Source organism: Schistocerca serialis, chromosome 12 (genome assembly GCF_023864345.2).
Source record: "Schistocerca serialis cubense isolate TAMUIC-IGC-003099 chromosome 12, iqSchSeri2.2, whole genome shotgun sequence".
Lineage (NCBI taxonomy): Eukaryota > Metazoa > Arthropoda > Insecta > Orthoptera > Acrididae > Schistocerca > Schistocerca serialis.
In genome coordinates this window covers 157655826-157944183 of record NC_064649.1, presented here as the reverse complement: position 1 = coordinate 157944183, position 288358 = coordinate 157655826, and positions in this window count along the sequence as shown.

Sequence of the window (288358 nt, the reverse complement as noted above, 5' to 3'; positions counted from 1 at the left end):
ATCTAAAACTGGATGCACAGGAGAGATCCAAATCATAGAAATTTAGAGTGTCACTCCTCTTTTACTTAAGTCGGTATTGTGCTTCTTGTATTAAATTCGGATGCAATTTCTGTGTTTCATCGTCAATAAGAAGGTCCGAGGGATGATACAGTAAACCTTAACAGAAGCATCGGAATCTAAAACTGAACTCGCAGGAGGGGCTCAAATCGAAGAATGTTAGAGTGTCAGTCCTCAGTTTCTTAAGACGGCATTGTGCTTTTTGTATTACATTCGGATGCAATTTCTGTGTTTCATCGTCAATAAGAAGGTCCAAGGGATACAGTAAACCTTAAGTGAAGCATCAGAATCTAAAACTGGACTCACAGGAGTGATACAAATCATAGAAAGTTAGAGTGTCACTCCTCTTGTACTTAAGTCGGTATTGTGCCTCTTGTATTAAATTCGGATGCAATTTCTGTGTTTCATCGTCAATAAGAAGGTCCGAGGGATGATAAAGTAAACCTTAAGTGAAGCATCGGAATCTAAAACTGGACTCGCAGGAGGGGATCAAATCGTAGAAGGTTAGAGTGTCAGTCCTCAGTTACTTAAGTCGGCATTGTGCCTTTTGTATTAAATTCGGATGCAATTTCTGTGTTTCATCGTCAATAAGAAGATCCAAGGGATACAGTAAACCTTAAGTGCAGCATCAGAATCTAAAACTGGACTCACAGGAGAGTTTCAAATCATAGAAAGTTAGTGTGTCAGTCCTCTTTTACTTAAGTCTGCATTGTGCCTTTTGAATTTAATTCCGATCCAATTTCTGTGTTTCATCGTCAATAAGAAGGTGCAATGTATACAGTAAACCTGAAGTGAAGCATCGGAAACTAAAACTAGACTCACAGGAGAGGTTCAAATCATAGAAAGTGAGGGTGTCAGTCCTTTTTTACTTCAGTCGGCATTGTGCCTTCTGTATTAAATTCGGATGCAATTTCTGTGTTTCATCGTCGATAAGAAGGTCCAAGGGATACAGTAAATCTGAAGTGAAGCATCGGATTCTAAAACTGGACTCACAGGAGAGGTTCAAATCATAGAAAGTGAGGGTGTCAGTCCTCTTGTACTTAAGTCGGCATTGTGCCTTTTGTATTAAATTCGGATGCAATTTCTGTGTTTCATCGTCAATAAGAAGGTCCAAGGGATACAGTAAACCTGAAGTGAAGCATCGGAATCTAAAACTGGAGTCACACAAGAGGTTCAAATCATAGAAAGTGAGAGTGTCAGTCCTTTTTTACTTCAGTCGGCATTGTGCCTTCTGTATTAAATTGGGATGCAATTTCTTTGTTTCATCGTCAATAAGAAGGTATACGGGATACAGTAAATCTGAAGTGAAGCATCGGAATCTAAAACTGGACCCACAGGAGAGGTTCAAATCATAGAAAGTTAGAGTGTCACTCCTCCTGTATGTATGCCGGTGTTGTTCCCTTTGTATTAAATTCGGATGCAATTTCTGTGTTGCATCGTCAGTGAGAAGGTCCAAGGGACACAGTAAACAGAAGTGAAGCATCGGAATCTAAAACTGGACTCACAGGAGAGATTCAAATCATAGAAAGTTAGAGTGTCACTCCTCCTGTACTTAAGTCGGTATTGTGCACTTTGTATTAAATTCGGATGCAATTTCTGTGTTTCATCGTCAATAAGAAGGTCCAAGGGATACAGTATACCTGAAGTGAAGCATCGGAATCTAAAACATGACTCACAGGGAGGTTCGAATCATAGAAAGTTAGTGTGTCAGTCCTCTTGCACTTAAGTCGGCATTGTGCCTTTTGAATTTAATTCCGATGCAATTTCTGAGTTTCATCGTCAATAAGAAGGTGCAAGGTATACAGTAATCCTGAAGTGAAGCATAGGAATCTAAAACTGGACTCACCGGAGAGGTTCAAATCATAGAAAATTTGAGTGTCAGTCCTCTTGTACGTAAGTTGACATTGTGCCATTTGTATTAAATTCGGATGCAATTTCTGTGTTTCATCGTCAATAAGAAGGTCCAAGGGATACAGTAAATCTGAAGTGAAGCATCGGAATCTAAAACTGGATTCACAGGAGAGGTTCGAATCATAGAAAGTTAGTGTGTCAGTCCTCTTGCACTTAAGTCGGCATTATGCCTTTTGAATTTAATTCCGATGCAATTTCTGTGTTTCATCGTCAATAAGATGGTGCAATGTATACAGTAAACCTGAAGTGAAGCATCGGAATCTAAAACTAGACTCACAGGAGAGGTTCAAATCATAGAAAGTGAGGGTGTCAGTCCTTTTTTACTTCAGTCGGCATTGTGCTTTCTGTATTAAATACGGATGCAATTTCTGTGTTTCATCGTCGATAAGAAGGACCAAGGGATACAGTAAATCTGAAGTGAAGCATCGGATTCTAAAACTGGACTCACAGGAGAGGTTCAAATGATAGAAAGTGTGAGTGTCAGTCCTCTTGTACTTAAGTCGGCATTGTGCTTTTTATATTAAATTCGGATGCAATTTCTGTGTTTCATCGTCAATAAGAAGGTCCAAGGGATACAGTAAACCTGAAGTGAAGCATCGGAATCTAAAACTGGACTCACACGAGAGATTCAAATCATAGAAAGTGAGAGTGTCAGTCCTTTTTTACTTCAGTCGGCATTGTGCCTTCTGTATTAAATTGGGATGCAAATTCTGTGTTTCATCGTCAATAAGAAGGTATAAGGGATACAGTAAATCTGAAGTGAAGCATCGGAATCTAAAACTGAACTCACAGGAGAGGTTCAAATCATAGAAAGTGAGAGTGTCATTCCTCTTGTACTTAAGTCGGCATTGTGCCTTATGTATTAAATTCGGATGCAATTTCTGTGTTTCATCGTCAATAAGAAGGTCCAAGGGATACATTAAACCTGAAGTGAAGCATCGGTATCTAAAACTGCACTCACAGGAGAGGTGCAAATCATAGAAAGTTAGAGTGTCAGTCCTTTGGTACTTAAGTCGGCATTGTGCCTCTTGTATTAAATTCGGATGCAATTTCTGTGTTTCATCGTCAATAAGAGGGTCCGAGGGATGCAGTAAACCTGAAGTGTAGCATCGGAATGTAAAACTGGACTCACAGGAGAGGTTCAAATCATAGAAAGTTAGAGTGTCACTCCTCCTGTACGTATGTCGGTATTGTGCCCTTTGTATTAAATTCGGATGCAATTTCTGTGTTTCATCGTCAATAAGAAGGTCCAAGGGATACAGTAAACCTGAAGTTAAGCTTCGGAATCTAAAACTGGACTCACAGGAGACGCTCGAGTCATAGAAAGTTAGAGTGTCAGTCCTCTTGCACTTAAGTCGGCATTGTGCCGTTTGAATTTAATTCCGATGCAATTTCGGTGTTTCATCGTCAATAAGAAGGTGCAATGTATACAGTAAAGTTGAAGTGAAGCATCGGAATCTAAAACTAGACCCAAAGGAGAGGTTCAAATCATAGAAAGTGAGGGTGTCAGTCCTTTTTTACTTCAGTCGGCATTGTGCCTTCTGTATTAAATTCGGATGCAATTTCTGTGTTTCATCGTCAATAAGAAGGTCCAAGGGATACAGTAAACCTGAAGTGAAGCATCGGAATCTAAAACTGGATGCACAGGAGAGATCCAAATCATAGAAAGTTAGAGTGTCACTCCTCTTTTACTGAAGTCGGTATTGTGCTTCTTGTATTAAATTCGGATGCAATTTCTGTGTTTCATCGTGAATAAGAAGGTCCAAGGGATACAGTAAACCTGAAGTGAAGCATCGGAATCTAAAACTGGACTCACAGGAGAGGTTCAAATCATAGAAAGAGAGAGTGTCAGTCCTCTTGTTCTTAAGTCGGCATTGTGCCTTTTGTATTAAATTCGGATTCAATTTCTGTGTTTCATCGTCAATAAGAAGGTCCAAGGGATACAGTAAACCTGAAGTGAAGCATCGGAATCTAAAACTGGATGCACAGGAGAGATCCAAATCATAGAAAGTTAGAGTGTCACTCCTCTTTTACTGAAGTCGGTATTGTGCTTCTTGTATTAAATTCGGATGCAATTTCTGTGTTTCATCGTGAATAAGAAGGTCCGAGGGATGATACAGTAAACCTTAACTGAAGCATCGGAATCTAAAACTGAACTCGCAGGAGGGGCTCAAATCGTAGAATGTTAGAGTGTCAGTCCTCAGTTTCTTAAGTCGGCATTGTGCTTTTTGTATTAAATTCGGATGCAATTTCTGTGTTTCATCGTCAATAAGAAAGTCCAAGGGATACAGTAAACCTTAAGTGAAGCATCAGAATCTAAAACTGGACTCACAGGAGAGGTTCAAATCATAGAAAGTTAGAGTGTCTGTCCTCTTTTACGTAAGTCTGCATTGTGCCTTTTGTATTAAATTCGGATGCAATTTCTGTGTTTCATCGTCAATAAGAAGGTCCAAGGGATACAGTAAACCTGAAGTGAAGCATCGGAATCTAAAACTGGACTCACAGGAGAGGTTCAAATCATAGAAAGAGAGAGTGTCAGTCCTTTTTTACTTCAGTCGGCATTGTGCCTTCTGTATAAAATTCGGATGCAATTTCTGTGTGTCATCGTCAATAAGAAGGTCCAAGGGATACAGTAAACCTGAAGTGAAGCATCGGAATCTAAAACTGGATGCACAGGAGAGATCCAAATCATAGAAAGTTAGAGTGTCACTCCTCTTTTACTTAAGTCGGTATTGTGCTTCTTGTATTAAATTCGGATGCAATTTCTGTGTTTCATCGTCAATAAGAAGGTCCGAGGGATGATACAGTAAACCTTAACTGAAGCATCGGAATCTAAAACTGAACTCGCAGGAGGGGCTCAAATCGTAGAATGTTAGAGTGTCAGTCCTCAGTTTCTTAAGTCGGCATTGTGCTTTTTGTATTAAATTCGGATGCAATTTCTGTGTTTCATCGTCAATAAGAAGGTCCAAGGGATACAGTAAACCTTAAGTGAAGCATCAGAATCTAAAACTGGACTCACAGGAGAGATCCAAATCATAGAAAGTTAGAGTGACACTCCTCTTTTACTTAAGTCGGTATTGTGCCTCTTGTATTAAATTCGGATGCAATTTCTGTGTTTCATCGTCAATAAGAAGGTCCGAGGGATGATACAGTAAACCTTAAATGAAGCATCAGAATCTAAAACTGGACTCACAGGAGAGGTTCAAATCATAGAAAGTTAGAGTGTCAGTCCTCTTTTACTTAAGTCGGCATTGTGCCTTTTGAATTTAATTCCGATGCAATTTCGGTGTTTCATCGTCAATAAGAAGGTGCAATGTATACAGTAAAGTTGAAGTGAAGCATCGGAATCTAAAACTAGACCCACAGGAGAGGTTCAAATCATAGAAAGTGAGGGTGTCAGTCCTTTTTTACTTCAGTCGGCATTGTGCCTTCTGTATTAAATTCGGATGCAATTTCTGTGTTTCATCGTCGATAAGAAGGTCCAAGGGATACAGTAAATCTGAAGTGAAGCATCGGATGCTAAAACTGGACTCACAGGAGAGGTTCAAATCATAGAAAGTGAGAGTGTCAGTCCTCTTGTTCTTAGGTCGGCATTGTGCCTTTTGTATTACATTCGGATTCAATTTCTGTGTTTCATCGTCAATAAGAAGGTCCAAGGGATACAGTAAACCTGAAGTGAAGCATCGGAATCTAAAACTGGACTCACACGAGAGGTTCAAATCATAGAAAGTGAGAGTGTCAGTCCTCTTTTACTTCAGTCGGCATTGTGCCTTCTGTATTAAATTGAGATGCAATTTCTGTGTTTCATCGTCAATAAGAAGGTATAAGGGATACAGTAAATCTGAAGTGAGGCATCGGAATCTAAAACTGGACTCACAGGAGAGGTTCAAATCATAGAAAGTGAGAGTGTCATTCCTCTTGTACTTAAGTCGGCATTGTGCCTTTGTATTAAATTCGGATGCAATTTCTGTGTTTCATCGTCAATAAGAAGGTCCAAGGGAGACAGTAAACCTGAAGGGAAGCATCGGAATCTAAAACTGGACTCACAGGAGAGGTTCAAATCATAGAAAGTTAGAGTGTCAGTCCTCTTGTACGTATGTCGGTATTGTGCCCTTTGTATTAAATTCGGATGCAATATCTGTGTTGCATCGTCAGTGAGAAGGTCCAAGGGATGCAGTAAACCTGAAGTGAAGCATCGGAATCTAAAACTGGACGCACAGGAGAGATCGAAATTATAGAAAGTTAGAGTGTTACTCCTCTTGTACTTAAGTCGGTATTGTGCCTCTTGTATTAAATTCGGATGCAATTACTGTGTTTCATTGTCAATAAGAAGGTCCAAGGGATACAGTAAACCTGAAGTGAAGATTCGGAATCTAAAACATGACTCACAGGGAGGTTCGAATCATAGAAAGTTAGAGTGTCAGTCCTTCTTTACTTCAGTCGGCATTGTGCCTTCTGTATTAAATTCGGCTGCAATTTCTGTGTGTCATCGTCAATAAGAAGGTACAAGGGATACAGTAAATCTGAAGTGAAGCATCGCAATCTAAAACTGGACTCACAGGAGAGATTCGAATCATAGAAAGTTAGTGTGTCAGTCCTCTTGCACTTAAGTCGGCATTGTGCCTTTTGAATTTAATTCCGATGCAATTTCTGTGTTTCATCGTCAATAAAAAGGTGCAGTGTATACAGTAAACCTGAAGTGAAGCATCGGAATCTAAAACTGGACTCACAGGAGAGGTTCAAATCATAGAAAGTTAGAGTGTCAGTCCTCTTGTACTTAAGTAGGCATTGTGCCTTTTGAATTTAATTCCGATGCAATTTCTGTGTTTCATCGTCAATAAGAAGGTCCAAGGGATACAGTAAACCTGAAGTGAAGCATCGGAATCTAAAACTGGACTCACCGGAGAGATCCAAATCATAGAAAGTTAGAGTGTCACTCCTCTTGTACTTAAGTCGGTATTGTGCCTCTTCTATTAAATTCGGATGCAATTTCTGTGTTTCATCGTCAATAAGAAGGTCCAAGGGATACAGTAAACCTGAAGTGAAGCATCGGAATCTAAAACATGACTCACTGGGAGGTTCGAATCATAGAAAGTTAGAGTGTCTGTCCTCATGCACTTAAATTGGCATTGTGCCTTTTGAATTTAATTCCGATGCAATTTCTGTGTTTCATCGGCAATAAGAGGGTGCAAGGTATAGAGTAAACCTGAAGTGAAACATCGGAATCTAAAACTGGACTCACAGGAGAGATTCAAATCATAGAAAGATAAAATGTCGGTCCTCCTGTACTTAAGTCGGCATTGTGCCTTTTGTATTAAATTCGGATGCAATTTCTGTGTTTCGTCGTCAATAAGAAGGTGCAAGGTATACAGTAAGCCTGAGGTGAAGCATCGCAATCTAAAACTGGACTCACAGGAGAGGTTCAATTCATAGAAAGTGAGAGTGTCAGTCATCTTGTACGTAAGTCGACATTGTGCCATTTGTATTAAATTCGGTTGCAATTTCTGTGTTTCATCGTCAATAAGAAGGTCCTAGGGATACAGTAAACTGAAGTGAAGCATCGGAATCTAAAACTGGACTCACAGGAGAGATTCAAATCATAGAAAGTTAGAGTGTCACTCCTCCTGTACTTAAGTCGGTATTGTGCCCTTTGTATTAACTTCGGATGCAATTTCTGTGTTTCATCGTCAATAAGAAGGTCCAAGGGATACAGTAAACCTGAAGTTAAGCATCGGAATCTAAAACTGGACTCACAGGAGACGCTCGAATCATAGAAAGTTAGAGTGTCAGTCCTCTTGCACTTAATTCGGCATTGTGCCATTTGAATTTAATTCCGATGCAATTTCTGTATTTCATCGTCAATAAGAAGGTGCAAGGTATACAGTAAACCTGAAGTGAAGCATCGGAATCTAAAACTGGACTCACAGGATAGGATCAAATCATAGAAAGTGTGGGTGTCAGCCCCTTTTTACTTCAGTTGGTAATGTGCTTTCTGTATTAAATTCGGATGCAATTTCTGTGTTTCATCGTCAATAAGAAGGTCCAAGGGATACAGGAAATCTGAAGTGAAGCATCGGAATCTAAAACTGGACTCACAGGAGAGGTTCAAATCATAGAAATTGAGAGTGTCAGTCCTCCTGTATTTAAGTCGGCATTGTGCCTTTTGTATTAAATTCGGATGCAATTTCTGTGTTTCATCGACAACAAGAAGGTCCAAGGGATACAGTAAACCCGAAGTGAAGCATCGGAATCTAAAACTGGACTCACAGGAGAGGTTCAAATCATAGAAAGTGAGGGTGTCAGTCCTTTTTTACTTCAGTCGGCATTGTGCCTTCTGTATAAAATTCGGATGCAATTTCTGCGTGTCATCGTCAATAAGAAGGTCCAAGGGATACAGTAAACCTGAAGTGAAGCATCGGAAATTAAAACTGGATGCACAGGAGGGATCCAAATCATAGAAAGTTAGAGTGTCACTCCTCTTTTACTTAAGTCGGTATTGTGCCTCTTGTATTAAATTCGGATGCAATTTCTGTGTTTCATCGTCAATAAGAAGGTCCGAGGGATGAAACAGTAAACCTTAAGTGAAGCATCAGAATCTAAAACTGGACTCGCAGGAGGGGTTCAAATCGTAGAATGTTAGAGTGTCAGTCCTCAGTTACTTAAGTCGGCATTGTGCCTTTTGTGTGAAATTCGGATGCAATTTCTGTGTTTCATCGTCAATAAGAAGGTCCAAGGGATACAGTAACCCTTAAGTAAAGCATCAGAATCTAAAACTGGACTCACAGGAGAGGTTCAAATCATAGAAAGTTAGAGTGTCACTCCTCCTGTACGTAAGTCGGTATTGTGCCCTTTGTATTAAATTCGGATGCAATTTCTGAGTTGCATCGTCAATAAGAAGGTCCAAGTGATACAGTAAACCTGAAGTGAAGCATCGGAATGTAAAACTGGACTCACAGGAGAGGTTCAAATCATAGAAAGTTTGAGTGTCAGTCCCCTTGTATGTAAGTTGACATTGTGCCATTTGTATTAAATTCGGATGCAATTTCTGTATTTCATCGTCAATAAGAAGGTCCAAGGGATATAGTAGACCTGAAGTGAAGCATCGGAATCTAAAACTGGATTCACAGGAGAGGTTCGAATCATAGAACGTTAGTGTGTCAGTCCTCTTGCACTTAAGTCGGCATTGTGCCTTTTCAAATTAATTCCGATGCAATTTCTGTGTTTCATCGTCAATAAGAAGGAGCAATGTATACAGTAAACCTGAAGTGAAGCATCGGAATCTAAAACTAGACTCACAGGAGAGGTTCAAATCATAGAAAGTGAGGGTGTCAGTCCTTTTTTACTTCAGTCGGCATTGTGCCTTCTGTATTAAATTCGGATGCAATTTCTGTGTTTCATCGTCGATAAGAAGGTCCAAGGGATACAGTAAATCTGAAGTGAAGCATCGGATTCTAAAACTGGACTCACAGGAGAGGTTCAAATCATAGAAAGTGAGAGTGTCAGTCCTCTTGTACTTAAGTCGGCATTGTGCCTTTTGTATTAAATTCGGATGCAATTTCTGTGTTTCATCGTCAATAAGAAGGTCCAAGGGATACAGTAAACCTGAGTGAAGCATCGGAATCTAAAACTGGACTCACAGGAGAGGTTCACATCATAGAAAGTGAGAGTGTCAGTCCTCTTCTACTTAAGTCGGCATTGTGCCTTTTGTATTAAATTCGGATGCAGTTTCTGTGTTTCATCGTCAATAAGAAGGTCCAAGGGATACAGTAAACCTGAAGTGAAACATCGGAATCTAAAACTGGACTCACAGGAGATGTTCAAATCATAGAAAGTGAGAGTGTCAGTCCTTTTTTACTTCAGTCGGCATTGTGCCTTCTGTATAAAATTCGGATGCAATTTCTGCGTGTCATCGTCAATAAGAAGGTCCAAGGGATACAGTAAACCTTAAGTGAAGCATCAGAATCTAAAACTTGACTCACAGGAGAGTTTCAAATCAAAGAAAGTTAGAGTGTCAGTCCTCTTTTACTTAAGTCTGCATTGTGCCTTTTGTATTAAATTCCGATGCAATTTCTGTGTTTCATCGTCAATAAGATGGTGCAAGCTACACAGTAAACCTGAAGTAAAGCATCGGAATCTAAAAGTGGACTCACAGGAGAGGTTCAAATCATAGAAAGTTAGAGTGTCACTCCTCCTGTACATAAGTCGGTATTGTGCCCTTTGTATTAAATTCGAATGCAATTTCTGTGTTGCATCGTCAATAAGAAGGTCCAAGGGATACAGTAAACCTGATGTGAAGCTTCGGAATGTAAAACTGGACTCACAGGAGAAGTTCAAATCATAGAAAGTTTGAGTGTCAGTCCTCTTGTATGTAAGTTGACATTGTGCCACTTGTATTAAGTTCGGATCCAATTTCTGTGTTTCATCGTCAATAAGAAGGTAGAAGGGATACAGTAAATCTGGAGTGAAGCATCGGAATCTAAAACTGGACTCACAGGAGAGGTTCAAATCATAGAAAGTGAGAGTGTCATTACTCTTGTACTTAAGTCGGCATTGTGCCTTTTGTATTAAATTCGGATGCAATTTCTGTGTTTCATCGTCAATAAGAAGGTCCAAGGGATACAGTAAACCTGAAGTGAAGCATCGGAATCTAAAACAGGACTCACAGGAGGGGTTCAAATCATAGAAAGTACGAGTGTCAGTTCACTTGTACTTAAATCGGCATTGTGCCTTTTGAATTTAATTCCGATGCAATTTCTGTGTTTCATCGTCAATAAGAAGGTCCAAGGGATACAGTAAACCTGAAGTGAAGCATCGGAATCTAAAACTGGACTCACAGGAGAGGTTCAAATCTTAGAAAATGAGAGTGTCAGTCCTTTTTTACTTCAGTCGGCATTGTGCCTTCTGTATAAAATTCGGATGCAATTTCTGTGTGTCATCGTCAATAAGAAGGTCCAAGGGATACAGTAAACCTGAAGTGAAGCATCGGAATCTAAAACTGGATGCACAAGAGAGATCCAAATCATAGAAAGTTAGTGTGTCACTCCTCTTTTACTTAAGTCGGTATTGTGCCTCTTGTATTAAATTCGGATGCAATTTCTGTGTTTCATCGTCAATAAGAAGGTCCGAGGGATGATACAGTAAACCTTAAGTGAAGCATCTAAATCTAAAACTGGACTCGCAGGAGGGGTTCAAATCGTAGAATGTTAGAGTGTCAGTTCTCAGTTACTTAAGCCGGCATTGTGCCTTTTGTATTAAGTTCGGATGCAATTTCTGTGTTTCATCGTCAATAAGAAGGTCCAAGGGATACAGTAAACCTTAAGTGAAGCATCAGAATCTATAACTGGACTCACAGGAGAGGTTCAAATCATAGAAAGTTAGAGTGTTAGTCCTCTTTTACTTAAGTCTGCATTGTGCCTTTTGTGTTAAATTCCGATGCAATTTCTGTGTTTCATCGTCAATAAGAAGGTGCAAGCTATACAGTAAACCTGAAGTGAAGTATCGGAGTCTAAAACTGGACTCACAGGAGAGGTTCAAATCATAGAAAGTTAGAGTGTCAGTCCTCTTTTACTTAAGTCTGCATTCTGCCTTTTGTATTAAATTCGGATGCAATTTCTGTGTTGCATCGTCAATAAGAAGGTCCAAGGGATACAGAAAACCTGAAGTGAAGCATCGGAATATAAAACTGGACTCACAGGAGAGGTCCAAATCATTGAAAGTTTGAGTGTCAGTCCTCTTGTATGTAAGTTGACATTGTGCCATTTGTATTAAATTCAGGTGCAATTTCTGTGTTTCATCGTCAATAAGAAGGTACAAGGGATACAGTAGACCTGAAGTGAAGCATCGGAATCTATAACTGGACTCACAGGAGAGGTTCGAATCATGCAACGTTAGTGTGTCAGTCCTCTTGCACTTAAGTCGGCATTGTGCCTTTTGAATTTAATTCCGATGCAATTTCTGTGTTTCATCGCCAATAAGAAGGTGCAATGTATACAGTAAACCCGAAGTGAAGCATCGGAATCTAAAACTAGACTCACAGGAGAGGTTCAAATCATAGAAAGTGAGTGTGTCAGTCCTTTTTTACTTCAGTCGGCATTGTGCCTTCTGTATTAAATTCGGATGCAATTTCTGTGTTTCATCGTCAAAAGGAAGGTCCAAGGGATACAGTAAACCTGAAGTGAAGCATCGGAATCTAAAACTGGACACACACGAGAGGTTCAAATCATAGAAAGTGAGAGTGTCTGTCCTCTTTTACTTCAGTCGGCATTGTGCCTTCTGTATTAAATTGGGATGCAATTTCTGTGTTTCATCGTCAATAAGAAGGTATAAGGGATACAGTACATCTGAAGTGAAGCTTCGGAATCTAAAACTGGACTCACAGGAGAGGTTCAAATCATAGAAAGTGAGAGTATCATTCCTCTAGTACTTCAGTCGGTATTGTGCCTCTTGTATTAAATTCGGATGGAATTTCTGTGTTCCATCGTCAATAAGAGGGTCCGAGGGATACAGTAAACCTGAAGTGAAGCATCGGAATGTAAAACTGGACTCACAGGAGAAGTTCAAATCATAGAAAGTTAGGGTGTCACTCCTCCTGTACGTATGTCGGTATTGTGCCCTTTGTATTAAATTCGGATGCAATTTCTGTGTTGCATCGTCAGTGAGAAGGTCCAAGGGATACAGTAAACCTGAAGTGAAGCATCGGAATCTAAAACATGACTCACAGGGAGGTTCGAATCATAGAAAGTTAGAGTGTCAGTCCTCTTGCACTTAAGTCGGCATTGTGCCTTTTGAATTTAATTCCGATGCAATTTCTGTGTTTCATCGGCAATAAGAAGGTGCAAGGTATACAGTAAACCTGAAGTGAAGCATCGGAATCTAAAACTGGACTCACAGGAGAGGTTCAAATCATAGAAAGTTAGAATGTCAGTCCTCCTGAACTTTAGTCGGGATTGTGCCTTTTGTATTAAATTCGGATGCAATTTCTGTGTTTCATCGTCAATAAGAAGGTGCAAGGTATACAGTAAGCCGGAGGTGAAGCATCGGAATTTAAAACTGGACTCACAGGAGAGGTTCAATTCATAGAAAGTGAAAGTGTCAATCCTTTTGTACGTAAGTCGACATTGTGCCATTTGTATTAAATTCGGATGCAATTTCTGTGTTTCATCGTCAATAAGAATGTCCAAGGGATACAGTAAACCTGAAGTGAAGCATCGGAATCAAAACTGGACTCACAGGAGACGTTCGAATCATAGAAAGTTAGAGTGTCTGTCCTCATGCACTTAAGTCGGCATTGTACCGTTTGATTTTAATTCCGATGCATTTTCTGTGTTTCATCGTCTATAAGATGGTGCAAGGTATACAGTAAACCTGAAGTGAAGCATCGGAATCTAAAACTGGACTCACAGGAGAGGTTCAAATCATAGAAAGTGAGGGTGTCAGTCCTTTTATACTTCAGTCGGGATTGTGCCTTCTGTATTAAATTCGGATGCATTTTCTGTGTTTCATCGTCGATAAGAAGGTCCAAGGGATACAGTAAATCTGAAGTGAAGCATCGGATTCTAAAACTGGACTCACAGGAGAGGTTGAAATCATAGAAAGTGAGAGTGTCAGTCCGCTTGTACTTAAGTCGGCATTGTGCCTTTTGTATTAAATACGGATGCAATTTCTGTGTTTCATCGTCAACAAGAAGGTCCAAGGGATACAGTAAACCTGAAGTGAAGCTTCGGAATCTAAAACTGGACTCACACGAGAGGTTCAAATCATAGAAAGTGAGAGTGTCAGTCCTTTTTTACTTCAGTCGGCATTGTGCCTTCTGTATTAAATTGGGATGCAATTTCTGTGTTTCATCGTCAATAAGAAGGTATAAGGGATACAGTAAATCTGAAGTGAAGCATCGGAATCTAAAACTGGACTCACAGGAGAGGTTCAAATCATAGAAAGTGAGAGTGTCTTTCCTCTTGTACTTAAGTCGGCATTGTGCCTTTTGTATTAAATTCGGATGCAATTTCTGTGTTTCATCGTCAATAAGAAGGTCCAAGGGATACAGTAAACCTGAAGTGAAGTTTCGGAATCTAAAACATGACTCACAGGGAGGTTCGAATCATAGAAAGTTAGAGTGTCAGTCCTCTTGCACTTAAGTCGGCATTGTGCCTTTTGAATTTAATTCCGATGCAATTTCTGTGTTTCATCGGCAATAAGAAGGTGCAAGGTATACAGTAAACCTGAAGTGAAGCATCGGAATCTAAAACTGGACTCACAGGAGAGGTTCAAATCATAGAAAGTTAGAATGTCAGTCCTCCTGTACTTAAGTCGGCATTGTGCCTTTTGAATTTAATTCCGATGCAATTTCTGTGTTTCATCGTCAATAAGAAGGTAAAAGGGATACAGTAAACCCGAAGTGAAGCATCGGAATCTAAAACTGGACTCACCGGAGAGATACAAATCATAGAAAGTTAGAGTGTCACTCCTCTTGTACTTAAGTCGGTATTGTGCCTCTTGTATTAAATTCGGATGCAATTTCTGTGTTTCATCGTCAATAAGAGGGTCCGAGGGATACAGTAAACCTGAAGTGAAGCATCGGAATGTAAAACTGGACTCACAGGAGAGGTTCAAATCATAGAAAGTTAGAATGTCACTCCTCCTGTACGTATGTCGGTATTGTGCCCTTTGTATTAAATTCGGATGCAATTTCTGTGTTGCATCATCAGTGAGAAAGTCCAAGGGATACAGTAAACCTGAAGTGAAGCATCGTAATCTAAAACATGACTCACAGGGAGGTTTGAATCATAGAAAGTTAGAGTGTCAGTCCTTTTGCACTTAAGTCGGCATTGTGCCTCTTGTATTAAATTCGGATGCAATTTCTGTGTTTCATCGTCAATAAGAGGGTCCGAGGCATACATTTAACCTGAAGTGAAGCATCGGAATCAAAAACTGGACTCACAGGAGAGGTTCAATTCGTTGAAAGTGAGAGTGTCAGTCCTCTTGTACGTAAGTCGACATTGTGCCATTTGTATTAAATTCGGATGCAATTTTTGTTTTTCATCGTCAATAAGAGGGTCCTAGGGATACAGTAAACTGAACTGAAGCATCGGAATCTAAAACTGGAGTCACAGGAGAGATTCAAATCATAGAAAGTTAGAGTGTCACTCCTCTTGCACTTAAGTCGGCATTGTGCCGTTTGAATTTAATTCTGATGCAATTTCTGTGTTTCATCGTCTATAAGAAGGTGCAAGGTATACAATAAACCTGAAGTGAAGCATCGGAATCTAAAACTGGACTCACAGGAGAGGTTCAAATCAGAGAAAGTGAGGGTGTCAGTCCTTTTTTACTTCAGTCGGCATTGTGCCTTCTATATTAAATTCGGATGCAATTTCTGTGTTTCATCGTCGATAAGAAGATCCAAGGGATACAGTAAACCTGAAGTGAAGCATCGGAATATAAAACTGGACTCACACGAGAGGTTCAAATCATAGAAAGTGAGAGTGTCAGTCCTTTTTTTTTCAGTCGGCATTGTGCCTTCTGTATTAAATTCGGATGCAATTTCTGTGTTTCATCGTCAATAAGAAGGTATGAGGGATACAGTAAATCTGAAGTGTAGCATCGGAATCTAAAACTGGACTCATAGGAGAGGTTCAAATCATAGAAAGTGAGAGTGTCATTCCTCTTGTACTGAAGTCGGCATTGTGCCTTTTGCATTAAATTCGGATGCAATTTCTGTGTTTCATCGTCAATAAGAAGGCCCAAGGGATACAGTAAACCTGAAGTGAAGCATCGTAATCTAAAACTGGACTCACAGGAGAGGTTCAAATCATAGAAAGTTAGAGTGTCAGTCCTCTTGTACTTAAGGCGGCATTGTGCCTTTTGAATTTAATTCCGATGCAATTTCTGTGTTTCATCGTCAATAAGAAGGTGCAAGGTATACAGTAAGCCTGAGGTGAAGCATCGGAATCTAAAACTGGACTCACAGGAGAGGTTCAATTCATAGAAAGAGAGAGTGTCAGTCCTCTTGTACGTAAGTCGACATTGGGCCATTTGTATAAAATTCGGATGCAATTTCTGTGTTTCATCGTCAATAAGAAGGTCCTAGGGATACAGTAAACTGAAGTGAAGCATCGGAATCTAAAACTGGATCACAGAAGAGATTCAAATCATAGAAAGTTAGAGTGTCACTGCTCCTGTACTTAAGTCGGTATTGTGCCCTTTGTATTAAATTAGGATGCAATGTCTGTGTTTCATCGTCAATAAGAAGGTCCAAGGGATACAGTAAACCTGAAGTGAAGCATCGGAATCTAAAACTGGACTCACAGGAGACGTTGGAATCATAGAAAGTTAGAGTGTCAGTCCTCTTGCACTTAAGTCGGCATTGTGCCGTTTGAATTTACTTCCGATGCAATTTCTGTGTTTCATCGTCTATAAGAAGGTGCAAGGTATACAGTAAACCTGAAGTAAAGCATCGGAATCTAAAACTGGACTCACAGGAGAGGTTCAAATCATAGAAAGTGAGGGTGTCAGTCCTTTTTTACTTCAGTCGGCATTGTGCCTTCTGTATTAAATTCAGATGCAATTTCTGTGTTTCATCGTCAATAAGAAGGTCCAAGGGATACAATAAATCTGAAGTGAAGCATCGGAATCTAGAACTGGACTCACACGAGAGGTTCAAATCATTGAAAGTGAGAGTGTCAGCCCTCTTGTACTTAAGTCGGGATTGTGCCCTTTGTATTAAATTCGGATGCAATTTCTGTGTTTCATCGTCAATAAGAAGGTCCAAGGGATACAGTAAACCTGAAGGGAAGCATCGGAATCTAAAAGTGGACTCACAGTAGAGGTTCAAATCATAGAAAGTGAGAGTGTCAGTCCTTTTTTACTCCAGTCGGCATTGTGCCTTCTGTATTAAATTCGGATGCAATTTCTGTGTGTCATCGTCAATAAGAAGGTCCAAGGGATACAGTAAACCTGAAGTGAAGCTTCGGAATCTAAAACTGGACGCACAGGAGAGATCCAAATTATAGAAAGTTACTGTGTCACTCCTCTTGTACTTAAGTCGGTATTGTGCCTCTTGTATTAAATACGGATGTAATTTCTGTGTTTCATCGTCAATAAGAAGGTCCGAGGGATGATACAGTAAACCTTAAGTGAAGCATCGGAATCTAAAACTGGACTCGCAGGAGGTGTTCAAATCGTAGAATGTTAGAGTGTCAGTCCTCAGTTACTTAAGTCGGCATTGTGCCTTTTGTATTAAATTCGGATGCAATTTCTGTGTTTCATCGTCAATAAGAAGGTCCAAGGGATACAGTAAACCTTAAGTGAAGCATCAGAAACTAAAACTGGACTCACGGGAGAGGTTCAAATCATAGAAAGTTAGAGTGTCAGTCCTCTTTTACTTAAGTCTGCATTGTGCCTTTTGTATTAAATTCCGATTCAATTTCTGTGTTTCATCGTCAATAAGAAGGTGCAAGCTATACAGTAAACCTGAAGTGAAGCATCGGAATCTAAAACTGGACTCACAGGAGAGGTTCAAATCATAGAAAGTTAGAGTGTCACTCCTCCTGTACGTAAGTCGGTATTGTGCCCTTTGTATTAAATTCGGATGCAATTTCTGTGTTGCATCGTCAATAAGAAGGTCCAAGGGATACAGTAAACCTGAAGTGAAGCATCGGAATGTAAAACTGGACTCACAGGAGAGGTTCAAATCATAGAAAGTGAGAGTGTCAGTTCTTTTTTACTTCAGTCGGCATTGTGCCTTCTGTATTAAATTCGTATGCAATTTCTGTGTTTCATCGTCAATAAGAAGGTCCAAGGGATACAGTAAATCTGAAGTGAAGCATCGGAATCTAAAACTGGACTCACAGGAGAGGTTCGAATCATAGAAAGTTAGTGTGTCAGTCCTCTTGCACTTAAGTCGGCATTGTGCCTTTTGAATTTAATTCCGATGCAATTTCTGTGTTTCATCGTCGATAAGAAGGTGCAATGTATACAGTAAACCTGAAGCGAAGCATCGGAAACTAAAACTAGACTCACAGGAGAGGTTCAAATCATAGAAATGAGGGTGTCAGTCCTTTTTTACTTCAGTCGGCATTGTGCCTTCTGTATTAAATTCGGATGCAATTTCTGTGTTTCATCGTCGATAAGAAGGTCCAAGGGATACAGTAAATCTGAAGTGAAGCATCGGATTCTAAAACTGGACTCACAGGAGAGGTTCAAATCATAGAAAGTGGGAGCGTCAGTCCTCTTGTACTTAAGTCGGCATTGTGCATTTTATATTAAATTCGGATGCAATTTCTGTGTTTCATCGTCAATAAGAAGGTCCAAGGGATACGGTAAACCTGAAGTGAAGCATCGGAATCTAAAACTGGACTCACACCAGAGGTTCAAATCATAGAAAGTGAGAGTGTCAGTCCTTTTTTACTTCAGTCGGTAATTGTGCCTTCTGTATTAAATTGGGATGCAATTTCTGTGTTTCATCATCAATAAGAAGGTATAAGGGATACAGTAAATCTGAAGTGAAGCATCGAAATCTAAAACTGGATTCACAGGAGAGGTTCAAATCATAGAAAGTGAGAGTGTCATTCCTCTTGTACTTAAGTCGGCATTGTGCCTTTTGTATTAAATTCGGATGCAATTTCTGTGTTTCATCGTCAATAAGAAGGTCCAAGGAATACAGTAAACCTGAAGTGAAGCATCGGAATCGAAAACTGGACTCACAGGAGAGGTTCAAATCACAGAAAGTTACAGTGTCAGTCCTCTTGTTCTTAAGTCGGCATTGTGCCTTTTGAATTTAATTCCGATGCAATTTCTGTGTTTCATCGTGAATAAGAAGGTCCAAGGGATACAGTAAACCTGAAGTGAAGCATCGGAATCTAAAACTGGACTCACAGGAGAGGTTCAAATCATAGAAAGTTAGAGTGTCACTCCTCCTGTACGAATGTCGGTATTGTGCCTTTGTATTAAATTCGGATGCAATTTCTGTGTTGCATCGTCAGTGAGAAGGTCCAAGGGATACAGTAAACCTGAAGTGAAGCATCGGAATCTAAAACATGACTCACAGGGAGGTTCGAATCGTAGATAGTTAGAGTGTCAGTCCACTTGCACATAAGTCGGCATTGTGCCTTTTGAATTTAATTCCGATACAATTTCTGTGTTTCATCTGCAATAAGAAGTTGCAAGGTATACAGTAAACCTGAAGTGAAGCATCGGGAATCTAAAACTGGACTCACAGGAGAGGTTCAAATCATAGAAAGTTAGAATGTGAGTCCTCCTGTACTTAAGTCGGCATTGTGCCTTTTGTATTAAATACGGATGCAATTTCTGTGTTTCAACGTCAATAAGAAGGTGCAAGGTATACAGTAAGCCTGAGGTGAAGCATCGGAAACTAAAACTGGACTCACAGGAGAGGTTCAATTCATAGAAAGTGAGAGTGTCAGTCCTCTTGTACGTAAGTCGACATTGTGCCATTTGTATTAAATTCGGTGCCAATTTCTGTGTATCATCGTCAATAAGAAGGTCCTAGGGATACAGTAAACTGAAGTTAAGCATCGGAATCTAAAACTGGACTCACAGGAGACGTTCGAATCATAGAAAGTTAGAGTGTCAGTCCTCTTGCACTTAAGTCGCCATTGTGCCGTTTGAATTTAATTCCGATGCAATTTCTGTGTTTCATCGTCTATAAGAAGGTGCAAGGTATATAGTAAACCTGAAGTGAAGCATCGGAATCTAAAACTGGACTCACAGGAGAGGATCAAATCATAGAAAGTGAGGGTGTCAGTCCTTTTTTACTTCAGTCGGCATTGTGCGTTCTGTATTAAATTCGGATGCAATTTCTGTGTTTCATCGTCAATAAGAAGGTCCAAGGGATACAGTAAATCTGAAGTGAAGCATCGGAATTTAAAACTGGTCTCACAGGAGAGATACAAATCATAGAAAGTTAGAGTGTCACTCCTCCTGTACGTATGTCGGTATTGTGCCCTTTGTATTAAATTCGGATGCAATTTCTGTGTTGCATCGTCAGTGAGAAGGTCCAAGGGATACAGTAAACCTGAAGTGAAGCATCGGAATCTAAAACATGACTCACAGGGAGGTTCGAATCATAGAAAGTTAGAGTGTCAGTCCTCTTGCACTTAAGTCGGCATTGTGCTTTTTGATTTTAAATCCGTTGCAATTTCTGTGTTTCATCGTCAATAAGAAGGTGCAAGGTATACAGTAAGCCTGAGGTGAAGCATCGAAATCTAAAACTGGACTCACAGGAGAGGTTCAATTCATAGAAAGAGAGAGTGTCAGTCCTCTTGTACGTAAGTCGACATTGTGCCATTTGTATAAAATTCGGATGCAATTTCTGTGTTTCATCGTCAATAAGAAGGTCCTAGGGATACAGTAAACTGAAGTGAAGCATCGGAATCTAAAACTGGACTCACAGGAGAGATTCAAATTATAGAAAGTTAGAGTGTCACTCCTCCTGTAGTTAAGTCGGTATTGTGCCCTTTGTATTAAATTCGGATGCAATTTCTGTGTTTCATCGTCAATAAGAAGGTCCAAGGGATACAGTAAACCTGAAGTGAAGCATCGGAATCTAAAACTGGACTCACAGGAGACGTTCGAATCATAGAAAGTTAGAGTGTCAATCCTCTTGCACTTAAGTCGGCATTGTGCCGTTTGAATTTACTTCCGATGCAATTTCTGTGTTTCATCGTCTATAAGTAGGTGCAAGGTATACAGTAAACCTGAAGTAAAGCATCGGAATCTAAAACTGGACTCACAGGAGAGGTTCAAATCATAGAAAGTGAGGGTGTCTGTCCTTTTTTACTTTAGTCGGCATTGTGCATTCTGTATTAAATTCGGATGCAATTTCTGTGATTCATCGTCAATAAGAAGGTCCAAGGGATACAGTAAATCTGAAGTGAAGCATCGGAATCTAAAACAGGACTCACACGAGAGGTTCAAATCATAGAAAGTGAGAGTGTCAGTCCTCATGTACTTAAGTCGGCATTGTGCCCTTTGTATTAAATTCGGATGCAATTTCTGTGTTTCAACGACAATAAGAAGGTCCAAGGGATACAGTAAACCTGAAGTGAAGCATCGGAATCTAAAAGTGGACTCACAGTAGAGGTTCAAATCACAGAAAGTGAGAGTGTCAGTCCTTTTTTACTTCAGTTGGCATTGTGGCTTCTGTATTAAATTCGGATGCAATTTCTGTGTGTCATCGTCAATAAGAAGGTCCAAGGGATACAGTAAACCTGAAGTGAAGCATCGGAATCTAAAACTGGACGCACAGGAGAGATCCAAATCATAGAAAGTTACAGTGTCACTCCTCTTGTACTTAAGTCGGTATTGTGCCTCTTGTATTAAATTCGGATGCAATTTCTGTGTTTCATCGTCAATAAGAAGGTCCGAGGGATGATACAGTAAACCTTAAGTGAAGCATCGGAATCTAAAACTGGACTCGCAGGAGGTGTTCAAATCGTAGAATGTTAGAGTGTCAGTCCTCAGTTACTTAAGTCGGCATTGTGCCTTTTGTATTAAATTCGGATGCAATTTCTGTGTTTCATCGTCAATAAGAAGGTCAAAGGGATACAGTAAACCTTAAGTGAAGCATCAGAAAGTAAAACTGGACTCACGGGAGAGGTTCAAATCATAGAAAGTTAGAGTGTCTGTCCTCTTTTACTTAAGTCTGCATTGTGCCTTTTGTTTTAAATTCCGATGCAATTTCTGTGTTTCATCGTCAATAAGAAGGTGCAAGCTATACAGTAAACCTGAATTGAAGCATCGGAATCTAAAACTGGACTCACAGGAGAGGTTCAAATCATAGAAAGTTAGAGTGTCACTCCTCCTGTACGTAAGTCGGTATTGTGCCCTTTGTATTAAATTCGGATGCAATTTCTGTGTTGCATCGACAATAAGAAGGTCCAAGGGTACAGTAAACCTGAAGTGAAGCATCGGAATCTAAAACATGACTCACAGGGAGGTTCGAATCATAGAAAGTTAGAGAGTCAGTCCTCTTGCACTTAAGTCGGCATTGTGCCTTTTGAATTTAATTCAGATGCAATTTCTGTGTTTCATCGTCAACAAGAAGGTGCAAGGTATACAGTAATCCTGAGGTGAAGCATCGGAATCTAAAACTGGACTCACAGGAGAGGTTCAAATCGTAGAAAGTTTGAGTGTCTGTCCTCTTGTACGTAAGTTGACATTGTGCCATTTGTATTACATTTGGATGCAATTTCTGTGTCTCATCGTCAATAAGAAGGTCCAAGGGATGCAGTAGACCTGAAGTGAAGCATAGGAATCTAAAACTGGACTCACAGGAGAGGTTCGAATCACAGAAAGTTAGTGTGTCAGTCCTCTTGCACTTAAGTCGGCATTGTGCCTTTTGAATTTAATTCCGATGCAATTTCTGTGTTTCATCGTCAATAAGAAGGTGCAAGGTATACAGTAAACCTGAAGTGAAGCATCGGAATCTAAAACTAGACTCACAGGAGAGGTTCAAATCATAGAAAGTGTGGGTGTCAGTCCTCTTTTACTTCAGTCGGCATTGTGCCTTTTGTATTAAATTCGGATGCAATTTCTGTGTTTCATCGTCGATAAGAAGGTCCAAGGGATACAGTAAATCTGAAGTGAAGCATCGGATTCTAAAACTGGACTCACAGGAGAGGTTCAAATCATGGAAAGTGAGATTGTCAGTCCTCTTGTACTTAAGTCGGCATTGTGCCTTTTGTATTAAATTCGGATGCAATTTCTGTGTTTCATCGTTAATAAGAAGGTCCAAGGGATACAGTAAACCTGAAGTGAAGCATCGGAATCTAAAACTGGACTCACAGGGGAGGTTCAAATCATAGAAAGTGAGGGTGTCAGTCCTTTTTACTTCAGTCGGCATTGTGCCTTCTGTATTAAATTCGTATGCAATTTCTGTGTTTCATCGTCAATAAGAAGGTCCAAGGGATACAGTAAATCTGAAGTGGAGCATTGGAATCTAAAACTGGACTCACAGGAGAGGTTCGAATCATAGAAAGTTAGTGTGTCAGTCCTCTTGCACTTAAGTCGGCATTGTGCCTTTTGAATTTAATTCCGATGCAATTTCTGTGTTTCATCGTCAATAAGAAGGTGCAATGTATACAGTAAACCTGAAGTGAAGCATCGGAATCTAAAACTAGACTCACAGGAGAGGTTCAAATCATAGAAAGTGAGGGTGTCAGTCCTTTTTTACTTCAGTCGGCATTGTGCCTTCTGTATTAAATTCGGATGCAATTTCTGTGTTTCATCGTCGATAAGAAGGTCCAAGGGATACAGTAAATCTGAAGTGAAGCATCGGATTCTAAAACTGGACTCACAGGAGAGGTTCAAATCATAGAAAGTGGGAGTGTCAGTCCTCTTGTACTTAAGTCGGCACTGTGCCTTTTATATTAAATTCGGATGCAATTTCTGTGTTTCATCGTCAATAAGAAGGTCCAAGGGATACAGTAAACCTGAAGTGAAGCATCGGAATCTAAAACTGGACTCACACGAGAGGTTCAAATCATAGAAAGTGAGAGTGTCAGTCCTTTTTTACTTCAGTCGGCATTGTGCCTTCTGTATTAAATTGGGATGCAATATCTGTGTTTCATCGTCAATAAGAAGGTATAAGGGATACAGTAAATCTGAAGTGAAGCATCGGAATCTAAAACTGGACTCACAGGAGAGGTTCAAATCATAGAAAGTGAGATTGTCATTCCTCTTGTACGTAAGTCGGCATTGTGCCTTTTGTATTAAATTCGGATGCAATTTCTGTGTTTCATCGTCAATAAGAAGGTCCAAGGAATCCAGTAAACCTGAAGTGAAGCATCGGAATCTAAAACTGGACTCACAGGAGAGGTTCAAATCACAGAAAGTTACAGTGTCAGTGCTCTTGTACTTAAGTCGGCATTGTGCCTTTTGAATTTAATTCCGATGCAATTTCTGTGTTTCATCGTGAATAAGAAGGTCCAAGGGATACAGTAAATCTGAAGTGAAGCATCGGAATCTAAAACTGGACTCACAGGAGAGGTTCAAATCAGAGAAAGTTAGAGTGTCACTCCTCCTGTACGTATGTCGGTATTGTGCCCTTTGTATTAAATTCGGGTGCAATTTCTGTGTTGCATCGTCAGTGAGAAGGTCCAAGGGATACAGTAAACCTGAAGTGAAGCATCGGAATCTAAAACATGACTCACAGGGAGGTTCGAATCGTAGAAAGTTAGAGTGTCAGTCCTCTTGCACTTAAGTCGGCATTGTGCCTTTTGAATTTAATTCCGATGCAATTTCTGTGTTTCAACGTCAATAAGAAGGTGCAAGGTATACAGTATGCCTGAGGTGAAGCATCGGAATCTAAAACTGGACTCACAGGAGAGGTTCAATTCATAAAAAGTGAGAGTGTCAGTCCTCTTGTACGTAAGTCGACATTGTGCCATTTGTATTAAATTCGGTGCCAGTTTCTGTGTATCATCGTCAATAAGAAGGTCCTAGGGATACAGTAAACTGAAGTTAAGCATCGGAATCTAAAACTGGACTCACAGGAGACGTTCGAATCATAGAAAGTTAGAGTGTCAGTCCTCTTGCACTTAAGTCGGCATTGTGCCGTTTGAATTTAATTCCGATGCAATTTCTGTGTTTCATCGTCTATAAGAAGGTGCAAGGTATACAGTAAACCTGAAGTGAAGCATCGGAATCTAAAACTGGACTCGCAGGAGAGGATCAAATCATAGAAAGTGAGGGTGTCAGTCCTTTTTTACTTCAGTCGGCATTGTGCGTTCTGTTTTAAATTCGGATGCAATTTCTGTGTTTCATCGTCAATAAGAAGGTCCAAGGGATACAGTAAATCTGAAGTGAAGCATCGGAATCTAAAACTGGACTCACAGGAGAGGTTCAAATCATAGAAAGTGAAAGTGTCAGTCCATTTTTACTTCAGTCGGCATTGTGCTTTCTGTATAAAATTCGGATGCAATTTCTGTGTGTCATCATCAATAAGAAGGTCCAAGGGATACAGTAAACCTGAAGTGAAGCATCGGAATCTAAAACTGGATGCACAGGAGAGATCCATATCATAGAAAGTTAGAGTGTCACTCCTCTTGTACTTAAGTCGGTATTGTGCCTCTTGTATTAAATTCGTATGCAATTTCTGTGTTTCATCGTCAATAAGAAGGTCCGAGGGATGATACAGTAAACCTTAAGTGAAGCATCGGAATCGAAAACTCGACTCGCAGGAGGGGTTCAAATCGTAGAATGTTAGAGTGGCAGTCCTCAGTTACTTAAGTCGGCATTGTGCCTTTTGTATTAAATTCGGATGCAATTTCTGTGTTTCATCGTCAATAAGAAGGCTCAAGGGATACAGTAAACCGTAAGTGAAGCATCAGAATCTAAAACTGGACTCACAGGAGAGGTTCAAATCATAGAAAATTAGAGTGTCTGTCCTCTTTTACTTAAGTCTGCATTGTGCCTTTTGTATTAAATTCCGATGCAATTTCTGTGTTTCATCGTCAAAAAGAAGGTGCAAGCTATACAGTAAACCTGAAGTGAATCATCGGATTCTAAAACTGGACTCACAGGAGATGTTCAAATCATAGAAAGTTAGAGTGTCACTCCTCCTGTACGTAAGTCGGTATTGTGCCCTTTGTATTTCATTCGGATGCAATTTCTGTGTTTCATCGTCAATAAGAAGGTCCAAGGGATACAGTTAATCTGAAGTGAAGCATCGGAATCTAAAACTGGACTCACAGGAGAGGTTCAAATCATAGAAAGTGAGAGTGTCAGTCCTCTTGTACTTAAGTCGGCTTTGTGCCATTTGTATTAAATTCGGATGCAATTTCTGTGTTTCATCGTCAATAAGAAGGTCCAAGGGATACAGTAGACCTGAAGTGAAGCATCGGAATCTAAAACTGGACTCACAGGAGAGGTTCAAATCATAGACAGTGAAAGTGTCAGTCCATTTTTACTTCAGTCGGCATTGTGCTTTCTGTATAAAATTCGGATGCAATTTCTGTGTGTCATCGTTAATAAGAAGGTCCAAGGGATACAGTAAACCTGAAGTGAAGGATCGGAATCTAAAACTGGATGCACAGGAGAGATCCATATCATAGAAAGTTAGAGTGTCACTCCTCTTGTACTTAAGTCGGTATTGTGCCTCTTGTATTAAATTCGTATGCAATTTCTGTGTTTCATCGTCAATAAGAAGGTCCGAGGGATGATACAGTAAACCTTAAGTGAAGCATCGGAATCGAAAACTCGACTCGCAGGAGGGGTTCAAATCGTAGAATGTTAGAGTGTCAGTCCTCAGTTACTTAAGTCGGCATTGTGCCTTTTGTATTAAATTCGGATGCAATTTCTGTGTTTCATCGTCAATAAGAAGGTCCAAGGGATACAGTAAACCTTAAGTGAAGCATCAGAAACTAAAACTGGACTCACGGGAGAGGTTCAAATCATAGAAAGTTAGAGGGTCAGTCCTCTTTTACTTAAGTCTGCATTGTGCCTTTTGTATTAAATTCCGATGCAATTTCTGTTTTTCATAGTCAATAAGAAGGTGCAATCTATACAGTAAACCTGAATTGAAGCATCGGAATCTAAAACTGGACTCACAGGAGAGGTTCAAATCATAGAAAGTTAGAGTGTCACTCCTCCTGTATGTAATTCGGTATTGTGCCCTTTGTATTAAATTCGGATGCAATTTCTGTGTTGCATCGTCAATAAGAATGTGCAAGGGTACAGTAAACCTGAAGTGAAGCATCGGAATCTAAAACATGACTCACAGGGAGGTTCGAATCATAGAAAGTTAGAGTGTCAGTCCTCTTGCACTTAAGTCGGCATTGTGCCTTTTGAATTTAATTCAGATGCAATTTCTGTGTTTCATCGTCAATAAGAAGGTGCAAGGTATACAGTAATCCTGAGGTGAAGCATCGGAATCTAAAACTGGACTCACAGGAGAGGTTCAAATCATAGAAAGTTTGAGTGTCTGTCCTCTTGTACGTAAGTTGACATTGTGCCATTTGTATTACATTCGGATGCAATTTCTGTGTTTCATCGTCAATAAGAAGGTCCAAGGGATGCAGTAGACCTGAAGTGAAGCATAGGAATCTAAAACTGGAGTCACAGGAGAGGTTCGAATCACAGAAAGTTAGTGTGTCAGTCCTCTTGCACTTAAGTCGGCATTGTGCCTTTTGAATTTAATTCCGATGCAATTTCTGTGTTTCATCGTCAATAAGAAGGTGCAAGGTGTACAGTAAACCTGAAGTGAAGCATCGGAATCTAAAACTAGACTCACAGGAGAGGTTCAAATCATAGAAAGTGTGGGTGTCAGTCCTTTTTTACTTCAGTCGGCATTGTGCCTTTTGTATTAAATTCGGATGCAATTTCTGTGTTTCATCGTCGATGAGAAGGTTCAAGGGATACAGTAAATCTGAAGTGAAGCATCGGATTCTAAAACTAGACTCACAGGAGAGGTTCAAATCATGGAAAGTGAGATTGTCAGTCCTCTTGTACTTAAGTCGGCATTGTGCCTTTTGTATTAAATTCGGATGCAATTTTTGTGTTTCATTGTTAATAAGAAGGTCCAAGGGATACAGTAAACCTGAAGTGAAGCATCGGAATCTAAAACTGGACTCACAGGAGAGGTTCAAATCATAGAAAGTGAGAGTGTCAGTCCTTTTTTACTTCAGTCGGCATTGTGCCTTCTGTATTAAATTCGTATGCAATTTCTGTGTTTCACCGTCAATAAGAAGGTCCAAGGGATACAGTAAATCTGAAGTGGAGCATCGGAATCTAAAACTGGACTCACAGGAGAGGTTCGAATCATAGAAAGTTAGTGTGTCAGTCCTCTTGCACTTAAGTCGGCATTGTGCCTTTTGAATTTAATTCCGATGCAATTTCTGTGTTTCATCGTCAATAAGAAGGTGCAATGTATACAGTAAACCTGAAGTGAAGCATCGGAATCTAAAACTAGACTCACAGGAGAGGTTCAAATCATAGAAAGTGAGGGTGTCAGTCCTTTTTTACTTCAGTCGGCATTGTGCCTTTTATATTAAATTCGGATGCCATTTCTTTGTTTCATCGTCAATAAGAAGGTCCAAGGGATACAGTAAACCTGAAGTGAAGCATCGGAATCTAAAACTGGACTCACACGAGAGGTTCAAATCATAGAGAGTGAGAGTGTCAGTCCTTTTTTACTTCAGTCGGCATTGTGCCTTCTGTATTAAATTGGGATGCAATTTCTGTGTTTCATCGTCAATAAGAAGGTATAAGGGATACAGTAAATCTGAAGTGAAGCATCGGAATCTAAAACTGGACTCACAGGAGAGGTTCAAATCATAGAAAGTGAGTTTGTCATTCCTCTTGTACTTAAGTCGGCATTGTGCCTTTTGTATTAAATTCGGATGCAATTACTGTGTTTCATCGTCAATAAGAAGGTCCAAGGAATACAGTAAACCTGAAGTGATGCATCGGAATCTAAAACTGGACTCACACGAGAGGTTCAAATCATAGAAAGTGAGAGTGTCAGTCCTTTTTTACTTCAGTCGGCATTGTGCCTTCTGTATTAAATTGGGATGCAATTTCTGTGTTTCATCGTCAATAAGAAGGTATATGGGATACAGTAAATCTGAAGTGAAGCATCGGAATCTAAAACTGGACTCACAGGAGAGGTTCAAATCATAGAAAGTGAGATTGTCAGTCCTCTTGCACTTAAGTCGGCATTGTGCCTTTTGAATTTAATTCCGATGCAATTTCTGTGTTTCATCGGCAATAAGAAAGTGCAAGGTATACAGTAAACCTGAAGTGAAGCATCGGAATCTAAAACTGGACTCACAGGAGAGGTTCAAATCATAGAAAGTTAGAATGTGAGTCCTCCTGTACTTAAGTCGGCATTGTGCCTTTTGTATTAAATACGGATGCAATTTCTGTGTTTCAACGTCAATAAGAAGGTGCAAGGTATACAGTATGCCTGAGGTGAAGCATCGGAATCTAAAACTGGACTCACAGGAGAGGTTCAATTCATAGAAAGTGAGAGTGTCAGTCCTCTTGTACGTAAGTCGACATTGTGCCATTTGTATTAAATTCGGTGCCAATTTCTGTGTATCATCGTCAATAAGAAGGTCCTAGGGATACAGTAAACTGAAGTTAAGCATCGGAATCTAAAACTGGACTCACTGGAGACGTTCGAATCATAGAAAGTTAGAGTGTCATTCCTCTTGCACTTAAGTCGGCATTGTGCTGTTTGAATTTAATTCCGATGCAATTTCTGTGTTTCATCGTCTATAAGAAGGTGCAAGGTATACAGTAAACCTGAAGTGAAGCATCGGAATCTAAAACTGGACTCACAGGAGAGGATCAAATCATAGAAAGTGAGGGTGTCAGTCCTTTTTTACTTCAGTCGGCATTGTGCGTTCTGTATTAAATTCGGATGCAATTTCTGTGTTTCATCGTCAATAAGAAGGTCCAAGGGATACAGTAAATCTGAAGTGAAGCATCGGAATCTAAAACTGGACTCACAGGAGATTTTCAAATCATAGAAAGTGAAAGTGTCAGTCCATTTTTACTTTAGTCGGCATTGTGCTTTCTGTATAAAATTCGGATGCAATTTCTGTGTGTCATCGTCAATAAGAAGGTCCAAGGGATACAGTAAACCTGAAGTGAAGCATCGGAATCTAAAACTGGACTCACAGGAGATGTTCAAATCATAGAAAGTTAGAGTGTCACTCCTCCTGTACGTAAGTCGGTATTGTGCCCTTTGTATTTCATTCGGATGGAATTTCTGTGTTGCATCGTCAATAAGAAGGTCCAAGGGATACAGTAAACCTGAAGTTAAGCATCGGAATGTAAAACTGGACTCACAGGAGAGGTTCAAATCATAGAAAGTTAGAGTGTCACTCCTCCTGTACGTAAGTCGGTATTGTGCCCTTTGTATTAAATTAGGATGCAACTTCTGTGTTGCATCGTCAATAAGAAGTTCCAAGGAATACAGTAAACCTGAAGTAAAGCATCGGAATCTAAAACATGACTCACAGGGAGGGTCGAATCATAGAAAGTTAGAGTGTCAGTCCTCTTGCACTTAGTTCGGCATTGTGCCTTTTGAATTTAATTCCGATGCAATTTCTGTGTTTCATCGTCAATAAGAAGGTGCAAGGTATACAGTAATCCTTAAGTGAAGCATCGGAATCTAAAACTGGACTCACAGGAGAGGTTCGAATCATAGAAAATTAGTGTGTCAGTCCTCTTGCACTTAAGTCGGAATTGTGCCTTTTGAAATTAATTCAGATGCAATTTCTGTATTTCATCGTCAATAAGAAGGTGCAAGGTATACAGTAAACCTGAAGTGAAGCATCGGATTCTAAAACTGGAATCACAGGAGAGGTTCAAATCAAAGAAAGTGAGAGTGTCAGTCCTCTTGTACTTAAGTCGGCATTGTGCCTTTTGTATTAAATTCGGATGCAATTTCTTAGTTTCATCGTCAATAAGAAGGTCCAAGGGATACAGTAAACCTGAAGTGAAGCATCGGAATCTAAAAATGGACTCACATGAGAGGTTCAAATCATAGAAAGTGAGAGTGTCAGTCCTTTTTTACTTCAGTCGGCATTGTGCCTTCTGTATTAAATTGGGATGCAATTTCTGTGTTTCATCGTCAATAAGAAGGTACAAGGGATACAGTAAATCTGAAGTGAAGCATCGGGAATCTAAAACTGGACTCACAGGAGAGGTTCAAATCATTGAAAGTGAGAGTGTCATTCCTCTTGTACTTAAGTCGGCATTGTGCATTTTGAATTTAATTCCGATGGAATTTCTGTGTTTCATCGTCAATAAGAAGGTCCAAGGGATACAGTAAACCTGAAGTGAAGAATCGGAATCTAAAACTGGACTCACCGGAGAGATCCAAATCATAGAAAGTTAGAGTGTCACTCTTCTTGTACTTAAGTCGGTATTGTGCCTCTTGTATTAAATTCGGATGCAATTTCTTTGTTTCATCGTCAATAAGAGGGTCCGAGGGATACAGTAAACCTGAAGTGAAGCATCGGAATCTAAAACTGGACTCACAGGAGAGGTTCAAATCATAGAAAGTTAGAGTGTCACTGCTCCTGTACGTATGTCGGTAGTGTGCCCTTTGTATTAAATTCGGATGCAATTTCTGTGTTGCATCGTCAGTGAGAAGGTCCAAGGGATACAGTAAACCTGAAGTGTAGCATCGGAATCTAAAACATGACTCACAGGGAGGTTCGAATCATAGAAAGTTAGAGTTTCAGTCCTCTTGCACTTAAGCCGGCATTGTGCCTTTTGTATTAAATTCGGATGCAATTTCAGTGTTTCATCGTCAATAAGAAGGTGCAAGGTATAACGTAAGCCTGAGGTGAAGCATCGGAATCTAAAACTGGACTCACAGGAGAGGTTCAATTCATAGAAAGTGATAGTGTCAGTCCTCTTGTACGTAAGTCGACATTGTGCCATTTGTATTATATTGGGATGCAATTTCTGTGTTTCATCGTCAATAAGAAGGTCCTAGGGATACAGTAAACTGAAGTGAAGCATCGGAATTTTAAACTGGACTCACAGGAGAGATTCAAATCATTGAAAGTTAGAGTGTCACTCCTCCTGTACTTAAGTCGGTATTGTGCCCTTTGTATTAAATTCGGATGCAATTTCTGTGTTTCATCGTCAATATGAAGGTCCAAGGGATGCAGTAGACCTGAAGTGAAGCATAGGAATCTAAAACTGGACTCACAGGAGAGGTTCGAATCACAGAAAGTTAGTGTGTCAGTGCTCTTGCACTTAAGTCAGCATTGTGCCTTTTGAATTTAATTCCGATGCAATTTCTGTGTTTCATCGTCAATAAGAAGGTGCAAGGTATACAGTAAACCTGAAGTGAAGCATCGGAATCTAAAACTAGACTCACAGGAGAGGTTCAAATCATAGAAAGTGTGGGTGTCAGTCCTTTTTTACTTCAGTCGGCATTGTGCCTTTTGTAATAAATTCGGATGCAATTTCTGTGTTTCATCGTCGATAAGAAGGTCCAAGGGATACAGTAAATCTGAAGTGAAGCATCGGATTCTAAAACTGGACTCACAGGAGAGGTTCAAATCATGGAAAGTGAGATTGTCAGTCCTCTTGTACTTAAGTCGGCATTGTGCCTTTTGTATTAAATTCGGATGCAATTTCTGTGTTTCATCGTTAATAAGAAGGTCCAAGGGATACAGTAAACCTGAAGTGAAGCATCGGAATCTAAAACTGGACTCACAGGAGAGGTTCAAATCATAGAAAGTGAGAGTGTCAGTCCTTTTTACTTCAGTCGGCATTGTGCCTTCTGTATTAAATTCGTATGCAATTTCTGTGTTTCATCGTCAATAAGAAGGTATAAGGGATACAGTAAATCTGAAGTGAAGCATCGGAATCTAAAACTGGACTCACAGGAGAGGTTCAAATCATAGAAAGTGAGATTGTCATTCCTCTTGTACTTAAGTCGGCATTGTGCCTTTTGTATTAAATTCGGATGCAATTTCTGTGTTTCATCGTCAATAAGAAGGTCCAAGGAATACAGTAAACCTGAAGTGAAGCATCGGAATCTAAAACTGGACTCACAGGAGAGGTTCAAATCACAGAAAGTTGCAGTGTCAGTGCACTTGTACTTAAGTCGGCATTGTGCCTTTTGAATTTAATTCCGATGCAATTTCTGTGTTTCATCGTGAATAAGAAGGTCCAAGGGATACAGTAAACCTGAAGTGAAGCATCGGAATCTAAAACTGGACTCACAGGAGAGGTTCAAATCAGAGAAAGTTAGAGTGTCACTCCTCCTGTACGTATGTCGGTATTGTGCCCTTTGTATTAAATTCGGATGCAATTTCTGTGTTGCATCGTCAGTGAGAAGGTCCAAGGGATACAGTAAACCTGAAGTGAAGCATCGGAATCTAAAACATGACTCACAGGGAGGTTCGAATCGTAGAAAGTTAGAGTGTCAGTCCTCTTGCACTTAAGTCGGCATTGTGCCTTTTGAATTTAATTCCGATGCAATTTCTGTGTTTCAACGTCAATAAGAAGGTGCAAGGTATACAGTATGCCTGAGGTGAAGCATCGGAATCTAAAACTGGACTCACAGGAGAGGTTCAATTCATAAAAAGTGAGAGTGTCAGTCCTCTTGTACGTAAGTGGACATTGTGCCATTTGTATTAAATTCGGTGCCAATTTCTGTGTATCATCGTCAATAAGAAGGTCCTAGGGATACAGTAAACTGAAGTTAAGCATCGGAATCTAAAACTGGACTCACAGGAGACGTTCGAATCATAGAAAGTTAGAGTGTCAGTCCTCTTGCACTTAAGTCGGCATTGTGCCGTTTGAATTTAATTCCGATGCAATTTCTGTGTTTCATCGTCTATAAGAAGGTGCAAGGTATACAGTAAACGTGAAGTGAAGCATCGGAATCTAAAACTGGACTCACAGGAGAGGATCAAATCATAGAAAGTGAGGGTGTCAGTCCTTTTTTACTTCAGTCGGCATTGTGCGTTCTGTATTAAATTCGGATGCAATTTCTGTGTTTCATCGTCAATAAGAAGGTCCAAGGAATACAGTAAATCTGAAGTGAAGCATCGGAATCTAAAACTGGACTCACAGGAGAGGTTCAAATCATAGAAAGTGAGAGTGTCAGTCCTCTTGTACTTAAGTCGGCATTGTGCCATTTGTATTAAATTCGGATGAAATTTCTGTGTTTCATCGTCAATAAGAAGGTCCAAGGGATACAGTAGACCTGAAGTGAAGCATCGGAATCTAAAACTGGACTCACAGGAGAGGTTCAAATCATAGAAAGTGAAAGTGTCAGTCCATTTTTACTTCAGTCGGCATTGTGCTTTCTGTATAAAATTCGGATGCAATTTCTGTGTGTCATCGTCAATAAGAAGGTCCAAGGGATACAGTAAACCTGAAGTGAAGCATCGGAATCTAAAACTGGATGCACAGGAGAGATCCATATCATAGAAAGTTAGAGTGTCACTCCTCTTGTACTTAAGTCGGTATTGTGCCTCTTGTATTAAATTCGTATGCAATTTCTGTGTTTCATCGTCAATAAGAAGGTCCGAGGGATGATACAGTAAACCTTAAGTGAAGCATCGGAATCGAAAACTCGACTCGCAGGAGGGGTTCAAATCGTAGAAAGTTAGAGTGTCAGTCCTCAGTTACTTAAGTCGGCATTGTGCCTTTTGTATTAAATTCGGATGCAATTTCTGTGTTTCATCGTCAATAAGAAGGTCCAAGGGATACAGTAAACCTTAAGTGAAGCATCAGAATCTAAAACTGGACTCACAGGAGAGGTTCAAATCATAGAAAATTAGAGTGTCTGTCCTCTTTTACTTAAGTCTGCATTGTGCTTTTTGTATTAAATTCCGATGCAATTTCTGTGTTTCATCGTCAAAAAGAAGGTGCAAGCTATACAGTAAACCTGAAGTGAATCATCGGATTCTAAAACTGGACTCACAGGAGATGTTCAAATCATAGAAAGTTAGAGTGTCACTCCTCCTCTACGTAAGTCGGTATTGTGCCCTTTGTATTTCATTCGGATGCAATTTCTGTGTTGCATCGTCAATAAGAAGGTCCCAGGGATACAGTAAACCTGAAGTGAAGCATCGGAATGTAAAACTGGACTCACAGGAGAGGTTCAAATCATAGAAAGTTAGAGTGTCACTCCTCCTGTACGTAAGTCGGTATTGTGCCCTTTGTATTAAATTAGGATGCAATTTCTGTGTTGCATCGTCAATAAGAAGTTCCTAAATACAGTAAACCTGAAGTGAAGCATCGGAATCTAAAACATGACTCACAGGGAGGGTCGAATCATAGAAAGTTAGAGTGTCAGTCCTCTTGCACTTACGTCGGCATTGTGCCTTTTGAATTTAATTCCGATGCAATTTCTGTGTTTCATCGTCAATAAGAAGGTCCAAGGGATACAGTAAACCTGAAGTGAAGCATCGGAATCTAAAACTGGACTCACAGGAGACGTTCGAATCATAGAAAGTTAGAGTGTCAGTCCTCTTGCACTTAAGTCGGCATTGTGCCGTTTGAATTTACTTCCGATGCAATTTCTGTGTTTCATCGTCTATAAGTAGGTGCAAGGTATACAATAAACCTGAAGTAAAGCATCGGAATCTAAAACTGGACTCACAGGAGAGGTTCAAATCATAGAAAGTGAGGGTGTCAGTCCTTTTTTACTTCAGTCGGCATTGTGCCTTCTGTATTAAATTCGGATGCAATTTCTGTGTTTCATCGTCAATAAGAAGGTCCAAGGGATACAGTAAATCTGAAGTGAAGCATCGGAATCTAAAACTGGACTCACACGAGAGGTTCAAATCATAGAAAGTGAGAGTGTCAGTCCTCATGTACTTAAGTCGGCATTGTGCCCTTTGTATTAAATTCGGATGCAATTTCTGTGTTTCTACGTCAATAAGAAGGTCCAAGGGATACAGTAAACCTGAAGTGAAGCATCGGAATCTAAAAGTGGACTCACAGTAGAGGTTCAAATCATAGAAAGTGAGAGTGTCAGTCCTTTTTTACTTCAGTCGGCATTGTGCCTTCTGTATTAAATTCGGATGCAATTTCTGTGTGTCATCGTCAGTAAGAAGGTCCAAGGGATACAGTAAACCTTAAGTGAAGCATCAGAAACTAAAACTGGACTCACGGGAGAGGTTCAAATCATAGAAAGTTAGAGTGTCAGTCCTCTTTTACTTAAGTCTGCATTGTGCCTTTTGTATTAAATTCCGATGCAATTTCTGTGTTTCATCGTCAATAAGAAGGTGCAAGCTATACAGTAAACCTGAATTGAAGCATCGGAATCTAAAACTGGACTCACAGGAGAGGTTCAAATCATAGAAAGTTAGAGTGTCACTCCTCCTGTACGTAAGTCGGTATTGTGCCCTTTGTATTAAATTCGGATGCAATTTCTGTGTTGCATCGTCAATAAGAAGGTCCAAGGGATACAGTAAACCTGAAGTGAAGCATCGGAATGTAAAACTGGACTCACAGGAGAGGTTCAAATCATAGAAAGTTAGAGTGTCACTCCTCCTGTATGTAATTCGGTATTGTGCCCTTTGTATTAAATTCGGATGCAATTTCTGTGTTGCATCGTCAATAAGAAGGTCCAAGGGTACAGTAAACCTGAAGTGAAGCATCGGAATCTAAAACATGACTCACAGGGAGGTTCGAATCATAGAAAGTTAGAGTGTCAGTCCTCTTGCACTTAAGTCGGCATTGTGCCTTTTGAATTTAATTCAGATGCAATTTCTGTGTTTCATCGTCAATAAGAAGGTGCAAGGTATACAGTAATCCTGAGGTGAAGCATCGGAATCTAAAACTGGACTCACAGGAGAGGTTCAAATCAAAGAATGTTTGAGTGTCTGTCCTCTTGTACGTAAGTTGACATTGTGCCATTTGTATTACATTCGGATGCAATATCTGTGTTTCATCGTCAATAAGAAGGTCCAAGGGATGCAGTAGACCTGAAGTGAAGCATAGGAATCTAAAACTGGACTCACAGGAGAGGTTCGAATCACAGAAAGTTAGTGTGTCAGTCCTCTTGCACTTAAGTCGGCATTGTGCCTTTTGAATTTAATTCCGATGCAATTTCTGTGTTTCATCGTCAAAAAGAAGGTGCAAGCTATACAGTAAACCTGAAGTGAATCATCGGATTCTAAAACTGGACTCACAGGAGATGTTCAAATCATAGAAAGTTAGAGTGTCACTCCTCCTCTACGTAAGTCGGTATTGTGCCCTTTGTATTTCATTCGGATGCAATTTCTGTGTTGCATCGTCAATAAGAAGGTCCCAGGGATACAGTAAACCTGAAGTGAAGCATCGGAATGTGAAACTGGACTCACAGGAGAGGTTCAAATCATAGAAAGTTAGAGTGTCACTCCTCCTGTACGTAAGTCGGTATTGTGCCCTTTGTATTAAATTAGGATGCAATTTCTGTGTTGCATCGTCAATAAGAAGTTCCAAGGAATACAGTAAACCTGAAGTGAAGCATCGGAATCTAAAACATGACTCACAGGGAGGGTCGAATCATAGAAAGTTAGAGTGTCAGTCCTCTTGCACTTACGTCGGCATTGTGCCTTTTGAATTTAATTCCGATGCAATTTCTGTGTTTCATCGTCAATAAGAAGGTCCAAGGGATACAGTAAACCTGAAGTGAAGCATCGGAATCTAAAACTGGACTCACAGGAGACGTTCGAATCATAGAAAGTTAGAGTGTCAGTCCTCTTGCGCTTAAGTCGGCATTGTGCCGTTTGAATTAACTTCCGATGCAATTTCTGTGTTTCATCGTCTATAAGTAGGTGCAAGGTATACAGTAAACCTGAAGTAAAGCATCGGAATCTAAAACTGGACTCACAGGAGAGGTTCAAATCATAGAAAGTGAGGGTGTCAGTCCTTTTTTACTTCAGTCGGCATTGTGCCTTCTGTATTAAATTCGGATGCAATTTCTGTGTTTCATCGTCAATAAGAAGGTCCAAGGGATACAGTAAATCTGAAGTGAAGCATCGGAATCTAAAACTGGACTCACACGAGAGGTTCAAATCATAGAAAGTGAGAGTGTCAGTCCTCATGTACTTAAGTCGGCATTGTGCCCTTTGTATTAAATTCGGATGCAATTTCTGTGTTTCTACGTCAATAAGAAGGTCCAAGGGATACAGTAAACCTGAAGTGAAGCATCGGAATCTAAAAGTGGACTCACAGTAGAGGTTCAAATCATAGAAAGTGAGAGTGTCAGTCCTTTTTTACTTCAGTCGGCATTGTGCCTTCTGTATTAAATTCGGATGCAATTTCTGTGTGTCATCGTCAGTAAGAAGGTCCAAGGGATACAGTAAACCTGAAGTGAAAAATCGGAATCTAAAACTGGACGCACAGGAGAGATCCAAATCATAGAAAGTTACAGTGTCACTCCTCTTGTACTTAAGTCGGTATTGTGCTTCTTGTATTAAATTCAGATGCAATTTCTGTGTTTCATCGTCAATAAGAAGGTCCGAGGGATGATACAGTAAACCTTAAGTGAAGCATCGGAATCTAAAACTGGACTCGCAGGAGGTGTTCAAATCGTAGAATGGTAGAGTGTCAGTCCTCAGTTACTTAAGTCGGCATTGTGCCTTTTGTATTAAATTCGGATGCAATTTCTGTGTTTCATCGTCAATAAGAAGGTCCAAGGGATACAGTAAACCTTAAGTGAAGCATCAGAAACTAAAACTGGACTCACGGGAGAGGTTCAAATCATAGAAAGTTAGAGTGTCAGTCCTCTTTTACTTAAGTCTGCATTGTGCCTTTTGTATTAAATTCCGATGCAATTTCTGTGTTTCATCGTCAATAAGAAGGTGCAAGCTATACAGTAAACCTGAATTGAAGCATCGGAATCTAAAACTGGACTCACAGGAGAGGTTCAAATCATAGAAAGTTAGAGTGTCACTCCTCCTGTACGTAAGTCGGTATTGTGCCCTTTGTATTAAATTCGGATGCAATTTCTGTGTTGCATCGTCAATAAGAAGGTCCAAGGGATACAGTAAACCTGAAGTGAAGCATCGGAATGTAATACTGGACTCACAGGAGAGTTTCAAATCATAGAAAGTTAGAGTGTCACTCCTCCTGTATGTAATTCGGTATTGTGCCCTTTGTATTAAATTCGGATGCAATTTCTGTGTTGCATCGTCAATAAGAAGGTCCAAGGGTACAGTAAACCTGAAGTGAAGCATCGGAATCTAAAACATGACTCACAGGGAGGTTCGAATCATAGAAAGTTAGAGTGTCAGTCCTCTTGCACTTAAGTCGGCATTGTGCCTTTTGAATTTAATTCAGATGCAATTTCTGTGTTTCATCGTCAATAAGAAGGTGCAAGGTATACAGTAAACCTGAAGTGAAGCATCGGAATCTAAAACTGGACTCGCAGGAGAGGATCAAATCATAGAAAGTGAGGGTGTCAGTCCTTTTTTACTTCAGTCGGCATTGTGCGTTCTGTTTTAAATTCGGATGCAATTTCTGTGTTTCATCGTCAATAAGAAGGTCCAAGGGATACAGTAAATCTGAAGTGAAGCATCGGAATCTAAAACTGGACTCACAGGAGAGGTTCAAATCATAGAAAGTGAAAGTGTCAGTCCATTTTTACTTCAGTCGGCATTGTGCTTTCTGTATAAAATTCGGATGCAATTTCTGTGTGTCATCATCAATAAGAAGGTCCAAGGGATACAGTAAACCTGAAGTGAAGCATCGGAATCTAAAACTGGATGCACAGGAGAGATCCATATCATAGAAAGTTAGAGTGTCACTCCTCTTGTACTTAAGTCGGTATTGTGCCTCTTGTATTAAATTCGTATGCAATTTCTGTGTTTCATCGTCAATAAGAAGGTCCGAGGGATGATACAGTAAACCTTAAGTGAAGCATCGGAATCGAAAACTCGACTCGCAGGAGGGGTTCAAATCGTAGAAAGTTAGAGTGTCAGTCCTCAGTTACTTAAGTCGGCATTGTGCCTTTTGTATTAAATTCGGATGCAATTTCTGTGTTTCATCGTCAATAAGAAGGTCCAAGGGATACAGTAAACCTTAAGTGAAGCATCAGAATCTAAAACTGGACTCACAGGAGAGGTTCAAATCATAGAAAATTAGAGTGTCTGTCCTCTTTTACTTAAGTCTGCATTGTGCCTTTTGTATTAAATTCCGATGCAATTTCTGTGTTTCATCGTCAAAAAGAAGGTGCAAGCTATACAGTAAACCTGAAGTGAATCATCGGATTCTAAAACTGGACTCACAGGAGATGTTCAAATCATAGAAAGTTAGAGTGTCACTCCTCCTCTACGTAAGTCGGTATTGTGCCCTTTGTATTTCATTCGGATGCAATTTCTGTGTTGCATCGTCAATAAGAAGGTCCCAGGGATACAGTAAACCTGAAGTGAAGCATCGGAATGTAAAACTGGACTCACAGGAGAGGTTCAAATCATAGAAAGTTAGAGTGTCACTCCTCCTGTACGTAAGTCGGTATTGTGCCCTTTGTATTAAATTAGGATGCAATTTCTGTGTTGCATCGTCAATAAGAAGTTCCAAGGAATACAGTAAACCTGAAGTGAAGCATCGGAATCTAAAACATGACTCACAGGGAGGGTCGAATCATAGAAAGTTAGAGTGTCAGTCCTCTTGCACTTACGTCGGCATTGTGCCTTTTGAATTTAATTCCGATGCAATTTCTGTGTTTCATCGTCAATAAGAAGGTCCAAGGGATACAGTAAACCTGAAGTGAAGCATCGGAATCTAAAACTGGACTCACAGGAGACGTCCGAATCATAGAAAGTTAGAGTGTCAGTCCTCTTGCACTTAAGTCGGCATTGTGCCGTTTGAATTTACTTCCGATGCAATTTCTGTGTTTCATCGTCTATAAGTAGGTGCAAGGTATACAATAAACCTGAAGTGAAGCATCGGAATCTAAAACTGGACTCACAGGAGAGGTTCAAATCATAGAAAGTGAGGGTGTCAGTCCTTTTTTACTTCAGTCGGCATTGTGCCTTCTGTATTAAATTCGGATGCAATTTCTGTGTTTCATCGTCAATAAGAAGGTCCAAGGGATACAGTAAATCTGAAGTGAAGCATCGGAATCTAAAACTGGACTCACACGAGAGGTTCAAATCATAGAAAGTGAGAGTGTCAGTCCTCATGTACTTAAGTCGGCATTGTGCCCTTTGTATTAAATTCGGATGCAATTTCTGTGTTTCTACGTCAATAAGAAGGTCCAAGGGATACAGTAAACCTGAAGTGAAGCATCGGAATCTAAAAGTGGACTCACAGTAGAGGTTCAAATCATAGAAAGTGAGAGTGTCAGTCCTTTTTTACTTCAGTCGGCATTGTGCCTTCTGTATTAAATTCGGATGCAATTTCTGTGTGTCATCGTCAGTAAGAAGGTCCAAGGGATACAGTAAACCTTAAGTGAAGCATCAGAAACTAAAACTGGACTCACGGGAGAGGTTCAAATCATAGAAAGTTAGAGTGTCAGTCCTCTTTTACTTAAGTCTGCATTGTGCCTTTTGTATTAAATTCCGATGCAATTTCTGTGTTTCATCGTCAATAAGAAGGTGCAAGCTATACAGTAAACCTGAATTGAAGCATCGGAATCTAAAACTGGACTCACAGGAGAGGTTCAAATCATAGAAAGTTAGAGTGTCACTCCTCCTGTACGTAAGTCGGTATTGTGCCCTTTGTATTAAATTCGGATGCAATTTCTGTGTTGCATCGTCAATAAGAAGGTCCAAGGGATACAGTAAACCTGAAGTGAAGCATCGGAATTTAAAACTGGACTCACAGGAGAGGTTCAAATCATAGAAAGTTAGAGTGTCACTCCTCCTGTATGTAATTCGGTATTGTGCCCTTTGTATTAAATTCGGATGCAATTTCTGTGTTGCATCGTCAATAAGAAGGTCCAAGGGTACAGTAAACCTGAAGTGAAGCATCGGAATCTAAAACATGACTCACAGGGAGGTTCGAATCATAGAAAGTTAGAGTGTCAGTCCTCTTGCACTTAAGTCGGCATTGTGCCTTTTGAATTTAATTCAGATGCAATTTCTGTGTTTCATCGTCAATAAGAAGGTGCAAGGTATACAGTAATCCTGAGGTGAAGCATCGGAATCTAAAACTGGACTCACAGGAGAGGTTCAAATCAAAGAATGTTTGAGTGTCTGTCCTCTTGTACGTAAGTTGACATTGTGCCATTTGTATTACATTCTGATGCAATATCTGTGTTTCATCGTCAATAAGAAGGTCCAAGGGATGCAGTAGACCTGAAGTGAAGCATAGGAATCTAAAACTGGACTCACAGGAGAGGTTCGAATCACAGAAATTTAGTGTGTCAGTCCTCTTGCACTTAAGTCGGCATTGTGCCTTTTGAATTTAATTCCGATGCAATTTCTGTGTTTCATCGTCAAAAAGAAGGTGCAAGCTATACAGTAAACCTGAAGTGAATCATCGGATTCTAAAACTGGACTCACAGGAGATGTTCAAATCATAGAAAGTTAGAGTGTCACTCCTCCTCTACGTAAGTCGGTATTGTGCCCTTTGTATTTCATTCGGATGCAATTTCTGTGTTGCATCGTCAATAAGAAGGTCCCAGGGATACAGTAAACCTGAAGTGAAGCATCGGAATGTAAAACTGGACTCACAGGAGAGGTTCAAATCATAGAAAGTTAGAGTGTCACTCCTCCTGTACGTAAGTCGGTATTGTGCCCTTTGTATTAAATTAGGATGCAATTTCTGTGTTGCATCGTCAATAAGAAGTTCCAAGGAATACAGTAAACCTGAAGTGAAGCATCGGAATCTAAAACATGACTCACAGGGAGGGTCGAATCATAGAAAGTTAGAGTGTCAGTCCTCTTGCACTTACGTCGGCATTGTGCCTTTTGAATTTAAATCCGATGCAATTTCTGTGTTTCATCGTCAATAAGAAGGTCCAAGGGATACAGTAAACCTGAAGTGAAGCATCGGAATCTAAAACTGGACTCACAGGAGACGTTCGAATCATAGAAAGTTAGAGTGTCAGTCCTCTTGCGCTTAAGTCGGCATTGTGCCGTTTGAATTTACTTCCGATGCAATTTCTGTGTTTCATCGTCTATAAGTAGGTGCAAGGTATACAGTAAACCTGAAGTAAAGCATCGGAATCTAAAACTGGACTCACAGGAGAGGTTCAAATCATAGAAAGTGAGGGTGTCAGTCCTTTTTTACTTCAGTCGGCATTGTGCCTTCTGTATTAAATTCGGATGCAATTTCTGTGTTTCATCGTCAATAAGAAGGTCCAAGGGATACAGTAAATCTGAAGTGAAGCATCGGAATCTAAAACTGGACTCACACGAGAGGTTCAAATCATAGAAAGTGAGAGTGTCAGTCCTCATGTACTTAAGTCGGCATTGTGCCCTTTGTATTAAATTCGGATGCAATTTCTGTGTTTCTACGTCAATAAGAAGGTCCAAGGGATACAGTAAACCTGAAGTGAAGCATCGGAATCTAAAAGTGGACTCACAGTAGAGGTTCAAATCATAGAAAGTGAGAGTGTCAGTCCTTTTTTACTTCAGTCGGCATTGTGCCTTCTGTATTAAATTCGGATGCAATTTCTGTGTGTCATCGTCAGTAAGAAGGTCCAAGGGATACAGTAAACCTGAAGTGAAAAATCGGAATCTAAAACTAGACGCACAGGAGAGATCCAAATCATAGAAAGTTACAGTGTCACTCCTCTTGTACTTAAGTCGGTATTGTGCTTCTTGTATTAAATTCGGATGCAATTTCTGTGTTTCATCGTCAATAAGAAGGTCCGAGGGATGATACAGTAAACCTTAAGTGAAGCATCGGAATCTAAAACTGGACTCGCAGGAGGTGTTCAAATCGTAGAATGGTAGAGTGTCAGTCCTCAGTTACTTAAGTCGGCATTGTGCCTTTTGTATTAAATTCGGATGCAATTTCTGTGTTTCATCGTCAATAAGAAGGTCCAAGGGATACAGTAAACCTTAAGTGAAGCATCAGAAACTAAAACTGGACTCACGGGAGAGGTTCAAATCATAGAAAGTTAGAGTGTCAGTCCTCTTTTACTTAAGTCTGCATTGTGCCTTTTGTATTAAATTCCGATGCAATTTCTGTGTTTCATCGTCAATAAGAAGGTGCAATCTATACAGTTAACCTGAATTGAAGCATCGGAATCTAAAACTGGACTCACAGGAGAGGTTCAAATCATAGAAAGTTAGAGTGTCACTCCTCCTGTACGTAAGTCGGTATTGTGCCCTTTGTATTAAATTCGGATGCAATTTCTGTGTTGCATCGTCAATAAGAAGGTCCAAGGGATACAGTAAACCTGAAGTGAAGCATCGGAATGTAATACTGGACTCACAGGAGAGGTTCAAATCATAGAAAGTTAGAGTGTCACTCCTCCTGTATGTAATTCGGTATTGTGCCCTTTGTATTAAATTCGGATGCAATTTCTGTGTTGCATCGTCAATAAGAAGGTCCAAGGGTACAGTAAACCTGAAGTGAAGCATCGGAATCTAAAACATGACTCACAGGGAGGTTCGAATCATAGAAAGTTAGAGTGTCAGTCCTCTTGCACTTAAGTCGGCATTGTGCCTTTTGAATTTAATTCAGATGCAATTTCTGTGTTTCATCGTCAATAAGAAGGTGCAAGGTATACAGTAATCCTGAGGTGAAGCATCGGAATCTAAAACTGGACTCACAGGAGAGGTTCAAATCATAGAAAGTTTGAGTGTCTGTCCTCTTGTACGTAAGTTGACATTGTGCCATTTGTATTACATTCGGATGCAATTTCTGTGTTTCATCGTCAATAAGAAGGTCCAAGGGATGCAGTAGACCTGAAGTGAAGCATAGGAAACTAAAACTGGAGTCACAGGAGAGGTTCGAATCACAGAAAGTTAGTGTTTCAGTCCTCTTGCACTTAAGTCGGCATTGTGCCTTTTGAATTTAATTCCGATGCAATTTCTGTGTTTCATCGTCAATAAGAAGGTGCAAGGTGTACAGTAAAGCTGAAGTGAAGCATCGTAATCTAAAACTAGACTCACAGGAGAGGTTCGAACCATAGAAAGTTTGAGTGTCAGTCCTCTTGCACTTAAGTCGGCATTGTGCCTTTTGAATTTAATTCCGATGCAATTTCTGTGTTCCATCGTCAATAAGAAGGTGCAAGGTATATGGTAAACCTGAAGTGAAGCATCGGAATATAAAACTGGACTCACAGGACAGGTTCAAATCATAGAAAGTGCGGGTGTCAGTCATTTTTTACTTCAGTCGGCATTGTGCCTTCTGTATTAAATTCGGATGCAATTTCTGTGTGTCATCGTCAATAAGAAGGTCCAAGGGATGCAGTAAATCTGAAGTGAAGCATCGGAATCTAAAACTGGACTCACAGGAGAGGTTCAAATCATAGAAAGTGAGAGTGTCAGTCCTTTTTTACTTCAGTCGGCATTGTGCCTTCTGTATTAAATTCGTATGCAATTTCTGTGTTTCACCGTCAATAAGAAGGTCCAAGGGATACAGTAAATCTGAAGTGGAGCATCGGAATCTAAAACTGGACTCACAGGAGAGGTTCGAATCATAGAAAGTTAGTGTGTCAGTCCTCTTGCACTTAAGTCGGCATTGTGCCTTTTGAATTTAATTCCGATGCAATTTCTGTGTTTCATCGTCAATAAGAAGGTGCAATGTATACAGTAAACCTGAAGTGAAGCATCGGAATCTAAAACTAGACTCACAGGATAGGTTCAAATCATAGAAAGTGAGGGTGTCAGTCCTTTTTTACTTCAGTCGGCATTGTGCCTTTTATATTAAATTCGGATGCCATTTCTTTGTTTCATCGTCAATAAGAAGGTCCAAGGGATACAGTAAACCTGAAGTGAAGCATCGGAATCTAAAACTGGACTCACACGAGAGGTTCAAATCATAGAAAGTGAGAGTGTCAGTCCTTTTTTACTTCAGTCGGCATTGTGCCTTCTGTATTAAATTGGGATGCAATTTCTGTGTTTCATCGTCAATAAGAAGGTATAAGGGATACAGTAAATCTGAAGTGAAGCATCGGAATCTAAAACTGGACTCACAGGAGAGGTTCAAATCATAGAAAGTGAGTTTGTCATTCCTCTTGTACTTAAGTCGGCATTGTGCCTTTTGTATTAAATTCGGATGCAATTACTGTGTTTCATCGTCAATAAGAAGGTCCAAGGAATACAGTAAACCTGAAGTGATGCATCGGAATCTAAAACTGGACTCACACGAGAGGTTCAAATCATAGAAAGTGAGAGTGTCAGTCCTTTTTTACTTCAGTCGGCATTGTGCCTTCTGTATTAAATTGGGATGCAATTTCTGTGTTTCATCGTCAATAAGAAGGTATAAGGGATACAGTAAATCTGAAGTGAAGCATCGGAATCTAAAACTGGACTCACAGGAGAGGTTCAAATCATAGAAAGTGAGATTGTCAGTCCTCTTGCACTTAAGTCGGCATTGTGCCTTTTGAATTTAATTCCGATGCAATTTCTGTGTTTCATCGGCAATAAGAAAGTGCAAGGTATACAGTAAACCTGAAGTGAAGCATCGGAATCTAAAACTGGACTCACAGGAGAGGTTCAAATCATAGAAAGTTAGAATGTGAGTCCTCCTGTACTTAAGTCGGCATTGTGCCTTTTGTATTAAATACGGACGCAATTTCTGTGTTTCAACGTCAATAAGAAGGTGCAAGGTATACAGTATGCCTGAGGTGAAGCATCGGAATCTAAAACTGGACTCACAGGAGAGGTTCAATTCATAGAAAGTGAGAGTGTCAGTCCTCTTGTACGTAAGTCGACATTGTGCCATTTGTATTAAATTCGGTGCCAATCTCTGTGTATCATCGTCAATAAGAAGGTCCTAGGGATACAGTAAACTGAAGTTAAGCATCGGAATCTAAAACTGGACTCACTGGAGACGTTCGAATCATAGAAAGTTAGAGTGTCATTCCTCTTGCACTTAAGTCGGCATTGTGCTGTTTGAATTTAATTCCGATGCAATTTCTGTGTTTCATCGTCAATAAGAAGGTGCAAGGTATACAGTAAACCTGAAGTGAAGCATCGGAATCTAAAACTGGACTCACAGGAGAGGATCAAATCATAGAAAGTGAGGGTGTCAGTCCTTTTTTACTTCAGTCGGCATTGTGCGTTCTGTATTAAATTCGGATGCAATTTCTGTGTTTCATCGTCAATAAGAAGGTCCAAGGGATACAGTAAATCTGAAGTGAAGCATCGGAATCTAAAACTGGACTCACAGGAGATTTTCAAATCATAGAAAGTGAAAGTGTCAGTCCATTTTTACTTTAGTCGGCATTGTGCTTTCTGTATAAAATTCGGATGCAATTTCTGTGTGTCATCGTCAATAAGAAGGTCCAAGGGATACAGTAAACCTGAAGTGAAGCATCGGAATCTAAAACTGGACTCACAGGAGATGTTCAAATCATAGAAAGTTAGAGTGTCACTCCTCCTGTACGTAAGTCGGTATTGTGCCCTTTGTATTTCATTCGGATGCAATTTCTGTGTTGCATCGTCAATAAGAAGGTCCAAGGGATACAGTAAACCTGAAGTGAAGCATCGGAATGTAAAACTGGACTCACAGGAGAGGTTCAAATCATAGAAAGTTAGAGTGTCACTCCTCCTGTACGTAAGTCGGTATTGTGCCCATTGTATTAAATTAGGATGCAACTTCTGTGTTGCATCGTCAATAAGAAGTTCCAAGGAATACAGTAAACCTGAAGTAAAGCATCGGAATCTAAAACATGACTCACAGGGAGGGTCGAATCATAGAAAGTTAGAGTGTCAGTCCTCTTGCACTTAGGTCGGCATTGTGCCTTTTGAATTTAATTCCGATGCAATTTCTGTGTTTCATCGTCAATAAGAAGGTGCAAGGTATACAGTAATCCTTAAGTGAAGCATCGGAATCTAAAACTGGACTCACAGGAGAGGTTCGAATCATAGAAAATTAGTGTGTCAGTCCTCTTGCACTTAAGTCGGAATTGTGCCTTTTGAAATTAATTCAGATGCAATTTCTGTATTTCATCGTCAATAAGAAGGTGCAAGGTATACAGTAAACCTGAAGTGAAGCATCGGATTCTAAACCTGGAATCACAGGAGAGGTTCAAATCAAAGAAAGTGAGAGTGTCAGTCCTCTTGTACTTAAGTCGGCATTGTGCCTTTTGTATTAAATTCGGATGCAATTTCTTAGTTTCATCGTCAATAAGAAGGTCCAAGGGATACAGTAAACCTGAAGTGAAGCATCGGAATCTAAAAATGGACTCACATGAGAGGTTCAAATCATAGAAAGTGAGAGTGTCAGTCCTTTTTTACTTCAGTCGGCATTGTGCCTTCTGTATTATATTGGGATGCAATTTCTGTGTTTCATCGTCAATAAGAAGGTATAAGGGATACAGTAAATCTGAAGTGAAGCATCGGGAATCTAAAACTGGACTCACAGGAGAGGTTCAAATCATTGAAAGTGAGAGTGTCATTCCTCTTGTACTTAAGTCGGCATTGTGCATTTTGAATTTAATTCCGATGGAATTTCTGTGTTTCATCGTCAATAAGAAGGTCCAAGGGATACAGTAAACCTGAAGTGAAGAATCGGAATCTAAAACTGGACTCACCGGAGAGATCCAAATCATAGAAAGTTAGAGTGTCACTCTTCTTGTACTTAAGTCGGTATTGTGCCTCTTGTATTAAATTCGGATGCAATTTCTTTGTTTCATCGTCAATAAGAGGGTCCGAGGGATACAGTAAACCTGAAGTGAAGCATCGGAATCTAAAACTGGACTCACAGGAGAGGTTCAAATCATAGAAAGTTAGAGTGTCACTGCTCCTGTACGTATGTCGGTAGTGTGCCCTTTGTATTAAATTCGGATGCAATTTCTGTGTTGCATCGTCAGTGAGAAGGTCCAAGGGATACAGTAAACCTGAAGTGTAGCATCGGAATCTAAAACATGACTCACAGGGAGGTTCGAATCATAGAAAGTTAGAGTTTCAGTCCTAGTGCACTTAAGCCGGCATTGTGCCTTTTGTATTAAATTCGGATGCAATTTCAGTGTTTCATCATCAATAAGAAGGTGCAAGGTATAACGTAAGCCTGAGGTGAAGCATCGGAATCTAAAACTGGACTCACAGGAGAGGTTCAATTCATAGAAAGTGATAGTGTCAGTCCTCTTGTACGTAAGTCGACATTGTGCCATTTGTATTATATTGGGATGCAATTTCTGTGTTTCATCGTCAATAAGAAGGTCCTAGGGATACAGTAAACTGAAGTGAAGCATCGGAATTTTAAACTGGACTCACAGGAGAGATTCAAATCATTGAAAGTTAGAGTGTCACTCCTCCTGTACTTAAGTCGGTATTGTGCCCTTTGTATTAAATTCGGATGCAATTTCTGTGTTTCATCGTCAATATGAAGGTCCAAGGGATGCAGTAGACCTGAAGTGAAGCATAGGAATCTAAAACTGGACTCACAGGAGAGGTTCGAATCACAGAAAGTTAGTGTGTCAGTGCTCTTGCACTTAAGTCAGCATTGTGCCTTTTGAATTTAATTCCGATGCAATTTCTGTGTTTCATCGTCAATAAGAAGGTGCAAGGTATACAGTAAACCTGAAGTGAAGCATCGGAATCTAAAACTAGACTCACAGGAGAGGTTCAAATCATAGAAAGTGTGGGTGTCAGTCCTTTTTTACTTCAGTCGGCATTGTGCCTTTTGTAATAAATTCGGATGCAATTTCTGTGTTTCATCGTCGATAAGAAGGTCCAAGGGATACAGTAAATCTGAAGTGAAGCATGGGATTCTAAAACTGGACTCACAGGAGAGGTTCAAATCATGGAAAGTGAGATTGTCAGTCCTCTTGTACTTAAGTCGGCATTGTGCCTTTTGTATTAAATTCGGATGCAATTTCTGTGTTTCATCGTCAATAAGAAGGTCCAAGGAATACAGTAAACCTGAAGTGAAGCATCGGAATCTAAAACTGGACTCACAGGAGAGGTTCAAATCACAGAAAGTTGCAGTGTCAGTGCTCTTGTACTTAAGTCGGCATTGTGCCTTTTGAATTTAATTCCGACGCAATTTCTGTGTTTCATCGTGAATAAGAAGGTCCAAGGGATACAGTAAACCTGAAGTGAAGCATCGGAATCTAAAACTGGACTCACAGGAGAGGTTCAAATCAGAGAAAGTTAGAGTGTCACTCCTCCTGTACGTATGTCGGTATTGTGCCCTTTGTATTAAATTCGGATGCAATTTCTGTGTTGCATCGTCAGTGAGAAGGTCCAAGGGATACAGTAAACCTGAAGTGAAGCATCGGAATCTAAAACATGACTCACAGGGAGGTTCGAATCGTAGAAAGTTAGAGTGTCAGTCCTCTTGCACTTAAGTCGGCATTGTGCCTTTTGAATTTAATTCCGATGCAATTTCTGTGTTTCAACGTCAATAAGAAGGTGCAAGGTATACAGTATGCCTGAGGTGAAGCATCGGAATCTAAAACTGGACTCACAGGAGAGGTTCAATTCATAAAAAGTGAGAGTGTCAGTCCTCTTGTACGTAAGTGGACATTGTGCCATTTGTATTAAATTCGGTGCCAATTTCTGTGTATCATCGTCAATAAGAAGGTCCTAGGGATACAGTAAACTGAAGTTAAGCATCGGAATCTACAACTGGACTCACAGGAGACGTTCGAATCATAGAAAGTTAGAGTGTCAGTCCTCTTGCACTTAAGTCGGCATTGTGCCGTTTGAATTTAATTCCGATGCAATTTCTGTGTTTCATCGTCTATAAGAAGGTGCAAGGTATACAGTAAACGTGAAGTGAAGCATCGGAATCTAAAACTGGACTCACAGGAGAGGATCAAATCATAGAAAGTGAGGGTGTCAGTCCTTTTTTACTTCAGTCGGCATTGTGCGTTCTGTATTAAATTCGGATGCAATTTCTGTGTTTCATCGTCAATAAGAAGGTCCAAGGAATACAGTAAATCTGAAGTGAAGCATCGGAATCTAAAACTGGACTCACAGGAGAGGTTCAAATCATAGAAAGTGAGAGTGTCAGTCCTCTTGTACTTAAGTCGGCATTGTGCCATTTGTATTAAATTCGGATGAAATTTCTGTGTTTCATCGTCAATAAGAAGGTCCAAGGGATACAGTAGACCTGAAGTGAAGCATCGGAATCTAAAACTGGACTCACAGGAGAGGTTCAAATCATAGAAAGTGAAAGTGTCAGTCCATTTTTACTTCAGTCGGCATTGTGCTTTCTGTATAAAATTCGGATGCAATTTCTGTGTGTCATCGTCAATAAGAAGGTCCAAGGGATACAGTAAACCTGAAGTGAAGCATCGGAATCTAAAACTGGATGCACAGGAGAGATCCATATCATAGAAAGTTAGAGTGTCACTCCTCTTGTACTTAAGTCGGTATTGTGCCTCTTGTATTAAATTCGTATGCAATTTCTGTCTTTCATCGTCAATAAGAAGGTCCGAGGGATGATACAGTAAACCTTAAGTGAAGCATCAGAATCTAAAACTGGACTCACAGGAGAGGTTCAAATCATAGAAAATTAGAGTGTCTGTCCTCATTTACTTAAGTCTGCATTGTGCCTTTTGTATTAAATTCCGATGCAATTTCTGTGTTTCATCGTCAAAAAGAAGGTGCAAGCTATACAGTAAATCTGAAGTGAATCATCGGATTCTAAAACTGGACTGACAGGAGATGTTCAAATCATAGAAAGTTAGAGTGTCACTCCTCCTCTACGTAAGTCGGTATTGTGCCCTTTGTATTTCATTCGGATGCAATTTCTGTGTTGCATCGTCAATAAGAGGGTCCCAGGGATACAGTAAACCTGAAGTGAAGCATCGGAATGTAAAACTGGACTCACAGGAGAGGTTCAAATCATAGAAAGTTAGAGTGTCACTCCTCCTGTACGTAAGTCGGTATTGTGCCCTTTGTATTAAATTAGGATGCAATTTCTGTGTTGCATCGTCAATAAGAAGTTCCAAGGAATACAGTAAACCTGAAGTGAAGCATCGGAATCTAAAACATGACTCACAGGGAGGGTCGAATCATAGAAAGTTAGAGTGTCAGTCCTCTTGCACTTACGTCGGCATTGTGCCTTTTGAATTTAATTCCGATGCAATTTCTGTGTTTCATCGTCAATAAGAAGGTCCAAGGGATACAGTAAACCTGAAGTGAAGCATCGGAATCTAAAACTGGACTCACAGGAGACGTTCGAATCATAGAAAGTTAGAGTGTCAGTCCTCTTGCACTTAAGTCGGCATTGTGCCGTTTGAATTTACTTCCGATGCAATTTCTGTGTTTCATCGTCTATAAGTAGGTGCAAGGTATACAGTATACCTGAAGTAAAGCATCGGAATCTAAAACTGGACTCACAGGAGAGGTTCAAATCATAGAAAGTGAGGGTGTCAGTCCTTTTTTACTTCAGTCGGCATTGTGCCTTCTGTATTAAATTCGGATGCAATTTCTGTGTTTCATCGTCAATAAGAAGGTCCAAGGGATACAGTAAATCTGAAGTGAAGCATCGGAATCTAAAACTGGACTCACACGAGAGGTTCAAATCATAGAAAGTGAGAGTGTCAGTCCTCTTGTACTTAAGTCGGCATTGTGCCCTTTGTATTAAATTCGGATGCAATTTCTGTGTTTCTACGTCAATAAGAAGGTCCAAGGGATACAGTAAACCTGAAGTGAAGCATCGGAATCTAAAAGTGGACTCACAGTAGAGGTTCAAATCATAGAAAGTGAGAGTGTCAGTCCTTTTTTACTTCAGTCGGCATTGTGCCTTCTGTATTAAATTCGGATGCAATTTCTGTGTGTCATCGTCAGTAAGAAGGTCCAAGGGATACAGTAAACCTTAAGTGAAGCATCAGAAACTAAATATGGACTCACGGGAGAGGTTCAAATCATAGAAAGTTAGAGTGTCAGTCCTCTTTTACTTAAGCCTGCATTGTGCCTTTTGTATTAAATTCCGATGCAATTTCTGTGTTTCATCGTCAATAAGAAGGTGCAAGCTATACAGTAAACCTGAATTGAAGCATCGGAATCTAAAACTGGACTCACAGGAGAGGTTCAAATCATAGAAAGTTAGAGTGTCACTCCTCCTGTACGTAAGTCGGTATTGTGCCCTTTGTATTAAATTCGGATGCAATTTCTGTGTTGCATCGTCAATAAGAAGGTCTAAGGGATACAGTAAACCTGAAGTGAAGCATCGGAATGTAAAACTGGACTCACAGGAGAGGTTCAAATCAAAGAATGTTTGAGTGTCTGTCCTCTTGTACGTAAGTTGACATTGTGCCATTTGTATTACATTCGGATGCAATATCTGTGTTTCATCGTCAATAAGAAGGTCCAAGGGATGCAGTAGACCTGAAGTGAAGCATAGGAATCTAAAACTGGACTCACAGGAGAGGTTCGAATCACAGAAAGTTAGTGTGTCAGTCCTCTTGCACTTAAGTCGGCATTGTGCCTTTTGAATTTAATTCCGATGCAATTTCTGTGTTTCATCGTCAAAAAGAAGGTGCAAGCTATACAGTAAACCTGAAGTGAATCATCGGATTCTAAAACTGGACTCACAGGAGATGTTCAAATCATAGAAAGTTAGAGTGTCACTCCTCCTCTACGTAAGTCGGTATTGTGCCCTTTGTATTTCATTCGGATGCAATTTCTGTGTTGCATCGTCAATAAGAAGGTCCCAGGGATACAGTAAACCTGAAGTGAAGCATCGGAATGTAAAACTGGACTCACAGGAGAGGTTCAAATCATAGAAAGTTAGAGTGTCACTCCTCCTGTACGGAAGTCGGTATTGTGCCCTTTGTATTAAATTAGGATGCAATTTCTGTGTTGCATCGTCAATAAGAAGTTCCAAGGAATACAGTAAACCTGAAGTGAAGCATCGGAATCTAAAACATGACTCACAGGGAGGGTCGAATCATAGAAAGTTAGAGTGTCAGTCCTCTTGCACTTACGTCGGCATTGTGCCTTTTGAATTTAATTCCGATGCAATTTCTGTGTTTCATCGTCAATAAGAAGGTCCAAGGGATACAGTAAACCTGAAGTGAAGCATCGGAATCTAAAACTGGACTCACAGGAGACGTTCGAATCATAGAAAGTTAGAGTGTCAGTCCTCTTGCGCTTAAGTCGGCATTGTGCCGTTTGAATTTACTTCCGATGCAATTTCTGTGTTTCATCGTCTATAAGTAGGTGCAAGGTATACAGTAAACCTGAAGTAAAGCATCGGAATCTAAAACTGGACTCACAGGAGAGGTTCAAATCATAGAAAGTGAGGGTGTCAGTCCTTTTTTACTTCAGTCGGCATTGTGCCTTCTGTATTAAATTCGGATGCAATTTCTGTGTTTCATCGTCAATAAGAAGGTCCAAGGGATACAGTAAATCTGAAGTGAAGCATCGGAATCTAAAACTGGACTCACACGAGAGGTTCAAATCATAGAAAGTGAGAGTGTCAGTCCTCATGTACTTAAGTCGGCATTGTGCCCTTTGTATTAAATTCGGATGCAATTTCTGTGTTTCTACGTCAATAAGAAGGTCCAAGGGATACAGTAAACCTGAAGTGAAGCATCGGAATCTAAAAGTGGACTCACAGTAGAGGTTCAAATCATAGAAAGTGAGAGTGTCAGTCCTTTTTTACTTCAGTCGGCATTGTGCCTTCTGTATTAAATTCGGATGCAATTTCTGTGTGTCATCGTCAGTAAGAAGGTCCAAGGGATACAGTAAACCTGAAGTGAAAAATCGGAATCTAAAACTGGACGCACAGGAGAGATCCAAATCATAGAAAGTTACAGTGTCACTCCTCTTGTACTTAAGTCGGTATTGTGCTTCTTGTATTAAATTCGGATGCAATTTCTGTGTTTCATCGTCAATAAGAAGGTCCGAGGGATGATACAGTAAACCTTAAGTGAAGCATCGGAATCTAAAACTGGACTCGCAGGAGGTGTTCAAATCGTAGAATGGTAGAGTGTCAGTCCTCAGTTACTTAAGTCGGCATTGTGCCTTTTGTATTAAATTCGTATGCAATTTCTGTGTTTCATCGTCAATAAGAAGGTCCAAGGGATACAGCAAACCTTAAGTGAAGCATCAGAAACTAAAACTGGACTCACGGGAGAGGTTCAAATCATAGAAAGTTAGAGTGTCAGTCCTCTTTTACTTAAGTCTGCATTGTGCCTTTTGTATTAAATTCCGATGCAATTTCTGTGTTTCATCGTCAATAAGAAGGTGCAAGCTATACAGTAAACCTGAATTGAAGCATCGGAATCTAAAACTGGACTCACAGGAGAGGTTCAAATCATAGAAAGTTAGAGTGTCACTCCTCCTGTACGTAAGTCGGTATTGTGCCCTTTGTATTAAATTCGAATGCAATTTCTGTGTTGCATCGTCAATAAGAAGGTCCAAGGGATGCAGTAAACCTGAAGTGAAGCATCGGAATGTAAAACTGGACTCACAGGAGAGGTTCAAATCATAGAAAGTTAGAGTGTCACTCCTCCTGTATGTAATTCGGTATTGTGCCCTTTGTATTAAATTCGGATGCACTTTCTGTGTTGCATCGTCAATAAGAAGGTCCAAGGGTACAGTAAACCTGAAGTGAAGCATCGGAATCTAAAACATGACTCACAGGGAGGTTCGAATCATAGAAAGTTAGAGTGTCAGTCCTCTTGCACTTAAGTCGGCATTGTGCCTTTTGAATTTAATTCAGATGCAATTTCTGTGTTTCATCGTCAATAAGAAGGTGCAAGGTATACAGTAATCCTGAGGTGAAGCATCGGAATCTAAAACTGGACTCACAGGAGAGGTTCAAATCAAAGAAAGTTTGAGTGTCTGTCCTCTTGTACGTAAGTTGACATTGTGCCATTTGTATTACATTCGGATGCAATATCTGTGTTTCATCGTCAATAAGAAGGTCCAAGGGATGCAGTAGACCTGAAGTGAAGCATAGGAATCTAAAACTGGACTCACAGGAGAGGTTCGAATCACAGAAAGTTAGTGTGTCAGTCCTCTTGCACTTAAGTCGGCATTGTGCCTTTTGAATTTAATTCCGATGCAATTTCTGTGTTTCATCGTCAATAAGAAGGTGCAATGTATACAGTAAACCTGAAGTGAAGCATCGGAATCTAAAACTAGACTCACAGGAGAGGTTCAAATCATAGAAAGTGAGGGTGTCAGTCCTTTTTTACTTCAGTCGGCATTGTGCCTTTTATATTAAATTCGGATGCAATTTCTTTGTTTCATCGTCAATAAGAAGGTCCAAGGGATACAGTAAACCTGAAGTGAAGCATCGGAATCTAAAACTGGACTCACAAGAGAGGTTCAAATCATAGAAAGTGAGAGTGTCAGTCCTTTTTTTACTTCAGTCGGCATTGTGCCTTCTGTATTAAATTGGGATGCAATTTCTGTGTTTCATCGTCAATAAGAAGGTATAAGGGATACAGTAAATCTGAAGTGAAGCATCGGAATCTAAAACTGGACTCACAGGAGAGGTTCAAATCATAGAAAGTGAGATTGTCATTCCTCTTGTACTTAAGTCGGCATTGTGCCTTTTGAATTAAATTCGGATGCAATTACTGTGTTTCATCGACAATAAGAAGGTCCAAGGAATACAGTAATCCTGAAGTGAAGCATCGGAATCTAAAACTGGACTCACACGAGAGGTTCAAATCATAGAAAGTGAGAGTGTCAGTCCTTTTTTACTTCAGTCGGCATTGTGCCTTCTGTATTATATTGGGAAGCAATTTCTGTGTTTCATCGTCAATAAGAAGGTATAAGGGATACAGTAAATCTGAAGTCAAGCATCGGAATCTAAAACTGGACTCACAGGAGAGGTTCAAATCATAGGAAGTGAGATTGTCATTCCTCTTGTACTTAAGTCGGCATTGTGCCTTTTGTATTAAATTCGGATGCACTTTCTGTGTTTCATCGTCAATAAGAAGGTCCAAGGAATACAGTAAACTGAAGTGAAGCATCGGAATCTAAAACATGACTCACAGGGAGGTTCGAATCGTAGAAAGTTAGAGTGTCAGTCCTCTTGCACTTAAGTCGGCATTGTGCCTTTTGAATTTAATTCCGATGCAATTTCTGTGTTTCATCGGCAATTAGAAAGTGCAAGGTATACAGTAAACCTGAACTGAAGCATCGGAATCTAAAACTGGACTCACAGGAGAGGTTCAAATCATAGAAAGTTAGAATGTGAGTCCTCCTGTACTTAAGTCGGCATTGTGCCTTTTGTATTAAATACGGATGCAATTTCTGTGTTTCAACGTCAATAAGAAGGTGCAAGGTATACAGTATGCCTGAGGTTAAGCATCGGAATCTAAAACTGGACTCACAGGAGAGGTTCAATTCATAGAAAGTGAGAGTGTCAGTCCTCTTGTACGTAAGTCGACATTGTGCCATTTGTATTAAATTCGGTGCCAATTTCTGTGTATCATCGTCAATAAGAAGGTCCTAGGGATACAGTAAACTGAAGTTAAGCATCGGAATCTAAAACTGGACTCACAGGAGACGTTCGAATCATAGAAAGTTAGAGTGTCATTCCTCTTGCACTTAAGTCGGCATTGTGCTGTGTGAATTTAATTCCGATGCAATTTCTGTGATTCATCGTCTATAAGAAGGTGCAAGGTATACAGTAAACCTGAAGTGAAGCATCGGAATCTAAAACTGGACTCACAGGAGAGGATCAAATCATAGAAAGTGAGGGTGTCAGTCCTTTTTTACTTCAGTCGGCATTGTGCGTTCTGTATTAAATTCGGATGCAATTTCTGTGTTTCATCGTCAATAAGAAGGTCCAAGGGATACAGTAAATCTGAAGTGAAGCATCGGAATCTAAAACTGGACTCATAGGAGAGGTTCAAATCATAGAAAGTGAGAGTGTCAGTCCTCTTGTACTTAAGTCGGCATTGTGCCATTTGTATTACATTCGGATGCAATTTCTGTGTTTCATCGTCAATAAGAAGGTCCAAGGGATACAGTAGACCTGAAGTGAAGCATCGGAATCTAAAACTGGACTCACAGGAGAGGTTCAAATCATAGAAAGTGAAAGTGTCAGTCCATTTTTACTTCAGTCGGCATTGTGCTTTCTGTATAAAATTCGGATGCAATTTCTGTGTGTCAACGTCAATAAGAAGGTCCAAGGGATACAGTAAACCTGAAGTGAAGCATCGGAATCTAAAACTGGATGCACAGGAGAGATCCATATCATAGAATGTTAGAGTGTCACTCCTCTTGTACTTAAGTCGGTATTGTGCCTCTTGTATTAAATTCGTATGCAATTTCTGTGATTCATCGTCAATAAGAAGGTCCGAGGGATGATACAGTAAACCTTAAGTGAAGCATCGGAATCTAAAACTGGACTCACAGGAGAGGTTCAAATCATAGAAAATTAGAGTGTCAGTCCTCTTTTACTTAAGTCTGCATTGTGCCTTTTGTATAAAATTCCGATGCAATTTCTGTGTTTCATCGTCAAAAAGAAGGTGCAAGCTATACAGTAAACCTGAAGTGAATCATCGGATTCTAAAACTGGACTCACAGGAGATGTTCAAATCATAGAAAGTTAGAGTGTCACTCCTCCTGTACGTAAGTCGGTATTGTGCCCTTTGTATTTCATTCGGATGCAATTTCTGTGTTGCATCGTCAATAAGAAGGTCCAAGGGATACAGTAAACCTGAAGAGAAGCATCGGAATGTAAAACTGGACTCACAGGAGAGGTTCAAATCATAGAAAGTTAGAGTGTCACTCCTCCTGTACGTAAGTCGGTATTGTGCCCTTTGTATTAAATTAGGATGCAACTTCTGTGTTGCATCGTCAATAAGAAGTTCCAAGGAATACAGTAAACCTGAAGTAAAGCATCGGAATCTAAAACATGACTCACAGGGATGGTCGAATCATAGAAAGTTAGAGTGTCAGTCCTCTTGCACTTAGGTCGGCATTGTGCCTTTTGAATTTAATTCCGATGCAATTTCTGTGTTTCTTCGTCAATAAGAAGGCGCAGGGTATACAGTAATCCTTAAGTGAAGCATCGGAATCTAAAACTGGACTCACAGGAGAGGTTCGAATCATAGAAAGTTAGTGTGTCAGTCCTCTTGCACTTAAGTCGGCATTGTGCCTTTTGAATTTAATTCCGATGCAATTTCTGTGTTTCATCGTCAAAAAGAAGGTGCAAGCTATACAGTAAACCTGAAGTGAATCATCGGATTCTAAAACTGGACTCACAGGAGATGTTCAAATCATAGAAAGTTAGAGTGTCACTCCTCCTCTACGTAAGTCGGTATTGTGCCCTTTGTATTTCATTCGGATGCAATTTCTGTGTTGCATCGTCAATAAGAAGGTCCCAGGGATACAGTAAACCTGAAGTGAAGCATCGGAATGTAAAACTGGACTCACAGGAGAGGTTCAAATCATAGAAAGTTAGAGTGTCACTCCTCCTGTACGGAAGTCGGTATTGTGCCCTTTGTATTAAATTAGGATGCAATTTCTGTGTTGCATCGTCAATAAGAAGTTCCAAGGAATACAGTAAACCTGAAGTGAAGCATCGGAATCTAAAACATGACTCACAGGGAGGGTCGAATCATAGAAAGTTAGAGTGTCAGTCCTCTTGCACTTACGTCGGCATTGTGCCTTTTGAATTTAATTCCGATGCAATTTCTGTGTTTCATCGTCAATAAGAAGGTCCAAGGGATACAGTAAACCTGAAGTGAAGCATCAGAATCTAAAACTGGACTCACAGGAGACGTTCGAATCATAGAAAGTTAGAGTGTCAGTCCTCTTGCGCTTAAGTCGGCATTGTGCCGTTTGAATTTACTTCCGATGCAATTTCTGTGTTTCATCGTCTATAAGTAGGTGCAAGGTATACAGTAAACCTGAAGTAAAGCATCGGAATCTAAAACTGGACTCACAGGAGAGGTTCAAATCATAGAAAGTGAGGGTGTCAGTCCTTTTTTACTTCAGTCGGCATTGTGCCTTCTGTATTAAATTCGGATGCAATTTCTGTGTTTCATCGTCAATAAGAAGGTCCAAGGGATACAGTAAATCTGAAGTGAAGCATCGGAATCTAAAACTGGACTCACACGAGAGGTTCAAATCATAGAAAGTGAGAGTGTCAGTCCTCATGTACTTAAGTCGGCATTGTGCCCTTTGTATTAAATTCGGATGCAATTTCTGTGTTTCTACGTCAATAAGAAGGTCCAAGGGATACAGTAAATCTGAAGTGAAGCATCGGAATCTAAAAGTGGACTCACAGTAGAGGTTCAAATCATAGAAAGTGAGAGTGTCAGTCCTTTTTTACTTCAGTCGGCATTGTGCCTTCTGTATTAAATTCGGATGCAATTTCTGTGTGTCATCGTCAGTAAGAAGGTCCAAGGGATACAGTAAACCTGAAGTGAAAAATCGGAATCTAAAACTGGACGCACAGGAGAGATCCAAATCATAGAAAGTTACAGTGTCACTCCTCTTGTACTTAAGTCGGTATTGTGATTCTTGTATTAAATTCGGATGCAATTTCTGTGTTTCATCGTCAATAAGAAGGTCCGAGGGATGATACAGTAAACCTTAAGTGAAGCATCGGAATCTAAAACTGGACTCGCAGGAGGTGTTCAAATCGTAGAATGGTAGAGTGTCAGTCCTCAGTTACTTAAGTCGGCATTGTGCCTTTTGTATTAAATTCGTATGCAATTTCTGTGTTTCATCGTCAATAAGAAGGTCCAAGGGATACAGCAAACCTTAAGTGAAGCATCAGAAACTAAAACTGGACTCACGGGAGAGGTTCAAATCATAGAAAGTTAGAGTGTCAGTCCTCTTTTACTTAAGTCTGCATTGTGCCTTTTGTATTAAATTCCGATGCAATTTCTGTGTTTCATCGTCAATAAGAAGGTGCAAGCTATACAGTAAACCTGAATTGAAGCATCGGAATCTAAAACTGGACTCACAGGAGAGGTTCAAATCATAGAAAGTTAGAGTGTCACTCCTCCTGTACGTAAGTCGGTATTGTGCCCTTTGTATTAAATTCGGATGCAATTTCTGTGTTGCATCGTCAATAAGAAGGTCCAAGGGATGCAGTAAACCTGAAGTGAAGCATCGGAATGTAAAACTGGACTCACAGGAGAGGTTCAAATCATAGAAAGTTAGAGTGTCACTCCTCCTGTATGTAATTCGGTATTGTGCCCTTTGTATTAAATTCGGATGCACTTTCTGTGTTGCATCGTCAATAAGAAGGTCCAAGGGTACAGTAAACCTGAAGTGAAGCATCGGAATCTAAAACATGACTCACAGGGAGGTTCGAATCATAGAAAGTTAGAGTGTCAGTCCTCTTGCACTTAAGTCGGCATTGTGCCTTTTGAATTTAATTCAGATGCAATTTCTGTGTTTCATCGTCAATAAGAAGGTGCAAGGTATACAGTAATCCTGAGGTGAAGCATCGGAATCTAAAACTGGACTCACAGGAGAGGTTCAAATCAAAGAAAGTTTGAGTGTCTGTCCTCTTGTACGTAAGTTGACATTGTGCCATTTGTATTACATTCGGATGCAATATCTGTGTTTCATCGTCAATAAGAAGGTCCAAGGGATGCAGTAGACCTGAAGTGAAGCATAGGAATCTAAAACTGGACTCACAGGAGAGGTTCGAATCACAGAAAGTTAGTGTGTCAGTCCTCTTGCACTTAAGTCGCATTGTGCCTTTTGAATTTAATTCCGATGCAATTTCTGTGTTTCATCGTCAATAAGAAGGTGCAATGTATACAGTAAACCTGAAGTGAAGCATCGGAATCTAAAACTAGACTCACAGGAGAGGTTCAAATCATAGAAAGTGAGGGTGTCAGTCCTTTTTTACTTCAGTCGGCATTGTGCCTTTTATATTAAATTCGGATGCAATTTCTTTGTTTCATCGTCAATAAGAAGGTCCAAGGGATACAGTAAACCTGAAGTGAAGCATCGGAATCTAAAACTGGACTCACAAGAGAGGTTCAAATCATAGAAAGTGAGAGTGTCAGTCCTTTTTTACTTCAGTCGGCATTGTGCCTTCTGTATTAAATTGGGATGCAATTTCTGTGTTTCATCGTCAATAAGAAGGTATAAGGGATACAGTAAATCTGAAGTGAAGCATCGGAATCTAAAACTGGACTCACAGGAGAGGTTCAAATCATAGAAAGTGAGATTGTCATTCCTCTTGTACTTAAGTCGGCATTGTGCCTTTTGAATTAAATTCGGATGCAATTACTGTGTTTCATCGACAATAAGAAGGTCCAAGGAATACAGTAAACCTGAAGTGAAGCATCGGAATCTAAAACTGGACTCACACGAGAGGTTCAAATCATAGAAAGTGAGAGTGTCAGTCCTTTTTTACTTCAGTCGGCATTGTGCCTTCTGTATTATATTGGGAAGCAATTTCTGTGTTTCATCGTCAATAAGAAGGTATAAGGGATACAGTAAATCTGAAGTCAAGCATCGGAATCTAAAACTGGACTCACAGGAGAGGTTCAAATCATAGGAAGTGAGATTGTCATTCCTCTTGTACTTAAGTCGGCATTGTGCCTTTTGTATTAAATTCGGATGCACTTTCTGTGTTTCATCGTCAATAAGAAGGTCCAAGGAATACAGTAAACTGAAGTGAAGCATCGGAATCTAAAACATGACTCACAGGGAGGTTCGAATCGTAGAAAGTTAGAGTGTCAGTCCTCTTGCACTTAAGTCGGCATTGTGCCTTTTGAATTTAATTCCGATGCAATTTCTGTGTTTCATCGGCAATAAGAAAGTGCAAGGTATACAGTAAACCTGAACTGAAGCATCGGAATCTAAAACTGGACTCACAGGAGAGGTTCAAATCATAGAAAGTTAGAATGTGAGTCCTCCTGTACTTAAGTCGGCATTGTGCCTTTTGTATTAAATACGGATGCAATTTCTGTGTTTCAACGTCAATAAGAAGGTGCAAGGTATACAGTATGCCTGAGGTTAAGCATCGGAATCTAAAACTGGACTCACAGGAGAGGTTCAATTCATAGAAAGTGAGAGTGTCAGTCCTCTTGTACGTAAGTCGACATTGTGCCATTTGTATTAAATTCGGTGCCAATTTCTGTGTATCATCGTCAATAAGAAGGTCCTAGGGATACAGTAAACTGAAGTTAAGCATCGGAATCTAAAACTGGACTCACAGGAGACGTTCGAATCATAGAAAGTTAGAGTGTCATTCCTCTTGCACTTAAGTCGGCATTGTGCTGTGTGAATTTAATTCCGATGCAATTTCTGTGATTCATCGTCTATAAGAAGGTGCAAGGTATACAGTAAACCTGAAGTGAAGCATCGGAATCTAAAACTGGACTCACAGGAGAGGATCAAATCATAGAAAGTGAGGGTGTCAGTCCTTTTTTACTTCAGTCGGCATTGTGCGTTCTGTATTAAATTCGGATGCAATTTCTGTGTTTCATCGTCAATAAGAAGGTCCAAGGGATACAGTAAATCTGAAGTGAAGCATCGGAATCTAAAACTGGACTCATAGGAGAGGTTCAAATCATAGAAAGTGAGAGTGTCAGTCCTCTTGTACTTAAGTCGGCATTGTGCCATTTGTATTACATTCGGATGCAATTTCTGTGTTTCATCGTCAATAAGAAGGTCCAAGGGATACAGTAGACCTGAAGTGAAGCATCGGAATCTAAAACTGGACTCACAGGAGAGGTTCAAATCATAGAAAGTGAAAGTGTCAGTCCATTTTTACTTCAGTCGGCATTGTGCTTTCTGTATAAAATTCGGATGCAATTTCTGTGTGTCATCGTCAATAAGAAGGTCCAAGGGATACAGTAAACCTGAAGTGAAGCATCGGAATCTAAAACTGGATGCACAGGAGAGATCCATATCATAGAATGTTAGAGTGTCACTCCTCTTGTACTTAAGTCGGTATTGTGCCTCTTGTATTAAATTCGTATGCAATTTCTGTGATTCATCGTCAATAAGAAGGTCCGAGGGATGATACAGTAAACCTTAAGTGAAGCATCGGAATCTAAAACTGGACTCACAGGAGAGGTTCAAATCATAGAAAATTAGAGTGTCAGTCCTCTTTTACTTAAGTCTGCATTGTGCCTTTTGTATAAAATTCCGATGCAATTTCTGTGTTTCATCGTCAAAAAGAAGGTGCAAGCTATACAGTAAACCTGAAGTGAATCATCGGATTCTAAAACTGGACTCACAGGAGATGTTCAAATCATAGAAAGTTAGAGTGTCACTCCTCCTGTACGTAAGTCGGTATTGTGCCCTTTGTATTTCATTCGGATGCAATTTCTGTGTTGCATCGTCAATAAGAAGGTCCAAGGGATACAGTAAACCTGAAGAGAAGCATCGGAATGTAAAACTGGACTCACAGGAGAGGTTCAAATCATAGAAAGTTAGAGTGTCACTCCTCCTGTACGTAAGTCGGTATTGTGCCCTTTGTATTAAATTAGGATGCAACTTCTGTGTTGCATCGTCAATAAGAAGTTCCAAGGAATACAGTAAACCTGAAGTAAAGCATCGGAATCTAAAACATGACTCACAGGGATGGTCGAATCATAGAAAGTTAGAGTGTCAGTCCTCTTGCACTTAGGTCGGCATTGTGCCTTTTGAATTTAATTCCGATGCAATTTCTGTGTTTCTTCGTCAATAAGAAGGCGCAGGGTATACAGTAATCCTTAAGTGAAGCATCGGAATCTAAAACTGGACTCACAGGTGAGGTTCGAATCATAGAAAATTAGTGTGTCAGTCCTCTTGCACTTAAGTCGGCATTGTGCCTTTTGAAATTAATTCAGATGCAATTTCTGTATTTCATCGTCAATAAGAAGGTGCAAGGTATACAGTAAGCCTGAAGTGAAGCATCGGATTCTAAAACTGGAATCACAGGAGAGGTTCAAATCAAAGAAAGTGAGAGTGTCAGTCCTCTTGTACTTAAGTCGGCATTGTGCCTTTTGTATTAAATTCGGATGCAATTTCTTAGTTTCATCGTCAATAAGAAGGTCCAAGGGATACAGTAAACCTGAAGTGAAGCATCGGAATCTAAAACTGGACTCACATGAGAGGTTCAAATCATAGAAAGTGAGAGGGTCAGTCCTTTTTTACTTCAGTCGGCATTGTGCCTTCTGTATTAAATTGGGATGCAATTTCTGTGTTTCATCGTCAATAAGAAGGTATAAGGGATACAGTAAATCTGAAGTGAAGCATCGGAATCTAAAACTGGACTCACAGGAGAGGTTCAAATCATAGAAAGTGAGAGTGTCATTCCTCTTGTACTTAAGTCGGCATTGTGCATTTTGAATTTAATTCCGATGGAATTTCTGTGTTTCATCGTCAATAAGAAGGTCCAAGGGATACAGTAAACCGGAAGTGAAGAATCGGAATCTAAAACTGGACTCACCGGAGAGATCCAAATCATAGAAAGTTAGAGTGTCACTCCTCTTGTACTTAAGTCGGTATTGTGCCTCTTGTATTAAATTCGGATGCAATTTCTTTGATTCATCGTCAATAAGAGGGTCCGAGGGATACAGTAAACCTGAAGTGAAGCATCGGAATCTAAATCTGGACTCACAGGAGAGGTTCAAAACATAGAAAGTTAGAGTGTCACTGCTCCTGTACGTATGTCGGTACTGTGCCCTTTGTATTAAATTCGGATGCAATTTCTGTGTTGCATCGTCAGTGAGAAGGTCCAAGGGATACAGTAAACCTGAAGTGTAGCATCGGAATCTAAAACATGACTCACAGGGAGGTTCGAATCATAGAAAGTTAGAGTTTCAGTCCTCTTGCACTTAAGCCGGCATTGTGCCTTTTGTATTAAATTCGGATGCAATTTCAGTGTTTCATCGTCAATAAGGAGGTCCTAGGGATACAGTAAACTGAAGTGAAGCATCGGAATCTAAAACTGGACTCACAGAAGAGATCCAAATCATAGAAAGTTAGAGTGTCACTCCTCCTGTACTTAAGTAGGTATTGTGCCCTTTGTATTAAATTCGGATGCAATTTCTGTGTCTCATCGTCAATAAGAAGGTCCAAGGGATACAGTAAACCTGAAGTGAAGCATCGGAATCTAAAACTGGACTCACAGGAGAGGTTCGAATCATATAAAGTTAGAGTGTCAGTCCTCTTGCACTTAAGTCGGCATTGTGCCGTTTGAATTTAATTCCAATGCAATTTCTGTGTTTCATCGTCTATAAGAAGGTGCATGGTATACAGTAAACCTGAAGTGAAGCATCGGAATCTAAAACTGGACTCACAGGAGAGGTTCAAATCATAGAAAGTGAGGGTGTCAGTCATTTTTTACTTAATTCGGCATTGTGCCTTCTGTATTAAATTCGGATGCAATTTCTGTGTGTCGTCGTCAATAAGAAGGTCCAAGGGATACAGTAAATCTGAAGTGAAGCATCGGAATCTAAAATTCGACTCACAGGAGAGGTTCAAATCATAGAAAGTGGGAGTGTCAGTCCGCTTGTATCTATGTCGGCATTGTGCCTTTTGTATTAAATTCGGATGCTATTTCTGTGTTTCATCGTCAATAAGAAGGTCCAAGGGATACAGTAAACCTGAAGTGAAGCATCGGAATCTAAAACTGGACTCACAGGGGAGGTTCAAATCATAGAAAGTGAGAGTGTCAGTCCTTTTTTACTTCAGTCGGCATTGTGCCTTCTGTATTAAATTCGGATGCAATTTCTGTGATTCATCGTCAATAAGAAGGTATAAGGGATACAGTAAATCTGAAGTGAAGCATCGGAATCTAAAATTGGACTCACAGGAGAGGTTCAAATCATAGAAAGTGAGAGTGTCATTCCTCTTGTACTTCAGTCGGTTTTGTGCTTTTGTATTAAATTCGGATGCAATTTCTGTGTTTCATCGTCAATAAGAAGGTCCAAGGGATACAGTAAACCTGAAGTGAAGCATCGGAATCTAAAACTGGATTCACAGGAGAGGTTCAAATCATAGAAAGTTAGAGTGTCAGTCCTCTTGTACTTAAGTCGGCAATGTACCTTTTGATTTAATTTCGATGCAATTTCTGTGTTTCATCATCATTAAGAAGGTGCAAGGTATACAGTAAACCTGAAGTGAAGCATCGGAATCTAAAACTGGACTCAAAGGAGAGGTTCAAATCATAGAAAGTGAGAGTGTCACTCCTCCTGTACTTAAGTCGGTATTGTGCACTTTGTATTAAATTCGGATGCTATTTCTGTGTTTCATCGTCAATAAGAAGGTCCAAGGGATACAGTAAACCTGAAGTGAAGCATCGATCTGAAACTGGACTCGCAGGAGAGGTTCAAATCATAGAATGTAAGAGTGTCACTCCTCTTTTACTTAGGTCGGCATTGTGCTTTTTGTATTAAATTCGGATGCAATATCTGTGTTTCATCGTCAATAAGAAGGTGCAAGGTATACAGTAAACCTGAAGTGAAGCATCGGAATCTAAAACTGGACTCACAGGAGAGGTCCGAATCATAGAAAGTTAGAATGTCAGTCCTCTTGCACTTAAGTCGGCATTGAGCCGTTTGAATTTAATTCCAATGCAATTTCTGTGTTTCATCGTCTATAAGAAGGTGCAAGGTATACAGTAAACCTGAAGTGAAGCATCGGAATCTAAAACTGGACTCACAGGAGAGGTTCAAATCATAGAAAGTGAGGGTGTCAGTCATTTTTTACTTCAGTCGGCATTGTGCCATCTGTATTAAATTCGGATGCAATTTCTGTGTGTCATCGTCAATAAGAAGGTCCAAGGGATACTGTAAATCTGAAGTGAAGCATCGGAATCTAAAATTGGACTCACAGGAGAGGTTCAAATCAAAGAAAGTGAGAGTGTCAGTCCTCTTGTACTTAAGTCGGCATTGTGCCTTTTGTTTTAAATTCGGATGCAATTTCTGTGTTTCATCGTCAATAAGAATGTCCAAGGGATACAGTAAACCTGAAGTGAAGCATCGGAATCTAAAACTGGACTCACAGGAGAGGTTCAAATCATAGAAAGTGAGAGTGTCAGTCCTTTTTTACTTCAGTCGGCATTGTGCCTTCTGTATTAAATTCGGATGCAATTTCTGTGTTTCATAGTCAATAAGAAGGTGTAAGGGATACAGTAAATCTGAAGTGAAGCATCGGAATCTAAAACTGGACTCACAGGAGAGGTTCAAATCATAGAAAGTGAGAGTGTCAGTCCTCTTGTACTTAAGTCGGCATTGTGCCTTTTGAATTTAATTCCGATGCAATTTCTGTATTTCATCGTCAATAAGAAGGTGCAAGGTATACGGTAAAACTGAAGTGAAGCATCGGATTCTAAAACTGGACTCACAGTAGAGGTTCAAATCATAGAAAGTTGGAGCGTCAGTCCTCTTGTACTTAAGTCGGCTATGTGCCATTTGTATTAAATTCGGATGCAATTTCTGTGTTTCATCGAAAATAAGAAGGTCCAAGGGATACAGTAAACCTGAATTGAAGCATCGCAATCTAAAACTGGACTCACAGGAGAGGTTCAAATCATAGAAAGCTAGAGTGTCAGTTCTCTCGTACTTAAGTCGGCATTGTACCTTTTGAATTTAATTCCGATGCAATTTCTGTGTTTCATCGTCAATAAGAAGGTGCAAGGTATGCAGTAAACCTGAAGTGAAGCCTCGGAATCTAAAACTGGACTCACAGGAGATGTTCAAATCATAGAAAGTGAAAGTGTCAGTCCTCTTCTACTTAAGTCGGCATTGTGGCTTTTGTATTAAATTCGCATGAAATTTATGTGTCGCATCGTCAATAAGAAGGTGCAAGGGATACAGTCAACCTGAAGTGAAGCATCGGAATCTAAATCTGGACTCACAGGAGAGGTTCAAATACATAGAAAGTGAGAGTGTCAGTTCTCTTGTACTTAAGTCGGCATTGTGCCTTTTGTACTAAATTCGGATGCAATTTCTTTGTGTCATCGTCAATAAGAAGGTCCAAGGGATTCAGTCAACCTGAAGTGAAGCATCAGAATCTAAAACTGGACCCACAGGAGAGGTTCAAATACATAGAAAGTGAGAGTGTCAGTTCTCTTGTACTAAAGTCGGCATTGTGCCATTTATATTAAATTCGGATGCAATTTCTGTGTTTCATCGTCAATAAGAAGGCCCAAGGGATACAGTAAACCTGAAGTGAAGCATCGATCTAAAACTGGACTCGCAGGAGAGATCCAATCATAGAATGTAAGAGTGTCACTCCTCTTTTACTTAAGTCGGCATTGTGCTTTTTGTATTAAATTCGGATGCAATATCTGTGTTTCATCGTCAATAAGAAGGTGCAAGGTATACAGTAAACCTGAAGTGAAGAATTGGAATCTAAAACTGGACCCACAGGAGAGGTCCGAATCATAGAAAGTTAGAGTGTCAGTCCTCTTGCACTTAAGTCGGCATTGTGCCGTTTGAATTTAATTCCAATGCAGTTTCTGTGTTTCATCGTCTATAAGAAGGTGCAAGGTATACAGTAAACCTGAAGTGAAGCATCGGAATCTAAAACTGGACTCACAGGAGAGGTTCAAATCATAGAAAGTGAGGGTGTCAGTCATTTTTTACTTCAGTCGGCATTGTGCCTTCTGTATTAAATTCGGATGCAATTTCTGTGTGTCATCGTCAATTCGAACGTCCAAGGGATATAGTAAATCTGAAGTGAAGCATCGGAATCTAAAATTGGACTCACAGGAGAGGTTCAAATCAAAGAAAGTGAGAGTGTCAGTCCACTTGCACTTACGTCGGCATTGTGCCTTTTGAATTTATTTCCGATGCAATTTCTGTGTTTCATCGTCAATAAGAAGGTGCAAGGTATATAGTAAACCTGAAGTGAAGCATCGGATTAAAAAACTGGACTCACAGGACAGGTTCAAATCATAGAAAGTGAGATTGTCAGTCCTCTTGTACTTAAGTCGGCATTGTGCCTTTTGTATTAAATTCGGATGCAATTTCTGCGTTTCATCGTCAATAAGATGGTCCAAGGGATACAGTAAACCTGAAGTGAAGCATCGGAAAACTGGACTCATTGGAGAAGTTCAAATCATAGAAAGCTAGAGTGTCAGTTCTCTTGTACTTAAGTCGGCATTGTGCCATTTATATTAAATTCGGATGCAATTTCTGTGTTTCATCGTCAATAAGAAGGCCCAAGGGATACAGTAAACCTGAAGTGAAGCATCGATCTAAAACTCGACTCGCAGGAGAGGTTAAATCATAGAATGTAAGAGTGTCACTCCTCTTTTACTTAAGTCGGCACTGTGCTTTTTGTATTAAATTCGGATGCAATATCTGTGTTTCATCGTCAATAAGAAGGTGCAAGGTATACAGTAAACCTGAAGTGAAGCATCGGACTCTAAAACTGGACTCACAGGAGAGGTCCGAATCATAGAAAGTTAGAGTGTCAGTCCTCTTGCACTTAAGTCGGCATTGTGCCGTTTGAATTTAATTCCAATGCAATTTCTGTGTTTCATCGTCTATAAGAAAGTGCAAGGTATACAGTAAACCTGAAGTGAAGCATCGGAATGTAAAACTGGACTCACAGGAGAGGTTGAAATCATAGAAAGTGAGGGTGTCAGACATTTTTTACTTCAGTGGGCATTGTGCCTTCTGTATTAAATTCGGATGCAATTTCTGTGTGTCATCGTCAATAAGAAGGTCCAAGGGATACAGTAAATCTGAAGTGAAGCATCGGAAACTAAAATTGGACTCACAGGAGAGGTTCAAATCATAGAAAGTGAGAGTGTCAGTCCTCTTGTACTTAAGTCGGCATTGTGCCTTTTGTATTAAATTCGGATGCAATTTCTGTGTTTCATCGTCAATAAGAATGTCCAAGGGATACAGTAAACCTGAAGTGAAGCATCGGAATCTAAAACTGGACTCACAGGAGATGTTCAAATCATAGAAAGTGAGAGTGTCAGTCCTTTTTTACTTCAGTCGGCATTGTGCCTTCTGTATTAAATTCGGATGCAATTTCTGTGTTTCATCGTCAATAAGAAGGTATAAGGGATACAGTAAATCTGAAGTGAAGCATCGGAATCTAAAACTGGACTCACAGGAGAGGTTCAAATCATAGAAAGTGAGAGTGTCAGTCCTCTTCTACTTAAGTCGGCATTGTGCCTTTTGTATTAAATTCGGATGCAATTTCTGTGTCGCATCGTCAATAAGAAGGTCCAAGGGATACAGAAAATCTGAAGTGAAGCATCGGAATCTAAAATTGGACTCACAGGAGAGGTTCAAATCATAGAAAGTTAGAGCGTCAGTCCTCTTGTACTTAAGTCGGCTATGTGCCATTTGTATTAAATTCGGATGCAATTTCTGTGTTTCATCGTAAATAAGAAGGTCCAAGGGATACAGTAAACCTGAAGTGTAGCATCGCAATCTAAAACTGGACTCACAGGAGAGGTTCAAATCATAGAAAGCTAGAGTGTCAGTTCTCTTGTACTTAAGTCGGCATTGTACCTTTTGAATTTTATTCCGATACAATTTCTGTGTTTCATCGTCAATAAGAAGGTGCAAGGTATGCAGTAAACCTGAAGTGAGGCCTCGGAATTTAAAACTGGACTCACAGGAGATGTTCAAATCATAGAAAGTGAGAGTGTCAGTCCTCTTCTACTTAAGTCGGCATTGTGCCTTTTGTATTAAATTCGCATGAAATTTATGTGTCGCATCGTCAATAAGAAGGTGCAAGGGATACAGTCAACTTGAAGTGAAGCATCGGAATCTAAAACTGGACTCACAGGAGAGGTTCAAATACATAGAAAGTGAGAGTGTCAGTTCACTTGTACTTAAGTCGGCATTGTGCCTTTTGTACTAAATTCAGATGCAATTTCTGCGATTCATCGTCAATAAGAAGGTCCAAGGGATACAGTCAAACTGAAGTGAAGCATCGGAATCTAAAACTGGACCCACAGGAGAGGTTCAAATACATAGAAAGTGAGAGTGTCAGTTCTCTTGTACTTAAGTCGGCATTGTGCCATTTATATTAAATTCGGATGCAATTTCTGTGTTTCATCGTCAATAAGAAGGCCCAAGGGATACAGTAAACCTGAAGTGAAGCATCGATCTAAAACTGGACTCGCAGGAGAGGTTCAAATCATAGAATGTAAGAGTGTCACTCCTCTTTTACTTAAGTCGGCATTGTGCTTTTTGTATTAAATTCGGATGCAATTTCTGTGTTTCATCGTCAATAAGAAGGTGCATGGTATACAGTAAACCTGAAGTGAAGCACCGGAATCTGAAACTGGACTCACAGGAGAGGTCCGAATCATAGAAAGTTAGAGGGTCAGTCCTCTTGCACTTAAGTCGGCATTGTGCCGTTTGAATTAAATTTCAATGCAATTTCTGTGTTTCGTCGTCTATAAGAAGGTGCAAGGTATACAGTAAACCTGAAGTGAAGCATGGGAATTAAAAACTGGACTCACAGGAGAGAATCAAATCATAGAAAGTGAGGGTGTCAGTCATTTTTTACTTCAGTCGGCATTGTGCCTTCTGTATTAAATTCAGATGCAATTTCTGTGTGTCATCGTCAATAAGAAGGTCCAAGGGATACAGTAAATCTGAAGTGAAGCATCGCAATCTAAAACGAGACTCACAGGAGAGGTTCAAATCATAGAAAGTGAGAGTGTCAGTCCTCTTCTACTTAAGTCTGCATTGTGCCTTTTGTATTAAATGCGGATGCAATTTCTGTGTCGCATCGTCAATAAGAAGGTCCAAGGGATACAATAAATCTGAAGTGAAGCATCGGAATCTAAAATTGGACTCACAGGAGAGGTTCAAATCATAGAAAGCTGGAATGTCAGTTCTCTTGTACTTAAGTCGGCATTGTACCTTTTGAATTTAATTCCGATGCAATTTCTGAGTTTCATCGTCAATAAGAAGGTGCAAGGTATGCAGTAAACCTGAAGTGAAGCCTCGGAATCTAAAACTGGACTCACAGGAGAGGTTCAAATCATAGAAAGTGAGAGTGTCAGTCCTCTTCTACTTAAGTCGGCATTGTGCCTTTTGTATTAAATTCGGATGCAATTTCTGTGTCGCATCGTCAATAAGAAGGTGCAAGGGATACAGTCAACCTGAAGTGAAGCATCGGAATCTAAAACTGGACTCATAGGAGAGGTTCAAATACATAGAAAGTGAGAGTGTCAGTTCTCTTGTACTTAAGTCGGCATTGTGCCATTTATATTAAATTCGGATGCAATTTCTGTGTTTCATCGTTAATAAGAAGACCCAAGGGATACAGTAAACCTGAAGTGAAGCATCAATCTAAAACTGGACTCGCAGGAGAGGTTCAAATCATTGAATGTAAGAGTGTCACTCCTCTTTTACTTAAGTCGGCATTGTGCTTTTTGTATTAAATTCGGATGCAATTTCTGTGTTTCATCGTCAATAAGAAGGTGCAAGGTATACAGTAAACCTGAAGTGAAGCATCGGAATCTAGAACTGGACTCACAGGAGAGGTTCGAATCATAGAAAGTTAGAGTGTCAGTCCTCTTGCACCTAAGTCGGCATTGTGCCGTTTGAATTTAATTCCAATGCAATTTCTGTGTTTCATCGTCTATAAGAAGGTGCAAGGTATACAGTAAACCTGAAGTGAAGCTTCGGAATCTAAAATTGGACTCACAGGAGAGGTTCAAATCATAGAAAGTGAGAGTGTCAGTCCTCTTGTACTTAAGCCGGCATTGTGCCTTTTGTATTAAATTCGGATGCACTTTCTGTGTTTCATCGTCAATAAGAAGGTCCAAGGGATACAGTAAACCTGAAGTGAAGCATCGGAATCTAAATCTGGACTCACAGGAGAGATTCAAATCATAGAAAGTGAGAGTGTCAGTCCTTTTTTACTTCAGTCGGCATTGTGCCTTCTGTATTAAATTCGGATGCAATTTCTGTGTTTCATCGTCAATTAGAAGGTATAAGGGATACAGTAAATCTGAAGTGAAGCATCGGAATCTAATACTGGACTCACAGGAGAGGTTCAAATCATAGAAAGTGAGAGTGTCATTCCTCTTGTACTTAAGTCGGTATTGTGCCTTTTGTATTAAATTCGGATGCAATTTCTGTGTTTCATCGTCAATAAGAAGGTCCAAGGGATACAGTAAACCTGAAGTGAAGCATCGGAATCTAAAACCGGACTCACAGCAGACGTTCAAATAATAGAAAGGTAGAGTGTCACTCCTCCTGTACTTAAGTCGGTATTGTGCTCTTTGTATTAAATTCGGATGCAATTTCTGTGTTTCGTCGTCAATAAGAAGGTCCAAGCGATACTGTAGACCTGAAGTGAAGCATCGGAATGTAAAACTGGACTCACAGGAGAGGTTCGAACCATAGAAAGTTTGAGTGTCAGTCCTCTTGCACTTAAGTCGGCATTGTGCCTTTTGAATTTAATTCCGATGCAATTTCTGTGTTCCATCGTCAATAAGAAGGTGCAAGGTATATGGTAAACCTGAAGTGAAGCATCGGAATATAAAACTGGACTCACAGGACAGGTTCAAATCATAGAAAGTGCGGGTGTCAGTCATTTTTTACTTCAGTCGGCATTGTGCCTTCTGTATTAAATTCGGATGCAATTTCTGTGTGTCATCGTCAATAAGAAGGTCCAAGGGATGCAGTAAATCTGAAGTGAAGCATCGGAATCTAAAATTGGACTCACAGGAGAGGTTCAAATCACAGAAAGTGAGAGTGTCAGTCCTCTTGTACTTAAGTCGGCATTGTGCCTTTTGTATTAAAATCGGATGCAATTTCTGTGTTTCATCGTCAATAAGAATGTCCAAGGGATACAGTAAACCTGAAGTGAAGCATCGGAATCTAAAACTGGACACACAGGAGAGGTTCAAATCATAGAAAGTGAGAGTGTCAGTCCTTTTTTACTTCAGTCGGCATTGTGCCTTCTGTGTTAAATTCGGATGCAATTTCTGTGTTTCATCGTCAATAAGAAGGTATAAGGGATACAGTAAATCTGAAGTGAAGCATCGGAATCTAAAACTGAACTCACAGGGGAGGTTCAAATCATAGAAAGTGAGAGTGTCAGTCCTCTTCTACTTAAGTCGGCATTGTGCCTTTTGTATTAAATTCGGATGCAATTTCTGTGTCGCATCGTCAATAAGAAGGTCCAAGGGATACAGTAAATCTGAAGTGAAGCATCGGAATCTAAAATTGGACTCACAGGAGAGGTTCAAATCATAGAAAGTGAGAGTGTCAGTCCTCTTGTACTTAAGTCGGCTATGTGCCTTTTGTAATAAATTCGAATGCAATTTCTGTGTTTCATCGTCAATAAGAAGGTCCAAGAGATACAGTAAACCTGAAGTGAAGCATCGGAATCTAAAACTGGACTCACAGGAGAGGTTCGAATCATAGAATGTAAGAGTGTCACTCCTCTTTTACGTAAGTCGGCATTGTGCTTTTTGTATTAAATTCGGATGCAATTTCTGTGTTTCATCGTCAATAAGAAGGTGCAAGGTATACAGTAAACCTGAAGTGAAGCATCGGAATCTAAAACTGGACTCACAGGAGAGGTTCGAATCATAGAAAGTTAGAGTGTCAGTCCTCTTGCACTTAAGTCGGCATTGTGCCGTTTGAATTTAATTCCAATGCAATTTCTGTGTTTCATCGTCTATAAGAAGGTGCAAGGTATACAGTAAACCTGAAGTGAAGCATCGGAATCTGAAACTGGACTCACAGGAGAGGTTCATATCATAGAAAGTGAGGGTGTCAGTCATTTTTTACTTCAGTCGGCATTGTGCCTTCTGTATTAAATTCGGATGCAATTTCTGTGTGTCATCGTCAATAAGAAGATCCAAGGGATACAGTAATTCTGAAGTGAAGCATCGGAATCTAAAATTGGACTCACAGGAGAGGTTCAAATCATAGAAAGTGAGAGTGTCAGTCCTCTTGTACTTAAGACGGCATTGTGCCTTTTGTATTAAATTCGGATGCAATTTCTGTGCTTCATCGTCAATAAGAAGGTCCAAGGGATACAGTAAACCTGAAGTGAAGCATCGGAATCTAAAACTGGACTCACAGGAGAGGTTCAAATCATAGAAAGTGAGAGTGTCAGTCCTTTTTTACTTCAGTCGGCATTGTGCCTGCTGTATTACATTCGGATGCAATTTCTGTGTTTCATCGTCAATAAGAAGGTCCAAGGGATACAGTAAATCTGAAGTGAAGCATCGCAATCTAAAACGAGACTCACAGGAGAGGTTCAAATCATAGAAAGTGAGAGTGTCAGTCCTCTTCTACTTAAGTCTGCATTGTGCCTTTTGTATTAAATGCGGATGCAATTTCTGTGTCGCATCGTCAATAAGAAGGTCCAAGGGATACAATAAATCTGAAGTGAAGCATCGGAATCTAAAATTGGACTCACAGGAGAGGTTAAAATTATAGAAAGTGAGAGTGTCAGTCCTCTTGTACTTAAGTCGGCTATGTGCCATTTGTATTAAATTCAGATGCAATTTCTGTGTTTCATCGTCAATAAGAAGGACCAAGGGATACAGTAAACCTGAAGTGAAGCATCGCAATCTAAAACTGGACTCACAGGAGAGGTTCAAATCATAGAAAGCTGGAATGTCAGTTCTCTTGTACTTAAGTCGGCATTGTACCTTTTGAATTTAATTCCGATGCAATTTCTGTGTTTCATCGTCAATAAGAAGGTGCAAGGTATGCAGTAAACCTGAAGTGAAGCCTCGGAATCTAAAACTGGACTCACAGGAGAGGTACAAATCATAGAAAGTGAGAGTGTCAGTCCTCTTCTACTTAAGTCGGCATTGTGCCTTTTGTATTAAATTCGGATGCAATTTCTGTGTCGCATCGTCAATAAGAAGGTGCAAGGGATACAGTCAACCTGAAGTGAAGCATCGGAATCTAAAACTGGACTCATAGGAGAGGTTCAAATACATAGAAAGTGAGAGTGTCAGTTCTCTTGTACTTAAGTCGGCATTGTGCCATTTATATTAAATTCGGATGCAATTTCTGTGTTTCATCGTTAATAAGAAGACCCAAGGGATACAGTAAACCTGAAGTGAAGCATCAATCTAAAACTGGACTCGCAGGAGAGGTTCAAATCATTGAATGTAAGAGTGTCACTCCTCTTTTACTTAAGTCGGCATTGTGCTTTTTGTATTAAATTCGGATGCAATTTCTGTGTTTCATCGTCAATAAGAAGGTGCAAGGTATACAGTAAACCTGAAGTGAAGCATCGGAATCTAGAACTGGACTCACAGGAGAGGTTCGAATCATAGAAAGTTAGAGTGTCAGTCCTCTTGCACCTAAGTCGGCATTGTGCCGTTTGAATTTAATTCCAATGCAATTTCTGTGTTTCATCGTCTATAAGAAGGTGCAAGGTATACAGTAAACCTGAAGTGAAGCTTCGGAATCTAAAATTGGACTCACAGGAGAGGTTCAAATCATAGAAAGTGAGAGTGTCAGTCCTCTTGTACTTAAGCCGGCATTGTGCCTTTTGTATTAAATTCGGATGCACTTTCTGTGTTTCATCGTCAATAAGAAGGTCCAAGGGATACAGTAAACCTGAAGTGAAGCATCGGAATCTAAAACTGGACTCACGGGAGAGATTCAAATCATAGAAAGTGAGAGTGTCAGTCCTTTTTTACTTCAGTCGGCATTGTGCCTTCTGTATTAAATTCGGATGCAATTTCTGTGTTTCATCGTCAATAAGAAGGTATAAGGGATACAGTAAATCTGAAGTGAAGCATCGGAATCTAATACTGGACTCACAGGAGAGGTTCAAATCATAGAAAGTTAGAGTGTCTTTCCTCCTTTACTTAAGTCGGTATTGTGCTCTTTGTATTAAATTCGGATGCAATTTCTGCGTTTCATCGTCAATAAGAAGGTCCAAGGGATACAGTAAACCTGAAGTGAACCATCGGAAAACTGGACTCACAGGAGAGGTTCAAATCATAGAAAGCTAGAGTGTCAGTTCTCTTGTACTTAAGTCGGTATTGTACCTTTTGAATTTAATTCCGATGCAATTTCTGTGTTTCATCGTCAATAAGAAGGTGCAAGGTTTGCAGTAAACCTGAAGTGAAGCCTCGGAATCTAAAACTGGACTCACAGAAGAAGTTCAAATCATAGAAAGTGAGAGTGTCGTCCTCTTCTACTTAAGTCGGCATTGTGACTTTTGTATTAAATTCGGATGCAATATCTGTGTCGCATCGTCAATAAGAACGTGCAAGGGACACAGTCAACCTGAAGTGAAGCATCGGAATCTAAAACTGGACTCACAGGAGAGGTTCAAATACATAGAAAGTGAGAGTGTCAGTTCTCTTGTACTTAAGTCGGCATTGTGCCATTTATATTAAATTCAGATGCAATTTCTGTGTTTCATCGTCAATAAGAAGGCCCAAGGGATACAGTAAACCTGAAGTGAAGCATCGGAATCTAAAACTGGACTCACAGGAGAGGTTCAAATCATAGAAAGTGTGAGTGTCAGTCCTTTTTTACTTCAGTCGGAATTGTGCCTTCTGTATTAAATTCGGATGCAATTTCTGTGTTTCATCGTCAATAAGAAGGTCCGTGGGATACAGTAAACCTTAAGTGAAGCATCGGAATCTAAAACTGGACTCGCAGGAGGGGTTCAAATCGTAGAATGATATAGTGTCAGTCCTCAGTTACTTAAGTCGGCATTCTGCCTTTTGTATTAAATTCGGATGCAGTTTCTGTGTTTCATCGTCAATAAGTAGGTCCAAGGGATACAGTAAACCTTAAGTGAAGCATCAGAATCTAAAACTGGACTCACAGGATAGGTTCAAATCATAGAAAGTTAGAGTGTCGGTCCTCTTTTACTTAAGTCTGCATTGTGCCATTTGTAATAAATTGCGATGCAATTTCTGTGCTTCATCGTCAATAAGATGGTGCAAGGTATGCAGTAAACCTGAAGTGAAGCATCGGAATCTAAAACTGGACTCACAGGAGAGGTTCAAATCATAGAAAGTGAGAGTGTCAGTCCTCTTGTACGTAAGTGGACATTGTGCCATTTGTATTTAATTCGGATGCAATTTCTGTGTTTCATCATCAATAGAAAAATCTAAGGGATACAGTAAACCTGAAGTGAAGCATCGGAATCTAAAACCGGACTCACAGGAGAGGCTCAAATAAAAGAAAGTTAGAGTGTCTTTCCTCCTTTACTTAAGTCGGTATTGTGCTCTTTGCATTAAATTCGGATGCAATTTCTGTGTTTCATCGTCAATAAGAAGGTCCAAGCGATACTGTAGACCTGAAGTGAAGCATCGGAATGTAAAACTGGACTCACAGGAGAGGTTCGAATCATAGAAAGTTTGAGTGTCAGTCCTCTTGCACTTAAGTCGGCATTGTCCCTTTTGAATTTAATTCCGATGCAATTTCTGTGTTTCATCGTCAATAAGAAGGTGCAAGGTATATAGTAAACCTGAAGTGAAGCATCGGAATCTAAAACTGGACTCACAGGACAGGTTCAAATCATAGAAAGTGAGAGTCTCAGTCCTCTTGTACTTAAGTCGGCATTGTGCCTTTTGTATTAAATTCGGATGCAATTTCTGCGTTTCATCGTCAATAAGAAAGTCCAAGAGATACAGTAAACCTGAAGTGAAGACTCGGAATCTAAAACTGGACTCACAGGAGATGTTCAAATCATAGAAAGTGAGAGTGTCAGTCCTCTTCTTCTTAAGTCGGCATTGTGACTTTTGTATTAAATTCGGATGCAATATCTGTGTCGCATCGTCAATAAGAACGTGCAAGGGACACAGTCAACCTGAAGTGAAGCATCGGAATCTAAAACTGGACTCACAGGAGAGGTTCGAATCATAGAATGTAAGAGTTTCACTCCTCTTTTACGTAAGTCGGCATTGTGCTTTTTGTATTAAATTCGGATGCAATTTCTGTGTTTCATCGTCAATAAGAAGGTGCAAGGTATACAGTAAACCTGAAGTGAAGCATCGGAATCTAAAACTGGACTTACAGGAGAGGTTCGAATCATAGAAAATTAGAGTGTCAGTCCTCTTGTACTTAAGTCGGCATTGTGCCGTTTGAATTTTATTCCAATGCAATTTCTGTGTTTCATCGTCTATAAGAAGGTGCAAGGTATACAGTAAACCTGAAGTGAAGCATCGGAATCTAAAACTGGACTCACAGGAGAGGTTCAAATCATAGAAAGTGAGGGTGTCAGTCATTATTTACTTCAGTCGGCATTGTGCCTTCTGTATTAAATTCGGATGCAATTTCTGTGTGTCATCGTCAATAAGAAGATCCAAGGGATACAGTAATTCTGAAGTGAAGCATCGGAATCTAAAAGTGGACTCACAGGAGGGGTTCAAATCATAGAAAGTGAGAGTGTCAGTCCTCTTGTACTTAAGTCGGCATTGTGCCTTTTGTATTAAATTCGGATGCAATTTCTGTGTTTCATCGTCAATAAGAAGGTCCAATGGATACAGTAAACCTGAAGTGAAGCATCGCAATCTAAAACTGGACTCACAGGAGAGGTTCAAATCATAGAAAGTGAGAGTGTCAGTCCTTTTTTACTTCAGTCGGCATTGTGCCTTCTGTATTACATTCGGATGCAATTTCTGTGTTTCATCGTCGATAAGAAGGTATAAGGGATACAGTAAATCTGAAGTGAAGCATCGGAATCTAAAACTGGACTCACAGGAGAGGTTCAAATCATAGAAAGTGAGAGTGTCATTCCTCTTGTACTTAAGTCGGTATTGTGCCTTTTGTATTAAATTCGGATGCAATTTCTGTGTTTCATCGTCAATAAGAAGGTCCAAGGGATACAGTAAACCTGAAGTGAAGCATCGGAATCTAAAACTGGATTCACAGGAGAGGTTCAAATCATAGAAAGTTAGAGTGTCAGTCCTTTTGTACTTAAGTCGGCAATGTACCTTTTGAATTTAATTCCGTTGCAATTTCTGTGGTTCATCATCATTAAGAAGGTGCAAGGTATACAGTAAAGCTGAAGTGAAGCATCGGAATCTAAAACTGGACTCACAGGAGAGGTTCAAATCATAGAAAGTGAGAGTGTCAGTCCTCTTGTACATAAGTGGACATTGTGCCATTTGTATTAAATTCGGATGCAATTTCTGTGTTTCATCATCAATAGAAAGGTCCAAGGGATACAGTAAACCTGAAGTGAAGCATCGAAATCTAAAACCGGACTCACAGGAGAGGTTCAAATAATGGAAAGTTAGAGTGTCTTTCCTCCTTTACTTAAGTCGGTATTGTGCTCTTTGTATTAAATTCGGATGCAATTTCTGTGTTTCATCGTCAATAAGAAGGTCTAGCGATACTGTAGACCTGAAGTGAAGCATCGGAATGTAAAACTGGACTCACAGGAGAGGTTCGAATCATAGAAAGTTTGAGTGTCAGTCCTCTTGCACTTATGTCGGCATTGTGCCTTTTGAATTTAATTCCGATGCAATTTCTGTGTTTCATCGTCAATAAGAAGGTGCAAGGTATATAGTAAACCTGAAGTGAAGCATCGGAATATAAAACTGGACTCACAGGACAGGTTCAAATCATAGAAAGTGAGAGTGTCAGTCCTCTTGTACTTAAGTCGGCATTGTGCCTTTTGTATTAAATTTGGATGCAATTTCTGCGTTTCATCGTCAATAAGAAGGTCCAAGGGATACAGTAAACCTGAAGTGAAGCATCGGAAAGCTGGACTCACAGGAGAGGTTCAAATCATAGAAAGCTAGAGTGTCAGTTCTCTTGTACTTAAGTCGGCATTGTACCTTTTGAATTTAATTGCGATGCAATTTCTGTGTTTCATCGTCAATAAGAAGGTGCAAGGTATGCAGTAAACCTGAAGTGAAGCCTCGGACTCTAAAACTGGACTCACAGGAGAGGTTCAAATCATGGAAAGTGAGAGTGTCAGTCCTCTTCTACTTAAGTCGGCATTGTGACTTTTGTATTAAAATCGGATGCAATATCTGTGTCGCATCGTCAATAAGAACGTGCAAGGGACACAGTCAACCTGAAGTGAAGCATCGGAATCTAAAACTGGACTCACAGGAGAGGTCAAATACATAGAAAGTGAGAGTGTCAGTTCCCTTGTACTTAAGTCGGCATTGTGCCATTTATATTAAATTCGGATGCAATTTCTGTGTTTCATCGTCAATAAGAAGGCCCAAGGGATACAGTAAACCTGAAGTGAAGAATCGATCTAAAACTGGACTCGCAGGAGAGGTTCAAATCATAGAATGTAAGAGTGTCACTCCTCTTTTACTTAAGTCGGCATTGTGCTTTTTGTATTAAATTCGGATGCAATTTCTGTGTTTCATCGTCAAGAAGAAGGTGCAATGTATACAGTAAACCTGAAGTGAAGCATCGGAATCTAAAACTGGACTCACAGGAGAGGTTCAAATCATAGAAAGTGAGAGTGTCATTCCTCTTGTACTTAAGTTGGTATTGTGCCTTTAGTATTAAATTCGGATGCAATTTCTGTGTTACATCGTCAATAAGAAGGTCCAAGGGATACATTAACCTGAAGTGAAGCATCGGAATGTAAAACTGGATTCACAGGAGAGGTTCAAATCATAGAAAGTTAGAGTGTCAATCCTTATGTACTTAAGTCGGCAATGTACCATTTGAATTTAATTCCGATGCAATTTCTGTGTTTCATCATCATTACGAAGGTGCAAGGTATACAGTAAACCTGAAGTGAAGCATCGGAATCTAAATCTGGACTCACAGGAGAGGTTCAAATCATAGAAAGTGAGAGTGTCAGTCCTCTTGTACGTAAGTGGACATTGAGCCATTTGTATTAAATTCGGATGCAATTTCCGTGTTTCATCATCAATAGAAAGGTCCAAGGGATACAGTAAACCTGAAGCATCGGAAAACTGGACTCACAGGAGAGGTTCAAATCATAGGAAGCTAGAGTGTCAGTTCTCTTGTACTTAAGTCGGCATTGTTCCTTTTGAATTTAATTGCGGTGCAATTTCTTTGTTTCATCGTCAATAAGAAGGTGCAAGGTATGCAGTAAACCTGAAGTGAAGCCTCGGAATCTAAAACTGGACTCACAGGAGAGGTTCAAATCATAGAAAGTGAGAGTGTCAGTCCTCTTCTACTTAAGTCGGCATTGTGACTTTTGTATTAAATTCGGATGCAATATCTGTGTCGCATCGTCAATAAGAACGTGCAAGGGACACGGTCAACCTGAAGTGAAGCATCGGAATCTAAAACTGGACTCACAGGAGAGGTTCAAATACATAGAAAGTGAGAGTGTCAGTTCTCTTGTACTTAAGTCGGCATTGTGCCTTTTGTATTAAATTCGGATGCAATTTCTGTGTTTCATCGTCAATAAGAAGGTCCAAGGGATACAGTAAACCTGAAGTGAAGCATCGGAATCTAAAACTGGACTCACAGGAGAGGTTCAAATTATAGAAAGTGAGAGTGTCAGTCCTTTTTTACTTCAGTCGGCAATATGCCTTCTGTATTAAATTCGGATGCAATTTCTGTGTTTCATCGTCAATAAGAAGGTATAAGAGATATAGTAAATCTGAAGTGAAGCATCGGAATCTAAAACTGGACTCACAGGAGAGGTTCAAATCATAGAAACTGAGAGTGTCATTCCTCTTGTACTTAAGTCGGTATTGTGCCTTTAGTATTAAATTCGGATGCAATTTCTGTGTTTCATCGTCAATAAGAAGGTCCAAGGGATACATTAACCTGAAGTGAAGCAACGGAATCTAAAACTTGATTCACAGGAGAGGTTCAAATCATAGAAAGTTAGAGTGTCAGTCCTCTTGTACTTAAGTCGGCAATGTACCTTTTGAATTTAATTCCGATGCAATTTCTGTGTTTCATCATCATTACGAAGGTGCAAGGTATACAGTAAACCTGAAGTGAAGCATCGGAATCTAAATCTGGACTCACAGGAGAGGTTCAAATCATGGAAAGTGAGAGTGTCAGTCCTCTTGTACGTAAGTGGACATTGAGCCATTTGTATTAAATTCGGATGCAATTTCCGTGTTTCATCATCAATAGAAAGGTCCAAGGGATACAGTAAACCTGAAGTGAAGCATCGGAATCTAAAACCGGGCTCACAGGAGAGGTTCAAATAAAAGAAAGTTAGAGTGTCTTTCCTCCTTTACTTAAGTCGGTATTGTGCCCTTTGTATTAAATTCGGATGCAATTTCTGTGTTTCATCGTCAATAAGAAGGTCCAAGCGATACTGTAGACCTGAAGTGAAGCATCGGAATGTAAAACTGGACTCACAGGAGAGGTGCGATTGATAGAAAGTTGGAGTGTCAGTCCTCTTGCAGTTAAGTCGACACTGTGCCTTTTGAATTTAATTCCGATGCAATTTCTGTGTTTCATCGTCAATAAGAAGGTGCAAGGTATATAGTAAACCTGAAGTGAAGCATCGGAATATAAAACTGTACTCACGGGACAAGTTCAAATCATAGAAAGTGAGAGGGTTAGTCCTCTTGTACTTAAGTCGGCATTGTGCCTTTTGTATTAAATTCGGATGCAATTTCTGTGTTTCATCGTCAATAAGAAGGCCCAAGGGATACAGTAAACCTGAAGTGAAGCATCGATCTAAAACTGGACTCGCAGGAGAGGTTCAAATCATAGAATGTAAGAGTGTCACTCCTCTTTGACTTAAGTCGGCATTGTGCTTTTGTATTAAATTCGGATGCAATTTCTGTGTTTCTTCATCAATAAGAAGTTATAAGGGATACAGCAAATCTGAAGTGAAGCATCGGAATCTAAAACTGGACTCACAGGAGAGGTTGAATTCATAGAAAGTGAGAGTGTCAGTCCTCTTGTAATTAAGTCGGCATTGTGCCTTTTGTATTAAATTCGGATGCAATTTCTGTGTTTCATCGTCAATACGAAGGTCCAAGGGAAACAGTAAACCTGAAGTGATGTATCGGAATCTAAAACTGGACTCACAGGAGAGGTTCAAATCATAGAAAGTGAGAGTGTCACTCCTCTTTTACTTAAGCCGGCATTGTGCCTTTTGAATTTAATTCCGATGCAATTTCTGTGTTTCATCGTCAATAAGAAGGTCCAAGGGATACAGTAAACCTGAAGTGAACCATAGGAATCTGAAACTGGACTCACAGGAGAGGTTCAAATAATAGAATATGAGAGTGTCAGTCCTCTTGTGCTTAAGTCGGCATTGTGCCATTTGAATTAAATTCGGTTGCAATATCTGTGTTTCATCGTCAATAAGAAGGTCCAAGGGATACAGTAAACCTGATGTGAAGCATCGGAATCTAAAACTGGACTCACAGGAGAGATCCAAATCATAGAAAGTTAGAGTGTCACTCCTTTTGTACTTAAGTCGGATTTGTGCCTCTTGTATTAAATTCGGACGCAATTTCTGTGTACCATCGTCAATAAGAAGGTCCGAGGGATACAGCAAACCTTAAGTGAAGCATTGGAATCTAAAACTGGACTCGCAGGAGGGGTTCAAATCGTTGAATGTTAGAGTGTCAGTTCTCAGTTACTTATGACCGCATTGTGCCTTTTGTATTAAATTCGGATGCAATTTCTGTGTTTCATCGTCAATAAGAAGGTCCAAGGGATACAGTAAACCTTGAGTGAAGCATCAGAATTTAAAACTGGACTCACAGGAGAGGTTCAAATCATAGAAAGTTAGAGTGTCAGTCCTCTTTTACTTAAATCGGCATTGTGCCTTTTGTATTAAATTCCGATGCAATTTCTGTGTTTCATCGTCAATAAGAAAGTGCAAAGTATACAGTAAACCTGAAGTGAAGCATCGGAATCTAAAACTGGACTCACAGAAGAGGTTCAAATCATAGAAAGTGAGAGTGTCAGTCCTCTTGTACTTAAGTCGGCATTGTGCCATTTGTATTAAATTCGGATGCAATTTCTGTGTTTCATCGTCAATAAGAAGGTCCAACGGATACAGTAAACCTGAAGTGAAGCATCGGAATCTAAAACTGGACTCACAGGAGAGGTTCAAATCATAGCAAATTAGAGTGTCAGTCCTCTTTTACTTAAGTCGGCATTGTGCCTTTTGTATTAAATTCGGATGCATTTCTGTGTTTCATCGTCAATAAGAAGGTCCAAGGTATACAGTAAACCTGAAGTGAAGCATCGGAATCTAAAACTGGACTCACAGGAGAGGTTCAAATCATAGAAAGTTAGAGTGTCAGTCCTCTTGTACTTAAGTCGGCATTGTGCCTTTTGAATTTAATTCCGATGCAATTTCTGTGTTTCATCGTCATTAAGAAGGTGCAAGGTATACAGTAAACCTAAAGTGAAGCATCGGAATCTAAAACTGGGCTCACAAGAGAGGTTCAAATCATAGATAGTGAGAGTGATAGTCCTCTTGTACGTAAAAGGACATTGTGCCATTTGTATTAAATTCGGATGCAATTTCTGTGTTTCATCATCAATAGCAAGGTGCAAGGGATACAGTAAACCTGAAGTGAAGCATCGAAATCTAAAACTGGACTCACAGGAGAGGTTCAAATCATAGAAAGTGAGAGTGTCAGTCCTCTTATACTTAATCCGGCATTGTGCATTTTGTATTAAATTCGGATGCAATTTCTGTGTTTCATCGTCAATAAGAAGGTCCAAGGGATACAGTAAACCTGAATTGAAGCATCGGATTCTAAAACTGGGCTCACAGGAGAGGTTCAAATCATAGAAAGTTAGAGTGTCAGTTCTCTTGTACTTAAGTCGGCATTGTGCCTTTTGAATTTATTTCCGATGCAATTTCTGTGTTTCATCGTCAATAAGAAGGTCCAAGGGATACAGTAAACCTGAAGTGAAGCATCGGAATCTCAAACTGGACTCACAGGAGAGGGTCAAATCATAGAAAGTTCGAATGTCACTCCGCCTGTACTTATGTCGGCATTGTGCCATTTGTATTAAATTCGGATGCAATTTCTGTGTTTCATCGTCAATAAGAAGGTCCAAGGGATACAGTAAACCCGAAGTGAAGCATCGGAATCTAAAACCGGACTCACAGGAGAGGTTCAAATAATAGAAAGTTAGAGTGTCTTTCCTCCTTTACTTAAGTCGGTATTGTGCTCTTTGTATTAAATTCGGATGCAATTTCTGTGTTTCAACGTCAATAAGAAGGTCCAAGCGATACTGTAGACCTGAAGTGAAGCATCGGAATGTAAAACTGGACTCACAGGAGAGGTTCGAATCATAGAAAGTTTGAGTGTCAGTCCTCTTGCACTTAAGTCGGCATTGTGCCTTTTGAATTCAATTCCGATGCAATTTCTGTGTTTCATCGTCAATAAGAAGGTGCAAGGTATATAGTAAACCTGAAGTGAAGCATCGGAATATAAAACTGGACTCACAGGACAGGTTCAAATCATAGAAAGTGAGAGTGTCAGTCCTCTTGTACTTAAGTCGGCATTGTGCCTTTTGTATTAAATTCGGATGCAATTTCTGCGTTTCATCGCCAATAAGAAGGTCCAAGGGATACAGTAAACCTGAAGTGAAGCATCGGAAAACTGGACTCACAGGAGAGGTTCAAATCATAGAAAGCTAGAGTGTCAGTTCTCTCTGTACTTAAGTCGGCATTGTACCTTTTGAATTTAATTCCGATGCAATTTCTGTGTTTCATCGTCAACAAGAAGGTGCAAGGTATGCAGTAAACCTGAAGTGAAGCATCGGAATATAAAACTGGACTCACAGGAGAGGTTCAAATCATAGAAAGCTAGAGTGTCAGTTCTCTTGTACTTAAGTCGGCATTGTACCTTTTGAATTTAATTCCGATGCAATTTCTGTGTTTCATCGTCAACAAGAAGGTGCAAGGTATGCAGCAAACCTGAAGTGAGGCCTCGGAATCTAAAACTGGATTCACAGGAGAGGTTCAAATCATAGAAAGTGAGAGTGTCAGTCCTCTTCTACTTAAGTCGGCATTGTGCCTTTTGTATTAAATTCGGATGCAATTTCTGTGTCTCATCGTCAATAAGAAGGTGCAAGAAATACAGTCAACCTGAAGTGAAGCATCGGAATCTAAAACTGGACTCACAGGAGAGGTTCAAATACATAGAAAGTGAAGTGTCAGTCCTCTTTTACTTAAGTCGGCATTGTGCCTTTTGTATTAAATTCGGATGCAATTTCTTTGTTTCATCGTCAATAAGAAGGCCCAAGGGATACAGTAAACCTGAAGTGAAGCATCGATCTAAAACTGGACTCGCAGGAGAGGTTCAAATAATAGAATATGAGAGTGTCAGTCCTCTTGTAATTAAGTCGGCATTGTGCCTTTTGTATTGAATTCGGATGCTATTTCTGTGTTTCATCGTCAATAAGAAGGTCCAAGGGATACAGTAAACCTGAAGTGATGTATCGGAATCTAAAACTGGACTCACAGGAGAGGTTCAAATCATAGAAAGTGAGAGTGTCACTCCTCTTTTACTTAAGCCGGCATTGTGCCTTTTGAATTTAATTCCGATGCAATTTCTGTGTTTCATCGTCAACAAGAAGGTCCAAGGGATACAGTAAACCTGAAGTGAACCATAGGAATCTAAAACTGGACTCACAGGAGAGGTTCAAATAATAGAATATGAGAGTGTCAGTCCTCTTGTGCTTAAGTCGGCATTGTGCCATTTGTATTAAATTCGGTTGCAATATCTGTGTTTCATCGCCAATAAGAAGGTCCAAGGGATACAGTAAACCTGATGTGAAGCATCGGAATCTAAAACTGGACTCACAGGAGAGATCCAAATCATAGAAAGTTAGAGTGTCACTCCTTTTGTACTTAAGTCGGTATTGTGCCTCTTGTATTAAATTCGGATGCAATTTCTGTGTACCATCGTCAATAAGAAGGTCCGAGGGATACAGTAAACCTTAAGTGAAGCATTGGAATCTAAAACTGGACTCGCAGGAGGGGTTCAAATCGTTGAATGTTAGAGTGTCAGTTCTCAGTTACTTATGACCGCATTGTGCCTTTTGTATTAAATTCGGATGCAATTTCTGTGTTTCATCGTCAATAAGAAGGTCCAAGGGATACAGTAAACTTTGAGTGAAGCATCAGAATCCAAAACTGGACTCACAGGAGAGGTTCAAATCATAGAAAGTTAGAGTGTCAGTCCTCTTCTACTTAAATCGGCATTGTGCCTTTTGTATTAAATTCCGATGCAATTTCTGTGTTTCATCGTCAATAAGAAAGTGCAAGGTATACAGTAAACCTGAAGTGAAGCATCGGAATCTAAAACTGGACTCACAGAAAGGGTTCAAATCATAGAAAGTGAGAGTGTCAGTCCTCTTGTACTTAAGTCGGCATTGTGCCATTTGTATTAAATTCGGATGCAATTTCTGTGTTTCATCGTCAATAAGAAGGTCCAAGGGATACAGTAAACCTGAAGTGAAGCATCGGAATCTAAAACTGGACTCACAGGAGAGGTTCAAATCATAGAAAGTTAGAGTGTCAGTCCTCTTTTACTTAAGTCGGCATTGTGCCTTTTGTATTAAATTCGGATGCATTTCTGTGTTTCATCGTCAATAAGAAGGTCCAAGGGATACAGTAAACCTGAAGTGAAGCATCGGAATCTAAAACTGGACTCACAGGAGAGGTTCAAATCATAGAAAGTTAGAGTGTCAGTCCTCTTGTACTTAAGTCGGCATTGTGCCTTTTGAATTTAATTCCGATGCAATTTCTGTGTTTCATCGTCATTAAGAAGGTGCAAGGTATACAGTAAACCTAAAGTGAAGCATCGGAATCTAAAACTGGGCTCACAGGAGAGGTTCAAATCATAGATAGTGAGAGTGATAGTCCTCTTGTACGTAAGTGGACATTGTGCCATTTGTATTAAATTCGGATGCAATTTCTGTGTTTCATCATCAATAGCAAGGTGCAAGGGATACAGTAAACCTGAAGTGAAGCATCGAAATCTAAAACTGGACTCACAGGAGAGGTTCAAATCATAGAAAGTGAGAGTGTCAGTCCTCTTATACTTAATTCGGCATTGTGCATTTTGTATTAAATTCGGATGCAATTTCTGTGTTTCATCGTCAATAAGAAGGTCCAAGGGATACAGTAAACCTGAAGTGAAGCATCGGATTCTAAAACTGGGCTCACAGGAGAGGTTCAAATCATAGAAAGTTAGAGTGTCAGTTCTCTTGTACTTAAGTCGGCATGTGCCATTTGAATTTATTTCCGATGCAATTTCTGTGTTTCATCGTCAATAAGAAGGTCCAAGGGATACAGTAAACCTGAAGTGAAGCATCGGAATCTAAAACTGGACTCACAGGAGAGGTTCAAATCATAGAAAGTTAGAATGTCAGTCCTCCTGTACTTAAGTCGGCATTGTGCCATTTGTATTAAATTCGGATGCAATTTCTGTGTTTCATCGTCAATAAGAAGGTCCAAGGGATACAGTAAACCTGAAGTGAAGCATCGGAATCTAAAACCGGACTCTCAGGAGAGGTTCAAATAATAGAAAGTTAGAGTGTCTTTCCTCCTTTACTTAAGTCGGTATTGTGCTCTTTGTATTAAATTCGGATGCAATTTCCTGTGTTTCATCGTCAATAAGAAGGTCCAAGCGATACTGTAGACCTGAAGTGAAGCATCGGAATGTAAAACTGGACTCACACGAGAGGTTCGAATCATAGAAAGTTTGAGTGTCAGTCCTCTTGCACTTAAGTCGGCATTGTGCCTTTTGAATTTAATTCCGATGCAATTTCTGTGTTTCATCGTCAATAAGAAGGTGCAAGGTAGATAGTAAACCTGAAGTGAAGCATCGGAATATAAAACTGGACTCACAGGACAGGTTCAAATCATAGAAAGTGAGAGTGTCAGTCCTCTTGTACTTAAGTCGGCATTGTGCCTTTTGTATTAAATTCGGATGCAATTTCTGCGTTTCATCGCTAATAAGAAGGTCCAAGGGATACAGTAAACCTGAAGTGAAGCATCGGAAAACTGGACTCACAGGAGAGGTTCAAATCATAGAAAGCTAGAGTGTCAGTTCTCTTGTACTTAAGTCGGCATTGTACCTTTTGAATTTAATTCCGATGCAATTTCTGTGTTTCATCGTCAACAAGAAGGTGCAAGGTATGCAGTAAACCTGAAGTGAAGCCTCGGAATCTAAAACTGGACTCACAGGAGAGGTTCAAATCATAGAAAGTGAGAGTGTCAGTCCTCTTCTACTTAAGTCGGCATTGTGACTTTTGTATTAAATTCGGATTTAATATCTGTGTCGCATCGTCAATAAGAACGTGCAAGGGACACGATCAACCTGAAGTGAAGCATCGGAATCTAAAACTGGACTCACAGGAGAGGTTCAAATACATAGAAAGTGAGAGTGTCAGTTCTCTTGTACTTAAGTCGGCATTGTGCCATTTATATTAAATTCGGATGCAATTTCTGTGTTTCATCGGCAATAAGAAGGCCCAAGGGATACAGTAAACCTGAAGTGAAGCATCGATCTAAAACTGGACTCGCAGGAGAGGTTCAAATCATAGAATGTAAGAGTGTCACTCCTCTTTTACTTAAGTCGGCATTGTGCTTTTTGTATTAAATTCGGATGCAATTTCTGTGTTTCATCGTCAATAAGAAGGTGCAAGGTGTACAGTAAACCTGAAGTGAAGCATCGGAACCTAATACTGGACTCACAGGAGAGGTTCAAATCATAGAAAGTGAGAGTGTCAGTTCTCTTGTACTTAAGTCGACATTGTGCCATTTATATTAAATTCGGATGCAATTTCTGTGTTTCATCGTCAATAAGAAGGTCCATTGGATTCAGTAAACCTGAAGTGAAGCATCGAAATCTAAAATTGGACTCACAGGAGAGGTTCAAATCACAGAAAGTGAGAGTGTCAGTCCTCTTGTACTTAAGTCGGCATTGTGCCTTTTGTATTAAATTCGGATGCAATTTCTGTGTTTCATCGTCAATAAGAAGGTCCAAGGGATACAGTAAACCTGAAGTAAAGCATCGGAATCTAAAACTGGACTCACAGGAGAGGGTCAAATCATAGAAAGTGAGAGTGTCATTCCTTTTTTACTTCAGTCGGCATTGTGCCTTCTGTATTAAATTCGGATGCAATTTCTGTGTTTCATCGTCAATAAGAAGGTATAAGAGATACAGTAAATATGAAGTGAAGCATCGGAATCTAAAACTGGACTCACAGGTGAGGTTCAAATCATAGAAAGTGAGAGTGTCATTCCTCTTGTACTTAAGTCGGTATTGTGCCTTTAGTATTAAATTCGGATGCAATTTCTGTGTTTCATCGTCAATAAGATGGTCCAAGGGATACATTAACCTGAAGTGAAGCATCGGAATCTAAAACTGGATTCAGAGGAGAGGTCCAAATCATAGAAAGTTAGAGTGTCAGTCCTCTTGTACTTAAGTCGGCAATGTACCTTTTGAATTTAATTCCGATGCAATTTCTGTGTTTCATCATCATTACGAATTTGCAAGGTATACAGTAAACCTGAAGTGAAGCATCGGAATCTAAAACTGGACTCACAGGAGAGGTTCAAATCATAGAAAGTGAGAGTGTCAGTCCTCTTGTACGTAAGTGGACATTGAGCCATTTGTATTAAATTCGGATGGAATTTCCGTGTTTAATCATCAATAGAAAGGTCCAAGGGATACAGTAAACCTGAAGTGAAGCATCGGAATCTAAAACCGGGCTCACAGGAGAGGTTCAAATTATAGAAAGTTAGAGTGTCTTTCCTCCTTTACTTAAGTCGGTATTGTGCCCTTTGTATTGAATTCGGATGCAATTTCTGTGTTTCATCGTCAATAAGAAGGTCCAAGCGATACTGTAGACCTGAAGTGAAGCATCGGAATGTAAAACTGGACTCACAGGAGAGGTGCGATTCATAGAAAGTTGGAGTGTCAGTCCTCTTGCAGTTAAGTCGGCATTGTGCCATTTGAATTTAATTCCGATGCAATTTCTGTGTTTCATCGTCAATAAGAAGGTGCAAGGTATATAGTAAACCTGAAGTGAAGCATCGGAATATAAAACTGTACTCACGGGACAGGTTCAAATCATAGAAAGTGAGAGGGTCAGTCCTCTTGTACTTAAGTCGGCATTGTGCCTTTTGTCATAAATTCGGATGCAATTTCTGCGTTTCATCGTCAACAAGAAGGTCCAAGGGATACAGTAAACCTGAAGTGAAGAATCGGAAAACTGGACTCACAGGAGAGGTACAAATCATAGAAAGCTAGAGTGTCAGTTCTTTGTACTTAAGTCGCCATTGTACTTTTTGAATTTAATTCCGATTCAATTTCTGTGTTTCATCGTCAATAAGAAGGTGCAAGGTATGCAGTAAACCTGAAGTGAAGCCTCGGAATCTAAAACTGGATTCACAGGAGAGGTTCAAATCATAGAAAGTGAGAGTGTCAGTCCTCTTCTACTTAAGTCGGCATTGTGCCTTTTGTATTAAATTCGGATGCAATTTCTGTGTCTCATCGTCAATAAGAAGGTGCAAGAAATACAGTCAACCTGAAGTGAAGCATCGGAATCTAAAACTGGACTCACAGGAGAGGTTCAAATACATAGAAAGTGAGAGTGTCAATTCTCTTGTTCTTAAGTCGGCATTGTGCCATTTATTTTAAATTCGGATGCAATTTCTGTGTTTCATCGTCAATAAGAAGGCCCAAGGGATACAGTAAACCTGAAGTGAAGCATCGATCTAAAACTGGACTCGCAGGAGAGGTTCAAATCTTAGAATGTAAGAGTGTCACTCCTCTTTGACTTAAATCGGCATTGTGCTTTTTGTATTAATTTCGGATGCAATATCTGTGTTTCATCATCAATAAGAAGTTATAAGGGATACAGCAAATCTGAAGTGAAGCATCGGAATCTAAAACTGGACTCACAGAAGAGGTTCAATTCATAGAAAGTGAGAGTGTCAGTCCTCTTGTAATTAAATCGGCATTGTGCCATTTGTATTAAATTCGGATGCAATTTCTGTGTATCATCGTCAATAAGATGGTCCAAGGGATACAGTAAACCTGAAGTGATGTATCGGAATATAAAACTGGACTCACAGGAGAGGTTCAAATCATAGAAAGTTAGAGTGTCAGTCCTCTTGTACTTAAGTCGGCATTGTGCCTTTTGAATTTAATTCCGATGCAATTTCTGTGCTTCATCGTCAACAAGAAGGTGCAAGGTATACAGTAAACCTGAAGTGAACCAAAGGAATCTAAAACTGGAGTCACAGGAGAGGTTGAAATAATAGAATATGAGAGTGTCAGTCCTCTTGTGCTTAAGTCGGCATTGTGCCATTTGTATTAAATTCGGTTGCAATATCTGTGTTTCATCGTCAATAAGAAGATCCAAGGGATACAGTAAACCTGAAGTGAAGCATCGGAATCTAAAACTGGACTCACAGGAGAGATCCAAATCATAGAAAGTTAGAGTGTCACTCCTCTTCTACTTAAGTCGGTATTGTGCCTCTTGTATTAAATTCGGATGCAATTTCTGTGTACCATCGTCAATAAGAAGGTCCGAGGGATACAGTAAACCTTAAGTGAAGCATCGGAATCTAAAACTGGACTCGCAGGAGGGGTTCAAATCGTTGAATGTTAGAGTGTCAGTTCTCAGTTGCTTAAGACCGCATTGTGCCTTTTGTATTAAATTCGGATGCAATTTCTGTGTTTCATCGTCAATAAGAAGGTCCAAGGGATACAGTAAACCTTAAGTGAAGCATCAGAATCCAAAACTGGACTCACAGGAGAGTTTCAAATCATAGAAAGTTAGAGTGTCAGTCCTCTTTTACTTAAATCGGCATTGTGCCTTTTGTTTTAAATTCGGATGCAATTTCTGTGTTTCATCGTTAATTAGAAGGTCCAAGGGATACAGTAGACCTGAGGTGAAGCTTCGGAATCTAAAACTGGACTCATAGGAGCGGTTCAAATCATAGAAAGTTAGAGTGTCAGTCCTCTTGTACTTAAGTCGGCATTGTGCCTTTTGTATTAAATTCGGATCCAAACTCTGTGTTTCATCGTCAATAGGAAGGTCCAAGGGATACAGTTAACCTGAAGTGAAGCATCGGAATCTAACACTCAAATCATAGGAGAGGTTCAAATCTTAGAATGTGAGAGTGTCAGTCCTCTTGTACTTAAGTAGGCATTATGCCTTTTGTATTAATTTCGAATGCAATTTCTGTGTTTCATCGTCAATAAGAGGGTCCAAGGGATAAAGTAAACCTGAAGTGATGCATCGGAATGTAAAACTGGACTCACTGGAGAGGTTCAAATCATAGAAAGTGAGAGTGTCAGTCCTCTTTTACTTAAGTCGGCATTGTGCCTTTTGTATTAAAATCGGATGCAATTTCTGTATTTCATCGTTAATAAGAAGGTTCAAGGGATACAGTAAACCTGAAGTGAAGCATCGGAATCTAAAACTGGACTCGCAGGAGGGGTTCAAATCATAGAATGTAAGATTGTCAGTCCTCTTTTACTTAAGTCGGCATTGTGCCTTTTGTATTAAATTCGAATGCAATATCTGTGTTTCATCGTCAATAAGAGGATCCAAGGGATACAGTAAACCTGAAGTGAAGCATCGGAATCTAACACTGGACTCACAGGAGAGGTTCAAATCATAGAAAGTGAGAGTGTCAGTCCTCTGGTACTTAAGTCGGCATTGTGCCTTTCGTATTAAATTCGGATCCAAACTCTGTGTTTCATCGTCAATGAGGTGCAATGTATACAGTAAACCTGAAGTGAAGCATCGGAATCTAACACTGGACTCACAGGAGAGGTTCAAATCATAGAAAGTGAGAGTGTCAGTCCTCTGGTACTTAAGTCTGCATTGTGCCTTTTCTATTAAATTCGGATGCAATTTCAGTGTTTCATCGTCAATAAGAAAGTGCAAGGTATACAGTAAACTAGAAGTGAGGCATCGGAATCTTAAACTGGACTCACAGGAGAGGTTCAAATCATAGAAAGTTAGAATGTCAGTCCTCTGGTACTTAAGTCGGCATTGTGCCTTTTGTATTAAATTCGGATGCAATTTCTGTGTTTCATCGTCAATGTGAAGGTGCAAGGTATACAGTAAACCAGAAGTGAAGCATTTGAATCTAAAACTGGACTCACAGGAGAGGTTCAAATCATAGAATGTGAGAGTGTCAGTCTTCTTGTACGTAAGTGGACATTGTGCCATTTGTATTAAATTCGGATGCAATTTCTGTGTTTCATCGTCAATAAGAAGGTCCAAGGGATACAGTAAACCTGAAGTGAAGTATCGGAATCTAAAACTGGACTCACAGGAGAGGTTCAAATCATAGAAAGTTAGAGTGTCAGTCCTCTTGTACTTAAGTCGGCATTGTGCCTTTTGAATTTAATTCCGATGCAATTTCTGTGTTTCATCGTCAATAAGAAGGTGCAAGGTATACAGTAAACCTGATGTGAAGCATCGGAATCTAAAACTGGACTCACAGGAGAGGTTCACATCATAGAACGTGAGAGTGTCACTCCTCTTTTACTTAAGCCGGCATTGTGCCTTTTGAATTTAATTCCGATGCAATTTCTGTGTTTCATCGTCAATAAGAAGGTCCAAGGGATACAGAAAACCTGTAGTGAACCATAGGAATCTAAAACTGGACTCACAGGAGAGGTTCAAATAATAGAATATGAGAGTGTCAGTCCTCTTGTGCTTAAGTCGGCATTGTGCCATTTGTATTAAATTCGGATGCAATATCTGTGTTTCATTGTCAACAAGAAGGTCCAAGGGATACAGTAAACCTGAAGTGAAGCATCGGAAACTAATACTGGACTCACAGGAGAGATCCAAATCATAGAAAGTTAGAGTGTCACTCCTCTTGTACTTAAGTCGGTATTGTGCCTCTTGTATTAAATTCGGATGCAATTTCTGTGTACCATCGTCAATAAGAAGGTCCGAGGGATACAGTAAACCTTAAGTGAAGCATCGGAATCTAAAACTGGACTTGCAGGAGGGGTTCAAATCGTTGAATGTTAGAGTGTCAGTTCTCAGTTACTTAAGACCGCATTGTGCCTTTTGTATTAAATTCGGATGCAATTTCTGTGTTTCATCGTCAATAAGAAGGTCCAAGGGATACAGTAAACCTTAAGTGAAGCATCAGAATCCAAAACTGGACTCACAGGAGAGGTTCAAATCATAGAAAGTTAGAGTGTCAGTCCTCTTTTACTTAAATCGGCATTGTGCCTTTTGTATTAAATTCGGATGCAATTTCTGTGTTTCATCGTCAATAAGAAAGTGCAAGGTATACAGTAAACCTGAAGTGAAGCATCGGAATCTAAAACTGGACTCACAGGAGAAGTTAAAATCATAGAAAGTGAGAGGGTCAGTCCTCTTTTACTTAAGTCGGCATTGTGCCTTTTGAATTTAATTCCGATGCAATTTCTGTGTTTCATCGTCAATAAGAATGTCGAAAGGATACAGTAAACCTGAAGTGAAGCAACGGAATCTAAAACTCTACTCGCAGGAGGGGTTCAAATCATAGAATGTTAGAGTGTCAGTCCTCTTTTACTTAAGTCGGCATTGTGCCTTCTGTATTAAATTCGGATGCAATTTCTGTGTTTCATCGTAAATAAGAAGGTCCAAGGGATACAGTAATCCTGAAGTGAAGCTTCGTAATCTAAAACTGGACTCACAGAAGCGGTTCGAATCATAGGAAGTTAGAGTGTCAGTCCTCTTGCACATAAGTCGGCATTGTGCCTTTTGTATTAAATTCGGATGCAATTTCTGTGTTTCATTGTCAATGAGAAGGTGCAAGGTATACAGTAAACCAGAAGTGAAGCATTTGAATCTAAAACTGGACTCACAGGAGAGGTTCAAATCATAGAAAGTGAGAGTGTCAGTCTTCTTGTACGTAAGTGGACATTGTGCCATTTGTATTAAATTTGGATGCAATTTCTGTGTTTCATCGTCAATAAGAAGGTCCAAGGGATACAGTAAACCTGAAGTGAAGTATCGGAATCTAAAACTGGACTCACAGGAGAGGTTCAAATCATAGAAAGTTAGAGTGTCAGTCCTCTTGTACTTAAGTCGGCATTGTGCCTTTTGAATTTAATTCCGATGCAATTTCTGTGTTTCATCGTCAATAAGAAGGTGCAAGGTATACAGTAAACCTGATGTGAAGCATCGGAATCTAAAACTGGACTCACAGGAGAGGTTCAAATCATAGAAAGCGAGAGTGTCACTCCTCTTTTACTTAAGCCGGCATTGTGCTTTTTGAATTTAATTCCGATGCATTTTCTGTGTTTCATCGTCAATAAGAAGGTCCAAGGGATACAGAAAACCTGAAGTGAACCATAGGAATCTAAATCTGGACTCACAGGAGAGGTTCAAATAATAGAATATGAGAGTGTCAGTCCTCGTGTGCTTAAGTCGGCATTGTGCCATTTGTATTAAATTCGGATGCAATATCTGTGTTTCATCGTCAATAAGAAGATCCAAGGGATACAATAAACCTGAAGTGAAGCATCGGAATCTAAAACTGGACTCACAGGAGAGATCCAAATCATAGAAGGTTAGAGTGTCACTCCTCTTCTACTTAAGTCGGTATTGTGCCTCTTGTATTAAATTCGGATGCAATTTCTGTGTACCATCGTCAATAAGAAGGTCCGAGGGATACAGTAAACCTTAAGTGAAGCATCGGAATCTAAAACTGGACTCGCAGGAGGGGTTCAAATCGTTGAATGTTAGAGTGTCAGTTCTCAGTTACTTAAGACCGCATTGTGCCTTTTGTATTAAATTCGGATGCAATTTCTGTGTTTCATCGTCAATAAGAAGGTCCAAGGGATACAGTAAACCTTAAGTGAAGCATCAGAATCCAAAACTGGACTCACAGGAGAGGTTCAAATCATAGAAAGTTAGAGTGTCAGTCCTCTTTTACTTAAATCGGCATTGTGCCTTTTGTATTAAATTCGGATGCAATTTCTGTGTTTCATCGTCAATAAGAAAGTGCAAGGTATACAGTAAACCTGAAGTGAAGCATCGGAATCTAAAACTGGACTCACAGGAGAAGTTAAAATCATAGAAAGTGAGAGGGTCAGTCCTCTTTTACTTAAGTCGGCATTGTGCCTTTTGAATTTAATTCCGATGCAATTTCTGTGTTTCATCGTCAATAAGAATGTCGAAAGGATACAGTAAACCTGAAGTGAAGCAACGGAATCTAAAACTCTACTCGCAGGAGGGGTTCAAATCATAGAATGTTAGAGTGTCAGTCCTCTTTTACTTAAGTCGGCATTGTGCCTTCTGTATTAAATTCGGATGCAATTTCTGTGTTTCATCGTAAATAAGAAGGTCCAAGGGATACAGTAATCCTGAAGTGAAGCTTCGTAATCTAAAACTGGACTCACAGAAGCGGTTCGAATCATAGGAAGTTAGAGTGTCAGTCCTCTTGCACATAAGTCGGCATTGTGCCTTTTGTATTAAATTCGGATGCAATTTCTGTGTTTCATTGTCAATGAGAAGGTGCAAGGTATACAGTAAACCAGAAGTGAAGCATTTGAATCTAAAACTGGACTCACAGAAGAGGTTAAAATCATAGAAAGTGAGAGTGTCAGTCTTCTTGTACGTAAGTGGACATTGTGCCATTTGTATTAAATTTGGATGCAATTTCTGTGTTTCATCGTCAATAAGAAGGTCCAAGGGATACAGTAAACCTGAAGTGAAGTATCGGAATCTAAAACTGGACTCACAGGAGAGGTTCAAATCATAGAAAGTTAGAGTGTCAGTCCTCTTGTACTTAAGTCGGCATTGTGCCTTTTGAATTTAATTCCGATGCAATTTCTGTGTTTCATCGTCAATAAGAAGGTGCAAGGTATACAGTAAACCTGATGTGAAGCATCGGAATCTAAAACTGGACTCACAGGAGAGGTTCAAATCATAGAAAGCGAGAGTGTCACTCCTCTTTTACTTAAGCCGGCATTGTGCTTTTTGAATTTAATTCCGATGCATTTTCTGTGTTTCATCGTCAATAAGAAGGTCCAAGGGATACAGAAAACCTGAAGTGAACCATAGGAATCTAAATCTGGACTCACAGGAGAGGTTCAAATAATAGAATATGAGAGTGTCAGTCCTCGTGTGCTTAAGTCGGCATTGTGCCATTTGTATTAAATTCGGATGCAATATCTGTGTTTCATCGTCAATAAGAAGATCCAAGGGATACAATAAACCTGAAGTGAAGCATCGGAATCTAAAACTGGACTCACAGGAGAGATCCAAATCATAGAAAGTTAGAGTGTCACTCCTCTTCTACTTAAGTCGGTATTGTGCCTCTTGTATTAAATTCGGATGCAATTTCTGTGTACCATCGTCAATAAGAAGGTCCGAGGGATACAGTAAACCTTAAGTGAAGCATCGGAATCTAAAACTGGACTCGCAGGAGGGGTTCAAATCGTTGAATGTTAGAGTGTCAGTTCTCAGTTACTTAAGACCGCATTGTGCCTTTTGTATTAAATTCGGATGCAATTTCTGTGTTTCATCGTCAATAAGAAGGTCCAAGGGATACAGTAAACCTTAAGTGAAGCATCAGAATCCAAAACTGGACTCACAGGAGAGGTTCAAATCATAGAAAGTTAGAGTGTCAGTCCTCTTTTACTTAAATCGTCATTGTGCCTTTTGTATTAAATTCGGATGCAATTTCTGTGTTTCATCGTTAATTAGAAGGTCCAAGGGATACAGTAGACTTGAGGTGAAGCTTCGGAATCTAAAACTGGACTCATAGGAGCGGTTCAAATCACAGAAAGTTAGAGTGTCAGTAATCTTGTACTTAAGTCGGCATTGTGCCTTTTGTATTAAATTCGGATCCAAACTCTGTGTTTCATCGTCAATAGGAAGGTCCAAGGGATACAGTAAACCTGAAGTGAAGCATCGGAATCTAACACTCAAATCATAGGAGAGGTTCAAATCTTAGAATGTGAGAGTGTCAGTCCTCTTGTACTTAAGTAGGCATTTTGCCTTTTGTATTAATTTCGAATGCAATTTCTGTGTTTCATCGTCAATAAGAGGGTCCAAGGGATAAAGTAAACCTGAAGTGATGCATCGGAATGTAAAACTGGACTCACTGGAGAGGTTCAAATCATAGAAAGTGAGAGTGTCAGTCCTCTTTTACTTAAGTCGGCATTGTGCCTTTTGTATTAAATTCGGATGCAATTTCTGTATTTCATCGTTAATAAGAAGGTTCAAGGGATACAGTAAACCTGAAGTGAAGCATCGGAATCTAAAACTGGACTCGCAGGAGGGGTTCAAATCATAGAATGTTAGAGTGTCAGTCCTCTTTTACTTAAGTCGGCATTTTGCCTTTTGTATTAAATTCGGATGCAATTTCTGTGTTTCATCGTCAATAAGACGGTGCAAGGTATACAGTAAACCTGAAGTGAAGCATCAGAATCTAAAACAGGACACACAGGAGAGGTTCATATCATAGAAAGTGAGAGTGTCAGTCCTCTTGTACGTATGTCGACATTGTGCCACTTGTATTAAATTCGGATGCAATTTCTGTGTTTCATCGTCAATAAGTAGGTCCTAGGGATACAGTAAACCTGAAGTGAAGCATCGGAATCTGAAACTGGACTCACAGGAGAGAGTCAAATCATAGAAAGTTAGAGTGTCACTCCTCTTGTACTTAAGTCGGTATTGTGCCCATTGTATTAAATTCGGATGCAATTTCTGTGATCCATCGTCAATAAGAATGTCCAAGGGATACAGCAGACCTGAAGTGAAGCATCGGAATCTAAAACTGGACTCACAGGAGAGGTTCGATTCATAGAAAGTTAGAGTGTCAGTCCTCTTGCACTTAAGTCGGCATTGTGCCTTTTGAATTTAATTCCGTTGCAATTTCTGTGTTTCATCGTCAATAAGAAGGTGCAAGGTATACAGTAAACCTGAAGTGAAGCATCGGAATCAAAAACTGGACTCGCAGGAGGGGTTCAAATCATAGAATGTTAGAGTGTCAGTCCTCTTTTACTTAAGTCGGCATTTTGCCTTTTGTATTAAATTCGGATGCAATTTCTGTGTTTCATCGTCAATAAGAAGGTCCAAGGCATACAGTAAACCTTAAGTGAAGCATCAGAATCTAAAACTGGACTCACAGGAGAGGTTCAAATCATAGAAAGTGAGAGTGTCAGTCCTCTTGTACTTAAGTCGACATTGTGCCCTTTGTATTAAATTCGGATGCAATTTCTGTGTTTCATCGTCAATAAGAAGGTCCAAGGGATACAGTAAACCTGAAGTGAAGCATCGGAATGTAAAACTGGACTCACTGGAGAGGTTCAAATCATAGAAAGTTAGAGTGTCACTCCTACTGTACTTTAGTCGGTATTGTGCTCTTTGTATTAAATTCTAATGCAATTTCTGTGTATCATCGTCAATAAGAAGGTCCAAGGGATACAGTAAACCTGAAGTGAAGCTTCGAATCTAAAACTGGACTCACAGGAGCGGTTCAAATCATAGAGAGTTAGAGTGTCAGTCCTCTTGTACTTAAGTCGGCATTGTGCCTTTTGTATTAAATTCGGATCCAAACTCTGTGTTTCATCGTCAATAGGAAGGTCCAAGGGATACAGTAAAGCTGAAGTGAAGCATCGGAATCTAACACTCAAATCATAGGAGAGGTTCAAATCATAGAAAGTGAGAGTGTCGGTCCTCTTTTACTTAAGTCGGCATTGTGCCGTTTGAATTTAATTCCCATGCAATTTCTGTGTTTCATCATCAATAAGTAGGTCCAAGGGATACAGTAAACCTGAAGTGAAGCATCGGAATCTAAAACTGGACTCGCAGGAGGGGTTCAAATCATAGAATGTTAGAGTGTCGGCCCTCTTTTACTTATGTCGGCATTGTGCCTTTTGTATTAAATTCGGATGCAATTTCTGTGTTTCATCGTCAATAAGAAGGTCCACGGCATACAGTAAACCTTAAGTGAAGCATCAGAATCTAAAACTGGACTCACAGGAGAGGTTCAAATCATAGAAAGTGAGAGTGTCTGTTCTCTTGTACTTAAGTCGACATTGTGCCATTTGTATTAAATTCCGATGCAATTTCTGTGTTTCATCGTCAATAAGAAGGCCCAAGGGATACAGTAATCCTGAAGTGCAGCATCGGAATGTAAAACTGGACTTACAGGAGAGGTTCAAATCATAGAAAGTTAGAGTGTCACTCCTCCTGTACTTCAGTCGGTATTGTGCTCATTGTATTAAATTCGGAAGCAATTTCTGTGTTTCATCGTTAATTAGAAGGTCCAAGGGATACAGTAAACCTGAGGTGAAGCTCCGGAATCTAAAACTGGACTCATAGGAGCGGTTCAAATCATGGAAAGTTAGAGTGTCAGTCCTCTTGTACTTAAGTCGGCATTGTGCCTTTTGTATTAAATTCGGAACCAAACTCTGTGTTTCATCGTCAATAGGAAGGTCCAAGGGATACAGTAAAGCTGAAGTGAAGCATCGGAATCTAACATTCAATTCATAGGAGAGGTTCAAATCTTAGAAAGTGAGAGTGTCAGTCCTCTTGTACTTAAGTTGGCATTATGCCTTTTGTATTAAATTCGAATGCAATTTCTGTGTTTCATCGTCAATAAGAGGAGCCAAGAGATACAGTAAACCTGAAGTGAAGCATCGGAATCTAACACTGGACTCACAGGAGAGGTTTAAAACATAGAAAGTGGGAGTGTCAGTCCTCTTGTACTTAAGTCGGCATTGTGACTTTTCTATTAAATTCGGATGCAATTTCTGTGTTTCATCGTCAATAAGAAGGTCCAAGGGATAAAGTAAACCTGAAGTGATGCATCGGAATGTAAAACTGGACTCACTGGAGAGGTTCAAATCATAGAAAGTGAGAGTGTCAGTCCTCTTTTACTTAAGTCGGCATTGTGCCTTTTGTATTAAATTCGGATGCAATTTCTGTATTTCATCGTTAATAAGAAGGTCCAAGGGATACAGTAAACCTGAAGTGAAGCATCGGAATCTAAAACTGGACTTACAGGAGAGGTTAAAATCGTAGAAAGTGAGAGTGTCTGTCCTCTTGCACTTAAGTCGACATTGTGCCATTTATATTAAATTCGGATGCAATTTCTGTGTTTCATCGTCAATAAGAAAGTCCAAGGGATACAGGAAACCTGAAGTGAAGCATCGGAATCTAAAACTAGACTCACAGGGAGGTTCGAATCATAGAAAGATAGAGTGTCAGTCCTCTTACACTTAAGTCGGCATTGTGCCTTTTGTATTTAATTCCGATGCAATTTCTGTCTCTCATCGTCAATAAGAAGGTCCTAGGGATACAGTAAACCTGAAGTGAATCATCGGAATCTAAAACTGGACTCACAGGAGAGGTTCAAATCATAGAAAGTGAGAGTGTCAGTCCTCTTGTACGTATGTCGACATTGTGCCATTTGTATTAAATTCGGATGCAATTTCTGTGTTTCATCGTCAATAAGAAGGTGCAAGGTATACAGTAAACTAGAAGTGAGGCATTGGAATCTAAAACTGGACTCACAGGAGAGGTTCAAATCATAGAAAGATAGAATGTCAGTCATCTAGTACTTAGGTCGGCATTGTGCCTTTCGTATTAAATTCCGATGCAATTTCTGTGTTTCATCGTCAATGAGAAGGTGCAACGTATACAGTAAACCTCAAGTGAAGCATCGGAATCTAAAACTGGACTCACAGGACAGGTTCAAATCATAGAAAGTGAGAGTGTCAGTCTTCTTGTACGTAAGTGGACATTGTGCCATTTGTATTAAATTCGGATGCAATTTCTGTGTTTCATCGTCAGTAAGTAGGTCCTAGGGATACAGTAAACATGAAGTGAAGCATCGGAATCTGAAACTGGACTCACAGGAGAGATTCAAATCATAGAAAGTTAGAGTGTCACTCCTCTTGTACTTAAGTCGGTATTGTGCCCTTTGTATTAAATTCGGATGCAATTTCTGTGTTTCATCGTCAATAAGAAGGTCCAAGGGATACAGTAGACCTGAAGTAAAGCATCGGAATCTAAACCTGGACTCACAGGAGAGGTTCGAATCATAGAAAGTTAGAGTGTCAGTCCTCTTGCACTTAAGTCGGCATTGTGCCTTTGGAATCTAATTCCGTTGCAATTTCTGTGTTTCATCGTCAATAAGAAGGTGCAAGGTATACAGTAAACCTGAAGTGAAGCATTGGAATCTAAAACTGGACTCACAGGAGAGGTCCAATTCATAGAAAGATAGAATGTCAGTCCTCTAGTACTTAAGTCGGCATTGTGCCTTTTGTATTAAATTCGGATGCAATTTCTGTTTTTCATCGTCAATAAGAAGGTCCACGGCATACAGTAAACCTTAAGTGAAGCATCAGAAGCTAAAACTGGACTCACAGGAGAGGTTCAAACCATAGAAAGTGAGAGTGTCAGTTCTTTTGTACTTAAGTCGACATTGTGCCATTTGTATTAAATTCGGATGCAATTTCTGTGTTTGATCGTCAATAAGAAGGTCCAAGGGATACAGTAAACCTGAAGTGAAGCATCGGAATGTAAAACTGGACTAACAGGAGAGGTTCAAATCATAGAAAATTAGAGTGTCACTCCTCCTGTACTTTAGTCGGTATTGTGCTGTTTGTATTAAATTCGGATGCAATTTCTGTGTTTCATCGTCAATAAGAAGGTCCAAGGGATACAGTAAACCTGAAGTGAAGCATCGGAATTTAAAACTGGACTCACAGGAGAGGTTCAAATCATAGAAAATTAGAGTGTCAGTCCTCTTGTACTCAAGTTGGCATTGTGCTTTTTGAATTTAATTCCGATGCAATTTCTGTGTTTCATCGTCATTAAGAAGGTGCAAGGTATACAGTAAACCTGAAGTGAAGCATCGGAATCAAAAACTGGAGTCACAGCAGAGGTTCAAATCATAGAAAGTGAGAGTGTCAGTCTTCTTGTACATAAGTGGACATTGTGCCATTTGTATTAAATTCGGATGGAATTTCTGTGTTTCATCGTCAATAAGAAAGTCCTAGGGATACAGTAAACCTGAAGTGAAGCATCGGAATGTGAAACTGGACTCACAGGAGAGATTCAAAACATAGAAGGTTAGAGGGTCACTCCTCTTGTACTTAAGTCGGTATTGTGACCTTTGTATTAAATTCGGATGCCATTTCTGTGTTTCATCGTCAATAAGTTGGTCCAAGGGATACAGTAGACCTGAAGTGAAGCATCGGAATCTAAAACTGGACTCACAGGAGAGGTTCGAATCATAGGAAGTTAGAGTGTCAGTCCTCTTGCACATAAGTCGGCATTGTGCCTTTTGAATTTAATTCCGTTGTAATTTCTGTGTTTCATCGACAATAAGAAGGTGCAAGGGATACAGTAAACCTGAAGTGAAGCATCGGAATCTAAAACTGGATTCACAGGAGAAGTTAAAATCATAGAAAGTGAGAGGGTCAGTCCTCTTTTACTTAAGTCGGCATTGTGCCTTTTGTATTAAATTCGGATGCAATTTCTGTGTTTCATCGTCAATAAGAAAGTCCAAGGCATACACTAAACCTGAAGTGAAGCATCGGAATGTAAAACTGGACTCACAGGAGAGGTTCAAATCATACAAAGTTTGAGTGTCACTCCTCCTGTACTTTAGTCGGTATTGTGCTCTTCGTACTAAATTCGGATGCAATTTCTGTGTTTCATCGTAAATAAGAAGGTCCAAGGGATACAGTAATCTTGAAGTGACGCTTCGGAATCTAAAACCTGACTCACAGAAGCGGTTCGAATCATAGGAAGTTCGAGTGCCAGTCCTCTTGTACATAAGTCGGCATTGTGCCTTTTGTATTAAATTTGGATCCAAACTCTGTGTTTCATCGTCAATGAGATGGTGCAAGGTATACAGTAAACCTGAAGTGAAGCATCGGAATCTAACACTGGACTCACAGGAGAGGTTCAAATCATAGAAAGTGAGAGTGTCAGTCCTCTGGTACTTAAGTCGGCATTGTGCCTTTTGTATTAAATTCGGATGCAATTTCAGTGTTTCATCGTCAATAAGAAAGTGCAAGGTATACAGTAAACTAGAAGTGAGGCATCGGAATCTAAAACTGGACTCACAGTAGAGGTTCAAATCATAGAAAGTTAGAATGTCAGTCCTCTGGTACTTAACTCGGCATTGTGCCTTTTGTATTAAATTCGGATGCAATTTCTGTGATTCATCGTCAATGAGAAGGTGCAAGGTATACAGTAAACCAGAAGTGAAGCATTTGAATCTAAAACTGGACTCACAGGAGAGGTTCAAATCATAGAAAGTGAGAGTGTCAGTCTTCTTGTAGGTAAGTGGACTTTGTGCCATTTGTATTAAATTCGGATGCAATTTCTGTGTTTCATCGTCAATATGATGGTCCTAGGGATACAGTAAACCTGAAGTGAAGCATCGGAATCTAAAACTGGACTCACAGGAGAGATTCAAATCATAGAAAGTTACAGTGTCACTCCTCTTGTACTTAAGTCGGTATTGTGCCCTTTGTATTAAATTCGGATGCAATTTGTGTGTTTCATCATCAATAAGAAGGTCCAAAGGATACAGTAAACCTGAGGTGAAGCTTCGGAATCTAAAACTGGAATCACAGGAGAGGTTCAAATCGTAGAAAGTTAGAGTGTTAGTCCTCTTGTACTTAAGTTGGCATTGTGCCTTTTGTATTAAATTCGGATCCAAACTCTGTGTTTCATCGTCAATAGGAAGGTCCAAGGGATACAGTAAAGCTGAAGTGAAGCATCGGAATCTAACACTCAAATCACAGGAGAGGTTCAAATCTTAGAAAGTGAGAGTGTCAGTCCTCTTGTACTTAAGTCGGCATTGTGCCTTTTGTATGAAATTCGAATGCAATTTCTGTGTTTCATCGTCAATAAGAGGAGCCAAGAGATACAGTAAACCTGAAGTGAAGCATCGGAATCTAACACTGGACTCACAGGAGAGGTTTAAATCATAGAAAGTGAGAGTGTCATTCCTCTTGTACGTATGTCGACATTGTGCCATTTGTATTAAATTCGGTTGCAATTTCTGTGTTTCATCGTCAATAAGTAGGTCCTAGGGATTCAGTAAACCTGAAGTGAAGCATCGGAATCTGAAACTGGACTCACAGGAGAGATTCAAATCATAGAAAGTTAGAGTGTCAGTCCTCTTGCACTTAAGTCGGCATTGTGCCTTTTGAATTTAATTCCGTTGCAATTTCTGTGTTTCATCGTCAATTAGAAGGTGCAAGGTATACAGTAAACCTGAAGTGAAGCATCGGAATCTAAAACTGGACTCCCAGGAGGGGTTCAAATCATAGAATGTTAGAGTGTCAGTCCTCTTTTACTTAAGTCGGCATTGTGCCTTTTGTATTAAATTCGGATGCAATTTCTGTGTTTCATCGTCAATAAGAAGGTCCAAGGCATACAGTAAACCTTAAGTGAAGCATCAGAATCTAAAACTGGACTCACAGGAGAGGTTCAAATCATAGAAAGTGAGAGTGTTAGTCCTCTTGTACTTAAGTCGACATTGTGCCATTGGTATTAAATTCGGAAGCAATTTCTGTGTTTCATCGTCAATAAGAAGGTCCAAGGGATACAGTAAAACCTGAAGTGAAGCATCGGAATGTAAAACTGGACTCACTGGAGAGGTTCAAATCATAGAAAGTTAGAGTGTCACTCCTCCTGTTCTTTAGTCGGTATTGTGCTCTTTGTATTAAATTCTAATGCAATTTCTGTGTATCATCGTCAATAAGAATGTCCAAGGTATACAGTAAATCTGAAGTGAAGCTTCGGAATCTAAAACTGGACTCACAGGAGCGGTTCAAATCATAGAAAGTTAGAGTGTCAGTCCTCTTGTACTTAAGTCGGCCTTGTGCCTTTTGTATTAAATTCGGATCCAAACTCTGTGTTTCATCGTCGATAGGAAGGTCCAAGGGATAGAGTAATGCTGAAGTGAAGCATCGGAATCTAACACTCAAATCATAGGAGAGGTTCAAATCTTAGAAAGTGAGAGTGTCAGTGCTCTTTTACTTAAGTCGGCATTGTGCTTTTGAATTAAATTCGGATGCAATTTCTGTGTTTCATCGTCAATAAGAAGGTGCAAGGTATACAGTAAACTAGAAGTAAGGCATTGGAATCTAAAACTGGACTCACAGGAGAGGTTCAAATCATAGAAAGATAGAATGTCAGTCCTCTGGTACTTAAGTCGGCATTGTGCCTTTCGTATTAAATTCCGATGCAATTTCTGTGTTTCATCGTCAATGAGAAGGTGCAAGGTATACAGTAAACCTGAAGTGAAGCATCGGAATCTAAAACTGGACTCACAGGAGAGGTTCAAACCATAGAAAGAGAGAGTGTCAGTCTTCTTGTACGTAAGTGGACATTGTGCCATTTGTATTAAATTCGGATGCAATTTCTGTGTTTCATCGTCAATAAGTAGGCCCTAGGGATACAGTAAACCTGAAGTGAAGCATCGGAATCTGAAACTGGACTCACAGGAGAGATTCAAATCATAGAAAGTTAGAGTGTCACTCCTCTTGTACTTAAGTCGGTATTGTGCCCTTTGTATTAAATTCTGATGCAATTTCTGTGATTCATCGTCAATAAGATGGTCCAAGGGATACAGTAGACCTGAAGTAAAGCATCGGGATCTAAACCTGGACTCACAGGAGAAGTTCGAATCATAGAAAGTTAGAGTGTCAGTCCTCTTGCACTTAAGTCGGCATTGTGCCTTTTGAATCTAATTCCGTTGCAATTTCTGTGTTTCATCGTCAGTCAGAAGGTGCAAGGTATACAGTAAACCTGAAGTGAAGCATCGGAATCTAAAACTGGACTCACAGGAGAGGTTCAAATCATAGAAAGTGAGAGTGTCAGTCCTCTTTTACTTAAGTCTTCATTGTGCCTTTTGAATTTAATTCCGATGCAATTTCTGTGTTTCATCGTCAATAAGAAGGTAAAAGGGATACAGTAAACCTGAAGTGAAGCATCGGAATCTAAAACTGGATTCACAGGAGAAGTTAAAATCATAGAAAGTGAGAGGGTCAGTCCTCTTTTACTTAAGTCGGCATTGTGCCTTTTGTATTAAATTCGGATGCAATTTCTGTGTTTCATCGTCAATAAGAAAGTCCAAGGCATACACTAAACCTGAAGTGAAGCATCGGAATGTAAAACTGGACTCACAGGAGAGGTTCAAATCATAGAAAGTTTGAGTGTCACTCCTCCTGTACTTTAGTCGGTATTGTGCTCTTCGTACTAAATTCGGATGCAATTTCTGTGTTTCATCGTAAATAAGAAGGTCCAAGGGATACAGTAATCTTGAAGTGACGCTTCGGAATCTAAAACCTGACTCACAGAAGCGGTTCGAATCATAGGAAGTTCGAGTGCCAGTCCTCTTGTACATAAGTCGGCATTGTGCCTTTTGTATTAAATTTGGATCCAAACTCTGTGTTTCATCGTCAATGAGATGGTGCAAGGTATACAGTAAACCTGAAGTGAAGCATCGGAATCTAACACTGGACTCACAGGAGAGGTTCAAATCATAGAAAGTGAGAGTGTCAGTCCTCTGGTACTTAAGTCGGCATTGTGCCTTTTGTATTAAATTCGGATGCAATTTCAGTGTTTCATCGTCAATAAGAAAGTGCAAGGTATACAGTAAACTAGAAGTGAGGCATCGGAATCTAAAACTGGACTCACAGTAGAGGTTCAAATCATAGAAAGTTAGAATGTCAGTCCTCTGGTACTTAACTCGGCATTGTGCCTTTTGTATTAAATTCGGATGCAATTTCTGTGATTCATCGTCAATGAGAAGGTGCAAGGTATACAGTAAACCAGAAGTGAAGCATTTGAATCTAAAACTGGACTCACAGGAGAGGTTCAAATCATAGAAAGTGAGAGTGTCAGTCTTCTTGTAGGTAAGTGGACTTTGTGCCATTTGTATTAAATTCGGATGCAATTTCTGTGTTTCATCGTCAATATGATGGTCCTAGGGATACAGTAAACCTGAAGTGAAGCATCGGAATCTAAAACTGGACTCACAGGAGAGATTCAAATCATAGAAAGTTACAGTGTCACTCCTCTTGTACTTAAGTCGGTATTGTGCCCTTTGTATTAAATTCGGATGCAATTTGTGTGTTTCATCATCAATAAGAAGGTCCAAAGGATACAGTAAACCTGAGGTGAAGCTTCGGAATCTAAAACTGGAATCACAGGAGAGGTTCAAATCGTAGAAAGTTAGAGTGTTAGTCCTCTTGTACTTAAGTTGGCATTGTGCCTTTTGTATTAAATTCGGATCCAAACTCTGTGTTTCATCGTCAATAGGAAGGTCCAAGGGATACAGTAAAGCTGAAGTGAAGCATCGGAATCTAACACTCAAATCATAGGAGAGGTTCAAATCTTAGAAAGTGAGAGTGTCAGTCCTCTTGTACTTAAGTCGGCATTGTGCCTTTTGTATGAAATTCGAATGCAATTTCTGTGTTTCATCGTCAATAAGAGGAGCCAAGAGATACAGTAAACCTGAAGTGAAGCATCGGAATCTAACACTGGACTCACAGGAGAGGTTTAAATCATAGAAAGTGAGAGTGTCATTCCTCTTGTACGTATGTCGACATTGTGCCATTTGTATTAAATTCGGTTGCAATTTCTGTGTTTCATCGTCAATAAGTAGGTCCTAGGGATTCAGTAAACCTGAAGTGAAGCATCGGAATCTGAAACTGGACTCACAGGAGAGATTCAAATCATAGAAAGTTAGAGTGTCAGTCCTCTTGCACTTAAGTCGGCATTGTGCCTTTTGAATTTAATTCCGTTGCAATTTCTGTGTTTCATCGTCAATTCGAAGGTGCAAGGTATACAGTAAACCTGAAGTGAAGCATCGGAATCTAAAACTGGACTCGCAGGAGGGGTTCAAATCATAGAATGTTAGAGTGTCAGTCCTCTTTTACTTAAGTCGGCATTGTGCCTTTTGTATTAAATTCGGATGCAATTTCTGTGTTTCATCGTCAATAAGAAGGTCCAAGGCATACAGTAAACCTTAAGTGAAGCATCAGAATCTAAAACTGGACTCACAGGAGAGGTTCAAATCATAGAAAGTGAGAGTGTTAGTCCTCTTGTACTTAAGTCGACATTGTGCCATTGGTATTAAATTCGGAAGCAATTTCTGTGTTTCATCGTCAATAAGAAGGTCCAAGGGATACAGTAAAACCTGAAGTGAAGCATCGGAATGTAAAACTGGACTCACTGAAGAGGTTCAAATCATAGAAAGTTAGAGTGTCACTCCTCCTGTTCTTTAGTCGGTATTGTGGTCTTTGTATTAAATTCTAATGCAATTTCTGTGTATCATCGTCAATAAGAATGTCCAAGGTATACAGTAAATCTGAAGTGAAGCTTCGGAATCAAAAACTGGACTCACAGGAGCGGTTCAAATCATAGAAAGTTAGAGTGTCAGTCCTCTTGTACTTAAGTCGGCCTTGTGCCTTTTGTATTAAATTCGGATCCAAACTCTGTGTTTCATCGTCGATAGGAAGGTCCAAGGGATACAGTAATGCTGAAGTGAAGCATCGGAATCTAACACTCAAATCATAGGAGAGGTTCAAATCTTAGAAAGTGAGAGTGTCAGTGCTCTTTTACTTAAGTCGGCATTGTGCTTTTGAATTAAATTCGGATGCAATTTCTGTGTTTCATCGTCAATAAGAAGGTGCAAGGTATACAGTAAACTAGAAGTAAGGCATTGGAATCTAAAACTGGACTCACAGGAGAGGTTCAAATCATAGAAAGATAGAATGTCAGTCCTCTGGTACTTAAGTCGGCATTGTGCCTTTCGTATTAAATTCCGATGCAATTTCTGTGTTTCATCGTCAATGAGAAGGTGCAAGGTATACAGTAAACCTGAAGTGAAGCATCGGAATCTAAAACTGGACTCACAGGAGAGGTTCAAACCATAGAAAGAGAGAGTGTCAGTCTTCTTGTACGTAAGTGGACATTGTGCCATTTGTATTAAATTCGGATGCAATTTCTGTGTTTCATCGTCAATAAGTAGGCCCTAGGGATACAGTAAACCTGAAGTGAAGCATCGGAATCTGAAACTGGACTCACAGGAGAGATTCAAATCATAGAAAGTTAGAGTGTCACTCCTCTTTTACTTAAGTCGGTATTGTGCCCTTTGTATTAAATTCTGATGCAATTTCTGTGATTCATCGTCAATAAGAAGGTCCAAGGGATACAGTAGACCTGAAGTAAAGCATCGGGATCTAAACCTGGACTCACAGGAGAAGTTCGAATCATAGAAAGTTAGAGTGTCAGTCCTCTTGCACTTAAGTCGGCATTGTGCCTTTTGAATCTAATTCCGTTGCAATTTCTGTGTTTCATCGTCAGTCAGAAGGTGCAAGGTATACAGTAAACCTGAAGTGAAGCATCGGAATCTAAAACTGGACTCACAGGAGAGGTTCAAATCATAGAAAGTGAGAGTGTCAGTCCTCTTTTACTTAAGTCTTCATTGTGCCTTTTGAATTTAATTCCGATGCAATTTCTGTGTTTCATCGTCAATAAGAAGGTAAAAGGGATACAGTAAACCTGAAGTGAAGCATCGGAATCTAAAACTGGGCTCGCAGGAGGGGTTCAAATCATAGAATGTTTGAGTGTCAATCCTCTTTTACTTAAGTCGGCATTCTGCCTTATGAATTAAATTCGGATGCAATTTCTGTGTTTCATCGGCAATAAGAAGGTCCAAGGCATACAGTAAACCTGAAGTGATGGATCGGAATGTAAAACTGGACTCACAGGAGAGGTTCAAATCATAGAAAGTTAGAGTGTCACTCCTCCTGTACTTTAGTCGGTATTGTGCCCTTTGTATTAAATTCGGTTCCAATTCTGTGTTTCATCGTCAATAAGAAGGTCCAAGGGATACAGTAAACCTGAAGTGAAGCTTCGGAATCTAAAACTGGACTCACAGCAGCGGTTCAAATCATAGAAAGGTAGAGTGTCAGTCCTCTTGTACTTAAGTCGGCATTATGCCTTTTGTATTACATTCGAATGCAATTTCTGTGTTTCATCGTCAATAAGAGGATCCAAGTGATACAGTATACCTGAAGTGAAGCATCGGAATCTGACACTGGACTCACAGGAGAGGTTCAAATCATAGAAAGTGAGAGTGTCAGTCCTCTGGTACTTAAGTCGGCATTGTGCCTTTTGTATTAAATTCGGATGCAATTTCTGTGTTTCATCGTCAATAAGAAGGTGCAAGGTATACAGTAAACTAGAAGTGAGGCATCGGAATCTAAAACCGGACCCACAGGAGAGGTTCAAATCATAGAAAGTTAGAATGTCAGTCCTCTGGTACTTAAGTCGGCATTGTGCCTTTTGTATTAAATTCGGATGCAATTTCTGTGTTTCATCGTCAATGAGAAGGTGCAAGGTATACAGTAAACCTGAAGGGATGCATCGGAATCTAAAACTGGACTCACAGGAGAGGTTCAAATCATAGAAAGTGAGAGTGTCAGTCTTCTTGTACGTAAGTGGACATTGTGCCATTTTTATTAAATTCGGATGCAATTTCTGTGTTTCATCGTCAATAAGAAGGTCCAAGGGATACAGTAAACCTGAAGTGAAGCATCGGAATGTAAAACTGGACTCACAGGAGGGGTTCAAATCATAGAATGTTAGAGTGTCAGTCCTCTTTTACTTAAGTCGGCATTGTGCTTTTGAATTAAATTCGGATGCAATTTCTGTGTTTCATCGTCAATAAGAAGGTGCAAGGTATACAGTAAACTAGAAGTGAGGCATTGGAATGTAAAACTGGACTCACAGGAGAGGTTCAAATCATAGAAAGATAGAATGTCAGTCCTCTGGTACTTAAGTCGGCATTGTGCCTGTCGTATTAAATTCCGATGCAATTTCTGTGTTTCATCGTCAATGAGAAGGTGCAAGTTATACAGTAAACCTGAAGTGAAGCATCGGAATCTAAAACTGGACTCACAGGAGAGGTTCAAACCATAGAAAGTGAGAGTGTCAGTCTTCTTGTACGTAAGTGGACATAGTGCCATTTGTATTAAATTCGGATGCAATTTCTGTGTTTCATCGTCAATAAGTAGGTCCTAGGGATACAGTAAACCCGAAGTGAAGCATCGGAATCTGAAACTGGACTCACAGGAGAGATTCAAATCATAGAAAGTTAGAGTGTCACTCCTCTTGTACTTAAGTCGGTATTGTGCCCTTTGTATTAAATTCGGATGCAATTTCTGTGTTTCATCGTCAATAAGAAGGTTCAAGGTATACAGTAGACCTGAAGTAAACCATCGGAATCTAAACCTGGACTCACAGGAGAGGTTCGAATCATAGAAAGTTAGAGTGTCAGTCCTCTTGCACTTAAGTCGGAATTGTGCCTTTTGAATCTAATTCCGTTGCAATTTCTGTGTTTCATCGTCAATAAGAAGGTGCAAGGTATACAGTAAACCTGAAGTGAAGCTTCGGAATCTGAAACTGGACTCACAACAGCGGTTCAAATCATAGAAAGGTAGAGTGTCAGTCCTCTTGTACTTAAGTCGGCATTGTGCCTTTTGTATTAAATTCGGATCTAAACTCTGTGTTTCATCGTCAATAGGAAGTCCAAGGGATACAGTAAAGCTGAAGTGAAGCATCGGAATCTAACACTCAATTCATAGGAGAGGTTCAAATCTTAGAAAGTGAGAGTGTCAGTCCTCTTGTACTTAAGTCGGCATTATGCCTTTTGTATCAAATTCGAATGCAATTTCTGTGTTTCATCGTCAATAAGAGGATCCATGTGATACAGTAAACCTGAAGTGAAGCATCGGAATCTGACACTGGACTCACAGGAGAGGTTCAAATCATAGAAAGTGAGAGTGTCAGTCCTCTTGTACTTAAGTCGGCATTGTGCCTTTTGTATTAACTTCGGATGCAATTTCTGTGTTTCATCGTCAATAAGAAGGTGCAAGGTATACAGTAAACTAGAAGTGAGGCATCGGAATCTAAAACTGGACTCACAGGAGAGTTTCAAATCATAGAAAGTTAGAATGTCAGTCCTCTGGTACTTAAGTCGGCATTGTGCCTTTTGTACTAATTTCGGATGCAATTTCTGTGTTTCATCGTCAATGAGAAGGTGCAAGGTAAACAGTAAACCTGAAGGGATGCATCGGAATCTAAAACTGGACTCACAGGAGAGGTTCAAATCATAGAAAGTGAGAGTGTCAGTCTTCTTGTACGTAAGTGGACATTGTGCCATTTGTATTAAATTCGGATGCAATTTCTGTGTTTCATCGTCAATAAGAAGGTCCAAGGGATACAGTAAACCTGAAGTGAAGCATCGGAATGTAAAACTCGACTCACAGGAGAGGTTCAAATCATAGAAAGTTAGAGTGTCACTCCTCCTGTACTTTAGTCGGTATTGTGCTGTTTGTATTAAATTCGGATGCAATTTCTGTGTTTCATCGTCAATAAGAAGGTCCAAGGGATACAGTAAACCTGAAATGAAGCATCGGAATCTAAAACTGGACTCACAGGAGAGGTTCAAATCATAGAAAGTTAGAGTGTCAGTCCTCTTGTACTCAAGTTGGCATAGTGCTTTTTGAATTTAATTCCGATGCAATTTCTATGTTTCATCGTCATTAAGAAGGTGCAAGGTATACAGTAAACCTGAAGTGAAGCATCGGAATCTAAAACTGGACTCACAGGAGAGGTTCAAATCATAGAAAGTGAGAGTGGTAGTCCTCTTGTACTTAAGTCGACATTGTGCCATTTGTATTAAATTCGAATGCAATATCTGTGTTTCATCGTCAATGAGATGGTCCAAGGGATACAGTACACCTGAAGTGGAGCATCGGAATGTAAAACAGGACTCACAGGAGAGGTTCAAATCATAGAAAGTTAGAGTGTCACTCCTATTGTACTTAAGTCAGTATTGTGCCCTTTGTATTAAATTCGGATGCAATTTCTGTGTTTCATCGTCCATAAGAAAGTCCAAGACATACAGTAAACCTGAAGTGAAGCATCGGAATCTAAAACTGGACTCACAGGGAGATTCGAATCATAGAAAGTTAGGGTGTCAGTCCTCTTGCACTTAAGTCGGCATTGTGCATTTTGAATTAAATTCCGATGCAATTTCTGTGTTTCATCATCAATAAGAAGGTGCAATGTATACAGTAAACTAGAAGTGAGGCATCGGAATCTAAAACTGGACTCACAGGAGAGGTTCAAATCATTGAAAGTTAGAATGTCACTCCTCTGGTACTTAAGTCGGCATTGTGCCATTTGTATTAAATTCGAATGCAATTTCTGTGTTTCATCGTCAATAAGAAGGTCCGAGGGATACAGTAAACCTTAAGTGAAGCATCGGAATCTAAAACTGGACTCGTAGGAGGGGTTCAAATCATAGAATGTTAGAGTGTCAGTCCTCTTTTACTGAAGTCGGCAGTGTGCCTTTTGTTTTAAATTCGGATGCAATTTCTGTGTTTCATCGTCAATAAGAAGGTATAAGGGATACAGTAAACCTGAAGTGAGCATCAGAATCTAAAACTGGAATCACAGGAGAGGTTCAAATCATAGAAAGTTAGAGTGTCAGTCCTATTTTACTTAAGTCTGCATTGTGCCTTTTGTATTAAATTCCGATGCAATTTCTGTGTTTCATCGTCAATAAGAAGGTGCAAGGTATACAGTAAACCTGAAGTGAAGCATCGGAATCTAAAACTGGACTCACAGGAAAGGTTCAAATCATAGAAAGTGAGAGTGTCAGTCCTCTTGTACTTAAGTCGGAATGGTGCCATTTGTATTAAATTCGGATGCAATTTCTGTGTTTCATCGTCAATAAGAAGGTCCAAGTTATACAGTAAACATGAAGTGAATCATCGGAATCTAAAACTGGACTCACAAGAGAGGTTCAAATCATATAAAGTTAGAATGTCAGTCCTCTTGTATTTAAGTCGTCATTGTGCCTTTCGTATTAAATTCGGATGCAATTTCTGTGTTTCATCGTCAATAAGAAGGTGCAAGGTATACAGTAATCCTGAAGTGAAGCATCGGAATCTAAAACTGGACTCACAGGAGCGGTTCAAATCATTGAAAGTGAGAGTGTCAGTCCTCTTGTGCTTAAGTCGACATTGTGCCATTGGTATTAAATTCGGATGCAATTTCTGTATTTCATCGTCAATAAGAAGGTCCAAGGGATACAGTAAACCTGAAGTGAAGCATCGGAATTTAAACTTTACTCACCGGAGAGGTTCAAATCATAGAAAGTTAGAGTGTCACTCCTATTGTACTTAAGTCGGTATTGTGCCCTTTGTATTAAATTCGGTTGCAATTTCTGTATATCATCGTCAATAAGAAGGTCCAAGGGATACAGGAAACCTGAAGTTAAGCATCGGAATCTAAAACTGGACTCACAGAAGCGGTTCAAATCATAGAAAGTTACAGTGTCAGTCCTCTTGTACTTAAGTCGGCATTGTGCCTTCTGTATTAAATTCGGAACCAAACTCTGTGTTTCATCGTCAATAAGAAGGTCCAAGGGATACAGTAAACCTGAAGTGAAGCATCGGAATCTAACACACAACTCATAGGAGGGGTTCAAATCTTAGAGAATGAGAGGGTCACTCCTCCTTTACTTAAGTCGGCATTGTGCCTTTTGAATTTAAATCCAATGCGATTTCTGTGTTTCATCGTCAATAAGAAGGTCAAAGGGATACAGTAAACCTAAAGTGAAGCATCGGAATCTAAAACTGGACTCACAGGAGATGATCAAATCATACAAAGTTAAAGTGTCGCTCCTCTTGTACTTAAGTCGTTATTGTGCATTTGTATTATATTCGGATGCAATTTCTGTGTTTCATCGTCAATGAGAAGGTCCAAGGGATACAGTAAACCTGAAGTGAAGCATCGGAATCTAAAACTGGACTCACAGGAGAGGTTCAAATCATAGAAAGTTAGAATGTCAGTCCTCTTGTACTTAAGTCAGCATTGTGCCTTTTGTATTAAATTCGGATGCAATTTCTGTGTTTCATCGTCAATAAGAAGGTACAAGGTATTCAGTAAACCTGAAGTGAAACATCGGAATCTAAAACTGGACTCACAGGAGAGGTTCAAATCATAGAAAGTTATAGTGTCAGTCCTCTTGTACTTAAGTCAGCATTGTGCCTATTGAATTAAATTCGTATCCACACTCTGTGTTTCATCGTCAATAAGAAGGTCGAAGGGATACAGTAAACCTAAAGTGACGCATCGGAAACTAAAACTGGACTCACAGGAGAGGTTCAAATCATAGAAAGTGAGAGTGTCAGTCCTCTTGTACTTAAGTCGGCATTGTGACTTTTCTATTAAATGCCGATGCAATTTCTGTGTTTCATCGACAATAAGGAGGTCCAAGGGATACAGTAAATCTGAAGTGAAGCATCCGAATCTAAAACTGGACTCACAGAAGAGGTTCAAATCATAGAAAGTGAGAGTGTCAGTCCTCTTGTACTTAAGTCGGCATTGTGACTTTTCTATTAAATTCGGATGCAATTTCTGTGTTCCATCGTCAATAAGAAGGTCCAAGGAATAAAGTAAACCTGAAGTGATGCATCGGAATCTGAAACTGGAATCACAGGAGAGGTTAAAATCATAGAAAGTGAGAGTGTCAGTCCTCTTTTACTTAAGTCGGCATTGTGCCTTGTGTATTAAATTCCGATGCAATTTCTGTGTTTCATCGTCAATAAGAAGGTCCAAGGGATACAGTAACCCTGAGGTGAAGTATCGGAATCTAAAACTCGACTCACAGGAGAAGTTGAAATCATAGAAAGTTATAGTGTCAGTCCTCTTGTACTCAAGTCGGCATTGTGCCTTTTATACTAAATACGGATGCAAACTCTGTGTTTCATCGTCAATAAGAAGGTCCAAGGTATACAGTAAACCTGAAGTGAAGTATCGGAATCTAAAACTGGACTCACAGGAGAGGTTCAAATCATAGAAAGTTAGAGTGTCAGCCCTCTTGTACTTCAGCCGCCATTGTGCCTTTTGTATTTAATTCGGATGCAATTTCTGTGTTTCATCCTCAGTAAGAAGGTCCAAGGTATACTGTAAACCTGAAGTGAAGCATCGGAATCTAAAACTGGCCTCACAGGAGAGGTTCAAAAAATAGATAGTTAGAATGTCAGTAATCTTGTACTTAAGTCTGCATTGTGCCTTTTGTATTAAATTCGTATGCTATTTCTGTGTTTCACCGTCAATAAGAAGGTGCAAGGTATACAGTAAACCTAAAGTGAAGCATTGGAATCTAAAACTGAACTCACAGGAGAGGTTCAAATCATAGAAAGTGAGAGTGTCAGTCCTCTTGTACTTACGTCAACATTGTGCCATTTGTATTAACTTCGGATGCAATTTCTGTGTTTCATCTTCAATAAGAAGGTCCAAGGGATCCAGTAAACCTGAAGTGAAGCATCGGAATCTAAAACTGGACTCACAGGAGATGTTCAAATCATAGATAGTTAGAGTGTCACTCCTCCTGTTCTTTAGTCGGTATTGTGCTCTTTGTATTAAATTCGGATGCAATTTCTGTGTTTCATCGTCAATAAGAAGGTCCAAGGGATACGGTAAACCTGAAGTGAAGCTTCGGAATCTAAAACTGGACTCACAGGAGCGGTTCAAATCAAAGAAAGTGAGAGTGTCAGTCCTCTTTTACTTAAGTCGGCATTGTGCCTTTTGAATTTAATTCCGATGCAATTTCTGTGTTTCATCGTCAATAAGAACGTCCAAGGGATACAGTAAACCCGAAGTGAAGCATCAGAATCTAAAAGTGGACTCGCAGGAGGGGTTCAAATCATAGAACGTTAGAGTATCAGTCCTCTTGTACTTAAGTCGTCATTGTGCCATTTGTATTAAATTCGGAAGAAATTTCTGTGTTTCAACGTCAATAAGAAGGTCCAAGGGATACAGTAAACCTGAAGTGAAGCATCGGAATGTAAAACTGGACTCACAGGAGAGGTTCAAATCATAGAAAGTTAGAGTGTCACTCCTCCTGTACTTTTATCGGTATTGTGCTCTTTGTATTAAATTAGGATGCAATTTCTGTGTTTCATCGTCAATAAGAAGGTCCAAGGGATACGGTAAACCTGAAGTGAAGCTTCGGAATCTAAAACTGGACTCACAGGAGCGGTTCAAATCGTAGAAAGTGAGAGCGTCATTACTCTTGTACTTAAGTCGGCATTGTGCCTTTTGTATTAAATTCGGATGCGATTTCTATGTTGCATCGTCAATAAGAAGGTCCAAGGGATACAGTAAACCTGAAGTGAAGCACCGGAATCTAAAACATGACTCACAGGGAGGTTCGAATCATAGAAAGTTAGAGTGTCAGTCCTCTTGCACTTAAGTCGGCATTGTGCCTTTTGAATTTAATTCCGATGCAATTTCTGTGTTTCATCGTCAATAAGAATGTGCAAGGTATACAGTAATCCTGAGGTGAAGCATCGGTATCTAACACTCAAATCATAGGAGAGGTTCAAATCTTAGAAAGTGAGAGTGTCAGTCCTCTTGTACTTAAGTCGGCATTATGCCTTTTGTATTAAATTCGAATGCAATTTCTGTGTTTCATCGTTAATAAGAGGATCCAAGGGATACAGTAAACCTGAAGTGAAGCATCGGAATCTAACACTGGACTCACAGAAGAGGTTCAAATCGTAGAAAGTGAGAGTGTCAGTCCTCTGGTACTTAAGTCGGCATTGTGCCCTTTGTATTAAATTCGGATGCAATTTCTGTGTTTCATCGTCAATAAGAAGGTCCTAGGGATACAGTAAACCTGAAGTGAACCATCGGAATCTGAAACTGGACTCACAGGAGAGATTCAAATCATAGAAAGTTAGAGTGTCACTCCTCTTGTACTTAAGTCGGTATTGTGCCCTTTGTATTAAATTCGGATGCAATTTCTGTGTTTCATCGTCAATAAGAAGGTCCAAGGGATACAGTAAACCTGAAGTGAAGCATCGGAATTTAAACTGAACTCACCGGAGAGGTTCAAATCATAGAAAATTAGAGTGTCACTCCTCCTGTACTTAAGTCGGTATTGTGCTCTTTGTATTAAATTCGGATGCAATTTCTGTGTATCATCGTCAATGACAAGGTCCAAGGGATACAGGAAACCTGAAGTGAAGCATCGGAATCTAACACACAACTCATAGGAGGGGTTCAAATGTTAGAGAATGAGAGGGTCACTCCTCCTTTACTTAAGTCGGCATTGTGCCTTTTGAATTTAAATCCAATGCAATTTCTGTGTTTCATCGTCAATAAGAAGGTCCAAGGGATACAGTAAACCTAAAGTGAAGCATCGGAATCTAAAACTGGACTCACAGGAGATGATCAAATCATACAAAGTTAAAGTGTCGCTCCTCTTGTACTTAAGCCGTTATTGTGCATTTGTATTAAATTCGGATGCAATTTCTGTGTTTCATCGTCAATGAGAAGGTCCAAGGGATACAGTAAACCTGAAGTGAAGCATCGGAATCTAAAACTGGACTCACAGGAGAGGTTCAAATCATAGAAAGTTAGAATGTCAGTCCTCTTGTACTTAAGTCAGCATTGTGCCTTTTGTATTAAATTCGGATGCAATTTCTGTGTTTCATCGTCAATAAGAAGGTGCAAGGTATTCAGTAAACCTGAAGTGAAACATCGGAATCTAAAACTGGACTCACAGGAGAGGTTCAAATCATAGAAAGTTAGAGTGTCAGTCCTCTTGTACTTAAGTCAGCATTGTGCCTATTGAATTAAATTCGTATCCACACTCTGTGTTTCATCGTCAATAAGAAGGTCGAAGGGATACAGTAAACCTAAAGTGACGCATCGGAATCTAAAACTGGACTCACAGGAGAGGTTCAAATCATAGAAAGTGAGAGTGTCAGTCCTCTTGTACTTAAGTCGGCATTGTGACTTTTCTATTAAATTCGGATGCAATTTCTGTGTTTCATCGTCAATAAGAAGGTCCAAGGGATACAGTAAACCTGAAGTGAAGCATCGGAATCTAAAACTGGACTCACAGGAGAGGTTCAAATCATAGAAAGTGCGAGTGTCAGTCCTCTTGTACTTAAGTCGGCATTGTGACTTTTCTATTAAATTCGGATGCAATTTCTGTGTTCCATCGTCAATAAGAAGGTGCAAGGAATAAAGTAAACCTGAAGTGATGCATCGGAATCTGAAACTGGAATCACAGGAGAGGTTAAAATCATAGAAAGTGAGAGTGTCAGTCCTCTTTTACTTAAGTCGGCATTGTGCCTTGTGTATTAAATTCCGATGCAATTTCTGTGTTTCATCGTCAATAAGAAGGTCCAAGGGATACAGTAACCCTGAGGTGAAGTATCGGAATCTAAAACTGGACTCACAGGAGAGGTTGAAATCATAGAAAGTTATAGTGTCAGTCCTCTTGTACTTAAGTCGGTATTGTGCCTTTTATACTAAATACGGATGCAAACTCTGTGTTTCATCGTCAATAAGAAGGTCCAAGGTATACAGTAAACCTGAAGTGAAGCATCGGAATCTAAAAGTGGACTCACAGGAGAGGTTCAATTCATAGAAAGTTAGAGTGTCAGCCCTCTTGTACTTCAGCCGCCATTGTGCCTTTTGTATTTAATTCGGATGCAATTTCTGTGTTTCATCCTCAGTAAGAAGGTCCAAGGTATACTGTAAACCTGAAGTGAAGCAACGGAATCTAAAACTGGCCTCACAGGAGAGGTCAAATAATAGATAGTTAGAATGTCAGTCCTCTTGTACTTAAGTCTGCATTGTGCCTTTTGTATTAAATTCGTATGCTATTTCTGTGTTTCACCGTCAATAAGAAGGTGCAAGGTATACAGTAAACCTAAAGTGAAGCATTGGAATCTAAAACTGGACTCACAGGAGAGGTTCAAATCATAGAAAGTGAGAGTGTCAGTCCTCTTGTACTTACGTCAACATTGTGCCATTTGTATTAACTTCGGATGCAATTTCTGTGTTTCATCGTCAATAAGAAGGTCCAAGGGATCCAGTAAACCTGAAGTGAAGCATCGGAATCTAAAACTGGACTCACAGGAGATGTTCAAATCATAGAAAGTTAGAGTGTCACTCCTCTTGTTCTTTAGTCGGTATTGTGCTCTTTGTATTAAATTCGGATGCAATTTCTGTGTTTCATCGTCAATAAGAAGGTCCAAGGGATACGGTAAACCTGAAGTGAAGCTTCGGAATCTAAAATTGGACTCACAGGAGCGGTTCAAATCAAAGAAAGTGAGAGTGTCAGTCCTCTTTTACTTAAGTCGGCATTGTGCCTTTTGAATTTAATTCGGATGCAATTTCTGTGTTTCATCGTCAATAAGAAGGTCCAAGGGATACAGTAAACCTGAAGTGAAGCATCGGAATCTAAAACTGGACTCGCAGGAGGGGTTCAAATCATAGAACGTTAGAGTATCAGTCCTCTTGTACTTAAGTTGACATTGTGCCATTTGTATTAAATTCGGAAGAAATTTCTGTGTTTCATCGTCAATAAGAAGGTCCAACGGATACAGTAAACCTGAAGTGAAGCATCGGAATGTAAAACTGGACTCACAGGTGAGTTTCAAATCATAGAAAGTTAGAGTGTCACTCCTCCTGTACTTTAGTCGGTATTGTGCTCTTTGTATTAAATTCGGATGCAATTTCTGTGTTTCATCGTCAATAAGAAGGTCCAAGGGATACGGTAAACCTGAAGTGAAGCTTCGGAATCTAAAACTGGACTCACAGGAGCGATTCAAATCAAAGAAAGTGAGAGTGTCATTACTCTTGTACTTAAGTCGGCATTGTGCCTTTTGTATTAAATTCGGATGCGATTTCTGTGTTGCATCGTCAATAAGAAGGTCCAAGGGATACAGTAAACCTGAAGTGAAGCACCGGAATCTAAAACATGACTCACAGGGAGGTTCGAATCATAGAAAGTTAGAGTGTCAGTCCTCTTGCACTTAAGTCGGCATTGTGCCTTTTGAATTTAATTCCGATGCAATTTCTGTGTTTCATCGTCAATAAGAATGTGCAAGGTATACAGTAATCCTGAGGTGAAGCATCGGTATCTAACACTCAAATCATAGGAGAGGTTCAAATCTTAGAAAGTGAGAGTGTCAGTCCTCTTGTACTTAAGTCGGCATTATGCCTTTTGTATTAAATTCGAATGCAATTTCTGTGTTTCATCGTTAATAAGAGGATCCAAGGGATACAGTAAACCTGAAGTGAAGCATCGGAATCTAACACTGGACTCACAGAAGAGGTTCAAATCGTAGAAAGTGAGAGTGTCAGTCCTCTGGTACTTAAGTCGGCATTGTGCCCTTTGTATTAAATTCGGATGCAATTTCTGTGTTTCATCGTCAATAAGAAGGTCCTAGGGATACAGTAAACCTGAAGTGAACCATCGGAATCTGAAACTGGACTCACAGGAGAGATTCAAATCATAGAAAGTTAGAGTGTCACTCCTCTTGTACTTAAGTCGGTATTGTGCCCTTTGTATTAAATTCGGATGCAATTTCTGTGTTTCATCGTCAATAAGAAGGTCCAAGGGATACAGTAAACCTGAAGTGAAGCATCGGAATTTAAACTGAACTCACCGGAGAGGTTCAAATCATAGAAAATTAGAGTGTCACTCCTCCTGTACTTAAGTCGGTATTGTGCTCTTTGTATTAAATTCGGATGCAATTTCTGTGTATCATCGTCAATGACAAGGTCCAAGGGATACAGGAAACCTGAAGTGAAGCATCGGAATCTAACACACAACTCATAGGAGGGGTTCAAATGTTAGAGAATGAGAGGGTCACTCCTCCTTTACTTAAGTCGGCATTGTGCCTTTTGAATTTAAATCCAATGCAATTTCTGTGTTTCATCGTCAATAAGAAGGTCCAAGGGATACAGTAAACCTAAAGTGAAGCATCGGAATCTAAAACTGGACTCACAGGAGATGATCAAATCATACAAAGTTAAAGTGTCGCTCCTCTTGTACTTAAGCCGTTATTGTGCATTTGTATTAAATTCGGATGCAATTTCTGTGTTTCATCGTCAATGAGAAGGTCCAAGGGATACAGTAAACCTGAAGTGAAGCATCGGAATCTAAAACTGGACTCACAGGAGAGGTTCAAATCATAGAAAGTTAGAATGTCAGTCCTCTTGTACTTAAGTCAGCATTGTGCCTTTTGTATTAAATTCGGATGCAATTTCTGTGTTTCATCGTCAATAAGAAGGTGCAAGGTATTCAGTAAACCTGAAGTGAAACATCGGAATCTAAAACTGGACTCACAGGAGAGGTTCAAATCATAGAAAGTTAGAGTGTCAGTCCTCTTGTACTTAAGTCAGCATTGTGCCTATTGAATTAAATTCGTATCCACACTCTGTGTTTCATCGTCAATAAGAAGGTCGAAGGGATACAGTAAACCTAAAGTGACGCATCGGAATCTAAAACTGGACTCACAGGAGAGGTTCAATTCATAGAAAGTTAGAGTGTCAGCCCTCTTGTACTTCAGCCGCCATTGTGCCTTTTGTATTTAATTCGGATGCAATTTCTGTGTTTCATCCTCAGTAAGAAGGTCCAAGGTATACTGTAAACCTGAAGTGAAGCAACGGAATCTAAAACTGGCCTCACAGGAGAGGTCAAATAATAGATAGTTAGAATGTCAGTCCTCTTGTACTTAAGTCTGCATTGTGCCTTTTGTATTAAATTCGTATGCTATTTCTGTGTTTCACCGTCAATAAGAAGGTGCAAGGTATACAGTAAACCTAAAGTGAAGCATTGGAATCTAAAACTGGACTCACAGGAGAGGTTCAAATCATAGAAAGTGAGAGTGTCAGTCCTCTTGTACTTACGTCAACATTGTGCCATTTGTATTAACTTCGGATGCAATTTCTGTGTTTCATCGTCAATAAGAAGGTCCAAGGGATCCAGTAAACCTGAAGTGAAGCATCGGAATCTTAAACTGGACTCACAGGAGATGTTCAAATCATAGAAAGTTAGAGTGTCACTCCTCTTGTTCTTTAGTCGGTATTGTGCTCTTTGTATTAAATTCGGATGCAATTTCTGTGTTTCATCGTCAATAAGAAGGTCCAAGGGATACGGTAAACCTGAAGTGAAGCTTCGGAATCTAAAATTGGACTCACAGGAGCGGTTCAAATCAAAGAAAGTGAGAGTGTCAGTCCTCTTTTACTTAAGTCGGCATTGTGCCTTTTGAATTTAATTCGGATGCAATTTCTGTGTTTCATCGTCAATAAGAAGGTCCAAGGGATACAGTAAACCTGAAGTGAAGCATCGGAATCTAAAACTGGACTCGCAGGAGGGGTTCAAATCATAGAACGTTAGAGTATCAGTCCTCTTGTACTTAAGTTGACATTGTGCCATTTGTATTAAATTCGGAAGAAATTTCTGTGTTTCATCGTCAATAAGAAGGTCCAACGGATACAGTAAACCTGAAGTGAAGCATCGGAATGTAAAACTGGACTCACAGGTGAGTTTCAAATCATAGAAAGTTAGAGTGTCACTCCTCCTGTACTTTAGTCGGTATTGTGCTCTTTGTATTAAATTCGGATGCAATTTCTGTGTTTCATCGTCAATAAGAAGGTCCAAGGGATACGGTAAACCTGAAGTGAAGCTTCGGAATCTAAAACTGGACTCACAGGAGCGGTTCAAATCAAAGAAAGTGAGAGTGGCATTACTCTTGTACTTAAGTCGGCATTGTGCCTTTTGTATTAAATTCGGATGCAATTTCTGTGTTTCATCGTTAATAAGAGGATCCAAGGGATACAGTAAACCTGAAGTGAAGCATCGGAATCTAACACTGGACTCACAGGAGAGGTTCAAATCGTAGAAAGTGAGAGTGTCAGTCCTCTGGTACTTAAGTCGGCATTGTGCCTTTTGTATTAAATTCGGATGCAATTTCTGTGTTGCATCGTCAATAAGAAGGTCCAAGGGATACAGTAAACCTGAGGTGAAGCACCGGAATCTAAAACATGACTCACAGGGAGGTTCGAATCATAGCAAGTTAGAGTGTCAGTCCTCTTGCACTTAAGTCGGCATTGTGCCTTTTGAATTTAATTCCGATGCAATTTCTGTGTTTCATCGTCAATAAGAATGTGCAAGGTATACAGTAATCCTGAGGTGAAGCATCGGTATCTAACACCCAAATCATAGGAGAGGTTCAAATCTTAGAAAGTGAGAGTGTCAGTCCTCTTGTACTTAAGTCGGCATTATGCCTTTTGTATTAAATTCGAATGCAATTTCTGTGTTTCATCGTTAATAAGAGGATCCAAGGGATACAGTAAACCTGAAGTGAAGCATCGGAATCTAACACTGGACTCACAGGAGAGGTTCAAATCGTAGAAAGTGAGAGTGTCAGTCCTCTGGTACTTAAGTCGGCATTGTGCCTTTTGTATTAAATTCGGATGCAATTTCTGTGTTTCATCGTCAATAAGAAGGTGAAAGGTATACAGTAAACTAGAAGTGAAGCATCGGAATCAAAAACTGGACTCACAGGAGAGGTTCAAATCATAGAAAGTGAGAGTGTCCGTCTTCTTGTAGGTAAGTGGACATTGTGCCATATGTATTAAATTCGGATGCAATTTCTGTGTTTCATCGTCAATAAGAAGGTCCTAGGGATACAGTAAACCTGAAGTGAACCATCGGAATCTGAAACTGGACTCACAGGAGAGATTCAAATCATAGAAAGTTAGAGTGTCACTCCTCTTGTACTTAAGTCGGTATTGTGCCCTCTGTATTAAATTCGGATGCAATTTCTGTGTTTCATCGTCAATAAGAGGGTCCAAGGGATACAGTAGACCTGAAGTGAAGCATCGGAATCTAAAACTGGACTCACAGGAGAGGTTCGAATCATAGAAAGTTAGAGTGTCAGTCCTCTTGCACTTAAGTCGGCATTGTGCCTTTTGAATTTAATTCCGTTGCAATTTCTGTGTTTCATCGGCAATAAGGAGGTGCAAGGTATACAGTAAACATGAAGTGAAGCATCGGAATCTAAAACTGGACTCACAGGAGAGGTTCAAATCATAGAACGTTGGAGTGTCAGTCCTCTTTTACTTAAGTCGGCATTGTGCCTCTTGTATTAAATTCGGATGCAATTTCTGTGTTTCATCATCAATAAGAAGGTCCAAGGGATACAGTAAATCTGACGTGAAGCATAGGAATCTAAAACTGGACTACAGGAGAGGTTTAAATAATAGAAAGTGAGAGTGTCAGTCCTCTTGTGCCTAAGTCGGCATTGTGCCATTTGTATTAAATACGAAAGCAATTTCTGTGTTTCATCGTCAATAAGAAGGTCCGAGGGATACAGTAAACCTTAAGTGAAGCATCGGAATCTAAAACTGGACTCGCAGGAGGGGTTCAAATCATAGAATGTTAGAGTGTCAGTCCTCTTTTACTGAAGTCGCCATTGTGCCTTTTGTATTAAATTCGGATGCAATTTCTGTGTTTATCGTCAATAAGAAGGTATAAGGGATACAGTAATCTTGAAGTGAGCATCAGAATCTAAAACTGGAATCACAGGAGCGGTTCAAATCATAGAAAGTTAGAGTGTCAGTCCTCTTTTACTTAAGTCTGCATTGTGCCTTTTGTATTAAATTCCGATGCAATTTCTGTGTTTCATCGTCAATAAGAAGGTGCAAGGTATACAGTAAACCTGAAGTGAAGCATCGGAATCTAAAACTAAACTCACAGGAAAGGTTCAAATCATAGAATGTGAGAGTGTCAGTCCTCTTGTACTTAAGTCGGCATTGTGCCATTTGTATCAAATTCGGATGCAATTTCTGTGTTTCATCGTCAATAAGAAGGTCCAAGTGATACAGTAAACCTGGAGTGAAGCATCGGAATCTAAAACTGGACTCACAGGAGAGGTTCAAATCATAGAAAGTTACAATGTCAGTCCTCTTGTATTTAAGTCGTCATTGTGCCTTTTGTATTAAATTCGGATGCAATTTCTGTGTTTCATCGTCAATAAGAAGGTACAAGGTATACAGTAAACCTGAAGTGAAGCATCGGAATCTAAAACTGGACTCACAGGAGAGGTTCAAATCATAGAAAATTAGAGTGTCTGTCCTGTTTTACATAAGTCTGCATTGTGCCTTTTGTATTAAATTCGGATGGAATTTCTGTGTTTGATCATCAATAAGAAGGTCCAAGGGATACAGTAAATCTGACGTGAAGCATAGGAATCTAAAACTGGACTCACAGGAGAGGTTTAAATAATAGAAAGTGAGAGTGTCAGTCCTCTTGTGCCTAAGTCGGCATTGTGTCATTTGTATTAAATTCGAATGCAATTTCTGTGTTTCAACGTCAATAAGAAGGTCCGAGGGATACAGTAAACCTTAAGTGAAGCATCGGAATCTAAAACTGGACTCGCAGGAGGGGTTCAAATCATAGAATGTTAGAGTGTCAGTCCTCTTTTACTGAAGTCGGCATTGTGCCTTTTGTATTAAATTCGGATGCAATTTCTGTGTTTCATCGTCAATAAGAAGGCCCATGGGATACAGTAAACCTGAAGTGAGCATCAGAATCTAAAACTGGAATCACAGGAGAGGTTCAAATCATAGAAAGTTAGAGTGTCAGTCCTGTTTTACTTAAGTCTGCATTGTGCCTTTTGTATTAAATTCCAATGCAATTTCTGTGTTTCATCGTCAATAAGAAGGTGCAAGGTATACAGTAAACCTGAAGTGAAGCATCGGAATCTAAAACTGCACTCACTGGAAAGGTTCTAATCATAGAAAGTGAGAGTGTCAGTCCTCTTGTACTTAAGTCGGCATTGTGCCACTTGTATTAAATTCGGATGCAATTTCTGTGTTTCATCGTCAATAAGAAGGTCCAAGTGATAGAGTAAACCTGAAGTGAAGCATCGGAGTCTAAAACTGGACTCACAGGAGAGGTTCAAATGATAGAAAGTTTAAATGTCAGTCCTCTTGTATTTAAGTCGTCATTGTGCCTTTTGTATTAAATTCGGATGCAATTTCTGTGTTTCATCGTCAATAAGAAGGTGCAAGGTATACAGTAATCCTGAAGTGAAGCATCGGAATCTAAAACTGGACTCACAGGAGCGGTGCAAATCACTGAAAGTGAGAGTGTCAGTCCTCTTGTGCTTAAGTCGACATTGTGCCATTGGTATTAAATTCGGATGCAAATTCTGTGTTTCATCGTCAATAAGAAGGTCCAAGGGATACAGTAAACCTGAAGTGAAGCATCGGAATTTAAACTGGACTCACAGGAGAGGTTCAAATCGTAGAAAATTAGAGTGTCTCTCCTCCTGTACTTAAGTCGGTATTGTGCTCTTTGTATTAAATTCGGATGCAATTTCTGTGTATCATCGTCAATAAGAAGGTCCAAGGGATACAGGACACCTGAAGTGAAGCATCGGAATCTAAAACTGGCCTCACAGAAGCGGTTCAAATCATAGAAAGTTAGAGTGTCAGTCCTCTTGTACTTAAGTCGGCATTGTGCCTTCTGTATTAAATTAGGAACCAAACTCTGAGTTTCATCGTCAATAAGAAGGTCCAAGGGATACAGTAAACCTGAAGTGAAGCATCGGAATCTAACACACAACTCATAGATGGGATTCAAATCTTAGAAAATGATAGTGTCACTCCTCTGTTACTTAAGTCGGCATTGTGCCTTTTGAATTGAAATCCAATGCAATTTCTGAGTTTCATCGTCAATAAGAAGGTCCAAGGGATACAGTAAACCTAAAGTGAAGCATCGGAATCTACAACTGGACTCACAGGAGATGATCAAATCATACAAAGTTAGAGTGTCATTCATCTTGTACTTAAGTCGTTATTGTGCATTTGTATTAAATTCGGATGCAATTTGTGCGTTTCATCGCCAATAAGAAGGTCCAATTGATACAGTAAACCTGAAGTGAAGCATCGGAATCTAAAACTGGACTCACAGGAGAAGTTCAAATCATAGAAATTTAGAATGTCAGTCCTCTTGTACTTAAGTCAGCATTGTGCCTTTTGTATTAAATTCGGATGCAATTTCTGTATTTCATCGTCAATAAGAAGGTGCAAGGTATACAGTAAACCTGAGGTGAAGCATCGGAATCTAAAACTGGACTCACAGGAGCGGTTCAAATCATAGAAAATTAGAGTGTCACTCCTCCTGTACTTTAGTCGGTATTGTGCTGTTTGTATTAAATTCGGATGCAATTTCTGTGTTTCATCGTCAAATAAGAAGGTCCAAGGGATACAGTAGACCTGAAGTGAAGCTTCGGAACCTAAATCTGGACTCACAGGAGAGGTTCGAATCATAGAAAGTTAGAGTGTCAGTCCTCTTGCACTTAAGTCGGCATTGTGCCTTTTGAATTTAATTCCGTTGCAATTTCTGTGTTTCATCGTCAATAAGAAGGTCCAAGGGATACAGGAGACCTGAAGTGAAGCATCGGAATCTAAAACTGGACTCACAGGAGAGGTTCGAATCATAGAAAGTTAGAGTGTCAGTCCTCTTGCACTTAAGTCGGCATTGTGCCTTTTTAATTTAATTCCGTTGTAATTTCTGTGTTTCATCGTCAATAAGGAGGTTCAAGGTATACAGTAAACATGAAGTGAAGCATCGGAATCTAATAAGTGGACTCACAGGAGAGGTTCAAATCATAGAAAGTGAGAGTGTCAGTCCTCTTTTACTTAAGTCGGCATTGTGCCTTTTGAATATATTTCCGATGCAATTTCTGTGTTTCATCGCCAATAAGGATGTCCAATGGATGCAGTAAACCTGAAGTGAAGCATCGGAAACTAAAACTGGACTCGCAGGAGGGGTTCAAATTATAGAACGTTGGAGTGTCACTCCTCTTTTACTTAAGTCGGCATTGTGCCTCTTGTATTAAATTCGGATGCAATTTCTGTGTTTCATCACCAATAAGAAGGTCCAAGGGATACAGTAAATCTGACGTGAAGCATAGGAATCTAAAACTGGACTCACAGGAGAGATTTAAATAATAGAAAGTGAGAGTGTCAGTCCTCTTGTGCCTAAGTCGGCATTGTGTCATTTGTATTAAATTCGAATGCAATTTCTGTGTTTCATCGTCAATAAGAAGGTCCGAGGGATACAGTAAACCTTAAGTGAAGCATCGGAATCTAAAACTGGACTCGCAGGAGGGGTTCAAATCATAGTGTGTTAGAGTGTCAGTCCTCTTTTACTGAAGTCGTCGTTATGCCTTTTGTATTAAATTCGGATGCAATTTCTGTGTTTCATCGTCAATAAGAAGGTATAATGGATACAGTAAACCTGAAGTGAGCATCAGAATCTAAAACTGGAATCACAGGAGAGGTTCAAATCATAGAAAGTTAGAGTGTCGGTCCTGTTTTACTTAAGTCTGAATTGTGCCTTTTGTATTAAATTCCAATGCAATTTCTGTGTTTCATCGTCAATAAGAAGGTGCAAGGTATACAGTAAACCTGAAGTGATGCATCGGAATCTAAAACTGGACTCACAGGAGCGGTTCAAATCATTGAAAGTGAGAGTGTCAGTCCTCCTGTGCTTAAGTCGACATTGTGCCATTGGTATTAAATTCGGATTCAAATTCTGTGTTTCATCGTCAATAAGAAGGTCCAAGGGATACAGTAAACCTGAGGTGAAGCATCGGAATCTAAAACTGGACTCACAGGAGCGGTTCAAATCATAGAAAGTTAGAGTGTCAGTCCTGTTTTACTTAAGTCTGCATTGTGCCTTTTGTATTAAATTCGGATGGAATTTCTGTGTTTGATCATCAATAAGAAGGTCCAAGGGATACAGTAAATCTGACGTGAAGCATAGGAATCTAAAACTGGACTCACAGGAGAGGTTTAAATAATAGAAAGTGAGAGTGTCAGTCCTCTTGTGCCTAAGTCGGCATTGTGTCATTTGTATTAAATTCGAATGCAATTTCTGTGTTTCAACGTCAATAAGAAGGTCCGAGGGATACAGTAAACCTTAAGTGAAGCATCGGAATCTAAAACTGGACTCGCAGGAGGGGTTCAAATCATAGAATGTTAGAGTGTCAGTCCTCTTTTACTGAAGTCGGCATTGTGCCTTTTGTATTAAATTCGGATGCAATTTCTGTGTTTCATCGTCAATAAGAAGGCCCATGGGATACAGTAAACCTGAAGTGAGCATCAGAATCTAAAACTGGAATCACAGGAGAGGTTCAAATCATAGAAAGTTAGAGTGTCAGTCCTGTTTTACTTAAGTCTGCATTGTGCCTTTTGTATTAAATTCCAATGCAATTTCTGTGTTTCATCGTCAATAAGAAGGTGCAAGGTATACAGTAAACCTGAAGTGAAGCATCGGAATCTAAAACTGCACTCACTGGAAAGGTTCTAATCATAGAAAGTGAGAGTGTCAGTCCTCTTGTACTTAAGTCGGCATTGTGCCACTTGTATTAAATTCGGATGCAATTTCTGTGTTTCATCGTCAATAAGAAGGTCCAAGTGATAGAGTAAACCTGAAGTGAAGCATCGGAGTCTAAAACTGGACTCACAGGAGAGGTTCAAATGATAGAAAGTTTAAATGTCAGTCCTCTTGTATTTAAGTCGTCATTGTGCCTTTTGTATTAAATTCGGATGCAATTTCTGTGTTTCATCGTCAATAAGAAGGTGCAAGGTATACAGTAATCCTGAAGTGAAGCATCGGAATCTAAAACTGGACTCACAGGAGCGGTGCAAATCACTGAAAGTGAGAGTGTCAGTCCTCTTGTGCTTAAGTCGACATTGTGCCATTGGTATTAAATTCGGATGCAAATTCTGTGTTTCATCGTCAATAAGAAGGTCCAAGGGATACAGTAAACCTGAAGTGAAGCATCGGAATTTAAACTGGACTCACAGGAGAGGTTCAAATCGTAGAAAATTAGAGTGTCTCTCCTCCTGTACTTAAGTCGGTATTGTGCTCTTTGTATTAAATTCGGATGCAATTTCTGTGTATCATCGTCAATAAGAAGGTCCAAGGGATACAGGACACCTGAAGTGAAGCATCGGAATCTAAAACTGGCCTCACAGAAGCGGTTCAAATCATAGAAAGTTAGAGTGTCAGTCCTCTTGTACTTAAGTCGGCATTGTGCCTTCTGTATTAAATTAGGAACCAAACTCTGAGTTTCATCGTCAATAAGAAGGTCCAAGGGATACAGTAAACCTGAAGTGAAGCATCGGAATCTAACACACAACTCATAGATGGGATTCAAATCTTAGAAAATGATAGTGTCACTCCTCTGTTACTTAAGTCGGCATTGTGCCTTTTGAATTGAAATCCAATGCAATTTCTGAGTTTCATCGTCAATAAGAAGGTCCAAGGGATACAGTAAACCTAAAGTGAAGCATCGGAATCTACAACTGGACTCACAGGAGATGATCAAATCATACAAAGTTAGAGTGTCATTCATCTTGTACTTAAGTCGTTATTGTGCATTTGTATTAAATTCGGATGCAATTTGTGCGTTTCATCGCCAATAAGAAGGTCCAATTGATACAGTAAACCTGAAGTGAAGCATCGGAATCTAAAACTGGACTCACAGGAGAAGTTCAAATCATAGAAATTTAGAATGTCAGTCCTCTTGTACTTAAGTCAGCATTGTGCCTTTTGTATTAAATTCGGATGCAATTTCTGTATTTCATCGTCAATAAGAAGGTGCAAGGTATACAGTAAACCTGAGGTGAAGCATCGGAATCTAAAACTGGACTCACAGGAGCGGTTCAAATCATAGAAAATTAGAGTGTCACTCCTCCTGTACTTTAGTCGGTATTGTGCTGTTTGTATTAAATTCGGATGCAATTTCTGTGTTTCATCGTCAAATAAGAAGGTCCAAGGGATACAGTAGACCTGAAGTGAAGCTTCGGAACCTAAATCTGGACTCACAGGAGAGGTTCGAATCATAGAAAGTTAGAGTGTCAGTCCTCTTGCACTTAAGTCGGCATTGTGCCTTTTGAATTTAATTCCGTTGCAATTTCTGTGTTTCATCGTCAATAAGAAGGTCCAAGGGATACAGGAGACCTGAAGTGAAGCATCGGAATCTAAAACTGGACTCACAGGAGAGGTTCGAATCATAGAAAGTTAGAGTGTCAGTCCTCTTGCACTTAAGTCGGCATTGTGCCTTTTTAATTTAATTCCGTTGTAATTTCTGTGTTTCATCGTCAATAAGGAGGTTCAAGGTATACAGTAAACATGAAGTGAAGCATCGGAATCTAATAAGTGGACTCACAGGAGAGGTTCAAATCATAGAAAGTGAGAGTGTCAGTCCTCTTTTACTTAAGTCGGCATTGTGCCTTTTGAATATATTTCCGATGCAATTTCTGTGTTTCATCGCCAATAAGGATGTCCAATGGATGCAGTAAACCTGAAGTGAAGCATCGGAAACTAAAACTGGACTCGCAGGAGGGGTTCAAATTATAGAACGTTGGAGTGTCACTCCTCTTTTACTTAAGTCGGCATTGTGCCTCTTGTATTAAATTCGGATGCAATTTCTGTGTTTCATCACCAATAAGAAGGTCCAAGGGATACAGTAAATCTGACGTGAAGCATAGGAATCTAAAACTGGACTCACAGGAGAGATTTAAATAATAGAAAGTGAGAGTGTCAGTCCTCTTGTGCCTAAGTCGGCATTGTGTCATTTGTATTAAATTCGAATGCAATTTCTGTGTTTCATCGTCAATAAGAAGGTCCGAGGGATACAGTAAACCTTAAGTGAAGCATCGGAATCTAAAACTGGACTCGCAGGAGGGGTTCAAATCATAGTGTGTTAGAGTGTCAGTCCTCTTTTACTGAAGTCGTCGTTATGCCTTTTGTATTAAATTCGGATGCAATTTCTGTGTTTCATCGTCAATAAGAAGGTATAATGGATACAGTAAACCTGAAGTGAGCATCAGAATCTAAAACTGGAATCACAGGAGAGGTTCAAATCATAGAAAGTTAGAGTGTCGGTCCTGTTTTACTTAAGTCTGAATTGTGCCTTTTGTATTAAATTCCAATGCAATTTCTGTGTTTCATCGTCAATAAGAAGGTGCAAGGTATACAGTAAACCTGAAGTGATGCATCGGAATCTAAAACTGGACTCACAGGAGCGGTTCAAATCATTGAAAGTGAGAGTGTCAGTCCTCCTGTGCTTAAGTCGACATTGTGCCATTGGTATTAAATTCGGATTCAAATTCTGTGTTTCATCGTCAATAAGAAGGTCCAAGGGATACAGTAAACCTGAAGTGAAGCATCGGAATCTAAAACTGGACTCACAGGGAGATTCGAATCATAGAAAGTTAGGGTGTCAGTCCTCTTGCAATTAATTCGGCATTGTGCATTTTGAATTTAATTCCGATGCAATTTCTGTGTTTCATCGTCAATAAGATGGTGCAAGGTATACAGTAAACTAGAAGTGAGGCATCGGAATTTAAAACTAAACTCACAGGAGAGGTTCAAATCATTGAAAGTTAGAATGTCAGTCCTCTGGTACTTAAGTCGGCATTGTGCCTTTTGTATTAAATTCGGATGCAATTTCTGTGTTCCATCGTCAATAAGAAGGTCCAAGAGATACAGTAAATCTGAAGTGAAGAATCGGAATCTAAAACTCGACTCACAGGAGAGGTTCAAATCATAGAAATTGAGAGTGTCAGTCCTCTTGTACTTAAGTCGGCATTGTGCCTTTTGTATTAAATTCCGATGCAATTTCTGTGTTTCATCGTCAATAAGAAGGTGCAAGGTATACAGTAAACCTGAAGTGAAGCATCGGAATCTAAAACTGGACTCACAGGAAAGGTTCAAATCATAGACAGTGAGAGTGTCAGACCTCTTGTACTTAAGTCGGCATTGTGCCATTTGTATTAAGTTCGGATGCAATTTCTGTGTTTCATCGTCAATAAGAAGGTCCAAGTGATATAGTAAACCTGAAGTGAAGAATCGGAATCTAAAACTGGACTCACAGGAGAGGTTCAAATCATATAAAGTTAGAATGTCTGTCCTCTTGTATTTAAGTCGTCATTGTGCCTTTTGTATTAAATTCGGATGCAATTTCTGTGTTTCATCGTCAATAAGAAGGTGCAAGGTATACAGTAATCCTGAAGTGAAGCATCGGAATCTAAAACTTGACTCACAGGAGCGGTTCAAATCATTGAAAGTGAGAGTGTCAGACCTCTTGTGCTTAAGTCGACATTGTGCCATTGGTATTAAATTCGGATGCAATTTCTGTGTTTCATCGTCAATAAGAAGGTCCAAGGGATACAGTAAACCTGAAGTGAAGCATCGGAACTTAAACTGAACTCACAGGAGAGGTTCATATCATAGAAAATTAGAGTGTCACTCCTCCTGTACTTAAGTCGGCATTGTGCCTTCTGTATTAAATTCGGAACCAAACTCTGTGTTTCATCGTCAATAAGAAGGTCCAAGGGATACTGTAAACCTGAAGTGAAGCATCGGAATCAAACACTCAACTCATAGGAGATGTTCAAATCTTAGAAAGAGAGAGTGTCAGTCCTCTTGTACTTAAGTCGGCATTGTGCATTTTGTATTAAATTCGGATGCAATTTCTGTGTTTCATCGTCAATAAGAAGGTCCAAGAGATACAGTAAACCTGAAGTGAAGCATCGGAATCCAAAACTGGACTCACAGGAGAGGTTCAAATCATAGAAAGTTAGAGTGTTAGTCTTCTTGTACTTAAGTTGGCATTGTGACTTTTGTATCAAATTACGATGCAATTTCTGTGTTTGATCGTCTATAAGAAGGTCCAATGGATACAGTTAACCAGAAGTGAAGCAACCGAATCTAAAACTGGACTCACAGGAGAGGTTCAAATCATAGAGGGTTAGAGAGTCGGTCCTCTTGTACGTAACTAGGCATTGTGCCTTTTGAATTTAATTCCGATGCAATTTCAGTGCAACATCGTCAATCAGAAGGTCCAAGGTACACAGTAAACCTGAAGAGAAGCTTCGGAATCTAAAACTGGCCTCACAGGAGAGGTCCAAATAATAGATAGTTAGAATGTCAGTCCTCTTGTACTTAAGTCGGCATTGTGCCTTTTGTATTAAATTCGTATGCTATTTCTGTGTTTCACCGTCAATAAGAAGGTGCAAGGTATACAGTAAACCTAAAGTGAAACATTGGAATCTAAAACTGGACTCACAGGAGAGGTTCAAATCATAGAAAGTGAGAGTGTCAGTCCTCTTGTACTTACGTCAACAATGTGCCATTTGTATTAACTTCGGATGCAATTTCTGTGTTTCATCGTCAATAAGAAGGTCCAAGGGATCCAGTAAACCTGAAGTGAAGCATCGGAATCTAAAACTGGACTCACAGGAGAGGTTCAAATCATAGAAAGTGAGAGTGTCAGTCCTCTTTTACTTAAGTCGACATTGTGCCTTTTGAATTTAATTCCGATGCAATTTCTGTGTTTCATCGTCAATAAGAAGGTCCAAGGGATACAGTAAACCTGAAGTGAAGCATCGGAATCTAAAACTGGACTCGCAGGAGGGGTTCAAATCATAGAACGTTCGAGTATCAGCCCTCTTTTACTTAAGTCGGCATTGTGCCTTTTGTATTACATTCGGATGCAATTTCTGTGTGTCGTCGTCAATAAGAAGGTCTAAGGCATACAGTAAACCTTAAGTGAAGCATCAGAATCTAAAACTGGACTCACAGGAGAGGTTCAAATCATAGAAAGTGAGAGTGTCATTCCTCTTGTACATAAGTCGACATTGTGCCATTTGTATTAAATTCGGAAGAAGTTTCTGTGTTTCATCGTCAATAAGAAGGTCCAAGGGATACAGTAAACCTGAAGTGAAGCATCGGAATGTAAAACTGGACTCACAGGAGAGGTTCTAATCATAGAAAGTAAGAGTGTCACTCCTCCTGTACTTTAGTCGGTATTGTGCTCTTTGTATTAAATTCGGATGCAATTTCTGTGTTTCATCGTCAATAAGAAGGTCCAAGGGATACGGTAAACCTGAAGTGAAGCTTCGGAATCTAAAATTGGACTCACAGGAGCGGTTCAAATCAAAGAAAGTTAGGGTGTCAGTCCTCGTGTACTTAAGTCGGCATTGTGCCTTTTGTATTAAATTCGGAAGCAAACTCTGTGTTTCATCGTCAATAGGAAGGTTCAAAAGATACAGTAAAGCTGAAGTGAAGCATCGGAATCTAACACTCAAATCATAGGAGAGGTTCAAATCTTAGAAAGTGAGAGTGTCAGTCCTCTTGTACTTAAGTCGGCATTATTCCTTTTGTATGAAATTCGAAAGCAATTTCTGTGTTTCATCGTCAATAAGAGGATCCAAGGGATACAGTAAAGCTGAAGTGAAGCATCGGAATCTAACACTGGACTCACAGGAGAGGTTCAAATCGTAGAAAGTGAGAGTGTCAGTCCTCTGGTACTTAAGTCGGCATTGTGCCTTTTGTATTAAATTCGGATGCAATTTCTGTGATTCATCGTCAATAAGAAGGTGCAAGGTATACAGTAAACTAGAAGTGAAGCATCGGAATCTAAAACTGGACTCACAGGAGAGGTTCAAATCATAGAAAGTGAGAGTGTCAGTCTTCTTGTAGGTAAGTGGACATTGTGCCATTTGTATTAAATTCGGATGCAATTTCTGTGTTTCATCGTCAATAAGAAGGGCCAAAGGATACAGTAAACCTGAAGTGAAGCATCGGAATCTAAAACTGGACTCACAGGAGTGGTTCAAATCATAGAATGTTAGAGTGTCAGTCCTCTTTTACTGAAGTCGCCATTGTGCCTTTTGTATTAAATTCGGATGCAATTTCTGTGTTTCATCGTCAATAAGAAGGTATAAGTGATACAGTAATCTTGAAGTGAGCTTCAGAATCTAAAACTGGAATCACAGGAGAGGTTCAAATCATAGAAAGTTAGAGTGTCAGTCCTCTTTTACTTAGGTCTGCATTGTGCCTTTTGTATTAAGTTCCGATGCAATTTCTGAGTATGATCGTCAATAAGAAGGTGCAAGGTATACAGTAAACCTGAAGTGAAGCATCGGAATCTAAAACTGGACTCACAGGAAAGGTTCAAATCATAGAAAGTGAGAGTGTCAGTCCTCTTGTACTTAAGTCGGCATTGTGCCATTTGTATCAAATTCGGATGCAATTTCTGTGTTTCATCGTCAATAAGAAGTTCCAAGTGATACAGTAAACCTGAAGTGAAGCATCGGAATCTAAAACTGGACTCACAGATGCGGTTCAAATCATAGAAAGTGAGAGTGTCAGTCTTCTTGTACTTAAGTCGGCATTGTGCCTTTTGTATTAAATTCGGATGCAATTTCTGTGTTTCATCGTCAATAAGAAGGTCCGAGGGATACAGTAAACCTTAAGTGCAGCATCGGAATCTAAAACTGGACTCGCAGGAGGGGTTCAAATCATAGAATGTTAGAGTGTCATTCCTCTTTTACTGAAGTCGGCATTGTGCCTTTTGTATTAAATTCGGATGCAATTTCTGTGTTTCATCGTCAATAAGAAGGTATAAGGGATACAGTAAACCTGAAGTGAGCATCAGAATCTAAAACTGGAATCACAGGAGAGGTTCAAATCATAGAAAGTTAGAATGTCAGTCCTCTTGTATTTAAGTCGTCATTGTGCCTTTTGTATTAAATTCGGATGCAATTTCTGTGTTTCATCGTCAAAAAGAAGGTGCAAGGTATACAGTAATCCTGAAGTGAAGCATCGGAATCTAAAACTGGACTCACAGGAGCGGTTCAAATCATTGAAAGTGAGAGTGTCAGTTCTCTTGTACTTAAGTCGGCATTGTGCCTTCTGTATTAAATTCGGAACCTAACTCTGAGTTTCATCGTCAATAAGAAGGTCCAAGGGATACAGTAAACCTGAAGTGAAGCATCGGAATCTCACACACAACTAATAGGAGGGGTTCAAATCTTAGAAAATGAGAGTGTCACTCCTCTTTTACTTAAGTCGGCATTGTGGCTTTTGAATTTAAATCCAATGCAATTTCTGTGTTTCATCGTCAATACGAAGGTCCAAGGGATACAGTAAACCTAAAGTGAAGCATCGGAATCTAAAACTGGACTCACAGGAGATGATCAAATCATACAAAGTTAGAGTGTCACTCCTCTCGTACTTAAGTCGTTATTGTGCATTTGTATTAAATTCGGATGCAATTTCTGCGTTTCATCGTCAATAAGAAGGTCCAAGGGATACAGTAAACCTGAAGTGAAGCATCGGAATCTAAAACTGGACTCACAGGAGAGGTTCAAATCATAGAAAGTTGGAATGACAGTCCTCTTGTACTTAAGTCAGCATTGTGCCCTTTGTATTAAATTCGTATGCAATTTCTGTGTTTCATCGTCAATAAGAAGGTGCAAGGTATACAGTAAACCTGAAGTGAAGCAGCGGAATCGAAAACTGGACTCACAGGAGCGGTTCAAATCATAGAAAGTTAGAGTGTCAGTCCTCTTGTACTTAAGTCAGCATTGTGCCTTTTGAATTAAATTCGTATCCACACTCTGTGTTTCATTGTCAATAAGAAGGTCGAAGGGATACAGTAAACCTAAAGTGACGCATCGGAATCAAACACTCAACTCATAGGAGATGTTCAAATCTTAGAAAGTGAGAGTGCCAGTCCTCTTGTACTGAAGTCTGCATTGTGCCTTTTGTATTATATTCGGATGCAATTTCTGTGTTTCATCGTCAGTAAGAAGGTCCAAGGGATACAGTAAACCTGAAGTGAAGCATCGGAATCTAAAACTTGACTCACAGGAGAGGTTCAAATCATAGAAAGTGAGAGTGTCAGTCCTCTTGTACTTAAGTCGGCATTGTGCCTTGTGTATTAAATTCGGAGCAATTTCTGTGTTTCATCGTCAATAAGAAGGTCCAAGGGTTACAGTAACCCTGATGTGAAGTATCGGAATCTAAAACTGGACTCACAGGAGAGGTTGAAATCATAGAAAGTTAGAGTGTCAGTCCTCTTGCACTTCAGCCGCCATTGTGCCTTTTGTATTTAATTCGAATGCAAGTTCTGTGTTCCATCGTCAATCAGAAGGTCCAAGGGATAAAGTAAACCTGAAGTGATGCATCGGAATCTGAAACTGGACTCACAGGAGAGGTTAAAATCATAGAAAGTGAGAGTGTCATTCCTCTTTTACTTAAGTCGGCATGGTGCCTTGTGTATTAAATTCGGATGCAATTTCTGTGTTTCATCGTCAATAAGAAGGTCCAAGGGATACAGTAACCCTGAAGTGAAGAATCGGAATCTAAAACTGGACTCACAGGAGAGGTTCAAATCATAGAAAGTTAGAGTGTCTGCCCTCTTGTACGTCAGCCGCCATTGTGCCTTTTGTATTTAATTCGGATGCAATTTCTGTGTTTCATCCTCAGTAAGAAGGTCCAAGGTATACTGTAAACCTGAAGTGAAGCATCGGAATCTAAAACTGGACTCACAGGAGAGGTACAAATCATAGAAAATTAGAGTGTTAGTCTTCTTGTACTTAAGTTGGCATTGTGACTTTTGTATCTAATAACGATGCAATTTCTGTGTTTGACCGACTATAAGAAGGTCCAATGGATACAGTTAACCAGAAGTGAACCAACGGAATCTAAAACTGGACTCACAGGAGAGGTTCAAATCATAGAAGGTTAGAGAGTCAGTCCTCTTGTACTTAACTCGGCATTGTGCCTTTTGAATTTAATTCCGATGCAATTGCAGTGCATCATCGTCAATGAGATGGTCCAAGGTACACAGTAAACCTGAAGAGAAGCTTCGGAATCTAAAACTGGCCTCACAGGAGAGGTTCAAATAATAGATAGTTAGAATGTCAGTCCTCTTGTACTTAAGTCGGCATTGTGCCTTTTGTATTAAATTCGGACGCTATTTCTGTGTTTCACCGTCAATAAGAAGGTGCAAGGTATACAGTAAACCTAAAGTGAAGCATTGGAATCTAAAACTGGACTCACAGGAGAGGTTCAAATCATAGAAAGTCAGAGTGTCAGTCCTCTTTTACTTAAGCCGGCATTGTGCCTTTTGAATTTAATTCCGATGCAATTTCTGTGTTTCATCGTCAATAAGAAGGTCCAAGGGATGCAGTAAACCTGAAGTGAAGCATCGGAATCTAAAACTGGACTCGCAGGAGGGGTTCAAATCATAGAACGTTAGAGTATCAGTCCTCTTTTACTTAAGTCGGCATTGTGCCTTTTGTATTACATTCGGATGCAATTTCTGTGTTTCATCGTCAATGAGAACGTCCAAGGCATACAGTAAACCTTAAGTGAAGCATCAGAATCTAAAACTGGACTCACAGGAGAGGTTCAAATCATAGAAAGTGAGAGTGTCATTCCTCTTGTACTTAAGTCGACATTGTGCCATTTGTATTAAATTCGGAAGAAATTTCTGTGTTTCATCGTCAATAAGAAGGTCCAAGGGATACAGTAAACCTGAAGTGAAGCTTCGGAATCTAAAACTGGACTCACAGGAGCGGTTCTAATCAAAGAGAGTTAGGGTGTCAGTCCTCCTGTACTTAAGTTGGCATTGTGCCTTTTGTATTAAATTCGGATCCAAACTCTGTGTTTCATCGTCAATAGGAAGGTTCAAATGATACAGTAAAGCTGAAGTGAAGCATCGGAATCTAACACTCAAATCATAGGAGAGGTTAAAATCTTAGAAAGTGAGAGTGTCAGTCCTCTTGTACTTAAGTCGGCATTATGCCTTTTGTATTAAATTCGAATGCAATTTCTGTGTTTCATCGTCAATAAGAGGATCCAAGGGATACAGTAAACCTGAAGTGAAGCATCGGAATCTAACACTGGACTCACAGGAGAGGTTCAAATCATAGAAAGTCAGAGTGTCAGTCCTCTTTTACTTAAGTCGGCATTGTGCCTTTTGAATTTAATTCCGTTGCAATTTCTGTGATTCATCGTCAATAAGAAGGTCCAAGGGATACAGTAGACCTGAAGTGAAGCATCAGAATCTAAAACTGGACTCACAGGAGAGGTTCGAATCATAGAAAGTTAGAGTGTCAGTCCTCTTGCACTTAAGTCGGCATTGTGCCTTTTGAATTTAATTCCGTTGCAATATCTGTGTTTCATCGTCAATAAGAAGGTGCAAGGTATACAGTAAACATGAAGTGAAGCATCGGAATCTAAAACTGGACTCACAGGAGAGGTTCAAATCATAGAAAGTGAGAGTGTCAGTCCTCTTGCACTTAAGTCGGCATTGTGCCTTTTGAATTTATTTCCGATGCAATTTCTGGGTTTCATCGTCAATAAGAAGGTCCAAGGGATGCAGTAAACCTTAAGTGAAGCATCGGAATCTAAAACTGGACTCGCAGGAGGGGTTCAAATCATAGAATGTTAGAGTGTCAGTCCTCTTTTAATGAAATCGTCATTGTGCCTTTTGTATTAAATTCGGTAGCAATTTCTGTGTTTCATCATCAATAAGAAGGTATAAGGGATACAGTAATCTTGAAGTGAGCACCAGAATCTAAAACTGGAATCACAGGAGAGGTTCAAATCATAGAAAGTTAGAGTCTCAGTCCTCTTTTACTTAAGTCTGCATTGTGCCTTTTGTATTAAATTCCGATGCAATTTCTGTGTTTCATCGTCAATAAGAAGGTGCAAGGTATACAGCAAACCTGAAGTGAAGCATCGGAATCTAAAACTGGACTCACAGGAGCGGTTCAAATCATTGAAAGTGAGAGTGTCCGTCCTCTTTTACTTAAGTCTGCATTGTGCCTTTTGTATTAAATTCCGATGCAATTTCTGTGTTTCATCGTCAATAAGAAGGGGCAAGGTATACAGTAAACCTGAAGTGAAGCATCGGAATCGAAAACTGGACTCACAGGAGCGGTTCAAATCATTGAAAGTGAGAGTGTCAGTCCTCTTGTGCTTAAGTCGACATTGTGCCATTGGTATTAAATTCGGATGCAATTTCTGTGTTTCATCGTCAATAAGAAGGTCCGAGGGATACAGTATACCTTAAGTGAAGCATCGGAATCTAAAACTGGACTCGCAGGAGGGGTTCAAATCATAGAATGTTAGAGTGTCAGTCCTCTTTTACAGAAGTCGGCATTGTGCCTTTTGTATTGAATTCGGATGCAATTTCTGTGTTTCATCGTCAATAAGATGGTATAAGGGATACAGTAAACCTGAAGTGAGCATCAGAATCTAAAACTGGAATCACAGGAGAAGTTCAAATCGTAGAAAGTTAGTGTCAGTCCTCTTTTACTTAAGTTTGCATTGTGCCTTTTGTATTAAATTCCGATGCAATTTCTGTGTTTCATCGTCAATAAGAAGGTGCAGGGTATACAGTAAACCTCAAGTGAAGCATTGGAATATAAAACTGGACTCCCAGGAAAGGTTCAAATCATAGAAAGTGAGAGTGTCAGTCCTCTTGTACTTAAGTAGGCATTGTGCCATTTGTATTAAATTCGGATGCAATTTCTGTGTTTCATCGTCAATAAGAAGGTCCAAGTGATACAGTAAACCTGAAGTGAAGCATCGGAATCTAAAACTGGACTCACAGGAGAGGTCCAAATCACAGAAAGTTAGAATGTCAGTCCTCTTGTTTTTAAGTCGTCATTGTGCCTCTTGTATTAAATTCGGATGCAATTTCTGTGTTTCATCGTCAATAAGAAGGTGCAAGGTATACAGTAATCCTGAAGTGAAGCATCGGAATCTAAAACTGGACTCGCAGGAGCGGTTCAAATCATTGAATGTAAGAGTGTCAGTGCTCTTGTGCCTAAGTCGACATTGTGCCATTGGTATTAAATTCGGATGCAAATTCTGTGTTTCATCGTCAATAAGAAGGTCCAAGAGATACAGGAAACCTGAAGTGAAGCATCGGAATCTAAAACTGGACTCACAGAAGCGGTTCAAATCATAGAAAGTTAGAGTGTCAGTCCTCTTGTACTTAAGTCGGCATTGTGCCTTCTGTATTAAATTCGGAACCAAACTCTGAGTTTCATCGTCAATAAGAAGGTCCAAGGGATACAGTAAACCTGAACTTGAAGCATCGGAATCTAACACACAACTCATAGGAGGGGTTCAAATCTTAGAAAATGAGAGTGTCACTCCTCTTTTACTTAAGTCGGCATTGTGCCTTTTGAATTTAAATCCAATGCAATTTCTGTGTTTCATCGTCAATAAGAAGGTCCAGGGGATACAGTAAACCTAAAGTGAAGCATCGGAATCTAAAACTGGACTCACAGGAGATGATCAAATCATACAAAGTTAGAGTGTCACTCCTCTTGTACTTAAGTCTTTATTGTGCATTTGTATTAAACTCGGATGCAATATCTGTGTTTCATCGTCAATAAGAAGGTCCAAGTGATACAGTAAACCTGAAGTGAAGGATCGGAATCTAAAACTGGACTCACAGGAGAGGTTCAAATCATAGAAAGTTAGAATGTCAGTCCGCTTGTACTTAAGTCAGCATTGTGCCTTTTGTATTAAATTCGGATGCTATTTCTGTGTTTCATCGTCAATAAGAAGGTGCAAGGTATACAGTGAACCTGAAGTGAAGCATCGGAATCTAAAACTGGACTCACAGGAGCGGTTCAAATCATGGAAAGTGAGAGTGTCAGTCCTCTTGTACTAAAGTCAGCATTGTGCCTTTTGAATTAAATTAGTATCCACACTCTGTGTTTCATCGTCAATAAGAAGGTCGAAGGGATACAGTAAACCTAAAGTGACGCTTCGGAATCAAACACTCAACTCATAGGAGATGTTCAAATCTTAGAAAGTGAGAGTGTCAGTCCTCTTGTACTAAAGTCGGCATTGTGCCTTTTGTATTAAATTCGGATGCAATTTCTGTGTTTCATCGTCAATAGGAAGGTCCTAGGGATACAGTAAACCTGAAGTGAAGCATCTGAATCTGAAACTGGACTCACAGGAGAGATTCGAATCATAGAAAGTTAGAGTGTCAGTCCTCTTGCACTTAAGTCGGCATTGTGCCTTTTGAATTTAATTCCGTTGCAATTTCTGTGATTCATCGTCAATAAGAAGGTCCAAGGGATGCAGTAAACATGAAGTGAAGCATCGGAATCTAAAACTGGACTCACAGGAGAGGTTCAAATCATAGAAAGTGAGAGTGTCATTCCTCTTTTACTTAAGTCGGCATGGTGCCTTGTGTATTAAATTCGGATGCAATTTCTGTGTTTCATCGTCAATAAGAAGGTCCAAGGGATACAGTAACCCAGAAGTGAAGAATCGGAATCTAAAACTGGACTCACAGGAGAGGTTCAAATCATAGAAAGTTAGAGTGTCTGCCCTCTTGTACGTCAGCCGCCATTGTGCCTTTTGTATTTAATTCGGATGCAATTTCTGTGTTTCATCCTCAGTAAGAAGGTCCAAGGTATACTGTAAACCTGAAGTGAAGCATCGGAATCTAAAACTGGACTCACAGGAGAGGTACAAATCATAGAAAATTAGAGTGTTAGTCTTCTTGTACTTAAGTTGGCATTGTGACTTTTGTATCTAATAACGATGCAATTTCTGTGTTTGACCGACTATAAGAAGGTCCAATGGATACAGTTAACCAGAAGTGAACCAACGGAATCTAAAACTGGACTCACAGGAGAGGTTCAAATCATAGAAGGTTAGAGAGTCAGTCCTCTTGTACTTAACTCGGCATTGTGCCTTTTGAATTTAATTCCGATGCAATTGCAGTGCATCATCGTCAATGAGATGGTCCAAGGTACACAGTAAACCTGAAGAGAAGCTTCGGAATCTAAAACTGGCCTCACAGGAGAGGTTCAAATAATAGATAGTTAGAATGTCAGTCCTCTTGTACTTAAGTCGGCATTGTGCCTTTTGTATTAAATTCGGACGCTATTTCTGTGTTTCACCGTCAATAAGAAGGTGCAAGGTATACAGTAAACCTAAAGTGAAGCATTGGAATCTAAAACTGGACTCACAGGAGAGGTTCAAATTATAGAAAGTCAGAGTGTCAGTCCTCTTTTACTTAAGTCGGCATTGTGCCTTTTGAATTTAATTCCGATGCAATTTCTGTGTTTCATCGTCAATAAGAAGGTCCAAGGGATGCAGTAAACCTGAAGTGAAGCATCGGAATCTAAAACTGGACTCGCAGGAGGGGTTCAAATCATAGAACGTTAGAGTATCAGTCCTCTTTTACTTAAGTCGGCATTGTGCCTTTTGTATTACATTCGGATGCAATTTCTGTGTTTCATCGTCAATGAGAACGTCCAAGGCATACAGTAAACCTTAAGTGAAGCATCAGAATCTAAAACTGGACTCACAGGAGAGGTTCAAATCATAGAAAGTGAGAGTGTCATTCCTCTTGTACTTAAGTCGACATTGTGCCATTTGTATTAAATTCGGAAGAAATTTCTGTGTTTCATCGTCAATAAGAAGGTCCAAGGGATACAGTAAACCTGAAGTGAAGCTTCGGAATCTAAAACTGGACTCACAGGAGCGGTTCTAATCAAAGAGAGTTAGGGTGTCAGTCCTCCTGTACTTAAGTTGGCATTGTGCCTTTTGTATTAAATTCGGATCCAAACTCTGTGTTTCATCGTCAATAGGAAGGTTCAAATGATACAGTAAAGCTGAAGTGAAGCATCGGAATCTAACACTCAAATCATAGGAGAGGTTAAAATCTTAGAAAGTGAGAGTGTCAGTCCTCTTGTACTTAAGTCGGCATTATGCCTTTTGTATTAAATTCGAATGCAATTTCTGTGTTTCATCGTCAATAAGAGGATCCAAGGGATACAGTAAACCTGAAGTGAAGCATCGGAATCTAACACTGGACTCACAGGAGAGGTTCAAATCATAGAAAGTCAGAGTGTCAGTCCTCTTTTACTTAAGTCGGCATTGTGCCTTTTGAATTTAATTCCGTTGCAATTTCTGTGATTCATCGTCAATAAGAAGGTCCAAGGGATACAGTAGACCTGAAGTGAAGCATCAGAATCTAAAACTGGACTCACAGGAGAGGTTCGAATCATAGAAAGTTAGAGTGTCATTCCTCTTTTACTTAAGTCGGCATGGTGCCTTGTGTATTAAATTCGGATGCAATTTCTGTGTTTCATCGTCAATAAGAAGGTCCAAGGGATACAGTAACCCTGAAGTGAAGAATCGGAATCTAAAACTGGACTCACAGGAGAGGTTCAAATCATAGAAAGTTAGAGTGTCTGCCCTCTTGTACGTCAGCCGCCATTGTGCCTTTTGTATTTAATTCGGATGCAATTTCTGTGTTTCATCCTCAGTAAGAAGGTCCAAGGTATACTGTAAACCTGAAGTGAAGCATCGGAATCTAAAACTGGACTCACAGGAGAGGTACAAATCATAGAAAATTAGAGTGTTAGTCTTCTTGTACTTAAGTTGGCATTGTGACTTTTGTATCTAATAACGATGCAATTTCTGTGTTTGACCGACTATAAGAAGGTCCAATGGATACAGTTAACCAGAAGTGAACCAACGGAATCTAAAACTGGACTCACAGGAGAGGTTCAAATCATAGAAGGTTAGAGAGTCAGTCCTCTTGTACTTAACTCGGCATTGTGCCTTTTGAATTTAATTCCGATGCAATTGCAGTGCATCATCGTCAATGAGATGGTCCAAGGTACACAGTAAACCTGAAGAGAAGCTTCGGAATCTAAAACTGGCCTCACAGGAGAGGTTCAAATAATAGATAGTTAGAATGTCAGTCCTCTTGTACTTAAGTCGGCATTGTGCCTTTTGTATTAAATTCGGACGCTATTTCTGTGTTTCACCGTCAATAAGAAGGTGCAAGGTATACAGTAAACCTAAAGTGAAGCATTGGAATCTAAAACTGGACTCACAGGAGAGGTTCAAATTATAGAAAGTCAGAGTGTCAGTCCTCTTTTACTTAAGTCGGCATTGTGCCTTTTGAATTTAATTCCGATGCAATTTCTGTGTTTCATCGTCAATAAGAAGGTCCAAGGGATGCAGTAAACCTGAAGTGAAGCATCGGAATCTAAAACTGGACTCGCAGGAGGGGTTCAAATCATAGAACGTTAGAGTATCAGTCCTCTTTTACTTAAGTCGGCATTGTGCCTTTTGTATTACATTCGGATGCAATTTCTGTGTTTCATCGTCAATGAGAACGTCCAAGGCATACAGTAAACCTTAAGTGAAGCATCAGAATCTAAAACTGGACTCACAGGAGAGGTTCAAATCATAGAAAGTGAGAGTGTCATTCCTCTTGTACTTAAGTCGACATTGTGCCATTTGTATTAAATTCGGAAGAAATTTCTGTGTTTCATCGTCAATAAGAAGGTCCAAGGGATACAGTAAACCTGAAGTGAAGCTTCGGAATCTAAAACTGGACTCACAGGAGCGGTTCTAATCAAAGAGAGTTAGGGTGTCAGTCCTCCTGTACTTAAGTTGGCATTGTGCCTTTTGTATTAAATTCGGATCCAAACTCTGTGTTTCATCGTCAATAGGAAGGTTCAAATGATACAGTAAAGCTGAAGTGAAGCATCGGAATCTAACACTCAAATCATAGGAGAGGTTAAAATCTTAGAAAGTGAGAGTGTCAGTCCTCTTGTACTTAAGTCGGCATTATGCCTTTTGTATTAAATTCGAATGCAATTTCTGTGTTTCATCGTCAATAAGAGGATCCAAGGGATACAGTAAACCTGAAGTGAAGCATCGGAATCTAACACTGGACTCACAGGAGAGGTTCAAATCATAGAAAGTCAGAGTGTCAGTCCTCTTTTACTTAAGTCGGCATTGTGCCTTTTGAATTTAATTCCGTTGCAATTTCTGTGATTCATCGTCAATAAGAAGGTCCAAGGGATACAGTAGACCTGAAGTGAAGCATCAGAATCTAAAACTGGACTCACAGGAGAGGTTCGAATCATAGAAAGTTAGAGTGTCAGTCCTCTTGCACTTAAGTCGGCATTGTGCCTTTTGAATTTAATTCCGTTGCAATATCTGTGTTTCATCGTCAATAAGAAGGTGCAAGGTATACAGTAAACATGAAGTGAAGCATCGGAATCTAAAACTGGACTCACAGGAGAGGTTCAAATCATAGAAAGTGAGAGTGTCAGTCCTCTTGCACTTAAGTCGGCATTGTGCCTTTTGAATTTATTTCCGATGCAATTTCTGGGTTTCATCGTCAATAAGAAGGTCCAAGGGATGCAGTAAACCTTAAGTGAAGCATCGGAATCTAAAACTGGACTCGCAGGAGGGGTTCAAATCATAGAATGTTAGAGTGTCAGTCCTCTTTTAATGAAATCGTCATTGTGCCTTTTGTATTAAATTCGGTAGCAATTTCTGTGTTTCATCATCAATAAGAAGGTATAAGGGATACAGTAATCTTGAAGTGAGCACCAGAATCTAAAACTGGAATCACAGGAGAGGTTCAAATCATAGAAAGTTAGAGTCTCAGTCCTCTTTTACTTAAGTCTGCATTGTGCCTTTTGTATTAAATTCCGATGCAATTTCTGTGTTTCATCGTCAATAAGAAGGTGCAAGGTATACAGCAAACCTGAAGTGAAGCATCGGAATCTAAAACTGGACTCACAGGAGCGGTTCAAATCATTGAAAGTGAGAGTGTCCGTCCTCTTTTACTTAAGTCTGCATTGTGCCTTTTGTATTAAATTCCGATGCAATTTCTGTGTTTCATCGTCAATAAGAAGGGGCAAGGTATACAGTAAACCTGAAGTGAAGCATCGGAATCGAAAACTGGACTCACAGGAGCGGTTCAAATCATTGAAAGTGAGAGTGTCAGTCCTCTTGTGCTTAAGTCGACATTGTGCCATTGGTATTAAATTCGGATGCAATTTCTGTGTTTCATCGTCAATAAGAAGGTCCGAGGGATACAGTATACCTTAAGTGAAGCATCGGAATCTAAAACTGGACTCGCAGGAGGGGTTCAAATCATAGAATGTTAGAGTGTCAGTCCTCTTTTACAGAAGTCGGCATTGTGCCTTTTGTATTGAATTCGGATGCAATTTCTGTGTTTCATCGTCAATAAGATGGTATAAGGGATACAGTAAACCTGAAGTGAGCATCAGAATCTAAAACTGGAATCACAGGAGAGGTTCAAATCGTAGAAAGTTAGTGTCAGTCCTCTTTTACTTAAGTTTGCATTGTGCCTTTTGTATTAAATTCCGATGCAATTTCTGTGTTTCATCGTCAATAAGAAGGTGCAGGGTATACAGTAAACCTCAAGTGAAGCATTGGAATATAAAACTGGACTCCCAGGAAAGGTTCAAATCATAGAAAGTGAGAGTGTCAGTCCTCTTGTACTTAAGTAGGCATTGTGCCATTTGTATTAAATTCGGATGCAATTTCTGTGTTTCATCGTCAATAAGAAGGTCCAAGTGATACAGTAAACCTGAAGTGAAGCATCGGAATCTAAAACTGGACTCACAGGAGAGGTCCAAATCACAGAAAGTTAGAATGTCAGTCCTCTTGTTTTTAAGTCGTCATTGTGCCTCTTGTATTAAATTCGGATGCAATTTCTGTGTTTCATCGTCAATAAGAAGGTGCAAGGTATACAGTAATCCTGAAGTGAAGCATCGGAATCTAAAACTGGACTCGCAGGAGCGGTTCAAATCATTGAATGTAAGAGTGTCAGTGCTCTTGTGCCTAAGTCGACATTGTGCCATTGGTATTAAATTCGGATGCAAATTCTGTGTTTCATCGTCAATAAGAAGGTCCAAGAGATACAGGAAACCTGAAGTGAAGCATCGGAATCTAAAACTGGACTCACAGAAGCGGTTCAAATCATAGAAAGTTAGAGTGTCAGTCCTCTTGTACTTAAGTCGGCATTGTGCCTTCTGTATTAAATTCGGAACCAAACTCTGAGTTTCATCGTCAATAAGAAGGTCCAAGGGATACAGTAAACCTGAACTTGAAGCATCGGAATCTAACACACAACTCATAGGAGGGGTTCAAATCTTAGAAAATGAGAGTGTCACTCCTCTTTTACTTAAGTCGGCATTGTGCCTTTTGAATTTAAATCCAATGCAATTTCTGTGTTTCATCGTCAATAAGAAGGTCCAGGGGATACAGTAAACCTAAAGTGAAGCATCGGAATCTAAAACTGGACTCACAGGAGATGATCAAATCATACAAAGTTAGAGTGTCACTCCTCTTGTACTTAAGTCTTTATTGTGCATTTGTATTAAACTCGGATGCAATATCTGTGTTTCATCGTCAATAAGAAGGTCCAAGTGATACAGTAAACCTGAAGTGAAGGATCGGAATCTAAAACTGGACTCACAGGAGAGGTTCAAATCATAGAAAGTTAGAATGTCAGTCCGCTTGTACTTAAGTCAGCATTGTGCCTTTTGTATTAAATTCGGATGCTATTTCTGTGTTTCATCGTCAATAAGAAGGTGCAAGGTATACAGTGAACCTGAAGTGAAGCATCGGAATCTAAAACTGGACTCACAGGAGCGGTTCAAATCATGGAAAGTGAGAGTGTCAGTCCTCTTGTACTAAAGTCAGCATTGTGCCTTTTGAATTAAATTAGTATCCACACTCTGTGTTTCATCGTCAATAAGAAGGTCGAAGGGATACAGTAAACCTAAAGTGACGCTTCGGAATCAAACACTCAACTCATAGGAGATGTTCAAATCTTAGAAAGTGAGAGTGTCAGTCCTCTTGTACTAAAGTCGGCATTGTGCCTTTTGTATTAAATTCGGATGCAATTTCTGTGTTTCATCGTCAATAGGAAGGTCCTAGGGATACAGTAAACCTGAAGTGAAGCATCTGAATCTGAAACTGGACTCACAGGAGAGATTCGAATCATAGAAAGTTAGAGTGTCAGTCCTCTTGCACTTAAGTCGGCATTGTGCCTTTTGAATTTAATTCCGTTGCAATTTCTGTGATTCATCGTCAATAAGAAGGTCCAAGGGATGCAGTAAACATGAAGTGAAGCATCGGAATCTAAAACTGGACTCACAGGAGAGGTTCAAATCATAGAAAGTGAGAGTGTCAGTCCTCTTGCACTTAAGTCGGCATTGTGCTTTTTGAATTTATTTCCGATGCAATTTCTGTGTTTCATCGTCATTAAGAAGGTCCAAGGGATGCAGTAAACCTTAAGTGAAGCATCGGAATCTAAAACTAGACTCGCAGGAGGGGTTCAAATCATAGAATTTTAGAGTGTCAGTCCTCTTTTACTGAAGTCGGCATTGTGCCTTTTGTATTAAATTCGGATGCAATTTCTGTGTTTCATCGTCAATAAGATGGTATAAGGGATACAGTAAACCTGAAGTGAGCATCAGAATCTAAAACTGGAATCACAGGAGAGGTTCAAATCATAGAAAGTTAGAGTGTCAGTCTTCTTTTACTTAAGTCTGCATTGTGCCTTTTGTATTAAATTCCGATGCAATTTCTGTGTTTCATCGTCAATAAGAAGGTGCAGGGTATACAGTAAACCTGAAGTGAAGCATCGGAATCTAAAACTGGACTCACAGGAGCGGTTCAAATCATTGAAAGTGAGAGTGTCAGTCCTCTTGTGCTTAAGTCGACATTGTGCCATTGGTATTAAATTCGGATGCAATTTCTGTGTTTCATCGTCAATAAGAAGGTCCAAGGGCTACAGTAAACCTGAAGTGAAGCATCGGAATTTAAACTGGACACACAGAAGAGGTTCAAATCATAGAAAATTAGAGTGTCACTCCTCCTGTACTTAAGTCGGTAATGTGCTCTTTGTATTAAATTCGGATGCAATTTCTGTGTATCATCGTCAATACGAAGGTCCAAGGGATACAGGAAACCTGAAGTGAAGTATCGGAATCTAAAACTGGACTCACAGAAGCGGTGCAAATCATAGAAAGTGAGAGTGTCAGTCCACTTGTGCCTAAGTCGGCATTGTGCCATTTGTATTAAATTCGAATGCAATTTCTGTGTTTCATCGTCAATAAGAAGGTCCGAGGGATACAGATAAACCTTAAGTGAAGCATCGGAATCTAAAACTGGACTCGCAGGAGGGGCTCAAATCATAGAATGTTAGAGTGTCAGTCCTCTTTTACTGAAGTCGGCATTGTGCCTTTTGTATTAAATTCGGATGCAATTTCTGTGTTTCATCGTCAATAAGATGGTATAAGGGATACAGTAAACCTGAAGTGAGCATCAGAATCTAAAACTGGAATCACAGGAGAGGTTCAAATCATAGAAAGTTAGAGTGTCAGTCCTCTTTTACTTAAGTCTGCATTGTGCCTTTTGTATTAAATTCCGATGCAATTTCTGTGTTTCATCGTCAATAAAAAGGTGCAGGGTATACAGTAAACCTGAAGTGAAGCATTGGAATATAAAACTGGACTCCCAGGAAAGGTTCAAATCATAGAAAGTGAGAGTGTCAGTCCTCTTGTACTTAAGTAGGCATTGTGCCATTTGTATTAAATTCGGATGCAATTTCTGTGTTTCATCGTCAATAAGAAGGTCCAAGTGATACAGTAAACCTGAAGTGAAGCATCGGAATCTAAAACTGGACTCACAGGAGAGGTTCAAATCATAGAAAGTTAAAATGTCAGTCCTCTTGTATTTAAGTCGTCATTGTGCCTTTTGTATTAAAATCGGATGCAATTTCTGTGTTTCATCGTCAATAAGAAGGTGCAAGGTATACAGTAATCCTGAAGTGAAGCATCGGAATCTAAAACTGGACTCGCAGGAGCGGTTCAAATCATTGAATGTAAGAGTGTCAGTCCTCTTGTGCTTAAGTCGACATTGTGCCATTGGTATTAAATTCGGATGCAAATTCTGTGTTTCATCGTCAATAAGAAGGTCCAAGGGATACAGTAAACCTGAAGTGAAGAATCGGAATTTAAACTGGACTCACAGGAGAGGTTCAAATCATAGAAAGTTAAAGTGTCTCGCCTCCTGTACTTAAGTCGGTATTGTGCTCTTTGTATTAAATTCGGATGCAATTTCTGTGTATCATCGTCAATAAGAAGGTCCAAGGGATACAGGAAAGCTGAAGTGAAGCATCGGAATCTAAAACTGGACTCACGGAAGCAGTTCAAATCATAGAAAGTTAGAGTGTCTGTCCTCTTGTACTTAAGTCGGCATTGTGCCTTCTGTATTAAATTCGGAACCAAACTCTGAGTTTCATCGTCAATAAGAAGGTCCAAGGGATACAGTAAACCTGAACTTGAAGCATCGGAATCTAACACACAACTCATAGGAGGGGTTCAAATCTTAGAAAATGAGAGTGTCAATCCTCTTTTACTTAAGTCGGCATTGTGCCTATTGAATTTAAATCCAATGCAATTTCTGTGTTTCATCGTCAATAAGAAGGTCCAAGGGATACAGTAAACCTAAAGTGAAGCATCGGAATCTAAAAGTGGACTCACAGGAGATGATCAAATCATACAAAGTTAGAGTGTCACTCCTCTTGTGCTTAAGTCGTTATTGTGCATTTGTATTAAATTCGGATGCAATTTCTGTGTTTCATCGTCAATAAGAAGGTCCAAGGGATACAGTAAACCTGAAGTGAAGGATCGGAATCTAAAAATGGACTCACAGGAGAGGTTCAAATGATAGAAAGTTAGAATGTCAGTCCACTTGTACTTAAGTCAGCATTGTGCCTTTTGTATTAAATTCGGATGCTATTTCTGTGTTTCATCGTCAATAAGAAGGTGCAAGGTATACAGTGAACCTGAAGTGAAGCATCGGAATCTAAAACTGGACTCACAGGAGCGGTTTATATCATAGAAAGTGAGAGTGTCAGTCCTCTTGTACTAAAGTCAGCATTGTGCCTTTTGAATTAAATTAGTATCCACACTCTGTGTTTCATCGTCAATAAGAAGGTCGAAGGGATACAGTAAACCTAAAGTGACGCATCGGAATCAAACACTCAACTCATAGGAGATGTTCAAATCTTAGAAAGTGAGAGTGTCAGTCCTCTTGTACTAAAGTCGGCATTGTGCCTTTTGTATTAAATTCGGATGCAATTTCTGTGTTTCATCGTCAATAAGAAGGTCCAAGGGATACAGTAAACCTGAAGTGAAGCATCGGAATCTAAAACTGGACTCACAGGAGGGGTTCAAATCATAGAAAGTGAGAGTGTCAGTCCTCTTGTACTTAAGTCGGCATTGTGACTTTTCTATTAAATTCGGATGCAATTTCTGTGTTTCATCGTCAATAAGAAGGTGCAAGGTATACAGTAATCTTGAAGTGAAGCATCGGAATCTAAAACTGGACACGCAGGAGGGGTTCAAATCATAGAAAGTGAGAGTGTCATTCCTCTTGTACTTAAGTCGACATTGTGCCATTTGTATTAAATTCGGATGCAATTTCTGTGTTTCATCTTCAATAAGAAGGTCCAAGGGATAAAGTAAACCTGCAGTGATGCATCGGAATCTGAAACTGGACTCACAGGGGAGGTTAAAAACATAGAAAGTGAGAGGGTCAGTCCTCTTTTACTTAAGTCGGCATTGTGCATTGTGTATTAAATTCGGATGCAATTTCTGTGTTTCATCGTCAATAAGTAGGTGCAAGGTATACAGTAAACTATAAGTGAAGCATCGGAATCTAAAACTGGACTCACAGGAGAGGTTCAAATCATAGAAAGTGAGAGTGTCAGTCTTCTTGTAGGTAAGTGGACATTGTGCCATTTGTATTAAATTCGGATGCAATTTCTGTGTTTCATCGTCAATAAGAAGGTCCTAGGGATACAGTAAACCTGAAGAGAAGCATCGGAATCTGAAACTGGACTCACAGGAGAGATTCAAATCATAGAAAGTTAGAGTGTCACTCCTCTTGTACTTAAGGCGTTATTGTGCATTTGTATTAAATTCGGATGCAATTTCTGTGTTTCATCGTCAATAAGAAGGTCCAAGTGATACAGTAAACCTGAAATGAAGCATCGGAATCTAAAACTGGACTCACAGGAGAGGTTCAAATCATAGAAAGTTAAAGTGTCATTCCTCCTGTACTTAAGTCGGTATTGTGCTCTTTGTATTAAATTTCGATGCAATTTCTGTGTTTCATCGTCAATAAGAAGGTCCAAGGGGTACAGAAAACCTGAAGTGAAGCATCGGAATCTAAAACTGGACTCACAGGAGCGGTTCAAATCATAGAAAGTTAGAGTGTCAGTCCTCTTGTACTTAAGTCGGCATTGTGCCTTCTGTACTAAATTCGGATCCAAACTCTGTGTTTCATCGTCAATAAGAAGGTCCGAGGGATACAGTAAACCTGAAGTGAAGCATCGTAATCTAACACACAACTCATAGGAGGGGTTCAAATCTTAGAAAGTGAGAGTGTCAGTCCTATTTTACTTAAGTCTGCATTCTGTCTTTTGAATTTAAATCCAATGCAATTTCTGTGTTTCATCGTCAATAAGAAGGTCCGAGGGATACAGTAAACCAAAAGTGAAGCATCGGAATCTAAAACTGGACTCACAGGAGATGATCAAATCATACAAAGTTAGAGTGTCACTCCCCTTGTACTTAAGTCGGTATTGTGCATTTGTATTGAATTCGGATGTAAATTCTGTGTTTCATCGTCAATATGAAGGTCCAAGGGATACAGTAAACCTGAAGTGAAGCATCGTAATCTAACACACAACTCATAGGAGGGGTTCAAATCTTAGAAAGTGAGAGTGTCAGTCCTATTTTACTTAAGTCTGCATTCTGTCTTTTGAATTTAAATCCAATGCAATTTCTGTGTTTCATCGTCAATAAGAAGGTCCGAGGGATACAGTAAACCAAAAGTGAAGCATCGGAATCTAAAACTGGACTCACAGGAGATGATCAAATCATACAAAGTTAGAGTGTCACTCCTCTTGTACTTAAGTCGGCATTGTGCCTTTTGAATTTAAATCCAATGCAATTTCTGTGTTTCATCGTCAATAAGAAGGTCCGAGGGAATCAGTAAACCTAAAGTGAAGCATCGGAATCTAAAACTGGACTCACAGGATATGATCAAATCATACAAAGTTAGAGTGTCACTCCTCTTGTACTTAAGTGGGTATTGTGCATTTGTATTAAATTCGGATGTAATTTCTGTGTTTCATCGTCAATAAGAAGGTCCAAGGGATACAGTAAACCTGAAGTGAAGCATCGGAATCTAAAACTGGACTCACAGGAGAGGTTCAAATCATAGAAAGTTAGAATGTCAGTCCTCTTGTACTTAAGTCAGCATTGTGCCTTTTGTATTAAATTCGGATGCAATTTCTGAGTTTCATCGTCAATAAGAAGGTGCAAGGTATACAGTAAACCTGAAGTGAAGCATCGGAATCTAAAACTGGACTCACAGGAGCGGTTCAAATCATAGAATTTTAGAGTGTCAGTCCTCTTGTACTTAAGTCAGCATTGTGCCTTTTGAATTAAATTCGTATCCACACTCTGTGTTTCATCGTCAATAAGAATGTCCAAGGGATACAGTAAACCTGAAGTGAAGCATCGGAATTTAAAACTGGACTCACAGGATAGGTTGAAATCATAGAAAGTGAGAGTGTCAGTCCTCTTGTAATTAAGTCGGCATTGTGACTTTTCTATTAAATTCGCATGCAATTTCTGTGTTCCATCGTCAATAAGATGATCCAAGGGATAAAGTAAACCTGAAGTGATGCATCGGAATCTGAAACTGAACTCACAGGAGAGATACAAATCATAGAAAGTGAGAGTGTCAGTCCTCTTTTACTTAAGTCGGCATTGTGCCTAATGTACTGAATTCGGATGCAATTTCTGTGTTTCATCGTCAATAAGAAGGTCCAAGGGATACAGTAACCCTGAAGTGAAGTATCGGAATCTAAAACTGGACTCCCAGGAGAGATTGAAATCATAGAAAGTTAGAGTGTCAGTCCCCTTGTACCTAAGTCGGCATTGTGCCTTTTGTACTAAATTCGGATGCAAACTCTGTGTTTCATCGTCAATAAGAAGGTCCAAGGTATACTGCAAACCTGAAGTGAAGCATCGGAATCTAAAACTGGACTCACAGGAGAGGTTCAAATCATAGAAAGTTAGAGTGTTAGTCCTCTTGTACTTAAGTCGGCATTGTGACTTTTGTATCAAATTAGGATGCAATTTCTGTGTTTGATCGTCAATAAGAAGGTCCAATTGATACACTTAACCAGAACTGAAGCATCGGAATCAAAAACTGGACTCACAGAAGAGGTTCAAATCATAGAAGGTTAGAGTGTCAGTCCTCTTGTACTTAACTCGGCATTGTGCCTTTTGAATTTAATTCCGATGCAATTTCGTGCTTCATCGTCAATAAGAAGGTCCAAGGTACACAGTGAACCTGAAGAGAAGCTTCGGAATCTAAAGCTGGCCTCACAGGAGAGGTTCAAATCATAGAAAGTGAGAGTGTCAGTCCTCTTGTACTTATGTCAACATTGTGCCATTTGTATTAACTTCGGACGCAATTTCTGTGTTTCATTGTCAATAAGAAGGTCCAAGAGATACAGTAAACCTGAAGTGAAGCATTGGAATCTAAAACTGGACTCACAGGAGAGGTTCGAATCATAGAAATTTAGAGTGTCAGCCCTCCTGTACTTTAGTCGGTATTGTGCTCTTTGTATTAAATTCGGATGCAATTTTGTGTTTCATCGTCAATAAGAAGGGCCAAGGGATACGGTAAACCTGAAGTGAAGCTTCGGAATCTAAAACTGGACTAACAGGAGCGTTTCAAATCATAGAAATTTAGGGTGTCAGTCCTCCTGCACTTAAGTCGGCATTGTGCCTTTTGTATTAAATTCGGATCCAAACTCTGTGTTTCATCGTCAATAGGAAGGTCCAATCTATACAGTAAAGCTGAAGTGAAGCATCGGAATCTAACACTCAAATCATTGGAGAGGTTCAAATCTTAGAAAATGAGAGTGTCAGTCCTCTTGTACTTAAGTAGGCATTATGCCTTTTGTTTGAATTCGAATGCAATTTCTGTGTTTCATCGTCAATAAGAGGATCCAAGGGATACAGTAAACCTGAAGTGAAGCATCGGAATCTAACACTGGACTCACAGGAGAGGTTCAAATCATAGAAAGTGAGAGTGTCAGTCCTCTGGTACTTAAGTCGGCGTTGTGCCTTTTGTATTAAATTCGGATGCAATTTCTGTGTTTCATCGTCAATAAGAAGGTGCACGGTATACAGTAAAGTAGAAGTGAAGCATCGGAATCTAAAACTGGACTCACAGGAGAGGTTCAAATCATAGAAAGTGAGAGAGTCAGTCTTCTTGTACGTAAGTGGACATTGTGCCATTTGTATTAAATTTGGATGCAATTGCTGTGTTTCATCGTCAATAAGAAGGTCCTAGGGATACAGTAAACCTGAAGTGAAGCATCGGAATCTGAAACTGGATTCACAGGAGAGATTCAAATCATAGAAAGTTAGAGTGTCAGTCCTCTTGCACTTAATTCGGCATTGTGCCTTTTGAATTTAATTCCGTTGCAATTTCTGTGTTTCATCGTCAATAAGAAGGTGCAAGGTATACAGTAAACCTGAAGTGAAGCATCGGAATCTAAAACTGGACTCACAGGAGAGGTTCAAATCATAGAAAGTGAGAGTGTCAGTCCTCTTTTACTTAAGTCGGCATTGTGCCTTTTGAATTTCATTCTGATGCAATTTCTGTGTTTCATCGTCAATAAGAAGGTGCAAGGGATACAGTTAACCTGAAGTGAGGCATCGGAATCTAAAACTGGACACGCAGGAGGGGTTCAAATCATAGAATGTTAGAGTGTCAGTCCTCTTTTACTTAAGTCGGCATTGTGCCTCTTGTATTAAATTCGGATGCAATTTCTGTGTTTCATCGTCAATAAGAAGGTCCACGGCATACAGTAAACCTTAAGTGAAGAATCGGAATCTAAAACTGGACTCACAGGGAGGTTCGAATCATAGAAGGTTAGAGTGTCAGTCCTCTTGCACCTAAGTCGGCATTGTGCATTTTGAATTTAATTCCGATGCAATTTCTGTGTTTCATCGTCAATAAGAAGGTGCAAGGTATACAGTAAACTAGAAGTGAGGCATCTGAATATAAAACTGGACTCACAGGAGAGGTTCAAATCATTGAAAGATAGAATGTCAGTCCTCTGGTACTTACGTCGGCATTGTGCCCTTTGTATTAAATTCGGATGCAATATCTGTGTTTCTTCGTCAATAAGAAGGTCCAAGGGATACAGTAAATCTGAAGTGAATCATCAGAATCTAAAACTGGACTCACAGGAGAGGTTCAAATCATAGAAAGTGAGAGTGTCAGTCCTCCTGTACTGAAGTCGGCATTGTGCCTTTTGTATTAAATTCGGATGCAATTTCTGTGTTTCATCATCAATAAGAAGGTCCAAGGGATACAGTAAATCTGAAGTGAAGCATAGGAATCTAAAACTGAACTCACAGGAGAAGTTCAAATATTAGAAAGTGAGAGTGTCAGTCCTCTTGTGCTTAAGTCGGCATTGTGCCATTTGTATTAAATTCGGTTGCAATTTCTGTGTTTCATCGTCAATAAGAAGGGCCAAGGGATACGGTAAACCTGAAGTGAAGCTTCGGAATCTAAAACTGGACTCACAGGAGCGTTTCAAATCATAGAAATTTAGGGTGTCGGTCCTCCTGTACTTAAGTCGGCATTGTGCCTTTTGTATTAAATTCGGATCCAAACTCTGTGTTTCATCGTCAATAGGAAGGTCCAATCGATACAGTAAAGCTGAAGGGAAGCATCGGAATCTAACACTCAAATCATTGGAGAGGTTCAAATCTTAGAAAATGAGAGTGTCAGTCCTCTTGTACTTAAGTAGGCATTATGCCTTTTGTTTAAATTCGAATGCAATTTCTGTGTTTCATCGTCAATAAGAGGATCCAAGGGATACAGTAAACCTGAAGTGAAGCATCGGAATCTAACACTGGACTCACAGGAGAGGTTCAAATCATAGAAAGTGAGAGTGTCAGTCCTCTGGTACTTAAGTCGGCGTTGTGCCTTTTGTATTAAATTCGGATGCAATTTCTGTGTTTCATCGTCAATAAGAAGGTGCACGGTATACAGTAAACTAGAAGTGAAGCATCGGAATCTAAAACTGGACTCACAGGAGAGGTTCAAATCATAGAAAGTGAGAGTGTCAGTCTTCTTGTACGTAAGTGGACATTGTGCCATTTGTATTAAATTCGGATGCAATTTCTGTGTTTCATCGTCAATAAGAAGGTCCTAGGGATACAGTAAATCTGAAGTAAATCATCTAAATCTAAAACTGGACTCACAGGAGAGGTTCAAATCATAGAAAGTGAGAGTGTCAGTCCTCTTGTACTTAAGTCGACTTTGTGCCATTTGTATTAAATTCGGATGCAATTTCTGTGTTTCATCGTCAATAAGAAGGTCCAGGGGATACAGTAAACCTGAAGTGAAGCATCGGAATCTAAAACTGGACTCACAGGAGAGGTTCAAAACATAGAAAGTTAGAGTGTCACTCCTCCTGTACTTAAGTCGGTATTCTGCTCTTTGTATTAAATTCGGATGCAGTCTCTGTGTTTCATAGTCAATAAGAAGATCCAAGGGATACAGAAAACCTGAAGTGAAGCATCGGAATCTAAAACTGGACTCAGAGGAGCGGTTCAAATCATAGAAAGTTAGAGTGTCAGTCCTCTTGTACTTAAGTCGGCATTGTGCCTTCTGTATTAAATTCGGATCCAAACTCTGTGTTTCATCGTCAATAAGAAGGTCCGAGGGATACAGTAAACCTGAAGTGAAGCATCGGAATCTAACACACAACTCATAGGAGGGGTTCAAGTCTTAGAAAGTGAGAGTGTCAGTCCTATTTTACTTAAGTCTGCATTGTGCCTTTTGAATTTAAATCCAATGCAATTTCTGTGTTTCATCGTCAATAGGCAGCTCCGAGGGATACAGTAAACCTAAAGAGAAGCAACGGAATCTAAAACTGGTCTCACAGTAGATGATCAAATCATACAAAGTTAGAGTGTCACTCCTCTTGTACTTATGGCGGTATTGTGCATTTGTATTGAATTCGGATGTAATTTCTGTGTTTCATCGTCAATAAGAAGGTCCAAGGGATACAGTAAACCTGAAGTGAAGCATCGGAATCTAAAACTGGACTCACAGGAGAGGTTCAAAACAAAAAAAGTTAGAGTGTCGCTCCTCTTGTACTTAAGTCAGCATTGTGCCTTTTGAATGAAATTCGTATCCACACTCTGTGTTTCATCGTCAATAAGAAGGTCCAAGGGATACAGTACACCTGAAGTGAAGCATCGGAATCTAAAACTGGACTCACAGGAGAGGTTCTAATCATAGAAAGTGAGAGTGTCAGTCCTCTTGTGCTTAAGTCGACATTGTGACTTTTCTATTAAATTCGGATGCAATTTCTGTGTTCCATCGTCAATAAGATGGTCCAAGGGATAAAGCAAATCTGAAGTGAGGCATCGGAATCTGAAACTGGACTCACAGGAGAGGTTCAAATCATAGAAAGTGAGAGTGTCAGTCCTCTTTTACTTAAGTCGGCATTGTGCCTTTTGTACTTAATTCGGATGCAAACTCTGGGTTTCATCGGCAATAAGAAGATCCAAGGTATACTGCAAACCTGAAGTGAAGCGTCGGAATCTAAAACTGGACTCACAGGAGAGGTTCAAATCATAGAAAGTTAGAGTGTTAGTCCTCTTGTACTTAAGTCGGCATTGTGCCTTTTGTACTAAATTCGGATGCAAACTCTGGGTTTCATCGGCAATAAGAAGATCCAAGGTATACTGCAAACCTGAAGTGAAGCGTCGGAATCTAAAACTGGACTCACAGGAGAGGTTCAAATCATAGAAAGTTAGAGTGTTAGTCCTCTTGTACTTAAGTCGGCATTGTGCCTTTTGTACTAAATTCGGATGCAATTTCTGTGTTTCACCGTCAATAAGAAGGGGCAAGGTATACAGTAAACCTGAAGTGAAGCATTGGAATCTAAAAGTGGACTCACAGGAGAGGTTCAAATCATAGAAAGTGAGAGTGTCAGTCCCTTTGTACTTATGTCAACATTGTGCCATTTGTATTAACTTCGGATGCCATTTCTGTGTTTCATCGTCAATAAGAAGGTCCAAGGGATACAGTAAACCTGAAGTGAAGCATTGGAATCTAAAACTGGACTCACAGGAGAGGTTCGAATCATAGAAAGTTAGAGTGTCAGTCCTCTTGCACTTAAGTCAGCAGTGTGCCTTTTGAATTGAATTCCGATACAATTTCGTGTTTCATCGTCAATATGAAGGTGCAAGGTATACAGTAAACCTGAAGTGAAGCATCGGAATCTAAAACTGGACTCAATGGTGAGGTTCAAATCATAGAAAGTGGGAGTGTCAGTACTTTTTTACTTCAGTCGGCATTGTGCCTTTTGTATTACATTCGGATGCAATTTCTGTGTTGCATCGTCAATAAGAAGGTTCAAGGGATACAGTAAATCTGAAGTGAAGCATCGGAATCTAAAACTGGACTCACAGGAGAGGTTCAAATCATAGAAAGTGAGAGTGTCAGTCCTCTTGTACTTGAGTTGGCATTGTGCCTTTTGTATTAAATTCGGATGCAATTTCTGTGTTTCATCTTCAATAAGAAGGTCCAAGGTATACTGTTAACCTGAAGTGAAGCATCGGAATCTAAAACTGGAGTCACAGGAGAGGTTCAAATCATAGAAAGTTAGAGTGTTAGTGCTCTTGTACTTAAGTCGGAATTGTGAGTTTTGTATCAAATTAGGATGCAATTTCTGAGTTTGATCGTCAATAAGAAGGTGCAATGGATACAGTTAAGCAGAAGTGAAGCATCGGAATCTAAAACTGGACTCACAGGAGAGGTTCAAATGATAGAAGTTTAGATGTGTCAGTCCTCTTGTACTTAACTCGGAATTGTGCCTTCTGAATTGAATTCCGATGCAATTTCTGTACTTCATCGTCAATAAGAAGGTCCAAGGTACACAGTAAACCTGAAGTGAAGCATCGGAATCTAAAACTGGACTCACAGGAGAGGTTCAAATCATAGAAAGTTAGAGTGTCAGTCCTCTTGTACTTAAGTCAGCATTGTGATTTTGAATTTAATTCCGATGCAATTTCTGTGTTTCATCGTCAATAAGAAAGTCCAAGGTATACAGTAAACCTGAAGTGAAGTATCGGAATCTAAAACTGGACTCACAGGAAAGTTTCAAATTATAGAATGTTAGAGTGTGAGTCCTCGTGTACTTAAGTCGGCGTTGTGCCTTCTGCGTTAAATTCGGATGCAATTTCTATGTTTCATCGTCAATAAGATGGTCCAAGGGATACAGTAAACCTGAAGTGAAGCATCGGAATCTAAAACTGGACTCACAGGAGAGGCTCAAATCAAAGAAAGTTAGAGTGTCAGTACTCTTGTACTTAAGTCGGCATTGTGCCTTTCGAATTTAATTGCGATGCAATTTCTGTGTTCCATCGTCAATAAGAAGGTCCAAGGTATACAGTAAACCTGAAGTGAAGCATCGGAATCTAAAACTGGCTCACAGGAGAGGTTCAAATCATAGAAAGTTAGAGTGTCAGTCCACTTGTAATTAAGTCGGCATTGTGCATTTTGAATTAAATTCGGATGCAATTTCTATGTTTCATCGTCAATAAGAAGGTACAAGGGATACAGTAAACCTGAATTGAAGCGTCGGGTTCTAAATCTGGACTCACAGGAGGGGTTCAAATCACAGACAGTTAGAGTGTCAGTCCTCTTGTACTTAGGTCGGCATTGTGCATTTTGTATTAAATTCGGATGCAATTTCTGTGTTTCAGCGTCAATAAGAAGGTCCAAGGGATACATTAAACCTGAAGTGAAGCATCGGAATCTAAAACTGGACTCACAGGAGGGGTTCAAATCATAGAAAGTGAAAGTATCATTCCTCTTGTACTTAAGTCGGCATTGTGCCTTTTGTATTAAATTCGGATGCAATTTCGGTGTTTCATCGTCAATAAGAAGTCCAAGGGATACAGTAAACCTGAAGTGAAGCATCGGAATCTAACACTGGACTCACAGGAGAGGTTCAAATCATAGAAAGTGAGAGTGTCAGTCCTCTGGTACTTAAGTCGGCGTTGTGCCTTTTGTATTAAATTCGGATGCAATTTCTGTGTTTCATCGTCAATAAGAAGGTGCACGGTATACAGTAAACTAGAAGTGAAGCATCGGAATCTAAAACTGGACTCACAGGAGAGGTTCAAATCATAGACAGTGAGAGTGTCAGTCTTCTTGTACGTAAGTGGACATTGTGCCATTTGTATTAAATTCGGATGCAATTTCTGTGTTTCATCGTCAATAAGAAGGTCCTAGGGATACAGTAAATCTGAAGTGAATCATCTAAATCTAAAACTGGACTCACAGGAGAGGTTCAAATCATAGAAAGTGAGAGTGTCAGTCCTCTTGTACTTAAGTCGACTTTGTGCCATTTGTATTAAATTCGGATGCAATTTCTGTGTTTCATCGTCAATAAGAAGGTCCAGGGGATACAGTAAACCTGAAGTGAAGCATCGGAATCTAAAACTGGACTCACAGGAGAGGTTCAAATCATAGAAAGTTAGAGTGTCACTCCTCCTGTACTTAAGTCGGTATTCTGCTCTTTGTATTAAATTCGGATGCAATCTCTGTGTTTAATAGTCAATAAGAAGATCCAAGGGATACAGAAAACCTGAAGTGAAGCATCGGAATCTAAAACTGGACTCAGAGGAGCGGTTCAAATCATAGAAAGTGAGAGTGTCAGTCCTCTTGTACTTAAGTCGACTTTGTGCCATTTGTATTAAATTCGGATGCAATTTCTGTGTTCCATCGTCAATAAGATGGTCCAAGGGATAAAGCAAATCTGAAGTGAGGCATCGGAATCTGAAACTGGACTCACAGGAGAGGTTCAAATCATAGAAAGTGAGAGTGTCAGTCCTCTTGTGCTTAAGTCGACATTGTGACTTTTATATTAAATTCGGATGCAATTTCTGTGTTCCATCGTCAATAAGATGGTCCAAGGGATAAAGTAAATCTGAAGTGAGGCATCGGAATCTGAAACTGGACTCACAGGAGAGGTTCAAATCATAGAAAGTGAGAGTGTCAGTCCTCTTTTACTTAAGTCGGCATTGTGCCTTTTGTACTAAATTCGGATGCAAACTCTGGGTTTCATCGGCAATAAGAAGATCCAAGGTATACTGCAAACCTGAAGTGAAGCGTCGGAATCTAAAACTGGACTCACAGGAGAGGTTCAAATCATAGAAAGTTAGAGTGTTAGTCCTCTTGTACTTAAGTCGGCATTGTGCCTTTTGTACTAAATTCGGATGCAAACTCTGGGTTTCATCGGCAATAAGAAGATCCAAGGTATACTGCAAACCTGAAGTGAAGCGTCGGAATCTAAAACTGGACTCACAGGAGAGGTTCAAATCATAGAAAGTTAGAGTGTTAGTCCTCTTGTACTTATGTCGGCATTGTGCCTTTTGTACTAAATTCGGATGCAATTTCTGTGTTTCACCGTCAATAAGAAGGGGCAAGGTATACAGTAAACCTGAAGTGAAGCATTGGAATCTAAAAGTGGACTCACAGGAGAGGTTCAAATCATAGAAAGTGAGAGTGTCAGTCCCTTTGTACTTATGTCAACATTGTGCCATTTGTATTAACTTCGGATGCCATTTCTGTGTTTCATCGTCAATAAGAAGGTCCAAGGGATACAGTAAACCTGAAGTGAAGCATTGGAATCTAAAACTGGACTCATAGGAGAGGTTCGAATCATAGAAAGTTAGAGTGTCAGTCCTCTTGCACTTAAGTCAGCAGTGTGCCTTTTGAATTGAATTCCGATACAATTTCGTGTTTCATCGTCAATATGAAGGTGCAACGTATACAGTAAACCTGAATTGAAGCATCGGAATCTAAAACTGGACTCAATGGAGAGGTTCAAATCATAGAAAGATGGAGTGTCAGTACTTTTTTACTTCAGTCGTCATTGTGCCTTTTGTATTACATTCGGATGCAATTTCTGTGTTGCATCGTCAATAAGAAGGTTCAAGGGATACAGTAAATCTGAAGTGAAGCATCGGAATCTAAAACTGGACTCACAGGAGAGTTTCAAATCATAGAAAGTGAGAGTGTCAGTCCTCTTGTACTTGAGTTGGCATTGTGCCTTTTGTATTAAATTCGGATGCAATTTCTGTGTTTCATCTTCAATAAGAAGGTCCAAGGTATACTGTAAACCTGAAGTGAAGCATCGGAATCTAAAACTGGAGTCACAGGAGAGGTTCAAATCATAGAAAGTTAGAGTGTTAGTCCTCTTGTACTTAAGTCGGAATTGTGAGTTTTGTATCAAATTAGGATGCAATTTCTGTGTTTGATCGTCAATAAGAAGGTGCAATGGATACAGTTAACCAGAAGTGAAGCATCGGAATCTAAAACTGGACTCACAGGAGAGGTTCAAATCATTGAAGTTTAGAGTGTCAGTCCTCTTGTACTTAACTCGGCATTGTGCCTTCTGAATTGAATTCCGATGCAATTTCTGTACTTCATCGTCAATAAGAAGGTCCAAGGTACACAGTAAACCTGAAGTGAAGCATCGGAAACTAAAACTGGACTCACAGGAGAGGTTCAAATCATAGAAAGTTAGAGTGTCAGTCCACTTGTAATTAAGTCGGCATTGTGCAATTTGAATTAAATTCGGATGCAATTTCTGTGTTCCATCGTCAATAAGAACGTCCAAGGTATACAGTAAACCTGAAGCGAAGCATCGGAATCTAAAACTGGACTCACAGGAGAGGTTCAAATCATAGAAAGTGAGAGTGTCTGTCCTTTTTTACTTCAGTCGGCATTGTGCCTTTTGTATTAAATTCGGATGCAATCTGTGTTTCATCGTCAATAAGAAGGTCCAAGTGATACAGTAAATCTGAAGTGAAGCATAGGAATCTAAAACTGGACTCACAGGAGAGGTTCAAATCATAGAAAGTAAAAGTGTCAGTCCTCTTGTACTTAAGTCGGCATTGTGCCTTTTGTATTAAATTCGGATGCAATTTTGTGTTTTATCGTCAATAAGAAGGTCCAAGGTATACAGTAAACCTGAAGTGAAGCATCGGAATCTAATACTGGACTCACAGGAGAGGTTCAAATCATAGAAATTGAGAGTGTCAGTCCTCTTGTACTTAAGTCGGCATTGTGCCTTTTGTATTAAATTCGGATGCAATTTCTGTGATTCATCGTCAATAAGAAGGTCCAAGGGATACAGTAAACCTGAAGTGAAGCATCGGAATCTAAAACTGGACTCACAGGAGAGGTTCACATCATAGAAAGTGAGAGTGTCAGTCCTCTTGTACTTAAGTCGGCATTGTGCCTTTTGTATTAAATTCGGATGCAATTTCTGTGATTCATTGTCAATAAGAAAGTCCAAGGGATTAAGTAAACCTGAAGTGACGCATCGGAATCTAAAACTGGACTCACAGGAATGGTTCAAATCATGGAAAGTGAGAGTGTCAGTCCTCTTGTACTTAAGTCGGCATTGTGCCTTTTGTATTAAATTCGGATGCAATTTCTGTGATTCATCGTCAATAAGAAGGTCCAAGGGTTACAGTAAACTTGAAGTGACGCATCGGAATCTAAAACTGGACTCACAGGAGTGGTTCAAATCATAGAAAGTGAGAGTGTCAGTACTCTTTTACTTCAGTCGGCATTGTGCCTTTTGTATTAAATTAGGATGCAATTTCTGTGTTGCATCGTCAATAAGAAGGTTCAAGGGATACAGTAAATCTGAAGTGAAGCTTCGGACTCTAAAACTGGACTCACAGGAGAGGTTCAAATCATAGAAAGTTAGAGTGTCAGTCCACTTGTAATTAAGTCGGCATTGTGCATTTTGTATTAAATTCGGATGCAATTTCTATGTTTCATCGTCAATAAGAAGGTACAAGGGATACAGTAAACCTGAAGTGAAGCATCGGGTTCTAAATCTGGACTCACAGGTGGGGTTCAAATCACAGAAAGTTAGAGTGTCAGTCCTCTTGTACTTAGGTCGGCATTGTGCATTTTGTATTAAATTCGGATGCAATTTCTGTGTTTCATCGTCAATAAGAAGGTGCAAAGTATACAGTAAACCTGAAGTGAAGCACCGGAATCTAAAACTGGACTCACAGGAGCGATTCAAATCATAGAAAGTGAGACTGTGAGTCCTCTTGTAGTAAAGTCAGCATTGTGCCTTTTGTATTAAATTCGAATGCAATTTCTGTGTTTCATCGTCAATAAGAAGGTCCAAGGGATACAGTAAACCTGAAGTGAAGCATCGGAATCTAAAACTGGACTCACAGGAGGGGTTCAAATCATAGAAAGTGAAAGTGTCATTCCTCTTGTACTTAAGTCGGCATTGTGCCTTTTGTATTAAATTCGGATGCAATTTCGGTGTTTCATCGTCAATAAGAAGTCCAAGGGATACAGTAAACCTGAAGTGAAGCATCGGAATCTAAAACTGGACTCACAGGAGAGGTTCAAATCATAGAAATTTGGAGTGTAAGTCCTCTTGTACTTAAGTCGGCATTGTGCCTTTTGTATTAAATTCGGATCCAAACTCTGTGTTTCATCGTCAATAAGAAGGTTCAAGGGATACAGTAAACCTGAAGTGAAGCATCGGAATCTAACACTCAACTCATAGGATCGGTTCAAATCTCAGAAAGTGAGAGTGTAATTCCTCTTGTACTTAAGTCGGCATTTTGCCTTTTGTATTAAATTCGAATGCAATTTCTGTGTTCATCGTCAATAAGAAGCGCCAAGGGAAACGGTAAACCTGAAATGAAGCATCGGAATCTAAAACTGGACTCACAGGAGAGGTTCAAATCATAGAAAGTGAGAGAGTTAGTCCTCTTGTACTTAAGTCGGCATTGTGCCTTTTCTATTAAATTCGGATGCAATTTCTGTGTTTCATCGTCAATAAGAAGGTCCAAGGTATACAGTAAACCTGAAGTGTAGCATCGGATTCTAAAACTGGACTCACAGGAGAGGTTGAAATAATAGAAAGTTAGAGTGTCAGTCCTCTTGTACTTAAGTCGGCCTTGTGCTTTTTGTATTAAATTCGGATGCAATATCTGTGTTTCATCCTCAATAAGAAGGTGCAAGGTATTCAGTAAACCTGAAGTGAAGCATCGGAATCTAATACTGGGCTCACAGGAGAGGTTCAAATCATAGAAAGTGAGAGTGTCAGTCCTATTGTACTTAAGTCAACATTGTGCCATTTGGATTAAATTCGGAAGCAATTTCTGTGTTTCGACGTCAATATGAAGGGCCAAGGGATACAGTAAACCTGAAGTGTAGCATCGGAATCTAAAACTGGACTCACAGGAGAGGTTCAAATCATAGAGAGTTAGAGTGTTACTCCTCTTGTACTTAAGTCGGTATTGTGCGCTTTGTATTAAATTCGGATGCAATGTCTGTGTTTCATCGTCAATAAGATGGTCCAAGGGATACAGTAAACCTGAAGTGAAGCATCGAAATCTGAAACTGGACTCACAGGAGAGGGTCGAATCATAGAAAGTTAGAGTGTCAGTGCTCTTGCACTTAAGTCGGCATTGTGCCTTTTGAATTTAATTCGGATGCAATTTCTGTGTTTCATCGTCAATAAGAAGGTCCAAGGGATACAGTAAACCTGAAGTGAAGCATCGGAATCAGAAACTGGACTCACAGGAGGGGTTCAAATCATAGAAAGTGACAGTGTCATTCCTCTTGTACTTTAGTCGGCATTGTGCCTTTTGCATTAAATTCGGATGCAATTTCGGTGTTTCATCGTCAATAAGAAGTCCAAGGGATACAGTAAACCTGAAGTGAAGCATCGGAATCTAAAACTGGACTCACAGGAGAGGTTCAAATCATAGAAATTTGGAGTGTCAGTCCTCTTGTACTTAAGTCGGCATTGTGCCTTTTGTATTAAATTCGGATCCAAACTCTGTGTTTCATCGTCAATAAGAAGGTCCAAGGGATACAGTAAACCTGAAGTGAAGCATCGGAATCTAATACTGGGCTCACAGGAGAGGTTCAAATCATAGAAAGTGAGAGTGTCAGTCCTCTTGTACTTAAGTCGGCATTTTGCCTTTAGTATTAAATTCGAATGCAATATCTGTGTTTCATCGTCAATAAGAAGCGCCAAGGAATACGGTAAACCTGAAGTGAAGCATCGGAATCTAAAACTGGTCTCACAGGAGAGGTTCAAATCATAGAAAGTGAGAGTGTTAGTCCTCTTGTACTTAAGTCGGCATTGTGCCTTTTCTATTAAATTCGGATGCAATTTCTTTGTTTCATCGTCAATAAGAAGGTCCAAGGTATACTGTAAACCTGAAGTGAAGCATCGGTTTCTAAAACTGGACTCACAGGAGAGGTTGAAATAATAGAAAGTTAGAGTGTCAGCCCTCTTGTACTTAAGTCGGCCTTGTGCTTTTTGTATTAAATTCGGATGCAATATCTGTGTTTCATCGTCAATAAGAAGGTGCAAGGTATTCAGTAAACCTGAAGTGAAGCATCGGAATCTAATACTGGGCTCACAGGAGAGGTTCAAATCATAGAAAGTGAGAGTGTCAGTCCTATTGTACTTAAGTCAACAAATTGCCATTTGTATTAAATTCGGATGCAATTTCTGTGTTTCGTCGTCAATAAGAAGGGCCAAGGGATACAGTAAACCTGAAGTGAAGCATCGGAATCTAAAACTGGACTCACAGGAGAGGTTCAAATCATAGAGAGTTAGAGTGTTACTCCTCTTGTACTTAAGTCGGTATTGTGCCCTTTGTATTAAATTCGGATGCAATTTCTGTGTTTCATCGTCAATAAGATGGTCCAAGGGATACAGTAAACCTGAAGTGAAGCATCGGAATCTAAAACTGGACTCACAGGAGAGGTTCGAATCATAGAAAGTTAGAGGGTCAGTCCTCTTGAACTTAAGTCGGCATTGTTCCATTTGAATTTAATTCCGATGCAATTTCTGTGTTTCATCGTCAATAAGAAGGTGCCAGGTATACAGTAAACCTGAAGTGAAGCATCGGAATCAAAAACTGGACTCACAGGAGAGGTTCAAATCATAGAAAGTGAGAGTGTCAGTCCTTTTTTACTTCAGTCGGCATTGTGCCTTTTGTATTAAATTCGGATGCAATTTCTGTGTTTCATCGTCAATAAGAAGGTCCAAGTGATACAGTAAATCTGTAGTGAAGCATCGGAATCTAAAACTGGACTCACAGGAGAGGTTCAAATCATAGAAAGTAAGAGTGTCAGTCCTCTTGTACTTAAGTCGGCATTGTGCCTTTTGTATTAAATGCGGATGCAATTTCTGTGTTTCATCGTCAATAAGAAGGTCCAAGGGATACAGTAAACCTGAAGTGAAGCATCGGAATCTAAAACTGGACTCACAGGAGAGGTTCAAATCATAGAAATTGAGAGTGTCAGTCCTCTTGTACTTAAGTCGGCATTGTACCTTTTGTATTAAATTCGGATGCAATTTCTGTGATTCATCGTCAATAAGAAGGTCCAAGGGATACAGTAAACCTGAAGTGAAGCATCGGATTCTAAAACTGGACTCACAGGAGAGGTTCACATCATAGAAAGTGAGAGTGTCAGTCCTCTTGTACTTAAGTCGGCATTGTGCCCTTTGTATTAAATTCGGAAGCAATTTCTGTGATTCATCGTCAATAAGAAGGTCCAAGGGATTAAGTAAACCTGAAGTGACGCATCGGAATCTAAAACCGGACTCACAGGAGTGGTTCAAATCATAGAAAGTGAGAGTGTCAGTCCTCTTGTACTTAAGTCGGCATTGTGCCTTTTGTATTAAATTCGGATGCAATTTCTGTGATTCATCGTCAATAAGAAGGTCCAAGGGATACAGTAAACCTGAAGTGACGCATCGGAATCTAAAACTGGACTCACAGGAGTGGTTCAAATCATAGAAAGTGAGAGTGTCAGTACTCTTTTACTTCAGTCGGCATTGTGCCTTTTGTATTAAATTAGGATGCAATTTCTGTGTTGCATCGTCGGCATTGTGCCTTTTGTATTAAATTAGGATGCGATTTCTGTGTTGCATCGTCAATAAGAAGGTTCAAGGGATACAGTAAATCTGAAGTGAAGCATCGGAATCTAAAACTGGACTCACAGGAGAGGTTCAAATCATAGAAAGTAAGAGTGTCAGTCCTCTTGTACTTAAGTCGGCATTGTGCCATTTGTATTAAATTCGGATGCAATTTCTGTGTTTCACGTCAATAAGAAGGTCCAAGGTATACAGTAAACCTGAAGTGAAGCTTCGGAATCTAAAACTGGACTCACAGGAGAGGTTCGAATCATAGAAAGTTAGAGTGTCAGTACACTTGCACTTAAGTCGGCATTGTGCCTTTTGAATTTAATTCCGATGCAATTTCTGTGTTTCATCGTCAATAAGAAGGTGAAAGGTATACAGTAAAACTGAAGTGAAGCATCGGAATCTAAAACTGGACTCACAGGAGAGGTTCAAATCATAGAAAGTGAGAGTGTCAGTCCTTTTTTACTTCAGTCGGCATTGTGCCTTTTGTACTAAATTCGGATGCAATTTCTGTGTTTCATCGTCAATAAGAAGGTCCAAGTGATACAGTAAATCTGAAGTGAAGCATCGGAATCTAAAAGTGGACTTACAGGAGAGGTTCAAATCATAGAAAGTAAGAGTGTCAGTCCTCTTGTACTTAAGTCGGCATTGTGCCTTTTGTATTAAATTCGGATGGAATTTCTGTGTTTCATCGTCAATAAGAAGGTCCAAGGGATACAGTAAACCTGAAGTGAAGCATCGGAATATAAAACTGGACTCACAGGAGGGGTTCAAATCATAGAAAGTGAGAGTGTCATTCCTCTTGTACTTAAGTCGGCATTGTGCCTTTTGTATTAAATTCGGATGCAATTTCGGTGTTTCATCGTCAATAAGAAGTCCAAGGGATACAGTAAACCTGAAGTGAAGCATCGGAATCTAAAACTGGACTCACAGGAGAGGTTCAAATCATAGAAATTTGGAGTGTCAGTCCTCTTGTACTTAAGTCGGCATTGTGCCTTTTGTATTAAATTCGGATCCAAACTCTGTGTTTCATCGTCAATAAGAAGGTCCAAGGGATACAGTAAACCTGAAATGATGCATCGGAATCTAACACTCAACTCATAGGATCGGTTCAAATCTCAGAAAGTGAGAGTGTCAGTCCTCTTGTACTTAAATCGGCATTTTGCCTTTTGTATTAAATTCGAATGCAATATCTGTGTTTCATCGTCAATAAGAAGCGCCAAGGGATACGGTAAACCTGATGTGAAGCATCGGAATCTAAAACTGGACTCACAGGAGAGGTTCAAATCATAGAAAGTGAGAGTGTTAGTCCTCTTGTACTTAAGTCGGCATTGTGCCATTAGTATTAAATTCGGATGCAATTTCTGTGTTTCGTTGTTAATAAGAAGGGCCAAGGGATACTGTAAACCTGAAGTGAAGCATCGGAATCTAAAACTGGACTCACAGGAGAGGTTCGAATCATAGAAAGTTAGAGTGTCAGTCCTCTTGCACTTAAGTCGGCATTGTGCCTTTTGAATTGAATTCCGATGCAATTTCTGTGTTTCATCGTCAATAAGAAGGTGCTAGGTATACAGTAAACCTGAAGTGAAGCATCGGAATCTAAAACTGGACTCACAGGAGAGGTTCAAATCATAGAAAGTGAGAGTGTCAGTCCTTTTTTACATCAGTCGGCATTGTGCCTTTTGTATTAAATTCGGATGCAATTTCTGTGTTTCATCGTCAATAAGAAGGTCCAGGTGAAACAGTAAATCTGAAGTGAAGCATCGGAATCTAAAACTGGACTCACAGGAGAGGTTCAAATCATAGAAAGTAAGAGTGTCAGTCCTCTTGTACTTAAGTCGGCATTGTGCCTTTTGTATTAAATTCGGATGCAATTTCTGTGTTTCATCGTCAATAAGAAGGTCCAAGGGATACAGTAAACCTGAAGTGAAGCATCGGAATCTAAAACTGGACTCACAGGAGAGGTTCAAATCATAGAAATTGAGAGTGTCAGTCCTCTTGTACTTAAGTCGGCATTGTGCCTTTTGTATTAAATTCGGATGCAATTTCTGTGATTCATCGTCAATAAGAAGGTCCAAGGGATACAGTAAACCTGAAGTGACGCATCGGAATCTAAAACTGGTCTCACAGGAGTGGTTCAAATCATAGGAAGTGAGAGTGTCAGTACTCTTTTACTTCAGTCGGCATTGTGCATTTTGTATTAAATTAGGATGCAATTTCTGTGTTGCATCGTCAATAAGAAGGTTCGAGGGATACAGTAATCCTGAAGTGAAGCATCGGAATCTAAAACTGGACTCACAGGAGAGGTTCAAATCATAGAAAGTGAGAGTGTCAGTCCTCTTGCACTTAAGTCGACATTGTGCCATTTGTATTAAATTCGGTTGCAATGTCTGTGTTTCATCGTCAATAAGTAGGTCCCAGGAATACAGTAAACCTGAAGTGGAGCATCGGAATCTATAACTGGACTCACAGGAGAGGTTCAAATCATAGAAAGTTAGAGTGTCACTCCTCCTGTACTTAAGTCGGTATTCTGCTCTTTGTATTAAATTCGGATGCAATCTCTGTGTTTCATCGTCTATAAGAAGATCCAAGGGATACAGAAAACCTTAAGTGAAGCATCGGAATCTAAAACTGGACTCACAGGAGCGGTTCAAATCATAGAAAGTTAGAGGGTCAGTCCTCTTGTACTTCAGTCGGCATTGTGCCTTCTGTATTAAATTCGGATCCAAACTCTGTGTTTCATCGTCAATAAGAAGGTCCGAGGGATACAGTAAACCTGAAGTGAAGCATCGGAATCTAACACACATCTCATAGGAGGGGTTCAAATCTTAGGAAGTGAGAGTGTCAGTCCTATTTTACTTAAGTCTGCATTGTGCCTTTTGAATTTAAATCCAATGCAATTTCTGTGTATCATCGTCAATAAGAAGGTCCGAGGGATACAGTAAACCTAAAGTGAAGCATCGGAATCTAAAACTTGTCTCACAGGAGATGATCAAATCATACAAAGTTAGAGTGTCACTCCTCTTGTACTTATGTCGGTATTGTGCATTTGTATTGAATTCGGATGTAATTTCTGTGTTTCATCGTCAATAAGAAGGTCCAAGGGATACAGTAAACCTGAAGTGAAGCATCGGAATCTAAAACAGGACTCACAGGAGAGGTTCAAATCATAGAAATTTAGAGTGTCACTCCTCTTGTACTTAAGTCGGTATTGTGCATTTGTATTAAATTCGGATGTAATTTCTGTGTTTCATCGTCAATAAGAAGGTCCAAGGGATACAGTAAACCTGAAGTGAAGCATCGGGATCTAAGACTGGACTCACAGGAGAGGTTCAAATCATAGAAAGTTAGAATGTCAGTCCTCTTGTACTTAAGTCAGCATTGTGCCTTTTGTATTAAATTCGGATGCAATTTCTGTGTTTCATCGTCAATAAGAAGGTGCAAGGTATACAGTAAACCTTAAGTGAAGCATCGGAATCTAAAACGGGGCTCACAGGAGCGGTTCAAATCATAGAATGTTAGAGTGTCAGTCCTCTTGTACTTAAGTCAGCATTGTGCCTTTTGAATGAAATTCGTATCCACACTCTGTGTTTCATCGTCAATAAGAAGGTCCATTGGGTACACTTAACCAGAACTGAAGCATCGGAATGTAAAACTGGAGTCACAGGAGAGGTTCAAATCATAGAAGGTTAGAGTGTCAGTCCTCTTGTAATTAAGTCGGCATTGCGCAATTTGAATTAAATTCGGATGCAATTTCTGTGTTCCATCGTCAATAAGAAGGTCCAAGGTATACAGTAAACCTGAAGCGAAGCATCGGAATCTAAAACTGGACTCACAGGAGAGGTTCAAATCATAGAAAGTGAGAGTGTCAGTCCTTTTTTACTTCAGTCGGCATTGTGCCTTTTGTATTAAATTCGGATGCAATCTGTGTTTCATCGTCAATAAGAAGGTCCAAGTGATACAGTAAATCTGAAGTGAAGCATAGGAATCTAAAACTGGACTCACAGGAGAGGTTCAAATCATAGAAAGTAAAAGTGTCAGTCCTCTTGTACTTAAGTCGGCATTGTGCCTTTTGTATTAAATTCGGATGCAATTTTGTGTTTTATCGTCAATAAGAAGGTCCAAGGTATACAGTAAACCTGAAGTGAAGCATCGGAATCTAAAACTGGACTCACAGGAGAGGTTCAAATCATAGAAATTGAGAGTGTCAGTCCTCTTGTACTTAAGTCGGCATTGTGCCTTTTGTATTAAATTCGGATGCAATTTCTGTGATTCATCGTCAATAAGAAGGTCCAAGGGATACAGTAAACCTGAAGTGAAGCATCGGAATCTAAAACTGGACTCACAGGAGAGGTTCACATCATAGAAAGTGAGAGTGTCAGTCCTCTTGTACTTAAGTCGGCATTGTGCCTTTTGTATTAAATTCGGATGCAATTTCTGTGATTCATTGTCAATAAGAAAGTCCAAGGGATTAAGTAAACCTGAAGTGACGCATCGGAATCTAAAACTGGACTCACAGGAATGGTTCAAATCATGGAAAGTGAGAGTGTCAGTCCTCTTGTACTTAAGTCGGCATTGTGCCTTTTGTATTAAATTCGGATGCAATTTCTGTGATTCATCGTCAATAAGAAGGTCCAAGGGTTACAGTAAACTTGAAGTGACGCATCGGAATCTAAAACTGGACTCACAGGAGTGGTTCAAATCATAGAAAGTGAGAGTGTCAGTACTCTTTTACTTCAGTCGGCATTGTGCCTTTTGTATTAAATTAGGATGCAATTTCTGTGTTGCATCGTCAATAAGAAGGTTCAAGGGATACAGTAAATCTGAAGTGAAGCTTCGGAATCTAAAACTGGACTCACAGGAGAGGTTCAAATCATAGAAAGTTAGAGTGTCAGTCCACTTGTAATGAAGTCGGCATTGTGCATTTTGTATTAAATTCGGATGCAATTTCTATGTTTCATCGTCAATAAGAAGGTACAAGGGATACAGTAAACCTGAAGTGAAGCATCGGGTTCTAAATCTGGACTCACAGGTGGGGTTCAAATCACAGAAAGTTAGAGTGTCAGTCCTCTTGTACTTAGGTCGGCATTGTGCATTTTGTATTAAATTCGGATGCAATTTCTGTGTTTCATCGTCAATAAGAAGGTGCAAAGTATACAGTAAACCTGAAGTGAAGCACCGGAATCTAAAACTGGACTCACAGGAGCGATTCAAATCATAGAAAGTGAGACTGTGAGTCCTCTTGTAGTAAAGTCAGCATTGTGCCTTTTGTATTAAATTCGAATGCAATTTCTGTGTTTCATCGTCAATAAGAAGGTCCAAGGGATACAGTAAACCTGAAGTGAAGCATCGGAATGTAAAACTGGACTCACAGGAGGGGTTCAAATCATAGAAAGTGAAAGTGTCATTCCTCTTGTACTTAAGTCGGCATTGTGCCTTTTGTATTAAATTCGGATGCAATTTCGGTGTTTCATCGTCAATAAGAAGTCCAAGGGATACAGTAAACCTGAAGTGAAGCATCGGAATCTAAAACTGGACTCACAGGAGAGGTTCAAATCATAGAAATTTGGAGTGTAAGTCCTCTTGTACTTAAGTCGGCATTGTGCCTTTTGTATTAAATTCGGATCCAAACTCTGTGTTTCATCGTCAATAAGAAGGTTCAAGGGATACAGTAAACCTGAAGTGAAGCATCGGAATCTAACACTCAACTCATATGATCGGTTCAAATCTCAGAAAGTGAGAGTGTAATTCCTCTTGTACTTAAGTCGGCATTTTGCCTATTGTATTAAATTCGAATGCAATTTCTGTGTTCATCGTCAATAAGAAGCGCCAAGGGAAACGGTAAACCTGAAATGAAGCATCGGAATCTAAAACTGGACTCACAGGAGAGGTTCAAATCATAGAAAGTGAGAGAGTTAGTCCTCTTGTACTTAAGTCGGCATTGTGCCTTTTCTATTAAATTCGGATGCAATTTCTGTGTTTCATCGTCAATAAGAAGGTCCAAGGTATACAGTAAACCTGAAGTGTAGCATCGGATTCTAAAACTGGACTCACAGGAGAGGTTGAAATAATAGAAAGTTAGAGTGTCAGTCCTCTTGTACTTAAGTCGGCCTTGTGCTTTTTGTATTAAATTCGGAAGCAATATCTGTGTTTCATCCTCAATAAGAAGGTGCAAGGTATTCAGTAAACCTGAAGTGAAGCATCGGAATCTAATACTGGGCTCACAGGAGAGGTTCAAATCATAGAAAGTGAGAGTGTCAGTCCTATTGTACTTAAGTCAACATTGTGCCATTTGGATTAAATTCGGAAGCAATTTCTGTGTTTCGACGTCAATATGAAGGGCCAAGGGATACAGTAAACCTGAAGTGTAGCATCGGAATCTAAAACTGGACTCACAGGAGAGGTTCAAATCATAGAGAGTTAGAGTGTTACTCCTCTTGTACTTAAGTCGGTATTGTGCGCTTTGTATTAAATTCGGATGCAATGTCTGTGTTTCATCGTCAATAAGATGGTCCAAGGGATACAGTAAACCTGAAGTGAAGCATCGAAATCTAAAACTGGACTCACAGGAGAGGGTCGAATCATAGAAAGTTAGATTGTCAGTGCTCTTGCACTTAAGTCGGCATTGTGCCTTTTGAATTTAATTCGGATGCAATTTCTGTGTTTCATCGTCAATAAGAAGGTCCAAGGGATACAGTAAACCTGAAGTGAAGCATCGGAATCAGAAACTGGACTCACAGGAGGGGTTCAAATCATAGAAAGTGACAGTGTCATTCCTCTTGTACTTTAGTTGGCATTGTGCCTTTTGCATTAAATTCGGATGCAATTTCGGTGTTTCATCGTCAATAAGAAGTCCAAGGGATACAGTAAACCTGAAGTGAAGCATCGGAATCTAAAACTGGACTCACAGGAGAGGTTCAAATCATAGAAATTTGGAGTGTCAGTCCTCTTGTACTTAAGTCGGCATTGTGCCTTTTGTATTAAATTCGGATCCAAACTCTGTGTTTCATCGTCAATAAGAAGGTCCAAGGGATACAGTAAACCTGAAGTGAAGCATCGGAATCTAATACTGGGCTCACAGGAGAGGTTCAAATCATAGAAAGTGAGAGTGTCAGTCCTCTTGTACTTAAGTCGGCATTTTGCCTTTAGTATTAAATTCGAATGCAATATCTGTGTTTCATCGTCAATAAGAAGCGCCAAGGAATACGGTAAACCTGAAGTGAAGCATCGGAATCTAAAACTGGTCTCACAGGAGAGGTTCAAATCATAGAAAGTGAGAGTGTTAGTCCTCTTGTACTTAAGTCGGCATTGTGCCTTTTCTATTAAATTCGGATGCAATTTCTTTGTTTCATCGTCAATAAGAAGGTCCAAGGTATACTGTAAACCTGAAGTGAAGCATCGGTTTCTAAAACTGGACTCACAGGAGAGGTTGAAATAATAGAAAGTTAGAGTGTCAGCCCTCTTGTACTTATGTCGGCCTTGTGCTTTTTGTATTAAATTCGGATGCAATATCTGTGTTTCATCGTCAATAAGAAGGTGCAAGGTATTCAGTAAACCTGAAGTGAAGCATCGGAATCTAATACTGGGCTCACAGGAGAGGTTCAAATCATAGAAAGTGAGAGTGTCAGTCCTATTGTACTTAAGTCAACAAATTGCCATTTGTATTAAATTCGGATGCAATTTCTGTGTTTCGTCGTCAATAAGAAGGGCCAAGGGATACAGTAAACCTGAAGTGAAGCATCGGAATCTAAAACTGGACTCACAGGAGAGGTTCAAATCATAGAGAGTTAGAGTGTTACTCCTCTTGTACTTAAGTCGGTATTGTGCCCTTTGTATTAAATTCGGATGCAATTTCTGTGTTTCGTCGTCAATAAGATGGTCCAAGGGATACAGTAAACCTGAAGTGAAGCATCGGAATCTAAAACTGGACTCACAGGAGAGGTTCGAATCATAGAAAGTTAGAGGGTCAGTCCTCTTGAACTTAAGTCGGCATTGTTCCATTTGAATTTAATTCCGATGCAATTTCTGTGTTTCATCGTCAATAAGAAGGTGCAAGGTATACAGTAAACCTGAAGTGAAGCATCGGAATCAAAAACTGGACTCACAGGAGAGGTTCAAATCATAGAAAGTGAGAGTGTCAGTCCTTTTTTACTTCAGTCGGCATTGTGCCTTTTGTATTAAATTCGGATGCAATTTCTGTGTTTCATCGTCAATAAGAAGGTCCAAGTGATACAGTAAATCTGTAGTGAAGCATCGGAATCTAAAACTGGACTCACAGGAGAGGTTCAAATCATAGAAAGTAAGAGTGTCAGTCCTCTTGTACTTAAGTCGGCATTGTGCCTTTTGTATTAAATGCGGATGCAATTTCTGTGTTTCATCGTCAATAAGAAGGTCCAAGGGATACAGTAAACCTGAAGTGAAGCATCGGAATCTAAAACTGGACTCACAGGAGAGGTTCAAATCATAGAAATTGAGAGTGTCAGTCCTCTTGTACTTAAGTCGGCATTGTACCTTTTGTATTAAATTCGGATGCAATTTCTGTGATTCATCGTCAATAAGAAGGTCCAAGGGATACAGTAAACCTGAAGTGAAGCATCGGAGTCTAAAACTGGACTCACAGGAGAGGTTCACATCATAGAAAGTGAGAGTGTCAGTCCTCTTGTACTTAAGTCGGCATTGTGCCCTTTGTATTAAATTCGGAAGCAATTTCTGTGATTCATCGTCAATAAGAAGGTCCAAGGGATTAAGTAAACCTGAAGTGACGCATCGGAATCTAAAACCGGACTCACAGGAGTGGTTCAAATCATAGAAAGTGAGAGTGTCAGTCCTCTTGTACTTAAGTCGGCATTGTGCCTTTTGTATTAAATTCGGATGCAATTTCTGTGATTCATCGTCAATAAGAAGGTCCAAGGGATACAGTAAACCTGAAGTGACGCATCGGAATCTAAAACTGGACTCACAGGAGTGGTTCAAATCATAGAAAGTGAGAGTGTCAGTACTCTTTTACTTCAGTCGGCATTGTGCCTTTTGTATTAAATTAGGATGCAATTTCTGTGTTGCATCGTCGGCATTGTGCCTTTTGTATTAAATTAGGATGCGATTTCTGTGTTGCATCGTCAATAAGTAGGTTCAAGGGATACAGTAAATCTGAAGTGAAGCATCGGAATCTAAAACTGGACTCACAGGAGAGGTTCAAATCATAGAAAGTAAGAGTGTCAGTCCTCTTGTACTTAAGTCGGCATTGTGCCATTTGTATTGAATTCGGATGCAATTTCTGTGTTTCATCGTCAATAAGAAGGTCCAAGGGATACAGTAAACCTGAAGTGAAGCTTCGGAATCTAAAACTGGACTCACAGGAGAGGTTCGAATCATAGAAAGTTAGAGTGTCAGTACACTTGCACTTAAGTCGGCATTGTGCCTTTTGAATTTAATTCCGATGCAATTTCTGTGTTTCATCGTCAATAAGAAGGTGAAAGGTATACAGTAAAACTGAAGTGAAGCATCGGAATCTAAAACTGGACTCACAGGAGAGGTTCAAATCATAGAAAGTGAGAGTGTCAGTCCTTTTTTACTTCAGTCGGCATTGTGCCTTTTGTACTAAATTCGGATGCAATTTCTGTGTTTCATCGTCAATAAGAAGGTCCAAGTGATACAGTAAATCTGAAGTGAAGCATCGGAATCTAAAAGTGGACTTACAGGAGAGGTTCAAATCATAGAAAGTAAGAGTGTCAGTCCTCTTGTACTTAAGTCGGCATTGTGCCTTTTGTATTAAATTCGGATGGAATTTCTGTGTTTCATCGTCAATAAGAAGGTCCAAGGGATACAGTAAACCTGAAGTGAAGCATCGGAATATAAAACTGGACTCACAGGAGGGGTTCAAATCATAGAAAGTGAGAGTGTCATTCCTCTTGTACTTAAGTCGGCATTGTGCCTTTTGTATTAAATTCGGATGCAATTTCGGTGTTTCATCGTCAATAAGAAGTCCAAGGGATACAGTAAACCTGAAGTGAAGCATCGGAATCTAAAACTGGACTCACAGGAGAGGTTCAAATCATAGAAATTTGGAGTGTCAGTCCTCTTGTACTTAAGTCGGCATTGTGCCTTTTGTATTAAATTCGGATCCAAACTCTGTGTTTCATCGTCAATAAGAAGGTCCAAGGGATACAGTAAACCTGAAATGATGCATCGGAATCTAACACTCAACTCATAGGATCGGTTCAAATCTCAGAAAGTGAGAGTGTCAGTCCTCTTGTACTTAAATCGGCATTTTGCCTTTTGTATTAAATTCGAATGCAATATCTGTGTTTCATCGTCAATAAGAAGCGCCAAGGGATACGGTAAACCTGAAGTGAAGCATCGGAATCTAAAACTGGACTCACAGGAGAGGTTCAAATCATAGAAAGTGAGAGTGTTAGTCCTCTTGTACTTAAGTCGGCATTGTGCCATTAGTATTAAATTCGGATGCAATTTCTGTGTTTCGTTGTTAATAAGAAGGGCCAAGGGATACTGTAAACCTGAAGTGAAGCATCGGAATCTAAAACTGGACTCACAGGAGAGGTTCGAATCATAGAAAGTTAGAGTGTCAGTCCTCTTGCACTTAAGTCGGCATTGTGCCTTTTGAATTGAATTCCGATGCAATTTCTGTGTTTCATCGTCAATAAGAAGGTGCTAGGTATACAGTAAACCTGAAGTGAAGGATCGGAATCTAAAACTGGACTCACAGGAGAGGTTCAAATCATAGAAAGTGAGAGTGTCAGTCCTTTTTTACATCAGTCGGCATTGTGCCTTTTGTATTAAATTCGGATGCAATTTCTGTGTTTCATCGTCAATAAGAAGGTCCAGGTGAAACAGTAAATCTGAAGTGAAGCATCGGAATCTAAAACTGGACTCACAGGAGAGGTTCAAATCATAGAAAGTAAGAGTGTCAGTCCTCTTGTACTTAAGTCGGCATTGTGCCTTTTGTATTAAATTCGGATGCAATTTCTGTGTTTCATCGTCAATAAGAAGGTCCAAGGGATACAGTAAACCTGAAGTGAAGCATCGGAATCTAAAACTGGACTCACAGGAGAGGTTCAAATCATAGAAATTGAGAGTGTCAGTCCTCTTGTACTTAAGTCGGCATTGTGCCTTTTGTATTAAATTCGGATGCAATTTCTGTGATTCATCGTCAATAAGAAGGTCCAAGGGATACAGTAAACCTGAAGTGACGCATCGGAATCTAAAACTGGTCTCACAGGAGTGGTTCAAATCATAGGAAGTGAGAGTGTCAGTACTCTTTTACTTCAGTCGGCATTGTGCATTTTGTATTAAATTAGGATGCAATTTCTGTGTTGCATCGTCAATAAGAGGGTTCGAGGGATACAGTAATCCTGAAGTGAAGCATCGGAATCTAAAACTGGACTCACAGGAGAGGTTCAAATCATAGAAAGTGAGAGTGTCAGTCCTCTTGCACTTAAGTCGACATTGTGCCATTTGTATTAAATTCGGTTGCAATGTCTGTGTTTCATCGTCAATAAGTAGGTCCCAGGAATACAGAAAACCTCAAGTGAAGCATCGGAATCTAAAACTGGACTCACAGGAGCGGTTCAAATCATAGAAAGTTAGAGGGTCAGTCCTCTTGTACTTCAGTCGGCATTGTGCCTTCTGTATTAAATTCGGATCCAAACTCTGTGTTTCATCGTCAATAAGAAGGTCCGAGGGATACAGTAAACCTGAAGTGAAGCATCGGAATCTAACACACATCTCATAGGAGGGGTTCAAATCTTAGAAAGTGAGAGTGTCAGTCCTATTTTACTTAAGTCTGCATTGTGCCTTTTGAATTTAAATCCAATGCAATTTCTGTGTTTCATCGTCAATAAGAAGGTCCGAGGGATACAGTAAACCTAAAGTGAAGCATCGGAATCTAAAACTTGTCTCACAGGAGATGATCAAATCATACAAAGTTAGAGTGTCACTCCTCTTGTACTTATGTCGGTATTGTGCATTTGTATTGAATTCGGATGTAATTTCTGTGTTTCATCGTCAATAAGAAGGTCCAAGGGATACAGTAAACCTGAAGTGAAGCATCGGAATCTAAAACAGGACTCACAGGAGAGGTTCAAATCATAGAAATTTAGAGTGTCACTCCTCTTGTACTTAAGTCGGTATTGTGCATTTGTATTAAATTCGGATGTAATTTCTGTGTTTCATCGTCAATAAGAAGGTCCAAGGGATACAGTAAACCTGAAGTGAAGCATCGGGATCTAAGACTGGACTCACAGGAGAGGTTCAAATCATAGAAAGTTAGAATGTCAGTCCTCTTGTACTTAAGTCAGCATTGTGCCTTTTGTATTAAATTCGGATGCAATTTCTGTGTTTCATCGTCAATAAGAAGGTGCAAGGTATACAGTAAACCTTAAGTGAAGCATCGGAATCTAAAACGGGGCTCACAGGAGCGGTTCAAATCATAGAATGTTAGAGTGTCAGTCCTCTTGTACTTAAGTCAGCATTGTGCCTTTTGAATGAAATTCGTATCCACACTCTGTGTTTCATCGTCAATAAGAAGGTCCATTGGGTACACTTAACCAGAACTGAAGCATCGGAATGTAAAACTGGAGTCACAGGAGAGGTTCAAATCATAGAAGGTTAGAGTGTCAGTCCTCTTGTACTTAACTCGGCATTGTGCCTTTTGAATTAAATTCCGATGCAATTTCAGTGCTTCATCGTCAATAAGAAGGTCCAAGGTACACAGTAAACCTGAAGAGAAGCCTCGGAATCTAAAACTGGCCTCACAGGAGAGGTTCAAATAATAGATAGTTAGAATGTCAGTCCTCTTGTACTTAAGTCGACATTGTGCCATTTGTATTAAATTCGGATGCAATTTCTGTGTTTCATCGTCAATAAGAAGGTGCTAGGTATACAGTAAACCTGAAGTGAAGCATCGGAATCTAAAACTGGACTCACAGGAGAGGTTCAAATCATAGAAAGTGAGAGTGTCAGTCCTTTTTTACTTCAGTCGGCATTGTGCCTTTTGTATTAAATTCGGATGCAATTTCGGTGTTTCATCGTCAATAAGAAGTCCAAGGGATACAGTAAACCTGAAGTGAAGCATCGGAATCTAAAACTGGACTCACAGGAGAGGTTCAAATCATAGAAATTTGGAGTGTCAGTCCTCTTGTACTTAAGTCGGCATTGTGCCTTTTGTATTAAATTCGGATCCAAACTCTGTGTTTCATCGTCAATAAGAAGGTATAAGGGATACAGTAAACCTGAAATGAAGCATCGGAATCTAACACTCAACTCATAGGATCGGTTCAAATCTCAGAAAGTGAGAGTGTCAGTCCTCTTGTACTTAAGTCGGCATTTTGCCTTTTGTATTAAATTCGAATTCAATATCTGTGTTTCATCGTCAATAAGAAGCGCCAAGGGATACGGTAAACCTGAAGTGAAGCATCGGAATCTAAAACTGGACTCACAGGAGAGGTTCAAATCATAGAAAGTGAGAGTGTTAGTCCTCTTGTACTTAAGTCGTCATTGTGCCATTTGTATTAAATTCGGATGCAATTTCTGTGTTTCGTCGTCAATAAGAAGGGCCAAGGGATACAGTAAACCTGAAGTGAAGCATCGGAATCTAAAACTGGACTCACAGGAGAGGTTCAAATCATAGAGAGTTAGAGTGTTACTCCTCTTGTACTTAAGTCGGTATTGTGCCCTTTGTATTAAATTCGGATGCAATTTCTGTGTTTCATCGTCAATAAGATGGTCCAAGGGATACAGTAAACCTGAAGTGAAGCATCGGAATCTAAAACTGGACTCACAGGAGAGGTTCGAATCATAAAAGGTTAGAGTGTCAGTCCTCTTGCACTTAAGACGTCATTGTGCCATTTGTATTAAATTCGGATGCAATTTCTGTGTTTCATCGTCAATAAGAAGGTCCAAGGGATACAGTAAACCTGAAGTGAAGCATCGGAATCTAAAACTGGACTCACAGGAGAGGTTCAAATCATAGAAATTGAGAGTGTCAGTCCTCTTGTACTTAAGTCGGCATTGTGCCTTTTGTATTAAATTCGGATGCAATTTCTGTGATTCATCGTCAATAAGAAGGTCCAAGGGATACAGTAAACCTGAAGTGACGCATCGGAATCTAAAACTGGTCTCACAGGAGTGGTTCAAATCATAGGAAGTGAGAGTGTCAGTACTCTTTTACTTCAGTCGGCATTGTGCATTTTGTATTAAATTAGGATGCAATTTCTGTGTTGCATCGTCAATAAGAAGGTTCAAGGGATACAGTAATCCTGAAGTGAAGCATCGGAATCTAAAACTAGACTCACAGGAGAGGTTCAAATCATAGAAAGTGAGAGTGTCAGTCCTCTTCTACTTAAGTCGACATTGTGCCATTTGTATTAAATTCGGATGCAATTTCTGTGTTTCATCGTCAATAAGAAGGTCCAAGGGATACAGTAAACCTGAAGTGAAGCATCGGAATCTATAACTGGACTCACAGGAGAGGTTCAAATCATAGAAAGTTAGAGTGTCACTCCTCCTGTACTTAAGTCGGTATTCTGCTCTTTGTATTAAATTCGGATGCAATCTCTGTGTTTCATCGTCAATAAGAAGATCCAAGGGATACAGAAAACCTGAAGTGAAGCATCGGAATCTAAAACTGGACCCACAGGAGCGGTTCAAATCATAGAAAGTTAGAGGGTCAGTCCTCTTGTTCTTAAGTCGGCATTGTGCCATCTGTATTAAATTCGGATCCAAACTCTGTGTTTCATCGTCAATAAGAAGGTCCGAGGGATGCAGTAAACCTGAAGTGAAGCTCCGGAATCAAACACACATCTCATAGGAGGGGTTCAAATCTTAGAAAGTGAGAGTGTCAGTCCTATTTTACTTAAGTCTGCATTGTGCCTTTTGAATTTAAATCCAATGCAATTTCTGTGTTTCATCGTCAATAAGAAGGTCCGAGGGATACAGTAAACCTAAAGTGAAGCATCGGAATCTAAAACTTGTCTCACAGGAGATGATCAAATCATACAAAGTTAGAGTGTCACTCCTCTTGTACTTATGTCGGTATCGTGCATTTGTATTGAATTCGGATGTAATTTCTGTGTTTCATCGTCAATAAGAAGGTCCAAGGGATACAGTAAACCTGAAGTGAAGCATCGGAATCTAAAACAGGACTCACAGGAGAGGTTCAAATCATAGAAATTTAGAGTGTCACTCCTCTTGTACTTAAGTCGGTATTGTGCATTTGTATTAAATTCGGATGTAATTTCTGTGTTTCATCGTCAATAAGAAGGTCCAAGGGATACAGTAAACCTGAAGTGAAGCATCGGGATCTAAAACTGGACTCACAGGAGAGGTTCAAATCACAGAAAGTTAGAAAGTCAGTCCTTTTGTACTTAAGTCAGCATTGTGCCTTTTGTATTAAATTCGGATGCAATTTCTGTGTTTCATCGTCAATAAGAAGGTGCAAGGTATACAGTAAACCTTAAGTGAAGCATCGGAATCTAAAACGGGGCTCACAGGAGCGGTTCATATCATAGAATGTTAGAGTGTCAGTCCTCTTGTACTTAAGTCAGCATTGTGCCTTTTGAATTAAATTCGTATCCACACTCTGTGTTTCATCGTCAATAAGAAGGTCCAATGGGTACACTTAACCAGAACTGAAGCATCGGAATGTAAAACTGGAGTCACAGGAGAGGTTCAAATCATAGAAGGTTAGAGTGTCAGTCCTCTTGTACCTAACTCGGCATTGTGCCTTCTGAACTAAATTCCGATGCAATTTCAGTGCTTCATCGTCAATAAGAAGGTCCAAGGTACACAGTAAACCTGAAGAGAAGCTTCGGAATCTAAAACTGGCCTCACAGGAGAGGTTCAAATCATAGAAAGTTAGAGTGTTAGTCCTCTTGTACATAAGTCGGAATTGTGAGTTTTGTATCAAATTAGGATCCAATTTCTGTGTTTGATCGTCAATAAGAAGGTCCAATGGATACAGTTAACCAGAAGTGAAGCATCGGAATCTAAAACTGGACACACAGGAGAGGTTCAAATCATAGAAGTTTAGAGTGTCAGTCCTCTTGTACTTAACTCGGCATTGTGCCTTCTGAATTTAATTCCGATGCAATTTCTGTACTTCATCGTCAATAAGAAGGTCCAAGGTACAGAGTAAACCTGAAGGGAAGCATCGGAATCTAAAACTGGACTCACAGCAGAGGTTCAAATCATAGAAAGTTAGAGTGTCAGTCCTCTTGTACTTAAGTCAGCATTGTGATTTTTTAATTTAATTCCGATGCAATTTCTGTGTTTCATCGTCAATAAGAGAGTCCAAGGTATACAGTAAACCTGAAGCATCGGAATCTAAAACTGGACTCACAGGAAAAGTTCAAATCATAGAAAGTTAGAGTGTGAGTCCACGTGTACTTAAGTCGGCGTTGTGCCTTTCGAATTTAATTGCGATGCAATTTCTGTGTTCCATCGTCAATAAGAAGGTCCAAGGTATACAGTAAACCTGAAGTGAAGCAACGGAATATAAAACTGGACTCACAGGAGGGGTTCAAATCATAGAAAGTTAGAGTGTCAGTCCACTTGTAATTAAGTCGGCATTGTGCATTTTGTATTAAATTCGGATGCAATTTCTATGTTCCATCGTCAATAAGAAGGTACAAGGGATACAGTAAACCTGAAGTGAAGCATCGGATTCTAAATCTGGACTCACAGGAGGGGTTCAAATCATAGAAAGTTAGAGTGTCAGTCATCTTGTACTTAGGTCGGCATTGTGCATTTTGTATTAAATTCGGATGCAATTTCTGTGTTTCATCGTCAATAAGAAGGTGCAAAGTATACAGTAAACCTGAAGTGAAGCACCGGAATCTAAAACTGGACTCACAGGAGAGATTCAAATCATAGAAAGTGAGACTGTGAGTCCTCTTGTAGTAAAGTCAGCATTGTGCCTTTTGTATTAAATTCGAATGCAATTTCTGTGTTTCATCGTCAATAAGAAGGTCCAAGGGATACAGTAAACCTGAAGTGAAGCATCGGAATCTAAAACTGGACTCACAGGAGGGGATCAAATCATAGAAAGTGAGAGTGTCATTCCTCTTGTACTTAAGTCGGCATTGTGCCTTTTGTATTAAATTCGGATGCAATTTCGGTGTTTCGTCGTCAATAAGAAGTCCAAGGGATACAGTATACCTGAAGTGAAGCATCGGAATCTAAAACTGGACTCACAGGAGAGGTTCAAATCATAGAAATTTGGAGTGTCAGTCCTCTTGTACTTAAGTCGGCATTGTGCCTTTTGTATTAAATTCGGATCCAAACTCTGTGTTTCATCGTCAATAAGAAGGTCCAAGGGATACAGTAAACCTGAAGTGAAGCATCGGAATCTAACACTCAACTCATAGGATCGGTTCAAATCTCAGAAAGTGAGAGTGTCAGTCCTCTTGTACTTAAGTGGGCATTTTGCCTTTTGTATTAAATTCGAATGCAATTTCTGTGTTTCATCGTCAATAAGAAGCGCCAAGGGATACGGTAAACCTGGAGTGAAGCATCGGAATCTAAAACTGGACTCACAGGAGAGGTTCAAATAATAGAAAGTGAGAGTGTTAGTCCTCTAGTACTTAAGTCGGCATTGTGCCTTTTCTATTGAATTCGGATGCAATTTCTGTGTTTCATCGTCAATAAGAAGGTCCAAGGTATACAGTAAACGTGAAGTGAAGCATCGGATTCTAAAACTGGACTCACAGGAGAGTTTGAAATGATAGAAAGTTAGAGTGTCAGTCCTCTTGTACTTAAGTCGGCCTTGTGCTTTTTGTATTAAATTCGGATGCAATATCTGTGTTTCATCGTCAATAAGAAGGTGCAAGGTATTCAGTAAATCTGAAGTGAAGCATCTGAATCTAATACTGGGCTCACAGGAGAGGTTCAAATCATAGAAAGTGAGAGTGTCAGTCCCTTTGTACTTATGTCAACATTGTGCCATTTGTATTAACTTCGGATGCCATTTCTGTGTTTCATCGTCAATAAGAAGGTCCAAGGGATACAGTAAACCTGAAGTGAAGCATTGGAATCTAAAACTGGACTCACAGGAAAGGTTCAAATCATAGAATTTGAGAGTGTCAGTCCTCTTGTACTTAAGTCGGCATTGTGCCTTTTGTATTAACTTCGGATGCAATTTCTGTGTTTCATCTTCAATAAGAAGGTCCAAGGTATACTGTAAACCTGAAGTGAAGCATCGGAATCTAAAACTGGACTCACAGGAGAGGTTCAAATCATAGAAAGTTAGAGTGTTAGTCCTCTTGTACATAAGTCGGAATTGTGAGATTTATATCAAATTAGGATCCAATTTCTGTGTTTGATCGTCAATAAGAAGGTCCAATGGATACAGTTAACCAGAAGTGAAGCATCGGAATCTAAAACTGGACACACAGGAGAGGTTCAAATCATAGAAGTTTAGAGTGTCAGTCCTCTTGTAAATAAGTCAGCATTGTGATTTTTTAATTTAATTCCGATGCAATTTCTGTGTTTCATCGTCAATAAGAAAGTCCAAGGTATACAGTAAACCTGAAGCATCGGAATCTAAAACTGGACTCACAGGAAAAGTTCAAATCATAGAAAGTTAGAGTGTGAGTCCACGTGTACTTAAGTCGGCGTTGTGCCTTTCGAATTTAATTGCGATGCAATTTCTGTGTTCCATCGTCAATAAGAAGGTCCAAGGTATATAGTAAACCTGAAGTGAAGCATCGGAATCTAATACTGGGCTCACAGGAGAGGTTCAAATCATAGAAAGTGAGAGTGTCAGTCCTATTGCACTTAAGTCAACATTGTGCCATTTGTATTAAATTCGGATGCAATTTCTGTGTTTCGTCGTCAATAAGAAGGACCATGGGATACAGTAAACCTGAAGTGAAGCATCGGAATCTAAAACTGGACTCACAGGAGAGGTTCAAATCATAGAGAGTTAAAGTGTTACTCCTCTTGTACTTAAGTCGGTATTGTGCGCTTTGTATTAAATTCGGATGCAATTTCTGTGTTTCATCGTCAATAAGATGGTCCAAGGGATGCAGTAAATCTGAAGTGAAGCAGAGGGAATCTAAAACTGGACTCACAGGAGAGGTTCGATTCATAGAAAGTTAGAGTGTCAGTCCTCTTGCACTTAAGTCGGCATTGTGCCTTATGTATTAAATTCCGATGCAATTTCTGTGTTTCATCGTCAATAAGAAGGTCCAAGTGATACAGTAAATCTGAAGTGAAGCATCGGAATCTAAAACTGGACTCACAGGAGAGGTTCAAATCATAGAAAGTAAGAGTGTCAGTCCTATTGTACTTAAGTCGGCATTGTGCATTTTGTATTAATTTCGGATGCAATTTCTGTGTTTCATCGTCAATAAGAAGGTCCAAGGGATACAGTAAACCTGAAGTGAAGCATCGGAATCTAAAACTGGACTCACAGGGGGGCTTCAAATCATCGAAAGTGAGAGTGTCATTCCACTTGTACTTAAGTCGGCATTGTGCCTTTTGTATTAAATTCGGATGCAATTTCGGTGTTTCATTGTCAATAAGAAGTCCAAGGGATACAGTAAACCTGAAGTGAAGCATCGGAATCTAAAACTGGACTCACAGGAGAGGTTTAAATCATAGAAATTTGGAGTGTCAGTCCTCTTGTACTTAAGTCGGCATTGTGCCTTGTGTATTAAATTCGGATCCAAGCTCTGTGTTTCATCGTCAATAAGAAGGTCCAAGGGATACAGTAAACCTGAAGTGAAGCATCGGAATCTAACACTCAACTCATAGGATCGGTTCAAATCTCAGAAAGTGAGAGTGTCAGTCCTCTTGTACTTAAGTCGGCATTTTGCCTTTTGTATTAAATTCGGATGCAATTTCTGTGTTTCATCGTCAATAAGAAGGGCCAAGGGATACGGTGAACCTGAAGTGAAGCATCGCAATCTAAAACTGGACTCACAGGAGAGGTTCAAATCAAAGAAAGTTAGAGTGTAAGTCCTCTTGTACTTAAGTCGGCATTGTGCCTTTTCTATTAAATTCGGATGCAATTTCGGTGTTTCATCGTCAATAAGAAGTCCAAGGGATACAGTAAACCTGAAGTGAAGCATCGGAATCTAAAACTGGACTCACAGGAGAGGTTCAAATCATAGAAATTTGGAGTGTCAGTCCTCTTGTACTTAAGTCGGCATTGTGCCTTTTGTATTAAATTCGGATCCAAACTCTGTGTTTCATCGTCAATAAGAAGGTCCAAGGGATACAGTAAACCTGAAATGAAGCATCGGAATCTAACTCTCAACTCATAGGATCGGTTCAAATCTCAGAAAGTGAGAGTGTCAGTCCTCTTGTACTTAAGTCGGCATTTTGCCTTTTGTATTACATTCGAATTCAATATCTGTGTTTCATCGTCAATAAGAAGCGCCAAGGGATACGGTAAACCTGAAGTGAAGCATCGGAATCTAAAACTGGACACACAGGAGAGGTTCAAATCATAGAAAGTGAGAGTGTTAGTCCTCTTGTACTTAAGTCGGCATTGTGCCATTTGTATTAAATTCGGATGCAATTTCTGTGTTTCGTCGTCAATAAGAAGGGCCAAGGGATACAGTAAATCTGAAGTGAAGCATCGGAATCTAAAACTGGACTTACAGGAGAGGTTCAAATCATAGAGAGTTAGAGTGTTACTCCTCTTGTACTTAAGTCGGTATTGTGCCCTTTGTATTACATTCGGATGCAATTTCTGTGTTTCATCGTCAATAAGATGGTCCAAGGGATACAGTAAACCTGAAGTGAAGCATCGGAATCTAAAACTGGACTCACATTAGAGGTTCGAATCATAGAAAGTTAGAGTGTCAGTCCTCTTGCACTTAAGTCGGCATTGTGCCTTTTGAATTTAATTCCGATGCAATTTCTGTGTTTCATCGTCAATAAGAAGGTGCTAGTTATACAGTAAACCTGAAGTGTAGCATCGGAATCTAAAACTGGACTCACAGGAGAGGTTCAAATCATAGAAAGTGCGAGTGTCAGTCCTTTTTTACTTCAGTCGGCATTGTGCCTTTTGTATTAAATTCGGATCCAAACTCTGTGTTTCATCGTCAATAAGAAGGTCCAAGGGATACAGTAAACCTGAAGTGAAGCATCGGAATCTAACACTCAACTCATAGGATCGGTTCAAATCTCAGAAAGTGAGAGTGTCAGTCCTCTTGTACTTAAGTGGGCATTTTGCCTTTTGTATTAAATTCGAATGCAATTTCTGTGTTTCATCGTCAATAAGAAGCGCCAAGGGATTCGGTAAACCTGGAGTGAAGCATCGGAATCTAAAACTGGACTCACAGGAGAGGTTCAAATAATAGAAAGGGAGAGTGTTAGTCCTCTTGTACTTAAGTCGGCATTGTGACTTTTCTATTGAATTCGGATGCAATTTCTGTGTTTCATCGTCAATAAGAAGGTCCAAGGTATACAGTAAACGTGAAGTGAAGCATCGGATTCTAAAACTGGACTCACAGGAGAGTTTGAAATGATAGAAAGTTAGAGTGTCAGTCCTCTTGTACTTAAGTCGGCCTTGTGCTTTTTGTATTAAATTCGGATGCAATATCTGTGTTTCATCGTCAATAAGAAGGTGCAAGGTATTCAGTAAATCTGAAGTGAAGCATCGGAATCTAATACTGGGCTCACAGGAGAGGTTCAAATCATTGAAAGTGAGAGTGTCAGTCCCTTTGTACTTATGTCAACATTGTGCCATTTGTATTAACTTCGGATGCCATTTCTGTGTTTCATCGTCAATAAGAAGGTCCAAGGGATACAGTAAACCTGAAGTGAAGCATTGGAATCTAAAACTGGACTCACAGGAAAGGTTCAAATCATAGAATTTGAGAGTGTCGGTCCTCTTGTACATAAGTCGGAATTGTGAGTTTTGTATCAAATTAGGATCCAATTTCTGTGTTTGATCGTCAATAAGTAGGTCCAATGGATACAGTTAACCAGAAGTGAAGCATCGGAATCTAAAACTGGACACACAGGAGAGGTTCAAATCATAGAAGTTTAGAGTGTCAGTCCTCTTGTACTTAACTCGGCATTGTGCCTTCTGAATTTAATTCCGATGCAATTTCTTAACTTCATCGTCAATAAGAAGGTCCAAGGTACAGAGTAAACCTGAAGTGAAGCATCGGAATCTAAAACTGGACTCACAGCAGAGGTTCAAATCATAGAAAGTTAGAGTGTCAGTCCTCTTGTACTTAAGTCAGCATTGTGATTTTTTAATTTAATTCCGATGCAATTTCTGTGTTTCATCGTCAATAAGAAAGTCCAAGGTATACAGTAAACCTGAAGCATCGGAATCTAAAACTGGACTCACAGGAAAAGTTCAAATCAAAGAAAGTTAGAGTGTGAGTCCACGTGTACTTAAGTCGGCGTTGTGCCTTTCGAATTTAATTGCGATGCAATTCCTGTGTTCCATCGTCAATAAGAAGGTCCAAGGTATATAGTAAACCTGAAGTGAAGCATCGGAATCTAATACTGGGCTCACAGGAGAGGTTCAAATCATAGAAAGTGAGAGTGTCAGTCCTATTGTACTTAAGTCAACATTGTGCCATTTGTATTAAATTCGGATGCAATTTCTGTGTTTCGTCGTCAATAAGAAGGACCATGGGATACAGTAAACCTGAAGTGAAGCATCGGAATCTAAAACTGGACTCACAGGAGAGGTTCAAATCATAGAGAGTTAAAGTGTTACTCCTCTTGTACTTAAGTCGGTATTGTGCGCTTTGCATTAAATTCGGATGCAATTTCTGTGTTTCATCGTCAATAAGATGGTCCAAGGGATGCTGTAAATCTGAAGTGAAGCACCGGAATCTAAAACTGGACTCACAGGAGAGGTTCGATTCATAGAAAGTTAGAGTGTCAGTCCTCTTGCACTTAAGTCGGCATTGTGCCTTTTGTATTAAATTCCGATGCAATTTCTGTGTTTCATCGTCAATAAGAAGGTCCAAGTGATACAGTAAATCTGAAGTGAAGCATCGGAATCTAAAACTGGACTCACAGGAGAGGTTCAAATCATAGAAAGTAAGAGTGTCAGTCCTCTTGTACTTAAGTCGGCATTGTGCATTTTGTATTAAATTCGGATGCAATTTCTGGGTTTCATCGTCAATAAGAAGGTCCAAGGGATACAGTAAACCTGAAGTGAAGCATCGGAATCTAAAACTGGACTCACAGGGGGGCTTCAAATCATCGAAAGTGAGAGTGTCATTCCACTTGTACTTAAGTCGGCATTGTGCCTTTTGTATTAAATTCGGATGCAATTTCGGTGTTTCATTGTCAATAAGAAGTCCAAGGGATACAGTAAACCTGAAGTGAAGCATCGGAATCTAAAACTGGACTCACAGGAGAGGTTTAAATCATAGAAATTTGGAGTGTCAGTCCTCTTGTACTTAAGTCGGCATTGTGCCTTGTGTATTAAATTCGGATCCAAGCTCTGTGTTTCATCGTCAATAAGAAGGTCCAAGGGATACAGTAAACCTGAAGTGAAGCATCGGAATCTAACACTCAACTCATAGGATCGGTTCAAATCTCAGAAAGTGAGAGTGTCAGTCCTCTTGTACTTAAGTCGGCATTTTGCCTTTTGTATTAAATTCGGATGCAATTTCTGTGTTTCATCGTCAATAAGAAGGGCCAAGGGATACGGTGAACCTGAAGTGAAGCATCGCAATCTAAAACTGGACTCACAGGAGAGGTTCAAATCAAAGAAAGTTAGAGTGTAAGTCCTCTTGTACTTAAGTCGGCATTGTGCCTTTTCTATTAAATTCGGATGCAATTTCGGTGTTTCATCGTCAATAAGAAGTCCAAGGGATACAGTAAACCTGAAGTGAAGCATCGGAATCTAAAACTGGACTCACAGGAGAGGTTCAAATCATAGAAATTTGGAGTGTCAGTCCTCTTGTACTTAAGTCGGCATTGTGCCTTTTGTATTAAATTCGGATCCAAACTCTGTGTTTCATCGTCAATAAGAAGGTCCAAGGGATACAGTAAACCTGAAATGAAGCATCGGAATCTAACTCTCAACTCATAGGATCGGTTCAAATCTCAGAAAGCGAGAGTGTCAGTCCTCTTGTACTTAAGTCGGCATTTTGCCTTTTGTATTAAATTCGAATTCAATATCTGTGTTTCATCGTCAATAAGAAGCGCCAAGGGATACGGTAAACCTGAAGTGAAGCATCGGAATCTAAAACTGGACTCACAGGAGAGGTTCAAATCATAGAAAGTGAGAGTGTTAGTCCTCTTGTACTTAAGTCGGCATTGTGCATTTTGTATTAAATTCGGATGCAATTTCTGTGTTTCGTCGTCAATAAGAAGGGCCAAGGGATACAGTAAATCTGAAGTGAAGCATCGGAATCTAAAACTGGACTCACAGGAGAGGTTCAAATCATAGAGAGTTAGAGTGTTACTCCTCTTGTACTTAAGTCGGTATTGTGCCCTTTGTATTAAATTCGGATGCAATTTCTGTGTTTCATCGTCAATAAGATGGTCCAAGGGATACAGTAAACCTGAAGTGAAGCATCGGAATCTAAAACTGGACTCACATTAGAGGTTCGAATCATAGAAAGTTAGAGTGTCAGTCCTCTTGCACTTAAGTCGGCATTGTGCCTTTTGAATTTAATTCCGATGCAATTTCTGTGTTTCATCGTCAATAAGAAGGTGCTAGTTATACAGTAAACCTGAAGTGAAGCATCGGAATCTAAAACTGGACTCACAGGAGAGGTTCAAATCATAGAAAGTGCGAGTGTCAGTCCTTTTTTACTTCAGTCGGCATTGTGCCTTTTGTATTAAATTCGGATCCAAACTCTGTGTTTCATCGTCAATAAGAAGGTCCAAGGGATACAGTAAACCTGAAGTGAAGCATCGGAATCTAACACTCAACTCATAGGATCGGTTCAAATCTCAGAAAGTGAGAGTGTCAGTCCTCTTGTACTTAAGTGGGCATTTTGCCTTTTGTATTAAATTCGAATGCAATTTCTGTGTTTCATCGTCAATAAGAAGCGCCAAGGCATTCGGTAAACCTGGAGTGAAGCATCGGAATCTAAAACTGGACTCACAGGAGAGGTTCAAATAATAGAAAGGGAGAGTGTTAGTCCTCTTGTACTTAAGTCGGCATTGTGACTTTTCTATTGAATTCGGATGCAATTTCTGTGTTTCATCGTCAATAAGAAGGTCCAAGGTATACAGTAAACGTGAAGTGAAGCATCGGATTCTAAAACTGGACTCACAGGAGAGTTTGAAATGATAGAAAGTTAGAGTGTCAGTCCTCTTGTACTTAAGTCGGCCTTGTGCTTTTTGTATTAAATTCGGATGCAATATCTGTGTTTCATCGTCAATAAGAAGGTGCAAGGTATTCAGTAAATCTGAAGTGAAGCATCGGAATCTAATACTGGGCTCACAGGAGAGGTTCAAATCATTGAAAGTGAGAGTGTCAGTCCCTTTGTACTTATGTCAACATTGTGCCATTTGTATTAACTTCGGATGCCATTTCTGTGTTTCATCGTCAATAAGAAGGTCCAAGGGATACAGTAAACCTGAAGTGAAGCATTGGAATCTAAAACTGGACTCACAGGAAAGGTTCAAATCATAGAATTTGAGAGTGTCGGTCCTCTTGTACTTAAGTCGGCATTGTGCCTTTTGTATTAAATTCGGATGCAATTTCTGTGTTTCATCTTCAATAAGAAGGTCCAAGGTATACTGTAAACCTGAAGTGAAGCATCGGAATCTAAAACTGGACTCACAGGAGAGGTTCAAATCATAGAAAGTTAGAGTGTTAGTCCTCTTGTACATAAGTCGGAATTGTGAGTTTTGTATCAAATTAGGATCCAATTTCTGTGTTTGATCGTCAATAAGAAGGTCCAATGGATACAGTTAACCAGAAGTGAAGCATCGGAATCTAAAACTGGACACACAGGAGAGGTTCAAATCATAGAAGTTTAGAGTGTCAGTCCTCTTGTACTTAACTCGGCATTGTGCCTTCTGAATTTAATTCCGATGCAATTTCTGTACTTCATCGTCAATAAGAAGGTCCAAGGTACAGAGTAAACCTGAAGTGAAGCATCGGAATCTAAAACTGGACTCACAGCAGAGGTTCAAATCATAGAAAGTTAGAGTGTCAGTCCTCTTGTACTTAAGTCAGCATTGTGATTTTTTAATTTAATTCCGATGCAATTTCTGTGTTTCATCGTCAATAAGAAAGTCCAAGGTATACAGTAAACCTGAAGCATCGGAATCTAAAACTGGACTCACAGGAAAAGTTCAAATCAAAGAAAGTTAGAGTGTGAGTCCACGTGTACTTAAGTCGGCGTTGTGCCTTTCGAATTTAATTGCGATGCAATTTCTGTGTTCCATCGTCAATAAGAAGGTCCAAGGTATATAGTAAACCTGAAGTGAAGCATCGGAATCTAATACTGGGCTCACAGGAGAGGTTCAAATCATAGAAAGTGAGAGTGTCAGTCCTATTGTACTTAAGTCAACATTGTGCCATTTGTATTAAATTCGGATGCAATTTCTGTGTTTCGTCGTCAATAAGAAGGACCATGGGATACAGTAAACCTGAAGTGAAGCATCGGAATCTAAAACTGGACTCACAGGAGAGGTTCAAATCATAGAGAGTTAAAGTGTTACTCCTCTTGTACTTAAGTCGGTATTGTGCGCTTTGTATTAAATTCGGATGCAATTTCTGTGTTTCATCGTCAATAAGATGGTCCAAGGGATGCTGTAAATCTGAAGTGAAGCACCGGAATCTAAAACTGGACTCACAGGAGAGGTTCGATTCATAGAAAGTTAGAGTGTCAGTCCTCTTGCACTTAAGTCGGCATTGTGCCTTTTGTATTAAATTCCGATGCAATTTCTGTGTTTCATCGTCAATAAGAAGGTCCAAGTGATACAGTAAATCTGAAGTGAAGCATCGGAATCTAAAACTGGACTCACAGGAGAGGTTCAAATCATAGAAAGTAAGAGTGTCAGTCCTCTTGTACTTAAGTCGGCATTGTGCATTTTGTATTAAATTCGGATGCAATTTCTGGGTTTCATCGTCAATAAGAAGGTCCAAGGGATACAGTAAACCTGAAGTGAAGCATCGGAATCTAAAACTGGACTCACAGGGGGGCTTCAAATCATCGAAAGTGAGAGTGTCATTCCACTTGTATTTAAGTCGGCATTGTGCCTTTTGTATTAAATTCGGATGCAATTTCGGTGTTTCATCGTCAATAAGAAGTCCAAGGGATACAGTAAACCTGAAGTGAAGCATTTGAATCTAAAACTGGACTCACAGGAGAGGTTCAAATCATAGATATTTGGAGTGTCAGTCCTCTTGTACTTAAGTCGGCATTGTGCCTTGTGTATTAAATTCGGATCCAAGCTCTGTGTTTCATCGTCAATAAGAAGGTTCAAGGGATACAGTAAACCTGAAGTGAAGCATCGGAATCTAACACTCAACTCATAGGATCGGTTCAAATCTCGGAAAGTGAGAGTGTCAGTCCTCTTGTACTTAAGTCGGCATTTTGCCTTTTGTATTAAATTCGGATGCAATTTCTGTGTTTCATCGTCAATAAGAAGGGCCAAGGGATACGGTGAACCTGAAGTGAAGCATCGCAATCTAAAACTGGACTCACAGGAGAGGTTCAAATCATAGAAAGTGAGAGTGTAAGTCCTCTTGTACTTAAGTCGGCATTGTGCCTTTTCTATTAAATTCGGATGCAATTTCGGTGTTTCATCGTCAATAAGAAGTCCAAGGGATACAGTAAACCTGAAGTGAAGCATCGGAATCTAAAACTGGACTCACAGGAGAGGTTCAAATCATAGAAATTTGGAGTGTCAGTCCTCTTGTACTTAAGTCGGCATTGTGCCTTTTGTATTAAATTCGGATCCAAACTCTGTGTTTCATCGTCAATAAGAAGGTCCAAGGGATACAGTAAACCTGAAATGAAGCATCGGATTCTAACACTCAACTCATAGGATCGGTTCAAATCTCAGAAAGTGAGAGTGTCAGTCCTCTTGTACTTAAGTCGGCATTTTGCCTTTTGTATTAAATTCGAATGCAATATCTGTGTTTCATCGTCAATAAGAAGCGCCAAGGGATACGGTAAACCTGAAGTGAAGCATCGGAATCTAAAACTGGACTCACAGGAGAGGTTCAAATCATAGAAAGTGAGAGTGTTAGTCCTCTTGTACTTAAGTCGGCATTGTGCCATTTGTATTAAATTCGGATGCAATTTCTGTGTTTCGTCGTCAATAAGAAGGGCCAAGGGATACAGTAAATCTGAAGTGAAGCATCGGAATCTAAAACTGGACTCACAGGAGAGGTTCAAATCATAGAGAGTTAGAGTGTTACTCCTCTTGTACTTAAGTCGGTATTGTGCCCTTTGTATTAAATTCGGATGCAATTTCTGTGTTTCATCGTCAATAAGATGGTCCAAGGGATACAGTAAACCTGAAGTGAAGCATCGGAATCTAAAACTGGACTCACATTAGAGGTTCGAATCATAGAAAGTTAGAGTGTCAGTCCACTTGCACTTAAGTCGGCATTGTGCCTTTTGAATTTAATTCCGATGCAATTTCTGTGTTTCATCGTCAATAAGAAGGTGCTGGGTATACAGTAAACCTGAAGTGAAGCATCGGAATCTAAAACTGGACTCACAGGAGAGGTTCAAATCATAGAAATTGCGAGTGTCAGTCCTTTTTTACTTCAGTCGGCATTGTGCCTTTTGTATTAAATTCGGATGCAATTTCTGTGTTTCATCGTCAATAAGAAGGTCCAAGTGATACAGTAAATCTGAAGTGAAGCATCGGAATCTAAAACTGGACTCACAGGAGAGGTTCAAATCATAGGAAGTGAGAGTGTCTGTACTCTTTTACTTTAGTCGGCATTGTGCCTTTTGTATTAAATTAGGATGCAATTTCTGTGTTGCATCGTCAATAAGAAGGTTCAAGGGATACAGTAATCCTGAAGTGAAGCATCGGAATCTAAAACTGGACTCACAGGAGAGGTTCAAATCATAGAAAGTGAGAGTGTCAGTCCTCTTGTACTTAAGTCGACATTGTGCCATTTGTATTAAATTCGGATGCAATTTCTGTGTTTCATCGTCAATAAGAAGGTCCCAGGGATACAGTAAACCTGAAGTGAAGCATCGGAATCTATAACTGGACTCACAGGAGAGGTTCAAATCATAGAAAGTTAGAGTGTCACTCCTCCTGTACTTAAGTCGGTATTCTGCTCTTTGTATTAAATTCGGATGCAATCTCTGTGTTTCATCGTCAATAAGAAGATCCAAGGGATACAGAAAACCTGAAGTGAAGCATCGGAATCTAAAACTGGACTCACAGGAGCGGTTCAAATCATAGAAAGTTAGAGGGTCAGTCCTCTTGTACTTAAGTCGGCATTGTGCCTTCTGTATTAAATTCGGATCCAAACTCTGTGTTTCATCGTCAATAAGAAGGTCCAAGGGATACAGTAAACCTGAAGTGAAGCATCGGAATCTAACACACATCTCATACGAGGGGTTCAAATCTTAGAAAGTGAGAGTGTCAGTCCTATTTTACTTAAGTCTGCATTGTGCCTTTTGAATTTAAATCCAATGCAATTTCTGTGTTTCATCGTCAATAAGAAGGTCCGAGGGATACTGTAAACCTACAGTGAAGCATCGGAATCTAAAACTTGTCTCACAGGAGATGATCAAATCATACAAAGTTAGAGTGTCACTCCTCTTGTACTTATGTCGGTATTGTGCATTTGTATTGAATTCGGATGTAATTTCTGTGTTTCATCGTCAATAAGAAGGTCCAAGGGATACAGTAAACCTGAAGTGAAGCATCGGAATCTAAAACAGGACTCACAGGAGAGGTTCAAATCATAGAAATTTAGAGTGTCACTCCTCTTGTAATTAAGTCGGTATTGTGCATTTGTATTAAATTCGGATGTAATTTCTGTGTTTCATCGTCAATAAGAAGGTCCAAGGGATACAGTAAACCTGAAGAGAGGCATCGGGATCTAAAACTGGACTCACAGGAGAGGTTCAAATCATAGAAAGTTAGAATGTCAGTCCTCTTGTACTTAAGTCAGCATTGTGCCTTTTGTATTAAATTAGGATGCAATTTCTGTGTTTCATTGTCAATAAGAAGGTGCAAGGTATACAGTAAACCTTAAGTGAAGCATCGGAATCTAAAACGGGGCTCACAGGAGCGGTTCAAATCATAGAATGTTAGAGTGTCAGTCCTCTTGTACTTAAGTCAGCATTGTGCCTTTTGAATTAAATTCGTATCCACACTCTGTGTTTCATCGTCGATAAGAAGGTCCAATGGGTACACTTAACCAGAACTGAAGCATCGGAATGTAAAACTGGAGTCACAGGTGAGGTTCAAATCATAGAAAGTTAGAGTGTCAGTCCTCTTGTACTTAACTCGGCATTGTGCCTCTTGAATTAAATTCCGATGCAATTTCAGTGCTTCATCGTCAATAAGAAGGTCCAAGGTACACAGTAAACCTGAAGAGAAGCTTCGGAATCTAAAACTGGCCTCACAGTAGAGGTTCAAATAATAGATAATTAGAATGTCAGTCCTCTTGTACTTAAGTCGGCATTGTGCCTTTTGTATAAAATTCGGATGCAATTTCTGTGTTTCACCGTCAATAAGAAGGGGCAAGGTATACAGTAAACCTGAAGTGAAGCATTGGAATCTAAAACTGGACTCACAGGAGAGGTTCAAATCATAGAAAGTGAGAGTGTCAGTCCCTTTGTACTTATGTCAACATTGTGCCATTTGTATTAACTTCGGATGCCATTTCTGTGGTTCATCGTCAATAAGAAGGTCCAAGGGATACAGTAAACCTGAAGTGAAGCATTGGAATCTAAAACTGGACTCACAGGAGAGGTTCAAATCATAGAAAGTGAGAGTGTCAGTCCTCTTGTACTTAAGTCGGCATTGTGCCTTTTGTATTAAATTCGGATGCAATTTCTGTGTTTCATCTTCAATAAGAAGGTCCAAGGTATACTGTAAACCTGAAGTGAAGCATCGGAATCTAAAACTGGACTCACCGGAGAAGTTCAAGTCATAGAAGTTTAGAGTGTCAGTCCTCTTGTACTTAACTCCGCATTGTGCCTTCTGAATTTAATTCCGATGCAATTTCTGTACTTCATCGTCAATAAGAAGGTCCAAGGTACAGAGTAAACCTGAAGTGAAGCATCGGAATCTAAAACTGGACTCACAGCAGAGGTTCAAATCATAGAAAGTTAGAGTGTCACTCCTCTTGTACTTAAGTCAGCATTGTGATTTTTTAATTTAATTCCGATGCAATTTCTGTGTTTCATCGTCAATAAGAAAGTCCTAGGTATACAGTAAACCTGAAGCATCGGAATCTAAAACTGGACTCACAGGAAAGGTTCAAATCATAGAAAGTTAGAGTGTGAGTCCACGTGTACTTAAGTCGGCGTTGTGCCTTTCGAATTTAATTGCGATGCAATTTCTGTGTTCCATCGTCAATAAGAAGGTCCAAGGTATACAGTAAACCTGAAGTGAAGCATTGGAATCTAAAACTGGACTCATAGGAGAGGTTCAAATCATAGAAAGTTAGAGTGTCAGTCCACTTGTAATTAAGTCGGCATTGTGCATTTTGTATTAAATTCGGATGCAATTTCTATGTTTCATCGTCAATAAGAAGGTACAAGGGATACAGTAAACCTGAAGTGAAGCATCGGATTCTAAATCTGGTCTCACAGGAGGGGTTCAAATCATAGAAAGTTAGAGTGTGAGTCCTCTTGTAGTAAAGTCAGCATTGTGCATTTTGTATTAAATTCGAATGCAATTCCTGTGTTTCATCGTCAATAAGAAGGTCCAAGGGATACAGTAAACCTGAAGTGAAGCATCGGAATCTAAAACTGGACTCACAGGAGGGGATCAAATCATAGAAAGTGAGAGTGTCATTCCTCTTGTACTTAAGTCGGCATTGTGCCTATTGTATTAAATTCGGATGCAATTTCGGTGTTTCATCGTCAATAAGAAGTCCAAGGGATACAGTATACCTGAAGTGAAGCATCGGAATCTAAAACTGGACTCACAGGAGAGGTTCAAATCATAGAAATTTGGAGTGTCAGTCCTCTTGTACTTAAGTCGGCATTGTGCCTTTTGTATTAAATTCGGATCCAAACTCTGTGTTTCATCGTCAATGAGAAGGTCCAAGGGATACAGTAAACCTGAAGTGAAGCATCGGAATCTAACACTCAACTCATAGGATCGGTTCAAATCTCAGAAAGTGAGAGTGTCAGTCCTCTTGTACTTAAGTCGGTATTTTGCCTTTTGTATTAAATTCGAATGCAATTTCTGTGTTTCATCGTCAATAAGAAGCGCCAAGGGATACGGTAAACCTGGAGTGAAGCATCGGAATCTAAAACTGGACTCACAGGAGAGGTTCAAATCATAGAAAGTGAGAGTGTTAGTCCTCTTGTACTTAAGTCGGCATTGTGCCTTTTCTATTGAATTCGGATGCAATTTCTGTGTTTCATCGTCAATAGGAAGGTCCAAGGTATACAGTAAACCTGAAGTGAAGCATCGGAATCTAAAACTGGACTCACAGGAGAGGTTCAAATCATAGAAAGTGAGAGTGTCAGTCCTTTTTTACTTCAGTTGGCATTGTGCCTTTTGTATTAAATTCCGATGCAATTTCTGTGTTTCATCGTCAATAAGAAGGTCCAAGTGATACAGTAAATCTGAAGTGAAGCATCGGAATCTAAAACTGGACTCACAGGAGAGGTTCAAATCATTGAAAGTAAGAGTGTCAGTCCTCTTGTACTTAAGTCGGCATTGTGCATTTTGTATTACATTCGGATGCAATTTCTGTGTTTCATCGTCAATAAGAAGGTCCAAGGGATACAGTAAACCTGAGGTGAAGCATCGGAATCTAAAACTAGACTCACAGGAGGGGTTCAAATCATCGAAAGTGAGAATGTCATTCCACTTATACTTAAGTCGGCATTGTGCCTTTTGTATTAAATTCGGATGCAATTTCGGTGTTTCATCGTCAATAAGACGTCCAAGGGATACAGTAAACCTGAAGTGAAGCATCGGAATCTAAAACTGGACTCACAGGAGAGGTTCAAATCATAGAAATTTGGAGTGTCAGTCCTCTTGTACTTAAGTCGGCATTGTGCCTTGTGTATTAAATTCGGATCCAAGCTCTGTGTTTCATCGTCAATACGAAGGTCCAAGGGATACAGTAAACCTGAAGTGAAGCATCGGAATCTAACACTCAACTCATAGGATCGGTTCAAATCTCAGAAAGTGAGAGTGTCAGTCCTCTTGTACTTAAGTCGGCATTTTGCCTTTTGTATTATATTCGGATGCAATTTCTGTGTTTCATCGTCAATAAGAAGGGCCAAGGGATACGGTGAACATGAAGTGAAGCATCGCAATCTAAAACTGGACTCACAGGAGAGGTTCAAATCATAGACAGTGAGAGTGTAAGTCCTCTTGTACTTAAGTCGGCATTGTGCCTTTTCTATTAAATTCGGATGCAATTTCTGTGTTTCATCGTCAATAAGAAGGTCCAAGGTATACAGTAAACCTGAAGTGAAGCATCGGAATCTAAAACTGGACTCACAGGAGAGGTTGAAATCATAGAAAGTTAGAGTGTCAGTCCTGTTGTACTTAAGTCGGCATTGTGCTTTTTGTATTAAATTCGGATGCAATATCTGTGTTTCATCATCAATAAGAAGGTGCAATGTATTCAGTAAACCTGAAGTGAAGCATCGGAATCTAATACTGGGCTCACAGGAGAGCTTCAAATCATAGAAAGTGAGAGTGTCAGTCCTCTTGTACTTACGTCAACATTGTGCCATTTGTATTAAATTCGGATGCAATTTCTGTGTTTCATCGTCAATAAGAACGGCCAAGGGATACAGTAAACCTGAAGTGAAGCATCGGAATCTAAAACTGGACTCACTGGAGAGGTTCAAATCATAGAGAGTAAGAGTGTTACTCCTCTTGTACTTAAGTCGGTATTGTGCCCTTTGTATTAAATTCGGATGCAATTTCTGTGTTTCAACGTCAATACGAAGAACTAAAGGATACAGTAAACCTGAAGTGAAGCATCGGAATCTAAAACTGGACTCACAGGAGAGGTTCAAATCATAGAAAATGAGAGCGTCAGTCCTCTTTTACTTAAGTCGGCATTGTGCCTTGTGTATAAATTCGGATGCAATTTCTGTGTTTCATCTTCAATAAGAAGGTCCAAGGTATACAGTAAAACTGAAGTGAAGCATCGGAATCTAAAACTGGACTCACAGGAGTGGTTCAAATCATAGAAAGTTAAAGTATCAGCCCTCTTGTATTTAAGTTGCCATTGTGCCTTTTGTATTAAATTCGGATGCAATTTCTGTGTTTCAACGTCAATAAGAAGGTCGGATGTATACAGTGAACCTGAGGTGAAGCATCGGAATCTAAAACTGGACTCACAGCAGAGGTTCAAATCATAGAAAGTTAGAGTTTCAATCCTCTTGTAGTTAAGTCGGCATTGTGACTTTTGTATCAAATTCGGAGGCAATTTCTGTGTTTGATCGTCAACAAGAAGGTCCACGGGATACAGTAAACCTGAAGTGAGGCATTGGAATCTAATACTGGACTCACAAGAGAGGTTCAAATCATAGAAGGTTAGAGTGTCATTCCTCTTGTACTTAACTCGGCATTGTGCCTTCTGAATTTAATTCCGATGCAATTTCCGTACATCATCGTCAATAAGAAGGTCCAAGGTACAAAGTAAAACTGAAGAGAAGCATCGGAATCTAAAACTGGACTCACAGGAGAGGTTCAAATCATACAAAGTTAGAGTGTCAGTCCTCTTGTACTTAAATCAACATTGTGATTTTTGAATTTAATTCCGATGCAATTTCTGTGTTTCATCTTCAATAAGATGGTCCAAGGGATTAAGTAAACCTGAAGTGAAGCATCGGAATCTATAACTGGACTCACAGGAGAGGTTCAAATCAAAGATAGTTAGAGTGTCAGTACTCTTGTACTTAGGTCGGCATTGTGCCTTTAGAATTTAATTGCGATGCAATTTCTGTGTTCCATCGTCAATAAGAAGGTTTAAGGTATACAGTAAACCTGAAGTGAAGCAACGGAATCTATAACTGCACTCACATGAGAGGTTCAAATCATAGAAAGTCAAAGTGTCAGTCCACTTGTACTTAAGTCGGCATTGTGCAATTTGTATTAAATTCCGATGCAATTTCTATGTTTCATCGTCCATAAGAAGGTCCAAGGGATACAGTAATCCTGAAGTGAAGCATCGGAATCTAAATCATTACTCACAGGAGAGATTCAAATCATAGCAAGTTCGAGTGTCAGTCCTCTTGTACTTAGGTCGGCATTGTGCATTTTGTATTAAATTCGGATGCAATTTCTATGTTTTATCGTCAATAAGAAGGTCCAAGGGATACAGGAATCCTGAAGTGACGCATCGGATTCTAAATCTGGACTCACAGGAGAGGTTCAAATCATAGAAAGTTAGAGTGTCAGTCCTCTCCTACTTAGGTCGGCATTGTGCATTTTGCATTAAATTCGGATGCAATTTCTGTGTTTCATCGTCAATAAGAAGTGCCAAGGGATACAAAAAACCTGAAGTGAAGTATCGGAATCTAAAACTGGACTCACAGGAGAGGTTCAAAACATAGAAAGTGAGAGTGTAAGTCCTCTTGTACTTAAGTTGGCATTTTGCCTTTTGTATTAAATTCGGATGCAATTTCTGTGTTTCATCGTCAATAAGAAGGTCCAAGGTATACAGTAAACCTGAAGTGAAGCATCGGATTCTAAAACTGGATTCACAGGAGAGGTTGAAATAATAGAAAGTTAGTGTCAGTCCTCTTGTACTTAAGTCTGCCTTGTGCTTTTTGTATTAAATTCGGGTGCAATATCTGTGTTTCATCGTCAATAAGAAGGTGCAAGGTATTCAGTAAACCTGAAGTGAAGCATCGGAATCTAATACTGGGCTCACAGGAGACGTTCAAATCATAGAAAGTGAGAGTGTCAGTCCTATTGTACTTAAGTCATCATTGTGCCATTTGTATTAAATTCGGATGCAATTTCTGTGTTTCGTCGTCAATAAGAAGGGCCAAGGGATACAGTAAACCTGAAGTGAAGCATCGGAATCTAAAACTGGACTCACAGGAGAGGTTCAAATCATAGAAGCTTAGAGTGTCAGTCCTCTTGTATTTAACTCGGCATTGTGCCTTCTGAATTTAATTACGATGCAATTTCTGTACTTCATCGTCAATAAGAAGGTCCAAGGTACACAGCAAACCTGAAGAGAAGCATCGGAATCTAAAACTGGACTCACAGGAGAGGTTCAAATCATAGAAATTGAGAGTGTCAGTCCTCTTGTACTTAAGTCGGCATTGTGCCTTTTGTATTAAATTCGGATGCAATTTCTGTGATTCATCGTCAATAAGAAGGTCCAAGGAATACAGTAAACCTGAAGTGACGCATCGGAATCTAAAACTGGTCTCACAGGAGTGGTTCAAATCATAGGAAGTGAGAGTGTCAGTACTCTTTTACTTCAGTCGGCATTGTGCCTTTTGTATTAAATTAGGATGCATTTTCTGTGTTGCATCGTCAATAAGAAGGTTCAAGGGATACAGTAATCCTGAAGTGAAGCATCGGAATCTAAAACTGGACTCACAGGAGAGGTTCAAATCATTGAAAGTGAGAGTGTCAGTCCTCTTGTACTTAAGTCGACATTGTGCCATTTGTATTAAATTCGGATGCAATTTCTGTGTTTCATCGTCAATAAGAAGGTCCCAGGGATACAGTAAACCTGAAGTGAAGCATCGGAATCTATAACTGGACTCACAGGAGAGGTTCAAATCATAGAAAGTTAGAGTGTCACTCCTCCTGTACTTAAGTCGGTATTCTGTTCTTTGTATTAAATTCGGATGCAATCTCTGTGTTTCATCGTCAATAAGAAGATCCAAGGGATACAGAAAACCTGAAGTGAAGCATCGGAATCTAAAACTGGACTCACAGGAGCGGTTCAAATCATAGAAAGTTAGAGGGTCAGTCCTCTTGTACTTAAGTCGGCATTGTGCCTTCTGTATTAAATTCGGATCCAAACTCTGTGTTTCATCGTCAATAAGAAGGTCCGAGGGATACAGTAAACCTGAAGTGAAGCATCGGATTCTAACACACATCTCATACGAGGGGTTCAAATCTTAGAAAGTGAGAGTGTCAGTCCTATTTTACTTAAGTCTGCATTGTGCCTTTTGAATTTAAATCCAATGCAATTTCTGTGTTTCATCGTCAATAAGAAGGTCCGAGGTATACTGTAAACCTACAGTGAAGCATCGGAATCTAAAACTTGTCTCACAGGAGATGATCAAATCATACAAAGTTAGAGTGTCACTCCTCTTGTACTTATGTCGGTATTGTGCATTTGTATTGAATTCGGATGTAATTTCTGTGTTTCATCGTCAATAAGAAGGTCCAAGGGATACAGTAAACCTGAAGTGAAGCATCGGAATCTAAAACAGGACTCACAGGAGAGGTTCAAATCATAGAAATTTAGAGTGTCACTCCTCATGTACTTAAGTCGGTATTGTGCATTTGTATTAAATTCTGATGTAATTTCTGTGTTTCATCGTCAATAAGAAGGTCCAAGGGACACAGTAAACCTGAAGTGAAGCATCGGGATCTAAAACTGGACTCACAGGAGAGGTTCAAATCATAGAAAGTTAGAATGTCAGTCCTCTTGTACTTAAGTCAGCATTGTGCCTTTTGTATTAAATTCGGATGCAATTTCTGTGTTTCATCGTCAATAAGAAGGTGCAAGGTATACAGTAAACCTTAAGTGAAGCATCGGAATCTAAAACGGGGCTCACAGGAGCGGTTCAAATCATAGAATGTTGGAGTGTCAGTCCTCTTGTACTTAAGTCAGCATTGTGCCTTTTGAATTAAATTCGTATCCACACTCTGTGTTTCATCGTCAATAAGAAGGTCTAATGGGTACACTTAACCGGAACTGAAGCATCGGAATGTAAAACTGGAGTCACAGGAGAGGTTCAAATCATAGAATGTTAGAGTGTCAGTCCTCTTGTACTTAACTCGGCATTGTGCCTTTTGAATTAAATTCCGATGCAATTTCAGTGCTTCATCGTCAATAAGAAGGTCCAAGGTACACAGTAAACCTGAAGAGAAGCTTCGGAATCTAAAACTGGCCTCACAGGAGAGGTTCAAATAATAGATAGTTAGAATGTCAGTCCTCTTGTACTTAAGTCGGCATTGTGCCTTTTGTATAAAATTCGGATGCAATTTCTGTGTTTCACCGTCAATAAGAAGGGGCAAGGTATACAGTAAACCTGAAGTGAAGCATTGGAATCTAAAAGTGGACTCACAGGAGATGTTCAAATCATAGACAGTGAGAGTGTCAGACCCTTTGTACTTATGTCAACATTGTGCCATTTGTATTAACTTCGGATGCCATTTCTGTGGTTCATCGTCAATAAGAAGGTCCAAGGGATACAGTAAACCTGAAGTGAAGCATTGGAATCTAAAACTGGACTCACAGGAGAGGTTCAAATAATAGAAAGTGAGAGTGTCAGTCCTCTTGTACTTAAGTCGGCATTGTGCCTTTTGTATTAAATTCGGATGCAATTTCTGTGTTTCATCTTCAATAAGAAGGTCCAAGGTATACTGTAAACCTGAAGTGAAGCATCGGAATCTAAAACTGGACTCACAGGAGAGGTTCAAATCATAGAAAGTTAGAGTGTTAGTCCTCTTGTACATAAGTCGGAATTGTGAGTTTTGTATCAAATTAGGATCCAATTTCTGTGTTTGATCGTCAATAAGAAGGTCCAATGGATACAGTTAACCAGAAGTGAAGCATCGGAATCTAAAACTGGACACTCAGGAGAGGTTCAAATCATAGAAGTTTAGAGTGTCAGTCCTCTTGTACTTAACTCGGCATTGTGCCTTCTGAATTTAATTCCGATGCAATTTCTGTACTTCATCGTCAATAAGAAGGTCCAAGGTACAGAGTAAACCTGAAGTGAAGCATCGGAATCTAAAACTGGACTCACAGCAGAGGTTCAAATCATAGAAAGTTAGAGTGTCAGTCCTCTTGTACTTAAGTCAGCATTGTGATTTTTTAATTTAATTCCGATGCAATTTCTGTGTTTCATCGTCAATAAGAAAGTCCAAGGTATACAGTAAACCTGAAGCATCGGAATCTAAAACTGGACTCACAGGAAAGGTTCAAATCATAGAAAGTTAGAGTGTGAGTCCACGTGTACTTAAGTCGGCGTTGTGCCTTTCGAATTTAATTGCGATGCAATTTCTGTGTTCCATCGTCAATAAGAAGGTCCAAGGTATACAGTAAACCTGAAGTGAAGCATTGGAATCTAAAACTGGACTCACAGGAGAGGTTCAAATCATAGAAAGTTAGAGTGTCAGTCCACTTGTAATTAGGTCGGCATTGTGCATTTTGTATTAAATTCGGATGCAATATCTATGTTTCATCGTCAATAAGAAGGTACAAGGGATACAGTAAACCTGAAGTGAAGCATCGGATTCTAAATCTGGTCTCACAGGAGGGGTTCAAATCATAGAAAGTTAGAGTGTGAGTCCTCTTGTAGTAAAGTCAGCATTGTGCCTTTTGTATTAAATTCGAATGCAATTTCTGTGTTTCATCGTCAATAAGAAGGTCCAAGGGATACAGTAAACCTGAAGTGAAGCATCGGAATATAAAACTGGACTCACAGGAGGGGATCAAATCATAGAAAGTGAGAGTGTCATTCCTCTTGTACTTAAGTCGGCATTGTGCCTTTTGTATTAAATTCGGATGCAATTTCGGTGTTTCATCGTCAATAAGAAGTCCAAGGGATACAGTATACCTGAAGTGAAGCATCGGAATCTAAAACTGGACTCACAGGAGAGGTTCAAATCATAGAAATTTGGAGTGTCAGTCCTCTTGTACTTAAGTCGGCATTGTGCCTTTTGTATTAAATTCGGATCCAAACTCTGTGTTTCATCGTCAATGAGAAGGTCCAAGGGATACAGTAAACCTGAAGTGAAGCATCGGAATCTAACACTCAACTCATAGGATCGGTTCAAATCTCAGAAAGTGAGAGTGTCAGTCCTCTTGTACTTAAGTCGGCATTTTGCCTTTTGTATTAAATTCGAATGCAATTTCTGTGTCTCATCGTCAATAAGAAGCGCCAAGGGATACGGTAAACCCGGAGTGAAGCATCGGAATCTAAAACTGGACTCACAGGAGAGGTTCAAATCATAGAAAGTGAGAGAGTTAGTCCTCTTGTACTTAAGTCGGCATTGTGCCTTTTCTATTGAATTCGGATGCAATTTCTGTGTTTCATCGTCAATAGGAAGGTCCAAGGTATACAGTAAACCTGAAGTGAAGCATCGGAATCTAAAACTGGACTCACAGGAGAGGTTCAAATCATAGAAAGTGAGAGTGTCAGTCCTTTTTTACTTCAGTCGGCATAGTGCCTTTTGTATTAAATTCCGATGCAATTTCTGTGTTTCATCGTCAATAAGAAGGTCCAAGTGATACAGTAAATCTGAAGTGAAGCATCGGAATCTAAAACTGGACTCACAGGAGAGGTTCAAATCATAGAAAGTAAGAGTGTCAGTCCTCTTGTACTTAAGTCGGCATTGTGCATTTTGTATTACATTCGGATGCAATTTCTGTGTTTCATCGTCAATAAGAAGAGAAGGTCCAAGGGATACAGTAAACCTGAAGTGAAGCATCGGAATCTAAAACTGGACTCACAGGAGGGGTTCAAATCATCGAAAGTGAGAATGTCATTCCACTTATACTTAAGTCGGCATTGTGCCTTTTGTATTAAATTCGGATGCAATTTCGGTGTTTCATCGTCAATAAGACGTCCAAGGGATACAGTAAACCTGAAGTGAAGCATCGGAATCTAAAACTGGACTCACAGGAGAGGTTCAAATCATAGAAATTTGGAGTGTCAGTCCTCTTGTACTTAAGTCGGCATTGTGCCTTGTGTATTAAATTCGGATCCAAGCTCTGTGTTTCATCGTCAATACGAAGGTCCAAGGGATACAGTAAACCTGAAGTGAAGCATCGGAATCTAACACTCAACTCATAGGATCGGTTCAAATCTCAGAAAGTGAGAGTGTCAGTCCTCTTGTACTTAAGTCGGCATTTTGCCTTTTGCATTAAATTCGGATGCAATTTCTGTGTTTCATCGTCAATAAGAAGGGCCAAGGGATACGGTGAACATGAAGTGAAGCATCGCAATCTAAAACTGGACTCACAGGAGAGGTTCAAATCATAGAATGTGAGAGTGTAAGTCCTCTTGTACTTAAGTCGGCATTGTGCCTTTTCTATTAAATTCGGATGCAATTTCTGTGTTTCATCGTCAATAAGAAGGTCCAAGGTATACAGTAAACCTGAAATGAAGCATCGGAATCTAAAACTGGACTCACAGGAGAGGTGGAAATCATAGAAAGTTAGAGTGTCAGTCCTGTTGTACTTAAGTCGGCATTGTGCTTTTTGTATTAAATTCGGATGCAATATCTGTGTTTCATCGACAATAAGAAGGTGCAAGGTATTCAGTAAACCTGAAGTGAAGCATCGGAATCTAATACTGGGCTCACAGGAGAGCTTCAAATCATAGAAAGTGAGAGTGTCAGTCCTCTTGTACTTACGTCAACATTGTGCCATTTGTATTAAATTCGGATGCAATTTCTGTGTTTCATCGTCAATAAGAAGGACCAAGGGATACAGTAAACCTGAAGTAAAGCATCGGAATCTAAAACTGGACTCACTGGAGAGGTTCAAATCATAGAGAGTAAGAGTGTTACTCCTCTTGTACTTAAGTCGGTATTGTGCCCTTTGTATTAAATTCGGATGCAATTTCTGTGTTTCATCGGTAATAAGATGGTCCTAGGGATACAGTAAACCTGAAGTGAAGCATCGGAAACTAAAACTGAACTCACAGGAGAGGTTCGAATCATAGAAAGTTAGAGTGTCAGTCCTCTTGCACTTAAGTCGGCATTGTGCCTTTTGAATTTAATTACGATGCAATTTCTGTGTTTCATCGTCAATAAGAAGGTGCAAGGAATACAATAAACCTGAAGTGAAGCATCGGAATCTAAAACTGGACTCACAGGAGAGGTTCAAATCATAGAAAGTGAGAGTGTCAGTCCTTTTTTACTACCTTCGGCATTGTGCCTTTTGTATTAAATTCGGATGCAATTTCTGCGTTTCATCGTCAATAAGAAGGTCTAAGGGATACAGTAAATCTGAAGTGAAGCACCGGAATCTAAAACTGGACTCACAGGAGAGGTTGAAATCATAGAAAGTGAGAGTGTCAGTCCTCTTGTACTTAAGTCGGCATTGTGCCTTTTGTATTAAATTCGGATGCAATTTCTGTGTTTCAACGTCAATACGAAGAACTAAAGGATACAGTAAACCTAAAGTGTAGCATCGGAATCTAAAACTGGACTCACAGGAGAGGTTCAAATCATAGAAAATGAGAGCGTCAGTCCTCTTTTACTTAAGTCGGCATTGTGCCTTGTGTATAAATTCGGATGCAATTTCTGTGTTTCATCTTCAATAAGAAGGTCCAAGGTATACAGTAAAACTGAAGTGAAGCATCGGAATCTAAAACTGGACTCACAGGAGTGGTTCAAATCATAGAAAGTTAAAGTATCAGCCCTCTTGTACTTAAGTTGCCATTGTGCCTTTTGTATTAAATTCGGATGCAATTTCTGTGTTTCATCGTCAATAAGAAGGTCGGATGTATACAGTGAACCTGAGGTGAAGCATCGGAATCTAAAACTGGACTCACAGCAGAGGTTCAAATCATAGAAAGTTAGAGTTTCAATCCTCTTGTAGTTAAGTCGGCATTGTGACTTTTGTATCAAATTCGGAGGCAATTTCTGTGTTTGATCGTCAACAAGAAGGTCCACGGGATACAGTAAACCTGAAGTGAGGCATTGGAATCTAATACTGGACTCACAGGGGAGGTTCAAATCATAGAAGGTTAGAGTGTCATTCCTCTTGTACTTAACTCGGCATTGTGCCTTCTGAATTTAATTCCGATGCAATTTCCGTACATCATCGTCAATAAGAAGGTCCAAGGTACAAAGTAAAACTGAAGAGAAGCATCGGAATCTAAAACTGGACTCACAGGAGAGGTTCAAATCAAAGATAGTTAGAGTGTCAGTACTCTTGTACTTAAACCGGCATTGTGCCTTTAGAATTTAATTGCCATGCAATTTCTGTGTTCCATCGTCAATAAGAAGGTTTAAGGTATACAGTAAACCTGAAGTGAAGCAACGGAATCTATAACTGCACTCACATGAGAGGTTCAAATCATAGAAAGTCAAAGTGTCAGTCCACTTGTACTTAAGTCGGCATTGTGCATTTTGTATTAAATTCCGATGCAATTTCTATGTTTCATCGTCCATAAGAAGGTCCAAGGGATACAGTAATCCTGAAGTGAAGCATCGGAATCTAAATCTTTACTCACAGGAGAGATTCAAATCATAGCAAGTTCGAGTGTCAGTCCTCTTGTACTTAGGTCGGCATTGTGCATTTTGTATTAAATTCGGATGCAATTTCGGTGTTTCATCGTCAATAAGAAGTCCAAGGGATACAGTATACCTGAAGTGAAGCATCGGAATCTAAAACTGGACTCACAGGAGAGGTTCAAATCATAGAAATTTGGAGTGTCAGTCCTCTTGTACTTAAGTCGGCATTGTGCCTTTTGTATTAAATTCGGATCCAAACTCTGTGTTTCATCGTCAATGAGAAGGTCCAAGGGATACAGTAAACCTGAAGTGAAGCATCGGAATCTAACACTCAACTCATAGGATCGGTACAAATCTCAGAAAGTGAGAGTGTCAGTCCTCTTGTACTTAAGTCGGCATTTTGCCTTTTGTATTAAATTCGAATGCAATTTCTGTGTTTCATCGTCAATAAGAAGCGCCAAGGGATACGGTAAACCTGGAGTGAAGCATCGGAATCCAAAACTGGACTCACAGGAGAGGTTCAAATCATAGAAAGTGAGAGAGTTAGTCCTCTTGTACTTAAGTCGGCATTGTGCCTTTTCTATTGAATTCGGATGCAATTTCTGTGTTTCATCGTCAATAGGAAGTCCAAGGTATACAGTAAACCTGAAGTGAAGCATCGGAATCTAAAACTGGACTCACAGGAGAGGTTCAAATCATAGAAAGTGAGAGTGTCAGTCCTTTTTTACTTCAGTCGGCATTGTGCCTTTTGTATTAAATTCCGATGCAATTTCTGTGTTTCATCGTCAATAAGAAGGTCCAAGTGATACAGTAAATCTGAAGTGAAGCATCGGAATCTAAAACTGGACTCACAGGAGAGGTTCAAATCATAGAAAGTAAGAGTGTCAGTCCTCTTCTACTTAAGTCGGCATTGTGCATTTTGTATTACATTCGGATGCAATTTCTGTGTTTCATCGTCAATAAGAAGGTCCAAGGGATACAGTAAACCTGAAGTGAAGCATCGGAATCTAAAACTGGACTCACAGGAGGGGTTCAAATCATCGAAAGTGAGAATGTCATTCCACTTATACTTAAGTCGGCATTGTGCCTTTTGTATTAAATTCGGATGCAATTTCGGTGTTTCATCGTCAATAAGACGTCCAAGGGATACAGTAAACCTGAAGTGAAGCATCGGAATCTAAAACTGGACTCACAGGAGAGGTTCAAATCATAGAAATTTGGAGTGTCAGTCCTCTTGTACTTAAGTCGGCATTGTGCCTTGTGTATTAAATTCGGATCCAAGCTCTGTGTTTCATCGTCAATACGAAGGTCCAAGGGATACAGTAAACCTGAAGTGAAGCATCGGAATCTAACACTCAACTCATAGGATCGGTTCAAATCTCAGAAAGTGAGAGTGTCAGTCCTCTTGTACTTAAGTCGGCATTTTGCCTTTTGTATTAAATTCGGATGCAATTTCTGTGTTTCATCGTCAATAAGAAGGGCCAAGGTATACAGTAAACCTCAAGTGAAGCATCGCAATCTAAAACTGGACTCACAGGAGAGGTTCAAATCATAGAAAGTGAGAGTGTAAGTCCTCTTGTACTTAAGTCGGCATTGTGCCTTTTCTATTAAATTCGGATGCAATTTCTGTGTTTCATCGTCAATAAGAAGGTCCAAGGTATACAGTAAACCTGAAGTGAAGCATCGGAATCTAAAACTGGACTCACAGGAGAGGTTGAAATCATAGAAAGTTAGAGTGTCAGTCCTGTTGTACTTAAGTCGGCATTGTGCTTTTTGTATTAAATTCGGATGCAATATCTGTGTTTCATCGTCAATAAGAAGGTGCAAGGTATTCAGTAAACCTGAAGTGAAGCATCGGAATCTAATACTGGGCTCACAGGAGAGCTTCAAATCATAGAAAGTGAGAGTGTCAGTCCTCTTGTACTTACGTCAACATTGTTCCATTTGTATTAAATTCGGATGCAATTTCTGTGTTTCATCGTCAATAAGAAGGACCAAGGGATACAGTAAACCTGAAGTAAAGCATCGGAATCTAAAACTGGACTCACTGGAGAGGTTCAAATCATAGAGAGTAAGAGTGTTACTCCTCTTGTACTTAAGTCGGTATTGTGCCCTTTGTATTAAATTCGGATGCAATTTCTGTGTTTCATCGGTAATAAGATGGTCCTAGGGATACAGTAAACCTGAAGTGAAGCATCGGAAACTAAAACTGAACTCACAGGAGAGGTTCGAATCATAGAAAGTTAGAGTGTCAGTCCTCTTGCACTTAAGTCGGCATTGTGCCTTTTGAATTTAATTACGATGCAATTTCTGTGTTTCATCGTCAATAAGAAGGTGCAAGGAATACAATAAACCTGAAGTGAAGCATCGGAATCTAAAACTGGACTCACAGGAGAGGTTCAAATCATAGAAAGTGAGAGTGTCAGTCCTTTTTTACTACCTTCGGCATTGTGCCTTTTGTATTAAATTCGGATGCAATTTCTGCGTTTCATCGTCAATAAGAAGGTCCAAGGGATACAGTAAATCTGAAGTGAAGCACCGGAATCTAAAACTGGACTCACAGGAGAGGTTGAAATCATAGAAAGTGAGAGTGTCAGTCCTCTTGTACTTAAGTCGGCATTGTGCCTTTTGTATTAAATTCGGATGCAATTTCTGTGTTTCAACGTCAATACGAAGAACTAAAGGATACAGTAAACCTAAAGTGTAGCATCGGAATCTAAAACTGGACTCACAGGAGAGGTTCAAATCATAGAAAATGAGAGCGTCAGTCCTCTTTTACTTAAGTCGGCATTGTGCCTTGTGTATAAATTCGGATGCAATTTCTGTGTTTCATCTTCAATAAGAAGGTCCAAGGTATACAGTGAACCTGAGGTGAAGCATCGGAATCTAAAACTGGACTCACAGCAGAGGTTCAAATCATAGAAAGTTAGAGTTTCAATCCTCTTGTAGTTAAGTCGGCATTGTGACTTTTGTATCAAATTCGGAGGCAATTTCTGTGTTTGATCGTCAACAAGAAGGTCCACGGGATACAGTAAACCTGAAGTGAGGCATTGGAATCTAATACTGGACTCACAGGAGAGGTTCAAATCATAGAAGGTTAGAGTGTCATTCCTCTTGTACTTAACTCGGCATTGTGCCTTCTGAATTTAATTCCGATGCAATTTCCGTACATCATCGTCAATAAGAAGGTCCAAGGTACAAAGTAAAACTGAAGAGAAGCATCGGAATCTAAAACTGGACTCACAGGAGAGGTTCAAATCATAGAAAGTTAGAGTGTCAGTCCTCTTGTACTTAAATCAACATTGTGATTTTTGAATTTAATTCCGATGCAATTTCTGTGATTCATCTTCAATAAGATGGTCCAAGGGATTAAGTAAACCTGAAGTGAAGCATCGGAATCTAAAACTGGACTCACAGGAGAGGTTCAAATCAAAGATAGTTAGAGTGTCAGTACTCTTGTACTTAAACCGGCATTGTGCCTTTAGAATTTAATTGCCATGCAATTTCTGTGTTCCATCGTCAATAAGAAGGTTTAAGGTATACAGTAAACCTGTAGTGAAGCAACGGAATCTATAACTGCACTCACATGAGAGGTTCAAAACATAGAAAGTCAAAGTGTCAGTCCACTTGTACTTAAGTCGGCATTGTGCATATTGTATTAAATTCCGATGCAATTTCTATGTTTCATCGTCCATAAGAATGTCCAAGGGATACAGTAATCCTGAAGTGAAGCATCGGAATCTAAATCTTTACTCACAGGAGAGATTCAAATCATAGCAAGTTCGAGTGTCAGTCCTCTTGTACTTAGGTCGGCATTGTGCATTTTGTATTAAATTCGGATGCAATTTCTATGTTTTATCGTCAATAAGAAGGTCCAAGGAATACAGGAATCCTGAAGTGACGCATCGGATTCTAAATCTGGACTCACAGGAGAGGTTCAAATCATAGAAAGTTAGAGTGTCAGTCCTCTCCTACTTAGGTCGGCATTGTGCATTTTGCATTAAATTCGGATGCAATTTCTGTGTTTCATCGTCAATAAGAAGTGCCAAGGGATACAAAAAACCTGAAGTGAAGTATCGGAATCTAAAACTGGACTCACAGGAGCGGTTCAAAACATAGAAAGTGAGAGTGTAAGTCCTCTTGTACTTAAGTTGGCATTTTGCCTTTTGTATTAAATTCGGATGCAATTTCTGTGTTTCATCGTCAATAAGAAGGTCCAAGGTATACAGTAAACCTGAAGTGAAGCATCGGATTCTAAAACTGGATTCACAGGAGAGGTTGAAATAATAGAAAGTTAGTGTCAGTCCTCTTGTACTTAAGTCGGCCTTGTGCTTTTTGTATTAAATTCGGATGCAATATCTGTGTTTCATCGTCAATAAGAAGGTGCAAGGTATTCAGTAAACCTGAAGTGAAGCATCGGAATCTAATACTGGGCTCACAGGAGACGTTCAAATCATAGAAAGTGAGAGTGTCAGTCCTATTGTACTTAAGTCATCATTGTGCCATTTGTATTAAATTCGGATGCAATTTCTGTGTTTCGTCGTCAATAAGAAGGGCCAAGGGATACAGTAAACCTGAAGTGAAGCATCGGAATCTAAAACTGGACTCACAGGAGAGGTTCAAATCATAGAAGCTTAGAGAGTCAGTCCTCTTGTATTTAACTCGGCATTGTGCCTTCTGAATTTAATTACGATGCAATTTCTGTACTTCATCGTCAATAAGAAGGTCCAAGGTACACAGCAAACCTGAAGAGAAGCATCGGAATCTAAAACTGGACTCACAGGGGAGGTTCAAATCATAGAAAGTGAGAGTGTCAGTCCTTTTTTACTTCAGTCGGCATTGTGCCTTTTGTATTAAATTCGGATGCAATTTCTGTGTTTCATCGTCAATAAGAAGGTCCAAGGGATACAGTAAATCTGAAGTGAAGCATCGGAATCTAAAACTGGACTCACAGGAGAGGTTCAAATCATAGAAAGTGAGAGTGTCAGTCCTCTTGTACTTAAGTCGGCATTGTGCCTTTTGTATTAAATTCGGATGCAATTTCTGTGTTTCATCGTCAATAAGAAGGTCCAAGGGATACAGTAAACCTGAAGTGAAGCATCGGAATCTAAAACTGGACTCACAGGAGAGGTTCAAATCATAGAAAGATAGAGTGTCAGTCCTCTTGTACTTAAGTCGGCATTGTGCCTTTTTTTTTAAATTCGGATGCAATTTCTGTGTTTCATAGTCAATAAGAAGGTCCAAGGGATACAGTAAACCTGAAGTGAAGCATCAGAATCCAACACTCAACTCATAGGATCGGTTCAAATCTTAGAAAGAGAGAGTGTCAGTCCTCTTGTACTTATTTCGGCATTGTGTATTTTGTATTAAATTCGGATGCAATTTCTGTGTTTCAACGTCAATAAGAAGGTCCAAGGGATACTGTAAACCTGAAGTGAAGCATCGGAATCTGAAACTGGACTCACAGGAGAGGTTCAAATCATAGAAAGAGAGACTGTCAGTCCTCTTGTAGTAAAGTCAGCATTGTGCCTTTTGTATTAAATTCGCATTCAATTTCTGTGTTTCATCGTCAATAAGAAGGTCCAAGGGATACTGTAAACCTGAAGTGAAGCATCGGAATCTGAAACTGGACTCACAGGAGAGGTTCAAATCATAGAAAGTTGGAGTGTCAGTCCTCTTGTACTTAAGTCGGCATTGTGCCTTTCGAATTTAATTGCGATGCAATTTCTGTGTTCCATCGTCAATAAGAAGGTCCAAGGTATACAGTAAACCTGAAGTGAAGCATCGGAATCTAAAACTGCAGTCACAGGAGTGGTTCAAATCATAGAAAGTTAGAGTGTCAGTCCACTTGTACTTAAGTCGGCATTGTGCATTTTGTATTAAATTCGGATGCAATTTCTATGTTTCATCGTCAATAAGTAGGTCCAAGGGATACAGTAAACCTGAAGTGAAGCATCAGAATCCAACACTCAACTCATAGGATCGGTTCAAATCTTAGAAAGAGAGAGTGTCAGTCCTCTTGTACTTATTTCGGCATTGTGTATTTTGTATTAAATTCGGATGCAATTTCTGTGTTTCAACGTCAATAAGAAGGTCCAAGGGATACTGTAAACCTGAAGTGAAGCATCGGAATCTGAAACTGGACTCCCAGGAGAGGTTCAAATCATAGAAAGAGAGACTGTCAGTCCTCTTGTAGTAAAGTCAGCATTGTGCCTTTTGTATTAAATTCGCATTCAATTTCTGTATTTCATCGTCAATAAGAAGGTGCAAAGTATACAGTAAACCTGAAGTAAAAGCATGGGAATCTAAAACTGGACTCACAGGAGAGTTTCAAATCATAGAAAGTGAGAGTGTCTGTCCTCTTGTAGTAAAGTCAGCATTGTGCCTTTTGTATTAAATTCGGATGCAATTTCTGTGTTTCATCGTTAATAAGAAGTGCCAAGGGATACAGTAAACCTGAAGTGAAGCATCTGAATCTAAAACTGGACTCACAGGAGAGGTTCAAAACATAGAAAGTGAGAGTGTAAGTCCGCTTGTACTTAAGTCGGCATTTTGCCTTTTGTATTAAATTCGGATGCAATTTCTGTGTTTCATCGCCAATAAGAAGGTCCAAGGTATAAAGTTAACCTGAAGGGAAGCATCGGAATCTAAAACTGGACTCACAGGAGTGGTTCAAATCATAGAAAGTTAAAGTATCAGCCCTCTTGTACTTAAGTTGCCATTGTGCCTTTTGTATTAGATTCGGATGCAATTTCTGTGTTTCATCGTCAATAAGAAGGTCGGATGTATACAGTGAACCTGAGGTGAAGCATCGGAATCTAAAACTGGACTCACAGCAGAGGTTCAAATCATAGAAAGTTAGAGTTTCAATCCTCTTGTAGTTAAGTCGGCATTGTGACTTTTGTATCAAATTCGGAGGCAATTTCTGTGTTTGATCGTCAACAAGAAGGTCCACGGGATACAGTAAACCTGAAGTGAGGCATTGGAATCTAATACTGGACTCACAGGAGAGGTTCAAATCATAGAAGGTTAGAGTGTCATTCCTCTTGTACTTAACTCGGCATTGTGCCTTCTGAATTTAATTCCGATGCAATTTCCGTACATCATCGTCAATAAGAAGGTACAAGGTACAAAGTAAAACTGAAGAGAAGCATCGGAATCTAAAACTGGACTCACAGGAGAGGTTCAAATCATAGAAAGTTAGAGTGTCAGTCCTCTTGTACTTAAATCAACATTGTGATTTTTGAATTTAATTCCGATGCAATTTCTGTGTTTCATCTTCAATAAGATGGTCCAAGGGATTAAGTAAACCTGAAGTGAAGCATCGGAATCTATAACTGGACTCACAGGAGAGGTTCAAATCAAAGATAGTTAGAGTGTCAGTACTCTTGTACTTAGGTCGGCATTGTGCCTTTAGATTTTAATTGCGATGCAATTTCTGTGTTCCATCGTCAATAAGAAGGTTTAAGGTATACAGTAAACCTGAAGTGAAGCAACGGAATCTATAACTGCACTCACATGAGAGGTTCAAATCATAGAAAGTCAAAGTGTCAGTCCACTTGTACTTAAGTCGGCATTGTGCATTTTGTATTAAATTCCGATGCAATTTCTATGTTTCATCGTCCATAAGAAGGTCCAAGGGATACAGTAATCCTGAAGTGAAGCATCGGAATCTAAATCTTTACTCACAGGAGAGATTCAAATCATAGCAAGTTCGAGTGTCAGTCCTCTTGTACTTAGGTCGGCATTGTGCATTTTGTATTAAATTCGGATGCAATTTCTATGTTTTATCGTCAATAAGAAGGTCCAAGGGATACAGGAATCCTGAAGTGACGCATCGGATTCTAAATCTGGACTCACAGGAGAGGTTCAAATCATAGAAAGTTAGAGTGTCAGTCCTCTCCTACTTAGGTCGGCATTGTGCATTTTGCATTAAATTCGGATGCAATTTCTGTGTTTCATCGTCAATAAGAAGTGCCAAGGGATACAAAAAACCTGAAGTGAAGTATCGGAATCTAAAACTGGACTCACAGGAGAGGTTCAAAACATAGAAAGTGAGAGTGTAAGTCCTCTTGTACTTAAGTTGGCATTTTGCCTTTTGTATTAAATTCGGATGCAATTTCTGTGTTTCATCGTCAATAAGAAGGTCCAAGGTATACAGTAAACCTGAAGTGAAGCATCGGATTCTAAAACTGGATTCACAGGAGAGGTTGAAATAATAGAAAGTTAGTGTCAGTCCTCTTGTACTTAAGTCGGCCTTGTGCTTTTTGTATTAAATTCGGATGCAATATCTGTGTTTCATCGTCAATAAGAAGGTCCAAGGTACACAGCAAACCTGAAGAGAAGCATCGGAATCTAAAACTGGACTCACAGGGGAGGTTCAAATCATAGAAAGTGAGAGTGTCAGTCCTTTTTTACTTCTGTCGGCATTGTGCCTTTTGTATTAAATTCGGATGCAATTTCTGTGTTTCATCGTCAATAAGAAGGTCCAAGGGATACAGTAAATCTGAAGTGAAGCATCGGAATCTAAAACTGGACTCACAGGAGAGGTTCAAATCATAGAAAGTGAGAGTGTCAGTCCTCTTGTACTTAAGTCGGCATTGTGCCTTTTGTATTAAATTCGGATGCAATTTCTGTGTTTCATCGTCAATAAGAAGATCCAAGGGATACAGTGAACCTGAAGTGAAGCATCGGAATCTAAAACTGGACTCACAGGAGAGGTTCAAATCATAGAAAGAGAGAGTGTCAGTCCTCTTGTACTTAAGTCGGCATTGTGCCTTTTGTATTAAATTCGGATTCAATTTCTGTGTTTCATAGTCAATAAGAAGGTCCAAGGGATACAGTAAACCTGAAGTGAAGCATCAGAATCTAACACTCAACTCATAGGATCTGTTCAAATCTTAGAAAGTGAGAGTGTCAGTCCTCTTGTACTTATTTCAGCATTGTGCATTTTGTATTACATTCGGATGCAATTTCTGTGTTTCAACGTCAATAAGAAGGTCCAAGGGATACTGTAAACCTGAAGTGAAGCATCGGAATCTGAAACTTGACTCACAGGAGAGGTTCAAATAATAGAAAGAGAGACTGTCAATCCTCTTGTAGTAAAGTCAGCATTGTGCCTTTTGTATTAAATTCGCATGCAATTTCTGTGTTTCATCGTCAATAAGAAGGTCCAAGGGATACTGTAAACCTGAAGTGAAGCATCGGAATCTGAAACTGGACTCACAGGAGAGGTTCAAATCATAGAAAGTTGGAGTGTCAGTCCTCTTGTACTTAAGTCGGCATGGTGCCTTTCGAATTTAATTGCGATGCAATTTCTGTGTTCCATCGTCAATAAGAAGGTCCAAGGTATACAGTAAACCTGAAGTGAAGCATCGGAATCTAAAACTGCACTCACAGGAGTGGTTCAAATCATAGAAAGTTAGAGTGTCAGTCCACTTGTACTTAAGTCGGCATTGTGCATTTTGTATTAAATTCGGATGCAATTTCTATGTTTCATCGTCAATAAGAAGGTCCAAGGGATACAGGAAACCTGAAGTGAAGCATCGGATTCTAAATCTGGACTCACAGGAGAGGTTCAAATCATAGAAAGTTAGAGTGTCAGTCCTCTCCTACTTAGGTCGGCATTGTGCATTTTGCATTAAATTCGGATGCAATTTCTGTATTTCATCGTCAATAAGAAGGTGCAAAGTATACAGTAAACCTGAAGTAAAAGCATGGGAATCTAAAACTGGACTCACAGGAGAGGTTCAAATCATAGAAAGTGAGAGTGTCTGTCCTCTTGTAGTAAAGTCAGCATTGTGCCTTTTGTATTAAATTCGGATGCAATTTCTGTGTTTCATCGTCAATAAGAAGTGCCAAGGGATACAGTAAACCTGAAGTGAAGCATCTGTATCTAAAACTGGACTCACAGGAGAGGTTCAAAACATAGAAAGTGAGAGTGTAAGTCCTCTTGTACTTAAGTCGGCATTTTGCCTTTTGTATTAAATTCGGATGCAATTTCTGTGTTTCATCGCCAATAAGAAGGTCCAAGGTATAAAGTTAACCTGAAGTGAAGCATCGGAATCTAAAACTGGACTCACAGGAGTGGTTCAAATCATAGAAAGTTAAAGTGTCAGCCCTCTTGTACTTAAGTCGCCATTGTGCCTTTTGTATTAAATTCGGATGCAATTTCTGTGGTGCATCGTCAATAAGAAGGTCGGAGGTATACAGTGAACCTGAAGAGAAGCATCGGAACCTAAAACTGGACTCACAGGGGAGGTTCAAATCATAGAAAGTTAGAGTGTGAGTCCTCTTGTACTTAAGTCGGCATTGAGCCTTTTTCATTAATTTCGAAAGCAATTTCTGTGTTTCATCGTCAATAAGATGGTCCAAGGGGTATAGTAAACCTGAAGTGTAACATCGGAATCTAAAACTGGACTCACAGGAGAGGTTGAAATCAAAGAAAGTTAGAGTGTCAGTACTCTTGTACTTAAGTCGGCATTGTGCCTTTCGAATTTAATTGCGATGCAATTTCTGTGTTCCATCGTCTATAAGAAGGTCCAAGGTATACAGTAAACCTAAAGTGAAGCATCGGAAACTAAAACTGCACTCACAGGAGAGGTTCAAATCATAGAAAGTTAGAGTGTCAGTCCACTTGTACTTAAGTCGGCATTGTGCATTTTGTATTAAATTCGGATGCAATTTCTATGTTTCATCGTCAATAAGAAGATCCAAGGCATACAGTAAACCTGAAGTGAAGCATCGGATTCTAAATCTGGACTCACAGGAGAGGTTCAAATCATAGAAAGTTAGAGTGTCAGTCCTCTTGTACTTAGGTCGGCATTGTGCATTTTGTATTAAATTCGGATGCAATTTCTGTGTTTCATCGTCAATAAGAAGGTGCAAAGTATACAGTAAACCTGAAGTGAAGCATCGGAATCTAAAACTGGACTCACAGGAGAGGTTCAAATCATAGAAAGTGAGACTGTCAGTCCTCTTGTAGTAAAGTCAGCATTGTGACTTTTATATTAAATTCGGATGCAATTTCTGTGTTTCATCGTCAATAAGTAGGTCCAAGGGATAAAGTAAACCTGAAGTCAAGCATCGGAATCTAAAACTGGACTCACAGGAGAGGTTCAAATCATAGAAAGTTAGAGTGTGAGTCCTCTTGTACTTAAGTCGGCATTGAGCCTTTTTCATTAATTTCGGAAGCAATTTCTGTGTTTCATCGTCAATAAGATGGTCCAAGGGATATAGTAAACCTGAAGTGTAACATCGGAATCTAAAACTGGACTCACAGGAGAGGTTGAAATCAAAGAAAGTTAGAGTGTCAGTCCTCTTGTACTTAGGTCGGCATTGTGCATTTTGTATTAAATTCGGATGCAATTTCTGTGTTTCATCGTCAATAAGAAGGTGCAAAGTATACAGTAAACCTGAAGTGAAGCATCGGAATCTAAAACTGGACTCACAGGAGAGGTTCAAATCATAGAAAGTGAGACTGTCAGTCCTCTTGTCGTAAAGTGAGCATTGTGACTTTTATATTAAATTCGGATGCAATTTCTGTGATTCATCGTCAATAAGAAGGTCCAAGGGATAAAGTAAACCAGAAGTCAAGCATCGGAATCTAAAACTGGACTCACAGGAGAGGTTCAAATCATAGAAAGAGAGAGTGTCAGTCCTCTTGTACTTAAGTCGGCATTTTGCCTTTTGTATTAAATTCGGATGCAATTTCTGTGTTTCATAGTCAATAAGAAGGTCCAAGGGATACAGTAAATCTGAAGTGAAGCATCAGAATCTAACACTCAACTCATAGGATCGGTTCAAATCTTAGAAAGTGAGAGTGTCAGTCCTCTTGTACTTAAGTCGGCATTTTGCCTTTTGTATTAAATTCGGATGCAATTTCTGTGTTTCATCGTCCATAAGAAGGTCCAAGGGATACAGTAAATCTGAAGTGAAGCATCGGAATCTAAAACTGGACTCACAGGAAGGGGTCAAATCATTGAAAGTTAGAGTGTGAGTCCTCTTGTACTTAAGTCGGCATTGTGCCTTTTGTATTACATTCGGATGCAATTTCTGTGTTTCATCGTCAATAAGATGGTCCAAGGGATACAGTATACCTGAAGTTAACCATCGGAATCTAAAACTGGACTCACAGGAGAGGTTCAAATCAAAGATAGTTAGAGTGTCAGTACTCTTGTACTTAGGTCGGCATTGTGCCTTTAGAATTTAATTGCGATGCAATTTCTATGTTCCATCGTCAATAAGAAGGTTTAAGGTATACAGTAAACCTCAAGTGAAGCAACGGAATCTATAACTGCACTCACAGGAGAGATTCAAATCATAGCAAGTTCGAGTGTCAGTCCTCTTGTACTTAGGTCGGCATTGTGCATTTTGTATTAAATTCGGATGCAATTTCTGTGTTTCAACGTCAATAAGAAGGTCCAAGGGATACTGTAAACCTGAAGTGAAGCATCGGAATCTGAAACTGGACTCACAGGAGAGGTTCAAATCATAGAAAGAGAGACTGTCAGTCCTCTTGTAGTAAAGTCAGCATTGTGCCTTTTGTATTAAATTCGCATGCAATTTCTGTGTTTCATCGTCAATAAGAAGGTCCAAGGGATACTGTAAACCTGAAGTGAAGCATCGGAATCTGAAACTGGACTCACAGGAGAGGTTCAAATCATAGAAAGTTGGAGTGTCAGTCCTCTTGTACTTAAGTCGGCATTGTGCCTTTCGATTTTAATTGCGATGCAATTTCTGTGTTCCATCGTCAATAAGAAGGTCCAAGGTATACAGTAAACCTGAAGTGAAGCATCGGAATCTACAACTGCACTCACAGGAGTGGTTCAAATCATAGAAAGTTAGAGTGTCAGTCCACTTGTACTTAGGTCGGCACTGTGCATTTTGTATTAAATTCGGATGCAATTTCTATGTTTCATCGTCAATAAGAAAGTCCAAGGGATACAGGAAACCTGAAGTGAAGCATCGGATTCTAAATCTGGACTCACAGGAGAGGTTCAAATCATAGAAAGTTAGAGTGTCAGTCCTCTCCTACTTAGGTCGGCATTGTGCATTTTGCATTAAATTCGGATGCAATTTCTGTATTTCATCGTCAATAAGAAGGTGCAAAGTATACAGTAAACCTGAAGTAAAAGCATGGGAATCTAAAACTGGACTCACAGGAGAGGTTCAAATCATATAAAGTGAGAGTGTCTGTCCTCTTGTAGTAAAGTCAGCATTTTGCCTTTTGTATTAAATTCGGATGCAATTTCTGTGTATCATCGCCAATAAGAAGGTCCAAGGTATATAGTTAACCTGAAGTGAAGCATCGGAATCTAAAACTGGACTCACAGGAGTGGTTCGAATCATAGAAAGTTAAAGTGTCAGCCCTCTTGTACTTAAGTCGCCATTGTGCCTTTTGTATTAAATTCGGATGCAATTTCTGTGGTTCATCGTCAATAAGAAGGTCCAAGGTATACAGTAAACCTAAAGTGAAGCATCGGAAACTAAAACTGCACTCACAGGAGAGGTTCAAATCGTAGAAAGTTAGAGTTTCAGTCCTCTTGTACTTAAGTCGGCATTGTGACTTTTGTATCAAATTCGGAGGCAATTTCTGTGTTTGATCGTCAACAAGAAGGTCCAAGGGATAATGTAAATCTGAAGTGAAGCATCGGAATCTAAAACTGGACTCACAGGAGAGGTTCAAATCATAGAAGCTTAGAGTGTCAGTCCTCTTGTATTTAACTCGGCATTGTGCCTTCTGAATTTAATTCCGATGCAATTTCTGTACTTCATCGTCAATAAGAAGGTCCAAGGTACACAGTAAACCTGAAGAGAAGCATCGGAATCTAAAACTGGACTCACAGGGGAGGTTCAGCTCATAGAAAGTTAGAGTGTGAGTCCTCTTGTATTTAAGTCGGCATTGAGCCTTTTTCCTTAATTTCGGATGCAATTTCTGTGTTTATCCGTCAATAAGATGGTCCAAGGGATATAGTAAACCTGAAGTGTAGCATCGGAATCTAAAACTGGACTCACAGGAGAGGTTGAAATCAAAGAAAATTAGAGTGTCAGTACTCTTGTACTTAAGCCGGCATTGTGCCTTTCGAATTTAATTGCGATGCAATTTCTGTGTTCCATCGTCTATAAGAAGGTCCAAGGCATACAGTAAACCTGAAGTGAAGCCTCGGATTCTAAATCTGGACTCACAGGAGAGGTTCAAATCATAGAAAGTTAGAGTGTCAGTCCTCTTGTACTTAGGTCGGCATTGTGCATTTTGTATTAAATTCGGATGCAATTTCTGTGTTTCATCGTCAATAAGAAGGTCCAAGGTATACAGTAACCTGAACTGAAGCATCGGAATCTAAAACTGGACTCACGGGAGAGGTTGAAATCATAGAAAGTTAGAGTGTCAGTCCTCTTGTACTTAAGTCGGCATTGTGCATTTTGTATTAAATTCGGATGCAATTTCTGTGTTTCATCGTCAATAAGAAGGTCCAAGGTATACAGTAACCTGAACTGAAGCATCGGAATATAAAACTGGACTCACAGGAGAGGTTCAAATCATAGAAAATTAGAGTGTCACTCCTCTTGTACTTAAGTCGGTATTCTGCCCTTTGTATTAAATTCGGATGCAATTTCTGTGTTTCATCGTCAATAAGATGGTCCAAGGGATACAGTAAACCTGAAGTGAAGCATCGGAATCTAACACTCAACTCATATTATCGGTTCAAATCTTATAAATTGAGAGTGTCAGTCCTCTTGTACTTAAGTCGGCATTTTGCCTTTTGTATTAAATTCGGATGCAATTTCTGTGTTTCATCGTCAATAAGAAGGTGCAAAGTATACAGTAAACCTGAAGTGAAGCATAGGAATCTAAAACTGGACTCACACGAGAGGTTCAAATCATAGAAAGTGAGACTGTAAGTCCTCTTGTAGTAAAGTCAGCATTGTGCCTTTAGTATTAAATTCGGATGCAATTTCTGTGTTTCATCGTCAAGAAGAAGGTACAAGGGATACAGTAAACCTGAAGTGAAGCATCGGAATCTAAAACTGGACTCACAGGAGAGGTTCAAATCATAGAAAGTGAGAGTGTCAGTCCTCTTGTACTTCAGTCGGCATTGTGCCTTTTCTATTAAATTTGGATGCAATTTCGGTGTTTCATCGTCAATAAGAAGGTCCAAGGGATACAGTAAACCTGAAGTGAAGCATCGGAATCTAAAACTGGATTCACAGGAGCGGTTCAAATCGTAGAAAGTGGGAGTGTCAGTCCTCTTGTACTTAGGTCGGCATTGTGCATTTTGTATTGAATTCGTATGCAATTTCTGTGTTTCATCGTCAATAAGATGGTGCAAAGTATACAGTAAACCTGAAGTGAAGCACCGGAATCTAAAACTGGACTCACAGGAGAGGTTCAAATCATAGAAAGTGAGACTGTCAGTCCTCTTGTAGTAAAGTCAGCATTGTGCCTTTTATATTAAATTCGGATGCAATTTCTCTGTTTCATCGACAATAAGAAGGTCCAAGGGATACAGTAAACCTGAATTGAAGCATTGGAATCTAATACTGGACTCACAGGAGAGGTTCAAATCATAGAAAGTTAGAGTGTCAGTCCACTTGTACTTAAGTCGGCATTGTGCCTTTCGAATTTAATTTCGATGCAATTTCTGTGTTCCATCGTCAATAAGAAGGTCCACGGTATACAGTAAACCTGAAGTAAAGCATCGGAATCTAAAACTGCACTCACAGGAGAGCTTCAAATCATAGAAAGTTAGAGTGTCAGTCCACTTGTACTTAAGTCGGCAATGTGCATTTTGTATTAAATTTGGATGCAATTTCTATGTTTCATCATCAATAAGAAGGTGCAAGGGATACAGTAAACCTGGAGTGAAGCATCGGATTCTAAATCTGGACTCACAGGAGAGGTTCAAATCATAGAAAGTTAGAGTGGCAGTCCTCTTGTACTTAGGACGGCATTATACATTTTGTATTAAATTCGGATGCAATTTCTGTGTTTCATCGTCAATAAGAAGGTGCAAAGTATACAGTAAACCTGAAGTGAAGCATCGGAATCTAACACTCAACTCATACTATCGGTTAAATCTTAGAAAGTGAGAGTGTCAGTCCCCTTGTACTTAAGTCGGCATTTTGCCTTTTGTATTAAATTCGGATGCAATTTCTGTGTTTCATCGTCAATAAGAAGGGCCAAGCGATACAGTAAACCTGAAGTGAAGCATCGGAATCTAAAACTAGACTCACAGGAGAGGTTCAAATCATGGAAAGTGAGAGTGTAAGTCCTCTTCTACTTATGTCGGCATTGTGCCTTTTCTATAAAATTCGGATGCAATTTCTGTATTTCATCGTCTATAAGAAGGTCCAAGGTATACAGTAACCTGAAGTGAAGCATCGGAATCTAAAACTGGACTCACAGGAGAGGTTGAAATCATAGAAAGTTAGAGTGTCAGTCTTCTTGTACTTATGTCGGTATTGTGTTTTTTGTATTAAATTCGGATGCAATTTCTGTGTTTCATCGTCAATAAGAAGGTGCAAGGTATACAGTAAACCGGAACTCAAGCATCGGAATCTAATACTGTGCTCACAGGAGAGGTTCAAATCATTGAAAGTGAGAGTGTCAGTCCTCTTGTACTTGAGTCAACATTGTGCCATTTGTATTAAATTCGGATGCAATTTCTGTGTTTCATCGTCAATAAGAAAGCCCAAGGGATACAGTAAACCTGAAGTGAAGCATCGGAATCTAACACTCAACTTATATTATCGGTTCAAATCTTAGAAATTGAGAGTGTCAGTCCTCTTGTACTTAAGTCGGCATTTTGCCTTTTGTATTAAATTCGGATGCAATTTCTGTGTTTCATCGTCAATAAGAAGGTGCAAAGTATACAGTAAACCTGAAGTGAAGCATCGGAATCTAAAACTGGACTCACACGAGAGGTTCAAATCATAGAAAGTGAGACTGTAAGTCCTCTTGTAGTAAAGTCAGCATTGTGCCTTTAATATTAAATTCGGATGCAATTTCTTTGTTGCATCGTCAAGAAGAAGGTCCAAGGGATACAGTAAACCTGAAGTGAAGCATCGGAATCTAAAACTGGACTCACAGGAGAGGTTCAAATCATAGAAAGTGAGAGTGTCAGTCCTCTTGTACTTCAGTCGGCATTGTGCCTTTTCTATTAAATTTGGATGCAATTTCGGTGTTTCATCGTCAATAAGAAGGTCCAAGGGATACAGTAAACCTGAAGTGAAGCATCGGAATCTAAAACTGGATTCACAGGAGCGGTTCAAATCATAGAAAGTTGGAGTGTCAGTCCTCTTGTACTTAAGTCGGCATTGTGCCTTTCGAATTTAATTTCGATGCAATTTCTGTGTTCCATCGTCAATAAGAAGGTCCACGGTATACAGTAAACCTGAAGTGAAGCATCGGAATCTAAAACTGCACTCACAGGAGAGCTTCAAATCATAGGAAGTTAGAGTGTCAGTCCACTTGTACTTAAGTCGGCATTGTGCATTTTGTATTAAATTCGGATGCAATTTCTATGTTTCATCGTCAATAAGAAGGTCCAAGGCATACAGTAAACCTGAAGTGAAGCATCGGATTCTAAATCTGGACTCACAGGAGAGGTTCAAATCATAGAAAGTTAGAGTGTCACTCCTCTTGTACTTAGGTCGGCATTGTGCATTTTGTATTAAATTCAGATACAATTTCTGTGGTTCATCGTCAATAAGAATGTGCAAAGTATACAGTAAACCTGAAGTGAAGCATCGGAATCTAACACTCAACTCATACTATCGGTTCAAATCTTAGAAAGTGAGAGTGTCAGTCCTCTTGTACTTAAGTCGGCATTTAGCCTTTTGTATTAAATTCGGATGCAATTTCTGTGTTTCATCGTCAATAAGAAGGGCCAAGGGATACAGTAAACCTGAAGTGAAGCATCGGAATCTGAAACTGGACTCACAGGAGAGGTTCAAATCATGGAAAGTGAGAGTGTAAGTCCTCTTGTACTTATGTCGGCATTGTGCCTTTTCTATAAAATTCGGATGCAATTTCTGTATTTCATCGTCAATAAGAAGGTCCAAGGTATACAGTAACCTGAAGTGAAGCATCGGAATCTAAAACGGGACTCACAAAAGAGGTTGAAATCATAGAAAATTAGAGTGTCAGTCCTCTTGTACTTAAGTCGGTATTGTGTTTTTTGTATTAAATTCGGATGCAATTTCTGTGTTTCATCGTCAATAAGAAGGTGCAAGGTATACAGTAAACCGGAACTGAAGCATCGGAATCTAATACTGTGCTCACAGGAGAGGTTCAAATCATTGAAAGTGAGAGTGTCAGTCCTCTTGTACTTAAGTCAACATTGTGCCATTTGTATTAAATTCGGATGCAATTTCTGTGTTTCATCGTCAATAAGCAAGCCCACGGGATACAGTAAACCTGAAGTGAAGCATCGGAATCTAAAACTGGACTCACAGGAGAGGTTCAAATCATAGTAAATTAGAGTATCACTCCTCTTGTACTTAAGTCGGTATTCTGCCCCTTGTATTAAATTCGGATGCAATTTCAGTGTTTCATCGTCAATAAGATGGTCCAAGGGATACAGTAAACCTGAAGTGAAGCATCGGAATCTAACACTCAACTCATATTATCGGTTCAAATCTTAGAAATTGAGAGTGTCAGTCCTCTTGTACTTAAGTCGGCATTTTGCCTTTTGTATTAAATTCGGATGCAATTTCTGTGTTTCATCGTCAATAAGAAGGTGCAAAGTATACAGTAAACCTGAAGTGAAGCACCGGAATCTAAAACTGGACTCACAGGAGAGGTTCAAATCATAGAAAGTGAGACTGTCAGTCCTCTTGTAGTAAAGTCAGCATTGTGCCTTTTATATTAAATTCGGATGCAATTTCTGTGTTTCGTCGTCAAGAAGAAGGTCCAAGGGATACAGTAAACCTGAAGTGAAGCATCGGAATCTAAAACTGGACTCACAGGAGAGGTTCAAATCATAGAAAGTGAGAGTGTCAGTCCTCTTGTACTTCAGTCGGCATTGTGCCTTTTCTATTAAATTCGGATGCAATTTCGGTGTTTCATCGTCAATAGGAAGGTCCAAGGGATACAGTAAACCTGAAGTGAAGCATCGGAATCTAAAACTGGATTTACAGGAGCGGTTCAAATCATAGAAAGTTGGTCTATCAGTCCTCTTGTACTTAAGTCAGCATTGTGCCTTTCGAATTTAATTTCGATGCAATTTCTGTGTTCCATCGTCAATAAGAAGGTCCACGGTATACAGTAAACCTGAAGTGAAGCATCGGAATCTAAAACTGCACTCACAGGAGAGCTTCAAATCATAGAAAGTTAGAGTGTCAGTCCACTTGTACTTAAGTCGGCAATGTGCATTTTGTATTAAATTCGGATGCAATTTCTATGTTTCATCGTCAATAAGAAGGTGCAAGGGATACAGTAAACCTGGAGTGAAGCATCGGATTCTAAATCTGGACTCACAGGAGAGGTTCAAATCATAGAAAGTTAGAGTGTCAGTCCTCTTGTACTTATGTCGGCATTGTGCCTTTTCTATAAAATTCGGATGCAATTTCTGTATTTCATCGTCAATAAGAAGGTCCAAGGTATACAGTAACCTGACGTGAAGCATCGGAATCTAAAACTGGACTCACAGGAGAGGTTGAAATCATAGAAAGTTAGAGTGTCAGTTCCCTTGTACTTAAGTCGGTATTGTGTTTTTTGTATTAAATTCGGATGCAATTTCTGTGTTTCATCGTCAATAAGAAGTTGCAAGGTATACAGTAAACCGGAACTGAAGCATCGGAATCTAATACTGTGCTCACAGGAGAGGTTCAAATCATTTAAAGTGAGAGTGTCAGTCCTCTTGTACTTAAGTCAACATTGTGCCATTTGTATTAAATTCGTATGCAATTTCAGTGTTTCATCGTCAATAAGATGGTCCAAGGGATACAGTAAACCTGAAGTGAAGCATCGGAATCTAACACTCAACTCATATTATCGGTTCAAATCTTAGAAATTGACAGTGTCAGTCCTCTTGTACTTAAGTCGGCATTTTGCCTTTTGTATTAAATTCGGATGCAATTTCTGTGTTTCATCGTCAATAAGAAGGTGCAAAGTATACAGTAAACCTGAAGTGAAGCATCGGAATCTAAAACTGGACTCACACGAGAGGTTCAAATCATAGAAAGTGAGACTGTAAGTCCTCTTGTAGTAAAGTCAGCATTGTGCCTTTAATATTAAATTCGGATGCAATTTCTGTGTTTCGTCGTCAATAAGAAGGTCCACGGTATACAGTAAACCTGAAGTGAAGCATCGGAATCTAAAACTGCACACACAGGAGAGCTTCAAATCATAGGAATTTAGAGTGTCAGTCCACTTGTACTTAAGTCGGCATTGTGCATTTTGTATTAACTTCGGATGCAATTTCTATGTTTCATCGTCAATAAGAAGGTCCAAGGCATACAGTAAACCTGAAGTGAAGAATCGGATTCTAAATCTGGACTCACAGGAGAGGTTCAAATCATAGAAAGTTAGAGTGTCAGTCCTCTTGTACTTAGGTCGGCATTGTGCATTTTGTATTAAATTCGGATGCAATTTCTGTGTTTCATCGTCAATAAGAAGGTGCAAAGTATACAGTAAACCTGAAGTGAAGCACCGGAATCTAAAACTGGACTCACAGGAGAGGTTCAAATCATAGAAAGTTAGAGTGTCACTCCTCCTGTACTTAAGTCGGTATTCTGCTCTTTGTATTTAATTCGGATGCAATCTCTGTGTTTCATCGTCAATAAGAAGGTGCAAGGGATACAGTAAACCTGAAGTGAAGCATCGGAATCTAAAACTGGACTCACAGGAGAGCTTCAAATCATAGAAAGAGAGAGTGTCAGTCCTCTTGTACTTCAGTCGACATTGTGCCTTTTCTATTAAATTCGGATGCAATTTCGGTGTTTCATCGTCAATAGGAAGGTCCAAGGGATACAGTAAACCTGAAGTGAAGCATCGGAATCTAAAACTGAATTTACAGGAGCGGTTCAAATCATTGAAAGTTGGACTATCAGTCCTCTTGTACTTAAGTCGGCATTGTGCCTTTCGAATTTAATTTCGATGCAATTTCTGTGTTCCATGGTCAATAAGAAGGTCCACGGTATACAGTAAACCTGAAGTGAAGCATCGGAATCTAAAAGTGCACTCACAGGAGAGCTTCAAATCATAGAAAGTTAGAGTGTCAGTCCACTTGTACTTAAGTCCGCAATGTGCATTTTGTATTAAATTCGGATGCAATTTCTATGTTTCATCGTCAATAAGAAGGTGCAAGGGATACAGTAAACCTGGAGTGAAGCATCGGATTCTAAATCTGGACTCACAGGAGAGGTTCAAATCATAGAAAGTTAGAGTGTCAGTCCTCTTGTACTTATGTCGGCATTGTGCCTTTTCTATAAAATTCGGATGCAATTTCTGTGTTTCATCGTCAATAAGAAGGTGCAAAGTATACAGTAAACATGAAGTGAAGCATCGGAATCTAACACTCAACTCATACTATCGGTTCAAATCTTAGAAAGTGAGAGTGTCAGTCCTCTTGTACTTAAGTCGGCATTTTGCCTTTTGTATTAAATTCGGATGCAATTTCTGTGTTTCATCGTCAATAAGAAGGGCCAAGGGATACAGTAAACCTGAAGTGAAGCATCGGAATCTAAAACTGGACTCACGGGAGAGTTTCAAATCATTGAAAGTGAGAGTGTCAGTCCTCTCGTACTTAAGTCAACATTGTGCCATTTGTATTAAATTCGAATGCAATTTCTGTGTTTCATCGTCAATAAGCAAGCCCAAGGGATACAGTAAACCTGAAGTGAAGCATCGGAAGCTAAAACTGGACTTACAGGAGAGGTTCAAATCATAGAAAATTAGAGTGTCACTCCCCTTGTACTTAAGTCGGTATTCTGCCCTTTGTATTATATTCGGATGCAATTTCTGTGTTTCATCGTCAATAAGATGGTCCAAGGGATACAGTAAACCTGAAGTGAAGCATCGGAATCTAACACTCAACTCATATTATCGGTTCAAATCTTAGAAAGTGAGAGTGTCAGTCCTCTTGTACTTAAGTCGGCATTTTGCCTTTTGTATTAAATTCGGATGCAATTTCTGTGTTTCATCGTCAATAAGAAGGGCCGAGGGATACAGTAAACCTGATGTGAAGCATCGGAATCTAAAACTGGACTCACAGGAGAGGTTCAAATCATGGAAAGTGAGAGTGTAAGGCCTCTTGTATCTAAGTCGGCATTGTGCTTTTTGTATTAAATTCGGATGCAATTTCTGTGTTTCATCGTCAATAAGAAGGTGCAAGGTATACAGTAAAACGGAACTGAAGCATCGGAATCTAATACTGTGCTCACAGGAAAGGGTTCAAATCATTGAAAGTGAGAGTGTCAGTCCTCTTGTACTTAAGTCAACATTGTGCCATTTGTATTAAATTCGGATGCAATTTCTGTGTTTCATCGTCAATAAGAAGGTCCACGGTATACAGTAAACCTGAAGTGAAGCATCGGAATCTAAAACTGCACTCACAGGAGAGCTTCAAATCATAGGAATTTAGAGTGTCAGTCCACTTGTACTTAAGTCGGCATTGTGCCTTTTGTATTACATTCGGATCCAAACTCTGTGTTTCATCGTCAATAAGAAGGTCCAAGGAATACAGTAAACCTGAAGTGAAGCATCGGAATCTAAAACTGGACTCACAGGAGAGGTTCAAATCATTGAAAGTTAAAGTGTCAGTCTTCTTGTACCTAAGTCGGCATTGTGCCTTTTGTATTAAAAACCGATGCAATTTCTGTCTTTCATCGTCAATAAGAAGGTGCAAGGTAAACAGTAAACCTGAAGTGAAGCATCAGAATCTAAAACTGGACTCACAGGAGAGGTTCAAATCAAAGAAAGCGAGAGTGTCAGTCCTTTTTTACTTCAGTCGGCATTGTGCGTTTTGTATTAAATTCGGATGCAATTTCTGTGTTTCATCGTCAATAAGAAGGTGCAAAGTATACAGTAAACCTGAAGTTAAGCATCGGAATCGAAGACTGGACTCACAGGAGAGGTTCAAATCATAGAAAGTGAGAGTGTCAGTCCTCTTGTAGTAAAGTCAGCATTGTGCCTTTTGTATTAAATTCGGATCCAAACTCAGTGTTTCATCGTCAATAAGAAGGTCCTAGGGATACAGTAAACCTGAAGTGAAACATCGGAATCTAACACTCAACTCATATTATCGGTTCAAATCTTAGAAAGTGAGAGTGTCAGTCCTCTTGTACTTAAGTCGGCATTTTGCCTTTTGTATTAAATTCGGATGCAATTTCTGTGTTTCATCGTCAATAAGAAGGGCCAAAGGATACAGTAAACCTGAAGTGAAGCATCGGAATCTAAAACTGGACTCACAGGAGAGGTTCAAATCATGGATAGTGAGAGTGTAAGTCCTCTTGTACTTATGTCGGCATTGTGCCTTTTCTATTAAATTCGGATGCAATTTCTGTGTTTCATCGTCAATAAGAAGGTGCAAAGTATACAGTAAACCTGAAGTGAAGCACCGGAATCTAAAACTGGACTCACAGGAGAGGTTCAAATCATAGAAAGTTAGAGTGTTACTCCTCCTGTACTTAAGTCGGTATTCTGCTCTTTGTATTAAATTCGGATGCAATCTCTGTGTTTCATCGTCAATAAGAAGGTCCAAGGGATACAGTAAACCTGAGGTGAAGCATCGGAATCTAAAACTGGACTCACAGGAGAGCTTCAAATCATAGAAAGAGAGAGTGTCAGTCCTCTTGTACTTCAGTCGACATTGTGCCTTTTCTATTAAATTCGGATGCAATTTCGGTGTTTCATCGTCAATAGGAAGGTCCAAGGGATACAGTAAACCTGAAGTGAAGCATCGGAATCTAAAACTGAATTTAGAGGAGCGGTTCAAATCATTGAAAGTTGGACTATCAGTCCTCTTGCACTTAAGTCGGCATTGTGCCTTTCGAATTTAATTTCGATGCAATTTCTGTGTTCCATGGTCAATAAGAAGGTCCACGGTATACAGTAAACCTGAAGTGAAGCATCGGAATCTAAAAGTGCACTCACAGGAGAGCTTCAAATCATAGAAAGTTAGAGTGTCAGTCCACTTGTACTTAAGTCGGCAATGTGCATTTTGTATTAAATTCGGATGCAATTTCTATGTTTCATCGTCAATAAGTAGGTGCAAGGGATACAGTAAACATGGAGTGAAGCATCGGATTCTAAATCTGGACTCACAGGAGAGGTTCAAATCATAGAAAGTTAGAGTGTCAGTCCTCTTGTACTTATGTCGGCATTGTGCCTTTTCTATAAAATTCGGATGCAATTTCTGTGTTTCATCGTCAATAAGAAGGTGCAAAGTATACAGTAAACCTGAAGTGAAGCATCGGAATCTAACACTCAACTCATACTATCGGTTCAAATCTTAGAAAGTGAGAGTGTCAGTCCTCTTGTACGTAAGTCGGCATTTTGCCTTTTGTATTAAATTCGGATGCAATTTCCGTGTTTCATCGTCAATAAGAAGGGCCAAGGGATACAGTAAACCTGAAGTGAAGCATCGGAATCTAAAACTGGACTCACGGGAGAGTTTCAAATCATTGAAAGTGAGAGTGTCAGTCCTCTCGTACTTAAGTCAACATTGTGCCATTTGTATTAAATTCGAATGCAATTTCTGTGTTTCATCGTCAATAAGCAAGCCCAAGGGATACAGTAAACCTGAAGTGAAGCATCGGAAGCTAAACTGGACTTACAGGAGAGGTTCAAATCATAGAAAATTAGAGTGTCACTCCCCTTGTACTTAAGTCGGTATTCTGCCCTTTGTATTATATTCGGATGCAATTTCTGTGTTTCATCGTCAATAAGATGGTCCAAGGGATACAGTAAACCTGAAGTGAAGCATCGGAATCTAACACTCAACTCATATTATCGGTTCAAATCTTAGAAAGTGAGAGTGTCAGTCCTCTTGTACTTAAGTCGGCATTTTGCCTTTTGTATTAAATTCGGATGCAATTTCTGTGTTTCATCGTCAATAAGAAGGGCCGAGGGATACAGTAAACCTGATGTGAAGCATCGGAATCTAAAACTGGACTCACAGGAGAGGTTCAAATCATGGAAAGTGAGAGTGTAAGGCCTCTTGTATCTAAGTCGGCATTGTGCTTTTTGTATTAAATTCGGATGCAATTTCTGTGTTTCATCGTCAATAAGAAGGTGCAAGGTATACAGTAAAACGGAACTGAAGCATCGGAATCTAATACTGTGCTCACAGGAAAGGGTTCAAATCATTGAAAGTGAGAGTGTCAGTCCTCTTGTACTTAAGTCAACATTGTGCCATTTGTATTAAATTCGGATGCAATTTCTGTGTTTCATCGTCAATAAGAAGGTCCACGGTATACAGTAAACCTGAAGTGAAGCATCGGAATCTAAAACTGCACTCACAGGAGAGCTTCAAATCATAGGAATTTAGAGTGTCAGTCCACTTGTACTTAAGTCGGCATTGTGCCTTTTGTATTACATTCGGATCCAAACTCTGTGTTTCATCGTCAATAAGAAGGTCCAAGGAATACAGTAAACCTGAAGTGAAGCATCGGAATCTAAAACTGGACTCACAGGAGAGGTTCAAATCATTGAAAGTTAAAGTGTCAGTCTTCTTGTACCTAAGTCGGCATTGTGCCTTTTGTATTAAAAACCGATGCAATTTCTGTCTTTCATCGTCAATAAGAAGGTCCAAGGAATACAGTAAACCTGAAGTGAAGCATCAGAATCTAAAACTGGACTCACAGGAGAGGTTCAAATCAAAGAAAGCGAGAGTGTCAGTCCTTTTTTACTTCAGTCGGCATTGTGCGTTTTGTATTAAATTCGGATGCAATTTCTGTGTTTCATCGTCAATAAGAAGGTGCAAAGTATACAGTAAACCTGAAGTTAAGCATCGGAATCGAAGACTGGACTCACAGGAGAGGTTCAAATCATAGAAAGTGAGAGTGTCAGTCCTCTTGTAGTAAAGTCAGCATTGTGCCTTTTGTATTAAATTCGGATCCAAACTCAGTGTTTCATCGTCAATAAGAAGGGCCTAGGGATACAGTAAACCTGAAGTGAAACATCGGAATCTAACACTCAACTCATATTATCGGTTCAAATCTTAGAAAGTGAGAGTGTCAGTCCTCTTGTACTTAAGTCGGCATTTTGCCTTTTGTATTAAATTCGGATGCAATTTCTGTGTTTCATCGTCAATAAGAAGGGCCAAAGGATACAGTAAACCTGAAGTGAAGCATCGGAATCTAAAACTGGACTCACAGGAGAGGTTCAAATCATGGATAGTGAGAGTGTAAGTCCTCTTGTACTTATGTCGGCATTGTGCCTTTTCTATTAAATTCGGATGCAATTTCTGTGTTTCATCGTCAATAAGAAGGTGCAAAGTATACAGTAAACCTGAAGTGAAGCACCGGAATCTAAAACTGGACTCACAGGAGAGGTTCAAATCATAGAAAGTTAGAGTGTTACTCCTCCTGTACTTAAGTCGGTATTCTGCTCTTTGTATTAAATTCGGATGCAATCTCTGTGTTTCATCGTCAATAAGAAGGTCCAAGGGATACAGTAAACCTGAGGTGAAGCATCGGAATCTAAAACTGGACTCACAGGAGAGCTTCAAATCATAGAAAGAGAGAGTGTCAGTCCTCTTGTACTTCAGTCGACATTGTGCCTTTTCTATTAAATTCGGATGCAATTTCGGTGTTTCATCGTCAATAGGAAGGTCCAAGGGATACAGTAAACCTGAAGTGAAGCATCGGAATCTAAAACTGAATTTAGAGGAGCGGTTCAAATCATTGAAAGTTGGACTATCAGTCCTCTTGCACTTAAGTCGGCATTGTGCCTTTCGAATTTAATTTCGATGCAATTTCTGTGTTCCATGGTCAATAAGAAGGTTCACGGTATACAGTAAACCTGAAGTGAAGCATCGGAATCTAAAAGTGCACTCACAGGAGAGCTTCAAATCATAGAAAGTTAGAGTGTCAGTCCACTTGTACTTAAGTCGGCAATGTGCATTTTGTATTAAATTCGGATGCAATTTCTATGTTTCATCGTCAATAAGTAGGTGCAAGGGATACAGTAAACATGGAGTGAAGCATCGGATTCTAAATCTGGACTCACAGGAGAGGTTCAAATCATAGAAAGTTAGAGTGTCAGTCCTCTTGTACTTATGTCGGCATTGTGCCTTTTCTATAAAATTCGGATGCAATTTCTGTGTTTCATCGTCAATAAGAAGGTGCAAAGTATACAGTAAACCTGAAGTGAAGCATCGGAATCTAACACTCAACTCATACTATCGGTTCAAATCTTAGAAAGTGAGAGTGTCAGTCCTCTTGTACGTAAGTCGGCATTTTGCCTTTTGTATTAAATTCGGATGCAATTTCCGTGTTTCATCGTCAATAAGAAGGGCCAAGGGATACAGTAAACCTGAAGTGAAGCATCGGAATCTAAAACTGGACTCACGGGAGAGTTTCAAATCATTGAAAGTGAGAGTGTCAGTCCTCTCGTACTTAAGTCAACATTGTTCCATTTGTATTAAATTCGAATGCAATTTCTGTGTTTCATCGTCAATAAGCAAGCCCAAGGGATACAGTAAACCTGAAGTGAAGCATCGGAATCTAAAACTGGACTTACAGGAGAGGTTCAAATCATAGAAAATTAGAGTGTCACTCCCCTTGTACTTAAGTCGGTATTCTGCCCTTTGTATTATATTCGGATGCAATTTCTGTGTTTCATCGTCAATAAGATGGTCCAAGGGATACAGTAAACCTGAAGTGAAGCATCGGAATCTAACACTCAACTCATATTATCGGTTCAAATCTTAGAAAGTGAGAGTGTCAGTCCTCTTGTACTTAAGTCGGCATTTTGCCTTTTGTATTAAATTCGGATGCAATTTCTGTGTTTCATCGTCAATAAGAAGGGCCGAGGGATACAGTAAACCTGATGTGAAGCATCGGAATCTAAAACTGGACTCACAGGAGAGGTTCAAATCATGGAAAGTGAGAGTGTAAGGCCTCTTGTATCTAAGTCGGCATTGTGCTTTTTGTATTAAATTCGGATGCAATTTCTGTGTTTCATCGTCAATAAGAAGGTGCAACGTATACAGTAAAACGGAACTGAAGCATCGGAATCTAATACTGTGCTCACAGGAGAGGTTCAAATCATTGAAAGTGAGAGTGTCAGTCCTCTTGTACTTAAGTAACATTGTGCCATTTGTATTAAATTCGGATGCAATTTCTGTGTTTCATCGTCAATAAGAAGGTCCACGGTATACAATAAACCTGAAGTGAAGCATCGGAATCTAAAACTGCACTCACAGGAGAGCTTCAAATCATAGGAATTTAGAGTGTCAGTCCACTTGTACTTAAGTCGGCATTGTGCCTTTTGTATTACATTCGGATCCAAACTCTGTGTTTCATCGTCAATAAGAAGGTCCAAGGAATACAGTAAACCTGAAGTGAAGCATCGGAATCTAAAACTGGACTCACAGGAGAGGTTCAAATCATTGAAAGTTAAAGTGTCAGTCTTCTTGTACTTAGGTCGGCATTGTGCATTTTGTATTAAATTCGGATGCAATTTCTGTGTTTCATCGTCAATAAGAAGGTGCAAAGTATACAGTAAACCTGAAGTGAAGCACCGGAATCTAAAACTGGACTCACAGGAGAGGTTCAAATCATAGAAAGTGAGACTGTAAGTCCTCTTGTAGTAAAGTCAGCATTGTGCCTTTAATATTAAATTCGGATGCAATTTCTGTGTTTCGTCGTCAATAAGAAGGTCCACGGTATACAGTAAACCTGAAGTGAAGCATCGGAATCTAAAACTGCACACACAGGAGAGCTTCAAATCATAGGAATTTAGAGTGTCAGTCTACTTGTACTTAAGTCGGCATTGTGCATTTTGTATTAACTTCGGATGCAATTTCTATGTTTCATCGTCAATAAGAAGGTCCAAGGCATACAGTAAACCTGAAGTGAAGAATCGGATTCTAAATCTGGACTCACAGGAGAGGTTCAAATCATAGAAAGTTAGAGTGTCAGTCCTCTTGTACTTAGGTCGGCATTGTGCATTTTGTATTAAATTCGGATGCAATTTCTGTGTTTCATCGTCAATAAGAAGGTGCAAAGTATACAGTAAACCTGAAGTGAAGCACCGGAATCTAAAACTGGACTCACAGGAGAGGTTCAAATCATAGAAAGTTAGAGTGTCACTCCTCCTGTACTTAAGTCGGTATTCTGCTCTTTGTATTTAATTCGGATGCAATCTCTGTGTTTCATCGTCAATAAGAAGGTGCAAGGGATACAGTAAACCTGAAGTGAAGCATCGGAATCTAAAACTGGACTCACAGGAGAGCTTCAAATCATAGAAAGAGAGAGTGTCAGTCCTCTTGTACTTCAGTCGACATTGTGCCTTTTCTATTAAATTCGGATGCAATTTCGGTGTTTCATCGTCAATAGGAAGGTCCAAGGGATACAGTAAACCTGAAGTGAAGCATCGGAATCTAAAACTGAATTTACAGGAGCGGTTCAAATCATTGAAAGTTGGACTATCAGTCCTCTTGTACTTAAGTCGGCATTGTGCCTTTCGAATTTAATTTCGATGCAATTTCTGTGTTCCATGGTCAATAAGAAGGTCCACGGTATACAGTAAACCTGAAGTGAAGCATCGGAATCTAAAAGTGCACTCACAGGAGAGCTTCAAATCATAGAAAGTTAGAGTGTCAGTCCACTTGTACTTAAGTCCGCAATGTGCATTTTGTATTAAATTCGGATGCAATTTCTATGTTTCATCGTCAATAAGAAGGTGCAAGGGATACAGTAAACCTGGAGTGAAGCATCGGATTCTAAATCTGGACTCACAGGAGAGGTTCAAATCATAGAAAGTTAGAGTGTCAGTCCTCTTGTACTTATGTCGGCATTGTGCCTTTTCTATAAAATTCGGATGCAATTTCTGTGTTTCATCGTCAATAAGAAGGTGCAAAGTATACAGTAAACATGAAGTGAAGCATCGGAATCTAACACTCAACTCATACTATCGGTTCAAATCTTAGAAAGTGAGAGTGTCAGTCCTCTTGTACGTAAGTCGGCATTTTGCCTTTTGTATTAAATTCGGATGCAATTTCCGTGTTTCATCGTCAATAAGAAGGGCCAAGGGATACAGTAAACCTGAAGTGAAGCATCGGAATCTAAAACTGGACTCACGGGAGAGTTTCAAATCATTGAAAGTGAGAGTGTCAGTCCTCTCGTACTTAAGTCAACATTGTTCCATTTGTATTAAATTCGAATGCAATTTCTGTGTTTCATCGTCAATAAGCAAGCCCAAGGGATACAGTAAACCTGAAGTGAAGCATCGGAATCTAAAACTGGACTTACAGGAGAGGTTCAAATCATAGAAAATTAGAGTGTCACTCCCCTTGTACTTAAGTCGGTATTCTGCCCTTTGTATTATATTCGGATGCAATTTCTGTGTTTCATCGTCAATAAGATGGTCCAAGGGATACAGTAAACCTGAAGTGAAGCATCGGAATCTAACACTCAACTCATATTATCGGTTCAAATCTTAGAAAGTGAGAGTGTCAGTCCTCTTGTACTTAAGTCGGCATTTTGCCTTTTGTATTAAATTCGGATGCAATTTCTGTGTTTCATCGTCAATAAGAAGGGCCGAGGGATACAGTAAACCTGATGTGAAGCATCGGAATCTAAAACTGGACTCACAGGAGAGGTTCAAATCATGGAAAGTGAGAGTGTAAGGCCTCTTGTATCTAAGTCGGCATTGTGCTTTTTGTATTAAATTCGGATGCAATTTCTGTGTTTCATCGTCAATAAGAAGGTGCAACGTATACAGTAAAACGGAACTGAAGCATCGGAATCTAATACTGTGCTCACAGGAGAGGTTCAAATCATTGAAAGTGAGAGTGTCAGTCCTCTTGTACTTAAGTAACATTGTGCCATTTGTATTAAATTCGGATGCAATTTCTGTGTTTCATCGTCAATAAGAAGGTCCACGGTATACAATAAACCTGAAGTGAAGCATCGGAATCTAAAACTGCACTCACAGGAGAGCTTCAAATCATAGGAATTTAGAGTGTCAGTCCACTTGTACTTAAGTCGGCATTGTGCCTTTTGTATTACATTCGGATCCAAACTCTGTGTTTCATCGTCAATAAGAAGGTCCAAGGAATACAGTAAACCTGAAGTGAAGCATCGGAATCTAAAACTGGACTCACAGGAGAGGTTCAAATCATTGAAAGTTAAAGTGTCAGTCTTCTTGTACTTAGGTCGGCATTGTGCATTTTGTATTAAATTCGGATGCAATTTCTGTGTTTCATCGTCAATAAGAAGGTGCAAAGTATACAGTAAACCTGAAGTGAAGCACCGGAATCTAAAACTGGACTCACAGGAGAGGTTCAAATCATAGAAAGTGAGACTGTAAGTCCTCTTGTAGTAAAGTCAGCATTGTGCCTTTAATATTAAATTCGGATGCAATTTCTGTGTTTCGTCGTCAATAAGAAGGTCCACGGTATACAGTAAACCTGAAGTGAAGCATCGGAATCTAAAACTGCACACACAGGAGAGCTTCAAATCATAGGAATTTAGAGTGTCAGTCCACTTGTACTTAAGTCGGCATTGTGCATTTTGTATTAACTTCGGATGCAATTTCTATGTTTCATCGTCAATAAGAAGGTCCAAGGCATACAGTAAACCTGAAGTGAAGAATCGGATTCTAAATCTGGACTCACAGGAGAGGTTCAAATCATAGAAAGTTAGAGTGTCAGTCCTCTTGTACTTAGGTCGGCATTGTGCATTTTGTATTAAATTCGGATGCAATTTCTGTGTTTCATCGTCAATAAGAAGGTGCAAAGTATACAGTAAACCTGAAGTGAAGCACCGGAATCGAAAACTGGACTCACAGGAGAGGTTCAAATCATAGAAAGTTAGAGTGTCACTCCTCCTGTACTTAAGTCGGTATTCTGCTCTTTGTATTTAATTCGGATGCAATCTCTGTGTTTCATCGTCAATAAGAAGGTGCAAGGGATACAGTAAACCTGAAGTGAAGCATCGGAATCTAAAACTGGACTCACAGGAGAGCTTCAAATCATAGAAAGAGAGAGTGTCAGTCCTCTTGTACTTCAGTCGACATTGTGCCTTTTCTATTAAATTCGGATGCAATTTCGGTGTTTCATCGTCAATAGGAAGGTCCAAGGGATACAGTAAACCTGAAGTGAAGCATCGGAATCTAAAACTGAATTTACAGGAGCGGTTCAAATCATTGAAAGTTGGACTATCAGTCCTCTTGTACTTAAGTCGGCATTGTGCCTTTCGAAATTAATTTCGATGCAATTTCTGTGTTCCATGGTCAATAAGAAGGTCCACGGTATACAGTAAACCTGAAGTGAAGCATCGGAATCTAAAAGTGCACTCACAGGAGAGCTTCAAATCATAGAAAGTTAGAGTGTCAGTCCACTTGTACTTAAGTCCGCAATGTGCATTTTGTATTAAATTCGGATGCAATTTCTATGTTTCATCGTCAATAAGAAGGTGCAAGGGATACAGTAAACCTGGAGTGAAGCATCGGATTCTAAATCTGGACTCACAGGAGAGGTTCAAATCATAGAAAGTTAGAGTGTCAGTCCTCTTGTACTTATGTCGGCATTGTGCCTTTTCTATAAAATTCGGATGCAATTTCTGTGTTTCATCGTCAATAAGAAGGTGCAAAGTATACAGTAAACATGAAGTGAAGCATCGGAATCTAACACTCAACTCATATTATCGGTTCAAATCTTAGAAAGTGAGAGTGTCAGTCCTCTTGTACTTAAGTCGGCATTTTGCCTTTTGTATTAAATTCGGATGCAATTTCTGTGTTTCATCGTCAATAAGAAGGGCCAAAGGATACAGTAAACCTGAAGTGAAGCATCGGAATCTAAAACTGGACTCACAGGAGAGGTTCAAATCATGGATAGTGAGAGTGTAAGTCCTCTTGTACTTATGTCGGCATTGTGCCTTTTCTATTAAATTCGGATGCAATTTCTGTGTTTCATCGTCAATAAGAAGGTGCAAAGTATACAGTAAACCTGAAGTGAAGCACCGGAATCTAAAACTGGACTCACAGGAGAGGTTCAAATCATAGAAAGTTAGAGTGTTACTCCTCCTGTACTTAAGTCGGTATTCTGCTCTTTGTATTAAATTCGGATGCAATCTCTGTGTTTCATCGTCAATAAGAAGGTCCAAGGGATACAGTAAACCTGAGGTGAAGCATCGGAATCTAAAACTGGACTCACAGGAGAGCTTCAAATCATAGAAAGAGAGAGTGTCAGTCCTCTTGTACTTCAGTCGACATTGTGCCTTTTCTATTAAATTCGGATGCAATTTCGGTGTTTCATCGTCAATAGGAAGGTCCAAGGGATACAGTAAACCTGAAGTGAAGCATCGGAATCTAAAACTGAATTTAGAGGAGCGGTTCAAATCATTGAAAGTTGGACTATCAGTCCTCTTGCACTTAAGTCGGCATTGTGCCTTTCGAATTTAATTTCGATGCAATTTCTGTGTTCCATGGTCAATAAGAAGGTCCACGGTATACAGTAAACCTGAAGTGAAGCATCGGAATCTAAAAGTGCACTCACAGGAGAGCTTCAAATCATAGAAAGTTAGAGTGTCAGTCCACTTGTACTTAAGTCGGCAATGTGAATTTTGTATTAAATTCGGATGCAATTTCTATGTTTCATCGTCAATAAGTAGGTGCAAGGGATACAGTAAACATGGAGTGAAGCATCGGATTCTAAATCTGGACTCACAGGAGAGGTTCAAATCATAGAAAGTTAGAGTGTCAGTCCTCTTGTACTTATGTCGGCATTGTGCCTTTTCTATAAAATTCGGATGCAATTTCTGTGTTTCATCGTCAATTAGAAGGTGCAAAGTATACAGTAAACCTGAAGTGAAGCATCGGAATCTAACACTCAACTCATACTATCGGTTCAAATCTTAGAAAGTGAGAGTGTCAGTCCTCTTGTACGTAAGTCGGCATTTTGCCTTTTGTATTAAATTCGGATGCAATTTCCGTGTTTCATCGTCAATAAGAAGGGCCAAGGGATACAGTAAACCTGAAGTGAAGCATCGGAATCTAAAACTGGACTCACGGGAGAGTTTCAAATCATTGAAAGTGAGAGTGTCAGTCCTCTCGTACTTAAGTCAACATTGTGCCATTTGTATTAAATTCGAATGCAATTTCTGTGTTTCATCGTCAATAAGCAAGCCCAAGGGATACAGTAAACCTGAAGTGAAGCATCGGAAGCTAAAACTGGACTTACAGGAGAGGTTCAAATCATAGAAAATTAGAGTGTCACTCCCCTTGTACTTAAGTCGGTATTCTGCCCTTTGTATTATATTCGGATGCAATTTCTGTGTTTCATCGTCAATAAGATGGTCCAAGGGATACAGTAAACCTGAAGTGAAGCATCGGAATCTAACACTCAACTCATATTATCGGTTCAAATCTTAGAAAGTGAGAGTGTCAGTCCTCTTGTACTTAAGTCGGCATTTTGCCTTTTGTATTAAATTCGGATGCAATTTCTGTGTTTCATCGTCAATAAGAAGGGCCGAGGGATACAGTAAACCTGATGTGAAGCATCGGAATCTAAAACTGGACTCACAGGAGAGGTTCAAATCATGGAAAGTGAGAGTGTAAGGCCTCTTGTATCTAAGTCGGCATTGTGCTTTTTGTATTAAATTCGGATGCAATTTCTGTGTTTCATCGTCAATAAGAAGGTGCAAGGTATACAGTAAAACGGAACTGAAGCATCGGAATCTAATACTGTGCTCACAGGAAAGGGTTCAAATCATTGAAAGTGAGAGTGTCAGTCCTCTTGTACTTAAGTCAACATTGTGCCATTTGTATTAAATTCGGATGCAATTTCTGTGTTTCATCGTCAATAAGAAGGTCCACGGTATACAGTAAACCTGAAGTGAAGCATCGGAATCTAAAACTGCACTCACAGGAGAGCTTCAAATCATAGGAATTTAGAGTGTCAGTCCACTTGTACTTAAGTCGGCATTGTGCCTTTTGTATTACATTCGGATCCAAACTCTGTGTTTCATCGTCAATAAGAAGGTCCAAGGAATACAGTAAACCTGAAGTGAAGCATCGGAATCTAAAACTGGACTCACAGGAGAGGTTCAAATCATTGAAAGTTAAAGTGTCAGTCTTCTTGTACCTAAGTCGGCATTGTGCCTTTTGTATTAAAAACCGATGCAATTTCTGTCTTTCATCGTCAATAAGAAGGTGCAAGGTAAACAGTAAACCTGACGTGAAGCATCAGAATCTAAAACTGGACTCACAGGAGAGGTTCAAATCAAAGAAAGCGAGAGTGTCAGTCCTTTTTTACTTCAGTCGGCATTGTGCGTTTTGTATTAAATTCGGATGCAATTTCTGTGTTTCATCGTCAATAAGAAGGTGCAAAGTATACAGTAAACCTGAAGTTAAGCATCGGAATCGAAGACTGGACTCACAGGAGAGGTTCAAATCATAGAAAGTGAGAGTGTCAGTCCTCTTGTAGTAAAGTCAGCATTGTGCCTTTTGTATTAAATTCGGATCCAAACTCAGTGTTTCATCGTCAATAAGAAGGTCCTAGGGATACAGTAAACCTGAAGTGAAACATCGGAATCTAACACTCAACTCATATTATCGGTTCAAATCTTAGAAAGTGAGAGTGTCAGTCCTCTTGTACTTAAGTCGGCATTTTGCCTTTTGTATTAAATTCGGATGCAATTTCTGTGTTTCATCGTCAATAAGAAGGGCCAAAGGATACAGTAAACCTGAAGTGAAGCATCGGAATCTAAAACTGGACTCACAGGAGAGGTTCAAATCATGGATAGTGAGAGTGTAAGTCCTCTTGTACTTATGTCGGCATTGTGCCTTTTCTATTAAATTCGGATGCAATTTCTGTGTTTCATCGTCAATAAGAAGGTGCAAAGTATACAGTAAACCTGAAGTGAAGCACCGGAATCTAAAACTGGACTCACAGGAGAGGTTCAAATCATAGAAAGTTAGAGTGTTACTCCTCCTGTACTTAAGTCGGTATTCTGCTCTTTGTATTAAATTCGGATGCAATCTCTGTGTTTCATCGTCAATAAGAAGGTCCAAGGGATACAGTAAACCTGAGGTGAAGCATCGGAATCTAAAACTGGACTCACAGGAGAGCTTCAAATCATAGAAAGAGAGAGTGTCAGTCCTCTTGTACTTCAGTCGACATTGTGCCTTTTCTATTAAATTCGGATGCAATTTCGGTGTTTCATCGTCAATAGGAAGGTCCAAGGGATACAGTAAACCTGAAGTGAAGCATCGGAATCAAAAACTGAATTTAGAGGAGCGGTTCAAATCATTGAAAGTTGGACTATCAGTCCTCTTGCACTTAAGTCGGCATTGTGCCTTTCGAATTTAATTTCGATGCAATTTCTGTGTTCCATGGTCAATAAGAAGGTCCACGGTATACAGTAAACCTGAAGTGAAGCATCGGAATCTAAAAGTGCACTCACAGGAGAGCTTCAAATCATAGAAAGTTAGAGTGTCAGTCCACTTGTACTTAAGTCGGCAATGTGCATTTTGTATTAAATTCGGATGCAATTTCTATGTTTCATCGTCAATAAGTAGGTGCAAGGGATACAGTAAACATGGAGTGAAGCATCGGATTCTAAATCTGGACTCACAGGAGAGGTTCAAATCATAGAAAGTTAGAGTGTCAGTCCTCTTGTACTTATGTCGGCATTGTGCCTTTTCTATAAAATTCGGATGCAATTTCTGTGTTTCATCGTCAATAAGAAGGTGCAAAGTATACAGTAAACCTGAAGTGAAGCATCGGAATCTAACACTCAACTCATACTATCGGTTCAAATCTTAGAAAGTGAGAGTGTCAGTCCTCTTGTACGTAAGTCGGCATTTTGCCTTTTGTATTAAATTCGGATGCAATTTCCGTGTTTCATCGTCAATAAGAAGGGCCAAGGGATACAGTAAACCTGAAGTGAAGCATCGGAATCTAAAACTGGACTCACGGGAGAGTTTCAAATCATTGAAAGTGAGAGTGTCAGTCCTCTCGTACTTAAGTCAACATTGTTCCATTTGTATTAAATTCGAATGCAATTTCTGTGTTTCATCGTCAATAAGCAAGCCCAAGGGATACAGTAAACCTGAAGTGAAGCATCGGAATCTAAAACTGGACTTACAGGAGAGGTTCAAATCATAGAAAATTAGAGTGTCACTCCCCTTGTACTTAAGTCGGTATTCTGCCCTTTGTATTATATTCGGATGCAATTTCTGTGTTTCATCGTCAATAAGATGGTCCAAGGGATACAGTAAACCTGAAGTGAAGCATCGGAATCTAACACTCAACTCATATTATCGGTTCAAATCTTAGAAAGTGAGAGTGTCAGTCCTCTTGTACTTAAGTCGGCATTTTGCCTTTTGTATTAAATTCGGATGCAATTTCTGTGTTTCATCGTCAATAAGAAGGGCCGAGGGATACAGTAAACCTGATGTGAAGCATCGGAATCTAAAACTGGACTCACAGGAGAGGTTCAAATCATGGAAAGTGAGAGTGTAAGGCCTCTTGTATCTAAGTCGGCATTGTGCTTTTTGTATTAAATTCGGATGCAATTTCTGTGTTTCATCGTCAATAAGAAGGTGCAACGTATACAGTAAAACGGAACTGAAGCATCGGAATCTAATACTGTGCTCACAGGAGAGGTTCAAATCATTGAAAGTGAGAGTGTCAGTCCTCTTGTACTTAAGTAACATTGTGCCATTTGTATTAAATTCGGATGCAATTTCTGTGTTTCATCGTCAATAAGAAGGTCCACGGTATACAATAAACCTGAAGTGAAGCATCGGAATCTAAAACTGCACTCACAGGAGAGCTTCAAATCATAGGAATTTAGAGTGTCAGTCCACTTGTACTTAAGTCGGCATTGTGCCTTTTGTATTACATTCGGATCCAAACTCTGTGTTTCATCGTCAATAAGAAGGTCCAAGGAATACAGTAAACCTGAAGTGAAGCATCGGAATCTAAAACTGGACTCACAGGAGAGGTTCAAATCATTGAAAGTTAAAGTGTCAGTCTTCTTGTACCTAAGTCGGCATTGTGCCTTTTGTATTAAAAACCGATGCAATTTCTGTCTTTCATCGTCAATAAGAAGGTGCAAGGTAAACAGTAAACCTGAAGTGAAGCATCAGAATCTAAAACTGGACTCACAGGAGAGGTTCAAATCAAAGAAAGCGAGAGTGTCAGTCCTTTTTTACTTCAGTCGGCATTGTGCGTTTTGTATTAAATTCGGATGCAATTTCTGTGTTTCATCGTCAATAAGAAGGTGCAAAGTATACAGTAAACCTGAAGTGAAGCATCGGAATCTAAGACTGGACTCACAGGAGAGGTTCAAACCATAGAAAGTGAGAGTGTCAGTCCTCTTGTAGTAAAGTCAGCATTGTGCCTTTTGTATTAAATTCGGATCCAAACTCAGTGTTTCATCGTCAATAAGAAGGTCCTAGGGATACAGTAAACCTGAAGTGAAACATCGGAATCTAACACTCAACTCATATTATCGGTTCAAATCTTAGAAAGTGAGAGTGTCAGTCCTCTTGTACTTAAGTCGGCATTTTGCCTTTTGTATTAAATTCGGATGCAATTTCTGTGTTTCATCGTCAATAAGAAGGGCCAAAGGATACAGTAATCCTGAAGTGAAGCATCGGAATCTAAAACTGGACTCACAGGAGAGGTTCAAATCATGGAAAGTGAGAGTGTAAGTCCTCTTGTACTTATGTCGGCATTGTGCCTTTTCTATTAAATTCGGATGCAATTTCTGTGTTTCATCGTCAATAAGAAGGTCCAAGGTATACAGTTAACTTGAAGTGAAGCATCGGAATCTAAAACTGGACTCACAGGAGAGGTTGAAATCATAGAATGTTAGAGTGTCAGTCCTCTTGTACTTAAGTCGGCATTGTGCTTTCTGTATTAAATTCGGATGCAATTTCTGTGTTTCATCGTCAATAAGAAGGTGAAAGGTATACAGTAAACCGGAACTGAAGCATCGGAATCTAATACTGTGCTCACAGGAGAGGTTCAAATCATTGAAAGTGAGAGTGTCAGGCCTCTTGTACTTAAGTCAACATTGTGCCATTTGTATTAAATTCGGATGCAATTTCTGTGTTTCATCGTCAATAGGCAAGCCCAAGGGATACAGTAAAACTGAAGTGAAGCATCGGAATCTAAAACTGGACTCACAGGGGAGGTTGAAATCATAGAAAGTTAGAATGTCAGTCCTCTTGTACTTAAGTCAGCATTGTGCTTTTTGTATTAAATTCGGATGCAATTTCTGTGTTTCATCGTCAATAAGCAAGCCCAAAGGATACAGTAAACCTGAAGTGAAGCATCGGAATCCAAAACTGGACTCACAGGAGAGGTTCAAATCATAGAAAATTAGAGTGTCACTCCTCTTGTACCTTAGTCGGTATTGTGCCCTTTGTATTAAATTCGGATGCAATTTTTCTGTTCATCGTCAATAAGAAGGTGCAAGGTATACAGTAAACCTGAAGTGAAGCATCGGAATCTGAAACTGGACTCACAGGAGAGGTTCAAATCATAGGAAGTGAGAGTGTCAGTCCTCTTGTACTTAAGTCGGCATTGTGCCTTTTGTATTAATTTCGGATGCAATTTCTGTGTTTCATCGTCAATAAGAATTTCCAAGGGATACAGTAAACCTGAAGTGAAGCATCGGAATCTAAAACTGGACTCACAGGAGAGGTTTAAATCATACAATGTTAGAGTGTCAGTCCTCTTGTACTTAAGTCGGCATTGTGCCTTTTGTATTACATTCGGATTCAAACTCTGTGTTTCATCGTCAATAAGAAGGTCCAAGGAATACAGTAAACCTGAAGTGAAGCATCGGAATCTAAAACTGGACTCACAGGAGAGGTTCAAATCATTGAAAGTGAAAGTGTCAGTCTTCTTGTACCTAAGTCGGCATTGTGCCTTTTGTATTAAAAACCGATGCAATTTCTGTCTTTCATCGTCAATACGAAGGAGCAAGGCAAACAGTAAACCTGAAGTGAAGCATCAGAATCTAAAACTGGACTCACAGGAGAGGTTCAAATCAAAGAAAGCGAGAGTGTCAGTCCTTTTTTACTTCAGTCGGCATTGTGCGTTTTGTATTAAATTCGGATGCAATTTCTGTGTTTCATCGTCAATAAGAAGGTCCAAGGGATACAGTAAATCTGAAGTGAAGCATCGGAATCTAAAACTGGACTCACAGGAGAGGCTCAAATCATCGAAAGTGAGAGTGTCAGTCCTCTTCTACTTAAGTCGGCATTGTGCCTTTTGTATTAAATTCCGATGCAATTTCTGTGTTTCATCGTGAATAAGAAGGTGCAAGATGTACAGTAAAAATGAAGTGAAGCATCGGAATCTAACACTCAACTCACAGGAGAGGTTCAAATCATTGAAAGTGAGAGTGTCAGTCCTCTTGTACTTAAGTCAACATTGTGCCATTTGTATTAAATTCGGATGCAATTTCTGTGTTTCATCGTCAATAAGCAAGCCCAAGGGATACAGTAAACCTGAAGTGAAGCATCTGAATCTAAAACTGGACTCACAGGAGAGGTTCAAATCATAGAAAATTAGAGTGTCACTCCTCTTGTACCTAAGTCGGTATTGTGCCCTTTGTATTCAATTCGGATGCAATTTCTGTGTTTCATCGTCAATAAGATGGTCCAAGGGATACAGTAAACCTGAAGTGAAGCATCGGAATCTAACACTCAACTCATTTTATCGGTTCAAATCTTAGAAAGTGAGAGTGTCAGTCCTCTTGTACTTCAGTCGGCATTTTGCTTTTTGTATTAAATTCGGATGCAATTTCTGTGTTTCATCGTCAATAAGAAGGGCCAAGGGATACAGTAAACCTGAAGTGAAGCATCGGAATCTAAAACTGGACTCACAGGAGATGTCCAAATCATAGAAAGTGAGACTGTCAGTCCTCTTGTAGTAAAGTCAGTATTGTGCGTTTTATATTAAATTCGGATGCAATTTCTGTGTTTCATCGTCAATAAGAAGGTCCAAGGGATACAGTAAACCTGAAGTGAAGCATCGGAATCTAAAACTGGACTCACAGGAGAGGTTCAAATCATAGAAAGTGAGAGTGTCAGTCCTCCTGTACTTTAGTCGGCATTGTGCCTTTTCTATTAAATTCGGATGCAATTTCGGTGTTTCATCGTCAATAAGAAGGTCCAAGGGATACAGTAAACCTGAAGTGAAGCATCGGAATCTAAAACTGGATTCACAGGAGCGGTTCAAATCATAGCAAGTTGGAGTGTCAGTCCTCTTGTACTTAAGTCGGCATTGTGCCTTCGAATTTAATTTCGATGCAATTTCTGTGTTCCATCGTCAATAAGAAGGTCCACGGTATACAGTAAACCTGAAGTGAAGCATCGGAATCTAAAACTGCACTCACAGAAGAGCTTCAAATCATAGAAAGTTAGACTGTCAGTCCACTTGTACTTAAGTCGGCAATGTGCATTTTGTAATAAATTCGGATGCCATTTCTATGTTTCATCGTCAATAAGAAGGTGCAAGGGATACAGTAAACCTGGAGTGAAGCATCGGATTCTAAATCTGGACTCACAGCAGAGGTTCAAATCATAGAAAGTCTGAGTGTCAGTCCTCTTGTACTTAGGTTGGCATTGTGCATTTTGTATTAAATTCGGATGCAATTTCTGTGTTTCATCGTCAATAAGAAGGTGCAAAGTATACAGTAAACCTGAAGTGAAGCATCGGAATCTAAAACTGGACTCACAGGAGAGGTTCAAATGATAGAAAGTGAGAGTGTCAGTCCTCTTGTAGTAAAGTCAGCATTGTGCGTTTTGTATTAAATTCGGATCCAAACTCAGTGTTTCAACGTCAATAAGAAGGTCCAAGGGATACAGTAAACCAGAAGTGAAGCATCGGAATCTAACACTCAACTCATATTATCGGTTCAAATCTTAGAAAGTGAGAGTGTCAGTCCTCTTGTACTTAAGTCGGCATTTTGCTTTTTGTATTAAATTCGGATGCAATTTCTGTGTTTCATCGTCAATACGCAAGCCCAAAGGATACAGTAAACCTGAAGTGAAGCATCGGAATCCAAAACTGGACTCACAGGAGAGGTTCAAATAATAGAAAATTAGAGTGTCACTCCTCTTGTACATTAGTCGGTATTGTGCCCTTTGCATTAAATTCGGATGCAATTTTTCTGTTAATCGTCAATAAGATGGTCCAAGGGATACAGTAAACCTGAAGTGAAGCATCGGAATCTAAAACTGGACTCACAGGAGAGGTTCGAATCATAGAAAGTTAGAGTGTCAGTCCTCTCGCTCTTAAGTCGGCATTGTGCCTTTTGAATTTAATTCCGATGCAATTTCTGTGTTTCATCATCAATAAGAAGGTGCAAGGTATACTGTAAACCTGAAGTGAAGCATCGGAATCTGAAACTGGACTCACAGGAGAGGTTCAAATCATAGGAAGTGAGAGTGTCAGTCCTCTTGTACTTAAGTCGGCATTGTGCCTTTTGTATTAAATTCGGATGCAATATCTGTGTTTCATCGTCAATAAGAATTTCCAAGGGATACAGTAAACCTGAAGTGAAGCATCGGAATCTTAAACTGGACTCACAGGAGAGGTTTAAATCATACATTGTTAGAGTGTCAGTCCTCTTGTACTTAAGTCGGCATTGTGCCTTTTGTATTACATTCGGATCCAAACTCTGTGTTTCATCGTCAATAAGAAGGTCCAAGGAATACAGTAAACCTGAAGTGAAGCATTGGAATCTAAAACTGGACTCACAGGAGAGGTTCAAATCATTGAAAGTGAAAGTGTCAGTCCTCTTGTACCTAAGTCGGCATTGTGCCTTTTATATTAAAAACCGATGCAATTTCTGTCTTTCATCGTCAATAAGAAGGTGCAAGGTAAACAGTAAACCTGAAGTGAAGCATCAGGATCTAAATCTGGACTCACAGGAGAGGTTCAAATCAAAGGAAGTGAGAGTGTCAGTCCTTTTTTACTTCAGTCGGCATTGTGCGTTTTGTATAAAATTCGGATGCAATTTCTGTGTTTCATCGTCAATAAGAAGGTCCAAGGGATACAGTAAATCTGAAGTGAAGCATCGGAATCTAAAAGTGGACTCACAGGAGAGGATCAAATCATCGAAAGTGAGAGTGTCAGTCCTCTTCTACTTAAGTCGGCATTGTGCCTTTTGTATTAAATTCCGATGCAATTTCTGTGTTTCATCGTGAATAAGAAGGTGCAAGATGTACAGTAAAAATGAAGTGAAGGATCGGAATCTAATACTCAACTCACAGGAGAGGTTCAAATCATAGATAGTGAGAGTGTCAGTCCTCTTGTACTTAAGTCGGCATTGTGCCATTGTGCCTTTTGTATTACATTCGGATGCAATTTCTGTGTATCATCGTCAATAAAAAGGTCCAAGGGATACAGTAAACTGAAGTGAAGCATCGGAATTTAAAACTGGACTCACAGGAGAGGTTCAAATCATAGAAATTGAGAGGGTCAGTCCTCTTGTACTAAAGTCGGCATTGTGCCTTTTCTATTAAATTCAGATGCAATTTCTGTGTTTCATCGTCAATAAGAAGGTCCAAGGAATGCAGTAAAACTGAAGTGAAGCATCGTAATCTTAAACTGGACTCACAGGAGAGGTTCAAATCATAGAAACTTAGAGTGTCAGCCCTCTTGTACTTAAGTCGCCATTGTGCCTTTTGTATTAAATTCGGATGCAATTTCTGTGTTTCATCGTCAATAAGAAGGTCCAAGGAATACAGTAAACCGGAAGTGAAGCATCGGAATCTAAAACTGGACTCACAGGAAAGGTTCAAATCACAGAAAGTTAGTCAGTCCTCTTGTACTTAAGTCGGCATTGTGACTTTTGTATCAAATTCGGATGCAATTTCTGTGTTTGATCGTCAATAGGAAGGTCCAAGGGATACAGAAAACCTGAAGTGAAGCATCGGAATCTATAACTGGACTCACAGGAGAGGTTCAAATCATAGAAGGTTAGAGTGTCAGTCCTCTTGTACTTAACTCGGCATTGTGCCTTCTGAAATTAATTCCGATGCAATTTCAGTACTTCATCGTCAATAAGAAGGTCCAAGGTACACAGTAAACCTGAAGTGAAGCATCGGAATCTAATACTGGGCTCAAAGGAGAGGTTCAAATCATAGAAAGTGAGAGTGTCAGTCCTCTTGTACTTAAGTCAACATTGTGCCATTTGTATTAAATTCAGATGCAATATCTGTGTTTCATCGTCAATAAGGAGGGCCAAGGGATACAGTAAATCTGAAGTGAAGCATCGGAATCTAAAACTGGACTCAAACGGAGGTTCAAATCATAGAATGTTAGAGTGTTACTCCACTTGTACTTAAGTCGGTATTGTGCCCTTTGTATTAAATTCGGATGCAATTTCTGTGTTTCATCGTCAATAAGATGGTCCAAGGGATACATTAAACCTGAAGTGAAGCATCGGAATCTAAAACTGGACTCACAGGAGAGGTTCGAATCATAGAAAGTGATAGTGTCAGGCCTCTGCTACTTAAATCGGCATTGTGCCTTTTGTATTAAATTCCGATGCAATTTCTGTGTTTCATCGTCAATAAGAAGGTGCAAGATGTTCAGTAAAAATGAATTGAAGCATCGGAATCTAACACTCAACTCACAGGAGAGGTTTAAATCACAGAAACTGAGAGTGTCAGTCCTCTTGTACTGAAGTCGGCATTGTGCCATTGTGCCTTTTGTATTAAATTCGGATGCAATTTCTGTGTTTCATCGTCAATAAGAAGGTCCAAGGGATACAGTAAACCTGAAGTGAAGCATCGGAATCTAAAACTGGACTCACAGGAGAGGTTCAAATCATAGAAAGTGAGAGTGTCAGCCCTCTTGTACTTAAGTCCTCATTGTGCCTTTTGTATTAAATTCGGATGCAATTTCTGTGTTTCATCGTCAATAAGAAGGTCCAAGGGATACAGTAAACCTGATGTGAAGCATCGGAATCTAAAACTGGACTCACAGGAGAGGTTCAAATCATAGAAAGTTAGAGTGTGAGTCCTCTTGTACTTAAGTCGGCATTGTGCCTTTTGTATTAAATTCGGATGCAATATCTGTGTTTCATCGTCAATAAGAAGGTCCAATTGATACAGTAAAACCTGAAGTGAAGCATCGGAATCTAAAACTGGACTCACAGGAGAGGTTCAAATCATAGAAAATTAGAGTGTCAGCACTCTTGTACTTAAGTCGCCATTGTGCCTTTTGTATTAAATTCGGATGCAATTTCTGTGTTTCATCGTCAATAAGAAGGTCCAAGGAATACAGTAAACCGGAAGTGAAGCATCGGAATCTAAAACTGGACTCACAGGAGAGGTTCAAATCATAGAATGTTAGTCAGTCCTAATGTACTTAAGTCGGCATTGTGACGTTTGTATCAAATTCGGATGCAATTTCTGTGTTTGATCGTCAATAGGAAGGTCCAAGGGCTACAGTAAACCTGAAGTGAAGCATCGGAATCTAAAACTGGACTCACAGGAAAGGTTGAAATCATAGAAGGTTAGAGTGTCAGTCCTCTTGTACTTAACTCGGCATTGTGCCTTCTGAATTTAATTCCGATGCAATTTCAGTACTTCATCGTCAATAAGAAGGTCCAAGGGATACAGTAAATCTGAAGTGGAGCATCGGAATCTAAAACTGGACTCACAGGAGAGGTTCAAATCATAGAAAGTGAGAGTGTCAGTCCTTCTTACTTCAGTCGGCATTATGCCTTTTGTATTAAATTCGGATGCAATTTCTGTGTTTCATCGTCAATAAGAAGGTCCAAGGGATACAGTATATCTGAAGTGAAGCATCGGAATATAAAACTGGACTCACAGGAGAGGTTCAAATCATCGAAAGTGAGAGTGTCAGACCTCGTGTACTTAAGTCGGCATTGTGCCTTTTGTATTAAATTCGTATGCAATTTCTGTGTTTCATCGTCAATAAGAAGGTCCAAGGGATACAGTAAACCTGAAGTGAAGCATCGGAATCTAGAACTGGACTGACAGAGAAGGTTCAAATCATAGAAAGTGAGAGTGTCAGACCTGTAGTACTTAAGTCGGCATTGTGCCTTTTGTATTAAATTCGGATGCAATTTCTGTGTTTCATCGTCAATAAGAAGGTCCAAGGTATACAGTAAACCTGAAGTGAAGCATCGGAATCTAAAACTGGACTCACAGGAGAGGTTCAAATCATAGAATGTTAGGGTGTCAGTCCTCTTGTACTTAAGTCGGCATTGTGCCTTTGGTATTAAATTCGGATCCAAACTCAGTGTTTCATCGTCAATAAGAAGGTCCAAGGAATACAGTAAACCTGAAGTGAAGCATCGGAATCTAAAACTGGACTCACGGGAGAGGCTCAAATCATCGAAAGTGAGAGTGTCAGGCCTCTTCTACGTAAGTCGGCATTGTGCCTTTTGTATTAAATTCCGATGCAATTTCTGTGTTTCATCGTCAATAAGAAGGTCCAAGGTATACAGTAAACCTGAAGTGAAGCATCGGAATCTAAAACTGAACTCACAGGAGAGGTTCAAATCATAGAAAGTTAGAGTAACAGTCGTCTTGTACTTAAGTCGGCATTGTGCCTTTTGTATTAAATTCAGATGCAATTTCTGTGTTTCATCGTCAATAAGAAGGTCCAAGGAATGCAGTAAACCTGAAGTGATGCATCGAAATCTAAAACCGGACTCACAGGGGAGGTTCAAATCATAGAAAGTTAGAGTGTCAGTCGTCTTGTACTTAAGTCGGCATTGTGCCTTTCGTATTAATTTCGGATGCAATTTCTGTGTTTCATCGTCAATAAGATGGTCCAAGGGATACAGTAAACCTGAAGTGAAGCATCGGAATCTAAAACTGGACTCACAGGACGGGTTCAAATCATAGAAAGTGAGAGTGTAAGTCCTCTTGTACTTAAGTCGGCATTGTGCCTTTTCTATTAAATTCGGATGCCATTTCTGTGTTTCATCGTCAATAAGAAGGGCCAAGGGATATAGTAAACCTGAAGTGAAGCATCGGAATCTAAAACTGGACTCACAGAAGAGGTTCAAATCATAGAAAGTGAGAGTGTCAGTCCTTTTTTACTTCAGTCGGCATTGTGCCTTTTGTATTAAATTCGGATGCAATTTCTGTGTTTCATCGTCAATAAGAAGGTCCAAGGGATACAGTAAATCTGAAGTGAAGCATCGGAATCTAAAACTGGACTCCCAGGAGAGGTTCAAATCATAGAAAGTGAGAGTGTCAGTCGTCTTGTACTTAAATCGGCATTGAGCCTTTTGTATTAAATTCGGATGCAACTTCTGTGTTTCACCGTCAATAAGATGGTCCAAGGGATACAGTAAACCTGAAGTGAAGCATCGGAATCTAAAACTTGACTCACAGGAGAGGTTCAAATCATAGAAAGGTAGAGTGTCAGTCGTCTTGCACTCAAGTCGGCATTGTGCCTTTTGTATTAAATTCGAATGCAATTTCTGAGTTCCATCGTCAATAAGATGGTCCAAGGGATACAGTAAACCTGACGTGAAGCATTGGAATCTAAAACTGGACTCACAGGAGAGGTTCAAATCATAGAAAGGGAGAGTGTAAGTCCTCTTGTACTTAAGTCGGCAATGTGCCTTTTGTATTAAATTCGGATGCTATTTCTGTGTTTCATCGTCAATAAGAAGGTCCAAGGGATACAGTAAACCTGATGTGAAGCATCGGTACCTAAATCTGGACTCACAAAAGGGGTTCAAATCATAGAAAGTTAGAGTGTCAGTCGTCTTGTACTTAAGTCGGCATTGTGCCTTTTGTATTAAATTCGGATGCAATTTCTGTGTTTCATCATCAATAAGAAGGTCCAAGGAATACAGTAAACCGGAAGTGAAGCATCGGAATCTAAAACTGGACTCACAGGAGAGGTTCAAATCATAGAATGTTAGTCAGTCCTAATGTACTTAAGTCGGCATTGTGACGTTTGTATCAAATTCGGATGCAATTTCTGTGTTTGATCGTCAATAGGAAGGTCCAAGGGCTACAGTAAACCTGAAGTGAAGCATCGGAATCTAAAACTGGACTCACAGGAAAGGTTGAAATCATAGAAGGTTAGAGTGTCAGTCCTCTTGTACTTTACTCGGCATTGTGCCTTCTGAATTTAATTCCGATGCAATTTCAGTACTTCATCGTCAATAAGAAGGTCCAAGGGATACAGTAAATCTGAAGTGGAGCATCGGAATCTAAAACTGGACTCACAGGAGAGGTTCAAATCATAGAAAGTGAGAGTGTCAGTCCTTCTTACTTCAGTCGGCATTATGCCTTTTGTATTAAATTCGGATGCAATTTCTGTGTTTCATCGTCAATAAGAAGGTCCAAGGGATACAGTATATCTGAAGTGAAGCATCGGAATATAAAACTGGACTCACAGGAGAGGTTCAAATCATCGAAAGTGAGAGTGTCAGACCTCGTGTACTTAAGTCGGCATTGTGCCTTTTGTATTAAATTCGTATGCAATTTCTGTGTTTCATCGTCAATAAGAAGGACCAAGGGATACAGTAAACCTGAAGTGAAGCATCGGAATCTAGAACTGGACTGACAGAGAAGGTTCAAATCATAGAAAGTGAGAGTGTCAGACCTGTAGTACTTAAGTCGGCATTGTGCCTTTTGTATTAAATTCGGATGCAATTTCTGTGTTTCATCGTCAATAAGAAGGTCCAAGGTATACAGTAAACCTGAAGTGAAGCATCGGAATCTAAAACTGGACTCACAGGAGAGGTTCAAATCATAGAATGTTAGGGTGTCAGTCCTCTTGTACTTAAGTCGGCATTGTGCCTTTGGTATTAAATTCGGATCCAAACTCAGTGTTTCATCGTCAATAAGAAGGTCCAAGGAATACAGTAAACCTGAAGTGAAGCATCGGAATCTAAAACTGGACTCACGGGAGAGGCTCAAATCATCGAAAGTGAGAGTGTCAGGCCTCTTCTACGTAAGTCGGCATTGTGCCTTTTGTATTAAATTCCGATGCAATTTCTGTGTTTCATCGTCAATAAGAAGGTCCAAGGTATACAGTAAACCTGAAGTGAAGCATCGGAATCTAAAACTGAACTCACAGGAGAGGTTCAAATCATAGAAAGTTAGAGTAACAGTCGTCTTGTACTTAAGTCGGCATTGTGCCTTTTGTATTAAATTCAGATGCAATTTCTGTGTTTCATCGTCAATAAGAAGGTCCAAGGAATGCAGTAAACCTGAAGTGATGCATCGAAATCTAAAACCGGACTCACAGGGGAGGTTCAAATCATAGAAAGTTAGAGTGTCAGTCGTCTTGTACTTAAGTCGGCATTGTGCCTTTCGTATTAAATTCGGATGCAATTTCTGTGTTTCATCGTCAATAAGATGGTCCAAGGGATACAGTAAACCTGAAGTGAAGCATCGGAATCTAAAACTGGACTCACAGGACGGGTTCAAATCATAGAAAGTGAGAGTGTAAGTCCTCTTGTACTTAAGTCGGCATTGTGCCTTTTCTATTAAATTCGGATGCCATTTCTGTGTTTCATCGTCAATAAGAAGGGCCAAGGGATATAGTAAACCTGAAGTGAAGCATCGGAATCTAAAACTGGACTCACAGAAGAGGTTCAAATCATAGAAAGTTAGAGTGTTACTCCTCTTGTACTTAAGTCGGCATTGTGCTTTCTGTTTTAAATTCGGATGCAATATCTGTGTTTCATCGTCAATAATATGGTCCAAGGGATACAGTAAACCTGAAGTGAAGTATCGGAATCTAAAACTGGACTCACAGGAGAGGTTCGAATCATAGAAAGTTAGAGTATCAGTCCTCATGCACTTAAGTCGGCATTGTGCCTTTTGAATTTAATTCCGATGCAATTTCTGTGTTTCATCGTCAATAAGAAGGTGCAAGGTATACAGTAAACCTGAAGTGAAGCATCGGAATCTAAAACTGGACTCACAGGGGAGGTTCAAATCATAGAAAGTGAGAGTGTCAGTCCTTTTTTACTTCAGTCGGCATTGTGCCTTTTGTATTAAATTCGGATGCAATTTCTGTGTTTCATCGTCAATAAGAAGGTCCAAGGGATACAGTAAATCTGAAGTGAAGCATCGGAATCTAAAACTGAACTCACAGGAGAGGTTCAAATCATAGAAAGTTAGAGTAACAGTCGTCTTGTACTTAAGTCGGCATTGTGCCTTTTGTATTAAATTCAGATGCAATTTCTGTGTTTCATCGTCAATAAGAAGGTCCAAGGAATGCAGTAAACCTGAAGTGATGCATCGAAATCTAAAACCGGACTCACAGGGGAGGTTCAAATCATAGAAAGTTAGAGTGTCAGTCGTCTTGTACTTAAGTCGGCATTGTGCCTTTCGTATTAATTTCGGATGCAATTTCTGTGTTTCATCGTCAATAAGATGGTCCAAGGGATACAGTAAACCTGAAGTGAAGCATCGGAATCTAAAACTGGACTCACAGGACGGGTTCAAATCATAGAAAGTGAGAGTGTAAGTCCTCTTGTACTTAAGTCGGCATTGTGCCTTTTCTATTAAATTCGGATGCCATTTCTGTGTTTCATCGTCAATAAGAAGGGCCAAGGGATATAGTAAACCTGAAGTGAAGCATCGGAATCTAAAACTGGACTCACAGAAGAGGTTCAAATCATAGAAAGTGAGAGTGTCAGTCCTTTTTTACTTCAGTCGGCATTGTGCCTTTTGTATTAAATTCGGATGCAATTTCTGTGTTTCATCGTCAATAAGAAGGTCCAAGGGATACAGTAAATCTGAAGTGAAGCATCGGAATCTAAAACTGGACTCCCAGGAGAGGTTCAAATCATAGAAAGTGAGAGTGTCAGTCGTCTTGTACTTAAATCGGCATTGAGCCTTTTGTATTAAATTCGGATGCTACTTCTGTGTTTCACCGTCAATAAGATGGTCCAAGGGATACAGTAAACCTGAAGTGAAGCATCGGAATCTAAAACTTGACTCACAGGAGAGGTTCAAATCATAGAAAGGTAGAGTGTCAGTCGTCTTGCACTCAAGTCGGCATTGTGCCTTTTGTATTAAATTCGAATGCAATTTCTGAGTTTCATCGTCAATAAGATGGTCCAAGGGATACAGTAAACCTGACGTGAAGCATTGGAATCTAAAACTGGACTCACAGGAGAGGTTCAAATCATAGAAAGGGAGAGTGTAAGTCCTCTTGTACTTAAGTCGGCAATGTGCCTTTTGTATTAAATTCGGATGCTATTTCTGTGTTTCATCGTCAATAAGAAGGTCCAAGGGATACAGTAAACCTGATGTGAAGCATCGGTACCTAAATCTGGACTCACAAAAGGGGTTCAAATCATAGAAAGTTAGAGTGTCAGTCGTCTTGTACTTAAGTCGGCATTGTGCCTTTTGTATTAAATTCGGATGCAATTTCTGTGTTTCATCATCAATAAGAAGGTCCAAGGAATACAGTAAACCGGAAGTGAAGCATCGGAATCTAAAACTGGACTCACAGGAGAGGTTCAAATCATAGAATGTTAGTCAGTCCTAATGTACTTAAGTCGGCATTGTGACGTTTGTATCAAATTCGGATGCAATTTCTGTGTTTGATCGTCAATAGGAAGGTCCAAGGGCTACAGTAAACCTGAAGTGAAGCATCGGAATCTAAAACTGGACTCACAGGAAAGGTTGAAATCATAGAAGGTTAGAGTGTCAGTCCTCTTGTACTTTACTCGGCATTGTGCCTTCTGAATTTAATTCCGATGCAATTTCAGTACTTCATCGTCAATAAGAAGGTCCAAGGGATACAGTAAATCTGAAGTGGAGCATCGGAATCTAAAACTGGACTCACAGGAGAGGTTCAAATCATAGAAAGTGAGAGTGTCAGTCCTTCTTACTTCAGTCGGCATTATGCCTTTTGTATTAAATTCGGATGCAATTTCTGTGTTTCATCGTCAATAAGAAGGTCCAAGGGATACAGTATATCTGAAGTGAAGCATCGGAATATAAAACTGGACTCACAGGAGAGGTTCAAATCATCGAAAGTGAGAGTGTCAGACCTCGTGTACTTAAGTCGGCATTGTGCCTTTTGTATTAAATTCGTATGCAATTTCTGTGTTTCATCGTCAATAAGAAGGACCAAGGGATACAGTAAACCTGAAGTGAAGCATCGGAATCTAGAACTGGACTGACAGAGAAGGTTCAAATCATAGAAAGTGAGAGTGTCAGACCTGTAGTACTTAAGTCGGCATTGTGCCTTTTGTATTAAATTCGGATGCAATTTCTGTGTTTCATCGTCAATAAGAAGGTCCAAGGTATACAGTAAACCTGAAGTGAAGCATCGGAATCTAAAACTGGACTCACAGGAGAGGTTCAAATCATAGAATGTTAGGGTGTCAGTCCTCTTGTACTTAAGTCGGCATTGTGCCTTTGGTATTAAATTCGGATCCAAACTCAGTGTTTCATCGTCAATAAGAAGGTCCAAGGAATACAGTAAACCTGAAGTGAAGCATCGGAATCTAAAACTGGACTCACGGGAGAGGCTCAAATCATCGAAAGTGAGAGTGTCAGGCCTCTTCTACGTAAGTCGGCATTGTGCCTTTTGTATTAAATTCCGATGCAATTTCTGTGTTTCATCGTCAATAAGAAGGTCCAAGGTATACAGTAAACCTGAAGTGAAGCATCGGAATCTAAAACTGAACTCACAGGAGAGGTTCAAATCATAGAAAGTTAGAGTAACAGTCGTCTTGTACTTAAGTCGGCATTGTGCCTTTTGTATTAAATTCAGATGCAATTTCTGTGTTTCATCGTCAATAAGAAGGTCCAAGGAATGCAGTAAACCTGAAGTGATGCATCGAAATCTAAAACCGGACTCACAGGGGAGGTTCAAATCATAGAAAGTTAGAGTGTCAGTCGTCTTGTACTTAAGTCGGCATTGTGCCTTTCGTATTAAATTCGGATGCAATTTCTGTGTTTCATCGTCAATAAGATGGTCCAAGGGATACAGTAAACCTGAAGTGAAGCATCGGAATCTAAAACTGGACTCACAGGACGGGTTCAAATCATAGAAAGTGAGAGTGTAAGTCCTCTTGTACTTAAGTCGGCATTGTGCCTTTTCTATTAAATTCGGATGCCATTTCTGTGTTTCATCGTCAATAAGAAGGGCCAAGGGATATAGTAAACCTGAAGTGAAGCATCGGAATCTAAAACTGGACTCACAGAAGAGGTTCAAATCATAGAAAGTTAGAGTGTTACTCCTCTTGTACTTAAGTCGGCATTGTGCTTTCTGTTTTAAATTCGGATGCAATATCTGTGTTTCATCGTCAATAATATGGTCCAAGGGATACAGTAAACCTGAAGTGAAGTATCGGAATCTAAAACTGGACTCACAGGAGAGGTTCGAATCATAGAAAGTTAGAGTATCAGTCCTCATGCACTTAAGTCGGCATTGTGCCTTTTGAATTTAATTCCGATGCAATTTCTGTGTTTCATCGTCAATAAGAAGGTGCAAGGTATACAGTAAACCTGAAGTGAAGCATCGGAATCTAAAACTGGACTCACAGGGGAGGTTCAAATCATAGAAAGTGAGAGTGTCAGTCCTTTTTTACTTCAGTCGGCATTGTGCCTTTTGTATTAAATTCGGATGCAATTTCTGTGTTTCATCGTCAATAAGAAGGTCCAAGGGATACAGTAAATCTGAAGTGAAGCATCGGAATCTAAAACTGGACTCCCAGGAGAGGTTCAAATCATAGAAAGTGAGAGTGTCAGTCGTCTTGTACTTAAATCGGCATTGAGCCTTTTGTATTAAATTCGGATGCAACTTCTGTGTTTCACCGTCAATAAGATGGTCCAAGGGATACAGTAAACCTGAAGTGAAGCATCGGAATCTAAAACTTGACTCACAGGAGAGGTTCAAATCATAGAAAGGTAGAGTGTCAGTCGTCTTGCACTCAAGTCGGCATTGTGCCTTTTGTATTAAATTCGAATGCAATTTCTGAGTTTCATCGTCAATAAGATGGTCCAAGGGATACAGTAAACCTGACGTGAAGCATTGGAATCTAAAACTGAACTCACAGGAGAGGTTCAAATCATAGAAAGGGAGAGTGTAAGTCCTCTTGTACTTAAGTCGGCAATGTGCCTTTTGTATTAAATTCGGATGCTATTTCTGTGTTTCATCGTCAATAAGAAGGTCCAAGGGATACAGTAAACCTGATGTGAAGCATCGGTACCTAAATCTGGACTCACAAAAGGGGTTCAAATCATAGAAAGTTAGAGTGTCAGTCGTCTTGTACTTAAGTCGGCATTGTGCCTTTTGTATTAAATTCGGATGCAATTTCTGTGTTTCATCATCAATAAGATTGTCCAAGGGATACAGTAAACCTGAAGTGAAGCATCGGAATCTAAAACTTGACTCACAGGAGAGGTTCAAATCATAGAAAGTTAGAGTGTCAGTCGTCTTGTACTCAAGTCGGCATTGTGCCTTTTGTATTAAATTCGAATGCAATTTCTGTGTTTCATCGTCAATAAGATGGTCCAAGGGATACAGTAAACCTGAAGTGAAGCATTGGAATCTAAAACTGGACTCACAGGAGAGGTTCAAATCATAGAAAGGGAGAGTGTAAGTCCTCTTGAACTTAAGTCGGCATTGTGCCTTTTCTATTAAATTCGGATGCAATTTCTGTGTTTCATCGTCAATATGAAGGTCCAAGGTATACAGTAAACCTGAAGTGAAGCATCGGAATCTAAAACTGGACTCACAGGAGAGGTTGAAATCATAGAAAGTTAGAGTGTCAGTCCTCTTGTACTTACGTCGGCATTGTGCTTTTTGTATTAAATTCGGATGCAATTTCTGTGTTTCATCGTCAATAAGAAGGTGCAAGGTATACAGTAAACCTGAAGTGAAGCATCGGAATCTAATACTGGGCTCACAGGAGAGGTTCAAATCATAGAAAGTGTGGCTGTCAGTCCTTTTTTACTTCAGTCGGCATTGTGCCTTTTGTATTAAATTCGGATGCAATTTATGTGTTTCATAGTCAATAAGAAGGTGCAAGGTATACAGTAAACCTGAAATGAAGCATCGGAATCTAAAACTGGACTCACAGGAGAGGTTCAAATCATACAAAGTGAGACTGTCAGTCCTTTTTTACTTCATTCGGCATTGTGCCTTTTGTATTAAATTCGCATGCAATTTCTGTGTTTCATCGTCAATAAGAAGGTCCAAGGGATACAGGAAATCTGAAGTGAAGCATCGGAATCTAAAACTGGACTCCCAGGAGAGGTTCGAATCATAGAAAGTGAGAGTGTGAGTCCTCTTGTACTTAAGTCGGCATTGTGCCGTTTGTATCAAATTCGGATGCTATTTCTGTGTTTCATCGTCAATAAGAAGGTGCAAGGGATACAGTAAACCTGATGTGAAGCATCAGAATCTAAAACTGGACTCACAGGAGGGGTCAAATCATAGAAAGTGAGAGTGTCAGTCCTCTTGTACTTAAGTCGGCATTGTGCCTTTTGTATTAAATTCGGATGCAATTTCGGTGTTTCATCGTCAATACGAAGAACCAAAGCATACAGTAAACCTGAGGTGTAGCATCGGAATCTAAAACTGGACTCAAAGGAGAGGTTCAAATCATAGAAAGTGAGAGCGTCAGTCCTCTATTACTTAAGTCGGCATTGTGATTTTTGTATTAAATTCGGATGCAATTTCTGTGTTTCGTCGTCAATAAGAAGGTCCAAGGTATACAGTAAACCTGAAGTGTAGCATCGGAATCTAAACCTGGACTCAAAGGAAAGGTTCAAATCATAGAAAGTTATAGTGTGAGTCATCTTGTACTTTAGTCGGCATTGTGCCTTTTGTATTAAATTCGGATGCAATTTCTGTGTTTCATCGTCAATAAGATGGTCCAAGGGACACAGTAAACCTGAAGTGAAGCATCGGAAACTAAAACTGGGATCACAGGAGAGGTTCAAATCAAGGAAAGTGAGAGTGTCAGTCCTCTTGCAGTTAAGTCAACATTGTGCCATTTGTATTAAATTCGGATGCAATTTCTGTGTTTCATCGTCAATAAGGAGGGCCAAGGGATACAGTTAACCTGAAGTGAAGCATCAGAATCTAAAACTGGACTCACATAAGAGGTTCAAATCATAGAAGGTTAGAGTGTCAGTCCTCTTGTACTTAACTCGGCATTGTGCCCTCTGAATTTAATTCCGATGCAATTTCCGTACTTCATCGTCAATAAGAAGGTCCAAGGTATACAGTAAACCTGAAGTGAGGCATCGAAATCTAAAACTGGACTCACAGGAAAGGTTCAAATCATAGAAAGTTAGAGTGTGAGTCCTCTTGTACTTAAGTCGGCATTGTGCCTATAGTATTAAATTCGGATGCAATTTCTGTGTTTCATCGTCAAGAAGATGTTCCAAGGGATTCAGTAAACCTGAAGTGAAGCATCGGAATCTAAAACTGGACTTACAGGAGAGGTTCAAATCAAAGAAAGTTAGAGTGTCAGTACTCTTGTACTTAAGTCGACATTGTGCCTTTAGAATGAAATTGCGATGCAATTTCTGTGTTCCATCGTCAATAAGAAGGTCCAAGGTATACAGTAAACCTGAAGTGAAGCATCGGAATCTAAAACTGCACTCACAGGAGAGGTTCAAATCACATAAAGTTAGAGTGTCAGTCCACTTGTACTTAAGTCGGCATTATGCATTTTGTATTAAATTCGGATGCAATTTCTATGTTTCATCGTCAATAAGAAGGTCCAAGGCATACAGTAAACCTGAAGTGAAGCATCGGATTCTAATTCTGGACTCACAGGAGATGTTCAAATCATAGAAAGTTAGAGTGTCTGTCGTCTTGTACTTAGGTCGGCATTGTGCATTTTGTATTAAATTCGGATGCAATATCTATGTTTCATCGTCTGTAAGAAGGTCCAAGGGAGACAATAAACCTGAAGTGAAGCATCGGATTCAAAATCTGGACTCACAGGAGAGGTTCAAATCATAGAAAGTGAGGCTGTCAGTCCTCTTGTAGTAAAGTCAGCATTGTGCATTTTGTATTAAATTCGAATGCAATGTCTGTGTTTCATCGTCAATAAGAAGGTCCAAGGGATACAGTAAACCTGAAGTGAAGCATCGGAATCTGAAACTGGACTCACAGGAGAGGTTCAAATCATAGAAAGTGAGAGTGTCAGTCCTCTTGTATTTAAGTCGGCGTTGTGCCTTTTGTATTAAATTCGGATGCAATTTCGGTGTTTCATCGTCAATAACAAGGTCCAAGGGATACAGTAAACCTGACGTGAAGCATCGGAATCTAAAACTGGACTCACTGGAGCGGTTCAAATCATAGAAATTTGGAGTGTCAGTCCTCCTGTACTTAAGTCGGCATTGTGCCTTTTATACTAAATTCGGATCCAAACTCTGTGTTTCATCGTCAATGAGAAGGTCCAAGGGATACAGTAAACCTGAAGTGAAGCATCGGAATCTAACACTCAACTCATAGGATCGGTTCAAATCTTAGAAAGTGAGAGTGTCAGTCCTCTTGTACTTAAGTCGGCATTTTGCCTTTTGTATTAAATTCGGATGCAATTTCTGTGTTTCATCGTCAATAAGAAGGTCCAAGGGATACAGTAAATCTGAAGTGAAGCATCGGAATCTAAAACTGGACTCACAGGAGAGTTTCAGATCATAGAAAGTGCGAGTGTCAGTCCTCTTGTACTTAAGTCGGCATTGTGCATTTTGTATTAAATTCGGATGCAATGTCTGTGTTTTATCGTCAATAAGAAGGTCCAAGGGATACAGTAAACCTGAAGTGAAGCATCGGAATCTGAAACTGGACTCACAGGAGAGGTTCAAATCATAGAAAGTGAGAGTGTCAGTCCTCTTGTATTTAAGTCGGCGTTGTGCCTTTTGTATTAAATTCGGATGCAATTTCGGTGTTTCATCGTCAATAACAAGGTCCAAGGGATACAGTAAACCTGACGTGAAGCATCGGAATCTAAAACTGGACTCACTGGAGCGGTTCAAATCATAGAAATTTGGAGTGTCAGTCCTCCTGTACTTAAGTCGGCATTGTGCCTTTTATACTAAATTCGGATCCAAACTCTGTGTTTCATCGTCAATGAGAAGGTCCAAGGGATACAGTAAACCTGAAGTGAAGCATCGGAATCTAACACTCAACTCATAGGATCGGTTCAAATCTTAGAAAGTGAGAGTGTCAGTCCTCTTGTACTTAAGTCAACATTGTGCCATTTGTATTAAATTCGGATGCAATTTCTGTGTTTCATCGTCAATAAGAAGGGCCAAGGTTACAGTAAACCTGAAGTGAAGCATCGGAATCTAAAACTGGACTCACAGGAGAGGTTCAAATCAAAGAAAGTTAGAGTGTCGGTACTCATGTACTTAAGTCGACATTGTGCCTTTAGAATGTAATTGCGATGCAATTTCTGTGTTTCATCGTCAATAAGAAGGTGCAACGTATACAGTAAACCTGAAGTGAAGCATCGGAATCTAAAACTGCACTCACAGGAGAGGTTCAAATCACAAAAAGTTAGTGTGTCAGTCCACTTGTAATTAAGTCGGCATTGTGCATTTTGTATTAAATTCGGATGCAATTTCTATGTTTCATCGTCAATAAGAAGGTCCAAGGCAAACAGTAAACCTGAAGTTAAGATTCGGATTCTAATTCTGGACTCACAGGAGAGGTTCAAATCATAGAAAGTTGGAGTGTCAGTCCTCTTGTACTTAAGTCGGCATTGTGCCTTTTGTACTAAATTCGGATCCAAACTCTGTGTTTCATCGTCAATGAGAAGGTCCAAGGGATACAGTAAACCTGAAGTGAAGCATCGGAATCGAACACTCAACTCATAGGATCGGTTCAAATCATAGAAAGTTGGAGGTTCAGTCCTCATGGACTTAAGTCGGCATTGTGCCTTTTGTATTAAATTCGGATCCAAACTCTGTGTTTCATCGTCAATGAGAAGGACCAAGGGATACAGTAAACCTGAAGTGAAGCATCGGAATCTAACACTCAACTCATAGGATCGGTTCAAATCTTAGAAAGTGAGAGTGTCAGTCCTCTTGTACTTAAGTCGGCATCTTGCCTTTTGTATTAAATTCGGATGCAATTTCTGTGTTTCATCGTCAATAAGAAGGTCCAAGGGATACAATAAACCTGAAGTGAAGCATCGGATTCTAAATCCTTACTCACAGGAGAGGTTCAAATCATAGAAAGTGAGACTGTCAGTCCTCTTGTAGTAAAGTCAGCATTGTGTCTTTTGTATTAAATTCGGATGCAATTTCTGTGTTTCATCGTCAATAAGAAGGTCCAAGGGATACAGTAAATCTGAAGTGAAGCATCGGAATCTGAAACTGGACTCACTGGAGCGGTTCAAGTCATAGAAAGTTGGAGTGTCAGTCCTCTTGTACTTAAGTCGGCATTGTGCCTTTTGTACTAAATTCGGATCCAAACTCTGTGTTTCATCGTCAATGAGAAGGTCCAAGGGATACAGTAAACCTGAAGTGAAGCATCGGAATCGAACACTCAACTCATAGGATCGGTTCAAATCATAGAAAGTTGGAGGTTCAGTTCTCTTGTACTTAAGTCGGCATTGTGCCTTTTGTATTAAATTCGGATCCAAACTGTGTGTTTCATCGTCAATGAGAAGGACCAAGGGATACAGTAAACCTGAAGTGAAGCATCGGAATCTAACACTCAACTCATAGGATCGGTTCAAATCTTAGAAAGTGAGAGTGTCAGTCCTCTTGTACTTAAGTCGGCATTGTGCCTTTTGTATTAAATTCGGATGCAATTTCTGTGTTTCATCGTCAATACGAAGAACCAAAGCATACAGTAAACCTGACGTGAAGCATCGGAATCTAAAACTGGACTCACAGGAGAGGTTCAAATCATAGAAAGTGAGAGCGTCAGTCCTCTATTACTTAAGTCGGCATTGTGCTTTTTGTATTCAATTCGGATTCAATTTCTGTGTTTCATCGTCAATAACAAGGTCCAAGGTATACAGTAAACCTGAAGTGAAGCATCGGAATCTAAAACTGGACTCAAAGGAAAGGTTCAAACCATAGAAAGTTATAGTGTGAGTCATCTTGTACTTTAGTCGGCATTGTGCCTTTTGTATTAAATTCGGATGCAATTTCTGTGTTTCATCGTCAATAAGAAGGGCCAAGGGATACAGTAAACCTGAAGTGAAGCATCGGAATCGAAAATTCGACTCACAAGAGAGGTTCAAATCATAGAAAGTTAGAGTGTTACTCCTATTGTACTTATGTCGGCATTGTGCCTTTTGTATTAAATTCGGATGCAATTTCTGTGTTTCATCGTCAATAAGATGGTCCAAGGGATTCAGTAAACCTGAAGTGAAGCATCGGAATCTAAAACTGGACTCACAGGAGAGGTTCAAATCAAAGAAAGTTAGAGTGTCAGTACTCTTGTACTTAAGTCGACATTATGCCTTTAGAATGTAATTGCGATGCAATTTCTGTGTTCCATCGTCAATAAGAAGGTCCAAGGTATACAGTAAACCTGAAGTGAAGCATCGGAATCTAAAACTGCACTCACAGGAGAGGTTCAAATCACAAAAAGAGAGAGTGTCAGTCCACTTGTACTTAAGTCGGCATTGTGCATTTTGTATTAAATTCGGATGCAATTTCTATGTGTCATCGTCAATAAGAAGGTCCAAGGCATACAGTAAACCTGAAGTGAAGCATTGGATTCTAATTCTGGACTCACAGGAGAGGTTCAAATCATAGAAAGTTAGAGTGTCAGTCCTCTTGTATTTAGGTCGGCATTGTGCATTTTGTTTTAAATTCGGGTGCAATTTCTATGTTTCATCGTCAATAAGAAGGTCCAAGGGATTCAATAAACCTGAAGTGAAGCATCGGATTCTAAATCTTTACTCACAGGAGAGGTTCAAATCATAGAAAGTGAGACTGTCAGTCCTCTTGTAGTAAAGTCAGCATTGTGCCTTTTGTATTAAATTCGGATGCAATTTCTGTGTTTCATCGTCAATAAGAAGGTCCAAGGGATTTAGTAAACCTGAAGTGAAGCATCGGAATCTGAAACTGGACTCACAGGAGAGGCTCAAATCATAGAAAGTGAGAGTGTCAGTCCTCTTGTACTTAAGTCGGCATTGTGCCTTTTGTATTAAATTCGGATGCAATTTCGGTGTTTCATCGTCAATAACAAGGTCCAAGGGATACAGTAAACCTGAAGTGAAGCATCGGAATCTAAACCTGGACTCACTGGAGCGGTTCAAATCATAGAAAGTTGGAGGTTCAGTCCTCTTATACTTAAGTCGGCATTGTGCCTTTTGTATTAAATTCGGATCCAAACTCTGTGTTTCATCGTCAATGAGAAGGACCAAGGGATACAGTAAACCTGAAGTGAAGCATCGGAATCTAACACGCAACTCTTAGGATCGGTTCAAATCTTAGAAAGTGAGAGTGTCAGTCCTCTTGTACTTAAGTCGGCATTTTGCCTTTTGTATTAAATTCGGATGCAATTTCTGTGTTTCATCGTCCATAAGAGGGTCACAGGGATACAGTAAATCTGAAGTGAAGCATCGGAATCTAATACTGGACTCACAGGAGAGCTTCAAATCATAGAAAGTGCGAGTGTCAGTCCTCTTGTACTTAAGTCTGCATTGTGCCTTTTGTGTTAAATTCGGATGCAATTTCTGTGTTTCATCGTCAATAAGAAGGTCCAAGGGATACAGTGAACCTGACGTGAAGCATCATAAACTAAAACTGGACTCACAGGAGAGGTTCAAATCATAGAAAGTGTGAGTGTCAGTCCTCTTGTACTTAAGTCAACATTGTGCCATTTGTATTAAATTCGGATGCAATTTCTGTGTTTCATCGTCAAGAAGAAGGGCCAAGGTTACAGTACATCTGAAGTGAAGCATCGGAATCTAAAACTGGACTCACAGGAGAGGTTCAAATCAAAGAAAGTTAGAGTGTCAGTACTCATGTACTTAAGTCGACATTGTGCCTTTAGAATGTAATTGCGATGCAATTTCTGTGTTTCATCGTCAATAAGAAGGTGCAAGGTATACAGTAAACCTGAAGTGAAGCATCGGAATCTTAAACTGCACTCACAGGAGAGGTTCAAATCACAAAAATTTAGAGTGTCAGTCCACTTGTACTTAAGTCGGCATTGTGCATTTTGTATTAAATTCGGATGCAATTTCTATGTTTCATCGTCAATAAGAAGGTCCAAGGCAAACAGTAGACCTGAAGTGAAGCATCGGATTCTAATTCTGGACTCACAGGAGAGGTTCAAATCATAGAAAGTTAGAGTGTCAGTCCTCTTGTACTTAGGTCGGCATTGTGCATTTTGTTTTAAATTCGGATGCAATTTCTATGTTTCATCGTCAATAAGAAGGTCCAAGGGATACAATAAACCTGGAGTGAAGCATCGGATTCTAAATCCTTACTCACAGGAGAGGTTCAAATCATAGAAAGTGAGACTGTCAGTCCTCTTGTAGTAAAGTCAGCATTGTGCCTTTTGTATTAAATTCGGATGCAATTTCTGTGTTTCATCGTCAATAAGAAGGTCCAAGGGATACAGTAAACCTGAAGTGAAGCATCGGAATCTGAAACTGGACTCACAGGAGAGGCTCAAATCATAGAAAGTGAGAGTGTCAGTCCTCTTGTATTTAAGTCGGCATTCTGCCTTTTCTATTAAATTCGGATGCAATTTCTGTGTTTCATCGTCAATAAGAAGGTCCAAGGGATACAGTAAACCTGAAGTGAAGCATCATAATCTAAAACTGGACTCACACGAGAGGTTCAAATCATAGAAAGTGGTGTCAGTCCTCTTGTACTTAAGTCAACATTGTGCCATTTTCATTAAATTCGGATGCAATTTCTGTGTTTCATCGTCAATAAGAAGGGCCAAGGGATACAGTAAACCTGAAGTGAAGCATCGGAATCGAAAATTCGACTCACAAGGGAGGTTCAAATCATAGAAAGTTAGAGTGTTACTCCTCTTGTACTTATGTCGGCATTGTGCCTTTTGTATTAAATTCGGATGCAATTTCTGTGTTTCATCGTCAATAAGATGGTCCAAGGGATTCAGTAAACCTGATGTGAAGCATCGGAATCTAAAACTGGACTCACAGGAGAGGTTCAAATCAAAGAAAGTTAGGGTGTCAGTACTCTTGTACTTAAGTCGACATTATGCCTTTAGAATGTAATTGCGATGCAATTTCTGTGTTCCATCGTCAATAAGAAGGTCCAAGGTATACAGTAAACTTGAAGTGAAGCATCGGAATCTAAAACTGCACTCACAGGAGAGGTTCAAATCACAAAAAGAGAGAGTGTCAGTCCACTTGTACTTAAGTCGGCATTGTGCATTTTGTATTAAATTCGGATGCAATTTCTATGTCTCATCGTCAATAAGAAGGTCCAAGGCATACAGTAAACCTGAAGTGAAGCATTGGATTCTAATTCTGGACTCACAGGAGAGGTTCAAATCATAGAAAGTTAGAGTGTCAGTCCTCTTGTACTTAGGTCGGCATTGTGCATTTTGTTTTAAATTCGGATGCAATTTCTATGTTTCATCGTCAATAAGAAAGTCCAAGGGATACAATAAACCTGAAGTGAAGCATCGGATTCTAAATCCTTACTCACAGGAAAGGTTCAAATCATAGAAAGTGAGACTGTCAGTCCTCTTGTAGTAAAGTCAGCATTGTGCCTTTTGTATTAAATTCGGATGCAATTTCTGTGTTTCATCGTCAATAAGAAGGTCCAAGGGATTTAGTAAACCTGAAGTGAAGCATCGGAATCTGAAACTGGACTCACAGGAGAGGCTCAAATCATAGAAAGTGAGAGTGTCGGTCTCCTTGTACTTAAGTGGGCATTGTGCCTTTTGTATTAAATTCGGATGCAATTTCGGTGTTTCATCGTCAATAACAAGGTCCAAGGGATACAGTAAACCTGAAGTGAAGCATCGGAATCTAAACCTGGACTCACTGGAGCGGTTCAAATCATAGAAAGTTGGAGGTTCAGTCCTCTTGTACTTAAGTCGGCATTGTGCCTTTTGTATTAAATTCGGATCCAAACTCTGTGTTTCATCGTCAATGAGAAGGACCAAGGGATACAGTAAACCTGAAGTGAAGCATCGGAATCTAACACGCAACTCATAGGATCGGTTCAAATCTTAGAAAGTGAGAGTGTCCGTCCTCTTGTACTTAAGTCGGCATTTTGCCTTTTGTATTAAATTCGGATGCAATTTCTGTGTTTCATCGTTAAAAAGAGGGTCCAAGGGATACAGTAAATCTGAAGTGAAGCATCGGAATCTAATACTGGACTCACAGGAGAGGTTCAAATCATAGAAAGTGCGAGTGTCAGTCCTCTTGTACTTAAGTCGGCATTGTGCCTTTTGTATTAAATTCGGATGCAATTTCTGTGTTTCATCGTCAGTAAGAAGGTCCAAGGGATACAGTAAACCTGAAGTGAAGCATCATAATCTAAAACTGGACTCACAGGAGAGGTTCAAATCATAGAAAGTGAGAGTGTCAGTCCTCTTGTACTTAAGTCAACATTGTGCCATTTTCATTAAATTCGGATGCAATTTCTGTGTTTCATCGTCAATAAGAAGGGCCAAGGGATACAGTAAACCTGAAGTGAAGCATCGGAATCGAAAATTCGACTCACAAGGGAGGTTCAAATCATAGAAAGTTATAGTGATACTCCTCTTGTACTTATGTCGGCATTGCGCCTTTTGTATTAAATTCGGATGCAATTTCTGTGTTTCATCGTCAATAAGATGGTCCAAGGGATTCAGTAAACTTGAAGTGAGGCATCGGAATCTAAAACTGGACTCACAGGAGAGGTTCAAATCAAAGAAAGTTAGGGTGTCAGTACTCTTGTACTTAAGTCGACATTATGCCTTTAGAATGTAATTGCGATGCAATTTCTGTGTTCCATCGTCAATAAGAAGGTCCAAGGTATACAGTAAACTTGAAGTGAAGCATCGGAATCTAAAACTGCACTCACAGGAGAGGTTCAAATCACAAAAAGAGAGAGTGTCAGTCCACTTGTACTTAAGTCGGCATTGTGCATTTTGTATTAAATTCGGATGCAATTTCTATGTTTCATCGTCAATAAGAAGGTCCAAGGCATACAGTAAACCTGAAGTGAAGCATTGGATTCTAATTCTGGACTCACAGGAGAGGTTCAAATCATAGAAAGTTAGAGTGTCAGTCCTCTTGTACTTAGGTCGGCATTGTGCATTTTGTTTTAAATTCGGATGCAATTTCTATGTTTCATCGTCAATAAGAAAGTCCAAGGGATACAGTAAACCTGAAGTGAAGCATCGGAATCTAAACCTGGACCCACTGGAGCGGTTCAAATCATAGAAAGTTGGAGGTTCAGTCCTCTTGTACTTAAGTCGGCATTGTGCCTTTTGTATTAAATTCGGATCCAAACTCTGTGTTTCATCGTCAATGAGAAGGACCAAGGGATACAGTAAACCTGAAGTGAAGCATCGGAATCGAAAATTCGACTCACAAGGGAGGTTCAAATCAGAGAAAGTTAGAGTGTTACTCCTCTTGTACTTATGTCGGCATTGTGCCTTTTGTATTAAATTCGGATGCAATTTCTGTGTTTCATCGTCAATAAGATGGTCCAAGGGATTCAGTAAACCTGAAGTGAAGCATCGGAATCTAAAACTGGACTCACTGGAGAGGTTCAAATCAAAGAAAGTTAGGGTGTCAGTACTCTTGTACTTAAGTCGACATTACGCATTTAGAATGTAATTGCGATGCAATTTCTGTGTTCCATCGTCAATAAGAAGGTCCAAGGTATACAGTAAACTTGAAGTGAAGCATCGGAATCTAAAACTGCACTCACAGGAGAGGTTCAAATCACAAAAAGAGAGAGTGTCAGTCCACTTGTACTTAAGTCGGCATTGTGCATTTTGTATTAAATTCGGATGCAATTTCTATGTTTCATCGTCAGTAAGAAGGTCCAAGGCATACAGTAAACCTGAAGTGAAGCATTGGATTCTAATTCTGGACTCACAGGAGAGGTTCAAATCATAGAAAGTTAGAGTGTCAGTCCTCTTGTACTTAGGTCGGCATTGTGCATTTTGTTTTAAATTCGGATGCAATTTCTATGTTTCATCGTCAATAAGAAAGTCCAAGGTATACAATAAACCTGAAGTGAAGCATCGGATTCTAAATCCTTACTCACAGGATAGGTTCAAATCACAGAAAGTGAGACTGTCAGTCCTCTTGTAGTAAAGTCAGCATTGTGCCTTTTGTATTAAATTCGGATGCAATTTCTGTGTTTCATCGTCAATAAGAAGGTCCAAGGGATTTAGTAAACCTGAAGTGAAGCATCGGAATCTGAAACTGGACTCACAGGAGAGGCTCAAATCATAGAAAGTGAGAGTGTCGGTCCCCTTGTACTTAAGTGGGCATTGTGCCTTTTGTATTAAATTCGGATGCAATTTCGGTGTTTCATCGTCAATAACAAGGTCCAAGGGATACAGTAAACCTGAAGTGAAGCATCGGAATCTAAACCTGGACTCACTGGAGCGGTTCAAATCATAGAAAGTTGGAGGTTCAGTCCTCTTGTACTTAAGTCGGCATTGTGCCTTTTGTATTAAATTCGGATCCAAACTCTGTGTTTCATCGTCAATGAGAAGGACCAAGGGATACAGTAAACCTGAAGTGAAGCATCGGAATCTAACACGCAACTCATAGGATCGGTTCAAATCTTAGAAAGTGAAAGTGTCCGTCCTCTTGTACTTAAGTCGGCATTTTGCCTTTTGTATTAAATTCGGATGCAATTTCTGTGTTTCATCGTCCAAAAGAGGGTCCACGGGATACAGTAAATCTGAAGTGAAGCATCGGAATCTAATACTGGACTCACAGGAGAGGTTCAAATCATAGAAAGTGCGAGTGTCAGTCCTCTTGTACTTAAGTCGGCATTGTGCCTTTTGTATTAAATTCGGATGCAATTTCTGTGTTTCATCGTCTGTAAGAAGGTCCAAGGGATACAGTAAACCTGAAGTGAAGCATCATAATCTAAAACTGGACTCACAGGAGAGGTTCAAATCATAGAAAGTGAGAGTGTCAGTCCTCTTGTACTTAAGTCAACATTGTGCCATTTGTATTAAATTCGGATGCAATTTCTGTGTTTCATCGTCAAGAAGAAGGGCCAGGGTTACAGTAAATCTGAAGTGAAGCATCGGAATCTAAAACTGGACTCACAGGAGAGGTTCAAATCAAAGAAAGTTAGAGTGTCAGTACTCATGTACTTAAGTCGACATTGTGCCTTTAGAATGTAATTGCGATGCAATTTCTGTGTTTCATCGTCAATAAGAAGGTGCAAGGTATACAGTAAACCTGAAGTGAAGCATCGGAATCTACAACTGCACTCACAGGAGATGTTCAAATCACAAAAATTTAGAGTGTCAGTCCACTTGTACTTAAGTCGGCATTGTCCATTTTGTATTAAATTCGGATGCAATTTCTATGTTTCATCGTCAATAAGAAGGTCCAAGGCAAACAGTAAACCTGAAGTGAAGCATCGGATTCTAATTCTGGACTCACAGGAGAGGTTCAAATCATAGAAAGTTAGAGTGTCAGTCCTCTTGTACTTAGGTCGGCATTGTGCATTTTGTTTTAAATTCGGATGCAATTTCTATATTTCATCGTCAATAAGAAGGTCCAAGGGATACAATAAACCTGAAGTGAAGCATCGGATTCTAAATCCTTACTCACAGGAGAGGTTCAAATCATAGAAAGTGAGACTGTCAGTCCTCTTGTAGTAAAGTCAGCATTGTGCCTTTTGTATTAAATTCGGATGCAATTTCGGTGTTTCATCGTCAATAACAAGGTCCAAGGGATACAGTAAACCTGAAGTGAAGCATCGGAATCTAAACCTGGACTCACTGGAGCGATTCAAGTCATAGAAAGTTGGAGGTTCAGTCCTCTTGTACTTAAGTCGGCATTGTGCCTTTTGTATTAAATTCGGATCCAAACTCTGTGTTTCATCGTCAATGAGAAGGACCAAGGGATACAGTAAACCTGAAGTGAAGCATCGGAATCTAACACTCAACTCATAGGATCGGTTCAAATCTTAGAAAGTGAGAGTGTCAGTCCTCTTGTACTTATGTCGGCATTTTGCATTTTGTATTAAATTCGGATGCAATTTCTGTGTGTCATCGTCCATAAGAGGGTCCAAGGGATACAGTAAATTTGAAGTGAAGCATCGGAATCTAAAACTGGACTCACAGGAGAGGTTCAAATCATAGAAAGTGCGAGTGTCAGTCCTCTCGTACTTAAGTCGGCATTGTGCCTTTTCTATTAAATTCGGATGCAATTTCTGTGTTTCATCGTCAATAAGAAGGTCCAAGGGATACAGTAAACCTGATGTGAAGCATCGGAATCTAAAACTGGACTCACAGGAGGGGTCAAATCATAGAAAGTGAGAGTGTCAGTCCTCTTGTACTTAAGTCGGCATTGTGCCTTTTGTATTAAATTCGGATGCAATTTCTGTGTTTCATCGTCAATACGAAGAACCAAAGCATACAGTAAACCCGAAGTGAAGCATCGGAATCTAAAACTGGACTCACAGGAGAGGTTCAAATCATAGAAAGTGAGAGCGTCAGTCCTCTATTACTTAAGTCGGCATTGTGCTTTTTGTATTAAATTCGGATGCAATTTCTGTGTTTCATCGTCAATAAGAAGGTCCAAGGTATACAGTAAACCTGAAGTGAAGCATCGGAATCTAAAACTGGACTCAAAGGAAAGGTTCAACCCATAGAAAGTTATAGTGTGAGTCATCTTGTACTTAAGTCGGCATTGTGCCTTTTGTATTAAATTCGGATGCAATTTCTGTGTTTCATCGTCAATAAGATGGTCCAAGGGACACAGTAAACCTGAAGTGAAGCATCGGAAACTAAAACTGGACTCACAGGAGAGGTTCAAATCATAGAAAGTGAGAGTGTCAGTCCTCTTGTACTTAAGTCGGCATTGTGCCTTTTCTATTAAATTCGGATGCAATTTCTGTGTTTCATCGTCAATAAGAAGGTCCAAGGGATACAGTAAACCTGAAGTGAAGCATCATAATCTAAAACTGGACTCACAGGAGAGGTTCAAATCATAGAAAGTGGTGTCAGTCCTCTTGTACTTAAGTCAACATTGTGCCATTTTCATTAAATTCGGATGCAATTTCTGTGTTTCATCGTCAATAAGAAGGGCCAAGGGATACAGTAAACCTGAAGTGAAGCATCGGAATCGAAAATTCGACTCACAAGAGAGGTTCAAATCATAGAAAGTTAGAGTGTTACTCCTCTTGTACTTATGTCGGCATTGCGCCTTTTGTATTAAATTCGGATGCAATTTCTGTGTTTCATCGTCAATATGATGGTCCAAGGGATTCAGTAAATCTGAAGTGAAGCATCGGAATCTAAAACTGGACTCACAGGAGAGGTTCAAATCAAAGAAAGTTAGAGTGTCAGTACTCTTGTACTTAAGTCGACATTATGCCTTTAGAATGTAATTGCGATGCAATTTCTGTGTTCCATCGTCAATAAGAAGGTCCAAGGTATACAGTAAACCTGAAGTGAAGCATCGGAATCTAAAACTGCACTCACAGGAGAGGTTCAAATCACAAAAATAGAGAGTGTCAGTCCACTTGTACTTAAGTCGGCATTGTGCATTTTGTATTAAATTCGGATGCAATTTCTATCTTTCATCGTCAATAAGAAGGTCCAAGGCATACAGTAAACCTGAAGTGAAGCATCGGATT